Source organism: Lampetra planeri, chromosome 8 (genome assembly GCF_965212315.1).
Source record: "Lampetra planeri chromosome 8, kcLamPlan1.2.h2, whole genome shotgun sequence".
NCBI classification, from domain to species: Eukaryota; Metazoa; Chordata; class Hyperoartia; order Petromyzontiformes; family Petromyzontidae; genus Lampetra; species Lampetra planeri.
The window spans coordinates 1,524,768-1,813,125 of NC_136114.1; the positions used below are offsets into that span (position 1 = coordinate 1,524,768).

The window sequence follows — 288,358 nt, forward strand, 5'->3', positions numbered from 1 at the left end:
GAGGGAAGTGAGTGAACGCCACGCTCGAGTAACGGGAGTCATGGGAGTAACGGGAAAAAGGAACCTAGCAGTGTGAGAGAGCTGTGTAAATGAAGAACGAATAAAGACAAGACAAGAGATACGATATCGTCCGGAGTGGGTTTATTACACAAGGAATCATGTGTGTATTAACCACAATACTTGTGGTCAAAATGCAAACAAAAAACACACTGAATATATATGCATTCTAGATACAAAGTTTTCGTGACTGCAAGGATCCATACGTTTAGTTTTTTTTCGGTAAAGTCACGTAGGTGAAAAAAACTAAAGAAATTAAAATGAAAACAACTAAATTAAATCACCACGTTTCGGATGCAACACAACCGTCCATCTTCAGGTGGGGACAGACAGCGAAAGAATACTTAAGTGGTTGTTTCTTTCGCTGTGTCTGACCCCACCTAAAGACGGACGCTTGTGTTGCGCCCGAAACGTCATGATTTAATTTAGTTTTCATTTAGATGGTTTTTTTCACCTACGTGACTTTTCTGAAAAAAACAAAGTAATATATGCATTTTCCTTGAAACTGATTGGTTCACACCAGAGACGGCTTTCGGGTGTGGACCTGTAGACTGTAGCCTGGTTCTTAAACCGGTGAGCGCATTGCCAGTCTGTAATATAGACTGCAGCAATGGTTATTACATTACAGACTGCCAATACGCTCACCAGCTTAAAAACCAGGCTACAGTCTACATTATAGACTGCAAGTACACTCACCGAGGTTAAGAACCAAGCGACAGTTACATTATAAATTGCCAGTACACTCCAACTACGAACCAGGCTAGTCTACATTAGTGGGGTTTTTTTGTTTTGGATTATTATAATTGTATTATTCACTTTATTTATTATTTTTCTATCTATGTGACTTTACCGAAAGAACCAAATTATATGAATTCCTACCGTCACGAAAGTTTGAAGTAAAAAATTCACTTATGTGTTGGATTTTACTGTAAATTAGGATGAGAGTCTACCCACTGTTGGATGAAGTTGTCTCCATGCCGTGTTGGTCACTGGGTTTGTTGGACTATACCTCACCATGCTGTTCAATGTGGGATGCAAGGGGTGCCTAAGAATATGAATTTGCTAATTGTATTCGCCATATCTGGGTATCGAACTCAGGTTATGGATTCATATTGCAGTGCACTAACCACTGCTCATCCCGTAAATATATTATAGTTGTGATATTCAGCGATATATGATGAGATCAACAAACACACCCGTTGGTACCATTGTCAGGCATCAAAAGAAATATCACACTCTCAGAGAGGTAATGCTCATTCAATCAATTTATTGTACAGAAAACCAATACAATTATCTTCCAACTTTGAAGAATGTTCAGCACGAGTTTAGACTGTTACATGTTTTTTTCTTTTTAACCTCGGTGAGCTGTGGCAAAGCATTCAGAATCGTCGGATGCAGCGCACCGACTGCATGGTCGGGCTCATTGCGCCATACTCGCTGCACTTGCGGTAGTCGCCCTTCTCCAGCAGGTACTGGCGCCCGCGGTAGTGCGGCTCCTCGTACGCCACCCAAACGCCATCGTGCACCCTCACAGAGCGCACCTCTCTCATGTTGAAGCGGTCGTGCAGGTGTGAGCAGTCTTCGGTCAGCTCCATGGTTTGCCCACCGAAGTCATCGTGCTGATACATTGCCATGCGGAAGTTGGAACTGTTTTGCTGAAAGATGGGGAAAACACCCACACACAAACAGGGGTTTAGATTTAATGCGTGGGGTTTCGCAGCCAATATTATGGTTCATAATGGATTTTGTTTGGGGGGGTCACGGCCCATAATGACCTCAACGAACGGTAGCCAGACAACTTCAGAAATCACGTGCACACTTTGCCTGTGAGAATGTTTAATCAACCTGGCGGGTGAAATGAAACAATAATATATTGAAACTAGATTATAAGCTTTCGTGACTGCAGGAATTACTCGTTTGTTCTTTCGATAAAGTCACGTAGAAAATAAAATCAAATAATAATAGAATACGACGTTTCGGTTGCAACAAAAGCAGCCATCATTAGGTAAGAATGAATGATTAAACACAGACACGGAAACATAGGCAGACACACATGCAGAGATACACTGAGCGATACACACATCAAGACAAACAGAAGAACAACGAATCTGTACCGAGGCCTTAAATAGAGGGGGGAGGGGCCGGAGCAGAGAGAGGACTGGGAAGGCGGACAAACGAGGGGACGAGGGAGCAGTGTGGAATTCCGGTCCACAGTGGCTGGAGGAAAGAATGGTTTAGAGTATGAAAATCGAAAGTTTGAGAAAGCAAATTTCGTAAAATTAAGAAGTGTAATGCAATGCAACACAGAGGGTCAGTAAATCTAGTTCGAACCACCTCTACGGGGAAGGTTTACTCACAACTCACACTTTACTTCTAATTTAGCAATCTTTGGGAGAACGTTAATCAACCAGGCTATGCGTTAACTGTGTGTAAGCTGACTCTCTCCGTTGCATTACATTACACTTCTTAATTTTACGAAATTTGCTTTCTCAAACTTTCGATTTTCAAACTCTAAACCATTGTCTCTCCTCCGGCCACTGTGGTCCGGAATTCCAGACTGCTCCTTCCTTGTCCCCTCGGTTGTCCGCTGGTCCGTTCGTTTGTCTGCATCCCCAGTCCTCTCTTTGCCCCGGCCCCTCCGCCGTCTCTCTATTTAAGGCCTCGGCAACAGATTCGTTGTCCTTCAGTTTTTCTTGGTGTGTGTCTCGCTCGGTGTGTCTCTGCATGTGTCTGCCATTGTTGTTTCCGTGTCTGTGTTTTATCATTTATTATTACCTGATGATGGCTGCTTGTGTTGCAACTGACACGTCGTATTTTATTTTTCGATTTAAAGCTTTCGTGACTGCAGGGATTCATCTTCTTGGTTCTTTCGGTAAAGTCACGTAGAAGGGAACTACGTGACTTTACCGAAAGAACCAAGAAGACGTCGTATTTGATTATTATTTCATTTTATTTTCTACGTGACTTTACCGAATGAACGAAAGAATAATATATTGCGCGTCAAAACTGTTGTACACATGACAATATAATTTGTTTGGATATATTCCGGTGGTGGAAGATCTAGTGACACAAATTTGGGCAGATAATTATGTGGCCTTATCTAAAAAGTAATTAATGTATCAGTATTATTCAATCATAATTTTGTTAAACAATTGAATTTCAAAAAATAACTCGAGGGCTCTCAGCTACTTCCAAATCAGCTTCGTGTCGTTATTCTTGGTAGTGATTTTTATTTAGAAATTTATCTTGTACTTAATGGAAAATTTCACCTGGAAAATTCTTCTAGATGAAACATCTCATTGCAAAGGTGTCCAGGGTGTCAATTGACTAATACATAGTAGGCATATATATGAAATTTTAAAATATCTAACTTATACCGTATTTTATTAAAACACAGTTGCTGAACACAGGCCCAAAATGCCAAACAGCCAGCAACACACATTCAGTGCGACCTGAGAACGAGCCAATGTGGTGCTCAAATCAAACGCATGTACATTAAGACACCGCATAACCCTGCATGTTTGAGTATATTCAAGTTCGTTTAAATGACAATCCAAAGGTGAGCAGCAACACACATAATAGTCGACACCATACGAAATATGTACAATAATACGGGTCAACAAATCGCTTCATGGTCTTGACCCACCTTATCTTGCCACTCGTTTATCTTTCTACATCCCCTTCTCGTTCTTTACGTTCTCAATCTTTGCTGTCTCTCTCTGTTCCTCATTCTTCTTGCGCTCAATCCACACTTTCGCTCTTTCTCTCTTTTTATCCCCAATTCACTGGAACAAACTTCCACATTAAGCGGTCACATTCGCTCACTCAGTTTCCGCTCTTTCAAAACTCACTCATTGTTCCCTAGCTCACCTCACGACCCCTTAACCCCCCCCCCTCATAACCACCACCGTTAATGTACAACAGCATTACATGGCGACCACTCATTCCCCATTCATTCAATCCACCATTATTCACTGCCATCAATTCGCTTTTACCGAATTCACGAATCACAGATGCCCTATTTCTTCATCTCATCTATTTAATTCACCTCATCTACCACCGTTATATTCACGTACGTTGTACCGTTAATTATTCATCGTAAAGCGCCTTATTTAGGCGCTTTTAAAAATTCCAGTAGGATGAGATAAGTGTCAAGAAATGTCGGAAGTCATCACTCGGGAGGTCACACTTTTCTTTCTGCTCCTTCCCCCTCCCCACTCCCTGTGCACTGGCCGCACGTTGGGATACTCACACCACGAATGGTTCTGCAAGAGCCGATGTGGTCGTTGTGCGCCATCCAGCGCTGGTACTCGGGGTACTCCCCGGGCTCCATGATGTACATGTTGCCCTTGTGGTCCGGACGCTCGTAGATGACCCAGGCGCCGCCCTCCACGCGGATCGAGTTGCAGCGGCTCAGGTTCGACGCCATGTTCATGCAGTCCTGGCTGTACTCAAAGCGGCGACCCTTGAAGTCCCGCTCCTCGAAGAAGATGATCTGCGGTGCGCAGCCGAGTGTGGGGCACACACGCCGGATTTCACGAGCCGTTAAAGGTTGTGAAGTTGCTGCTTAGTGAACTTACACGTAGAATCATAGATTTATTAAATATACTACATTATACTATGAGATCTCCTTTACCAGTGGCAAAATATAGTAATAGGTTTATACCCTTTTAACTGGTACAAAATCGATTGATTGGTCCACACCCGAGACAGCTGTCTCGGGTGTGGACCAATCAACTTCAAGGACAGTGCATATCATTATCATCATCAGAGTTGTTTCTTTTTGTTTGCATATTGACTTCTTGTGTTGAGGTTATTGCAAACATGATGCCTTGTATAAAGGTGTCAGATTTTGTACCAGTTAAAAGGGTAAAAACCTATTACTGTACTACATTATGTTTTATATAGTACTGTACTGCCATTCAGAAGTTTTCAATATTTTGACGAATTGGCTTTCCTCTGAGAAAATCTTCCGTTTCTTTTCCGTGACTGTGAAAAAGAAACCACCACTCTGCTATAATGTCTACAAACATGTTCAAACCCAATTCCAATTAGATTTTGTTAAGCCAGTTGAAAACCCTTGATGCCAGGATGAGTCTCATTTTCAAGAGTAACCTGGGCCACTGAATTACAAAAACAAGAGCATGAAAAAGCAAGTTCAACAATGAAGCAAATAGAATTAGAGAATGAAAAAAGCCCAAAATGTTACCCTTTATATTAATTAAAATATTGTTAGTCTGATTTAGAATTCACCAACAAAAGCCTCTCGCAGTGAATAGAAAAAAATATTCACAAACAGCACTCGTGTGTTTGGGTGTGATATTAGATTGCACGCACCAAATTGTATCAGTAATAGATTTTAAATGTCTTTTTACGTGTCATGTATTTTCTCCGTGTCAGTTGAGACCCCCGGACACCCTTTACAAAGAGAAGTTTCATCTCGAGGGATTTCAAGGTAAAATATAACATCCAGGATTTGAACCTATGTGGCCATACTTGCTGCACAGTGTGAACCATCAGCAATGCAACGGATCCCCACTACGTACTCAGTGGGTGCGTACTCAGTGAGTAATTATAGATACAATGGTGAATGCTGTGCGATATATGTGTGTATGTGTGTGACACGCTGTATATAGGCACATGCACACATATTGCTTGTTCTTATTAGCAAACCAAATGTATGTACTTTCAAACAACCACCTCTTCATCCCACCTCATATTGACAATACAATGGCGTGTACCGTTTACGTGAAAACGATGCTAAGCTGAATTGTGGTGTATTACCAACACACCGACACTTTACCTCTTTACCTTTTTCATGGTGAGGCTATGGTTGTCAGCGCAGAGGAGTGCACTTAGTTGAGGCTCCTGGGGCACTATATATAGGGCTGAGCGTTCCCCTTTGGTGGCAATCCAATTGTCAAACTTTCACAATGTATTCATTGTTACGCTGCGTTTTCAAACCGTTGCTTATTGAGTGGTGCATCAGCAAGATAAATGTTTACTCTGTACATCTATATCGCTCGTGCAGCGAGCATCCACCGCGTGTTGAATGTTCACTCTCTGTAATTCGTCATTGCAAAGCAAAACATCAGGAGTAAATGCTTGGAGAAATAGTTCTACATTAAATGGTATAATTTGCGTGAAATAGACAAGCCCATACACCAATTGCAATATATCCATGATCTAATTCATATGGAACATCTCATATAAACCGCAAAACACTTAAAAAATAAGTTTAATTATCAGAAATTAGTTGTGGCCAGCACCTAGGCTGATTATCTAACTCTGAATGATCTTCATCCGATTGTATTTGGCATCGAATCAGCTCCTCACTTTAGACGGAATCTGTATATGTGTGTAATGTACACTGAAATGTACCAAATAGAGTGTTTAAAACAGATATATGGGCTCGTTAATGTCTTTTCTTCTTGGCAAATGTTGTGATGTATAATTTATAAAACAGAAGTAAGAAGGCAGTTGATTTTTATATTCATTCTTTATGGTTATAGTAAGAGACCCGTTTAATAAATACACTAACGCCTGTACTTTTGTTAAAGGGTGAAAATGGCTTCACTTAAAGCTTTCGTGACTGCAGGAATTCATATTCTTTGGGTCTTTCAGTTTCGATTGCAACACAAGCGTTCGTCATTAGGAAAAGGGTGGTTAGTCTCTAAAGGCAAACTGTTAATAAAAGGTTTGAAATGGGCGTAGCCCAAGTGTCAGCAGCATAGGTAGGGCAGCTATTGTTAATGTAAGGGATTAAAAACGGTGTGCCCCAGCATGTAGGGGGGTGCTAGAAGGTGATGTAGGGAGGTGTAAGAGGTGATGGTACTCGATGCGGGCGATGACTATCCTGGTGGTGGGTTTCAACCAATTAAAGGGCTGCCAAGTAATAATTGCAGCTCGCTTTCCAGACTCACACTGTTCACGGTGGAGGTTGCTGCTAGAGGTGATGGTAGTCATAGAGGGCCACGACGGCACTGGTGGTGGGCTTCCATCTAAGTGGTTTTCGTGTGAAAATGTATGGCAGCCAGATACTTTAAAGGGGTGTTGATTCAATATGTGGAGGGGAAAAAACTAGAGAACCTGGAGACATATCCACATGACCACATGGAGAACAGGCAAACTCTAAATATACAGCAGGCGCCAGGGTCGGGATCGAACCCACGTCCTCCTGTATACTAGTCGAAGTAGTCAACATCTCACGTGAGTAATCACGGGTGATGTAATCAAAACGAATGCTTGTTTTTCCATTCACACATACTGTACGTAGAAAAACAAATTGCATGACTCAGGGGAAGCGTTAAAGCGACATCTCCCAGAGAACTCTTATTATTATCATTAGTATGATTATTATTATCATCACTATTCGTACCGCCGCTGCCAGGTACACCACGGGATTGACACTGTGGAGACCGAGAACGCACTGATATGATGTTTATTCTAGATTTGAAGCTTTCGTGACTGCAAGGATTCATATTCTTAGGTTTTTTCGGTAAAGTCATGTAGGTAAAAAATTAAAATTTATAAAAGTAAAATAAATATAAAAATCACGACGTTTCGGAGGCAACACAAGCTTCCGTCTTCAGGTGGGACAGTCAAAGCACGATAGCTGTATCAAGTGAGAGAAATTACAAGAAAACCATATTTTATATATATATTTGTTGAGGGTGGGAGGAGCGAAGGTAGGCCCTGAATATTATTTTTGTGAGGTTCGGTGCGGCTGAAGCACGCTGTTAGGAATGAGCCTTTGTTGTGTAAACTAGGTGCGGATGATGTAAAGGTACATGTAAAAGGGACTAAGCCTTTTTGTTATGTAGAGATGATGCGGCTTAACTCGCTGCCAGGAAATTAGCCTTTGTTGTGTAGAATGGTTGACTGAGCCTATTATTATGTAGAGGTGGTGCGGCTTAACTCGCTGCCAGAAATTAGTCTTTGTTGTGTAGAATGGTTGACTGAGCTTATTGTTATGTAGAGGTGGTGCGGTTGAAATCGCTGCCAGGAATGCTCCAAATGTGTAGTTAAATCTTTTTTGCATGGTTAATAACATCTTTCCAATGATTACTAAGTTTGTACCCATCATCACGGTTGAAATTATGTCTGTGTTTGTATATTTGGATGGCCTCGTGTACAAACCTTTGATGATAGCCAGGAGGCTTGCAGAGCACCTTAGTCTCGGAAAAGACAATTTCATGAGAGCCCACAGCGTTGTAGCAATGATCGGCAACGGCGGAAGAATCAGTTTTGCCGTGTTTCAGATCTGACTTGTGCTCGCGGACATGATCAGAGATATGACGTTTCGTTTCTCCAATGTAGCAATCACCACAACTGCAACTCAGTTTGTAGACTCCAGGGTATTGTAAGTCAGGAATAACATCTTTCACAGATGGAATTAGATCACGGATTTTATGTACTGTACTGAATCGGACTTGAATCTTATGTTTGTTTAGAATTTTGGAGATATTTTTGGTCACGCCTGCTATGTATGGTAACGTGACAGTTTTGATCGGAGTTTCATGTGGCTGTTTCTGTATGGTGGGAGAAACAGCTTGGCGGATGGTGCGGTCAGAGTATCCGTTCATCCTGAGGGCCCGATGTACATGTCTTAATTCACTGGCCAGGTGGTGTTGGTCAGAAATGCCATGAGCTCTGTGGTATAGCGTTTTGATGAGAGAATTATTTTGAGATGGGTGGTGGTGGGAATCGGGTTTCAAGTAGGAATCTGTGTGGGTGGCTTTCCTGTAGACAGAATGTTCCAAGGATCCGTCAGGTCTCCTCTCAAACAGAAAATCTAAGAATGGTAGTTTACCATCTTTCTCCACTTCCATGGTGAATCTGATGGATGGGTGTCTGGAATTGATGTGGTCCAACAAGTGGTTCAATGCTGGGAGGCCATGTGGCCAAATGACGAAAGTGTCATCCACATACCTCTTCCACAGGGAAGGACGCAGGGTGGATGTCTGGATGGCGTCTGATTCAAACTTTTCCATGAACATGTTGGCTATCACTGGTGACAAGGGGGAGTCCATAGGGGTACCCTCATTCTGTTTGTAGAAGGTGCCATTCCAGGTAAAATAAGTGTTGGTGAGGCAATGCCTAACCAGCGCAGGTACATCCGAATTCAATCCATGTTGGACCAAGTCCTCAATTATTGTTAGGGTGTCAGGTACTGGGACCTTGGTAAACAAGAGATACTACATCAAAACTGACGAGGATATCATCAGGAGATAGTACCATGTCCTTGACCATAGAGACTAATTGGGTTGAATTGAGTACTGCCGAAGAGGTCTTGCCTGTGAAGGGAAGCAGAGTATCTGATATAGTAATACAGTATATAATTTAATGTTGGGTTTGTCTATGGCAGTATATAGTACGGTGTAGACCCGTGTGATGTAAGAGAATAAAGTTTAGCTGGAAGCATATTTTATTTTTTGCGACATAGAATTGTAATGTATTACTTACTGTTAGTAGCTCAGCTCATTGGAGAGTATATTTAGTATACTGATACTATGTAGTTTATACTTTAGTTATTTACGTGGTGGTTTAGTTACTGTAGCTACATACTATTAACATTCCTTCCCTTTATTAATGTTACCCCTATCCCCTCCCTAGGATGCTGCTAATCCTGCATAATGTAAGGGCATAATATGACTTTAAACCCCCCGCCAAACCTCCTACGCAATTCACAAGCAGTACTAATCGCATATCTGCATTTCCCATAAATATGCTAAATCCCTCTTGATATGCAAATTATTTTGTCAAGGCGCTCTTCCCCCCTCCATTCCAGCTTAAATAGACGATCCAAGCCTGGGGTGTGTCATTCAGACTCTGTTTTCTCGACAGACCTGTTCTCCACCTGAGGACGGCTGCTTGCATTGTGGCCGAAACGTCGTGAGAATTATTTTATTATGTTTTATTTGTATTACTTTATTATTTCCATTCTACGTGACTTTAACGAAAGAACCAAAAAGAAGGTGACACCAGTTGGTGCGATTATTCGCAAATGGAAGAAACACAAAAGAACTGTCAATCTCCCTCAGCCTGGGGCTCTATGCAAGATCTCACCTCGTGGAGTTGCAATGATCATGAGAACGGTGAGGAATCAGCCCAGAACTACACAGGAGGATCTTGTCAATGATCTCAAGGCAGCTGGGACCAGTCACCAAGAAAACAGTTGGCAACACACTACGCCGTGAAGGACTGAAATCCTGCAGCCCCCTGCTCAAGAAAGCACATATACATGCCCGTCTGAAGTTTGCCAATGAACATCTGAATGATTCAGAGGACAACTGGGTGAAAGTGTTGTGGTCCGATGAGACCAAAATGGAGCTCTTTGGCATAAACTCAACTCGCCATGTTTGGAGGAGGAGGAATGCTGCCTATGACCCCAAGAACACCATCCCCACCGTCAAACATAGAGGTGGAAACATTATGCTTTGGGGGTGTTTTTCTGCTAAGGGGACAGGACAACTTCACCGCATCAAATGGACGATGGACGGGGCCATGTACCGTCAAATCTTGGGTGAGAACCTCCTTCCCTCAGCCAGGGCATTGAAAATGGGTCGTGGATGGGTTTTCCAGCATGACAATGACCCAAAACACACGGCCAAGGCAACAAAGGAGTGGCTCAAGAAGAAGCACATTAAGGTCCTGGAGTGGCCTAGCCAGTCTCCAGACCTTAATCCCATAGAACATCTGTGGAGGGAACTGAAGGTTCGAGTTACCAAACGTCAGCCTCGAAACCTTTATGACTTGGAGAAGATCGGCAAAGAGGAGTGGGACAAAATCCCTCCTGAGATGTGTGCAAACCTGGTGGCCAACTACAAGAAACGTCTGACCTCTGTGATTGCCAACAAGGGTTTTGCCACCAAGTACTAAGTCATGTTTTGCAGAGGGGTCAAATACTTATTTCCCTCATTAAAATTCAAATCAATTTATAACATTTTTGACATGTGTTTTTCTGGATTTTCTTGTTGTTATTCTGTCTCTCACTGTTCAAATAAACCTAGCATTAAAATTATAGATTGATTATTTCTTTGCCAGTGGGAAAACGTACAAAATCATCAGGGGATCAAATACTTTTTCCCTCACTGTACATATAACTTAGCCGAATCGCCATCAGTCTAACTCACCGGACACCACCCGAGGCACAGCCCAGTCACACTCTGGGAATTTTTGTTAAAAATTTAAATGATAAATAAAATACACACACATTTGAATGCGTTATTTGATTTGATATACATTATATGTAGCTTAAACGCAATGGTTTGAGTGCAAGCCAGCAAAGTACAACTCAAAAAGGGGTGAAATTTGCAAACATGACCATATACAAACAATGGTGTTCATCGTAAATAAAAAAAACGTGACAAAACAGCACTTGTATTACCAAACTATGACAACATAGAAGCATTACAATTCTGCACACAACTATAACATTGGTTGTATGCGCGAGATGCTGTTCTTATAGAGTTGCAGGAATCATGATACAAACATGTATTTAATTATTTGCACAAGTACCACGACTGGAAGTCAATGCACACAATTTGAGTAATTAAGCCGGGAGAAGTTACGTTATTGTGTCCAGGTCGACAGGGGCATTTAAATAATAAATATTTAGAAATGATGCCATTCCAAAAGACGTTACAGGGAAACATTAGGCGCATCCATGATTGACTGTACATACTTGTGTAATGCGGGCGAAAGCGACCTTCCGGATGTGACGTCACGAGGAGGCGGAGCCAGGTGACGTGGGTGAAAGGTAGGGGGTCCTTAAGCGGGAAAACTGGAAGGAGAAGGCAGTCGGGGTGTGAATGGAAAGGTGTGGGGCCACGCGGGCGTACGAGCCGAGGGGGCACCGTCAGAAGCGGGAGCCAACCCTGGGAACAGTAGGGAGCTACTGGGAGGTGTAAAGCTGCAGATAGAGATAGGCAGTAAGGTTGTGTGTGAGGAGCAGCCGAGTGGCTGCCAGGAGTCGCAGGAGCGACGAGAAGGCGAGACAGCACGAGGCCGTGAGAGCTGCAGCAGGAACAGCCAAGGGAGCTGTGTGAGAGTACAGCAGCGGAGCTGCTGTGGGGCTGCAAGAGCGACAAGAACAGCAGCGGGGCTGCTGATGTGGACTGGAGTGACATCGGAACCAGCACAGAGAGAATAAGAGAGACAGCCGTGTGGGGACGCAGTACGGACCGAATAAAGGACACTGAGCCAGATATCGTGGTCAAGTCTTTTATTACACTGGGGTCAGAAGTGAAACGGCATGTCTAAGCAAGTAAGGAAGAAAATTCCCCCGGCGCCAGCATCGGCTTCTTCGTCCGACGACGACGAATTCCCTCCGACCACGGATTTTGCTGGGGTGGTGGAGGAGAGCCCTGCTGAGGCGAGCACGGGGACGGGCGTGGAAGATGTCGGCGCGATGGCGGGTCCGTCAACAACATCGGACGCTGAGCAAAGATGGCAACAGGTGGCAGAACAACTGGAGACACTCAAGGACGTCCTGGCGCATCTGTGTCATCTCGTTACGCCAAGGACGACGATGGAACGAGAAGGTGCTCCACGGCCCGCCACGTTGCCTGCCCTGCCGCCGCCATTGGCCACGCGGCAAGAAGACGCCATCTTGCGCGCTCCGCGGCGCCAAACCGCCATCTTGGCCACGCCGCGGGCCGACGCCATTTTGAATTTACCTCCACAACAACCATCATTGGAAGACGGCGTGAAAAGGAGTCGGAGTCGCCACCTTACTACGGTTAAGGAATTCTCTATCGGGGGCGATTGGAGCGCTTTCGCCTGCCGATTTTTGGCGGCGGTTCGTTCGGCAAGATGGACCGATGCGGAGGCCTTGGAAGTGTTGCCGACTCTACTGGACGACGAATCTGTGCGATTTTTCCGTTCCATAACGGCCGATAAGAAGAAGACGTTATGTGGAGTTTTTGAGGAAATGGCCGACGCCTATGAGCCACCTGACGACGCGCATCGGCGATTCGCTCAACGACAACGAGCACCCGAAGAATCGCCCGTGGCGTTCAGGGGTGCGGTGTTGGAGCTGGCCATGGCGGCATATCCTGACACGCCACAGGATCTGCTCGAGCCCCTCATATTGGGAAAAATGCTGGAGCTGTCTCGGGATCTGGGGATCCCCATGCCTGTGTGTGGGCATGAGAAGCTCACGTCCCGGGCGGCAGCAAAGTGTCTGGACGCGCAGTTTAATCTCCGTCGCTGGAAGCAAGTGGCGGCATGGACGGGTGGACACGTCAAGGAAGGAGGCGCGATGGGGTGGGACCCCACAAAGGCGATCTATGTGCCGGATGAGCGGGGTCCACAGGAGCTGACGGCTGCCTCCTCTCCATGGCCGGGACGCGGAAGGCCGGGGCCGCGCGCTACGCCATCGGGACGGGGCCGCCGGGACGCAGGACCTGCGCTTCGGCGCAACGAGGCCGATTGCTTCCGCTGCGGCCGTAGGGGCCATTACGCCAGAGATTGCTGGGCCCGCTTCCCGGGTCCGCCGCAGCAGGAGCCCACAACACCGGGCAAGCCGACCAAGGAACCTCCGAAACAGGCATGTCGGCACGCACCAGACACTCGGCAAGGCTTTACACCTCACCCACCACCTGTGTTGCGCGATCCTATTGTTGTTGTTAAAGAAAGGCCATCGACGGGGCCTTGTCATTCAGTTACGCAGTGGCGCAAATTGGCACGGAGAGTTGTCGCGGCCGCTACGGGTTCGTCCACTGTACCGGGGTCCATACAAGGTGTGGACGTGCGCATTTTGGTCGACTCGGGAGCGTCTGCGACTATTATATCGGATGTCATTTTCCATCTGTTGGGCATTCCGCCGGGGGCTGTGCGTCCGGTTTATGGGTCTTGCGTCGCTGCAAACGGGGGTAGTATGGGGATTGTGGGCCAGGTGGATGCTAAGATATCTATAGGGGATGTGTCGGCTTCGGGCGTTGTGTTAATATCGAGATCTTTGGCGGTTCCTTGCTTACTAGGCACGGATTTTTTGGCTAAGATGCCCATTTTGATTAAAATCAATGAGAATTGTATTGAATTGCCGGGGGGCCGTCGAATCTCGTTTCTGCCGTCGCCCTGGGGGCGACCTGCTTCGGCCGTACAGGTGCAGGCGCTGTCCGTCGCATCTGTGGACATCCCACCTGGTTCACAGATGCTTATACCCTTGCGGTATCGGAAGCCCCTGCCCGATCGGCTAGGAGCATTAGGGGTCTTGTTGTCACCATCCGCCACAATAACAACGGGATTGGCGTTAGTTGGGGCACAGACCATCGTCCGGCCGGATCAATTACCGGTTTTACAGGTGCTTAATGCGGGGGTGGAAAACATCCGTGTTCCGGCCGGTACGGTTGTGGCACATGCCACTACGACGTTTGCGACGCACGATTGTCCGCATCGCCGAGGAGTGGTCGCTGGTGTTTCCGAGCCAAGGAGTTCGGACAATCGTTGGATCGCTACCTTATGTGACGAAAATTCTTCCCTGTCCGTGGGGCAACGTGATGCGCTGCGTAAATTGTTGCTGACGTATTCGGATGTATTCAGCTCCGACGATTTGGATTTGGGACGCACATCCTTGCTTTCCCATCACATTGAGACGGGCGACGCTGCCCCTATTCGGTTAAATTCGCATCGGATGAGTCCAGCGGAGCGAGAACACGTTCGGGGGGCGGTGGAAGACATGTTGGCTGCGGACATTATATCGCCATCTAACAGCCCATGGGGCGCTCCTGTGGTCTTGGTTAAGAAAAAGGATGGCAACTTGAGATTTTGTGTCGATTTCCGGAAATTGAATAAGATATCGGTGGCAGATGCGTACCCCCTGCCGCGTATGGACGACTCCCTTGACGCATTGTCGGGGGCTAAGTTCTTTTCCACACTGGACCTCTCTTCGGGATTTTGGCAGCTTCCCCTTGACGAGTCCTCACGGGAGAAAACCGCATTCCGTACGCCGCAGGGGTTATTTCAATTCAACTGCCTCCCGATGGGATTGAATGCGGCCCCTGCTACGTTTCAAAGATTGATGGAGCTCGTTTTGACGGGGTTGCAGTGGGAGACGTGTCTTATATATTTGGACGATATTATTGTGTTCAGCCGCACATTTGAGGAACATTTAACGCGGCTGGAGACAGTGTTCACGAGGATGCGCTCTGCCAATTTGAAATTCAAACCAAAGAAATGCCACCTACTGCAACGGTCCGTCCGTTATTTGGGGCACATTGTGAGTGCCGAGGGGGTGTCCACGGATCCGGAAAAGACGGCGTGTGTCCGGGATTGGCCGACTCCGGCCTCTGTGGGGGATGTTCGACGGTTTTTGGGATTTGCCTCGTATTACCGAAGATTTGTGCCGGGGTTTGCGACGATTGCGAGGCCCTTGCATCTCCTTACGGGTAAAGGACGGAAATTTGTTTGGGGAGAGCCGGAAGAGGCGGCCTTTCGGAGTCTGCGCGATCTATTGGCTACGGCCCCGACATTGGATTATCCCGATTTTGATCGCCCTTTCATTCTAGATACGGACGCGAGTGACACAGGTATTGGGGCGGTATTATCACAGTCTAAAGGGGGCGTAGAGCGCGTCGTGGCGTATGGTAGCCGAGTCTTGTCGCCTGCGGAAACACGCTACTGTGTCACTCGTAGAGAACTTTTGGCGGTTGTTTTTTTCCTGCGGCAATTTCGACCGTACCTTTACGGTCGTTCTTTTATTGTGCGTACGGATCATGCGGCCTTGCAATATGCACTTAAAATGGACCAGCCATCGGGACAGTGGGCACGTTGGTTGGACACGCTGCAGGAGTTTTCCTTCCAAATTCAACATCGGAAGGGAGTGCGCCATGCGAACGCTGACGCACTTTCCAGATTACCAGGGCGCGCCCCTTGTAAATGTGCGTCGGGGACGCATAGGTGTTCGCCGATTCTCAACCCCTCTCAGCCGCTCACGTTGGCCGTCGGGAAGTCGGATACTCCGATGGAACCGGGACCGACTGATGGGGTTTTGAATCTGCCGCGGTCTGTCTGGATTCGGGAACAGATGATGGACGAGTCGTTGTTGTCCATGCGGAAGCGGTCTATGAGGGACAAGGGGAGTCCGAGTTCGGCTGTGGGACCGCGAACCGCTCTCCGAGATGGTCTGCTTATGTGGCAAGAAAGGTTCCAGGAAAGCTGGCGTGTGGTGGTACCAACGTCCTTGCGATTTGAGTTGATTAGAACTCTCCATTGTGACACACTATTGCATTTAGGGGTGCAGAAGACCTTGTTGACGTTACAACGTCATTATTTTTGGCACGGCATGGCGACAGATGTCGTAGGGCACGTGCGCGCGTGCCCTGAATGCGCCCGGCGTAAGCCGCCTAAACATCCTTACGTGCCGCCTCTCCAGTCGATTCAGGTGTCTCGAGTCAATGAATTGGTGGCACTGGACATATTGGGACCCTTCCCACCATCGGCGAGGGGAAATAAATATTTGCTGGTAGGGGTCGAGTATCTCTCCCGTTGGCCGATGGCCTGGCCGTTGCCCGATCAGTCGGCCGCGGCCATCACCGACGCCTTTTTGTTTGGGTACATTATGGACAAGGGGGCGCCGGAGAGACTCCTCACGGACCAGGGCCGAAATTTCTCTTCTAAATTGTTGGCTGAAGTGTGCGCAGGCCTTGGGACTAAGAAGATACGGACATCTCCATACCATCCGCAGACGGATGGTATGGTTGAGCGGCTGAACAGGACATTGTCTGCCATGCTTTGCCATACTGTGAGTGAGCAGCAATCGGATTGGGATCTGCACATCCCCGGAGTGCTTTCGGCGTACAGGATGACGCCCCATGCGGCTACAGGGTATTCGCCGTTTTACCTTATGTATGGTCGGGAAAACGTGCCTCCGGTGGATGTGCAATTGGGTACTGGGGTGAAGGGACCTCGTAAACCACTCCCTGAATACATTCAGGACACGGTTCGCCGGGTTACGGAGGCGCGGGAAAACGCCCGCGTGGCTACGGCCAAAGCCCAGGCCCGGAACGAGCGGTATGCTCGGCGGTCTGAGGGGGAGTGCCCCTGGAAGGTGGGAGACCTGGCCTGGCTCCATTGCCCGCAGGTGCGGCCGGGGACCTCTCCTAAATTGCACAAACCTTGGCATGGTCCTGTGCGCCTCATTGAGGTTCCCAATCCACAGTCGGCGCGTATTCAGTTTGGTTCTCGCCGTTGGTTTGTTCATACGTCGCGGTTGAAACCATATGTTGCTCCCCTACGTGATGCGTCATCTCCCAATGTTGCCTTGCCGGGGTCTGTTGCTGCTGACTCTGACTCTTCCCCGCCTGCGTCCATTGATCTTGCTAGAGCGCCTGTCGTACCTGTTCCAGACAGGCCGACCGTGACACCGCGGGGGAGGAGTGGGCCCGCTCGGAGGGCGCCTGCCAAGGCTGCGGGACCTTCAAGTCCGGCGACCCTTCCGACCCCGCTGCAGGCGCATTCGCCGAATATGACCAAGACTGATTCGTCAGGGACACGAGATGTCGGTGGATTTCCAATCGCAGCAGGGGAATTACCCCCTGTCATTTCTCGTGTTCCATCGCGTCCCCGTTCTACAAGTGGGCCGCCGACCGTCCGGGACGGGCCGGCGACCCGCACTCGTTCCAAATCGCTTACGTTTCGTTGATTGTATGTTGTTATTGTTCTTGTTCTTGCCGTCGTATTTATCGCATGCTTTCGTACGTTCGTCGATGTTACTTGTGTGTTGTTCTTGTTGTTATATTGCATGCTTAGTGTCCTTTAAGGGGGAAGGTCGGTTCACCGCATTACGCTTTGGTGTTGTTCAGCCGAGGTCGGCTGGGTTTTTTCTATGGGGGAGGGTGGTGTAATGCGGGCGAAAGCGACCTTCCGGATGTGACGTCACGAGGAGGCGGAGCCAGGTGACGTGGGTGAAAGGTAGGGGGTCCTTAAGCGGGAAAACCGGAAGGAGAAGGCAGTCGGGGTGTGAATGGAAAGGTGTGGGGCCACGCGGGCGTACGAGCCGAGGGGGCACCGTCAGAAGCGGGAGCCAACCCTGGGAACAGTAGGGAGCTACTGGGAGGTGTAAAGCTGCAGATAGAGATAGGCAGTAAGGTTGTGTGTGAGGAGCAGCCGAGTGGCTGCCAGGAGTCGCAGGAGCGACGAGAAGGCGAGACAGCACGAGGCCGTGAGAGCTGCAGCAGGAACAGCCAAGGGAGCTGTGTGAGAGTACAGCAGCGGAGCTGCTGTGGGGCTGCAAGAGCGACAAGAACAGCAGCGGGGCTGCTGATGTGGACTGGAGTGACATCGGAACCAGCACAGAGAGAATAAGAGAGACAGCCGTGTGGGGACGCAGTACGGACCGAATAAAGGACACTGAGCCAGATATCGTGGTCAAGTCTTTTATTACACTTGCAAAGACAATATTTACGTGGAGCCACGACCACGGAGCAACTCCGCAAGCACCGCGATTCCCTCCCGGCCCCTTAACTAAACACACACCCGCACGCAGCGCACCCACGTAGTGTTCTGGCGGGGGATTGCCTGGCACATTGGGTTTTAATGTGAAGGGCCCCTAGGGGGAGAGTCCCACGGTTTCCCAGTGCCAGGAGATTGGCCGACCCTCACAGGACAGGTTACATTGCGGTGCCCCTAAATTGGATTAAAATTATATGGGCGCAGAAGGAAAAAGTTCACTGGGCCAACAGCAATAAGTTATTCACGACATTGGGAGAGACTGAGGGTGGAATATTAGAAAATAAACTCCTTTAAAAAAGTTATTTTTAAACAACGGTTTTGTTAACTTCGTTTAACTCACTGTGCGGCCCCAGCTGCTACGGCTGGTGCACGACCACCCGCTAGGGGGCCATGAGGGGGAACAGCGCACTCAGGAGACCCTGCGTCACCAGTATCTCTGGCCCAAACTGAGGCAAGACGTGGCCGCCTGGGTACAGGGCTGCCGCACTTGTCAACAGTGTGGACAGAAACTGGCATGGTATCAGGTGCCCCTGATGCCGTTCCGCATCAGCCAGGCGAACCAGCTAGTTGGAGTCGACCTACAGGGGCCATTCCCGCGATCCCACCAAGGCAACCGATATATTCTCGTAGCGGTAGAATATTTCACGTGCTATCCAGTGGCAGTGGCCATCCCCGATAAGACGGCCCTTGTGGTCGCCCGGGCATTTGTGGAGCATTAGTTGCTTCAACATATGGATCCCCAAACGAGGAATTCATAATCCAGAAGGACCGAACCATGTCATAACACCACCCGGCAAACTGGAGGAAGAGAGCCAGCCCGTGGAGCACTTAATGGGGACCCTGCGGGGGGCCCGTGGCTAGGCCTACCAATAGGGGGAGGCCGCACATCAGCGGCAAGAGCGGGGCGCCGCCCCCATGTGGAGCCCCCTTCGACTCAGTGGGCTCTAAGGTATGGCTGCATACCCCACGCGTAGGGGCCAGACAGGTGGGAAGCTGACCACCTACTGGCACGGACCCTAGACCGTGGTGCGGCAGATCTCCTCTTGGATGGTACTGATCCAGGGCGGGGAGAGGGGCCGAGAGACTGTGGTCAATGTCCGCTGACTAAAACCGTGGAGGGCGGCCCCAGCGGGTGAGGCACCCGCTCTTCAGGTACCCCAAAACCTCGGAGCCCCCGCACCCCCCATGCCCCCTATGCCCCCCATGCCCCCTATGCCCCCCATACCCGATGGCACACCTCCGTACATGGGCCCCGCTGGGCCCCAGTTCCCAGCGGACCCCAAACCCGGCAACGAGGCGACGGGCGCGGCGGCACTTATATCCCTACGTCTCTGAGTTTGTTCCCCAGCCAGTGGATGCCGGAAGACGGGAGCTGCCTCTGGAATGGACACGGAGATCGCCGCAGGAGCCTCGGACAGCTCAATCACCACCCACAAAACCGCCAACACGGGCCGGGCGAGTACCACTGACTCCCCGGCGCTACTTGGTTGGAGCGATCCAGGCGAGGTGCTCCAGTCAGCCCGGGATGGGGACAAGCACCTAAAGGGGCTATGTGGTGCCATGACCACGCGATTTCGTCCCGGCCCCTGCACTAACCCTCACGCAGCACACTCACGTAGTGTCCTGGTGGGAGATTGCCTGGCACATCGGATTTTAATCCTAAGGGCCCCTAGAGGGAGAGTCCCATGGATTCCCAGTGCCAGGAGATTGGCATACCCTCACAGGACAGGTTACATTGCGGTGTCCCTAAATTGGCTTTAAATTGAATGGGCGCAGAAGGAAAAGGTTCAGTGGGCCAACCGCAATACGTTATTCATGACATTGTGAGAGGTTGAGGGTGGAATATTAGGCAAAAAGAACAGACCCATAGACAAGAACTACTGGGCATGGGAGAAGAATTGGTGAGCAGAGCAGCAGCACTCCCTCATGGGAGAAGAAATAAAAAGGAGCGGCAGCACAGGTAAGCGCCCGATTGGCTGCATGGTAAGACGTTAGAGCATATAAAGAGGAGCCGGGGACGATTTTGCTCCCTTGGCTTCAACCACCAGGCGGTCAAGACCCTGTCCCTGCCGTCCAGTCTCTTCGAGCCGCTCACAGCATCCGTGTGATGCCAGCGAGTGCTGCTGCGAGACAGTGATAGGTCAAGTCTTCCCTCACCTCCTCCCTCCGACTCTCTCAGCGTCCGTGGGACGCCGCGAGTCCAGCTTCGAGGGATGTAGTAGGACGTTTGTGTGACTGGGTTCATAGGCAGCGTTAGGCTAGGCTCTCCTCGCAAAATATTCCACCTCCAGGTAGTGTGTATTTGCACCGTTAATAAACTTTAGTTCAGAGTATCGGTGCAGTGTGATTTATGTGTGTATTGGTAGAACCTCGGCATGGTGTCTGCAATTTGTGTGTGGAACGACTGCTTGGGGAGACGGTGTGCACGAGACAGTGAGCAGGGGGCTGCAGTGTTGGCGCCGTGTTGGCAATTTGAGCGCGTGTGTGAGGCGCGCGTGTGTTAAAACATATACGGCCGCTGACGCTCGCGCGTGCTTACGCGCGCGTTTGTGCAAAACGCGCGCCTGCAGTGTGCCACGTGAGTCAATAGTACGGGGGCGGGGTGCGATAAACCCGCTCGCTGCGGACAGCGTGTTTACACAGCGGCAATAGCATTAACGGCGAGGCGTGCGCGTGTATTCATACAGCCCTTTTGCATTAGCCTTTGCGTGCTAGCAGATTAGGTCTTAACCACCCGGAGCGGCGCGCATATTCATACTGCCGCTGTTTCTTTTGATTAGCGCCTTTGTGTAAAATACGCGCTGTGCGTGCATGCCACCGTGTTCGTTTTTGTGGTGGGGTACGTGGGTGTGTGGGAGATAACCCTGGGCGGTGGTGAGCCAGCCAATTAGCAATGTCCCTCAGAGAGGGAGCTGGCGCGGGGGGGGGATCACCCGATCAGCGGGGGCACGGCGAAAGGCGGCCGACGAGGAGGGGGAGTGGAGCGGGTGGGGAGGCAGGCGTCGGCCCCCACAGTTATAAAGCCGCAGAGAAACAGCAGGGGACAACTAATCTGAGTCATTTTGTTTGCCTTACAAATGATTCAAATCAGCATTATTAACCGACTTAAAAAAGGTATTGAATGCTTAGTTACTGCACTAAGAGACCCAAGTCATGAGCAGCGGTTTGCAAAAGTGCAGTTTACCCTCTTGCATACCTGTCAAACTCTTATCAGTGCCTACCTTATTGCAGACTAATTGATACCTTATTGGTCACCCCTTGCCTTTATAAATATCAACGTTCATCCTACAAAGTCCCATCACAAGGGAGGAACGCAAACGAATGGACATTTTTTTCGCCCGTATTGAAACGGCTGTACCCCGTATGGACCTGAAAACAACATTTCTCTGTACAAAAATACGGCTAAACCGTAGGGGTTGACATGTATGTGTAGTGTTCCCCGTTCGTTATTGGAAGCTCTGTGATTAGGAAACTGGGTCCGTTAGCTACACGACAAACTGGGCCTATATAATCGAGTTCCTTATTGATTTGATGAAGGGAATTGGATGCGTGGTTTTCTCTGTGTGATTTGCCTTAAGAAAATCACCGTCATGTTATTGGCCTTCCCTTAAAAGTGATATAACTGTCTTATCTACCAACGGTAGGCATTTATAAACAAAATTAATGAAAATAAAATAAACTAAAAACATTTTATTTTATTTTCATTAATTTTGATGTTTTACCTACGTGACTTTACCAAAACAACCTAAGAATATGATTCCTTGCAGTCACGAAAGCTTCCAATCTAGAATTTATAAACAATCCTAAACAATACAACAAAGCACTCAAATGCTGTCCTCATGACCCTCAAGTCCACACTACACAACCCCTTTGACACTTCCAAAAGCCTAAAGAACAATTAAAGATCAGCTGACACGACTCTACAAATTGAACCTTTCGTCTGTTGATGGTCGGCTAATCTCGACGAGCTGTGGCCGATGCACTATGATGCATACGAGCATTCAGGGGTTCAATGCAATCGTCCTCGCTGCGTATTGACATCGTGGAATAGCACTGATGTCGGATTGATTGCTACCCTAGTCACGGAGTACACCCCTGGAAAAAATAGTATCCCAGAAATAAAATATTTAATTGCCTCGGCCATTTTGTATTATTTGCTACACCGGCGTACTGCCATAAGGATTAATTAGCCAATGCAAACAAGACACCGCCTACTGTACAATAACCACCACATACCGTCGTACACTCACCTACGTGTCGGCCGTGACCTGCTATATTTGCGCAGTGGAACCTAGCGTTGTGGCATCGTCATTACACCCATGGGTGACTTTTTCACCGCCCTAAATGGGTCTCCAACGGGGTGGCTAAAATGCGAATCTCATCGCATTGAATGTAGGGACATCTGTTGGGGCTGACGCCCACCTTCCCGCTCCCCGTGAGCGGGCGGGGCGCGGCGTCCACCCCCTCCACTTCCCCCTCCTCCTCGGCCACTTCTCGCCGGGCCACCACCGATCGCGTGATCGCCCCCCCCGCACCAGCGCCCTCTCTGAGGGACATGGCTCGCTTGCTGGCTCACCACCGCCCGGGAGTTATCCCACACACTCCCACATACACCACCACTAATGCGGAGGTGGCTGCGTGCACGCGCGTGCCCGTGCATGCACACGTTGCCCACCACGGCTAGCGCTAAAAATAGCCATGTGAATATGCACCCCTACCCTCCAGTGGATCAGCCTTAATCCGCGTGTACCACTACTGATGCTACACGAAAAGAAGGAGATGACCTGCGGCAGGACCCTGGGTACACGTCTCGCCGTTGAGGCTATTTCTACTGTGTAAACGCGCCACGTAAAACACACTGTGTAAACACGCACGCGAGTGCAAGCACGCGGTAACGATGACGGTTGTATAGATGGTAATCTATGCCCACCTCACACACCCAACCCGAGCTGACACCCTGCAGCCCCGCACTCGCTCTCTCACGCACCCCACCCGCACGCAGTCGCTCCACTCAAAAAATCACAGACACCACGCTCAAGTTCACCCACACACACAGATATCACACTACACTGATCTTCTGAACGGAAGTTTATTAATGGCGCGTCTATAGAAAACCCTGTGTGGCCCGGAGTAAATATTGTATGAGCAGCGCCTAGCCTATCCCTATTCAATCCCTGGGTGTACCCCCACTCTACTTCTCACCTCGCAGACGCACTCCCGGTGTCGCACAGACGCGGTGAGAGTCGGAGGGACGGGGATCCGAGAGGTCTCTGCCTGGGGTCGAGTCGTAGCAGCACTCGCTAGCGTCTCTCGGACGCTGCGAGCGGCTGGAAGTCGAACCGGGCAGCTGAACAGCTGGAGGAGAACTACCCATCGTTTATCTGCTCCTTCCTTTTATGCCCTCGGAATCCAAAGATCAGGGTCACGTGGTGTTATCCTTCGCGGCCAATCGGGTGCCTACCTTTCGATTTTAAACCGATGCCCCGCCCCTACCTGTAGCGTTGCTTCCCATTACGCCTCGATCCATTGTCTACGCACCCATCCTCCCCACCCCGGACTCAACCGGTTTGATCTGGGTGGCCGTCCCGCGGAATACACCTGCAGTGGGTCCAGGAAATTTCCTCCCACCTCCTCTTATGCGCTGCTCGCACAGTGTTTGCCCTCGAGGCCCTATCTCCCTATGCTGCGAGTGTCTCATTGCGGTTAGCCCTGTGAGCTTCGTCACGCCCATACATTTTAAGCCAATTCACGGGGGCCGCAATGCAATTTGGCCTGGGGGGGGGGTCGGCCAATCTCCTGGCAATGGGAAACCTTGGGACATCCCCGCTAGGGGCCCCTCGGGTAAAAACCCATGGTACCAGGTAAAACCCCCCGTCCCCCACGAAACACTACGTGGGTGCGTGTGTGGGCTTAGTGGGTGTGTGCTTGCATTCGTGTGGAGAAGTGCGAGGGGATGGCGGCACCGGCGGAGTTGCTCCGTTGCTGTGGCACTACACATCTCTCACTCGGACACCTTCAGAGCTACCCCGAGACCTCCCCGAGGTACAAATCAGACTGTGGTGTTGCATCGGTTTCTAATATGAACAACTTAAAATGGTATCTTCATTTGTCCATTCATGTTATATTTTAATTTTTTTAAACACAACAAAACAATGTATAGAAAATTATTTTATTAGAAAAAATATTTATCATCTCCAGCTGATTGGTGGGACGGAGCCCCAACGCCTCTAGTGGACGAACCGCGCCTGGTTGTGAAACCAAAATATAGTTTGTAACTAATTGAGTGTTTCATGCTTCATCACCCTGGCGCAGAAGATCAAATAGCGTCATTAAAATAACGTTCACTTCATTCATATGAACATCACACATCAGGTTGCATATTCAAAAATGTTCATTGTACGCTGTGTGAAATTGGGAGAGCAACGCGAGTTAGACATCTGCTTTGTGGACATGTTAAACAGCATACATATATAAAATATGAACCCATCACATTTATTCTGTTGTTGTTGACCTCGGCATCTACAACGGTGCACGGTTCACCGTGTACAAACATGGAAACAGCAGCCATAATGCAGGTATTGCCATAATGCAGGTATTGGTGGTCTATGCAAACATGAATCCTTGTAAAAAAAAAGGTGTCAGTTTTGTTGCCAGATAGAAGGGTAAAAAACCAATTATCATATATTTTTACTGGTAAATGAGGTTCCAATGGTGTAAATGCTTACCGCGAGCTCTCATACTCTGATGGTGCATTGTTTTTGAGTTGTGCGCCTTTTAGCGTCATCTGTTCCAATCCATGTGAGACTAGGCTCTAAGGAAAGCTGTCTCGGGTGTAGACCAATTAACTTCAAGGACAGTGCATATATGATCAAAGTTATGTTTTTTGTTTGCATTATGGCTGCAGGTATTGTGGTCTATGCAAACATGACTCCTTGTAAAAAAAAAGTGTCAGTTTTGTTGCCAGATAGAAGAGTAAAAAAACAATTATCATATTGTTTACTGGCGAATGAGGTTCCAATGGTGGAATAGCAAAGCAATTAAATTAACGTTTTTACATCAGCATTTTTGTCTAAGTTCGGGGTTTGTCGGAACTGTATGAAAATGGTGAGTAATACTTATTTTTTATTTATAAAAAATATATATATGGTACTGATGCAACTCATGTTTTTTTGATAAGACTTGTACAGTCCCGAAAGGATAAATGCAGGCACCCTAAGGACAAAGCCGTGGATCAGGACAAATATGATCCAAAGGAAATTAAGTAATGGTTTAAATGTAAATATAATTAATATATTTACAACACAACTGATCTAAAAAAAAATTATTATAAATTTGCAAATGTTATTTTGTATTTTGCAGGGGGAATTGTTAAGGAAATAGATTTTCTTTATAGATTTTTACATTTAAATTATTCATTAATATCTATTGTTGAAACCCAAAATTCGATTAATAGTCACCTAAAAAAGAAATCGAGTTTGCCCTGGCTAATACACCTGTAGAGAATATGTACATTTTGAACATCAGGAGGACCTGGGAAAGAGAGCAATATATACTGCAGGGACATCTGTACCCGAGATCAAACGTGGGAAAAATTGTATAGGCCAATCGCTGAACAAACGCAAACAAAGTATTTCCACGCAATGTGTCGCTAACATCATTGCAGAAAATCGAGCTGGAAGGCAGGCAGCAACAAAGAAGACAATACAAAAATACCTCAGTTAGAGGAATTATTGAAACATCAAGTGTTGACACATTTCAACCTAAACAAACAGCCAATCAAAGAGACAAAATAAGGGCACAGGCAAAAAAGACTGGTCAAGTAAAGTCTTGAAATAAGTGAAATAAACTATTGAGAAATATGGGAAAATCGAAGTGGTGCAAGCTTCTGAAATGTACTGTATGTTTATATTACTGAGTTTACACAGGACGTTAGATAGAATGTGAAAGCGGCCTTTAAAATAGTTTTGTAGCATTAATGTTTCGTAATTTTCTGATGTTAATATTTTTGATTATTGATAAAATATTACGAAGTTTGTACTTTTTTATGTTTGTAATGAACTCTGTGTGAGCAGGGATAGAGCACAGATCAAGCACGGATAGCGCTCCCATCGAGTATGGATCGAGATCCCATCGAGCACCGATCGAGATCTGATGGAACACGGATAGCACCGATCGAGTTATGACATTTTGAATACATGTGTCTATGTGTTTGAGCATGGATCGAGCATGGATTGATCTGTGATATTTTGATTACCTGTGTCTGTGTTCTGGCATGGAGCAAGCTATCATATTTTAATTACCGGTGTCTATGTGTTCCAGCATGGATCAAGCTGTGGTATTTTGGATACCTGTGTGTATGTGTTCGAGCATGGATCGAGCATGGAAGCAAGCTGTGATATTTTGATTACCTGTGTATATGTGTTCAGGCACAGATAAAGCTGTGAAATGTTTAATAACTGTTGGATTTTACTGTGAATTAGGACGAGAGTCTAACCACTGTTGGATGAAGTTTTCTCCATGCCGTGTTGGTTACTGGGTTTGTTGAACTATACCTCACCATGCTGCTCAATGCAAAGTGTGCCTAAGAATATGAATTTGCTACTGGTTTTCGCCATATTTGGGTATCGAACTCAGGTTATGGATTCATATTGCAGTGCACTAACCACTGCTCATCTCGTATATATGTTTTATAGTTGTGATATTCAGCGATATATGATTAGACCAACAAACACACCCGTTGGTACCATTGTCAGGCATCACAAGAAACCTCACACTCTCAGAGAGGTAATGCTCATCCAATCAATTTATTGTACAGAAAACCAATACAATTATTTTCCAACTTTGAAGATTGTTCAGCACGAGTTTAGACCGTTACATGTTTTGTTTAACCTCGGTGAGCTGCAGCAAAGCATTCAGAATCGTCGGATGCAGCGCACCGACTGCATGGTGGGGCTCATTGCGCCGTACTCGCAGCACTTGCGGTAGTCGCCCTTCTCCAGCAGATACTGGCGCCCGCGGTAGTGCGGCTCCTCGTACCCCACCCAGGCGCCGTCGTGCACCCTCACAGAGCGCACCTCTCTCATGCTGAAGCGGTCGTGCAGGTGTGAGCAGTCTTCGGTCAGCTCCATGGTTTGCCCACCGAAGTCATCATGCTGATACATGGCAATGCGGAAGTTGGGACTGTTTTGCTGAAAGAAGGGAACAAACGCACACACAAACAGGGTTTTAGATTCCATGCGTGGGGTTTCGCAGCCAATGTTATGCTTCGTAATGGATTTTGTTTGGGGGGGTTAGGCCCCGTAATGACCTCACCGGACGGTAGCCAGACAAGATATCACGTGCACACTTTTCCTGTGAGAATGTTTAATCAACCTGACGAGTGAAATGAAACAATAATGCATTGCGCGTGAAAACTGTGGTGCAGGTGGCAAAATCATTTCATTGGATATATCCCGGTGGATATATCAGCATTGTTAAATCTTACTTTTTTTTTAACAATTGAATTAAAAAAATAACTCGAGGGCTCTCAGTTACTTCCAAATCAGCTTCGTGTCGTTATTATTCGCTGTGATTTTTATTTAGAAATTTACTTATTGGAACATTTCACTTGGAAAATCCTTTGAGGTTGAAACGTATCATTGCAAAGGTGTCCATGGTGTCAATAAAAACATAGTTGCTGAACACAGGAGGAAAAAGCCAAGCAGACAACAACACATATTAATTGCGAGCTGAGATAGAGCCAATGTGGTGCTCAAACCAAACGCATGAACAATAAAATACCGCATAACCCTGCATGTTTGAGTATTTCAAGTTCGTTTAAATGACAATCCAAAGGTGAAAAACATAGAATCGATCTATGAGCAGCAACACAAATAATAGTCGACTCCATACGAAATAAGTACAATAATACAGGTCTACAAATCGCTTCATGGTCTTGTCCCACCATATCTTGCCAATCGTTTATCTTTCTAAGTCCCCTTCTTGCCCTCCACGTTCTCAATCTTTGCTGTCGCTCTCTGTTCCTCCATCTTCTTGCGCTCAATCCACGCTTTCGCTATTTTTCTCTTCTTGCCCCCCATTCACTGGAACAAACTTCCACATTAAGCGGTCACCTTCGCTCACTCAGTTTCTGCTATCTCTCTCAAAACTCAATTATTGTTCTTTAGCTCACCACACAACCCGTTAACCCCCCCCCGGCCCCCTCATAACCACCACCGTTACTGAACAGCAGCATTACATGGCTACCACACATTCCCCATTCATTCAATCCACCATTATTCACTGTCATCAATTCGCTTTTACCGAATTCACGAATCACAGATTTGCCTCATTGGTTCATCTCATCTATTTAATTCACCTCACCTACCACCGTGACATTCACGTACGTTGTACCGTTGTTAATTAATCGTAAAGCGCCTTAGTTTAGGCGCTTTTAAAAATTCCAGTAGGATGAGATAAACGTAGGAAGTCATCACTCCGGAGGTCACACTATTCCTTCAGCTCCTTCCCCCTCCCCACCCCATGTGCACTGGCCGCACGTTGGGATACTCACACCACGGATGGTTCTGCAAGAACCGATGTGGTCGTTGTGTGCCATCCAGCGCTGGTACTCGGGGTACTCCCCGGGCTCCATGATGTACATGTTGCCCTTGTGGTCCGGACGCTCGTAGATGACCCAGGCGCCGCCCTCCACGCGGACCGAGTTGCAGCGGCTCAGATTCGACGCCAGGTTCATGCAGTCCTGGCTGGACTCAAAGCGGCGGCCCTTGAAGTCCCGCTCCTCGAAGAAGATGATCTGCGATGCGCAGCCGAGTGTGGGGCACACACACCGGATTTCACGAAACGTTAAAGGCTGTGAAGTTGCTGCTTAGTGAACTTACACGTAGAATGATAGGTGTATTAAATATTATGTTTATATAGTACTTTATATCGTACTGTACTGCCATTCAGACGAAAGGAAGTTTTCAATATTTTGACGAATTGGCTTTCGTCTGAGAAAATCTTCCGTTTCTTTTCCGTGACTGTGAAAAAGAAACCACCACTCTGCTATAATGTCTACAAACATGTTCAAATCTAATTACAATTTGATTTTGTTTAGCCACGTGAAAACCGTTGATGCCAAGATGAGTCTCATTTTCAAGAGTAACCTGGGCCACCGAATTACAAAAACAAGAGCATGAAAAAACAAGTTCAACAATGAAGCAAATAGAATTAGAGAATGAAAAACCCCCAAATGTTACTCTTCATTAAAATTAAAATATTGTTAGTCTGATTTAGAATTCACCAACAAAAGCCTCTCGCAGTGAATATAAATACATTTTCAGAAACAGCACCCGTGTGTTTGGGTGTGATACTAGATTGTACTCACACAAATTGCCTTAGTAATAGATTTAAATGTCTGCTTATGTGTCACGTATTTTCTCCGTGTCAGTTGAGACCCTGGGACACCCTTAACAAAGAAAAGTTCCATCTCGAGGGATTTCAAGGTAAAATATAACACCCAGGATTTGAACCTATGTGGCCATACTTGCAGTACAGTGTGAATCAACAGCAATGCCACGGATCCTGGGTGCGTACTCAGTGAGTGAGTAGTTACAATGGTGAACGCTGTGCGAAATCTGTGTGTATGATTGTGACACGCTGTATATAGGTGCAGGCACACATATTGCTTGTTCTTATTAGCAAACCAAATGTATGTACTTTCAAACAACCACCTCTTCATCCAAACTCATATTGACAATACAATGGCGTGTACCGTTTACGTAAACACGATGCTCAGCTGAATTGTGGTGTATTACCAACACACCGATACTTTACCACTTCACCTTTTTCATGGTGAGGCTATGGTTGTCAGCGCAGAGGAGTGCACTTAGTTGAGGCTGCCGGGGCACTATATATAGGGCTGAGCGTTCCCTTTTGGTGGCAATCCAATTGTCAACCTCTCAGAATGCATTCATTGTTATGCTGCGTTTAGCAAACCGTTGCTTATTGAGTGATGCATCAGCAAGATAAATGCTTAATCTGTACGTCTATATCGCTCGTGCAGCGAGCATCCAGCGCGTGTTGAATGTTCACTCTCTGTAATTAGTCATTGCGAAGCTAAACATGAGGAGTAAATGCTTGGAGAAATAGTTCTACATTAAATCGTATAATTTGCGTGATATAGACAAGCCCATACACCAATTGCAATATACCCATTATCTAATTCATATGGAACATATCATATAAACCGCAAACACGTAAAAAACAAGTTTAATAGTGAGAAATTATTTGTGGTCAGCACCTAGGTTGATTATCTTACTCTGAATGATCTTCATCCGATTATCTTTGGCATCGAATCAGCTACTCGCTTTAGACTGAATCTGTATATGTGTGATGTACACTGAAATGTACCACATAGAGTGTTTAAAACACATATATGGGCCCGTTAATGTAATTTTTTTTTCTGTGATGTATATTTTATAAAACAAAAGAAGACAGTTGATTGTTTATATTAATTTAATTGTTTTTGATTTGATGCTTTCGTGACTGCAGGAATCCCACCTGATGATGGACGCTGTGTTGTGCCCGAAACGTTGTGATTTATTTTATTTTATACCTATGTGACTTTACCGAAAGAACCAAAGAGTATCAGTTGAGATATGGTTATAGTACGAGACCCGTTAAATAAATACACTAATGTCTGTTCTTTTGCCAAAGGGTTAAATGTCTTGACTTAAAGCTTTCGTTACTGCAGGAATTCACATTCTTTGGGTCTTTCGGTAATGTCACGTAAATAGCTTCAAAGTAAATAACAAAAAAACGACGACGTTTCGATCGCAACACAAGCGGTCACCATCAGGAAAAGGGAGGTTAGCCTCTAAAGGCAAACTGTTTATAAAGGTTTAAAATGGGCGTAGCCCAAGTGTCAGCAGCATTGGTGGGGCAGCTAATGTTAATGTTAGGGATTAAGAACGGTGTGCCCCAGCATGTAGGGGGTGCTCGAAGGTGATGTATTGAGATGTAAGAGGTGATGGTACTCGTAGAGGGTGACGACGACGCTGGTGGTGTGTTTCCACCAATTAAATGGTTGCCAAGTAATCATTGCACCTCGCTTTACACACTCACACTGTTGACGGTGGAGGTTGCTGCTAGAGGTGATGGTACTCGTAGAGGGCCACGACCGCACTGGTGATGGGATCCAACCAATAAAGGGCTACTGCTAGTGGTGATGGTAGTAGTGGGCAGTGATGGTCCCGGTGGTGGGCTTCCACCAATTAAAGGGCTGCCAGGTCTAAAATGGAAACATTAGACCCAGTTATGACTTAAACTGGTTAATAACGTCCTTCCAGTGATTGCTAAGTTTGTACCCATCTTCTTGGTTGAAATTGTGTCTATGTCTGTATATATGGATGGCTTCATGAACGAATCTTTGTTGATAGCAAAGTACCTTCCATCTTAGGTAAACCATTTTCGTGTGAGCCCACCACATTAAAACAATGAATAGCCACGGCCTAGGTATTAGTGCTACCGTGTTTCAGATCTGTCTTATGTTCACGAACATGGTCAGAGACATGTCGCTTAGTTTCCCCAACGTAACTACTGCCACAGACACAGCTTAGTTTGTAGACGCCGGGGTATTGCATGTCAAGGATCACATGATTCACAGATGGGATCAGATCACGAATTTTATGTACTGTGTTAAATAGAACCTGGATCTGGTGTTTGCTCATAATTTTGGAAATATTTTTGGTGACCCCTGCTAAGTATGGCAAGGTGATGGTTTTGATTGGGTCCTCAGATGGTTCTATCCCAACGGTTGGGGTGATAGCTTTATGGATTGTGTAGTCCATTCTTCTTAAGAAATTGGTGTACGTGTTCTAGTTCCCTGGCTAGGTGATGATGGTCGGAATTACATCGAGCTCTATGGTGTAGAGTTTTGATGAGGGAATTATTCTGGGATGGATGGTTGTGGGAGTCAGGTTTTAGGTAGGCACCTGTATGGGTTGATTTCCTGTAGACAGAGTGGCTCATTGAGCCATTTGGTCTCTTTTCGTTAAAACATTCAAGAATGGTAGCTTGCCATAATTTTCCACCTCCATGGTGATTTTGATGGCTGGGTGTATGGAATTGATGTGGTTGAGGAATTGGTTCATAGCTGGTCGGCCATGTGGCCAGATGACGAACGTGTCATCTCCGTACCTCTTCTACAAGGTCGGACGTAGAGTGGATGCCTGGATGGCGTCTATCTCAAAATTTTCCGTGAAAACATTGGCTACAACCGGAGCTAAGGGAGAACCCATTGGGGTACCTTTTTGTTATCAGATCACGGATTTTGTGTACTGTATTGAACCGGACCTGGATCTTGTGTTTGTTTAGAACGGCAGCTTTTGTGACTGCAAGGATTCATACTCTTTGGTTTTTTCGGTAAAGTCACGTAGGTAAAACAATAAATTAAATTAAATAAATGAAAACAACTAAATTAAATCACGATGTTTCAGAGGCAACACAAGCTTCCTTCATACGGTGTAAAAAAGGCACAGCAAAATAACTGTAGCGAGAGTTATTTGTGATGAGACATTGTTATATAGGGTAATATGAGGGGGAGGAGCCAAGGTGGACGGGCGCAGGATGGGGGGGGGGGGGGTGTGGGTGGAGCCAGGAAGGTGAAGGAGATACTTCACGACGGAGCCAAGGATTGGGGAGGGTGGATGCAGAGCGGGGGACGAGCGCAGGATGGGGGGGGGGGTAGAGCCTTGAAGGTGAAGGAGATACTACATGACGGAGCCACGGATGGGGGAGTGGGGACGCAGAGCGGGGGAGAGTAGCGGTTGAGGTTTAAAATGGTTAATCACATCTTTCCAATGATTGCTTAATTTGAATCCATCTTCTCGTTTAAAGTTACGTCTATGTTTGTATATCGGTATGGCCTCATGGACAAATCTTTAGTGGTATCCAGACGGCTTGCAGAGTACCTTGATGTCGGAGACAACAATATCATGATCACTCACAGCGTTGTAACAATGATCAGCAACAGCTGAAGAATTCGTTCTGCCGTTCTAAACAAACACAAGATCCAGATCCGGTTCAATACAGTACACAAAATCCGTGATCTGATCCCATCCGTAAAGGAAATCATTCCGGACTTATAGTACCCCGGTGTTTACAAACTGAGTTGTACCTGCGGTGACTGCTATATCGAGAGAGACGAAGCGACATATTTTGGACCGAATTCGCGAGCACAAATCAGATTTGAAACACGGCAGAACGAATTCTTCGGCCATTGCTGATCATTATTACATAATATTTCTCCGGATTCTCCGTTTTTTTCCCCTCAACATTTTTAATCAACACGCTTTTAGAGTATTTGGCTGCTTTACATTTGCACATGAAAACCACTTCGTTGAGCTATCATTTGTGATAGCCAGGTCACTTCTGAAAAAAAGCTATATAGCTCAGTGGGGATTACCTGCTAACATAAAAATAAAAATGAAAAGTTTTAATGTAAAAGAGCAATGCAGGACCGCCCTGGATTTGAGTCATTGGACTCAATGAGTCCATTGTGCGAGCAGCGTTGTGTGTCATGCCTCTTGTCTGCAGCACAATCCACAGTTGACGTTAAATTATGGCAGCAACAGCAAAATAAAAATAAACATAAGCCATTTTCTATCTAATGCTGGATAAAGGCCTCCCCACGCCATCACCATCTTTCCTGTCCCTGGGATACCACAATTAGCTGTATCTGTGCAGACTACCCGATCACATTGCCCTATCTCGAGGCTGCAAGGACAACAATAGCATCGGAATGTTCCTCATCACGGTCATAAGTGACACGGGGCAAGATTTTGGCTGTTATCTAAACGGGATATAAAATATGAAAGGACATTTTAACCATATTATTTTGGTCTTTCGGTAAAGTCACGTAGATAGGTTCAAAGAAAATAACAAAAAGGTACCCCAATGGGTTCTCCCTTAGCTCCAGTTGTAGCGAATGTTTTCACAGAAATGTTTTAGATAGACGCCATCCAGGCATCCACTCTACGTCCGTCCTTGTAGAAGAGGTACATAGATGACACGTTCGTCATCTGGCCACATGGTCGACCAGCTATGAACCAATTCCTCAACCACATCAATTCCATACACCCAGCCATAAAATTCACCATGGAGGCGGAACATTATGGCAAGCTACCAATCTTGGATGTTTTAATCGAAAAGAGACCAGATGGCTCAATGGGCCACTCTGTCTACAGGAAATCTACCCATACGGATGCCTACCTAAAACCTGACTCCCACCATCATCCATCTCAGAAGAATTCCCTCATCAAAACTCTACACCATAGAGTTCGATGTAATTTCGACCATCATCACCTAGCCAGGGAACTGGAACACATACACCAATTTCTCAAGAAGAATGGACTACACAATCCATAAAGCTATCACCCCAACCGTTGGGATAGAACCATCTTAGGACCCAATCAAAACCATCACCTTGCCATACTTAGCAGGGGTCACCAAAATATTTCCAAAATCATGAGGAAACACCAGATCCAGATTCTATTTAACACAGTACATAAAATTCGTGATCTGATCCCATCTGTGAAGGATGTGATCCTTGACATACAATACCCCGGCGTCTACAAACTAAGCTGTGTATGTGGCAGTAGTTACATTGGGGAAACTAAGCGACATGTCTCTGACCGTGTTCGTGAACATAAGACAAATCTTAAACACGGTTGGACTAATACCTTCGCCGTGGATGATCATTGTTTAAATGTGGTGGGTTCACACGAAATTGATTTATCTACGATGGAATGTACTTTGCAAACCCACTGGCTATCAACAAAGATTTATTCATGAAGCCATACATACAGAAATAGACACAATTTCAACCAAGAAGATGGGTACAAACTTACCAATCACTGGAAGGACGTTATCAACCAGTTTAAGTCAAAACTAGCTGTAATGTTTCCATTTTAGACGTGTGGTGGAAGCCCACCACCGGGACCATTACTGCCAACTACTACCATCACCACTAGCAGCATCACCTTCGAGCACCCCCTACATGCTGGGGCACACCGTTTTTAATCCCTAACATTAACATTAGCTGCCCCACCCATGCTGTTGACACTTGGGCTACGCCCATTTAAACCTGAATAAACAGTTTCCCTTTAGAAGCCTACCCCCCTTTTCCTGATGATGACTGCTTGTATTGTAATCGAAACGTCGTAGTTTTTTATTTATTTTCTTTGAAGCTATCTACGTGACTTTAACGAAAGACCCAAAGAATTTGAATTCCTGCAGTTACGAAAGCTTTAAGTCAAGACATTTAACCCTTTAAAAAAGAGTACAGACATTAGTGTATTTATTTAACGGGTCTCTTACTATAACCATAAATCAAAGGATACTCTTTGGTTCTTTCGGTAAAGTTACGTAGGTATAAAATAAAATAAATCACAACGTTTCGGGTGCAACACAAGCGTCCGTCATCAGGTGGGATTCCTGCAATCACGAAAGCTTCAAATCAAGAAAATAAAATGAATATAAACATTCAACGGCCTTCTTCTGTTTTACAAAATATACATCACAGCATTTGCCAAGAAAAAATTACATTAACGAGCCCATATATGTGTTTTAAACAATCTATGTGGTACATTTCAGTGTTCATTATACACATATACAGATTCAGTCTAAAGCGAGTAGCTGATTTGATGCCAAAGATAATCGGATGAAGATCATTCAGAGTAAGATAATCAGCCTAGGTGCTGGCCACATATAATTTCTCACAATTACACTTGATTTTTTACGTGTTTGCGGTTTATATATGTTCCATATAAATTAGATAATGGGTATATTGCAATTGGTGTATGGGCTTGTCTATTTCACGCAAATTATACCATTTAATGTAGAACTATTTCTCCAAGCATTTACTCCTGATGTTTTGCTTTGCAATGACGAATTACAGAGAGTGAACATTCAACACGCGGTGGATGCTCGCTGCACGAGCGATATAGATGTACAGAGTAAACATTTATCTTGCTGATGCACCACTCAATAAGCAACGGTTTGCTGAACGCAGCATAACAATGCATATATTGTGAGAGGTTGACAATTGGATTGCCATCAAAGGGGAACGCTCAGCCCTATATATAGTGCCTCTGCAGCCTCAACTAAGTGCACTCCTCTGCGCTGAAAACCATAACCTCACCATGAAAAAGGTAAAGTGGTAAAATATCGGTGTGTTGGTAATACACCACAATTCAGCTGAGCATCGTGTTTGTCAATATGAGGTTGGATGAAGAAGTGGTTGTTTGAAAGTACATACATTTGGTTTGCTAATAAGAACAAGCATTATGTGTGCCTGTGCCTATATACAGCGTGTCACACACACACACAGATATCTAAGAGCGTTCACCAATGTAGCTCTAACTACTCGCTCACTGAGTACGCACCCACTGAGTACGTATTGGGGATCCGTGTCATTGCTGACACGGATCCCCAATATAGGTTTAAATCCTGGGTGTTATATTTTTTACCTTGATATCCCTCGAAATGGAACTTTTTTTTTAAAGGGTGTCCCAGGTTCTCAACTGACACCGAGAAAATACGTGACACTTAAGCAGACGTTTATATCTATTACTAACGCAATTGGTGAGCGTACAATCTAATATCACACCAAACACACGAGTGCTGTTTCTGAAGATGTATTTCTATTCACTGCGAGAGGCTTTTGTTGGTGAATTCTAAATCAGACTAACAATATTTTAATTTAAATGAAGAGTAACATTTTGGAGTTTTTCATTCTCTAATTCTTTTTGCTTCATTGTTGAACTTGTTTTTTCATGCTTTTGTTTTTGTAATTCGGTGGCCCAGGTTACTCTTGAAAATGAGACTCATCCTGCCATCAAGGGTTTTCACCTGGCTAAACAACATCAAATTGTAATTGGATTTGAACATGTTTGTAGACATTATAGCAGAGTGGTGGTTTCTTTTTCACAGTCACGGAAAAGAAACGGAAGTTTGTCTCAGAGGAAAGCCAATTCGTCAAAATATTGAAAACTTCCTTTCCTCTGAATAGCAGTACAGCACTATATAAAACATAATATAGTACATTTAATAAACCTATGCTTCTACGTGTAAGTTCACTAAGCAGCAACTTCACAAGCCTTTAACGTGTCGTGAAATCCGGCGTGTGTGCCCCACACTCGGCTGCGCATCGCAGATCATCTTCTTCGAGGAGCGGGACTTCAAGGGTCGCCGCTTTGAGTCCAGCCAGGACTGCATGAACCTGGCGTCGAATCTGAGCCGCTGCAACTCGATCCGCGTGGAGGGCGGCGCCTGGGTCATCTACGAGCGTCCGGACCACAAGGGCAACATGTACATCATGGAGCCCGGGGAGTACCCCGAGTACCAGCGCTGGATGGCGCACAACGACCACATCGGCTCTTATAGAGCCATCCGTGGTGTGAGTATCCCAACGTGCGGCCAGTGCACAGGGAGTGGAGAGGGGGAAGGAGCAGAAAGAAAAATGTGACCTCCCGAGTGAAGACTTCCGACATTTCCTGACGCTCATCTCACCCTACTGGAATTTTTTAAATCGCCTAAACTAAGGCGCTTTACGATGAATTAAAAATGGTACAACGTACGTAAATGTAACGGTGGTAGATGAGGTGAATTAAATAGATGAGATGAAGCAATGGGGCAAATCTGTGATTCGTGAATTCGGTGAAAGCGAATTGATGACAGTGAATAATGATGGATTGAATAATTAGGGAATGATTGGTAGCCATGTAATGCTGTTATTCAATAACGGTGGTGGTTATGAGGGGGGTGGGTTTAAGGGGTCGTGAGGTGAGCTAGGGAATAACTAGTGAGTTTTGAGAGAGTGAGCGGAAACTGAGTGAGCGAAGGTGACCGCTTAATGTGGAAGTTTGTTCCAGTGAGTGGGGGGCAAGAAGAGAGAAATAGCAAAAGCGTGGATTGAGTGCAAGAAGATGGAGGAACAGAGAGGTACAGCAAAGATTGAGAACGTGGAGGACGAGAAGGGGACGTAGAAAGATTAACGAGTGGCAAGAAATGGTGGGGCAAGTCCATAAAGCGATTTGTACACCCGTATTACTGTACATATTTCGTATGGTTGTCGACCATTATTTGCGTTGCTGGATTGTCATTTAAACAAACTTGAAATACTCAAACATACAGGGTTATGCGGTGTTTTAATGTTCATGCGTTTGGTTTGAGCACCACATTGGCTCTATCTCAGGTCGCACTTAATCTGAATGTGTGTTGCTGGCTGCTTGTCGTTTTGGGCCTCTGTTCAGCAACTGTGTTTTAATAAAATACGGTATATGTTATATATTTTAATTTTCATATATATGCCTGCAATGTATGTGTCACTTTTGCCATGAAATGTTTTACCTCAAAGGATTTTCTAGGTGAAATGTTCCAATAAGTACATTTCTAAATAAAAAGCACTGCCAATAATAACGACACGAAGATGATTTGGAAGTAACTGAGAGCCCTCGAGTTCTTTTTTTTAAATCCAATTGTTAAAACAATAGTTAGATTTTACAATACTGATATGTTCACCAGGATATATCCCATCAAATTATTTTTCCACGTGTACCACAGTTTTCACGCGCAATGCATTATTGTTTCCTTTCACTCGCCAGGTTGGTTAAACATTATCACAGGAAAAGTGTGCACGTGATATCTTGTCTGGCTACTGTCCGGTGAAGGTCATTACGGGGCCTAACCCCCCCCCAAACAAAATCCATTACGAACCATAATATTGGCTGCGAAACCCCACGCATGAAATCTAAAACCCTGTTTGTGTGTGGGGTTTTTTTCCCTTCTTTCAGCAAAACAGTTCCAACTTCCGCATGGCCATGTATCAGCATGATGACTTCGGTGGGCAAACCATGGAGCTGACCGAAGACTGCTCACACCTGCACGACCGCTTCAGCATGAGAGAGGTGCGCTCTGTGAGGGTGCACGACGGCGCCTGGGTGGGGTACGAGGAGCCGCACTACCGCGGGCGCCAGTATCTGCTGGAGAAGGGCGACTACCGCAAGTGCAGCGAGTACGGCGCAATGAGCCCCACCATGCAGTCGGTGCGCTGCATCCGACGATTCTGAATGCTTTGCTGCCGCTTACCGACTTAAAAAAAAGAACATGTAACGGTCTAAACTCGTGCTGAACAATCTTCAAAGTTGGAAAACAATTGTATTGGTTTTCTGTACAATAAATTGATTGGATGAGCATTACCTATCTGAGAGTGTGAGGTTTCTTGTGATGCCTGACAATGGTACCAACGGGTGTGTTTGTTGATCTAATCATATATCGCTGAATATCACAACTATAAAACATATATACGAGATGAGCAGTGGTTAGTGCACTGCAATATGAATCAATAACCTGAGTTCGATACCCAAATATGGCGAAAACCAGTAGCAAATTCATATTCTTAGGCACCCCTTGCATTGAGCAGCATAGTGAGGTATAGTTCAACAAACCCAGTAACCAACACGGCATGGAGAAAACGTAATCCAAAAGTGGGTAGACTTCTTCTTGGTTATTTCGGTAAAGTCACGTAGAAAGGAAAAAATTAAATAATAAATAAAAATAAATCATAATAAAGTGGATAGACTCTCGTCCTAATTTACAGTAAATTCCAACAGTTATTAAACATTCAACAGCTTTATCTGTGCCTGAACACATATACACAGGTAATCAAAATATCACAGCTTGCTTCCATGCTCGATCCATGCTCGAACACATACACACAGGTATCCAAAATACCACAGCTTGATCCATGCTGGAACACATAGACACCGGTATTCAAAATATGATAGCTTGCTCCATGCCAGAACACAGACAGAGGTAATCAAAATATCACAGATCAATCCATGCTCGATCCATGCTCAAACACATAGACACATGTATTCAAAATGTCATAACTCGTTCGGTGCTATCCGTGTTCCATCAGAGCTCGATCGGTGCTCGATGGGATCTCGATGCGTACTCGATGGGAGCGCGATCCGTGCTTGATCGGAGCTCGATGGGAGCTCCATTCGTGCTTGATCTGTGCTCGATCCCTGCTCACACAGAGTTTATGACAAACAAAAAGTACAAACTTCGTAATTTTTTTTATCAATAACCAAAAATATTAACATCAGAAAATTACAAATATTAATGCTACAAAACTATTTTAAAGGCCGCTTTCACATTCTATCTAACTTCCTGTGTAAACTCAGTAATATAAACATACAGTACATTTCAGAAGCTTGCACCACTTCGATTTTCCCATATTTCTCAATAGTTTATTTCACTGCAGAAACCGCAAGACTTTACTTGACCAGTCTTTTTTGCCTGTGCCCTTATTTTGTCTCTTTGATTGGCTGTTTGTTTAGGTTGAAATGTGTCAACACTTGATGTTTCAATAATTCCTCTAACTGAGGTATTTTTGTATTGTCTTCTTTGTTGCTGCCTGCCTTCCAGCTCGATTTTCTGCAATGATGTTAGCGACACATTGCGTGGAAATACTTTGTTTGCGTTTGTTCAGCGATTGGCCTATACCATTTTTCCCTCGATTGATCTCGGGTACAGATGTACCTGCAGTATATATTGCTCTCTTTCCCAGGTCCTCCTGATGTTCAAAATGTACATATTCTCTACAAGTGTATTAGCCAGGGCAAACTCGATTTTTTTTAGGTGACTATTAATCGAATTTTGGGTTTCAACAATAGATATTAATGAATAATTTAAATGTAAAAATCAAAAAATATATATCTATTTCATTAAAAATTCCACCTCCAAATCACAAAATAACATCTGCAGATTTAGAATAAATGTTTAATTTAGATCAATATATTAATTATATTTACATTTAAACCATTACTTAATTTCCTTTGGATCGCATTTGTCCTGATCCAAAGCTTTGTTCTTTTGTTCAAACTCATCGACACCCATCCTTAGGGTGCCTGCATTTTTCCTTTCGGGACTGTACAAGTCTTATCAAGAAAACATGAGTTGCATCAGTAGCATATATCTTTTTCATAAATATTAAATAAGTATTACTCACCATTTTCATCCAGTTCCGACAAATCCCGAACTTAAACAAAAATGATGATGTAGGAACGTTAATTTAATTGTTCTGCTATTGCTAATAGGGTTTCCCCTTTTTTTCTGGCAACAAAACAGGTGTAAAGATGTTAAAACACCAAACTGAAACTTTTACAAGGAACCATATCTGCATTAACCACAATGCTTGTGGTTAAAATGCAAACAAAAAAACATACTCTGATAATATATGCATCGTCCTTGAAACTGATTCGTCCACACTAGAGACAGCTTTCTTTTGAGCCTCGTCTGAAACGGTGTTAGACCAGAGGATGCTATTCTTTGTATATTTAATCCCATTAGTTTAATCGACTGGCATGCAGCACCATCTATGCTGAATTTCCTTAGGGTATCTATTAATTCCTTTTTTCAATAAATGGTGATGATTTTTTATGAACAGCTCACCTCTACAGTATGTTCAACTGGCAGGCTGTTAATTTTAGTTGCAATATGGAAATAAGCTTTGATGATTTTTAACATAGTTAACGTTCCATGTCTGTACACGGTGAACCGTGCACTGTTGTAGATGCCGAGGTCAACAACAACAGAATAAATGTGATGGGTTTATATTTTATATATGTATGCTGTTTAACATGTCCACAAAGCAGATGTCTAACTTCCGTTGCTCTCCCAATTTCACACAGCGTACAATGAACATTTCTGAATATGCAACTTGATGTGTGATGTTCATATGAATGAAGTTAACGTTATTATAATTATGCTATTTGACCTTCTTCACCAGGGTGACGAAGCATGAAACACTCCCTTAGTTACAAACTATATTTTGGTTTCACAACCAGGCCCGGTTCGTCCATTAGAGGCGTTGGGGTTCCGTCCCACCAATCAGCTGGAGATGATGAATAATTTTATTATAACAGGACCCTGCGGGGTGGGCTGGTAGGAACGAATAACCAAAGAATATTAACATCATTTATTATTACACTTGTTTAGCCAGGAAAGCCCCACTGAGTCTAAAGGTTTTTGTAGGGTCCTGCCAAGTGTTTGCAGTAGGGGGCGATGTTGCTACACCTAATCGGACGATACGAAGGGAGAGTTTGAGGCCTAGTTCTAGGCTTTAGGCCTAGCTGTAGGCTTTAGGCCGCTGTGAGTAAATTTTTAATTTAAATGTTTTAATTATTTATGTAAAAGCTTTAAATGTAAATGTTTCTATTTAAAAACATCAGGGAATGTAACATTGTTAAACATTAACTCCGTTTCACACACGCGGGGGTACGATACGAAGGGAGAGTTTGAGGCCTAGTTCTAGGCTTTAGGCCTAGCTGTAGGCTTTAGGCCGCTGTGAGTAAATTTTTTATTTGAATGTTTTTATTATTTATGTAAAAGCTTTAAATTTAAATGTTTCTATTTAAAAACATCAGGGAATGTAACATTGTCAAACATTAACTACCTTGCACACACGCGGGGGTACGATACGAAGGGAGAGTTTGAGGCCTAGTTCTAGGCTTTAGGCCTAGCTGTAGGCTTTAGGCTGCTGTGAGTTAAATTTTAATTTAAAAGTTTTAATTAAAAGCTATCTCAGGGAATTATAAGGGGATGTTACACTTGTTTAGCCAGGAAAGCCTCATTAATTGAAATGTTTTAATTAAAAGCTATCTGAGGGAATTATAAGGGAATGTTACACTTGTTTAGCCAGGAAAGCCTCACTGAGTCTAAAGGTTTTTGTAGGGTCATGCCAAGTGTTTGCAGTAGGGGGCGATGTTGCTACACCTAATCGGACATCGGACGGACGGACGATATAATCTATTGTAGGCTGGTTCACTTCGTTCCTAGCAGTAAAATACGTTTCTATACATTGTTTTGTTGTGTTTAAAAAATGTAAAATATAACATGAATGGACAAATGAAGATACCATTTTAAGTTGTTCATATTAGAAACCGATGCAACACCACAGTCTGATTTGTGCCTCGGGGAGGTCTCGGGGCAGCTCTGAAGGTGTCCGAGTGATAGATGTGTAGTGCCACAGCAACGGAGCAACTCCGCCGGTGCCGCCATCCCCTCGCACTTCTCCACACGAATGCACGCACACCCCCACTAAGCCCACACACGCACCCACGTAGGGTTTCATGGGGGGAGGGGTCACCTGGTACCATGGGTTTTTACCAGAGGGGCCCCTAGCGGGGATGTCCCACGATTTCCCATTTCCAGGAGATTGGCCGACCCCCCCCCCCAGGCCAAATTGCATTGCGGCCCCCATGAATTGGCTTAAAATGTATGGGCGCGACGAAGCTCACAGGACTAACCGGAATGAGACACTCACAGCACAGGGAGATAGGGCCTCGAGGGCAAACACTGTGCGAGCAGCACATAAGAGGTGGGAGAGAAATTCCTGGACCCACTGCAGATGTGTATTCCGCGGGACGGCCACCCAGATCAAACCGGTTGAGTCCAGGGTGGGGAGAACGGGTGTGTAGACAATGGATCAAGGTGTAATGGGAAGCAACGCTACAGGTAGGGGCGGGGCTTCGGTTTAAAATCGAAAGGTAGGCGCCCGATTGGCTGCGCAGGATAACACCACGTGACCCTGGATCTTTGAATTCCGAGGGCATAAAAGGAAGGAGCAGAAAAACGATGAGTAGTTCTCCTCCAGCCGTTCAGCTGCCTGGTCTGACTCCCGGCCGCTCGTAGCATCCGAGAGACGCTAACGAGTACTGCTACGACTCGACCCCAGGCAGAGACCTCTCGGATCCCCGTCCCTCCGACTCTCACCGCGTCCGTGCGACACCGTGAGTGTATCTGCGAGGTGAGAAGTAGAGTGGGGGTACACCCAGGGATTGAATAGGGATAGGCTAGGCGCTGCTCATAGAATATTTACTCCGGGCCACCCAGGGTTTTCTATAGACGCGCCATTAATACACTTTAGTTCAGAAGATTAGTGTAGTGTGATATCTGTGTGTGTGTGTAATGCGGGCGTAAGCGACCTTCCGGATGTGACGTCACGGGGGGTGGAGTCATGTGACGTGGGGGGAAGGTTCGGGGCCTTAAGCGGGTAAACCGGAAGGGGAAGGCAGTCGGGGTGTGAGCGGAAAAGAGTGAGGCCACGCGGGCGAGTGTGGAGAGGGGGGGCGCCGACGGCCATCGGGAGCCAACCCCGAAGATAAGAGGAAGCTGCGGAGTGGTGTGCAGCTGCAGAGGAGACAGCCAGGAGGGCTGCGTGTTAGAGGCAGCGGTGTGGCTGCCAAGAGGAGCTGCGGAGAGAGAGAGAGAGGGGGCTGCTTGTTAGAGGCAGCGGTGTGGCTGCCAGGAGGAGCTGCGGAGAGAGAGAGAGAGAGCAGAGGGAGAAGAGCAGCAGCGAGTACAGCCAAGGAGGGCTGTGTGAGAGAAACAGCAGCGGAGCTGCTGTTGTGGATCGGGCCGACATTGGAGTCAGCACCGTGGAGAAGCTACAGAGTAAAGACAGCCGTGTGGGTGTACAGCACGAACCGAATAATAAAGGACACTGAGCCAGACATCGTGGTCCAGTCGTTTATTACACTGGTGTCGGAAGTGCAACGGCATGTCGAAACAAGTGAGGAAGAAAGTTAATCCGGCGCCTGCATCGGCTTCTTCGTCCGACGACGACGAACTCCCTCCAACCACGGATCCTGTTGGGGTGGTGGAGGAGAGCCCGGCTGAGGCGACCACGGGAACGGGAGTGGAGGATGTTGGCGCGGTGGCGGGTCCGTCGACATCATCAGACGCGGATTAACGATGGCAAGCGATGGCGGTACAACTGGAGGCACTTAAGGACGTCCTGGCGCATCTATGCCATCTCGTCGCGCCAGGGACGATGGATGATGCAAGTGGTGCTCCGCGGGCCGCCACGTTGCCTGTCCTGCCGCCGCCATTGCCCACGCGGCAAGAGGCCGCCATTTTGCGCGCTCCGTGGCGCCAAACCGCCATCTTGGCCACGCCGCAGGCCGACGCCATTTTGAATTTGCCATCACAACCACCACCATTGGAAGACGGCGGGAAGAGGAGTCGGAGTCGCCACCTTACAACGGTTAAAGAATTTTCCGTCGGTGGGGACTGGAGCGCGTTCGCCTGCCGCTTCTTGGCGGCGGTACGCACAGCAAGATGGACCGATGCGGAGGCTTTGGAGGTGTTGCCGACTCTCCTGGACGACGAATCTGTCCGATTCTTCCGTTCCATAACGACCGATAAGAAGGCAACTTTATGTGGTGTTTTTCAAGAAATGGCCGATGCTTATGAGCCACCAGATGATGCGCATCGGCGATTCGCTCAACGACAACGAGCACCAGAGGAGTCGCCCGTGGCGTTCAGGGGTGCGGTGCTGGAGCTGGCCATGGCAGCTTATCCTGAGACGCCACAGGACCTGCTCGAGCCTCTCATATTAGGGAAAATGTTGGAGCTGTCTCGGGATCTAGGGATCCCCATGCCTGTGTGTGGGCATGAGAAGCTAACTTCCCGGACGGCTGCTAAGTGTCTCGATGCGCAATTCAACCTCCGTCGCTGGAAACAAGTGACGGCGTGGACGGGGGGGCCCGTCAAAGAAGGGGATGCGCTGGGGTGGAACCCTGCGCAGGCCGTCTATGTTCCGGATGACCGGGGCCCTCAACAACTGACGGCCGCCTCCGCTCCATGGACGGGACGCGGCGGGCCGAGACCGCGCGCGGTGCTACCAGAACGGGGCCGTCAGGAGGCGAGGCCTGCGCTTCGGCGCAACGAGGCCGAATGTTTCCGCTGCGGGCGTAGGGGCCACTACGCCAGAGACTGCTGGGCCCGCTTCCCGGCTCCGCCGCAGCAGGAGGCCTCGGCACCGGTCAAGTCGGCTAAAGATCCTCCGAAACAGGCATGTCGGCACGCACCAGACACTCGGCAAGGCTTTCCACCTCACCCACCACCTGTGTTGCGCGATCCTATTGTTGTTGTTAATGAAAGGCCATCGACGGGGCCTTGTCATTCAGTTACGCAGTGGCGCAAATTGGCACGGAGAGTTGTCGCGGCCGCTACGGGTTCGTCCACTGTACCGGGGTCCATACAAGGTGTGGACGTGCGCATTTTGGTCGACTCGGGGGCGTCTGCGACTATTATATCGGATGTCATTTTCCATCTGTTGGGCATTCCGTCGGGGGCTGTGCGTCCGGTTTATGGGTCGTGCGTCGCTGCGAACGGGGGTAGCATGGGTATCGTGGGTCAGGTGGATGCTAAGATATCTATTGGGGATGTGTCGGCCTCGGGTGTTGTGTTGATATCGAGATCTTTGGCGGTTCCTTGTTTGTTAGGCACCGATTTTTTGGCTAAGATGCCCATTTTGATCAAAATCAATGAGAATTGTATTGAACTGCCGGGGGGCCGTCAAATCTCGTTTCTGCCGTCGCCCTGGGGGCGACCTGCTTCGGCCGTACAAGTGCAGGCGCTGTCCGTCGCATCTGTGGACATCCCACCTGGTACACAGATGCTTATACCCTTGCGGTATCGGAAGCCCCTGCCTGATCGGCTAGGAGCAGTAGGGGTCTTGTTGTCACCGTCCGCCACGATAACAACCGGGTTGGCGTTAGTGGGGGCACAGACCATCGTCCGGCCGGATCAATTACCGTTTTTACAGGTGCTTAATGCGGGGGGAGAAAACGTCCGTGTCCCGGCCGGTACGGTTGTGGCACATGCCACTACGGCGTTTGCGACCCATGATTGTCCACATAGCCGGGGAGTTGTTGCTGGGGTTTCCGAGCCAAGGAGTTCGGATGATCGTTGGGTTGCTCATTTATGTGACGAAAATTCTTTCCTGTCCATGGAGCAACGTGGTGCGCTGCGTAAATTGTTGTTGACATATTCCGATGTGTTCAGCTCCGATGATTTGGATTTGGGCCGCACTTCCTTGCTTTACCATCACATTGAGACGGGCGATGCTGCCCCTATTCGATTAAATTCGCATCGGATGAGTCCTGCGGAGCGAGAACACGTACGGGGGGCAGTGGAAGACATGTTGGCTGCGGACATTATATCGCCATCTAACAGCCCATGGGGCGCTCCAGTCGTCTTGGTTAAGAAGAAGGATGGCAAATTGCGATTTTGTGTTGATTTCCGCAAATTGAATAAGATATCGGTGGCAGATGCGTACCCCCTGCCGCGTATGGATGACTCCCTCGACGCATTGTCGGGGGCTAAGTTCTTTTCCACACTGGACCTCTCTTCGGGATTTTGGCAGCTTCCCCTTGACGAGTCCTCACGGGAGAAAACCGCATTCCGTACGCCGCAGGGGTTATTTCAATTCAACTGTCTCCCGATGGGATTGAATGCGGCCCCTGCTACATTTCAAAGATTGATGGAGCTCGTTTTGACGGGGTTGCAGTGGGAGACATGTCTTATATATTTGGACGATATCATTGTCTTCAGCCGCACATTCGATGAACATTTGACGCGGCTGGAGACAGTGTTCACGAGGATGCGTTCTGCCAAATTGAAATTCAATCCAAAGAAATGTCACCTACTGCAACGGTCCGTCCGCTATTTGGGGCACATTGTGAGCGCTGAGGGAGTGTCCACGGATCCGGAAAAGACGGCGTGCGTCCGGGATTGGCCGACTCCGGCCACCGTGGGGGATGTTCGGCGGTTTTTGGGATTTGCCTCGTATTACCGAAGATTCGTGCCGGGTTTTGCGACGATTGCGAGGCCTTTGCATCTCCTTACGGGTAAAGGACGGAAGTTTGTTTGGGGACAGCCGGAGGAGGCGGCCTTTCGGAGTCTGCGTGATCTATTGGCCACGGCCCCAACATTGGATTATCCCGATTTCGATCACCCATTCATTCTTGATACGGACGCGAGTGACACAGGTATTGGGGCGGTGTTATCACAGTCTAAAGGGGGTGTAGAGCGTGTCGTGGCGTATGGTAGCCGAGTCTTGTCTCCTGCGGAAACCCGCTACTGTGTCACTCGCAGAGAACTATTGGCGGTTGTTTTTTTCCTACGGCAATTTCGACCATACCTCTACGGTCGTTCTTTTATTGTGCGTACGGATCATGCGGCCTTGCAATATGCCCTTAAAATTGACCAGCCATCCGGACAGTTGGCACGTTGGTTGGACACGCTACAGGAATTTTCCTTCCAAATTCAACATCGGAAGGGAGTGCGCCATGCGAACGCTGACGCACTTTCCAGATTACCGCGGCGCGCCCCTTGTAAATGTGAGTCGGGGACGCATAGGTGTTCGCCGATTCCAAACCCCCCTCAGCCGCTCACGTTGGCCGTCAAGAAGTCGGACACTCCGATGGAACCGGGACCGGCTGACGGGGTTTTGAATCTGCCGCGGTCTGTCTGGATCCGGGAACAGATGATGGATGAGTCATTGGTGTCCTTGCGGAAGCGGTCTGCTAAGGACAATGGGAGTCCGAGTACGGCTGTGGGGCCGCAAACCGCTCTCCGAGATGGTCTGCTTATGTGGCGGGAGGGGTTCCAGGAACGTTGGCGCCTGGTGGTACCAACGTCCTTGCGGTTCGAGTTGATTAGAACCCTCCATTGTGACACTCTCTTACATTTAGGGGTGCAGAAGACCTTGTTGACGTTGCAACGTCATTATTTTTGGCACGGCATGGCGACAGATGTCGTAGGGCACGTGCGCGCGTGCCCTGCGTGTGCACAACGTAAGCCGCCGAAACATCCTTACGTGCCGCCTCTCCAGTCGATTCAGGTGTCTCGAGTCAATGAATTGGTGGCACTGGACATATTGGGACCTTTTCCACCATCGGCGAGGGGTAATAAATATTTGCTGGTAGGGGTTGAGTACCTCTCCCGTTGGCCGATGGCCTGGCCGTTGCCCGATCAGTCGGCCGCGGCCATTACCGACGCCTTTTTGTTTGGGTATATTATGGATAAGGGGGCGCCTGAGAGACTCCTCACGGACCAGGGCAGGAATTTCTCTTCTAAATTATTGGCGGAAGTGTGCGCGGGCCTTGGGACTAAGAAAGTACGGACATCCCCATACCATCCGCAGACGGATCCGCAGACGGATGAACGGCTGAACAGGACATTGTCTGCCATGCTTTGCCATACCGTGAGTGAACAACAATCAGATTGGGATCTGCACATCCCCGGGGTGCTTTCGGCGTACAGGATGACGCCTCATGCGGCTACAGGATATTCGCCGTTTTACCTTATGTATGGTCGGGAAAACGTGCCGCCGGTGGATGTGCAATTGGGAACTGGGGTGAAGGGACCTCGGAAACCACTTCCTGAATACATTCAGGACACGGTTCGCCGAGTCACGGAGGCGCGGGAGAATGCCCGCGTGGCTACGGCCAAAGCCCAGGCCCGGAACGAGCGATATGCGCGACGGTCTGAGGGGGAGTGCCCTTGGAAGGTTGGGGACCTAGCCTGGCTTCATTGTCCACAGGTACGTCCGGGGACCTCGCCGAAATTGCACAAACCCTGGCATGGTCCCGTACGCCTCATTGCGGTTCCCAACCCACAGTCAGCACGCGTCCAGATTGGGTCTCGTCGCTGGGTTGTGCATACGTCGCGCTTGAAACCATATGTTGCTCCCTTACATGATGCGTCATCCCCCAATGTTGCCTTGCCGGGGTCTGTTGCTGCTGACTCTCCCCTGCCTGCGTCCATTGATTTTGCTAGAGCGCCTGTCGTACCTGTTCCAGACAGGCCGGCCGTGACATTGCGGGGGACGAGGGGCCCTGCTCGGAGGACGCCTGCCAGGTCTGCGGGACCTTCGAGCCCTGCAGCCCTTCCGACCCAGCTGCGGGCACGGTCACAGGACAAGCCCAAGACTAACTCTTTAGAGACACGGGACGGCGGTGGACTTCCAGCTGCGACAGGGGGATTACCCCCTGTCGTTCCTCGACTTTCATCGCGTTCCCGTTCTGCGAGTGGGCCGCCGACCGTCCGGGACGGGCCGGCGACCCGCACACGTTCCAAATCGCTTACGTTTCGTTGATTGTTGTTGTTTTGTTATTTTCTTCTTACAGTTGTATTTATTGCATGCTTTTTGTACGTTCGTTGATGTTAATTGCGTTGTTGTTGTTGTTGTTCTTGCTGTTACATTGTATGCTTAGTGTCCTTTAGGGGGGGAAGCTCGGTTCGCCGCATTACGATTTGCTATTGGTCAGCCGAGGTCGGCTGGGATTTTTCTACGGGGGAGGGTGGTGTAATGCGGGCGTAAGCGACCTTCCGGATGTGACGTCACGGGGGGTGGAGTCATGTGACGTGGGGGGAAGGTTCGGGGCCTTAAGCGGGTAAACCGGAAGGGGAAGGCAGTCGGGGTGTGAGCGGAAAAGAGTGAGGCCACGCGGGCGAGTGTGGAGAGGGGGGGCGCCGACGGCCATCGGGAGCCAACCCCGAAGATAAGAGGAAGCTGCGGAGTGGTGTGCAGCTGCAGAGGAGACAGCCAGGAGGGCTGCGTGTTAGAGGCAGCGGTGTGGCTGCCAAGAGGAGCTGCGGAGAGAGAGAGAGAGGGGGCTGCTTGTTAGAGGCAGCGGTGTGGCTGCCAGGAGGAGCTGCGGAGAGAGAGAGAGAGAGCAGAGGGAGAAGAGCAGCAGCGAGTACAGCCAAGGGGGGCTGTGTGAGAGAAACAGCAGCGGAGCTGCTGTTGTGGATCGGGCCGACATTGGAGTCAGCACCGTGGAGAAGCTACAGAGTAAAGACAGCCGTGTGGGTGTACAGCACGAACCGAATAATAAAGGACACTGAGCCAGACATCGTGGTCCAGTCGTTTATTACATGTGGGTGAATTTGAGCGTGGTGTCTGTGATTTTTTTGAGTGAAGCGACTGCGTGCGAGGAGGGGTGCGTGAGAGAGCGAGCGCGGGGCTGCAGGGTGTCAGCGCGGGTTGGGTATCTGAGGTGCGCATAGATTACCATATCTATACGAACGACCGTCATCGTTACCACGTGCTTGTGCTCGCGTGCGTGTTTACGCAGTGTGCTTTACGTGGCGCGTTTACACAGTAGAAATAGCTTTAACGGCGAGAGGTGTACCCAGGGTCCTGCCGCAGGTCATCTCCTTCTTTTCGTGTAGCATCAGTAGTGGTACACCGCGGCTTAAGGCTGATCCACTGGAGGGTAGGGGTGCATATTCATATGGCTATTTTAGCGCTAGCCGTGGTGGGCAACGTGTGCATGCACGGGCACGCGCGTGCACGCAGCCACCTCCGCATTAGTGATGGTGTACGTGGGAGTGTGTGGGATAACTCCCGGGTGTTGGTGAGCCAGCAAGCGAGCCATGTCCCTCAGAGAGGGCGCTGGTGCGGGGGGGGGGGCGATCATCCGATAGTTGGGGGCCCGGCGAGAAGTGGCCAAGGAGGAGGGGGAAGTGGAGGGGGTGGACGCCGCGCCCCGCCTGCTCACGGGGAGCGGAAAGGTGGGCGTCAGCTCCCACAGATGTCCCTACATTCAATGCGATGAGCTTCGCATTTTAGCCACCCCGTTTGAGACCCATTCAGGGCGGTGAAAAAGTCTCCCATGGGTGTAATGACAATGTCACAACGCTAGGTTGCACTGCGCAAATATAGCAGGTCACGGCCTACACGTAGGTGAGTGTACGACGGTATGTGGCGGTTATTGTACAGTAGGCGGTGTCTTGTTTGCATTGGCTAATTCATCCTTATGGCAGTACCCCGGGGTAGCAAATACTACAGAATGGCCGAGGCAATTAAATATTTTATTTCTGGGATACTACTTTTTTCCAGGGGTGTACTTAACTCCGTGACTAGGGTACCAATCAATCCGAAATCAGTGCTACTCCGCGATGTCAAAACGCAGCGAGGACGATTGCATTGAAACCCTGAACGCTCATATGCATCATAGTACATCGACCACAGCTCGTCGAGATTAGCCGATTGTTGCATCGCCGTCCATCAACAGACGAAAGGTTAAATTTGTAGAGTCGTGTCAGCTGATCTTTAATTGTTCTTTAGGCTTTTGGAAGTGTCAAAGGGGTTGTGTAGTGTGGACTTGAGGGTCATGAGGACAGCATTTGAGTGCTTTATTGTATTGTTTAGTATTGTTCATAAATGCCTACCGTTGGTAGATAAGGTTTAGCCGTATTCTTGTACAGATAAATGTTGTTTTCAGGTCCATACGGGGTACAGCCGTTTCAATACGGGCGAAAAAAATGTCAATTGGTTTGCGTTCCTCCCTTGTGATGGGACTTTGTAGGATTAACGTTGATATTTATAAAGGCAAGGGGTGACCAATAAGGTCACAATTAGTCTGCAATAAGGTAGGCACTGATAAGAGTTTGACAGGTATGCAAGAGGGTAAACTGCACTTTTGCGAACCGCTGCTCAGGACTTAGGTCTCTTGGTGCAGTAACTAGGCATTCAATATCTTTTTTAAGTCAGTTAATAATGCTGATTTGAATCATTTGTAAGGCAAACAAAATGACTCAGCTTAGTTGTCCCCTGCTGTTTTTCTGCGGCTATATAACTGTGGGGGCCGACGTCTGCCTCCCAACCCGCTCCACTCCCCCCTCCTCCTCGTCGGCCGCCTTTCGCCGTGCCCCCGCTGATCGGGTGATTCCCCCTCCCCCGTGCCAGCTCCCTCTCTGAGGGACATTGCTAATTGGCTGGCTCACCACCGCCCAGGGTTATCTCCCACACGCCCACGTACCACACGACAAAAACGAACACTGCGGCATGCACGCACAGCGCGTATTTTACACAAAGGCGCTAATCAAAAGGAACAGCGGCAGTATGAATATGCGCGCGCCCCTCCGGGTGGTTAAGACCTAATCTGCTAGCACGCAAAGGCTAATGCAAAAGGACTGTATGAATACATGCGCACGCCTCGCCGTTAATGCTATTGCCGCTGTGTAAACATGCTGTCCGCAGCGAGCGGGTTTATCGCACCCCGCCCCCGCGCTATCGACTCACGTGGCACACTGCAGGCGCGCGTTTTGCACAAACGCGCGCGTAAGCACGCGCGAGCGTCAGCGGCCGTATATGTTTTAACACACGCGCGCCTCACACACGCGCTCAAATTACCAACACGGCGCTGACACTGCAGCCCCCTGCTCACTCTCTCGCGCACACTGTCTCCCCGCGCAGTCGTTCCACACACAAATCGCAGACACCACGCCGAGGTTCTACCAATACACACATAAATCACACTGCATCGATACTCTGAACTAAAGTTTATTAACGGTGCAAATACACACTACCTGGAGGTGGAATATTTTGCGAGGAGAGCCTAGCCTAACGCTGCCTATGAACCCAGTCACACAAAGTCCTACGTCCCTCGAAGCTGGACTCGTGGCATCCCACGGACACTGAAAGATTCGGAGGGAGGAGGTCGAGGGAAGACTTTACCTATCACTGTCTCGCAGCAGCACTCGCTGGCATCACACGGATGCTGTGAGCGGCTCGCAGAGACAGGACGGCAGGAACAGGGTCTTGACCGCCTGGTGGTTGATGCCAAGGGAGCAAAATCGTCCCCTGGCTCCTCTTTATATGCTCTAACGTCTTACCATGCAGCCAATCGGGCGCTTACCTGTGCTGCCGCTCCTTTTTATTTCTTCTCCCATGGGGGAGTGCTGCTGCTCTGCTCACCCATTCTTCTCCCGTACCCAGTAGTTCTAGTCAATGGGTCTGCTCTCAAACCTCTCACAATGTCATGAATAACTTATTGCGGTTGGCCCAATGCACCTTTTCCTTCTGCGCCCATTCAATTTCAAGCCAATTTAGGGGCACCGCAAATGTAACCTGTCCTGTGAGGGTATGCCAATCTCCTGGCACTGGGAAACCATGGGACCCTCCCTCTAGGGGCCCTTCGGATTAAAATCCGATGTGCCAGGCAATCCCCCACCAGGACACTACGTGAGTGCGCTGCGTGAGGGTTTGTGTTTAGTGCAGGGGCGAAGGCAAGTTAAATGTTGCCGCTGGGGAGCGTGGCTCTCTCCACGCGAGGGTGTGCGGCCGGGGGCTGTGTTGCGAGTGACAGTGGGTGGATGCTGTGTATGTGAGATGTCTGTGCTGGTCCTCAAGGGAGGACTGCTGATGGGCAAGAGCAGGAAAAATTTTGTCGTCACGTGTAAATAATATTTTTTATTTAAAATGTAAATACTGGGGCATCGATTTTTGGGTATTTCTTGGGGTTCTCCTTATGCGCGGCGGATTTCGATCATCTCCACTACCCTGGGGCCGTGTGGGTGTCGTGTACGATATGCGGATGTGCGTTTCGTTGTGCTGTGCCTCAGGGGGTTGGGTTCTCCTTCTCGTCACAGATCTTCGGCGCCTGCCACATTGGGTGTCACCGGTTGTGCTAACCGGATGTGGACTTGAAGGGGGAGTGGAGCGCCTGTTCGTCACTACTGCTCTACCAGTTGTTCTCTGAAGTTGGACTTTAGCCAGGTGGATGGACCAGCAACACGGACACGCTCTAAGACACGGCATTCCTGGTTTATGCGCGTCGGCCGTTCTTGCATGTCGGTTACCGTTGTTGTGCATTGCTTTCCATTCCTTAATTCTTTCTTGCTTGTTGCACGAAGGACGGGCCGGTGTTCCGTACCGGATCTTGATCCCTTCCCTTTCGTTAATTGTGTTTGTCTTTGTACTCTCCGTTGTGTCTGGGGTGATTCCTGATTGTGATGCCGTCGCTCGCATTATTATATCCTATTGCAGCCGGGATGGCTGGATTTTTCATCAGGGGGGGGGGGTCATGTAATGCGAGCATAAATGGGGTTGCTGCTGGGCTCTGGCCCAATCACACGGCCCGGTATGGGGGGCATGAGGGAGGGGCCGCCGTTCACCTCGGCTCCAATGGGAAGCGAGGTGAATAGAGGTGGAGCCAGCAGGGCAGTATGGGAAGGCCGGATCTGACGATCCGGAAGGGGAGGAGTCAGGGTCACGTCGGAGAGACGATATAGAGGGGAGCCCGGAAGAGATCGGGGCCAGTTGATGGAGTGAAGAAGTGGGACCACATTGGGTGGCCTTCGCACCATCAGCCACGTGGCTGATGGGGCTTCGGCACACCGTCGGCCAGCAGTGTGCGGAGCGGGGAGGAGTGGAGCGACTAACGGGAGAGCGCGTGCGGGGCACGCGCGAGAAGGAGCTGACGGAGGAGCGTGCGGGGGCACGCGGAATGAGCGTGCGGGGGCACGCGGGAGGAGTGCGCGGGGGCACGCGGGAGGAGCGCGCGGGGGCACGCGAGAGGAGCGCGCGGGGGCACGCGAGAGGAGCGCGCGGGGGCACGCGAGAGGAGCGCGCGGGGGCACGCGAGAGGAGCGCGCGGGGGCACGCGAGAGGAGCGTGCGGGGTGCACGCGAGAGGACGAGTGGAGGAGCTAACGGAGGAGCGTGCGTGGCACGCGAGAGGGAGCGTGCGCGGGGCGCGCGCAAGACGACGCTGGTCCGTGGAGGAGACCAGTGGGGTGCGGAGAAGAACCTGAATAAAAGACAAGCGGAGACCAGCAGTGCCTGACGGAGTCTTTTATTACAATTGTATAAATTGATTTGCATTTTAATGAGGGAAATAAGTATTTTGACCCCTCTGCAAAACATGACTTAGTACTTGGTGGCAAAACCCTTGTTGGCAATCACAGAGGTCAGACGTTTCTTGTAGTTGGCCACCAAGTTTGCACACATCTCAGGAGGGATTTTGTTCCATTCTTTGCAGATCTTCTCCAAGTCATTACGGTTTTGAGGCTGACGTTTGGCAACTCGAACCTTCAATTCCCTCCACAGATTTTCTATGGGATTAAGGTCTGGAGACTGGCTAGGCCACTCCAGGACCTTAATGTGCTTCTTCTTGAGCCACTCCTTTGTTGTCTTGGCCGTGTGTTTTGGGTCATTGTCATGCTGGAATAACCATCCACGACCCATTTTCAATGCCCTGGCTGAAGGAAGGAGGTTCTCACCCAAAATTTGACGGTACATGGCCCCGTCCATCGTCCCTTTGATGCGGTGAAGTTGTCATGTCCCCTTAGCAGAAAAAACACCCCCAAAGCATAATGATTTCACCTCCATGTTTGACGGTGGGGATGGTGTTCTTGGGGTTATAGGCAGCATTCCTCCTCCAAACACGGCGAGTTGAGTTGATGCCAAAGAGCTCCATTTTGGTCTCATCTGACCACAGCACTTTCACCTAGTTGTCCTCTGAATCATTCAGATGTTCATTGGCAAACTTCAGACGGGCATGTATATGTGCTTTCTTGAGCAGGGGGGACCTTGCCGGCGCTGCAGGATTTTAGTCCTTCACGGCGTAGTGTGTTACCAACTGTTTTCTTGGTGACTATGGTCCTAGCTGCCTTGAGATCATTGACAAGATCCTCCCGTGTAGGTCTGGGCTGATTCCTCACCGTTTTCATGATCATTGCAACTCCACGAGGTGAGCTCTTGCATGGAGACCCAGGCTGAGGGAGATTGACAGTTATTTTGTGTTTCTTCCATTTGCGAATAATCGCACCAACTGTTAATCACCTTTTCACCAAGCTGCTTGGCGATGGTCTTGTAGCCCATTCCAGCCTAGTGTAGGTCTACAATCTTGTCCCTGACATCCTTGGAGAGCTCTTTGGTCTTGGCCATGGTGGAGAGTTTTGAATCTGATTGATTGATTGCTTCTTTGAACAGGTGTCTTTTATACAGGTAACATGCTGATATTAGGAGCACTCCCTTTAAGAGTGTGCTCCTAATCTCAGCTCGTTACCTGTTTAAAAGACACCTGGGAGCCAGAAATCTTTCTGATTGAGAGGGGGTCAAATACTTATTTCCCTCATTAAAATGCAAATGAATTTATAACATTTTTGACATGCGTTTTTCTGGATTTTGTTGTTGTTATTCTGTCTCTCACTGTTCAAATAGACCTACCATTAAAATTATAGACTGATCATTTCTTTGTGAGTGGGCAAACGTACAAAATCAGCAAGGGATCAAATCCTTTTTTCCCTCACTGTATGGGCCGATTTCATTAACATAATGTATCATTCATTCTGTCGCGGATTCAACGTATCCTGTTATAGCGTCACAGGCAACGGCCTCGTGACGTCTTTCGAATATGGCACTGGATAGCTGTGATTATAATTATTAAAGTTTGTAGACTCGAGAAAAGTAAGTTTGAGGCACCTACTTGTATACCAAATAGAGTTCCAACGAGGGGCACCAAGTGTCAGGGTTTGACCCAGCAGTTGGGGGAATTGCCATCTATATTCAGATGGCAGGAATTGATTTGTGCAGTGATCTGTTGGAATTTAGTATTAACTTTATTACAGGAAAGTTGGAGTGGAAAATGGCAGCCTTCACGCGGCCGACTCTGTTAAGTGAGATATGATAACAAATGTCATCAACTCAGAGCAATAGCAACATATCTGCAATCTGATGCCCTTCTGCAATCTGATGCCCGTCTCTTCAAGGCAAGCTTGGTAATTATTCATATGCGAGGTGTCTTTTTTTAAACAGTTATCCAATCCTCACCGGTGCGAGAGGCCTGGCATGGTGCCTGTGCTGTAGTATCTGCCTTGATGTGCATACTGCTGGGTTAGTGAACCTCCATACACATCCACACCTTGACATCCGACACTCGAGATGGTGACTGCAGGGGGTGGGGGCCGCTGGTAAAAGTGACTCAGCATGGTCAAGTATAGTCCAGTAAACCCAGTGACGAACACGGCATAGAGAGAACCTCGTACAAAAGTGGGTCGACTCATCTTAACTTTATTTGAACTCATGTTATTAGTACATTTAGTATTCTGTGCATTTCATAGTGCAATGCTATCATGAAGATCTTACGTGAGAGAAATAGTTTTCAGTAGAAGTCAATAGTAGGGGGATGATGTTGCAGTGTGTAACCTCAATGTATTACTTTGTGGGTAATTTTGCAACTATGCAAATTAAGACGATGACACCAACTCAATGACCTACTCATTTTGAATACCATTGTAACGGGTTCCGGAGACACTTGTAGAGGTAACTTCTTTATTACAATCCAACACTCCAACAGTCCAACAGTCCAACTACTCTGTTACAGCCTAGGTACACAGCCTAGGTACACAGCCTAGATACACTACTCTGGCTACGCTCTGGAACTCGCCCTCACAAGGTCGTAGAGTCGGGAGTTCCAGAGTCCCACCACTGGCTCTCACAGCGTCCCAGGGTCCTCAGATGGCTGGTCTTGGGTCTTGGGTCTTGAGCTACGACTGGCCCTGATTGTCCAGGGAGCTCCCCTTTTATGCCTAGTCCCCAACGAGGGGTGGGGCCGTGTGCGTCCCCAGATATCCCACAGAGCACACACAGCCCCCCCCTTTGGCGGCGCCAAGCGGCTTAAGCGCCTGGGCCACCCGGGAACCCAACGCCTGGCGCCAAGAGGCTTAAGCGCCTGGCCCGCCCAGGGTCCCAGAGCCCCCAGCAGCCCCTCCCTTCTTATGTCACTACCCTCCTCTATGTAGCCTCCAGCCATCCCGGCTGTCAATAATTAGAAAGTTTAAATTAACGAAAGGGAGAGAGAGAAAAAAAATACGTGAGCCTCAACAGGAAAAGAAAAGAAAACAAGAAAGCAACCATAAATACTATAACCAACCTGTACAACTTTATACTACAAACAAGCATCAATCAACAAAACGGTAAAGCAATGACATGTGAACAAATGACCCGCGGCACACCTAGCCCTCCTCGGGATCCGCATAGAAAACGGGGAATTAACAACAACAAATATACAGATTCCGACGCGTTGGATGCACAACCACCGCATGGATGGCAGGGTTCCACACCACCCTGCCAGCCTCCCATCCGTCAGGTGGAGAGAAGGCGAAGACCAACATGTCGAGCATCCCTCTACACACACTAATCCGGACGTCTGTATACGTCCCGGGTCGAAAAGTCGTACTTCAGGGCCGACCCATGTACTGGGCAAAGAAGTCGCACTTCAGGGCTGCTCCAGTATCTACATTTTAAAATATATATATAAAATTTACATGACACAAACAAAATAAATCTGCCTGCTCCTGTGCATAAATGGTGGCCGCACGCGCGAACCGCATCTCCAAGGCATCCCGTGCTTGCGTCCCAGCAGCCCTCAATGAGGACCACCACCGACATTACATGTCAACCGTTAGCACCCCCCGCCTTTACAACGTGGCGTCTCCATCCTAAAATCGCGCACGTCGGCCATATCGGGGGGGAATTTCAACCCAGTCTCTCTCCAAGACTCGCATCGCAGCATATAGCTGTACCGACCGAGCTGAGACCCAGTCTCTCTCCAAGACTCGCATCGCAGCATATAGCTGTACCGACCGAGCTGAGACCCAGTCTCTCTCCAAGACTCGCATCGCAGCATATAGCTGTACCGACCGAGCTGAGACTCAGTCTCTCTCCAAGACTCGCATCGCAGCATATAGCTGTACCGACCGAGCTGAGACGACCCAGTCTCTCTCCAAGACTCGCATCACAGCATATAGCTGTACCGACCGAGCTGAGATGACCCAGTCTCTCTCCACTCCCTGCACAACATGTACCCTAACAACTGAGGGATACAGTCCCAACGTAATGGGACAACTACACCTGAACACCACGAATCTCCAGCCCACTGTTTCAACGCGCCTCGGAGTGTTTCAATCTCCGGGCCGTCAGGGCGAGCCGTCAGCTATTCCATGACGGGACCACACTCTCTGAGCCATGTGAGCACACAGCCCACTAGGCTAGACATGCCACGGAGTGTCTCTATCTCTGGGCTGTCAGGTCAAGCCGTCAGCCATAGCATGACGGGACCACAACTCTCGTGTTAGACACGCAACACCCGCTGGGCCATCCTGGTCAGGATCTGCACCCCAAGATATTTGAGAGCCAGCATGACAATTCCAAATCCTTGGCAGCATGTCACCATCTCAAGATAAATGCCCCATACAGTCTATACATCGTTGACAATGACAGCACAAGCTATACATTAACAATCACGAACAAAGCTCAATACAAACCATACATTGTTAAGAATTACAAGCAAAGTTTCGCACACACATTGACAACACTCTTGAGCGAAGCTCCACACAGTTTACCCAACAACAATCACGACTCCCCGACGACAACGAAGAAAATGACAACAAAAAAATCATTAATCCGGAGCGCATAAATGGACGAAGTGTCAGGGGCCTGGTCTCCCGACCTCCAACCTTTGGCCAGAGCAGCAAAGGCGACGACCAGCGTATCGGTTACAGTAAGAATGGCGCTCTCACTGTCCGGTCGCAGCGCTGATGATGCGCTATGCTAGGTTGAAGACAGCTGTCGTCCGGCGGTGAAGGTCGCAGCGCTGATGACGCGGCGTTGTTTGGTTGGACCACGCTGGGCCCAGAAGTGACGTTGCTCCCAGCGGTCATTGCTCCCCTGGCAGAAGTGACGACACACCTGGAAGCATCCCCCACATCCATGGGGGAAACGCCGGTGGCGGGAATGGCGGCGGCGGGCTCGGGCGAGCGCCGCGCCTCTTCTCTCCCTCCCGCCATCGGCCGTGAGCACCGCATCTCGCCCAGGAGGGAGGCGGTGGCGCAGAGCAGCTCTGCGAGGCGAAGCAGCGCCTCCTCCATCCCTGCTCCCGACGCTGGAGAGGGGACGGTCGGCGGAGTAGACAGCTGCTCAGCCGGCGGTGCGGCGTGGTTGTCGGTCGGCGGTGCGGCGTTGTTGTCGGCCGGCGGTGCAGCGTCGCTGTCGGCCGGCAGAGCAGCGTTGTTGTCGGCCGGCGTTGGCCGCCCCATCGCTGCTTGCTCCTCGACATCGCCGTCAGGACTGAAGGTACGTGGCTTACTTCTTGTCTCCATAACCACTTCTGACGCCAAATGTAACGGGTTCCGGAGACACTTGTAGAGGTAACTTCTTTATTACAATCCAACACTCCAACACTCCAACAGTCCAACAGTCCAACTACTCTGTTACAGCCTAGGTACACAGCCTAGGTACACAGCCTAGATACACTACTCTGGCTACGCTCTGGAACTCGCCCTCACAAGGTCGTAGAGTCGGGAGTTCCAGAGTCCCACCACTGGCTCTCACAGCGTCCCAGGGTCCTCAGATGGCTGGTCTTGGGTCTTGGGTCTTGAGCTACGACTGGCCCTGATTGTCCAGGGAGCTCCCCTTTTATGCCTAGTCCCCAACGAGGGGTGGGGCCGTGTGCGCCCCCAGATATCCCACAGAGCACACACAGCCCCCCCCCTTTGGCGGCGCCAAGCGGCTTAAGCGCCTGGGCCACCCGGGAACCCAATGCCTGGCGCCAAGAGGCTTAAGCGTCTGCCCCGCCTGGGAACCCAGCGCCTGGCGCTAAGAGGCTTAAGCGCCTGGCCTGCCCAGGGTCCCAGAGCCCCCAGCAGCCCCTCCCTTCTTATGTCACTACACCATCATTGGCTCTTTTAACGTTCATTGCGAAGTGGACGGCGCATATTCCTGAATAACCAACATGGCAGCAGGGCTGCAACTCTGAACCTCTGCAATATACACATTTTCAATTGATGATATAATTGGCAGACATTTTATTTTGCAATATTACTCTTCGTAAATGTGAACCAATTATGTATGTCAATAACATAAATCATCAATCAATTGTGCAGTCTCTTCCCGTTGGAGTGTTTGATCCACTAAATAACCTAAATGAGTTACGCCTGGAAGTGAACAAGCTAAAGTCTCTCCCATTGCCAAGACTATCCAGGATAGAAATCTTGGGCAAACGCCATTTGGACTCATGCTTCATTACTACTCAACATTGATTTCCAATGCTGAATTACATAATTTTTAATCATGAAACTATTTTACCTAAACAGCCCCTTGAGATGGAACATCTCATTTGCACGGATATCCAGGATCCATGTTTGTGCTACAAAGGTCACAAATTCAATATTGTGAGGTATGACCACAGTTGTGCAAACTCCACTGTGCGATTGTTCAGCCATTCTCCACATGCTTTCACACAATAGTTTAGCCCAGAGCAGTAGATACACATACATAGTTAAATAAAACATATGTATATCCCACAATTGTAATGATGTTAATGATAATAGCTCATTTTAAAGACATCACAGACATGCATGGATATTATACGAACGGATTTGTGCTTCATTCTTCAAGATTCTTCTTCAGCGGATTCTGACATGCCAGAAAACCTTGAGAGCTCTTAAAAACCTGAGCAGCTCTTCTGGATAGGGGCACCCACGCCAGTCAGGTGCTACGCAAGAAGCGAGAAAACAATGTTGTTCCCTTTATCAAGCCACAATGATCAGCGTGGTTGAGTTTTGGTGCAACAACCCCCCGTGACTGCACAGCGTGTAAACCGCATAGCTTCAGAGTTCCCAGGACGTTGGCATGATGGTCTGAACCCGGTCACCATTGACTTACATGGAGAACTCACAGACTTGCACAGAGACCCCACAGACTCACACAGAGACCCCACATACCCACACAGAGACCCACAGACTCACATAGAGACCCACAGACTCACACAGAGACCCCATAAACTCATCTTCTTGGTTCTTTCGGTAAAGTCACGTAGAATGGAAATAATAAAATAATAAAAATAAAACATAAAATAATTCTCACGACGTTTCGGCCACAATGCAAGCAGCCGTCCTCAGGTGGAGAACAGGTCTGTCGAGAAGACAGAGTCTGAATGACACACCCCAGGCTTGGAGCGACTATTTAAGCTAGGATTGAGGGGGGAAGAGCGCCTTGACAAAATAATTAGCATATCAAGAGGAATTTAGCATATTTATGGGAAATGCAGATATGCGATTAGTACTATTTGTGAAATGCGTAGGAGGTTTGTCGGGGGGTTTAAAGTCATTATGCCCGTGCATTATGCAGGATTTGCAGCATCCTGGCGAGCTCCTCCTCCTCTGGAAGAAGGCTCAAATCCCAACCCTCGAAACTGCGCACGCGCATTAGCGAGTCTCTCGCATGCACGTGCACGCTCAACAAGGGAGTTAAACGGGAAGCGCGCAGCTCACATCTGGCTGCCACCACGAGATGCCAGTCAGATATCGCTGGACCTTCTCGGCGGCGAGGTCCTCTATGATTTCCGCAGCGTACCCTGGGCACATATCTAATGCCGCCTTCACTTCCTCCTCATTGCACGCGCCGAAGTTTTGGTCGAGTCGGCATATTATTTCCCCCCATTGCGTTTGTGCGCTTGTGGGTAGCGCCCATCCAAATGCATATTCAGCTGTTGTAAAGCTTCCGCGTCCGTCCAGCCGTTAATATCTTTGTTTCCCTGTAACGTCTTTTGGAATGCCATCATTTCTAAATATTTAAACTCTTTGGTTCTTTTGGTAAAGTCACGTATGTAGAAAAAAAGAGCTATATACCTCAGTGGGGCTTACCTGCTAAAATGCTAAGTTTTAATGTAAAAAAGCAATGCAGGACCGCCCTGGATTTGAGTCATTGGACTCAATGTTGCGCTGCTGGGTAAGTGATTCGTGAGTCCTTTGTACAAGCAGCGGTTGTGTGTCATGCCTCTTCGCTGCAGCACAATCCATAGTTGACATGAAATTATTGCATCAGCAGCAAAATAAACATCAACATAAGCCATTTTATATCTACTGCTGGATAAAGGCCTCCTCACGCCATCACCATCTCTCCTGGCCCTGAAATGCCACAATTAGCTGTATCCGCACAGACTACCCGATCACATTGCCCTATCTGCTGCATTATCGAGGCTGCAATGCCAACAATAACATCGGAATGTTCCTCATCACGGTCATACATGACATGGGACAAGATTTTGGCTGTTACCTAAACGTGATTTAAAATATGAGACGACATTTTAACCACATTTGTTGGGTCTTTCGGTAAAGTCACGTAGATAGGTTCAAAGAAAATAACAAAAAGTTTACCCCCAATGGGTTCTCCCTTAACTCCGGTTGTAGCGAATGTTTTCATAGAAAATTTTGAGATAGACGCCATCCAGGCATCCATTCTACGTCTGTCCTTGCAGAAGAAGTAAGTAGATGACACGTTCGTCATCGGGCAACATGGCCGACCAGCTATGAACCAATTCCTCAACCACATCAATTCCACACACCCAACCATCAAATTCACCATGGAGGTGGAAAAGCATGGCAAGCTACCATTCGTGGATGTTTTAATCGAAAAGAGACCAGATGGCTCAATGGGCCACTCTGTCTCAATGAAATCAACCCATACGGATGCCTACCTAAAACTTAACTCACACCACCATCCATCCCAGAAGAATTCCCTCATCAAAACTCTACACCATAGAGCTCGATGTAATTTCCGACCATCATCACCTAGCCAGTGAAGTGGAACACGTGTAATGCGAGCAAGGATTGAGGGGGGGCAGAGTCTGGGTCACGTGGGGAGTGGGTGGAGTTAGGGTCACGTGGGGGAGAGGATTTAGGGAGAGAACCGGAAGGGAAAGGGGGAGTTGAGACGGAGTGAAACAGGAGGAGGCCACGCTGGGCAGGATGGAGAGAGTGGCGCGGTCGCCACGCGGTGGGAGACGTCAACAGAGCAGCAGGGAGACTGCATAACAGAGCAGCAGGGAGACTGCATATCGGAGCAGCAGGGAGACTGCATATCGGAGCAGCCGAGGGGCTGTGGACAGGTCGTCGAGATGGACGCGGGCCTGAGCGAGGACGCCGTGGTATTGAGATTCTACGAACCCAATAAAGGACAACGGAGATCGACATCTGAGAGAGAGTCCTTTATTACATTGGTGTCAGAAGTGAAACGGCATGTCAAAACAGCTCAGGAGGAAGACCGTCCCTGCACCATCTTCTGCAACATTTTCCGACGACGACCTCCCTCCAGCGGTGGCACTATCGACGATGGAGGAGGAAAGCGGAGCGGGGACAAGCGGGGTTCCGGGCGTGCAGGATGTGGCCGCCTCGGTGGGCCCATCCGCGCGACTGGACGCTGAGGACGGATGGCGACAGGTGGCGGCGCAACTGGAGGCCCTGAAGACGGTGTTGGCGCAATTGTGCGTCCTTGTGACGCCGGCGACGACTTTGGGGAGGCCCGGCGGGGAACAATGGGCCGGGGCCTTGCCATCGCCTTCAGCCCTCTTGACCACGCGGCACGAAGACGCCATCTTGGGCGTGGCCGAGGAGGAACGGCGGGAAGCCGCCATCTTGCGCCCTCCACTGCGGGAAGCCGCCATCTTGCACACGTTGTGGAGTGACGCCATATTGTCGCTGCCGCGCGTGTCACCATCGGAGGAGGACGGAGGAGCAAGAACCCGCAGCCGTCATTTAACAACGGTCAAATAATTCTCCATCGGCGGCAATTGGAGTGCATTCTCCTGCCGTTTTCAAGCGGCCGTACGCTCCGCCAAGTGGACGGACGCGGAGGCCCTGGAAGTCCTACCAACACTTCTCGACGACGAGTCTATCCGGTTCTTCCGCTCCATCAAGGCCGACAAGAAGAAGACGCTACAGGGTGTCTTCGAGGAAATGGCGGATGCGTAGGAGCCTCCGGACGATGCCCATCGTAGATTTGTCCAGCGCCAACGGGCGCCTGATGAATCGCTGGTGGCTTTCAGAGGCGCAGTTCTGGAACTGGCGATGGCGGCATACCCCGAGACGGAGCCCGATTTGTTGGAGCCCCTCGTGTTGGGCAAGATGCTAGAATTATCTAGAGACCTGGGGATCCCCATGCCGGTGTGCAGCCATGATAAATTGACGTCCCGTGCTGTGGCTAAGTGCTTGGACGCTCAATTTAATCTCCGACGCTGGAAGCAGGTGTCAGCTTGGACGGGGGGCCCCATCGTGGAAGGCAGTGCTACGGGGTGGGATCCTACGAAGGCGATCTACGTTCCTGACGACAAGGGTCCGCAGGAGTTGACGGCCGCCTCCGCCCAGTGGCCTGCTCGGGGGGGGTACGGGGCCGAGGTCCGGCCCGCCAGCGCGGGAGCGTCGGGACAGAGGGGGTGCCGCGCGCCTGAACGACGTGGAGTGTTTCCGCTGCGGCCGTAAGGGCCACTTCGCCAGGGACTGTTGGGCTCGCATCCCGGATGGCATGGTGGAACGCCTTAATCGGACGCTGTCGGCCATGCTGTGTCACACGGTTGACGAGAAACAAGCTGATTGGGACTTGCATATACCTGGGGTACTCTCCGCGTATCGGATGACACCTCATGCGTCCACTGGGTATTCTCCATTTTTTCTAATGTATGGCCGCGAGAATGTGCCGCCGGTGGAAGTACAGCTGGGTACGGGGGCGAAGGGTCCTGTTAAACCTCTCCCCGAATACATTCAGGACACTGTTCGACGCGTCGCCGAGGCACGGGAGGGGGCCCGATTGGCTACTACCAAGACTCAGGCGCGAAACGAGCGTTGCGCCCGGCGCTCGACCGGTTCATGCCCCTGGCGAGTGGGGCACATGGCATGGCTGCACTGCCTGCAGATGCGGCCGGGGACCTCCCCTAAGCTTCACAAACCATGGCAGGGGCCGGTTAAGCTTATTGAAGTCCCTAACCCGCAATCCGCACAGGTTCGGCTCGGATCGCGACGCTGGTACGTTCATACGTCTAGGTTGAAGCCCTACGTGGCCCCGCAGACGGATGCGTCATCCCCTGATGTTGCCTTGCCGGTGTCTGTTGCGCCCGACGCACCTCCGCCCTTGCCTGTTGACTCTGCAAGCGCGCCTGTCGTGCCTTCTACAGACGAACCAGCTGTGACGCAGGCGGATGTGGCGAATCCTGCTCTGGGTGGGCCTACCACGGCGACGGGGCCACTTGGCCCCGCTGCCCCTCCAACCCCACCACAGACACGGTTGCCAGAGACCCGGACTTGGGTCTCCCTGGGGAACGGGACCTTGGCGTTGACGGGCCTCCAACAGCGGCGGACGGTTCTTCTCCCGTCGATCTTAAAACCCCGTCGCGTTCTCGGTCTGTGGGGGGACCACCGCCCGTTCAGGACGGGCCGGCGATCCGCACGCATTCCAAATCCCTTTCCTTTCGTTGATTGTTATTGTTCTTGTTGTTCTTGTTATCGTTGTTATATTCTCCGTTGTCCAGTGATGCCAGATGGTTACAATATTGCTCGCATTATTTTATTATAATTATTGCAGCCGGGGACGGCTGGGTTTTCATTAGGGGGGGGGGGAGTCGTGTAATGCGAGCAAGGATTGAGGGGGGGCGGAGTCTGGGTCACGTGGGGAATGGGTGGAGTTAGGGTCACGTGGGGGAGAGGATTTAGGGAGAAAACCGGAAGGGGAAGGGGGAGTTGAGACGGAGTGAAACAGGAGGAGGCCACGCTGGGCAGGACGGAGAGAGTGGCGCGGTCGCCACGCGGTGGGAGACGTCGACACCGTCAGCCATTGGTGTCAGACGCAGAGAGCTAGCGGATGTGGGAGGCTAGCTGTATACGAGGCAGCAGTGAAGCTAGAGAGCGGAGCAGCGGTGTGGCTGCAAGACGGAGCAGCAGGGAGACTGCATAACAGAGCAGCAGGGAGACTGCATATCGGAGCAGCAGGGAGACTGCATATCGGAGCAGCCGAGGGGCTGTGGAGAGGTCGTCGAGAGGGACGCCGGCCTGAGCGAGGACGCCGTGGTATAGAGATTCTACGAACCCAATAAAGGACAACGGAGATCGACATCTGAGAGAGAGTCCTTTATTACACACGTACACCAAGCTCAAGAAGAATGGACTACACAATCCATAAAGCTATCACCCCAACCGTTGGGATAGAACCATTTGAGGACCCAAACAAAACCATCACCTTGCCAAACCTAGCAAGGGTCACCAAAAATATTTCCAAAATCATGAGCAAACACCAGATCCAGGTTTTATTTAACACAGTACATAAAATTCGTGATCTGATCCCATCTGTGAAGGATATGATCCTTGACATGCAAAACCCCAGCATCTACAAACTATGCTGTGTCTGCGGCAGTAGTTACATTAGGGAAACTAAGCGACATGTCTCTGACCATGTTCGTGAACATAAGGCAAATCTGAAACACGGTAGGACTAATACCTTGGCCGTGGCTGATCATTGATTTAACACGCTGGGCTCACACGAAATTGATTTAACTAAGATGGAAGGTACTTTGCAAACCCACTGGCTATCAACAAAGATTTGTTCATGAAGCCATCCATATATACAGACCGAGAAGATGGGTACAAACAAAGCAATCACTGGAAGGACGTTATCAACCAGTTTAAGTCCATTTTAGACCTGGCAACCCTTTAATTGGTGGAAGCCCACCATCGGGAACCATCACTGCCGACTACTAACATCACCACTTGCCATAGCCCTTTATTGGTGGAAGCCCACGACCAGCATAATCGTCACCCTCTACGAGTACCATCATTTCTTACACCTCACTACATCGCCTTCTAGCACCCCCTACATGCTGGGGCACACCGTTTTTAATCCCTTACATTAACATTAGCTGCCCCACCCATGCTGCTGACACCTGGGCTATACCCATTAAACATCTTTATAAACAGTTTGCCTTCAAAGGCTAACCCCCCTTTTCCTGATGACGACCGCTTGTGTTGCGATCGAAACGTCGTAGTCTTTTTGTTTATTTCTTTGTACCTATCTACGTGACTTTACCGAAAGACCCAAAGAATATGAATTCCTTCAGTCACGAAAGCTTTACGTCAAGACATTTTAACCCTTTAACAAAAGTACAGAGATTAGTGTATTTATTTAACGGGTTTCTTACTATAACCATAAATCAAATGATATTCTTTGGTTCTTTCGGTAAAGTCACTTAGGTATGAAATAAAATAAATCACGACGTTTTGGGTGCAACACAAGCGTCCGTCATCAGGTGGGAAAGCCGCTTTCCCACCGGATGACGGACGCTTATGTTGCGCCCGAAACGCCGTGATTTATTTTATTTCATACCTACGTAATTTTACCGAAAAAAACAAAGAGTTCGGATTCCTGCAGTCACGAAAGCTTAAAATCAAGATGTATCAATTGAATATAAACAATCAACTACCTTCTTCTGTTTTATAAAAAATACATCACAGCATTTGCCAAGAAAAAATAACATTAACGAGCCCATATATGTGTTTTAAACACTCTATGGGGAACATTTCAGTGTACATTACACACACATACAGATTCAGTCTAAAGCGAGTTGCTGATTCGATGCCAAAGATAATCGGATGAAGATCATTCAGAGTAAGATCATCAGCCTAGGTGTTGGCCACAACTAATTTCTCACAATTACACTTGTTTTTTACGTGTTTGCGGTTTATATGATGTGTTCCATATGAATTAGATAATGAGTATATTGTAATTGGTGTATGGGCTTGTCTATTTCACGCAAATTATACCATTTAATGGAGAACTATTTATCCAAGCATTTACTCCTGATGTTTAGCTTCGCAGTGACAGAGCGTGAACATTCAACAGGCGGTGGATGCTCGCTGCACGAGAGATATAGACGTGCAGAGTAAGCATTTATCTTGCTGATGCACCACTCAATAAGCAACGGTTTGCTAAACGCAGCATAACAATGAATACATTGTGAGTGGTTGACAATTGGATTGCCACCAAAGGGGAACGCTCAGCCCTATATATAGTGTCCCGGCAGCCTCAACTAAGTGCACTCCTCTGCGCTGACAACCATAGCCTCACCATGAAAAAGGTAAAGTATCGGTGTGTTGGTAATACACCACAATTCAGCTGAGCATCGTGTTTACGTAAACGGTACACGCCATTGTATTGTCAATATGAGGTGAATGAAGAGGTGGTTGTTTGAAAGTACATACATTTGGTTTGCTAATAGGAACAATCGATATGTGTGCCTTTGCCAATACACAGCGTGTCACAATCATACACACAGATATCGCACAGCGTTCACCATTGTAATTACTCACTCACTGAGTACGCACTCACTGAGTACGTAGTGGGGATCCGTGGCATTGCTGATGGCTCACACTGTGCAGCAATTATGGCCACATAGGTTTAAATCCTGGGTGTTATATTTTACCTTGAAATCCCTCGAGATGGAACTTTTCTTTGTAAAGGGTGTCCAGGGTCTCAACTGACACGGATAAAATACATGACACATAAGCAGACATTTTAAATATATTACTAATACAATTTATATGCGTACAATCTAATATCACACCCAAACACACGAGGGCTGTTTCTGAAAGAAAAACCAATTCACTGCGAGAGGCTTTTGTTGGTGAATTCGAAATCAGACCAACAATATTTTAATTTAAATGAAGAGTAACATTTTTGGGGTTTTTCATTCTCTAATTCTATTTGCTTCATTGTTGAACATATTTTTTCATGCTCTTGTTTTTGTAATTCGGTGGACCAGGTTACTCTTGAAAATGAGACTCATCCTGGCATCAAGCGTGTTCACCTGACTAAACAAAATCTGATTGTAATTGTATTTGAACATGTTTGTAGACATTATAGCAGATTGGTGGTTTCTTTTTCACAGTCATGGAAAAGAAACGGAAGATTTTCTCAGAGGAAAGCCAAGTCAAAAATATTGAAAACTTCCTTTTCTCTGAATGACAGTACAGTACTAGATAACACATAATGTGGTACATTTAATAAACCTATGATTCTACGTGTAAGTTCACTAAGCAGAAACTTAACAACCTTTAACGGCTCGTGAAATCCGGCGTGTGTGCCCCACACTTGGCTGCGCACCGCAGATCATCTTCTTCGAGGACCGGGACTTCAAGGGCCGCCACTATGAATACAGCCAGGACTGCATGAACATGGCGTCGAACCTGAGCCGCTGCAACTCGATCCGCGTGGAGGGCGGTGCCTGGGTCATCTACGAGCGTCCGGACCACAAGGGCAATATGTACATCATGGAGCCCGGGGAGTACCCCGAGTACCAGCGCTGGATGGCGCACAACGACCACATCGGCTCTTGCAGAACCATCCGTGGTGTGAGTATCCCAACTAGCGGCCAGTGCACAGGGGGTGGGGAGGGGGAAGGAGCAGAAAGAAAATTGTGACCTCCTGAGTGATGACTTCCGACATTTCCTGAGGCTTATCTCATCCTACTTGAAATAGTTTAAAAGGGCCAAAACAAAGGCGCTTTACGATGAATTAATAACGGTACAACGTACGTGAATGTAACGGTGGTAGATGAGGTGAATTAAATAGATGAGATGAAGCAATGGGGCAAATCTGTGATTCGTGAATTCGGTGAAAGCGAATTGATGACAGTGAATAATGATGGATTTAATAATTAGGGAATGATTGGTAGCCATGTAATGCTGTTATTCAATAACGGTGGTGGTTATGAGGGGGGGGGGGGTGGGTTTAAGGGGTCGTGAGGTGAGCTATTGAACAACAAGTGAGTTTTGAGAGAGTGAGCGGAAACTGAGTGAGCGAAGGTGACCGCTTAATGTGGAAGTTTGTTCCAGTGAATGGGGGGCAAGAAGAGAGAAATAGCGAAAGCGTGGATTGAGCGCAAGAAGATGGAGGAGCAGAGAGGTACAGCAAAGATTGAGAACGTGGAGGACGAGAAGGTGACGTAGAAAGATAAACGAGTGGCAATATTTGGTGGGGCAAGTCCATAACGCGATTTGTAGACCCGTATTACTGTACATATTTCGTATGGTTGTCGACCATTATTTGTGTTGCTGTTCATAGACCTTTCTATGTTTTTCACCTTTGGATTGTCATTTGAACAAACTTGAAATTCTCAAACATACAGGGTTATGCGGTGTTTTAATGTTTATGCGTTTGGTTTGAGCACCACATTGGCTCTATCTCAGGTCGCACTGAATGTGTGTTGCTGGCTGCTTGTCGTTTTGGGCCTCTGTTCAGCAACTGTGTTTTAATAAAATACGGTATAGGTTATATATTTTTAATTTTCATATATATGCCTGCAATGTATGTGTCAATTGTCACCCTGGACACTTTTGCCATGAGATTTTTTACCTCAAAGGATTTTCTAGGTAAAATGTTCCAATAAGTAAATTTCTAAATAAAAATCACTGCCAATAATAACGACAAGAAGCTGATTTGGAAGTAACTAAGAGCCTTCGAGTTATTTTTTAAATCCAATTGTTTAAAAAAAGAAGTTAGATTTTCCAATACTGATATGTTCACCGGGATATATCCGATCAAATTATTTTTCCACGTGTACCACAGTTTTCACGCGCAATGCATTGTTTCCTTTCACTCGCCAGGTTGGTTAAACATTATCACAGGAAAAGTGTGCACGTGATATCTCATCTGGCTACCGTCCGGTGAAGGTCATTACGGGGCCTAACCCCCCCAAACAAAATCCATAACGAACCATAATATTAGCTGCGAAACCCAACGCATGAAATCTAAAACCCTGTTTGTGTGTGGGGTTTTTTCCCTTCTTTCAGCAAAACAGTTCCAACTTCCGCATGGCCATGTATCAGCATGATGACTTCGGTGGGCAAACCATGGAGCTGACCGAAGACTGCTCACACCTGCACGACCGCTTCAGCATGAGAGAGGTGCGCTCTGTGAGGGTGCACGACGGCGCATGGGTGGGGTACGAGGAGCCGCACTACCGCGGGCGCCAGTACCTGCTGGAGAAGGGCGACTACCGCAAGTGCAGCGAGTACGGCGCAATGAGCCCCACCATGCAGTCGGTGCGCTGCATCCGACGATTCTGAATGCTTTGCTGCAGCTCACCGAGGTTAAAACAAACCATGTAACGGTCTAAAATCATGTTGAACATTCTTCAAAGTTAGAAAACAATTGTATTGGTTTTCTGTACAATAAATTGATTGGATGAGCATTATCTCTCTGAGAGTGTGAGATTTCTTGTGATGCCTGACAATGGTACCAACGGGTGTGTTTGTTGATCTAATCATATTTCGCTGAATATCACAACAATAAAACATATATACTCACAGGCCCTTCGGATTACACCCATTGGGTTGCATTCCCTCGTTGAGGAGGCCGCTCTTCTTCGCCTTCATTTCTACAGCTACATACTGATTTCTCACATTAACATCATGCTAATCTCTAACATTAACATAGCCACTTCCGTGCCCTCTAATTTCTCACATTAACATCATGCTAATCCCTCACATTAACAGCCACTTCCGTGCCCTCGTCTAGGAGGCCGCTCTTAGCTTACTTTTATAAGCTAATTTCTCACATTAACATCATGTTAAACCCTCACATTAACATAGGCATTTCCGTGCCCTCATCGAGGAGGCCGCTCTCCTATCGTACAGTTCCATGCTAATTTCTCACATTAACATCACTAGCTCCGGCCACTTCTTTATAACCCTTGAGCTACACCCATTTCAAACCTTGTAAAACAGTCTGCCTAAGCAGCAGACCATGCTTTTCCACCTGATGATGGACGCTTGTGTTGCTCCCGAAACGTCGTGATTTATTTTATTTTTACCTACGTGACTTTACCGAAAGAACCAAAGAGTATGGATTAATGCAATCACAAAAGCTTCAAATCAAGATATATACGAGATTAGCAGTGGTTAGTGCACTGCAAAATGAATCCATAACCTAAGTTCGATACCCAGATATGGCGACTACCAGTAGCAAATTAATATTCTTAGGCATCCCTTGCATCCCGCATTGAACAGCATGGTGAAGAATAGTCCAACAAACCCAGTGACCAACACGGCATGGAGACAACTTCATCTAACAGTGGGTAGACTCTCATCCTAATTTACAGTAAAATCCAACAGTTATTAAACAATTCACAGCTTTATATGTGGCTGAACACATATACACAGTTAATCAAAATATCACAGCTTGCTCCATGCTCGATCCATGCTCGAACAAATACACACAGGTATCCAAAATACCACAGCTTGATCCATGCGCGAACATATAGACAAATGTATTCAATATATCTCAGCTTGATCCATGCTACTGTAGATCACATAGACACCGGTAATCAAAATATCATAGCTTGCTCCATGCTCGATCCATGCTCAAACACATAGACACGTGTATTCAAAATGTCATAACTCGATCGGTGCTCGATCCGTGTTCCATCAGAGCTCGATCGGTGCTCGATGGGAGCTTTATCCATGCTTGATGAGAGCGCAATCCGTGCTTGATCAGAGCTCGATGGGATCTCAATTCGTGCTCAATCCGTGCTCTATCGGAGCTCCATCCGTGCTTGATCTGTGCTCGATCTCTGCTCATACAGAGTTCATGACGAACATAAAAAGTACAAACTTCGTAATATTATATCAATAACCACAAATATTAAAATCAGAAAATTAATGCAACAAAACTATTTTAAAGGTCGCTTTCACATTATATCAAACTTTATGCGTAATCTCAGTAAAAAAAATTGAAGCTGGCACCACTTCGATCTTCACAAATCTTATATATAAACGTCTAGCTTTATTCTAGATTTGAAGCTTTCGTGACTGCAAGGATTCATACTCTTAGGGTTTTTCAGTAAAGTCATGTAGGTAAAAATAATAATAATAATAAAATAAATAATAATAAATGAAAATGACTACATTTAATCACCCACGTTTCGGAAGCAACAAAAGCCTCCGTCATCAGGTGTAACTGCTCCAATAAAATTACTGTAGCGTGTGAAGTGCTATTCAAGACACGTTTTTTTTTTATCTGTGATGAACACTGCAATTCCCACAGTTTTCATGCAGGGGGCGCGTAGGTTTGAACGACGGAGGCGTACAGACAGACGTTCGATTACGTTGGAATCGATCTGCAGAACGAGACGATTCTGTGTTGATTGCCAGAATCGATTCCCAGAACAGACTTGGCCCCCACTGACACGATTTTTGCATTTGTTTGGCGACAATTTCCAATTCTCCCCGCATACGCTAACACAATAAACAGGTCGCAGGAACAGACGTTCGATAACGTTGGTAAGCGTACTCCTTCATCTGTCTATGATAAACATGATTAACGCTTGAGAGAGAACGAGGCGATTCGGTCTTGATTCCCAGAATGGATTTCCAGATTCGACTTGGCCCCCACTGACACGACTTTGGCATTTCTTTTGCGACGACGAAAATTTCCCATTCTCCCCGCATACGCTATCACAATCAACAAGTCGCATGGACAGACGTTCGATTACGCTGGTAAGCACACTACTTCATCTATCTTTGTATGATGCATATGATGAACGCTTGCGAGAGAGAGAGAAGAGCGAGGAGAGGCCAAGGAGAGGTGGCCCACTCTTCTCTCTCTAGTTGCCGTCATAATGTTCCTTAAATATTTTTTTCACTTCCAGTAACAAATTATGGACGAGGACGAAGATCCCCTCGCAAAAAAGTGTCGAAAGGCGAACGAACGAAAGCAGAGATGGTTGGCCAAGCACAGCCAGGAGTCTCTCGAAAGAAATCGTGCAGCTCGTTGTCAATCTCAACAATGTTACATCAATCGACAAACTGCTGAGCAATCCCAGTCGCGGCATGAACCAGATGCCACAGCCAATCCACTTCGAATCGCGGCTGAAACTCATGAACAATCGCAGTCGCGGCGTGCAGCAGTCGTTCAGAGTCAGTGCTTAGTTACAGAGCGTCAGAGACAAGCGTTCCGCAATGAAGCCATACATTTCGACGACACTTGAGTAGAGGCGCACAATTGCAGTCCACTGAACATCATCTGCGAGTTCTGCGGCTCGAGGAACTTCATCTCAGAACGCCCTGTTGATCGGAAAGTCACTTCGTGCTACCGTAAGGGCAAATTAAAGTTGCCAAAGCAAAAGGACATCATCGGAGTTGAGCTGGAATATCCTAAGTTTCTCCACGCATTGCTGGCTGACCCAACTCAGCCGAACCACGCTCACTTCCGCGATCATATTCGATCCTATAACAGTGCGGTCTCCTTCGCGTCGATGAGAGCGAAGATCGTCGATTTGCCAGGACGAGGCCCATAAGTGTCCCAGAAATAAAATATTGAATTGCCTCGGCCATTTTGTATTATTTGCTACCCCGGGGTACTGCCATGGGGATGAACTAACCAAGGCAACCAAGACACCGCCTACTATACAATAACAGCCACATACCGTCGTACACTCACCTACGTGTAGGCCGTGACCTGCTATATTTGCGCAGTGCAACCTAGCGTTGTGACATCGTTATCACAGCTATGGGCGACCTTTTCACCGCACCTGAATGGGTCTCAAACGGGGTGGCTAAAATGTGAAGCTCGTCGCACTGAATATAGGGACATCTCTCACTCGGACACCTTCAGAGCAGCCCTGAGACCTCGCCGTGGCACAAATCAGACTGTGGTGTTGCAGCGGATTCTAATATGAACTTAAAATGTTATCTTCATTTGGCAATTCACGTTATATGTTCATGTTTAAAACACAACAAAAGAATGTATAGAAAAGTATTTTATTAGAAAAATGATTTATCTCCAGGTGCTTGGTGGGGCGGAGCCCCAACGCCTGGTTGTGAAACCAAAATATCGTTTGTAACAAAGGAAAAGAGAATAGTGCTCTGTTGTTTCATCACCCTGGTGTAGAAGGTCAAATAGTATTGTAATAAAGGACTTTGACGACACACAGCTTGGTGTCCGTCTGTCTTTATTCTTGGTTATGTCCGCTCACACTCCACTGTTCCTTTTGCGTGCCGTGCACCCTTCCCGTCAGCCGCTCTCCTCACTGCTCCCGCACACCGTTGGCTGACGGTGTGCTCGGAGCCGTCTCCAGCCACGTGGCTGATGGCGCCCGGAGACCTCCAACAACCCAGTATGGTCCCGCTCCTTGACCACGCCAACTGACCACGAGTCTCTTCCGGATCCCCCTTATATTCCCCTCACACATCATCCTGTCTCCACCCTTCACCACGCCCTTTCCGAACCTTCCAGATTACGCCCTTCCCTTCGCGCCGCTTCGGCTCCGCCCTTAGGCTCCGCCCCTGATCTTCCGAGCATCCGATTGGACCGGAGGTGGGCGGCGGACCTTCCCATACGCCCACATTACTGGGCCCCGCCCGCCAATACTCCGGGCGTCTGATTGGCCCAGAGTTGAGCGGCGAACCTCACTCACGCTCGCATTACAGTATCATTAAAATAACGTTCACTACTTCCACATGACCATCACACATCAAGCTGCATATTCAGAAATGTTCATTGTACGCTGTGTGAAATCGGGAGAGCAACGCGAGTTAGACATCTGTTTTGTGGACATGTTAAACAGCATAAATATATAAAACATGAACCCATCACATTTATTTTGTTGTGGTTGACCTCGGCATCTACAACGTTGTACGGTTCACCGTGTATAATCAGTTTCAAGGACAATGCATATATTATCAGAGTATGTTTTTTGTTTGCATTCTGACCACAAGCATTGTGGTTAATGCAGACCTGATTCCTTGTAAAAGGTTTCAGTTTGGTGTTGACATCTTAACACCTGTTTTGTTGTCAGAAAGAAGGGGAAAACCCTATTATCAATAGCAAATAACTTAAATTAACATTCCTACATCAGCATTTTTGTCTAAGTTCAGGGTTTATTGGAACTGGATGAAAATGGTAATACTTCTTTAATATTTATGAAAGAGATATATGGTACTGATGCAACTCAAGTTTTCTTGATAAGACTTGTACAGTCCCGAAAGGATAAATGCAGGCACCCTAAGGACGGGTGATCTTCGTCCACGTCCATAATTTGTTACTGGAAGTGAAAACATCTTTAACTAACATTATGAAGGCAAATAGAGAGAGAATAGTGGGTCACCTCTCCTTGGCCTCTCCTCGCTCTTCTCTCTCTCTCGCAAGCGTTCATCATATGCGTCATACAAAAATAGATGAAGTAGTGCGCTTTCCAGCGTAATCGAACATCTGTCCCTGCGACTTGTTGATTGTGATAGCGTATGCGGGGAGAATGGGAAATTGTCGTGATGGCAAAACAAATGCCAAAGTCGTGTCGGTGGGGGCCAAGTCGAATCTGGGAATCGATTCTGGGAATCAACACAATCGCCTAGGGTCTGCAGATCGATTCCAACGTAATCGAACGTCTGTCCGTGCGCCTCCATCGTTCAAACCTACGCGCCCCCTGCATGAAAACGACGGGAGGTGCAGCGTTCATCACAGATAAAGCGAGACGATTATATATAAGACTAGCAGAAGTACCCGACGTTGCCCGGGTGAAAAATATATTTCTTAATAATCTTACATATATACACAGATGGGCTGCTACCCCTGCCCCCCCCCCCAGCCACGATCTCCTCGGCCGCTGTGCAGTAATATGTATGGCCTATAGTGTGGTGGGGTGTCGAGGCCTAGTACCGTGCAGAGCCTCCGGCCTCGCCTAAATTGCCCATCCGACTGAGGCTGGGTACTGGGGCCGTTACCTCCCCCCCCCCCCCCCCCGCGCTACAATAATACTGTCTAATCGCTATAATTTTATTATCTACCGACCCTATAATAGTAATTGCACACATTGGGGTGGGGGGGGAGTGAAGAGGACGTGAAACTTTGATGAATTTACCTCAGAGTCGCGTGTTAATGCGTGCGCATATTTTTAACGGGAATTAAAAATGGCGTCCACCCCACAGCGAATGCGTCGCTACCCGTTGCCACGGGCAACTGCCGTGGAAAACCAAACGGACCAATCGTGTCTCGCAAATCCCTCACATTTCGTCCAATGAAACTGCGTATGGTCCGGCGACACACAGACAGACAGACACACAGACAGACAGACAGATTTGCGATTTTATATATATAGATATCTATTGTGGAAACCCAAAATTCGATTAATAGTCATTTGGAAAAAAATCGAGTTTGCCCTTGGCCAATACACCTGTAGAGAATATGTAAATCTTAAACATCAGGAGGACCTGGGAAAGAGAGCAATATATACTGCAGGGACATCTGTACCCGAGATCAATCGTGGGAAAAATTGTATAGGCCAATCGCTAAACAAACGCAAAGTATTCCCACACAATGTGTCGCTAAGATCACTGTAGAAAATCGAGCTGGAAGGCAGGCAGCAACAAAGAAAACAATACAAAAAATACCTCAGTTAGAGGAATGTATTGTAACATTAAGTGTTGACACATTTCAACCTTAACAAACAGCCAATCAAAGAGGCAAAAAAGGGCACATGCAAAAAAGACTGGTCAAGGAATAGCTTGCAGTTTCTGCAGTGAAATTAACTATTGAATTAATTAAGTATGGGAAGATCGAAGTGGTGCCAGCTTCTGAAATGTATGTTTTTTTACTGAGTTTACGCGTAAAGTTTGATAGAATGTGAAAGCGACCTTTAAAAAAGTTTTGTTGCATTAATGTTTGTCATTTTCTGATGTTAATATTTTTGGTTATTGATGTAATATTACGAAGTTTGTACTTTTTATGTTTGTCATGAACTTTGTGTGAGCAGGGATAGAGCAGAGATCAAGCACAGATGGAGCTCCGATAGAGCACGGATTGAGTACGAATTGAGCTCCCATCAAGCTCTGATCAAGCACGGATCGCGCTCCCATCGAGAACCGATCGAGCTCTGATGGAACACGGATCGAGCACCGATCGAGTTATGACATTTTGAATATATGTGTCTATGTGTTTGAGCATGGATCGAGCATGGAGCAAGCTGCGAAATTTTGATTACCGGTGTCTATGTGATCTAGCATGGATCAAGCTGAGATATATTGAATACCTATGTCTATGTGTTCGAGCGTGGATCAAGCTGTGGTATTTTGGATACCTGTGTGTATTTGTTCGAGCATGGATCGAGCATGGAGCAAACTGTGATATTTTGATTACCTGTGTATATGTGTTCGGGCACATATTAAGCTTTGAAGTGTTTAATAACTGTTGGATTTTACTGTAAATTAGGATGAGAGTCTACCCACTGTTGGATGAAGTTGTCTCCATGCCGTTTTGGTCACTGGGTTTGTTGGACTATTCTTCACCATGATGCAAGGGGTACCTAAGAATATGAATTTGCTACTGGTATTCGCCATATCTAGGTATCAAACTAAGGTTATGGATTCATATTGCAGAGTACTAACCACTGCTCATCTCGTATATATGTTTTATTGTTGTGATATTTAGCGATATATGATTAGATCAACAAACGCACCCGTTGGTACCATTGTCAGGCATCACAAGAAATATCACACTCTCAGAGAGGTAATACTCATTCAATCAATTTATTGGACAGAAAACCAATACAATTGTTTTTTTTTAATTTTGAAGAATGTTCAGCACGAGTTTAGACCGTTACATGGGGTTTTTTTAACCTCGGTGAGCTGCAGCAAAGCATTCAGAATCGTCGGATGCAGCGCACCGACTGCATGTTCGGGCTCATTGCGCCGTACTCGCTGCACTTGCGGTAGTCGCCCTTCTCCAGCAGATACTGGCGCCCGCGGTAGTGCGGCTCCTCGTACCCCACCCAGGCGCCGTCGTGCACCCTCACAGAGCGCACCTCTCTCATGCTGAAGCGGTCGTGCAGGTGTGAGCAGTCATCGGTCAGCTCCATGGTTTGCCCACCGAAGTCATCATGCTGATACATGGTCATGCGGAAGTTGGAACTGTTTTGCTGAAAGAAGGGAAAAAACCGACACACAAACAGGATTTTAGATTTAATGCGTGGGGTTTTACAGCCAATGTTATGGTTCGTAATTGATTTTGTTTTTGGGGGGTTAGGCCCCGTAATGATCCTCACCGGACAACTTCAGATATCACGTGTACATTTTGCATGTGAGAATGTTTAATCAACCTGGCAGGTGAAATAAATAAAAAAATACATTGCGCGTAAAAACTGTGGTACACGTGACAACATCCTTTATTTAGATATATCCCGGTGTTGGAGGGTCTTATGACACACATTTGGGCAGATCATTGTGGCCTTATCTAAAAAGTCATTTATGTATCAGCATTGTTAAATCTCGTTATTTTAAACAATTGAAATTAAAAAATAACTCGAGGGGTCTCAGCTACTTCCAAATCAGCTTCGTGTAGTTCTTCTTGGCAGTGGTTTTTTATTTAGAAATGTATCTTGTACTTATTGGAACATTTCACCTGGAAAATCCTACGAGATGAAACGTTGCATTGCAAAGGTGTCCAGGATGTCAATTGACACGTGCATAGCAGGCATATATATGAAAATTTTAAATATATAACCTATACCGCATTTTATTAACACACAGTTGTTGAACACAGGCCCAAAACGCCAAGCAGCCAGCAACACACATTCAGTGCGACCTGATATAGAGCCAATGTGGTGCTCAAACCAAACGCATGAACATTAAAACGCCGCATAACCCTGCATGTTTGAGTATTTCAAGTTCGTTTGAATGACAATCCAAAGGTGAAAAACATAGAAACGGTCAATGAGCAGCAACACAAATAATAGTCGACACCATACGAAATATGTACAATAATACGAGTCTACAAATCGCTTCATGGTCTTGCCCCACCATATCTTGCCACTCGTTTATCTTTCTATGTCCCCTTCTCGCCCTCTACGTTCTCAATCTTTGCTGTCGCTCTCTGTTCCTCCTTCGTCTTGCGCGCAATCCACGCTTTCGCTATTTCTCTCTTCTTGCCCCCCATCCACTGGAACAAACTTACACATTAAGCGGTCACCTTCACTCACTCAGTTTCCGCTCACTCTCTCAAAACTCAATTATTGCTCCCTAGCTCACCTCACGACCCCTTAATCCCCCCCCCCCCGTCATAACCACCACCGTTACTGAACAACAGCATTACATGGCGACCACTCATTTCCCATTCATTCAATCCACCATTATTCATTGTCATCAATTCGCTTTTACCGAATTCACGAATCACAGATTTGCCCCATTGGTTCATTTCATCTATTTAATTCACCTCATCTTCCACCGTTACATTCACGTACGTGTTACCGTTATTAATTCATCGTAAAGCGCCTTAGTTTTGGCCCTTTTAAACTATTTCAAGTAGGATGAGATAAGCGTCAGGAAATGTCGGAAGTCATCACTCAGGAGGTCACACTTTTCTTTCTGCTCCTTCCCCCTCCCCACCCCCTGTGCACTGGCCGCACGTTGGGATACTCACACCACGGATGGTTCTGCAAGAGCCGATGTGGTCGTTGTGCGCCATCCAGCGCTGGTACTCGGGGTACTCCCCGGGCTCCATGATGTACATGTTGCCCTTGTGGTCCGGACGCTCGTAAATGACCCAGGCGCCACCCTCCACGCGGATCGAGTTGCAGCGGCTCAGGTTCGACGCCATGTTCATGCAGTCCTGGCTGTACTCAAAGCGGCGACCCTTGAAGTCCCGCTCCTCGAAGAAGATGATCTGTGGTGCGCAGCCGAGTGTGGGCACACACGCCGGATATCACGAGCCGTTAAAGGTTGTGAAGTTTCTGCTAAGTGAACTTACACGTAGAATCATAGGTTTATTAAATGTAATATATGTTTTATCTAGTACTGTACTGCCATTCAGAGGAAAGGAAGTTTTCAATAATTGACGAATTGGCTTTCCTCTGAGAAAATCTTCCGTTTCTTTTCCGTGACTGTGAAAAAGAAACCACCACTCTGCTATAATGTCTACAAACATGTTCAAATCCAATTACAATTTGATTTTGTTTAGCCAGGTGACACTCCTTGATGCCAGGATGCGTCTCATTTTCAAGAGTAACCTGGGTCACCGAATTACAAAAACAAGAGCATGAAAACACAAGTTCCACAATGAAGCAAATAGAATTAGAGAATGAAAAAACTCCTAAATGTTACTCTTTATTTAAATCAAAATATTGTTAGTCTGATTTAGAATTCACCAACAAAAGCCTCTCGCAGTGAATATAAAAAAAATCTTCAGAAACAGCACTCGTGTGTTTCGGTGTGATATTAGATTGTACGCACACAAATTGTATTATTAATATATTTAAAATGTTTGCTTATGTTTCACGTATTTGCTCCGTGTCAGTTGAGACTCTGGACACCCTTTACAAAGAGACGTTTAATCTCGAGGGATTTCAAGGTAAAATATAACACCCAAGATTTGAACCTATGTGGCCATATTTGCTGCACAGTGTGAACCATCAGCAATGCCACAGATACCCACAAAATATTCAGGGAGTGAGTAGTTAGAGCTACAATGGTGAACGCTGTGCGATATCTGTATGTATGTGTGACACGCTGTATATAGGCACATGCACACATTGATTGTTCTTATTAGCAAACCAAATGTATGTACTTTCAAACAACCACCTCTTCATCCCACCTCATATTGACAATACAATGGCGTGTACCATTTACGTAAAAACGATGCTCAGCTGAATTGTGGTATATTACCAACACACCGATACTTTACCACTTTACCTTTTTCATGGTGAGGCTGTGGTTGTCAGCGCAGAGGAGTGCACTTAGTCGAGGCTGCCGGGGCACTATATATAGGGCTGAGCGTTCCCCTTTGGTTGCAATCCAATTGTCAACCTCTCACAATGTATTCATTGTTACCCTGCGTTTAGCAAACCGTTGCTTATTGAGTGGTGCATCAGCAAGATAAATGTTTACTCTGTACATCTATATCGCTCGTGCAGCGAGCATCCACCGCGTGTTGAATGTTCACTCTCTGTAATTAGTCATTGTTAAGCTAAACATCAGGAATACATTCTTCAGAAATAGTTCTACATTAAATGGTATAATTTGCGTGAAATAGACAAGCCCATACACCAATTGTACTATATGCATTATCTAATTCATATGGAACATATCATATAAACCGCAAAACACGTAAAAAACAAGTTTAATTGTGAGAAATTAGTTGTGGTCAGCACCTAGGCTGATTATCTTACTCTGAATGATCTTCATCCGATTATCTTTGGCATCGAATCAGCTACTCGCTTTAGATTGAATCTGAATATGTGTGTAATATACACTGAAATATACCACATAGAGTGTTTAAAACACATATATGGGCTCGTTAATGTATTTTTTTCTTGGCAAATGCTGTGATGTGTATTTAATAAAACAGAGCAAGGCAGTTGATTGCTTATATTAATTTGATTTATCTTGATTTGAAGCTTTCGTGACGGCAGGAATCCATACTTTTTTATTTTTTCGGTAAGGTCACGTAGGCATAAAATAAAATGAATCACGACGTTTCGGGCGCAACACAAGCGTCCGTCATCAGGTGGGAAAGCCGGGATTTAGTTTATTTTATGCCTACCTCACTTTACCGAAAGAACAAAAGAGTATAATTTGATTCATGGTTATAATCAGAGACCCGTTAAATAAATACACTAGTGTCTGTACTTTTGTTAAAGGGTTAAAATGTCTTGACTTAAAGCTTTCGTGACTGCAGGAATTCATATTATTTGGGTCTTTCGGTAAAGTCACGTAGATAGGTTCAAAGTAGATAACAACTACGGCGTTTCGATCGAAACATAAGCTGTCGTCACCAGGAAAAGGGGGGTTAGCCTCTAAAGGCAAACTGTTTATAAAGGTTTTAAATGGACGTAGCCCAAGTGTCAGCAGCATGGGTGGGGCAACTAATGTTAATGTTAGGGATTAAAAACGGTGTGCCCCAGCATGTAGGGGGTGCTGGAAGGTGATGTATTGAGGTGTAATAGGTGATGGTACTCGTAGTGGGTGACGACTACGCTGGTGGTGTGTTTCCACCAATGAAATGGTTGCAAGTAATCATTGCACCTCGCTTAACAGACTCACACTGTTGACGGTGCAGGTTCCTGCCAGAGGTGATGGTACTCGTAGAGGGCCTCGACGGCACTGATGGTGGGCTTCCACCAATAAAGGGCTACTGCTAGTGGTGATGGTAGTAGTGGGCAGTGATGGTCTCGGTGGTGGGCGTCCACCAATTAAAGGGTTGCCAGGTCTAAAATGTTAACATTACAGCCAGTTATGACTTAAACTGGTTGATAACGTCCTTCCAGTGATGGCTTTGTTTGTACCCATCTTCTCGGTTGAAATTGTGTCTATGTCTGTATATATGGATGGCTTCATGATCGAATCTTTGTTGATAGCCAGTCGGTTTGCAAAGTACCTTCCATCTTAGATAAATCAATTTCGTGTGAACTCACCGCATTAAAACAATAATCAGCCATGGCCAAGGTATTAGTCCTACCGTGTTTCAGATCTGCCAAATGTTCACGAACACGGTCAGAGAGATGTTGCTTAGTTTCTCCAATGTAACTAATGCCGCAGACACAGCTTAGTTTGTAGACGCTGGGGTATTGCGTGTCAAGGATCACATCCTTCACAGATGGGCTCAGATCACGAATTTTATGTACTGTGTTAAATAGAACATGGATCTGGTGTTTGCTCATAATTTTGGAAATATTTTTGGTGACCCCTGCTATGTACGGCAAGGTGATGGTTTTGATTGGGTCCTCAGATGGTTCTATCCCAATGGTCGGGGTGATAGCTTTGTGTAGTCCATTCTTCTTGAGAGCTTGGTGTACATGTTCCAGTTCACTGGCTAGGTGATGATGGTCGGAATAACATCGAGCTATATGGTGTAGAGTTTTGATGAGGGAATTCTTCTGAGATGGATGGTGGTGGGAGTCAGGTTTTAAGTCGGCATCCATATGGGTTGATTACCTGTAGACAGAGTGGCCTATTGAGCCATCTGGTCTCGTTTCGAATAAAACATCTAAGAATGGTAGCTTGCCATAATTTTCCACCTCCATGGTGAATTTGGAGGCTAGGTGTATGGAATTTATGTGGTTGAGGAATTGGTTCAGAGCTGGTCGGCCATTTGGCCAGATGACGAACGTGTCATCTATGTTCCTCTTCCACAAGGACGGACTTAGAGTGGATACCTGGATGGCGTCTGTCCCAAAATTTTCCATTAAAACATTCGCTATTCCCAGAGAAAAAGGAGAACCCATTGGGGTACCTTTTTGTTATTTTCTTTGAACCTATCTACGTGATTTTACCGAAAGACCCAAAGAATATGGTTAAAATGTCCTTTCATGTTTTAAATCACGTTTAGGTAACAGCCAAAATCTTGTCCCGTGTCACTTATGACCGTGATGAGGAACATTCCTATGCTATTGTTGTCCTTGCAGCCTCGAGAATATAGCAGATAGGGCAATGTGATTGGGTATTCTGCGCGGATACAGCTAATTGTGGCATCGGAGGGCCAGGAGAGATGGTGATGGCGTGGCCTTTATCCAGCAGTAGATAGAAAATGGCTTATGTTGATATTTAGTTTGCTGTTGCTGCCATTATTTCATGTCAACTGTGGATTGTGCTGCAGCAAAGAGGCATGACACACAACGCTGCTCGTACAATGGACTCACGGATCACTTACCCAGCAGAGCAACACTGAGTCCAATTACTCAAACCCAGGGCGGTCGTGCATTGCTTTTTTACATTAAAACTTTACATTTTTATGTTAGCAGGTAAGCCCCACTCAGCTATATAGACCTTTTTCAAAAGCGACCTAGCTATCACAAATGATACCTCAACGAAGTGGTTTTCATGTGAAAATGTATAGCAGCCAAATACTCTAAAGGTGTGTTGATTAAAAATGTGGAGGGGAAAACCCGGAGAACCCGGAGAAATATTCACGTGACCACATGAAGAACAGGCAAACTAGAAATATACAGCTGGCATCGGGGTCGGGATCGAACCCACGAGCTCCTGTATACTAGGCGAAATTGTCAAAATCCCACCCGCACAATCACGGGCGATCTAATAAAAACGAATGCTTGTTTTTCCATTCACAAATACTGTACGTAGAAAAACAAATTAAATGACTACAGGGAAGCGTTAACGCGAAATCTCCCAGAGAACTCTTATTATTATCATTACTATGATTATTATCATCATTATTCGTTCGGCCGCTGCCGGGTACACCACGGGATTGACACTGTGGAGACCGAGAACGCACTGATACGATGTTGCGTGAGTATGTGGGTCTCTATTTGAGACTGTGGCATCTATCTGTGGGAGTCTATGGGGTCTCTGTGTGAGTCTATGGGGTCTCTATGCGAATCTGTGGGGTCTCTATATGAGTCCGTGGGTCTCTGTGTGAGACTGTGGGATCTCTGTGTAAGTCTGTGGCGTCTCTATGTGAGTCTGTAGGGTCTCTATGTGAGTTTGTGGGGTCTCTATATGAGTCTGTGTGGTCTCTGTGTGAGTTTGTGGGGTCTCTGTGTGAGTCTGTGGGGTCTCTTTCTTCGTCTGTGGGGGTCTCTACGTTCGTCTATGGGGTCTGTTTGTGAGTCCGTGGGGTCTCTGTGTGAGCCTATGGGGTCTCTGTGTAAGTCTGTGGCGTCTCTATGTGAGTCTGTAGGGTCTCTATGTGAATTTGTGGGGTCTCTATGTGAGTCTGTGTGGTCTCTGTGTGAGTTTGTGGGGTCTCTGTGTGAGTCTGTTAAGTTTCAATGTGAGTCTGTGGCGTCTCTGTGTTAGTCTATGGGGTCTCTGTGTGAGTCTGTAGGGTCTCTGTGTGAGTCTATGTGGTCTCCGTGTGAGTCTGTGGGGTCTCCATGTGAGTCTGTGGGGTCTCCATGCGAGTGTGTAGGGTCTCTGTGTGAGTCTGTGGGGTCTCTATGTGAGTTTGTAGGGTCTCTGTGTGAGCATGTTCACAAAAGCAATCAATCAATCAGATTCCAAACTCTCCACCATGGCCAAGACTATTGAGCTCCCCAAGGATGTCTAGGACAAGATTGTAGACCTACACAAGGCTAGAATGGGCGACAAGACCATCGGCAAGTAGCTTGGTAAGAAGGTGACAACAGTTGGTGCGATTATTCGCAAATGGAAGAAACACAAAACAACTGTCAATCTCCCTCGGCCTGGGGCTCCTCCGTGTGAGTCTGTGGGGTCTCTGTGTGAGTCTGTGGGGTCTCTATGTGAGTCCGTGGGGTCTTAATGTGAGTCTGTGGCGTCTCTGTGTGAGTCTGTGGGGTCTCTGTGTGAATTTGTGGGGTCACTATTCGAGTCTGTGTGGTATCTTTGTGAGTATGTGTGGTCTCTATGTCAGTCTGTGGGGTCTCTGTGTGAGTCTGTGTGTGTCTATGGGGTCTCTGTGTGAGTCTGTGGGAAAACATCCTACCTTTCTAGATTTGAAGTTTTCATGACTACAAGGATCCATACTCTTTGGTCCTTTCGGTAAAGTCACGTAGGTAAATAAAATAAAATAAATTAAATCACGACGTTTCGGACACAACACAAGCGTCCGTCATCAGGTGGGACAACCACAACAAAAAGCAGTTGCTGAAATAGGTAAAAGAGCTGCTGATAACAGGGGATTATATAGATGAGGCAAGGGGTTGGGGCCAAGGATCGGGAGGGGGGGGGGAAGGAGGGAACAAATATGACATTAGGAGTAGGGAGCGGTAAATGAAAACTGCTATGCAAGACTAACATGTACAGGAAATTTCTGAATGATGGAAATGAGCAGGGCTGGGTGTAAGAGACTGGAGATGCGGATATGAAGGCAAACTATAAAGCAGTTAAGGTTTCACCAGGTTAATAACATCCTTCCAATGATTGCTCAATTTGTATCCATCTTCTCGGTTGAAGATATGTCTATTTTTGTATATCTGGATGGCTTCGTGCAAAAACCTTTGATGGTAGCCAGAAGGTTTGCAGAGCACCTTGGTCTCGGAAAAGACAATATCATGAGAGCCCACAGCGTTGTAGAAATGATCGGCAACGGCGGAAGACTCAATTTTGCCGTGTTTCAGATCTGACTTGTGCTCGCGGACACGATCAGAGACATGACGTTTCGTTTCCCCAATGTAACAATCACCACAGATGCAGCTAAGTTTCTAGACTCCCGGGTATTGCAAGTCAGGAATGACATCCTTCACAGATGGGATTAGATCACGGATTTTGTGTACTGTACTGAATTGGACCTGGATCATGTGTTTGTTTAAGATTTTGGAAAACTTTTTGGTGACGCCAGCTATGTATGGTAACGTGATGGTTTTGATCGGTGTCTCAAGGGGTTGTTTCTCCATGGTTGGAGAGACAGATGTTTCCCCATAGACTAACACAGAGACCCCACAGACTGACATAGAGACCCCACAGACTCACATAGAGACCCCACAGACTCACACAGAGACCCATACAGATTCACTTAAAGACCCCACAGACTGACAGAGACCACACAGACTCATACAGAGACCCCATAGACTCACATAGAAACCCCGCAGACTCACACAGAGACCCTACAGACTCGCATGGAGACCCCACAGACTCACACAGAGACCTCATAGACTCACACAGAGACGCCACAGACACACATAGAGACCCACAGACTCACACAAAGCCGTATCAGTGCGTTCTGGGTTTCCACAGTGTCAATCCCGTGGTGTACCTGGCAGCGGCCATACGAATAATGATGATAATAATGATAATAATAATCAAACTAATGATAATAATAAGAGTTCTCTGGGAGATTTCGCGTTAACGCTTCCCTGTAGTTATGCAATTTGTTTTTCTATGTACAGTATTTGTGAATGGAAAAACAAGCATTCGTTTTTATTAGATCACCCGTGATAGTGCGCGTGGGGTGTTGACTACTTCGCCTAGTATACAGGAGCTCGTGGTTTCGATCCCGACCCCGATGCCAGCTGTATATTTTGAGTTTGCCTGTTCTGCATGTGGTCACATGAATATTTCTCCGATTTTTTCCCCTCCACATTTTTTTATCAACACACCTTTAGAGTATTTGGCTGCTATACATTTTCACATGGAAAACCACTTAGTTGAGCTATCATTTGTGATAGCCAGGTTGCTTCTGAAAAAGAGTTATATAGCTCAGGGTGGCTTACCTGCTAACATAGAAATAAAAATACAAAGTTTTAATGTAAAAAAACAATGCACGACCGCCCTGGATTTTAGTAATTGGACTCAGTGTTGCTCTGCTGGGTAAGTGATTCGTGCTTCCATTGTATGAGCAGCGTTGTGTGTCATGACTCATTGCTGCAGCACAATCCACATTTGACATGAAATGATGGCATCAGCAGCAAAATAAACATAAACACAAGCCATTTTCTACCTACTGCTGGATAAAGGCCTCCACACGCCATCACCATCTCTCCTGGCCCTGCGATGCCTCAGTTCGCTGTATTCGCGCAGACTACCTGATCACATTGCCCTATCTGCTGCATTCTCGAGGCTGCAAGGACAACAATAGCATAGGAATGTTCCTCATCACGGTCATAAGTGACACGGGACAAGATTTTGGCTGTTACCTAAACGTGATTTAAAATATCAAAAGATATTTTAACCATATTCTTTGGGTCTTTTAGTAAAGTCACATAGATAGGTTCAATTATAATAACAAAACGGTACCCCATTGGGTTCTCCCTTTGCTCCGGTTGTAGCGAATGTTTTCATGGAAAACTTTGAGAGATATGCCATCTATGCATCCACTCTACGTCCGTCCGTGTAGAAGTGGTACGTAGGTGACACGTTCGTTATCTTGCCACATGGCTGACCAGCTATGAACCAATTCCTCAACCACATCAATTCCATACACCCAGCCATCAAATTCACCATGGAGGGGGAAAAGGATGGCAAGCTACCATTCTTAGATGTTTAAACGAAAAAATAACAGATGGCTCAATGGGCCACTCTGTCTACAGGAAATCAACCCATACGGATGCCTACCTAAAACCTGACTCACACCACCATCCATCCCAGAAGAATTCCCTCATCAAAGCTCTACACCATAGTGCTCGATTTAATTCCGACCATCATCATCTAGCCAGTGAACTGGAACATGTACACCAAGCTCTCAAGAAGAATGGACTACACAATCCATAAAACTATCACCCCAACCGTTGGGATAAAACCATCTGAGAACCCAATCAAAACCATCACCTTGTCATACATAGCAGGGGTCACCGAAAATATTTCCAATATCATGAGCAAACACCAGATCCAGGTTCTATTTAACACAGTACATAAAATTAATGATCTGTGAAGGATGTCATCCTTGACATGCAATACCCCGGCGTCTACAAACTAAGCAGTGTCTGCGGCAGTAGTTACATTGGGGAATCTAAGCGACATGTCTCTGGTATTAAAGTATTAGTGAACATAAGGCAGATCTGTAACACGGTAGGACTAGTACCTTGGCCGTGGCTGATCATTGTTTTAATGCGGTGGGCTCACCCGAAATTGATTTATCCAAGATGGAAGGTAATTTGCAAACCCACTGGCTATCAACAAAGATTCGTTCATGAAGCCATCCATATATACAGACATAGACACAATTTCAACCGAGAAAATGGGTACAAACTTATCAATCACTGGAAGGACGTTATCAACCAATTTAAGTCAAAACTGGCTGTAATGTTTCCATCTTAGACCTGGCAGCCCTTTATAATTGGTGGAAGCTCACCACCAGTGCTGTCCTGGCCCTCTACGAGTACCATCACCTCTAGCAACAACTTCCACCATAAACAGTGTGAGTATGTAAAGCGAGGTGCAATGATTACTTGGCAACACTTTAATTGGTGGAAACACACCATCAGAATAGTCGTTAACCCTCTACATCACCATTTAGCACCCCCTACATGCTGGGGCACACCGTTTTTAATCCCTTACATTAACATTAGCTGCCCTACCCATGCTGCTGACACTTTGGCTACGCCCATTTAAAACCTTCAAAAACAGTTTGCCTTTAGAGGCTAACCTCCCTTTTCCTGATGACGACCGTTTGTGTTGCGGTCGAAACGTCGTAGTTTATGTTATTTACTTTGAACCTATCTACGTGACTTTACCGAAAGAATATGCATTTCTGCAGTCACGAAAGCTTTAAGATATTTTAAGCCTTTAGCAAAAGTACAGACAGTGTATTTATTTATTGGGTCTCTTACTATAACCATAAATCAAATGAATATAAGATATACATCAAAGCATTTTCCAAGAAAAAAAACATTAACGAGCCAATAGATATGTTTTAAACACTCTATGTGGTACATTTCAGTGTACATTACACACATATACAGATTCAGTCTAAAGCGAGTAGCCGATTCGATGCCAAGATAATCGGAAGAAGATCATTCAGAGTAAGATAATCAGCCTAGGTGCTGGCCACAACTAATTTCTCACAATGAAACTTGTTTTTTACGTGTTTGCGGTTTATATGATATGTTCCATATGAATTTGATAATGGATATATTGCATATTCTTAGGTTTTTTCGGTAAAGTCACGTAGGTAAAACATTAAAATTAATGAAAGTAAAATAAAACAAAATAAAAATAAAAATCACGACGTTTCGGAGGCAACACAAGTCTCCGTCATCAGGTGGGACCGTCACAGCCGAATTAGCTGCATCAAGTGAAGCAATGATTCAAGATGTAATCCCTTATAAGCAAGTTGAAGGGAGGTGGAGAGGGGGGGTTTGGAGAGCTTATCAGACTGTGGTAGCCAATGAATGGAAACGTATTGGGAGGGAGGAGGAGCGGTGATCAAAGACTGCACGTAGTGCTCAACACAATGAATGGACACGTGTCGGGAGGGAGGAGGAGCGGTGATCAAAGACTGCACGTAGTGTTCAACACAATGAATGGAGACGTGTCGGGACGGAGGGTGAGCGGTGATCAAAGACTGCACAAAGTGCTCAACACAATGAATGGAGACGTGTCGGGACGGAGGGTGAGCGGTGATCAAAGACATCACGTAGTGCTCAACACAATGAATGGAAACGTGTCGGGACGGAGGGTGAGCGGTGATCAAAGACTGCACGTAGTGCTAAACACAATGAATGGAGACGTGTCGGGACGGAGGGTGAGCGGTGATCAAAGAACAATGAAGAGATTACTGTTAAACACTGGGGATGTTAACACTCGGTGAAGTAAATTAAAATAGTGCCTGTCAGATAAGATGGTCCAAAAAGTGTAATTAAGTCTTTTTTGCGTGGTTAATAACATCTTTCCAGTGATTACTAAGTTTGTACCCATCATCACGGTTGAAATTGTGTCTGTGTTTGTATATTTGTATGGCTTCGTGTACAAACCTTTGATGGTAGCCAGTAGGTTTGCAGAGAACCTTGGTATCGGAAAAGACAATTTCATGAGAGCCCACCAGAGTTGTAGCAATGATCGGCAACGGCCGAAGAATCAGTTCTGCCGTGTTTCAGATCTGACTTGTGCTCGCGGACACGATCAGAAACATGACGTTTCGTTTCTCCAATGTAGCAATCACCACAAATGCAACTCAATTTGTAGACTCCAGGATACTGTAAGTCAGGAACGACATCCTTCACAGATGGAATCAGATCACGGATTTTATGCACTGTACTGAATCGGACTTGGATCTTATGTTTGTTTAGAATTTTGGAGATCTTTTTGGTCACGCCTGCTATGTATGGTAACGTGATAGTTTTGGTCGGAGTTTCATGTGGTTGTTTCTGTGTGGTGGGAGAGACAGCTTGGCGGATAGTACGGTCAGAGTATCCGTTCATCCTGAGGGCCCGATGTACATGTCTTAATTCATCAGTCAGGTGGTGTTGGTCAGAAATGCCATGGGCTCTGTGGTATAGCGTTTTGATGAGAGAATTATTTTGAGATGGGTGGTGGTGGGAATCCGGTTTCAAGTAGGAATCTGTGTGGGTGGCTTTCCTGTAGACAGAATGTCCCAAGGATCCGTCAAGCCTCCTCTTAAACAGAATATCCAAGAATGGTAGTTTACCGTCTTTCTCCACTTCCATGGTGAATCTGATAGATGGGTGTCTAGAATTGATGTGGTCCAAGAAGTGGTTCAATGCTGGGAGGCCATGTGGCCAGATGACGAAAGTGTCATCCACATATCTCTTCCACAGGGAAGGACGCAGGGTGGATGTCTGGATGGCGTCTGATTCAAACTTTTCCATGAACATGTTGGCTATAACTGGTGACAAGGGGGAGCCCATAGGGGTACCCTCATTCTGTTTGTAGAAGGTGCCATTCCAGGTAAAATAGGTGTTGGTGACACCAACATATATTGCAATTGGTGTATGGGCTTGTCTATTTCACGCAAATTATACCATTTAATGTAGAACTATTTCTCCAAGAATTTACTCCAGATGTTTAGCGTCGCAATGACTAATTACAGAGAGTGAACATTCAACATGCTGTGGATGCTCGCTGCACGAGCGATTTCGACGTACAGAGTAAGCATTTATCTTGCTGATGCACCACTCAATAAGCAACGGTTTGCTAAACGCAGCGTAACAATGAATACATTGTGAGAGGTTGACAATTGGATTGCCACCAAAGGGTAACGCTCAGCCCTATATATAGTGCCCCAGCAGCCTCAACTAAGTGCACTCCTCTGCGCTGACAACCATAGTCTTACCATGAAAAAGGTAAAGTGGTAAAATATCGGTGTGTTGGTAATACACCACAATTCAGCTGAGCATCGTTTTCACGTAAACGGTACACGCCATTGTATTGTCAATATTGGGTGGGATGAAGAGGTGGTTGTTTGAAAGTACATACATTTGGTTTGCTAACAACAACAAGCAATATGTGTGCCTGTGCCTATTTACAGCGTATCACACACATACACACATATATTGTAAAGCATACACCATTGTAGCTCTAACTACTCACTCACTGAGTACCCACTCACTATGTAGTGGGGATCTGTGGCGTTTCTGATGGTTCACACTGTGCAGCAAGTATAGCCACATAGGTTCAAATCCTGGGTGTTATATTTTACCGTGAAATCCCTCGAGATGGAACTTATTTTTGTAAAGGGTGTCCAGGGTCTCAACTTACACGGAGAAAATACATGACACAAAAGCAGACATTTCAAATCTATTACTAATACAATTTGTGTGCGTACAATCTAAAACCACACCCAAACACACGAGTGAATTCTAAATCAGACTAACAATATTTTAATTTAAATAAAGAGTAACATTTTGGGTTTTTTAAATTCCCTAATTTTATTTGCTCAATTGTTGAACTTGTTTTTTCATGCTCTTGTTTTTGTAATTCGGTGGCCCAGGTTACTCTTGAAAATGAGACTCATCCTGGCATCAAGGGTTTTTACCTGGCTAAACAAACTCAAATTGTAATTGTATTTGAACATGTTTGTAGACATTATAACAGAGTGGTAGTTTCTTTTTCACAGTCGCGGAAGAGAAACAGACGATTTTCTCAGAGAAAAGCAAATTCGTCGAAATATTGAGAACTTCCTTTCCTCTGAATGGCAGTACAGTACTATATAAAACATAATGTAGTACATTTAATAAACCTTTGCTTCTACGTGTAAGTTCAGCAACTTCACAACCTTTAACGGCTCGTGAAATCCGGCGTGTGTGCCCCACACTCGGCTGCGCACCGCAGATCATCTTCTTCGAGGAGCGGGACTTCAAGGGCCGTCGCTATGAGTACAGCCAGGACTGCATGAACCTGGCGTCGAACCTGAGCCGCTGCAACTCGATCCGCGTGGAGGGCGGTGCCTGGGTCATCTACGAGCGTCCAGACCACAAGGGCAACATGTACATCATGGAGCCCGGGGAGTACCCAGAGTACCAGCGCTGGATGGCGCACAACGACCACATCGGCTCTTGCAGAACCATCCGTGGTGTGAGTATCCCATCCTACGGCCAATGCACAGGGGTTGGGGAGGGGGAAGGAGTAGAAAGAAAAGTGTGACCTCCGGAGTGATGACTTCCGACATTTCCTGACGCTTATCTAATCCTACTGGAATTTTTAAAAGCCCCTAAACTAAGGCGCTTTACGATTAATTAACAACGGTACAACGTACGTGAATGTCACGGTGGTAGGTGAGGTAAATTAAATAGATGAGATGAACCAATGGGGCAAATCTGTGATTCGTGGTGGTTATGAGTCTCGTGAGGTGAGCTAGGGAACAATAATTGAGTTTTTAGAGAGTGAGCGGAAACTGAGTGAGCGAAGGTGACCGCTTAATATGGACGTTTGTTCCAGTGGATGGGGGGCAAGAAGAGAGAAATAGCGAATGCATGGATTGCGTGCAAGAAGGAGGAACAGAGAGCGACAGCAAAGATTGAGAACGGAGAGAGCAAGAAGGGGACGTAGAAAGATAAATTGGCTCTATCTCAGGTCGCAATGAATATGTGTTGCTGGCTGCTTGGCTTTTTCCTCCTGTGTTCAGCAACTGTGTTTAAATAAAATACGGTGTAGGTTATATATTTAAAATTTTCATATATGTGCCTGCTTTGTATGTTTTTATTGACACCCTGGACACCTTTGCAATGAGACGTTTAATCTCAAAGGATTATCAAAGTGAAATGTTCCAATAAGAACAAAATACATTTCTAAATAAAAATCACTGCCAAGAATAACGACACCAAGCTGATTTGGAAGTAGCTGAAAGACCTCGAGTTATTTTTTAAAATAAAATTGTTGAAAAAAATAAGATTTAACAATACTGATACGTAAATTACTTTTTAGATAAGGCCACATAATTATCTGTCCAAATTTGTGTCATAAGACCATCCACCACCGGGATATATCCAAACAAATGATATTGTCATGTGTACCACAGTTTTCACGCGCAATGTATTATTGTTTTATCTCACCTGCCAGGTTAATTAAGCATTCTCACATGCAAAGTGTGCACGTCTAATCTGAAGTTGTCTGGCTACCATCCGCTGATGCCATTACCGGGCCTAACCCCCCCAAACAAAATCCATTTCGAAACATAATATTGGCTGCTAAAAACATAATATTGGCATTAAATCTAAAATCATGTCTGTGTGTGGGTTCTTTCCCTTCTTTCAGCAAAACAGTTCCAACTTCCGCATGACCATGTATCAGCATGATGACTTCGGTGGGCAAACCATGGAGCTAACCGAAGACTGCTCACACCTGCACGACCGTTTCAACATGAGAGAGGTGCGCTCTGTGAGGGTGCACGACGGCGCATGGGTGGGGTACGAGGAGCCGCACTACCGCGGGCGCCAGTACCTGCTGGAGAAGGGCGACTACCGCAAGTGCAGCGAGTACGGCGCAATGAGCCCCACCATGCAGTCGGTACGCTACATCCGACGATTCTGAATGCTTTGCTGCAGCTCACCGCGATAAAAAAAAAAACATGTAATGGTCTAAACTCATGCTGAACATTCTTCAAATTTAGAAAACAATTGTATTGGTTTGCTGTACAATAAATTGATTGGATGAGCATTACCTCTCTGAGAGTGTGAGATTTCTTGTGATGCCTGACAATGGTACCAACGGGTGTTTGTTGATCTAATCATATATCGCTGAATATCACAACAATAAAACATATACAGTATACTCACAGGCCCTTCGGATTACACCCGTTGGGTTGCACTCCCTCGTCGAGGCCGCTCTTCTTCTGCTTCTTTTCTACAGTTACATGCTAATTTCTCACATTCACATCATGCTAATCTCTCACATTAACATAGCCACTTCCGTACCCTCGTCTAGGAGGCCGCTCTTCTAGCTTATTTTTACATGCTATTGTGGGGGCCGTTGGCCCCCGGGGTCTCTCCCTCACGTATCCCCTATTCCGGTTGCGTTGCCGCACCGCCCTATTCCCCACTAAGGTTCAGCCGGCATTCGAACGCGACGCCCCTACTATTACAGCTTCGCGCAGCGCTCCCACGCTGCGAGCATACGTGCGCACGGCATCATCACCCAAACGCCATACTCCCCCTCTTTACACCGCTACGTACAGCTCTCGCACGCTGCGAGCGTGTGCCCGTCTACAGCCTGGTGCGGCACTCGCCTCCACGTCGAATAACCGCGTGACCAATGCGCACCCGTATCCGACACGTAACGAACGTACGCGCACTCACGCACACAGCTCCCCGAGCGCTCACTCACCACTGAGCACTCACGTTGTGATCGCGCACCTGTATCGTACATGTAGTGAACATACGCGCACTCACGCACACAGCTCTCCGAGCGCTCACTCACCACTGAGCACTCACGTTGTGATCGCGCACCTGTATCATACACGTAGTGAACACACGCGCACCCACACGCGCAACTCCGCGCAGCACTTACTCACGTGGCGAACCACTGTGTACACAGTACCACACACGTTCACACCTCTCAACGAGATCACAGGCCGCGATCAGCTATTAATGATTTATTGTCTGCTACCTGCGAATGGATGTTAAATCAGTGAGTCGACGAGGCTGGCCTATCCTACTTCCCCTGGACCTATTCCCTATTTATCGGCTTACGATACCCTGTCACCTTGCTACTCACGGTTCGAAGTATTCGGCGTCCTGTGGCTTTTCCTCTATGCCGTCGGGACACGTCACGCGGACGTCCGGAGGGCAGAGCTGGGAGCCGACTTGCACGCGTGGCTCTTGAAGAGAAGTGAGATCTCTCTACCTTGCGACCATCCCTTTTATCCTCTCTCCCGTACTTCCCGAATGCTCTCCGCTCATGAGCGGCGCATATGCTAATCAATGTGCTGCGTGCGCGGCGTAAATTCTAATTAATCCCTTTCTCACGCATGCCTTTGTTATTGCAGATTATGCGGCGCGTCCATTACAAAGGCTCGCCATGGGAATTTGTGCACGGGCTCCCCGCGTGCGTCCGCCCTCCCGATTATTCATACTTTCCGCTTAGTGCTTTACCTTCCCTAACAATGGTGCCTGCGCGCTCAAGCGCAACCATCCTAACCATCCGCGACTACGCAAGAGCCGCCGCATTCCTGCTAATTATGCCGTCCCGTCCCTCCCCTGCTTGCCTCGTCGACACGTGGGGGGTGTGTGTGGGGGATGCGCCTCAACCGCGGTGGCCGAATGCCCCTCGCCGCAACCATACCATCTTAAGGTCGGTCGCAGCGCCGCGGTGCAACGTAGCGTCGGGGGAGGTCGTCCAATTCCCTGGTCGCCGGAAACCGTGAAAGTCAATCCAAGATAAGGGCTTCTCGGATAAAAACCGGTCGCTCAGGTGATCTCCCCTTCCAGCTCTATGGGTGGGGGAAAGTGCGTGCGGGTGTGTTCATGTGAGGTGAGGTGAGGGGGACGTGGGGTCGGCTCCGTCGCTTGGTGGTGGCGAGGTCGCAGATGGGGCGCCTGCTGAACGGCTTCGTGACGGTGGCATCACACTATTTTCTCACATTAACATCACAAGATCCGTCCACTTCTTTATAACCCTTGAGCTACACCCATTTCAAACCTTTTAAAACAGTCCGCCTCAGCAGCAGACCATGCTTTCCCACCTGATGATGGACGCTTGTGTTGCGCCCGAAACGTCGTGATTTATTTTATTTTATACCTCCGTGACTTTACCGAAAGAAGCAAAGAGTATGGATCCATGCAGTCGCGAAAGCTTCAAATCAAGATATATACGAGATTAGCAGTGGTTAGTGCACTGCAATGTGAATCCATAACCTGAGTTCGATACCCAGATATGGCGAATACCAGTAGCAAATTCATATTCTTAGGCACCCCTTGCATCCCGCATTGAACAGCATGGTGAGGAATAGTCCAACAAACCCAGTGACCAACACGGCATGGAGACAACTTCATCCAACAGTGGGTAGACTCTCATCCTAATTGACAGTAAAATCCAACAGTTATTAAACAATTCACAGCTTTATATGTGCCTGAACACATATACACAGGTAATCAAAATATCACAGCTTGCTCCATGCTCGATCCATGCTCGAACACATAGACATAGGTATTCAATATATCTCAACTTGATCCATGCTAGATCACATAGACACCGGTAATCAAAATATCATAGCTTGCTCTATGCTGGAACACAGACACAGGTAATCAAACATCACAGCTCAATCCATGCTCAAACACATAGACACATGTATTCAAAATGTCATAACTCGATCGGTGCTATCCGTGTTCCATCAGAGCTCGATCGGTGCTCGACGGGAGCGCGATCCGTGCTTGTTCGGAGCTCGATGGGAGCTCATTTCGTGCTCAATCCGTGCTCTATCGGAGCTCCATCCGTGCTTGATCTGTGCTCGATCCTTGCTCACACAGAGTTCTTGACAAACATAACAAGTACAAACTTCGTAATATCATATCAATAAGCAGAAATATTAACATCAGAAAATGACAAATATGAATGCATCAAAACTATTTTAAAGGCTGCTTTCACATTCTATCAAACTTTACGTGTAAACTCAGTAAAAAACATACATTTCAGAAGCTGGCACCACTTCGATCTTCCCATATCTTATATATAAACGTCTAGCTTTATCTGCGACTAACGCTGCACTTCCTGTCGTTTTGAAGCAGGAGGCGCGCAGGTTTGAACGACGGAGGCGCACGGAAAAACGTTCGATTACGTTGGAATCTATATGCACAACGAGGCGATTCTATGTTGATTCCCAGAATCGATTCCCGGATTCGACTTGGTCCCCACCGACACGACTTTGGCATTTCTTTTGCGACGACTAAAATTTCCCATTCTCTCCGCATACCCTATCACAATCAACAAGTCACAGGAACAGACGTTCTATTACGTTGGCAAGCACACACCTTTATCTGTCTAAGCGGAACATGATGAACGCATGAGAGAAAGAACGAGGTAATTCGGTGTTGATTCACAGAATCGATTGTCAGAATCGACTTGGCCCCCACCGACACGACTTTGCCATTTGTTTTGCCACCACGACAATTTCCCATTCTCCCCGCTAGGCCTCGGCAAGGTAAGGTAATTTACCCTTTTTACCGGGTAAAAGGGTAAAGGTAAAGGGTAAAGGTGCCGACATGCCAAGGGGTAAGGTAAAGGGTAGGGTAAAGGTAGCTCGGAAGAATTATCCGGTAGGGTAAAGAAAGCGCGATGTATTACCCGGTAAATACGGTACCTTGTTGGTTGTGATAGCGTATGCGGGGAGTCCCCGCATACGCTATCACAATCAACAAGTCGCAGGGACAGACATTCGATTATGCTGGTAAATGCACTACTTTCTTTGTATGATGCATATGATGAACGCTTGCGAGAGAGAAAGAAGAGCGAGGCAAAGGAGAGGCGGCCCACTCTTCTCTCTCTTTGCCTTCATAATGTTCCTTATGCCTTCATAATGTTCCTTATGGACGAGGACGAAGATCCCTTCGCAAAAAAGTGTCGAAAGGCTAACGAACGAAAGCACAGATGGTTGGCCAAGCAAAGTCAGGAGTCGCTCGAGAGAATTCATCCAGCGCATTGTCTATCTCAATAATGTTACATCAATCGACAAACTGCTGAGCAATCCCAGTCGCGGCATGAACCAGATGCCACAGCCCATCCACTTCGAATCGCGGCTGAGACTCATGAACAATCGCAGTCGCGGCATGCAGCGGTCGTTCAGAGTCAGCGCTTAGTTACAGAGTGTCAGAGACAAGCGTTCCGCAATGAAGCCATACATTCGACGACACTCGAGTAGAGGCGCACAATTGCAGTCCAATGAACATCGTCTGCCAGTTCTGCGGCTCGAGGAACTTTATCTCAGAACGCCCTGTTGATCGGAAATTCACTTCGTGCTGCCGTAAGGGCAAATGAAAGTTGCAAAAGCAAAAGGAAATCAACGGAGTTGAGCTAGAATATCCTGAGTTTCTCCACGCATTGCTGACTAACCCAACTCATCCGAATCAAGCTCACTTCCGCGATCACATACGATCCTACAACAGTGCGGTCTCCTTCACGTCGATGTGAGCGAAGATTGTCGATTTGCCAGGACGAGTCCATATGTCTTCAAGGTCCACGGCCAGAAAATCATCGCACATCTCACCTGCAGCAGCTTGACAATCAAGACGTAGCTGTACGTGCTTGACAGCACGCAAGCAACGGAGATACATCAACAGCACACGGCAAATGCTCAGTGTCGTCAACCTATCCTGGAAAAATGTATCACTTTTTCCAACGGCACAACAGATTCGCCAACAGCTACCAGTTGATGCGCGAAGTCGAAGCACGAGAAGTTGACCGTGCTCTCTTCAAGCGGGAGAAGAAATTCCGTTGGTCAGCATGGTGCTGAGATTTGATTGTCAGTCGGATCAACGACGAGACAACGCACCAACATCAAACGAAGTCGCGATGGTCTTCATCAACGAGGATGGCGAGCTGCCGTTCAAGCATGACATTCGCATCTATCCGAGGAATCCACAGAATCCCAATCAGTACTTCATCAACCTCAATATGGATCCCATGCTGTATCCGTACTGCAAGATGCTTTTGTGAGGGGGCGCCATAGGGGCCCCCGAACAACTAGTTAATGAATATGATAATTGTTTTTTTCCCCTTTTATCTGGCAACAAAACTGACACATTTTTTACAAGGAGTCATGTTTGCATTGACCACAATACCTGCAGTCGGAATGCAAACAAAAAACACAACTATGATAATGTATGCACTGTCTTTGAAATTGATTGGCCCACACCCGAGACAGCTTTCCTTAGAGCCTAGTCTCACATGGTGTTGGACCAGATGACGCCATAGGCGCACAACTCAAAGACAATGCACCATCAGAGTATGAGAGCTTGGGGTAACCATTTACACCATTGGAACCTCCTTTTCCAGTAGCAAAATATGATAATTGTTTTTTTACCCTTTTATCTGGCAGCAAAACTGACACCTTGGGGTATCTATTAATTCCGTTTTTCAATAATTGGTTATTTTTTCTGAACAGCTTCCCTCTCCAGTATGTTCACCCTTAGTCGCAATTTCGAAATTAGATTGATGATTTTATCATAGTTAACGTTTCCATACCTGTACACGGTGAACCATGCACCGTTGTAGATGCCGAGGTCAACCACAACAGAATAAATGTGATGGGTTAATGTTTTATATATTTACGCTGTTTAACATGTCCACAAAGCAGATATCTAAATCGCGTTGCTCTCCTAATTTCACACAGCGTACAATTAACATTTCTGAATATGCAGCTTGATGTGTGATGGTCATATGGAAGTAGTGAACGTTATTATGATACTATTTGACCTTCTGCACCAGGGTGACGAAATATGAAACAACAGAGCACTGTATTCTCTTCACTCCCTTTGTTACAAACGATATTTTGGCTTAACAACCAGGCGTTGGGGCTCCGCTCCACCAAGCACCTGGAGATGATGAATCATTTTTCTAATAAAATACTTTTCTATATACTGTTTTGTTGTGTTTAAAAAATGTAAAATATAACGTGAATTGCCAAATGAAGATAACATTTTAAGTTGTTCATATTAGAAACCGCTGCAACATCACAGTCTGATATGTGCCTCGGCGAGGTCTAGGGGCTGCTCTGAAGGTGTCCGAGTGAGAGATGTCCCTACATTCAGTGCAACGAGCTTCACATTTTATCTACCCCGTCTGAGACCCATTCAGGTGCGGTGAAAAAGTCGCCCATAGCTGTGATAACGATGTCAAAACGCTAGGTTGCACTGCGCAAATATAGCAGGTCACGGCCTACACGTAGGTGAGTGTACGATGGTATGTGGCTGTTATTGTACAGTAGGCGGTGTCTTGGTTGCTTTGGTTAATTAATCCTTATGACAGTACCCCGGGATAGCAAATAATCCAAAATGGCCGAGGCAATTAAATATTTTATTTCTGGACACTATTTTTTCCAGGGGCGTACTTAACTCCACGACTGGGGTACCAACCAATTCAAATCAGTGCTACTCCGCGATGTCAAAACGCAACGAGGACGATTGCGCTGAAACCCTGAACGCTCGTATGCACCATAGTGCATCGGGTACAACTCGTCGAGATGAGCCGATTGCCGCATCGCCGACCCTCAACAGACGAAAAATGACTGCATCATGGACATGCGAGAGCCGGGGTACTATGGTACCCCGGGGTACCGCCAAGGTTCAATTTGCATAGTCGTGTCCGCTGATCTTTTTTTTTCTTTACGCTTTTGGCAGTGTCAAAGGGGTTGTGTAGTGTGGACTTGACGGTCATGATGACAGCATTTGAGTGGATTGTTGTTTCGTTTCGTATTGTTCATAAATGCCTACCGTTGGTAGATAAGGCAGTTATATCACTTTCACGGGAAGGCCAATAACATGACGATGTTTTTTCTTAATTAGATCACCATATTTTCAAAGGTCACTCACAACAGCCCCACCTAGAGGAAATGTCAGGAGCCGCCACTGTTCACAACTGTGCCTTATGAAATGTTTAAATGTGACCTTTTCAGTAGACATAACGTTTTACAAAAATTATCCTGAAGCTGCACACGACGTGGGGAGGTTATGAGAAAAGGGTAAAAAACGAGTTGGGTGAATGTGGAAATGCACTGTGGTGTTGTGTTCTCCTATTGATCGCCTGAATATCTATGGCTGAAATATTAATTATTGATCAATAGTTAAACAAACCAGTAATTGGCCATGACGACAAAAACGCTTTCTGCACATTTAGCCATCAGCATCAATAAGCTTCCAAAGCACCTGCTTTCGAATCGCTAGCAAGATGAGCGGACGTAAATTAAATGTGGTAATATTAATCAAGCCCACGCGTGATATGCCACGTGTTAACTGGGCCTAACTCTTGCTCGCCTCATCTTTAAGCATGCCTCACAACATTAATACATTTTAAACACATCACGTTTCGATTCCACTTAATCACACCTCTCCCTTTGACGTTACACGTCTCTGTAGCGTGACAATAAATGATGACAGAAAATAAATTATCTCTTGCATACATTTTTTTAAATATCATTACATGTAAATATTCATACATTTTTATATGCAAATCCTGACCGTTTTATCTTCGATTATTATAAATATACGAGTTGTTCGGGGGCGCCATAGGCGCCCCCTCACAAAAGCATATTGCAGTACGGATACAGAATCGCGTACGTCATGGGATCCATGTTGGGACTCAAAATATTGAGGTTGATGGACTGCTGATTGGGATTCTGTGGATTCCTCGGGTAGATGCGAATGTCACGCTCGAACGGCGGCTCGCCATCCTCGTTGACAAGACCATCGCGACTTCGTTTGATGTTGGTGCGTTGTCTCGTCGTTGATCCGAATGATAATCAAATCTCAGCACCATACTGACCAACGGAATTTCTTCTCCCGCTTGAAGAGAGCACGGTCAACTTCTCGTGCTTTGACTTCGCGCATCAACTGGTAGCTGTTGGCGAATCTGTTGTGCCAGCGAAAAAAGCGATCAATTTCGTCCAGGATAGGTTGACGACACTGAGCATTCGCCTTGTGCTGTTGATATATCTCCGTTGCTTGAGTGCTGTCAAGCACGTACAGCTGCGCCTACTGCGGTACTTGATTGTCAAGCAGCTGCAGGTGAGATGTGCGGTGATATGTCTGGCCGTGGACCTTGAAGACATATGGGCCTCGTCCTGGCAAATCGACGATCTTCGCTCACATCGACGTGAAGGAGACCGCACTGTTGTAGGATGGTATGTGATCGCGGAAGTGAGCGTGATTCGGCTGAGTTGGGTCAGTCGGCAATGCGTGGAGAAACTCAGGATATTCCAGCTCAACTCCGTTGATGTCCTTTTGCTTTTGCAACTTTAATTTGCCCTTACGGCAGCACGAAGTGAATTTCCGATCAACAGGGCGTTTTGAGATGAAGTTCCTCGAGCCGCAGAACTGGAAGATGATGGCCATTGGACTGCAATTGTGCGCCTCTACTCCAGCGTCGTCGAATGTATGGCTTCATTGCGGAACGCTTGTCTCTGACACTCTGTAACTAAGCGCTGACTCTGAAGAACCGCTGCATGCCGCTACTGCGATTGTTCATGAGTTTCAGCCGCGATTCGAAGTGGATGGGCTGTGGCATCTGCTTCACGCCGCGACTGGGATTGCTCAGCAGTTTGTCGATTGATGTAGCATTGTTGAGATTGACAATGTGCTGCACGAATTCTCCCGAGAAACTCCTGACTTTGCTTGGCCGACCATCGTTAGCATTTCGACACTTTTTTGTGAGGGGATCTTCGTCCTCGTCCATAATTTGTTACTGGAAGTGAAATAATCTTCAAGGAACATTATGAAGGCAAATAGAGATAAAAGAGTGGGCTGCCTCTCCTTGGCCACTCCTCACTCTTCTCTCTCGCAATCGTTCATCATATGCATCATACAAAGATAGTAGTGCGCTTACCAGCATAATCGAATGTCTGTCCCTGCGACTTGTTGATTGTGATAGCGTATGCGGGGAGAATGGGGAATTATGTATATGTTTGTATATCTGGATATATTGTATATCCAGATATACAAACAGACATAACTGCAACCGTGATGATGGGTACAAACTGAGTAATAATTGGAAATATGTTATTAACCATGCAAAAAATATATAACTGCACATATTTGGATCATCTTATTTGACAGGTACTATTCTACTTCACCGAGTGTTGACATCCCCAGCGTTTAACAGCACTCTCCTCTCCTTTGTTGTATTTGGATTGCCAACCAACAACTCTCCTCTCCTTTTTGTATTTGGATTGTCAACCAACATCGGGTAAAACATCAACAAGATGCACCAACTGTTCTCTTTTAGCCCCCCCCCCCAACACGTTCCACTCATTGGCTTCCACATTCAGATAACGCCCTCCCCCTTCCCTCCCCCCTTAAACTTGTACTTAAGAGCTTGACTCTTGGAATTTTGCCTCACTTGAGACAGTAAATCTAGCTGTGACGGTCCCACCTGATGACGGAGACTTGTGTTGCCTCCGAAACGTCGTGATTTATTATTTTATTTCTATTATTATTTCAAGTATCTAGTTATTTATTACCTACGTGACTTTACCGAAAAACCTAAGAGTATGAATCCTTACAGTCACGATAGCTTCAAATCTAGAATTGGCTTTGAAATAGTTTTGTTGCATTAATGTTTGTCACTTTTTGATGTTCATATTTTTGGTTATTGATATAATATTACGAAGTTTGTACTTTTTATCTTTGTCATGAACTCTGTGTGAGCAGGGATAGAGCACAGATCAAGGACGGATGGGGCTCCGATAGAGCACGGATTTAGCACGTATTGAGCTCCCATCGAGCTCCGATCAAGCACGGATCGCACTCCAATCGAGCATGGCTCGAGCTCCCATCGAGCACAGATCGAGCTCTGATGGAACACGGATCGAGCACCGATCGAGTTATGACATTTTGAATACATGTTTCTTTGTGTTTGGATTGAGCTGTGATAGTTTGATTACCTGTGTCTGTGTTCCAGCATAGAGCAGCTATGATACTTTGATTACCGGTTGTTGTATATGCCGGGTCTTGAAAAATGTATAAGAATAAGAATATTTTAATGAAAATTGAAAAAATGCGTAATCCGAAATTATGCTAATGTATTTCATGTTGCACATAAATTATGCTGATTAGAATGTGTGCTTGTATTAAGTTATGCAAATGTATGCGACTGTGCTAATGTATGCATTTAGGCTTAGCCTCGTTGTCTAGGGTCGTATTATCAATCGGGATAATACAATTATTCTCGCTTTAACATTTACTGATTATGTCTTAGTGTGTTTATGTCAGGTCTCCAAATTCAAATCTCACCGTAGGATACAGTTCTCATAATTATGATTATTAAGCATGAACTTAGGAAGGCACCACTCAGACACTTCTGTGTTAAACAACTTTAATTTCTAAACAAAAACATAACACTCTAATATGCGAACTCTTATGCTTGAAATTGTCAACACAGTACTCCTGGAGATGTTCTCCTCATTGATCCGTACATTTAACCCTCAATGATTACGTTGTCAAACTGGGTAATCAGAACAATCGATTAATTCCTCCTAGTAACGCGAGCATATACGGCGATAGGAAAAAGTCCTTAACATTCATGCGACGATATTCATACGAACGCAAAATTGAGAAACATATCCCGAAGGCAAAAGTAGTTATCAATTAATTAATTGGCAAGATTATGCAATTAACTAAACGAATGACTTAAATACTTCTAACAATTGTATTCATGTAACTCGACGGCAGCAATGCTTTTCACGATCAGTTGATATTTAACGCACCACCTTGGAATGACAACCCTTCTTGAAACACAAAGATAACTTTTTGGAACAATATTATTAGTCCAGATATGCGTGTTGTGTGCGTGTGTCTTGATCAATTCTTTGCGTAAAGCAGACGCCGAGGTTGGGCATTCCTTGTACCAAATTTTAGTTTGTTCCCTGCGGAGCGGTGAGTGTGTGAGGGTGGGAGTGTCATACAAACGGCTTAGTTGCTCTCTGATGCTCGGGGCGTGTCTGCAGCAGCTTGTCGGCTGGTGGATGACGAGTCGGCACGGCGCTCGCCATCGGCAGTGCGCGATGATCCCGTCATCAGATAGCGCCCGCAGCTCGTTTGCTGCTGGCGTTCCTCACTCTTGTCTTGGTTCCCAGCTGGTGCTGGTCGGTGTGTGTGGGTTGAATCCACGGCGCTCTCGCTGGCGCTCTCCTCATCCTCACGGGTGGCTGGTCAGGCTCTTTCCCCTGCTGGATGAGCTGAGTCGGCACAACGCTTGTCGCTTGTCCGCTGGCAGCTGACACCCTTGCTCGGTGGCGCTGGTGGCGCTGCTGCGCGCTCTCTCCGGCTCCGTGCTTTCTGGCGATGCCTGGTTGTGTGCGCAGCTGGTTCTCTGCGATGCTGGCTTGGTCGATGCTTGGCTCTTTCCGCCCTTTCTCCCGGTTGATTGCTCGTCGTTGCTAGTCACTCTATCTCTCTCCTTGATCGTGTAGCTGCCAGCTGCACACGGACATCTGCCCTGACTGCAGGGCTGAGCTGGCTCAGGCTCTTACTACTGCTCCGTTCTCTCTCTCCTTTGGCGTGCAGCTGCCAGCTTCACACGGACACCCGCCCTTACTTCAGGACTTCGCCTTTGCTCTGCTCAACTTCCATGCTCTCCGCCCTTCTTTCAAGAGGGCTCTTGCTGTGTGCTGCTTGTCCACTGGCACTCACTCTCAAAAGTTGTACATTGTGTAGGGGTGTCAGGGGAAGGATTCCCACCAATAGGTGGGTTAGTGGGAGGGGTGATCAAGGAGATATAAGGAGAGAACGGGCGGGAAAAGGGGGCCTTTTGCGGGAACGAGATTGGGACAGCTGGGGACAGGTGTGAATGGAAGAAAAGGAATAAAGGACGAGACCCCTGCAATCTCGTGTCGGCTCCCCTTTACATTTGGTGGCAGCGGTGGGATCTCAATGGCTACAAAGAAAAATCCCCGCGGGAAAGAGCCAAGGGAAGAGGAAGCAGGGGCCGGGGATCCTTCCCATCCCAGGCAACAAGGGGGCCTGCTATCAGAAGCAGCAGCAGGGGGCCCTGATCGCCTGGAGGACCCCATGGAGGACCGCATGGCCCGCGTGGAGAGGGCACTCCAGGAGCTACTGCAGAGGCTCCCTATGGGGGGCCCGCCAGCACCGGGACCCCTACCCCCACGCATACTACGGGAGGAGAGGCCACGGGACCCGGAGGCCGACCAGCCGGCCGGGCGGGAGCCGCAACCAACCTCGTCACGCCAGCCGCCGCCGCTCCCGCCAAAACCCCCAGGGCTAAACACCCAACATGGAGAGCAGGTGGCCGGACGGCCGCGTCGGCTGGGGCCCGTCGACAAGTTCGTGGCTGAGGAAGAAGATTGGGAGGGGTTTGTCCACCGATTCGAGGCTGCCTTCCATGCTCTCGAGTGGACAGACGAAGAGGCACTACGAGCGCTGCCATCCGTTCTGGGCAAAGAAGCACTCTCCTCTTACACCTCCCTTCCCTCGCACAGCAAGTCCACGCTACAGGCGGCCTACGAGGCTTTGGGGGAGATCTATTGCCCGGCGGAAGAAGCCTTTAAACGGTTCCAGGATCGCCAGCGAGGGGCTAAAGAATCCCCTTTAGCCTACAGGGGTGCGCTGCTCGTGTTGGCGAGGAGAGCTTTCCCTTGCCTGGCTGAAGAAGCGCTCGAGGACCTCGTGGTCGAGCACCTCATCGCCTACGCTTGCCGCGCCGGCGTTGTAATGCCCGTGGTGACGCCGGAGGAATGCACCTCGCTGTGGGCTGCCTGGACCATCCAAGCCCACGAGCAGGTCATGGGCCGGGCGCCACCCGTGGGCCCGGTGGCTGGCGCGGCGGGGGGGAACAGCCGAGCCGTTGCCGCGGCGCTACTGGGTCCAGCGACACCAACCGCCGAACCTGCACCGTCACCACAGGCTGCCTGTGGGGCAGCTGGGAACGGACCGCCGACGTCTGAGACGGAGCCATCACTGCGGGAGGTGTACGCGGCGATCCGGGGACTGGCGGAGCAGAGGGACCAGGGGCGCGACCAGCCGCCGCGTCGCTGGCAGCCGCCTCTACAACATCGCGCCGAGCCCCCCCGACGGAACGCCCCGTGGGTCTGCCACCATTGTGGTCGAGAGGGGCATGTGGCGAGGGGGTGCCGCACGGAGCCGGAGGCCGCCAACGTCACCTGGAACCCGCCGGGGCCGAACGCCGACAGGATCCAGGCGAGTGACGCCGTCCCGCCCGGCCTCTCGGTCGGGCCGAGCAATTACAATTCCGACGCCTGGAACTCACCTGGAGTCTCCTCGGGGTGGGCGCCGGTGGTGTCGTTTCCCGGTCCCCACTGTCCTGGTCGGGAGAAGGGGATCGCGCCGGGGATAACGCCGGGGCCTGTGATCGCGTCGCGACCAGAAGTGGCGTCGCGACCCGGAGTGGCGTCGCGAACGGACGTGACGTTGCATCCGGAAGTGACGTCGCGGCCGAAAGTGGTGTCGCGGATCGCGCCGGGAATTGCGCCGGGGCCGTGGACCGCGCCGGGAATCGCGCCGGGGCCGGGGACCGCGTCGGGGATCGCGCCGAGGCCGGGAGGGACATCGCGGGCGGAGGTGACGTCGCGGGCGGAGGTGACGTCGCGGGCGGAGGTGACGTCGCGGGCGGAGGTGACGTCGCGGGCGGAGGTGACGTCGCGGGCGGACGTGACGTCGCGGGCGGAGGTGACGTCGCGGGCGGAAGTGACGTCGCGGCCGGCAGTGACGTTGATGCCGGGCGTGGCGTCGCGGGCGGGCATGACGTCGCGGGCGGGCGGGGTTTCGCGGGCGGGCGTGACGTCGCGGGCGGGCGTGATGTCGCCGGCGGGCGTGATGTCACAAGTTACCTGCGACGCTGGCGAGTTGCCAGGGGCAACGGCCCGGGGGCGGAGGCAGCCCACACGATTGACATTGCGCCCTGGAGCAGTTCCACGGCCTGCCTCGCCACCGCTTTGCGGCAGAGCGAGACGGAACCAGGGGGACCACGCCCCCGTGACAAAGGAAAGGGAGGGGAGAAGGGAAGGGCTCACGGGAAGGCCCACCCCCCAGTCCCCACCGCCCCCTACAATGGGGGGGCCCCCCCGGGGGGCCCCCCCACACCACAAGGGGGGCCCATCCTACGTCACCAAGGGGGGGAAATTTGCACCACATAGAGAGCCCAGCCCGCAACCCAGGGGTAAGCCCACACTATGTAACAAGGGCGCGTTCACCCTGCTGCGACACACTTCAAAGGGAGGAACCCCATCTTCGTTCCATTCACATCCATCCCCCATCATTTCACCATGCACCACAGGATAACGAGACGCCGCCTGGTCAGTGGCCGGACTCAGCCACACAATGGAGGAAGCTGGCAAGGCGGGTGGTAGCGGCCACGTCAGGAACCTCGGTCCTGGTCGGTGAAATCGCGGGAGTGTCGGCACGTATCTTGGTGGATACGGGGGCATCAGCCACGATCATCTCGAGCACCATGCACGAGATGCTGCCGGATAAAATCTGACCTTTAGTCCCCGTCAAGACAACGTTCATTGTAGCATGGGCTTCCTGGGCCAGGTTGAAGCCCCGATACAGATTGGGCAGCTTTCGGTAGCAGGACCCATCCTTGTCTCCGCAACGTTGCCCGTACCCTGCCTGTTGGGGACGGACTTTCTGAGGCGGATGCCAATGAAAATCGATCAGGCCAATGGGCGGGTGGAAGTCCAGGGAACGCATCTCCATTTCCTAAAGGCGGAGGGGGCCAGCCGGGGTGTACCCTACATGCAGGCTCTGGTCAGTAAGTCTGTCTCCATTCCCCCGGCAGCCCAGATGCTGGTTCCACTGCAATATCGGTCCCATCTCGTGACAGCCCGACCAGACTCACCCATCCTGGTGTCTCCGGCGTCAGCTGCCATGGATCGCCATGCGCTGGTGGGAGCCGAAACTATTGTACAGAGGAACCAGCATCTGTTCATTCAGGTGCTGAACACCTCCAATAGAACAGCGACGGTGCAGGAGGGAACAGTTCTTGCCCACGTTAGTCCCTTGTCACTAGGAGCCCCAGGGACAAAGCCCGAGCTTGTAGGCAGCATCAGCCAGTCCGAGGACAGAGGGGCCGAATCGTGGATGGACCAGCTGGCGGGGCCTGAGCCGGGATTGCCGCCCGACCAGAAACAGCAGCTGCACTCGTTATTGCAGGAGTTCTCGGACGTGTTCAGCCGGGGACCGTTCGACCTAGGGCGCACAAATCTGTCACAGCACCACATCAACACGGGAGATGCCGCACCCCTGCGCCAAAACACATATAGAATGAGCCCAATGGAAAAAGGGCACATTCAACAAGCGGTGCAGGAGATGCTGCGGGCCGACATAATTTCTCCATCCTCGAGTCCCTGGGGGGCACCGGTGGTCCTAGTCAAGAAGTCAGATGGGTCACTGAGATTTTGTGTGGACTTCCGACGCCTCAATGCCGTCATGCTGCCCGACGCATATCCCCTACCACGTATCGACGACTCATTGGATGCACTGGCGGGAGCAACATTTTTCAGTACGCTGGATTTATTGTCCGGGGTCTGGCAGGTCCCACTAGACGCGGACTCCCGGCCTAAAACTGCGTTCCGGACACCACAGGGCCTGTTCGAGTTCAACTGCCTGCCTATGGGCCTCCAGACTGCGCCGGCAACGTTCCAACGCATAATGGAGTTGGCCTTAGCAGGCCTCCAATGGGAAACGTGCCTCATCTACCTCGATGACGTCATTGTTTTCAGCCGATCATTCGAGGAACACATTGACCGATTACGTCAGGTATTCCTGTGGTTCCGGAACGCGAACTTGAAGCTCAAGCCGTCGAAGTGCCACCTTATGCAGTCGTCGGTACGCTACTTGGGCCACGTCGTCAGTGAGTCTGGAGTGGCTACAGACCCGGAAAAGACGGCCTGCGTGAGGGCCTGGGCTGTTCCCACAACGGTTCCGGAGGTACGCCGGTTTGTGGGTTTCGTTTCTTACTACCGCCGGATTGTGCCCAACTTCGCAACCATTGCCAAGCCCTTGCATGTGTTGATGGCGAAGAACCAGAGGTTTTATTGGGGCCCTCTGGAGGAAGAGGCATTCCAGCAGCTGCGCTCACGTCTGACAGATGCACCACCATTGGCCTTTCCGGATTTTGGCCTCCCCTTTATCCTGGACACGGACGCCAGCGATGTGGGCATCGGCAGTGTTTTGTCGCAAGTCCAGCAGGGTCGGGAGGTGGTTATCGCCTATGGTAGTCATGTGCTTTCATCAGCGGAGCAGCGCTACTGCGTCACATGTAGGGAACTCCTGGCAGTCGTTCACTTCGTGCAGCAATTCCGACCCTACCTGTATGGTCGCAAATTTACGGTCCGCACTGACCACGCGGCCTTGCAGTATTCGCTCCGCATCGACCAGCCTTCGGGCCAGCTGGCCAGATGGATAGAGCGCCTGCAGGAGTACAGGCACCAAGTAGTGCATCGCAAAGGGACTAGACATGCCAACGCAGACGCATTGTCCCGACTGGCGCCCCAGGGCCCTTGTGCATGCACCACAGGCGGGGCACGCTGCAAGGAGGCGAGGCTGGAGGGGACGGTCATCGCTCCCGTACGCACGGCGGAGGGCGCACAGGGTGAGGTCCAGCTGACCGACCACGACCTGGGGCTGACCTTGGACGATTGGAGATGGCTACAGCTGGAGGAAGCCCCACTGCGAACACTACGCGCCTCAGCAGAGGCGGGGGGGAGGAGTACATCGTATGGGAGGATCTCCTCATGCGATGGGACCCGACAGGGCGCCGGCGATGCCTGGTAGTTCCGGAGTCGCTGCATCAACAATTGGTTATGGACGTACACGGCCGCCAGCTGATGCACCTGGCGGGGCGGAAGACACTGTACACATTACAGGGTCGGTACTTTTGGCCAGGTATGACCGCTGACGTGCATCGATGGGTCACTACCTGCGTCGAATGTGCGCGGCGAAAGCCGCCACCCAGGGTAAGCCGGGCGACCCTACAGCCCATCACGGTGACCAGGGTCAACGAATTGGTTGCGTTGGACATCCTGGGACCACTGCCGGTCACGCCACGGGGAAATAAATACCTGTTGGTCGGAGTCGAGTACTGCACGAGGTGGCCGATGGCGTGGGCCCTCCCGGACCAAACGGCACAGACCATCGCCGATGCCTTCGTGGGAGGCTATGTCCTTGATAAGGGGGCACCGGAGCGATTGCTCACGGATCAGGGCAGGAATTTCTCCTCACAGCTTTTGAAGGACGTCTGCTCTATCCTGGGCACTAAAAAGGTCCGAACATCTCCGTATCATCCCCAGACCGATGGGATGGTAGAGCGGCTTAACCGCACCATAGCGGCCATGCTGTCCCAAGTGGTGGACGAAAACCATTTCGACTGGGACCTCCACATTAAATGGTCCATGGGGGAGGCAGAACCGAGGACGGTTATTTTTTCTCCGGGGGGGGGGGGGGGGTGATGTAGGGGTGTCAGGGGAAGTATTCGCACACCTCTTAAACAACTGTGAAAGCGTAGTACAATACAACTTATCGCAATCCTAGACTTTGCAAGCGACTCAAAACATCAGGAAAAATGTAGAATAAAACTTTCAGCGATACTCTGTCGGTCTATGCCGAACTCAGCACCGATCATCACCTCGCCCCTCTTCTCTGCGAAACACCACACCCAATGCTAATATCGAGGCCATGCCCCGCAGCCTGCTCCTTTGCAAGACTCTCTGTCGCTTGTCGTAGTAGCGATGTATGGGTCGTGTCTCTGGTTATATCTGAAATTATCTCTCCTCTCTCCGTGTCTCTTGCGAGAGAGAAAAAAAACCAGATGCCCTCTGTCACGCTCTCTCTCCACTGCCGCAGTGGCCTGGCTGCCCCCTCCCCTTTATGACCTTTGACTGGCTATGTTTTTGTTTGCATCCCCCCCCCCTCTTCATAGTGTTTGTTATCTCGAGGCCAGACACCCTATTTTATGGCTACCATGTGTTTGTGTCAAATTGTTGGAAGACAAAGGTGGCCAGGGAGGCTCTGATTCCATGGAATGCATATTATCTGGTCTTGTGTGTGTTGTACATATGTCTTGTATTTCTTATGAGTTACCCCCGGTCAAATATCTCGTATTTATTATTTGGTTTATGCTTAATCAAGATTCGTAATGCCCCTCGTTGTTACCACCATTATTCCGAGGGTTTTGCCAAGCTTTGTTATACGTCTGTGTCGCCAGGGATCGGTGTTTTATTCTCGAGTTATATTTTGATATCCGGAGGTTAGAGAGATAGCTTTAGTTTGGACTTAAGTTTTCATGATTGTAGGAGCTCATGTACTTTGGTTCATTTGGTAAAGTCACGTAGATAGAAAGATACAATAAAAAATATATATATGCGGTGAATAAGAGTAAAATAAGGGAATTGATAATAAAGCCACTAATGTAGACTGCAAGCTATAATATCGACTTATTCTTATAGTCAAGCTTCGGACTTTTACCGTATTAAAAAAATAAAATTCCAGTTATCATGTCCGTTTGTGGCTCTGGAGATTTGTTTGTGAACTGTACAAAACGTTTAGGGAGGTCATGGCATATGGTCGTCTGACAACCTGGAGATTTCGCAGATCGTCATTAACCCCTATTTGCCCCGGGAATTTATTGTTTAATGTTTTTTTTTATGACCTCCAGTTGATTGGTGCTTGTGGGAGGTAGCGGGTTTGAGGGTGTTTTTTTTATCGATTATTATTATTTAAAAAAATATTGGCAGAATTATTTTTAAATACATTTTTGGAAAAAGGCCTATATATACAACACGGTGTCTACGTGATCTAGCATGGATCAAGCTGAGATATATTGAATACCTATGTCTATGTGTTCGAGTATGGATCAAGCTGTGGTATTTTGATTACATGTGTATATGTGTCCAGGCAGATATTAAGCTGTGAAATGTTTAATAACTGTTGGATTTTAGTGTAAATTAGGACAAGAGATGAAGTTGTCTCCATGCCGTGTTGGTCACTGAGTTTGTTGAACTATACCTCACCATGCTGCTCAATGCGCGATGCAAGGGGTGCCTAAGAATATGAATTTGCTAATTGTATTCGCCATATCTGGGTATCGAACTCAAGTTATGGATTCATATTGCAGTGCACTAACCACTGCTCATCTCGTATATATGTTTTGTTGTTGTGATATTCAGCGATATATGATTAGATCAACAAACACACCCGTTGGTACCATTGTCAGGCATCACAAGAAATCTCACAATCTCAGAGAGGTAATGCTCATCCAATCAATTTATTGTACAGAAAACCAATACAATTGTTTTCTAACTTTAAAGAATGTTCAGCACGAGTTTAGACCGTTACATGGTTTGTTTTAACCTCGGTGAGCTGCAGCAAAGCATTCAGAATCGTCGGATGCAGCGCACCGACTGCATGGTGGGACTCATTGCGCCGTACTCGCTGCACTTGCGGTAGTCGCCCTTCTCCAGCAGGTACTGGCGCCCGCGGTAGTGCGGCTCCTCGTACCCCACCCAGACGCCGTCGTGCACCCTCACAGAGCGCACCTCTCTCATGCTGAAGCGGTCGTGCAGGTGTGAGCAGTCATCGGTCAGCTCCATGGTTTGCCCACCGAAGTCATCATGCTGATACATGGTCATGCGGAAGTTGGAACTGTTTTGCTGAAAGAAGGGAAAAAACCCCACACACAAACAGGGTTTAGATTTAATGCGTGGGTTTTTGCAGCCAATATTATGGTTCGTAATGGATTTTGTTTGGGGGGGTTAGGCCCCGTAATGATTCTCACCGGACGGTAGCCAGGCAACTTCAGATATCACGTGCCCACTTTGCATATGAGAATGTTTAATAAACCTGGCTGGTGAAACAATGATACATTGGGCGTGAAAACTGTGGTACACGTGACAATATCATTTGTTTGGAGGGTCTTATGACACAAAATTTAGGTATCAGCATTTTTACATCTTATTTTTTAAAACAATTGAATTTCCAAAAATAACTCGAGGGCTCTCAGCAACTTCCAAATCAGCTTCGTGTCGTTATTCTTGGCCAGTGATTGTTATTTAGAAATGTATTTTGTACTTATTGGAACATTTCACCTGAAAAATCCTTTGAGATGAAACGTCTCATTGCAAAGCTGTCCAGGGTGTCAATTGACACGTACATAGCAGGCATATATATGAACATTTTAAATATATAACCTATACCGTATTTTATTAAATCACAGTTGCTGAACACAGGCCCAAAACGCCAAGCAGCCAACAACACACATTCCGTGCGACCTGAGATAGAGCCAATGTGGTGCTCAAACCAAACGCATGAACATTAAAACACCGCATAACCCTGCATGTTTGAGTATTTAAAGTTCCTTTAAATGACAATCCAAAGTTGAAAAACATAGAAACGGTCAATGAGCAGCAACACAAATAATAGTCGACACTATACGAAATATGTACAATAATACGGGTCTACAAATCGCTTCATGGTCTTGCCCCACCATATCTTGCCACACGTTTATCTTTATAAATCCCCTTCTCCCCCTCTACGCTCTCAATCTTTGCTGTCGCTCTCTGTTCCTCCTTCGTCTTGCGCGCATTCCACGCTTTCGCTATTTCTCTCTTCTTTCCCACCATTCACTGGAACAAACTTCCACATTAAGCGGTCACCTTCGCTCACTCAATTTCCGCTCACTCTCTCAAAACTCACTTGTTGTTCCCTAGCTCACCTCACGACCCCTTAATCCCCCCCCCATCATAACCACCACCATTACTGAACAAAAGCATTACATGGCGACCACTCATTCCCAATTCATTCAATCCACCATTATTCACTGTCATGAATTCGCTTTTACCGAATTTACAATTTACAGATTTGCCCCATTGGTTCATCTCATCTATTTAATTCACCGTTACATTCACGTACGTTGTACCGTTATTAATTCTTCGTAAAGCGCCTTATTTTATGCGCTTTTAAAAATTCCAGTAGAATGAGATAAGCGTCAGGAAATGTCGGAAGTCATAACTCCGGATGTCACACTTTTCTTTCTGCTCCTTCCCCCTCCCCACCCCCTGTGCACTGGCCGCACGTTGGGATACTCACACCACGGATGGTTCTGCAAGAGCCGATGTGGTCGTTGTGCGCCATCCAGCGCTGGTACTCGGGGTACTCCCCGGGCTCCATGATGTACATGTTGCCCTTGTGGTCCGGACGCTCGTAGATGACCCAGGCGCCGCCCTCCACGCGGATCGAGTTGCAGCGGCTCAGGTTCGACGCCATGTTCATGCAGTCCTGGCCGGACTCATAGTGGCGGCCCTTGAAGTCCCGCTCCTCGAAGAAGATGATCTGCGGTGCGCAGCCGAGCGTGGGGCACACATGCCGGATTTCACGAGCCGTTAAAAGTTGTGAAGTTGCTGCTTCGTGAACTTACACGTAGAAGCAAATGTTTATTAAGTGTACTACATTATGTTTTATATAGTACTGTACTGCCATTCAGAGGAAAGGAAGTTTTTAATATTTCGACGAATTGGCTTTCCTCTAAGAAAATCTTCCGTTTCTTTTCCGTGACTTTGAAAAAGAAACCACCACTCTGCTCTAATGTATACAAACATGTTCTAGTCCAATTCCAATTTTATTTTGTTTAGCCAGGTGAAAACTTTGATGCCAGGATGAGTCTCATTTTCAAGAGTAACCTGTGCCACCGAATTACAAAAACAAGAGCATGAAAAAACAAGTTCAACAATGAAGCAAATATAATTAGAGAATGAAAACATCCCTAAATTTAACTCTTCATTTAAATTAAAATATTGTTAATTTGATTTAGAATTCACTAACAAAAGCCTCTCGCAGTGAATAAAACAATCTTCAGAAACAGCACTCGTGTGTTTGGGTGTGATATTAGATTGTTCACACACAATTTGTATTAGTAATAGATTTAAAATATCTGCTTATGTCTCATGTATTTGCTCCGTGTCAGTTGAGACCCTGGACACCCTTTACAAAGATAAGTTCCATCTCGAGGGATTTCAAGGTGAAATTTTTTAATTGGTAAAATATAACACCCAGGATTTCAACCCATGTGGCCACACTTGCTGTACAGTGTGAACCATCAGTAATGCCACAGATCCCCACTAAGTAAGCAGTGAGTGAGTACTCAGTGAGTGAGTAGTTAGAGCTACAATGATGTATGCTTTACAATATATGTGTGTATGTGTGTGACACGCTGTATATAAGCACAGGCACACATATCGCTTGTTCTTATTAGCAAACCAAATGTATGTACTTTCTAACAACCACCGCTTCATCCCACCTTATATTGACAATACAATGGCGTATACCGTTTACGTAAACACGATGCTCAGCTGAATTGTGGTATATTACCAACACACCGATACTTTACCACTTTACCTTTTTCATGGTGAGGCTGTGGTTGTCAGCGCAGAGGAGTGCACTTAGTTGAGGCTTCCGGGGCACTATATATAGGGCTGAGCGTTCCCCTTCGGTGGCAATCCAATTGTCAACCTCTCACAATGTATTAATTGTTACGCTGCGTTTAGCAACCGTTGCTTATTGAGTGGTGCATCAGCAAGATAAATGCTTACTCTGCACGTCTATATCGCTCGTGCAGCGAGCATCCACCGCGTGTTGAATGTTCACTCTCTGTAATTAGTCATTGCGAAGCTAAACATCAGGAGTAAATGCTTAAAGAAAGTTTTACATTAAATAGTATAATTTGCGTTAAATCGACATGCACATACACCAATGGATACATACCCATTATCGAATTCATATTTAACATCTCATATAAACCACGAACACAAAAAACAAGTGAATATTTAATAAAACCGGAGAAGGCAGTTGATTCTTTATATTAATTTGATATATAGTGATTGTAAGAGACCCGTTTAATAAATACGCTAGTGCATGTATTGTTGTTAAAGGGTTAAAATGTCCTTTGATATTTTAAATCCCGTTTAGGTAACAGCCAAAATCTTGTCCCGTGTCACTTATGACCGTGTTGAGGAACATTCCGATGCTGTTGTTGTCCTTGCAGCCTTGAGCATGCAGCATATAGGGAAATGTGATCGGGTAGTCTGCTTGTATACAGCGAATTGTGGCATAGCAGGATCAGGAGAGATGGTGATTGCGTGGGGAGGCCTTTATCCAGCAGTAGATAGAAAATGGCATATGTTGATGTTTATTTTGCTGCTGCTGCCACAATGTCATATCAACTGTGGATTGTGCTGCAGCCAAGAGGCATGACACACAGCTCTGCTCGTACAATGGACTCACGAATCACTTACCTAGCAGAGCAACACTGAGTCCAATGACTCAAATCCAGGGCGGTCCTGCATTGCGTTTTTATGTTAAAACTGTACATTTAAATTTGTATGTTAGCAGGTAAGGCCCACTGAGCTATATAGCTCTTTTTCAGAAGCGACCTGGCTATCACAAATAATTGCTCAACGAAGTGATTTTCATGTGGAAATGTATAGCAGGCAAATACCCTAAAGGCGTGTTGATTCAAAATGTGGAGGAATAAAATCGGAGAACCCGGAGAAATATCCACATGACCACAGGGAGAACATACAAACTCTAAATATACAGCAGGCGTAAGAGTCGGGATCGAACCCACGACGTCCTCTATACTAGGCGAGGTAGTCAACATTTCACGGGCGATACAATAAAACGAATACTGTTCGTACAATAACAATTTGCATGACTACAGGGAACCGTTAACGCGAAATCTCCCAGATAACTCTTATTATTATCATTATTAGTATCACTATTATTGTCATAATCATACGAACCGCCGCTGCAGGGTACACCACGGGATTGACACGGTGGAGACCGAGAACGCACTGATGTGATGTTTATTGTTTCGTTTAATGTCGTCCTGTAATTCCGTTAACAAATTACTGCAACCGAATCCCTAAAAGTTTGACAATGATATAACGTCACTTGCCTAATTCTGTCCACGTCCAAATAACCAGCTGAATTCCATGGCTGCGGGTTTTTGTGTGAGTCTATGGGGTCTCTGTGTGAATCTGTGGGGTGTCTGAGTGAGTGTAAGGGGTCTCTGTGTGAGTCTATGGGGATTCTGTGCGAGTCTATGAGGTCTCTGTGTGAGTCTATGGGTTATCTGTGTGAGTGTAAGGGGTCTCTGTGTGAGTCTATGGGGTTTCTGTGTGAGTTTATGAGGTCTCTGTGTGAGTCTATGGGGTGTCTGTGTGAGTGTAAGGGGTCTCTGTGTGAGTCTGTGGGGTCTCTATGTGACTCTATGGAGTCGCTGTGTGAGGCTATTGGGTCTCTGTGTGAATCTATGGGGTATCTGTGTGAGTCTATCGGTTCTTTATGAAAGTATGTGGAGTCTCTATGCGAGTCTGTGGCATCTCTACCTGAGTCTATAGGGTCTATGTGTGAATCTGTAAGATCTCTATGTGAGTCTGTGGGGTCTCTTTGTGAGTCTGTGAGGTCTCTATGTGAGTCTATGGGTCTCTGTGTCAGTTTATGTAGTTTCTGTGTGAGTCTGTTGGGTCTCTATGTGAGTCTATGGGGTCTCTGTGTGAATCTATGAGGTATCTGTGTGAGTCTGTGGATTCTCTATGTCAATCTGTGGGGTCTCTGTGTGTTGGGTCTCTTTGTGAGTCTGTGAGGTCTCTGTGCGGGTCTGTGGGGTCTCTGTGTTTGTCTTTGGTGTCTCTATGTGACTATATGGGGTCTCTGTATGAGTCCATTTGGTCTCTGTGTGAAACTATGGGTCTTTGTGTGAGTCTGTAAGGTCTCTATGTGAGTTTGTGGGGTCTCTATGTGAGTCTGTGGGGTCTCTATGTGAGTCTGTGGGGTCTCTATGTTAGTCTGTAAGGTATCTGTGTAAGTCTGTGGGATGTATCTGTGCATCTGTGGGGTCTCTGTGTGGGTCTGCGGGGTCTCTTTGTGACTCTATTGGGTCTCTGTGTGAGCCTGTGGGGTCGCTATGTGAGTCTGTACGGTCTCTATGCGAGTCTGTGGGGTCTCTGTGTGAGTCTATGGGGCTCTATGTGAGGGGTATCTATGTCAATCTGTGGGGTCTGTTTGTGAGTCTTCAGGGCCTCTATGTGAGGGTCTCTATGTGAGTCTGTGGGGTCTCTGTGTGAGTCTATGGGGTCTTTGTGCAAGCCTGTGGGGTCTCTATGTACCATTGGTGACCGGGCTGAGACCATCATTCCAACGTCCTGGGAACTCTGGAGCTTTGCGGTTTAGGTGCTGCGAAGTCACGGGGGGTTGTTTGACCAAAACTCAACCACGCTGATCATTGTGGCTTGATAAAGGGAATAACATTGTTTTCTCGCTTCTTGCGTAGCACCTAACTCGCGTGGGTGCCCCTATCCAGAAGAGCTGCTCAGGTTTTTAAGATCCCTCAAGCTTTTTTGGCATGTCACAGTCCGCTAGAGAAGAATTTTCAAGAATGAAGCACAAATCCGCTCGTATAATAGCCATGCATGTCTGCGATGTCTTTAAAATTGGATATCATCATTAGCATCATTACAATTACGTGTATTTTTATTTCCTAACGTATTTTTGTATACATTTTTATTTGATAATTATTAGCAGAGTTTGTTTGTATTATCTGTGTACGGAACTGGATAAGTGATTTACACCATTGGAACCTCGTTTGCCAGTAAAACATATGATAATTGTTTTGTTACCCTTCTATCTGGCAACAAAACGAACACCTTTTTTTACAAGGAGTCATGTTTTCCAGATACAAGGGTTAAAAAACCAATTATCATATGTTTTACTGGCAAATGAGGTTCCAATGGTGTAAATGCTTACCCCGAGCTCTCATATTCTGATGGTGCATTGTCTTTGAGTTGTGTGCCTTTTGGCGTCATCTGGTCCAACCCATGTGAGACTAGGCTCTAAGGAAAGCTGTCTCGGATGTGGACCAATCAACTTCAAGGACAGTGCATATATTATCAGAGTTATGTTTTTTATTTGCATTATGGCTGTAGGTATTGTGGTCTATGCAAACATGACTCCTTGTAAAAAAGGTGTCAGTTATGTTGCCAGATAGAAGGGTAAAAAAACAATTATCATATTTTTTACTGGCAAATGAGGTTCCAATGGTGTAAATGCTTAGCCCGAGCTCTCATACTCTGATGGTGCATTGTCTTTGGGTTGTGCGCCTTTTGGCGTTATCTGGTCCAACCCATGTGAGACTAGGCTCTAAGCAAAGCTGTCTCGGGTGTGGACCAATCAACTTCAAGGACAGTGCATATATTATCAGAGTTATCTTTTTTGTTTGCATTATGGCTGCAGGTACTGTGGTCTATGCAAACATGACTCCTTGTAAAAAAAAGGTGTCAGTTTTGTTGCCAGATAGAAGGGTAAAAAAAGAATTATCATATTTTTTTACTGGTAAATGAGGTTCCAATGGTGTAAATGCTTACTCCGAGCTCTCATACTCTGATGGTGCATTGTCTTTGAGTTGTGCGCCCTTTGGCGTCATCTGGTCCAACCCATGTGAGACTAGGCTCTAAGGAAAGCTGTCTCGGGTGTGGACCAATCAACTTCAAGGACAGTGGATATATTATCCGAGTTATGTTTTGTGTTTGCATTATGGCTGCAGGTATTGTGGTCTATGCAAACATGACTCCTTGTAAAAAAGATGTCAGTTTCGTTGCCAGATAGAAGGGTAGAAAACTTATTATCATATTTTTTACTGGCAAATGAGGTTCCAATGGTGTAAATGCTTACCCCGAGCTCTCATACTCTGACGGTGCATTGTCTTTAAGTTGTGCGCCTTTTGCCGTCATCTGGTCCAACCCACGTGAGACTAGGCTCTAAGGAAAGCTGTCTCGGGTGTGGACCAATCAACTTCAAGGACAGTGTACATATTATCAGAGTTATGTTTTTTGTTTGCATTATGGCTGCAGGTATTCTGGTCTACGCAAACATGGCTCTTTGTAAAAAAAGGTGTCAGTTTTGTTGCCAGATAGAAGGGTAAAAAACCAATTATCATGGATAAGTGATGTGCAGCGTTGTGGGATGTAATTGCAGGAATGACGTTCTATGAAATGAAATTATTATTATTTTACGTTTCATTGACTGCACAAAAGATGACAATAAAGAGAGGCATGAAGAGGGAATGATTGCGCTCGGGAATGTCGATCAATATTGAACACACCTTAGAGTAATAATTCGTTTATTTTGGGAGGGAAACAGCAGCCATTAGAGTTGATGGAGAGGTTAAGTGTTGTGTCCGTAATGAGAGGCTTTAGACAAGGATGTGCATCATCAGCTGATTCGTTTGCCCTACATCGTGAAATGATTCTAAGAGATAGAGGAGCTACATGCAGGAAAGGTTGGTGCTCAATATCTAACTCACCCCGAGATATGCAGATGATAGCTGTGTTGTATTTATGTATGTAATGTATATTGAACTTATTTCGCACCGTGCTAATCGGAGGTGATGAGGCAAGGTTGACTGGAGACCGATTAAGGGATTTGAAGGTGGTCGGCTGGGAGTTTAGGGTCGGTTGAGAAGACTCGGGCACCACCCGAGGAACCTGTACGCAGAGAATGCGTCAGGCCACCTGGGCGCCTGTTGTGCGTTGCTCGTCACACGCCTCAAGAGAGTCCCCTTGCATGTCTGCGAGTTATCGGGATATTCAATTAAGCGCCTGCTGACATACCTCGTCCGGACTTTCCCTTCACCTCTATACAGCATTTTTCATGATGTGTGCATATAGAATCTATTTTGAAAGTATCGCACGCGTGTTCCGTTCTGGCACAATGGATATTGCACAGAACTGATATTATCCAAAAAGCTTTAGATATGTCAGGCTTGCATCAGCAGCTTTTTACCTTGTTTCTGACCTGCTGACCAATCAACTAACAGGCGGTATGTTAACACGAACAATGCACACAATGCAACGCGAGATTTAGCAGCAATGCTAAATAAGCGTGTTCACAATGGGCGGCTCTATATAAATACAGCTGTGGATCAGAGCCAACAGACTCGTTACATTGCTTACGTGTCCCTGCCTTCAAAATGAGAAAGGTACTTCGGCGCATCGTTCCAGCAGATGAGGACATCGTGTGTGTGTGTACCTGTACGTGTGTGTGTACCTTTACGTGTGTGTGTACCTGTACGCGTGTGTGTGCCTGTACGTGTGTGTGCCTGTACGTGTATGTGTGTACCTGTACGTGTGTGTGTACCTGTACGTGTGTGTGTACCTGTACGTGTGTGTGTACCTGTACGCGTGTGTGTGCCTGTACGTGTGTGTGTGTGTGTACCTGTACGTGTGTGTGTACCTGTACGTGTGTGTGTGTACCTGTACGTGTGTGTGTGTACCTGTACGTGTGTGTGTACCTGTGCGTGTGTGTGTGTATACCTGTACGCGTGTGTGTACCTGTACGTGTGTGTGTGTACCTGTACGTGTGTGTGTACCTGTACGTGTGTGTGTACCTATACGTGTGTGTGTGTTTGTACCTGTACGTGTGTGTGTACCTGTACGTGTGTGTGTGTGCCTTTACGTGTGTGTGTTTGTACCTGTACGTGTGTGTGTGTACCTGTACACGTGTGTGTGCCTGCATGTGTGTGTGTGTGTACCTGTACGTGTGTGGGGAGCGGTAGTGTAGCGGTCAGCGTGCTGCGCTATGAACCCGGCGACCCGAGTTCGATTCCCGCTCACGGCCAACACCAGTGACGATTATCTGAACCGGTACCGGGCCTCCCCTAGGTCGACTCAGCTTCAAATGAGTACCTGGTGCGGTGTTTAAACATCGCCACTAGGGAGACAAAGGCGGCCGGGCGTGGTGCTGGCCACCCACCCCGCTGTGTGCCGTGCCAACCTTCATAGGTGCTCGCTAACAGCACTTACACCAACAGTCTGTTCAGGCTATACGGGGGATCTTTGTCTTTTTTTGAACATGTTATTCTCCTCTGATAGGTATAAAGTATATATATGTACAAAGGGTTGCCACTTATCCGGATTTGAGCTGGATAGTCTATGTGGCATCTGTGTTCGGGTAGCAGGAATTGATTTGTACTGCGATCTAGTACTGCTACTGTGTTGAACTTTATCACAGTATACTGCAAAGTTTTGATATACGTCGGATAAATTACAAAGTTGCTCACAACACTAAGATATTATCTTGCCTAGATCTCTCACACGTCCTGCTAGGTTTAGAGTCCACTGCTAAGCCCTGTGCATAGATTTTATTTATGACAATATTTTGTTTGCGATGGTGTCGGGGGTATTCGATTGACACGGACATAGCACACACGTAATGGTATGTATACAAACATTTTCAAATTAGTAACATGGACTCTTTCATTTCATACGTGAATATCACACATAGTTAAAGACGTCACTTTTGTTTGAAGATTTAAGATTTTTCATTGCGACAGGTTTATATTTAAAAAAGATATACATTTAACAAAGAAAATATGAATATGTTAAAATAACATGTTGGTGAAAATTCTAACAGCGTATTCATTTAATCTTGATTGCCACTGATAGGATATGTTCAGAGGAAGGCCAGTCAGTCAAAATGCCATCATCTTCTTTGTCTCCCAAGAACAAGATAGATTTAAACAATAGTTTCATAAACTAATGATTCTACGTGCAAATTCACTTAAGCAGCAACTTCACAATTTTTAACGGCGTGTGAAATCCGGCGTGTGTCCCGCGCACTCGGCTGCGCACCACAGATCATCTTCTTCGAGGAGCGGGACTTCAATGGCCGCCGCTTTGAGTACAGCCAGGACTGCATGAACCTGGCGTCGAACCTGAGCCGCTGCAACTCGATCCGCGTGGAGGGCGGCGCCTGGGTCATCTACGAGCGTCCGGACCTCAAGGGCAATATGTACATCATGGAGCCCGGGGAGTACCCCGAGTACCAGCGCTGGATGGCGCACAACGACCACATCGGCTCTTGCAGAGCCATCCGTGGTGTGAGTATCGTAAATATTGCCTTGCAATGATACAATTCAACAAGTTAATAGTAGGGTTTTTTTTTCAATTGAAATATTTCACCGCTTTTAGGTTGAACAGCTCGTTTGCGAACGCGTTAACAGGGATACATACACATAAGACACGTAATGGCACCGTGTACATACACATAAGCACGCGAGCTTATCCACACATATTCACATACCCCCCCATCCGACCACATGGATGAATATGTCTTTGAAATGAATGCCCAGACGTGCTGCTCCCAGGAGCTTATTTAAGTACATTCCTGTGGAGGGAGCTGGTAGGAACGTTACGTTGCTCAGTCAATGGCCAGGGTCAACGGCGGCGTGGTGTATTCCGCAAATATGCCCGACTGTGAGGGTGGGCACAAACCGGCATGAGTAGGTTAAACGTTGAGTTTTATAAGGGCACCACGGGGTGACCAGCCCCTCCTCACCCAGCCCCACCCCTCCTACCCCCCACCCAGCCCAACCCTACCCACCCAGCCCCTCCCCACCCCCCCCACCCAACCCCTCCCCATCCACTTCACCAACGTGTACGAGCTAGTATGGCGATGTACGGGTGGAAGCCTCCATCCCACATTAAATGACCACATATGAATAGTATGCAATGTTTACGTCACTAGATAACGACGCAGGATCGCCACGTGCCAGGGTTTGACGTGGACTGTCCAACAATTGGCGTCTTGTTTTGGGTGGCGGAAATGTATTTACACCAAGATTTGGTGCCTGCACTGCGTTGAACTGTATCACAGTGTACTGCACAGTTTGGATAGACCTAGAGTCGCCAAAAAAATATGTGGGTTTGGTCTGTGGAAAAGGTAGCGACAATACCACTACATATGACTGCGATTACTTGTCATTGCTGCCACGGATAAAACAAGTAGTAAAAACGAGTATGTTTCCATCTACGGATAATCTAAATTCTTAAATCATTTTGTATATATGTATTTTGAACTTCTTTCGCACCGTACCTAGCCAGATAGAAATAGCGCGACTGTTCTCGAGTGCCGTTGTATCATCTCGACCATGGCAATGCTCTGTGCGTGGGGTTGCCGCGATGTCAAGTCAGACTGCTCCACGGCTTTCAGATCGACCCTTGACCGCCCGATCCCGTCGGGACCCAATTTCTCAAACTTTATTGGATCTCCATTGGCTACCGATTGATTGAGCTCCGTGCAGAAATTAAAAGACTGTGTTAAATTCACAAAACGCTGCGCTGTCTGCAATTGCAGCTTTACAATCCTCTCAGACGTTTGAGGTCCCTACACGCTCCATGTCCCTCTGTCAGACAACGTTTCATCGATACATCTTTGAGGCTTGGCCTTTTTATGGTCCTTGGTTCTTAAATATGGAATGCTCTGCCCGTAGAAAATGGGTAGTGGTTTTTTTCGTTACGAGGGGGTGGTGTCATTGACACATGTGTTGAGCATGTTAAAGAAGATGCCATTCCTATGCATTTCCACTGATATATTGCACTGTGAGATATATCTTATATATGTGCTTTTGTGACTCATTAAAAGTTATTTTATCATCCTGTACAGCGCTCTGACACCACGTTGTGATACGTTGCGCTTGAGAATGTTTGTTAAATAAACAAAGTGTACAAAACCAAACATATGTTTTGCACTGATGGCTTCTGTATAAACTTTCCTAACGGTGGCTCATTCGCTAAACTTTGAAGGGAAAAATATTCTCACAAAGCAATGTCAATATATCAGCGATCTGTGCATGCATGTCCTTTGGTCTGTACGAGGCAAGCTAATTTTTCTTTTTTACAACGGTGACAAATAAGACATATTTTTTTTTATTAAACTAGGAACGATTAAAAGAGGTAGATGGAGCAGAACTGAGACAATAGCATTACAATTCGGGAAGGAGTGGGGGTTTCGAACGAGCAGCCAGAATTTCATCGTACAGCAATGCAAGGTTCGAAATTGTAACACTCTGTCCTCGAATCCTCTCTGCGGTGTGTGTTCGCAGTGCAACACCGCCAACAACCGCCTGTCCCTGTATCGCGAAGACAACTTTGGTGGCCACATGACGGAGTGCGCGGAGGATTGCCCACACCTTTACGACCGCTACAGCATGCGAGAGGCGCGCTCTGTGAGGGTGCACGACGGCGCTTGGGTGGCGTACGAGGAGCCGCACTACCGCGGGCGCCAGTACCTGCTGGAGAAGGGCGACTACCGCAAGTGCAACGAGTGGGGCGCAATGAGCCCCACCATGCAGTCGGTGCGCTGCATCCGACAGTTCTGAAGGCTCGACGGCAGAATAGCCCCGCTCGGTCATTGCTGTTCATGTGATGGAATAGTTAATAAATAAGCATGCAACAAAAAATACCAAAACGCCTTTTTGCAGTTTTTTTCCAAGGATAGACAAATGTTGTTGAGATTTGACTCTTCAGAATGCGATAGGATTTGGGGTTTTGCCCAAACTCTGCTATTTACTACTATAATGAGTCAATAATGTCTGTGTGTCTCACGCTTGACGTCACTCGACGGCCAGCCTCCCTTATTAATAATCATGAAGAGGTGACGTCTTCCAAATGGACCCCCCCCCCCGCCATTAATGATAATTAGCGGGTTACGTCACTCCACATTGGGGGGCGAGGCGCCTCCTCCCCATTCCTCAGCGTCAACTTACAACCCTCACTACAAAGGCTCTCACGTCACGCGATCTCCGTAACGCTATTGAGACATCGAAGTAGAAAGGAAGTCATGATGAACAAGGGATTATAACCTATGAATGAAATAAGTCTGTGTCACCGCGGCCTTACAAATTGCACGCGAATTGATGCAATGAATATCACGTCGCGGTCTGCTTTTCGCTTGCAAGTTTCAGATTTATTGAAATACACACGTCCTTGGACGGGCAAAAGGCTCGTTGTACATAAGAATGGTGGAAATTCGCCAGTATATACGACGGCTTGCTGTGCCGGCAGTTCTCGCGACACCAAGAATGTCATGTGGAAATTTATAGCAGAAAAATAATCTCATTATTTACTGCAGCCATGAAATTCCCCCGCACTTGTCACTTTGTGGCGTGATTATATGCACGGTTCATCACAAATATAACCATACCTAGGCAGAATACCAGTACAATACCCGATTAATGTGGATATTGTAACATTCTAACTTTAAATGCAGCCCATAAAATAAAACAAATTAGGCAAGAGAAAAATGAATCTGGGTCTGTAGTTCTTGACAGAAAAGACAATTTGGCTGGGACAGCAAACTTGACTTCATGGCCAAATTAAAACCGGTGGCTATGACTCCGTCTCATAGATGAACCAACTTAGATTCAAGAGGCATCATAACATGATGCCCTTTGGGCACCACGGTGGCTAGTAGATGTTAACTACCTAGCCTGGTATACAGGAGGGCGTGGGTTCAATCCCGATCCAGACCCTGGTGCCTGTATATTTGGAGTTTGCATGTTCTACCCGTGGATTTGTATCCAAGTCCTCCGGTTTTTCCATCTAGAACTTCCACCAGTTCTATGTCGGCTCCATAAGTTCTCAAATAGTGGAACTATACTCTTCTGAGACTATTTTGAAACTTATCCAAAAATTCTTGTATTCAATCAATGATGTTTAAATGATCTACTCCATGATGGCCGTACAGTCATTATTGTTTACGCGGAGAGACGAATAACTGAACGTATTGGCGGTACGCCGCGATTCGCAACCCGCTCAGAAAATGTTTTGCGAGGTAGTGGTGTCAAAATCAGTTCTCGTGATGTCAAAGAGGTCGGAAGACGAATGTTTATACGAGCAGCTGAACACGAAGCCTCATAGTCTGTTGCCGCATAGCAGCATCCAGCCTGACAATTCACTGGCTCGGTGTTCCAAAGGCAGATTTGACTCATCGTGCCATAGACTTGGTCGGACGGTGCCTCGATTCATTTCTGGAATAATTTCTTGGCGGACGGTGGCATCAAAAGATTATGACTTCATGTCACACGTTCGAATGTAAAAGCATCTGCTGAATCTAAGGCAACTTCTGATAGAGAGTCTGCAGCTCGCTCAATGGCAACAAAGACATCATCAGACTGTTCTATGAGGACCGGCGTGTTATGCTGCACCAGTGTACCGCCAATATGTCCATATGATGGAGACGGTGACCTACCTATAGAGAGTAACTATCGTTAAATCACCTTGGCTTCATCACACAGCTGTCGTAAATCATTATTTATTTATTATTTGAGGAGCTCTTTAAAATAATCCATCCACACGAAATCATGTAGTGTTTAAAACCAACGTCTTTTCTTGACAACAAAACACGAGCACAAGTGTGACTTGGGTCATCTAGAAACAAAATACACGATATCGAGATGTTACTGCGATCAATCCCAGAGTCAACGTTTTATGCAAGAAACTGAGCAGTGCTCAGTCCCCTGGAGCCACACAGGAGGACGGAAAGGAGGAGCAGTATAATCTACAACATTTCTACAAAGTGCTATTTTATTCAACCGGGTTAACAATAACAATTATATATTGAAGAGCAGCCCCACAATTATCCAAGTTGATGAAATAATACCACATACAGCAGTGCTCACTGCCTCAAACTGATTAATACTAAAATACAATACTAATGTCAGCGGTTGTCAGAATAACGTTAACTAAAAGACACTCACAAACCAAAACTTACATTCGCACAAAATAGTCTCCGTCTCCAAAGTATCCATTGCAACACGCGGGAGGGGCGCATTGCATGATGCATGCTGCCATAGAGAGCGGCTCTCGTGCTGCTCCAACCCTCCGCGGTTCCCTTAACATCTTCGACGGCCGTTGACGTTCCGTTGCACTGGGCACTTTCCATGCCTGAGATTTTGTCCGTGTTTTTTGCAATGAAGGTTCTCAAGTAAATAATGTCGGAACAGGCACAGTCCCAGGGGTTGTTGAGGGCACGCTTTATATTTAATTGTACACATCATATACCAGTATCATGTTTTTTTGTTCATTTAATCTTTGATTACATTTTTATACCGTACAAGCAAACTACTGCATGTAGCTTAGACCGTGGCTCACCTTGCCACGGTTTAAGAATATGCGTTGTGCTTGATATCTGCATGCCCAACAGCAGCAGTGATGGGGCGACAGTAATATTTAAGAAGGCCATAATGAGTAGTCACGGTCATCTTGGATGATGGGACTGGTAAAAATCTGTTTCCAAAGTGAAAAACCATCAGGGACACGCTGGTGATGATGTTGAAGATCGGTGTGTAACCAACACAGATTTTTTTTTGTTGCAATCCAAGTATCCATCCAAACTTCAGAGCATCGTGATGCGAAAGTTGACCGCATGATGCCATAGAAGCACTGATGGCGTAACCTGGATCTCTGAATGCATTTGTTTTTTTATAACCGTGCTGTACAATCTCAGCTTGCTTAGCAATGAAATTCACAAATATTTTATTCAAAGGAAAAAAAGAAACGAAACATTGTTGAGAAACCTTAGCTTCAAATGTAATTATCAGTCAATTACAATCAACTATATAAAAAAAAACTCGTTCATATGAATGAATATAGATAATGAAATAAATTTTCGTTCAAGCTGCAAAAAAGAAAATCACTGTGCACGTAAAATCAACGCCACAACTGGACGATTTCTAATTAATCTGTATCTTTATTTATCCTGGAGAAATCTGATTAGCTATAAAGCTTTTTTTAAAAGATTTCCAGTAGGGGTGTTGCATAATGATACAAACAATACAAAAAACGATTGGAGTGCAAAGTATAGGAAAGGTAAGCAAATCACTCAAATAAATTCGTTCAATATATAAAGTAGATAAGTTCACATTACAACAGCAAGAACAGTCCCAGGCCACACCAATAAAATAGCACGTTAAAATGTAACTATCGATACACGGTTAAGGATCAAAGTTACAAGTCACATTTTTCAAGGGAAGATTTTAAGATGTTAAGAGAGGCAACAAGGTTATGCCAAAACGTTAGTTCTGGAACTGCAAAGGCTTTGTCAGCTATTATTATTCTTGTGATAGTTGGAATGATGAAGCATGTTTGGTTTGATCAGTGTTTCATAAGTGGCTGATCTGTAATCAGTGTCACGGTCATCAATGGGTGGTATAATGATGCAGTCAACAATTTGCAGGCGCGATTGAATGGGAAAACGTTCGTTTCCGTATAAAAACCCGATGGGGCGGTTGTGCAAGGAACCTTTCTTATTTCCATCAACTCTCACTTGCTATTGACAAAGGCGTCTATGCGAAGGCTGCAATTGCGATGTTATTTTTAAGATCGCTACTTAACGTAATGTTTCAGTCGTTGGAACATTGGGCAGAAGAATCACCACAAATCAAAATGAGTTCACCTTAAAACAATCCAGAGTGTTTTATTTATACCAATCATTATGAACTCTGAAAATTCTTATTCTCACAAATTAGTCTACAATCACATTTTAACTTTGAAAGGAAAACCCTACCCACTTAATTAAAACGTATGTTATTTACATATATAAATATAACTCCCTCTAATTATCCTGAATAGACATTCATTGCGAGAAAATAGGACATTAACACAGGGCTGGTATTAAATATATTTTTCCTCTCCAACGTCACAAGGCGAAGATAAATGTGGCATTCACAGTGATATAGTTTTAACTTGAACAAGGTGAAGTTAACTTCAACGTTCAAAGAACTGCAACCTGGTTGGCAAGCATAACGGCTGGCAAAAACATATGGGGACGGGACGTGCTTAGAGATGCCACGTGTCCACGTTTCACTCGGCTCTAAGTAATGTGCACACTCAGCCTAGGACAGGGGTTGGCAACCAAAACAACAAGAAGAGCCTGGGTTATTATTCGGTATAAGAAACTTAATATTTCAAGAGCCGCAATGCACTGTGGGTGAATATGAGACTCTGGTCCTTAATAAATAATGTCAATAAGCAGCATTCCTTAAAGAGGCAACGCATGCGGCTCCAGAACCATAGGTTGCTGACCCCTGGCCTAGGACAAACCAGGGGGAGACAAAAAGAGAGTACGTGGATATCTTTGTTTGGATTCACAATTAAATATATCCCCTTCATTCCCAAAAAAATAAACACATTAATAATAGAAACGCCCAACTGTATTTGTGATGAATATGATGAACGCTGCACTTCCCGTCGTTTTCAAGCAGGGGGCGCTGCAAACATACGCGCCCCGTGCATGAACGATGGAGGTGCAGGGAAAGACTTCGATTACGTTTAAATCGATCTGTAGACAGCGGTCTTCTCGTACGGCCAACTCTATGTCACCTTATCTCGATCCCGCAATCCTAAACAGGTGAAAGTCCGCATCGCACCGAACCCCCAGCAAAGGACATCTACTTAACGATGAGAGAAAATTCACACGAAATGTCGTTTACAATGAAGTCTTCCAGATCTAAAATGATATTAATAATATAAACGCCCAACTTTATCTATGATGAACATGATGAACGTTCGAGAGAGAGAGAAAACGAGGTGCATCGGTGTTGATTCCCAGAATCGATTCCCAGAATCGACTTGGCCCCCATTGACACGACTTTGCCATTTGTTTTGCAACGGCGACAATTTCCCATTCTACCCGCATACGCTATCAAAATCAACAAGTCGCAGGAACAGACGTTCGATTACGTTGGTAAGCGCACTACTTTATCTATATTTGTATGATGAATATGATGAACGCTTGAAAGATAGAGAGAAGAGCGAGGAGATGCCAAGGAGAGGCGGCCCACTCTTCTCTCTCGTTTTGCCTTCATAATGTTCCTTAAAGACTTTTTCCCTTCCAGTAACAAATTATGGATGAGGACGAAGATCCCATCGCAAAAAAGCGTCGAAAGGCATACAAACGAAAGCAAAGATGGTTGGCTAAGCAAAGTCAGGAGTCGCTGGAGAGAATTAGTGCAGCACATTGTGAATCTCAACAACGTAACATCAATCGACAAACTGCTGAGCAATCGAAGTCGCGGCGTGAAGCAGATGACACAGCCCATCGACTTCGAATCGCGGCTGAAACTCCTGAACCATCGCAGTCATGGCGTGCAGCGGTCGTTCAGAGTCATCGCTTAGTTCCAGAGCGTCAGCGAAAAGCGATCTGCAATGAAGCCATCAATTTCGACGCCACTCGTGTAGAGGCGCACAATTGCAGTCCACTGAACATCACCTGCCAGTTCTGCAGCTCGAGGAACTTCATCTCAGAACGCCCTGTTGATCGGAAATTCACTTCGTGCTGCTGTAAGGGAAAATTCAAGTTGCAAAAGCCAAAGGACATCAACGGAGTTGAGCTGGAATATCCTGAGTTTCTCCACGCATTGCTGGCTGACCCAACTCATCAGAAGCACGCTCACTTGCACGATCACATACCATCCTACAACAGTGCGGTCTCCTTCGCGTCGATGGGAGCGAAGATCGTCGATTTGCCAGGACGAGGCCCATATGTCTTCAAGGTTCACGGCCAGACATATCACCGCACATCTCACCTGCAGCCACTTGACAATCAAGCACCGCAGTACGTGCAGCTGTACGTGCTTGACAGCAAGCAAGCAATGGAGATCCGTCAAGAGCACACCGCGAATGCTCAGTGTCGTCAACCTATCCTGGACGAAATTATCGCTTTTACTGCCGGCACAACGGATTCCCCAACAGTTACCAGTTGATGCGCGAAGTCGAAGCACGAGAAGTTGACCGTGCATTTGAAGCGGGAGAAATAAATTCCGTTGGTCAGCATGGTGCTGAGACGTGACCGTAAGTCGGATCAACGACGATACAAAGCACCAACATCAAACGAAGTCGATGGTCTTCGTCTATGAGGATGGCGAGCCACTGTTCAAGCATGACATTCGCATCTACCCGAGGAATCCACAGAATGCCAATTAGCAGTTCATCAACCTCAATATTTTGAGTCCCAACATGGATCCCATGACGTACGCGATTCTGTATCCATACGGCGAGCCCGGATGGCAACCAAACTGGCCTTGCAAGGCTTACGAGGGAACACAACTGAATAGAGTTGGGAACAATGCCAGCATACTTCAGTGTAAAGCAGCTCAAATGATGATTCGCGGCAACTTCAATCCAGTCATGAGTGCCGGAAAGCTGACTCAACAATGGTTGGTATATTCCAGGGGTCGGCAACCAAAATAACAAGAAGAGCCATTTCTTTCCAATTCGGTACAAAATTCAGTATTTCAAGAGCCGCAATGCATCTGAGTACATACTGTACATACGTACATATTGTCAAGAAGCAGCCCGTAAAGAGCCGCATGCGGCTCCGGAGCCGTAGGTTGCCGACCCCTGGTATATTCGTACCTGCAAGTCGCGTCCAACAATCTCAACTACAACCGTCAAAATCAACTACAACCGTCAAAATCAGCAGTGACTGCGAGCAGAGCAGTACCAAGATCTCGCAGACCACGTCACAAACCCAAAATGCAAACATTGCAGCTGGTGTCGCAGTCATCCTCCCTTCGAGCTTCGAGAGATCGCCGAGAAACACGCATGAGCGATGCTGCGATGCAATGTGGATCTTTGCGAGATGGGGTGCACCCGACCTCTTCATAACGTTCACCGCAAATCCAAGCTGGCCAGAAATCACTGACAACCTTCGATCGGGTGAGCAGCCATCAGCTCGACCTGACTTGGTGGCCCGTGTATTCAAAATCAAGTTGGACGCTCTGATTGACGATCTGACCAAACACGGCGTGTTTGTAGAATCGAAGGCGCACGTCTACACCATCGAGTTCCAGAAGCGAGGCCTTCCGCACGCCCACCTCTTGGTGACTCTGCGAGCTCAGGACAAGTTCACAACCGCCGAACGGACCGACCAGTTTGTGTGCACCGAAATTCCAACGCGGAACTATCCACAACTGCGTGAGATTGTTACAATATGCTTGATGCACGGTCCGTGCGGCGCTGCAAACCTACGTGCCCCCTGCATGAACAACGGAAAGTGCAGCAAGGAGTTCCCAAAGTTTTCAACAATACCACAATCTCGAATGTGAGCGGCTACCCACTCTACCGTCGTCGATACACTGAGCAGGCAGAAGTCAGAGGTGTTTCAATGGACAATCGATACGTCGTGCCATACAACCCCTACTTGACACTCAAGTACAATTGCACACATCAACGTGGAAGTGTGCACTTCCCTTCAAGCCATCAAGTACATCTATTAATACATATTCATGGGATTCGATTGTGCCAACATTGCTCTCACTTCGAATGGACAGCCGGAACTGCGCTACAATTAAATCACCATTTCATCGATTGCCGTTACGTGAGCATTCCAGAGGCGATGTGGCGGCTCCTCGAGTCGAAGATGCACGATTCCTCGCACACGGTGATGAGACTGCCAGTCCATCTGCCCAACCAACAGACGATAATGTTTGAAGCTGTACACGAGGAGGAAGCTCTGCTAGCAGCACAGACCGGTTGCACAAAGCTGGAATCGTGGTTCTTGCTGAACGGAAGCGATCAAAACGCATGTCAGTTGCTCTACATGGACATCCTGCAGCACTATGTCTACGTTCGAGGCAACTGGCAGAAGCGGCAGAGAGGAGCCGACAAGATCGTGTCCCACATGTACACGGTCAGCATCAAAGACGAAGAACGTTTCTTTCTTCGAATGCTGCTGTTGCATGTTCGAGGTGCGACCAGCTGTGAGTCGCTGCAGACCGTCGACGGAGTGGTGTGCAAGAGCTTCAAGTCAGCAGCTTCAGTGCGAGGTCTTCTTGATTCGGACAATGACCGGGATCGCTGCTTAATGGATGCCAGCACCTACATCATGCCGAAGCAGTTGCGCGAGATGTTTGCTTTCATCTGCTGATTCTCTCAGCCCACATCACCTTTCAAGCTGTGGGAGGACCACAAATTCGACTTAACTCTCGACTACATGCGAAGAGATGCCGACGACACCGCAATCAACAAAGTACTTTACGACATCAACAGCGTTCTGCAGCAGCACGGATTTTCTTGCAAAGCAATTGGCTTGCCAACACCAAAGGGAACCCCACCGGAAGAAGATGTGTATGTCCAAGTTGAGGAAGCAAATGAGGGCACATAACGTCTCGCGATGCTCAACGAGATGCAGCTCGACGCGTTCAACAAGATCATCATGGCTGTGGATGACGAGAATGTGACGAACCGATGCTTCTATCTCGATGATCCCGGAGGTTCGGGCAAGACCTTCCTCTACACAACTCTCATAGCGTACATCCGGAGTCGAGGACAAATTGTACTGCTATTTGCAACGACAGGCATCGCCAGAACAATGTTCAAATGAGGGCGTACTATTCACAGTGGATTAAAGCTCCCAGTTCCCTTGCTCGACACTTCAGTCTCTTGCATGCGACCTGCATCGCCACAAGCCGAAGTTCTGTGCAAAGCTTCGCTCATCATCATCGACGAAATTACTATGATCTTGATTTGAAGCTTTCATGACTGCAGGAATCCATACCCTTTGGTTATTTCGGTAAAGTCACGTAGTTATAAATAAAATAAAATCATGATGATTGCTTGTGTTGTAATCGAAACGCAGTGATTTGTTTAATTTTATTTCTAACTACGTTACTTTACCGAAAGAACCAAAGAGTATGAAATTACTATGCTGCCGAAGAATGGACTTCGTTGCATCGACAAGCTCTTGCGCAAGGTGATAGGCAAAGAGAAACCATTCGGCGACAAAGTCTTCATTGTAGGCGGCAACTCTTCCCATTGTACCATGAGGAACGCGATCGGACATCGTTGGGTGCTATATCAAGGCAAGCCGGTTGCTTATGACAAACATGCACAGCGAGTGACAAAATGGGCACAACGAATGGCTACTTATAGTTAGAACAGGCAGCTTGCCCCCAGTTACGGGAATCTTCTAAGAGAGAACAATTCGAATCCCGGAGCAGATGGTGGCAATGGAAGATCTCATCGAATCCATCTTCGGCAGCATTGGAGATATGTCTATAGACGACCTATATTCTTAGGTTTTTTCGGTAAAGTCACGTAGGTAAAAAATTTAAATTTAAATAAATAAAAGTAAAATAAAAAATAAAATAAAAAATCAGGACGTTTCGGAGGCAACACAAGCTTCCGTCTTCAGGTGGAACCGTCACAGCACGATTGCTGTTTCAAGTAAGAGACATTCCAAGAAAACAGTCCTTGTATATATACTGGTTGAGGGTGGGAGGAGCCAAGGTAGGCCCCTGGATATTATTATTGTGAGGTTCGGTGCGGCTGAAGCACGCTGCTAGGAATAAGCCTTTGTTGTGTAGACTGGTTGAAATGGGAGGTTCCAAGAGTTGTTAAGGTGCGGCTGATGTAAAGGTGCGGTTGCTGTAAATGGGACTGAGCCTTTTGTCGAGGTGGTGCGGCTGAAACCGCTGCTAGGAATGAGCCTTTGTTGTGTAGACTGGTTGAACTGGGAGGTTCCAAGAGTTGTTGAGGTGCGACTGATGTAAAGGTGCGGCTGCTGTGAATGGGACTGAGCCTTTGTTTTGTAGATGAAACAGCACTTTGCTACGTTGCTGGGATTAATTCTAGATTTGCCAAATATGTGTGATGAAACTTAAAGCAGGAAAACCAGTGTGTGAAAAAAGAAGAAGAAACTATACGGTAACTGAAGAATAGTGCCCGTCAAATAAGATTGTCCAAATATGTGTAGTTAAATCTTTTTTGCAAGGTTAATAACATATTTCCAATGATTGCTAAGTTTGTACCCATCATCACGGTTGAAAATATGTCCGTGTTTGTATATTTGGATGGCTTCGTGTACAAACCTTTGATGGTAGCCAGGAGGTTTGCAGAGCACCTTGGTCTTGGAAAAGACAATTTCATGAGAGCCCACAACGTTGTAGCAATCATCGGCAACGGCGGAAGATTCAGTTTTGCCGTGTTTCAGATCTGACTTGTGCTCGTGGACACGATCAGAGATATGACGTTTCATTTCTCCAATGTAGCAATCACCACAGCTGCAACTCAGCTTGTGCCACCTCACGTCCTGCTGCTGAACAAGGGCGTCATCATCATGCCTCTGCGGAATCTCAACCCAAAGAAAGGACTTTGCAACGGCACGCGACTGATTGTCGAGGAGCTCGCGAGAAATTTCATCAAGGCGCGGATCATCTCCGAGTGTAACCAAGGCGATTCGGTGTTGATTCCCAGAATCGACTTGGCCCTCACCGACACGACTTTGCCATTTGTTTTGCGCCGACGACAATTTCCCATTATCCCCGCATACGCTATCACAATCAACAAGTCGCAGGGACAGACGTTCGATTACATTGGAATCGATCTGCAGATGGCAGTGTTCTCGCACGGCCAGCTCTATGTCGCCTTTATCTCGATCCCGCTATCCCAAACAGGTGAAAGTCCGCATCGAACCGAACGACGAGAGAAAATTCACACGAAATGTCGTTTTCAATTAATTCTTCCAGATGTAACATGATATAAGCTTTTAATGAAGAAATACAATTATCTAATTCAAAACGTAATAAAATTCATAGATGTTTCATTTCAAAACTTCATAACAGAGCATCGGGTGCTTGCGAGTTGAGAACTAAAACCCTTACAGCTTCATGTTATCCCGACCCACTTCTACAAATCGCGGTTTTGGTTCGCGAAGCATTTTTCAATCCACCGCAGTGTGCCATGGTGTACGGAAGCAATAATCCACGAATTGTAAAGGTTCACGGATTATTGTACAGGGACTTAATGGACTTCTACTGTAATTGGTGACGGTTTTTTTTGGTACGAGACCTTCATCGTTCAATGATAAAGAGGCTCAGCGGACATGGAGTGAATAAGCATTGGAGATGAAGATCAAGAGTAATGGAGAGGAGATATGAAGACAAAGTAATGCAGCTTTTTCTGAAAGAATCCAAGCGGTACATTCCCAAGTGTTTTGCCCACTCTTGAATTCTTAGTACAATCCCCCAAACCGACATTTCCTTTCACAGGCATAAAATCATTTATTGTCGAATATACTTTTATAGCTTAATATTTAGACCGACAAAATAGAACACAATTAGTTATAGGCTGGCTATTATTTTTTTCTATTTTTGAGTACATTTTGCAACTATGCATTTAGTAACATTTCTTAGCTTAAACTCTTAGAAACATTGATGGCTTTTTAAAAATATCATCTTTTTTTAAAATATGTGATTATCTATACCACTGTAATGTAGATATAATTATACTATTCACGCCTAAAACATTCCATTAAGCATACATTAGACTTTTGCTAGAACTATGCATTCACTTCTTAGCTCACAAAACGCCTTGAAGGGGATGTTTGTCAGATGGTTGAACTTCAAGTCAAGTCTCTCAGTGCTTGCTGGAATCCCAGACGGAACACATTCATGATTATTAGTGTCACTCCCCTTTAATACTTCAAAACAATAACATTCACAATTATGCATCTCCAGACACTTCACGGAAAATATATAGCATAAAAAACGCATTAGCTATATGCACATGAAAACAAATGAGTATGAAGTCATGACTTGAACAAGACCAGTCTCAATTACACGAAGTTCAAATGTAAGAACATTCCAGACATCAGGAGCAGAAGCTGATAGAGTGCAACCTCCCATAGAATAACGGTTGTAGGCTTTGTAAGAAGTAGGCCCTCATGCTTGAGTGGAAACAACGCGCCAGAAAATAAAGTGAGATGAGGGAGGAGAGGTAGGAAGACGCAAGACCACAGAGGCTCTTTAAAACAATCGCAGCAACCTTAAAGTGAATACAAGACTTGACAGGAAGCCTTTGTAGAGACTGTAGTACTAGAGTGATATGATCACGTTTTCACCTATGGGTGAGGAGACTTGCTGCGGCATTCCCAAATTGCGAATGAGGGGATTTTGGAGACGGCAGAAGAACAAGTTGCAGTAGTCCAGGCGAGATGTAACAAAGAAATGGAATAGGGTCTCAGCAGCCAATGGATCTGTATGCAGGCAATGTTACAAAGGTGAAGGTAAAAGATGCACAGTGCTGAGAAAAGGTTTGTGAACCCATTAGGATGTTCACATATTTTACACATTTGAAACGTAAAATGTTGTTGGATTTTAATCTAAGTCCTAATAATAGATAAAGATAACCTGATCAAACAAATGACACAAACACATGATATTTTTAAAATATATTTTTCCTCAAATGATTTTAAATTCAATAACCATGTGGGAAAAAGTATGTGAACCTTTTGGTTCAATAACTGGTGACACCTCCTTGAGCAGCAATGACTGCAACTAAGCGTTTCCTATGACCGTTGGTTCGTCTCTCACATCGGATTTGAGGAATTTTGACCAATTACTCCTAACAGAACTCCATCAACTCGGTGATATTTGAGGGTTGCCTTGTATGGACAGCTCACTTCAGGTTCTGCCACACCATTTCGATGGGGTTTAGGTCTGGACTTTGACTTGGACATTGTATAAAACTAAATTTTTTCTTGTGCAGCAATTGTTTTGTAGATCTGCTTGTAGGTTCTGGATCATCGTCTTGCTGCAAGACCCACTTTCACCATGCTTGACGGTTGGGATGAGGTTCTTCTGTTCGAAAACAGTTTTTGGCTTTCGCCAAACATATTTTTTCTCATTAAGGCCAAAAGGTTCTACCTTTGACTTGTCTGTCCAGAAAACATTGTTCCAGAAGTCTTGTGGATCATCTGTGTGCTCTTTGGCGAACTTCAGACAGGCAGAAATGTTCTTTTGGGAGAGCAGTAGTTTTCTCATTGCTATCCTTCCATGAACCATGCTTGTTCAGTCTTTTTCTGATAGTTGAGTCATGAACACTCACATTAGCCAAGTCAAGAGTGGCATGCAGATCATTAGATGTTTCTCTGGAGTTCTTTGTGACTTCCTTGATGATTTCCCAGTTTGTTCTTGGAGAGATTTTGGTAAGATGGCCACTCCTGGATAGAATGACTGTAGTCTTGAACTTTCTCCATTTGTAGACTATCTGTCTGACAGTGGATTGGTGGAGCCACAAATTTTTGGAAATAGTTGTGTAATCCATTCCGGACTGATGAGCACAAATAACTATTTTTCTGAGGTCCTCAAAGATTGCTTTTGATTGTGGCATGACTTGTTTCCACACACCTGTATGGTGAAGACCAAACTCACAAAGTTTGTGATCACAAAGGAGACCCACAGAAGAGACCCACAGAGGAGACCCATAAAGGAGACCCAGAGAGGAGACTCACAGTGGAGACTCACAAAGGAGACCCACAGATGAGACCCATAAAGGAGACCCAGAGAGGAGACCCACAGTGGAGACTCACAAAGGAGACCCACAGAGGAGACCTACAGAGGAGACCCACAGAGGAGACGCACAAAGGAGACCCACAGAGGAGACCCACAGTGGAGACTCACAGAGAAGACCCACAAAGCAATGGCTCCCCCGCTTCCCTCGAGAATGGGGGGAGGGGGGGCATGCCGGGAACCAATTCTATCTCACCCAAACGTCGCCAATACTGCAGTGGGACTCACGAGCAAACTTCGGCCCAGGATCCCACGTGCGGATGGGAGTGCTGATCGGTCGACTTTCTGGGTCCAGAATTTTCTTGTAGTCAATCAATGCTGCTTAAATGATCTCCTCCGTGATGGTGGTACAGTCATTATTTTTTACGCGGAAAGACGAATAACTGAACATATTGGTGGTACACCGGTGGTTCGCTAAATATATTTATTCATTTTATTTTCCCGCGATTCCCAACCCACTCAGAAAATATTTTGCGAGGCGGTGGTGGTGGTGTCAAAATCAGTTCTCGTGATGTCGAAGATGTCGGCAGACGAATGTTTATACGAGCAGCTGAACACGAAGCCTCACAGTCTGTTGCAGCATAGCAGCACCCAGCCTGACAATTCACTGGCTCGGTGTTCCAAAGGCAGATTTGACTCCTCGTGCCCAAGACTTGGTCGGACGGTGCCTCGATTCATTTCTGGAATAATTTTTTGGCGGACGGTGGCATCAAAAGATTATGACTTTATGTCACACGTTCGAATATAAAAGCATCTGCTGAATCTTAGGCAACTTCTGATGGAGAGTCTGCAGCTCGCTCAAGGGCAACAAAGACATCATCAGACTGTTCTATGAGGACCGGCGTGTTATGCTGCACCAGTGTACGGCCAATACGTCCATATGATGGAGACGTATCGTCTGCCTATTAATTATGTTCCTTGGAATTTAGCTCGGGTCCGGCCGGTTACAACAAACGGTGACCTACCTTTAGAGACTAACTATCGTTCAATCACCTTGACTTCATCACACAGCTGTCGTCAATCATTATTATTTTATTTGAGGAGCTCTCTAAAATAATCCATCCACACGAAACCATGTAGTGTTTAAAACCAACGTCATTTCTTTACAAAAAGACGCGAGCACAACATATCTATATCCACAAGTGTGACTTGGGTCATCTAGAAACACAATACACGATGTCGAGATGTTACTGCGATCAATCTCAGAGTCGACGTTTTTTGCAAGAAACTGAGCAGTGCTCAGTCCCCTGGAGCCACACAGGAGGACGGAAAGGAGGAGCTGTAGAATCGACAACATTTCTACAAAGTGCTATTTTATTCACCGGGTAAACAATGACAATTATATATTAAAGAGCTGCCCCATAATTGTCCAAGTTGATGAAATAACACCACATACAGCAGTACTCACTGGCTCAAACTGATAATTACTAAAATACAATACTAATGTCAGCGGTTGTCAGATTAACGACACTCACAAACTAAAACTTACATTCGCACAAAATAGTCTCCGTCTCCAAAGTATCCATTCAACACGCGGGAGGGGCGCATTGCATGACGCATGCTGCCATAGAGAGCGGCTCTCGTGCTGCTCCAACCCTCCGCGGTTCCCTTAACATCTTCGACGGCCGTTGACGTTCCGTTGCACTGGGCACCCTCTATGCCTGAGATTTTGTCCGTGTTTTTTGCAATGAAGGTTCTCAAGTAAATAATGTCGGAACAGGCACAGTCCCAGGGGTTGTTGCGGGCACGCTTTATATTTAATTGTACACAACATTTCCCAGTATTATGTTTTTTTGTTCATATAATCTTTGATTACATGTTTTATACCGTACGAGCAAACTACTGCATGTAGCTTAGACCGTGGCTCACCTTGCCACTGTCTAAGAATATGCGTTGTGCTTGATATCTGCATGCCCAACAGAAGCAGTGATGGTGCGACAGTAATATTTAAGAAGGCCACAATGAGTAGTCACGGTCATCTTGGATGATGGGACTGGTAAAAATTTGTTTCCAAAGTGAAAAACCATCAGGGACACGCTGGTGATGATGTTGAAGATCGGTGTGTAACCAACACAGATTTTTTTTTGTTGCAATCCAAGTATCCATCCAAACTTCAGAGCATCGTGATGCGAAAGTTGACAGCGCGTGATGCCATAGAAGCACTGATGGCGCAATCTGAATCTGTGAATGTATTTGTTGTTTGCGTGACATTTATAGATCGGTGCACGAAACAATTCACGAAGTGGCAGTGGTCACGTAGGGTTACTGAGAAGTGCTGCTCTGTAGTTGTGCACGAGCATTTCAAAGGGAATATACTTATCTTCTGTATGGAATTTGGTAAACACATGCACTTGGACACCTTTATTTATTACAAAAACTATTTTTTTATTCTCTTTATTTATTTTACAAGGTAAGGCTCATTGAGCTATAAAGCTATTTTTCAGAAGAGACCTGACTGAAAAATGATAGCTCAACGAAGTGGCTTATCACTTGGAAATTTATTGTAGCCAAATACTCAAAATGCACGTTTCTGACGTCAGGGATTCGTAAACTGCGGGTGGCACAACACATTTTCCTTTGCATCCGATTACATCGGCCAACCGCCCTGGCCCGTCCGACACCCCAGACCCCGACCGCACAGACAGTGGGGAGGAATCAACCATTCGGGGATGCACATACGGCTCTAAGCGTGACGCATGGACAACCCAGCGGCGACGACCCACCCGCTCTCGCACACACCGCAGCCGTCGAACTTCCACAACTTCCACCGGCCCTTGCCATGGCCGGTTCCAATTTCGGGGATGTATGCAATGGCACTTATGGGAAGTAAAAGCCATGCTTTATCCTCTACTACACATGCCAACAAGTATACATGGCGGTGCACGTTATTCTTTTATGTTTGCGGCTTGCACCCTGGCAGCGTTTTTCTTGGCTGCCTCACCTAACAGGGTTCACACTCAACCCATTGCGCCCTGGACAACTTAGGGTTCTCGTCACACAACTTATCCATCCCTGCTTCGTCAGCTTCCACAGCATGCATCACCTATCCAATACCCATCTCCGCTATCCCTCCTCCGGAGCATGCAGTTGTGGCAGTAAGGTGGATGCCACCTCCGTCACTAGCTCTAGGGGCTGCTGGGGGATCCCTTGGTCGTCCTCCTCTTATGAAGCTGCTACAGGTGGGTTCCTATGCTTTCCTTTCTTCGGCATTTTACCATAGCCACTTCTGACATCACTGTAATGTAGCTCTCAGAGACACCTTCTTGTTCATTTATATGTATATTTATTATGAATAAAGTCCACCGACTCACTAACAACTTAGCGAGTAACCACGAGTGACTATATACACTTGGGTAACTTATGTGACTCTACGCAACTCTCCCTGTGTAGTTGGCTAGCTACACAGGAGGGGATGCATAGCAGTCACGGAAACAATATAACTCTAGCCTTCCAAGACTACAAGGTGCCCATTCCAGGACGATGAAGACAACCCGCTCCAAAATGACGACGGCGACGACAGCTCCTTGGTTACCCCACAACAGCAGCCCAGAGCCCTGTTCCAAGCCGGCTTTTATCCCTCTCACGACCCAGCCACGCCCCTCTTCCAGAATCCTCTCTCCCCGCAGCTGGCCCTGTCTGTCCAAATTACAATTTTTCGTCCGTTTAGGTTCCGTGTTTCTCCTCACGCGACCCTGTCAGTGCCCGTAGCATAAATAATTATTAATGACCACTTAGATCCCACATTACCCTAAAGTGACCCTGTCTGTTTCTGTCACGTTAATTAGTAACCATGGCCATGGGGAGCTGTACTGTTCCTACATCACCCTGGACTGTCCTTACACATGTGTAAAGGAGTACTGTGAGTTGTCAATGAGGGATGAGCGTAAGGAAGTGCGAGTTGGTGGTGAGTTATGCGAGGCCAAGGATGACGTAACATTCACGGGTCACGTAGGGGAACTTTTGGAAAGCACTTTTGGGAAAGTGGGCGGGGCCGAGCTGGGGGGAGGAGCTGCCGAAAGGGTTTTTAAGGGGGCCCATGTGATGTGCACGGGGTCGTCGTGGGGAGCCAGGGTAAAGATCGGCTGGAAGAGGTCTCTCTCCTCATCATGGGGTGATGTTGGCTGATCCCCCGCCCCGGGCAGATGGGTGAGAGGGCCTAGGGGTAGCCGGAGTGGGCCCGACGTATATAATTATCCCAGGACCAAGTGAAGGACAGAGAATAGAGTGCAAGTACACTGGTGTGAGTGTAGGATACAGTGTGAGAGCATGTATTAATAAATGTCAATCAGTCCAATAGTATTCCTCATCTCCACGTGGTTGGACTGCACTACACATGTGTAAGGACAGTATGGGGCCTAATGGCCGCAAATAAGGATTAAAGCTATGAGGACAGGCAGGGTCAAGTGAGGTAACTGGGTGAGGAGTCACCGCGGGGGGAGGGGTAAAACCCACGAGGTGTTTGTGAGGCTAAGGAAATCTTCAACAGGAGAGCATTCTGGAAAAGGGACATAACCGAGCCCAGGGGAGATTAAAAGGCAGCACAGAGCGGGGCTCAGGGCTGCTGTGGGGAGTCAGAGTCCGGGCCGTCGTCGCTGTCATTGCTTTGGATCGCCCTCATTGTTTTGGAAGGCTAGCGAAGGAAGTTATATATCTCCGCCGTGGCTACTACATTGTCGGCTCCTCTATAGTCAGTCAGTTATGTAGTAAACTTCGTGTAGCAGCCACATAGAGTCACCCAGTTGTAATATAGTCAACCTGCATCCCTCTGATAGCACGTCATCAAGTCGGGTGGACTGTATTGTATTAGAAATATATATATAACTTAAGAAGACAGCGTCTCTCAGTGCTACATTACACATGTTTTAGCGATTGAGAACCAATGGGATGCAAGGCTGCAGTAAAGGTTAAGAACCACTGCTTCAACATGAATGGAAAATTGTGTCTGAGCCATATCAGGACCACCCCTAGGTTATGATGGTGCAAATGACTTTTACGTTATTTTGGCAATATTCTCAGTTTCATATTAATGACTGGATATTGTAACTTGTTTTTCTGTTTGTGTCTTTTAAGTCCAAGCAACAAAATGTTTGGGTTTGGTCAGATGCGGTTCCCAATTCAGAAGCTCCACTGGCATTTTAAAGACATTGAATGTATCTATGATGGATTGGTCCTTTTTGTAGATTATACACCATAAGAAATTAGACAACGGTCCAAATACTTTTAACACAATAATACAGGTGTAATGACAGAGTGACACCTGCTGGCCTGGAATGGGATCACGGGTACGGTTAAGTAACAACCAATCAGAGAAGGAGGTGTATCTGGGGCAAAGGTAAAAGGTGGGGGTAGCCGAGACACTCCGGGAATCTGCTCAAAGGTTCCACGAGAGGACATGGCCGGAGGCGGGACCTAGCCACACCTGCGGGGGTATAAGGAGGAGCAAACCCAGGGCTCGGGGCTCGTGTGGAGTCGTGGGTCCTGGCTGCATCGCTGCTCGCCGACATCTCTCTCCGTTGTCCGGCCACGTGGAAGATCTCCTGCGTGGTTTCCATCACCATCATCGTCACACTAGCCAGCCAGCAGCGTAGCCGACTGATGGCAATGGGACTACGCCAAGTGATCGACTGTGTGTAGCCAGTAGAGACGTTAATACCGAGTGTGAGAAGGAATAAGTATTGGCCTGTGTTGTGCCCAGTGTGAGTAATAAATAAGTACCTTCTACACGACGTGTCGCGAAAGTCGCTCATTCCATTGGAGTCAGAAGTTGTTGAAAACATTATTTAGTGCTTGACAGCGAAAAAGGAAGTATGTCTAAGCATCAGCAAAAACGGAACCCACCTGTGGTGTCTTCCGACGACGATGAAAATGCGACTCAAAACCTCCTACCAATCCCAGGAACCGTGGTCCTGGTTATTGAAGCCGTGGCGAGTGAGTTGGTTGCGCCAGAGATGGTGGAACCGGGAGCAGCCACTCCGCACCAGCAGCCCGAAGACAGCTGGCGGATGGTGTCAGTACAGCTGGACCTGTTGTGGGCGGTTGTCGTGCAGTTGCTGACGCTCATGATGGAGACGACAATGGCTGGGCGCATTGCACTGACATCGCTGGGAAGGAGCGACCAGGAGCCGGGAGTTGACGTTCTGGTGGGAACGTCCGCAAGCGCGACAGCCGCCATTACACGTGGCATGGAAAACACGCAGCCAGAAGCCGCTATTATGGGCGGCATGGGGGAGGCGCGAACCGAGTCCGCCATTTTACAAAACAAGCGTGATACGCAAGATGCGGTACTCGCCTCTAGGAGTGAGGAAAGAGGAACCGAATGTACTCTAAGATTACCTCAAGTTAAATAATTAGTCACGGCAAGAGGCGATTGGAGCGCTTTTACTTGGCGATTTGAGGCTGCCTTTCAATCGGTATATTGGACGGAAGATGAGGTGCTGATAGCTCTGCCGACTGTATTGTATGACTACACTCTAGCTGTTTTCAGGGCTTTTCCCGCTACTAAGAAGTCTACACTTCAAGGTGCTTATGCTGAAATGGCGGACGTGTACGAGTCACCTTCCAACACACACAGCAAGTTTCTTCAGCGGAGGCGAGGGGAGGCCGAGATGCCTCTCGCCTACCGCAGCACATTGTGTGCTGGTGGGAGCAGGATCCGAAAGCCCTCGACTCGCTCATCATGGAAAGGATGTTGGGACTGGCACGAGTGATGGGGGTTGTCGTGCCTGCGTGTGACGAAGATGAACAGACATACCGGTGGGCCGCCAGATGTCTTCAGGCCCACGATAATTTGCATCTCAAATGGCGGCAAGGACAGGGGACCCCAGCCGAGATGGGGTGCTGAAGGGGTGGTCGCCACAGAACGTCATGGTGCAGCCAGCTGAGAATGAGACTTCTGAGGACATCGCTGCTGTGCTCCCGGTGTGGAGTCGGAGGAAAGGGGATGCCGCACGGCATCAGAGGAGCTGGAGACCGTGTGAGCAAGAGGATTCAATGCTACGGAGGCCCTCGCTTACCTGCTTCCACTGCGGCCAGCCGGAGCACTTCGTGCAAGGATGTCAGAACGTTCCTCGGGCAGCAACCATGACTCCGGCGCCCATAGCTCCACCCGACGGCTACATCTCAACCCCAACAGGCGAGTCGAGACACATTAGACATCCGGCCCATATTACAATTTCAGACATCTAAGGGTTCGAGGGTTATCTCCACCCAGCAAGGCACACACATTGACACCAGGCAACGAAATTGTGTTACACAGCGGTGGCCTAGCTCGGGGACACAGTGGAGGAAATTGGCGCATCGAGTGATTGCGGCGGCTGCGGGTTCTTCAGCAGTGTCTGGCTCTTTTCAGGGAAATGAGGTTTGTGTCTTGGTGGAGATGAGACCCTCGGCCACCATTTTTTCCGATGTCATTTTCCAATTGTTGCTGATGTCTGAACGATGAGTGCGACCTGTTGTAAATGTTTGCATCGTGGTGAACGGTGGGAGTATGGGTATCATTGGGCAGGTGGAGGCCATCATCGAAATTGGCGAGTTCGCTGTAGTTGGACCCATGCTAATCTCAAGGACGCTGGCGGTGCCCTGCCTTTTGGGTACCGATTTTCTGAGAAAAATGGTCGTTAAGATCCTGGTCGATCAGTGTTCTGTGGAAATGCCGTTGGGTCGCAAGTTGTTTTTTTTGGCATCTCTGCATGTGAGTACAACAGCGAGTGTCATGGTCCAAGCCTTTGGCAGGGACTCGGTGGAAATTCCACCGGGCTCGCAGATGCTTGTACCGTTATGCTATCGCATGCAGTTGGGAAAGGTTGATCCGAAGGCGGACGTCCTTCTGACTCCATCGAACACAGCGACCTGTGGATTGGCGCTGGTAGGCGCACAGATGGTCCTTCGCCTCGACCAGGAGCCGTTCTTACAAGTGCTTAATGTGGGTCCGGGAACGATTGTGGTCCAGGCCGGTATGGTATTGGCTCACGCGACGACCGTATTTTGTGAGAATACTGTGGATGAAACCAGTGGTGTGGTTGGTGTAGTGGAACAGAGTGGATTTGGGAACAGGATGTGGGTATAAGCGCTGTGTCAGGAGAATTCACAGTTATCTTCGGTACAGCGAAGGGAATTACAATCGCTGCTCACAGTCTACAATATTGTAAAAGTACAGAACTCCTGTTATCCGCAATCTTATTACCAGTGACTCCTGTTATCCACACGAGCAGCGTGGCCCAGGAAAACTCAGAGGACACCACGGGGTAACAACAGGATCCATGATATTAGTCGCCCCCCCTCATGATGCTGCATGCGAGCATTCGTGTATATAGAGGACACTTACAGTAAGCCATTGAACAAGACTTTCAAGCAGACGAGTTATTTTAATGGAAAGTTTAATGGCAAATATATTCATGCAAAGTGTGGTAATTTTATACATTTTCAAATTACTAAAGATAGATTAAGGAGGCCTATGGACAGCAGTTGTTCAAATGTCAACTGTTTAGGAAACCCGTTTTGCAGAAAGTCCTTCAAATTGCTGCGTTCCAAATATGTAAATGTATGAGGCGTGTAGAGTACAACAGCAGAGCGTCGCTGCACGTCGACGCCATTTTGACTCCGCTTAGTCCCTACCACAACGAGAGTGCGGCACGTGGGAGAGAGAACCAATGCACCCGGGAGCTTAGGCAACGCTCAAAAGCTCCTCAAAGATGTAATTGTCGGGACTGTACAACCGTCTCCTGGTCACATCTCAGCCCAAGCTCGCAATCAGCATGCCAGAACTGACCAAGATAAACACCTACAGGCATTTCTGAAGCATTGTCAACTTTGTCTGAAGGCTAACAACTATTGTGCAAACCTACGGGCCTCAACACTAATCTACAGGACCACGTGCTGTATTAGTGCCGCTGTGTAGCGCACGTGTTATTCAGCTCGTCCCTCCATATCATAGACATGGGTCTGTGATGCCGTACCTCAACGACCATTTAGCCGAGCCTGATTGGCGCAAAGCTTATGTTGTATGCCATTGCTTGTATTCTCATTTCTTCGTTGAACAAGGTCGTGCATGTGTACTGGCAGGACGTAGCATCACTAACGTCTTCTCGCTCAAGAAAGTTTCCCTGTTATTGCTTTGAACGAAGTGGTAACGAAATGTCAGGCTGTCCTCGCAAAGTGCACATTTAAAAATACAAACCCCGGTTGGACTCATTGTGCTGAGGTAAACCCGCTTAAGGGATTTTTTGTCCACATTTACAATCTAATTTTGCCCGTTTTTTTCATAGCCTGATCACACCAACATTGTGTGCCTTCACCCCTGACTGATTCAAGTACCGTCTTTTATATTGGTCTTCTAGACCACAGCGGAAGGACAGAAGGTACATTTTGACGGCTATCCTAACCTGTACTAAAAAAGAAAGTGGTAATCTCATTGGCTACGAGTCATGGTGTTACGTTTGAAAACAAAGTTGCAATGCGTACTGTAGGCTGTTGTACATTTGCTGAATGTAGATTAAAAAAGCACAAGCCATAGCAACACCCGTACGCTCATTTTCGTCGATATACACATTTATCTTTACAACATGCCACTTCATAAAATGGTGTTTGACATTTATCGGAATGTCCCATTCAAAAGCAGGCCTAGAGTATAACAAATTTAACTATCGACGATATAGCAGTGGGAAATAGATGAAATGACTGCGAAAGCCTGTGCATCACTACAACAAAGCACAATCATAAGCCTGTTTAGTATACACTGCATTAATTTCATTATTGTTTGTGCTCCATAAGCTCAATAGCAGGATGCAGAATAACGTGGTCCATATTTTTGTCGCCATGCAACGGGGATGTCTACTTTACCACTCAATAACGGTGCAGCGGTTTTATAATGAAACAAAGCGAGCACGTTGAAAATAAATTACAAAATAGCAAGCACATGTGTGTGACAAAAGGCATGTTACACACATCCGTGTGCGTTCTGTGCTCATGGATTGCATTGAGATTGGTGGTCGAATTTAACTCCGGTATGAAGATGGGTGTAGCAGGGGTGGGAGACGATGCTGTAATTTTGGGAGTTGGATATACGTGTTTGCAAGGCACATTCTTGATGGGTTCTGTCTTAACATCTTTGACGGCCGTTCCAGCCGGTTTTTCACACGATGCACCAGAGTCGTGTTTTGGGTTTTCTTTCAGCCAATTTACAAAATAGATAATGCTAGCACATTCACAATCCCAGGGGTTGGAAATGCATTGGTGTTTTGTACTGCTTGCGTTACAATGTGAATTACAGGAGATGCCCTTCGCAGCATAATTAACAGAAAAACAAATCTCCCCCCCCCCCCGCTTTCAAGGTCACTAAGTCCCCTCTCAGCTCGCAAAACTTTGAGTTGCCTTCAGCGTCTCGGTGTTTGCAGGAATCCCAGTCGGAACAGTGGTCAGCTTTTTGCTACTGCAGTCAACAGTTTCAGGCGATGATTCCGTTTTGTTGGAGCAGGTGCAAAGGTCATCCTTGCCGGCCGCAAAGCAAGCTATTTCTCGTCCCTGGGCCGAGCAACTCCCGCACCACGCGCCCAGGACGAGCAGCGCCACGACAAACCCCATCGCGGCTCGGCTCGCACGGGACCAACACTCAACAGCTGCAACGACAACATCACGCACACCGCGGTTAAAGGATACAACGCGGCATTGCGGACACCGAAAGTTGTGCGCGGCAGTGTGGGGCCGATCACGTGGGCGATTTTATGTGCTACTAGCAACTTGCCGAATTATAGGAGTTTCACTGCCATGCATTTGAAATGTCCTCTGTGTACAAATATGCGCAGTCTGAGGTCCGTGCGCTTCTGCTTGTAGCAGGCACTCGTGTGGCTTTTTAGTTCCAGCGGTAATGAGAGTTTTGTAATAATGTACCCCTCAAATACAAAATGCAGCTCGGAGCATGGTACGGAAATAATTTAAAGAATCTTGGACATTGTTCCGTCTTAAACTTAGGTTATTTTAAATATAAAAGTTATATATATATATATATAATCAGGCATAAATGATTAAATGAGGCAACACGAATGTATTTTTGTTGCAACTAAACATTTAAATGTACAACTGCGGCATCGGGGAGATAACTTACTGTAGACGCCAGTCGTCCGTTTTTATTTATCAAAAATACAATGTGTCATGTTTGCTCGAAGTGTGGTATCTGTGCTGCTATGCAGCATTTATCGTGCATTTAATGCAGCCCTCTTCAGCTGCTGTACGCAGTTACGTACTGTATATATTCAAGACTGACTTCATGTAAATTTTAGTTTAGCGATGATTAAGTGATGCATTTTGTCGACAGTAAATGTAATGTAATGCATATAGATTTTAAAGCAGATGATACTGCTGAGCATCTCAATTATGTGTACGAGTCTGAATTCGGTTTTATAAATATCTATAACCGACCTCAGATATAATACAATGTCACAAGGTAGATAAAATGTCCAAGTGAGTGCAGCGGTTTAACAAAAAAGTTACATGTCTTGTTGGAACAATGCACTTTTAAGAGAAGTTAAATGTTAGGAACTAATTAAACAATTGCACGAGGAAACGTATACTGTTTAATGCTTACATTTAGACAAAATTTATTGGTTGATTGATATAGCATAGTGTAACGCTACGTGGTGTGATATAAAAGTGTTGTTGAATTGAGTCTGTGATAAGTAAAAAAAAACTCGTAAATACTAAGAATAATATAAGTCAGTACAACAAGTGATTCGACTTTCGGCTGTTCATGGCACACAATTCATAGATTAAAAATGTTTGTGTGGGTGGTTATGTGTTTGTTTAACATGTAGACTTTCGCCTGATGAGTCTGGTTGTAATTGTCGGCAAAACGTCGTACTTGAATTGTAAATGTTGTGGGTTCACTCTCCAACACACCGGTGTGCTGAAATAGTAACTAATTGGCATGTTTTGTTTACGTGACAAACCTTACTAATTGGCTGTGTCGGGAGGTGGCGGGTTTAACGACACATTTATATTTACACGATCTAACCCAAAAAACCTCTATTATGGATGTTATGTGTTTGTGATGAATGTTCCAAATGAACTCCCCTCCCGTGGACACTCTTGGAAATTAGATGTTCCATCTCAAGGGATTATCCATGTAAAATATTTTTTATAAAAGAGATTGGTGAATAATATGTTTCAACAAACTGGAAAATTATTTCACGTTCTTCATAAGTTGAAGTATTGGAACAATACTATGATGGATTTTTAATGAGAAATTAATCACTGCCCAGCAAAACCCATTCAAAGGTGATAGCATTGAGCAGCTATTAAGGGGGGTACACGTTGAATGCAAGAGACAAGTCAAATGAGGTGTTGGTTACTTTAAAGTTGTCTTCATTACGTGTGCGTTATGCACGCGTCAACCTCACACCCTTAGTAATGAGACTTTCCATCTCAAGGGGTTCTCCACGTGATATATTTTATACGATAAAAATTTTAAAATAAAAACATGCAAAACGTTGCCCTTGGACAGGTTGACAAAGGAAAGACAAAACAGCCCAACCATGTGTCCAAAGGGGAGAGGGCCGAAATGAGGGGCAGGGCCTAAAAAGGGAAAGGTGCGGAAGAGACGGGGGGGGGGGGCATGATCAGGCAAAAGGCAGTGCCTAAGAAGCAATGGAGGTGGGGCATAAACAGAAAGGAGGAAGGGGCAGGGTTTACAAATGTTGAACTCCCTTATGATTTAAGGCAATAAAAGCAGAGAATGAAATATGTACATCAGGCAGTTATACCCTTAGGTTCCGTAGATGCAGTCACAGGTCAACTAATAATGTAATTTTTGTTAGACTTTATTTTTCCAAGATGGTTTAACAAAGATTGCCAACCGTCTGGGTTAACAGGGGTTTTGACCAAGGCAGTACGAGAATAGGCACCCGTGTTTCGGGTGGCAATAATTGATTTGTACCGAGATCTGAATTGAGCTGGGTGGCATCGTGTCTGTTGGGGCTAATTTGATGGTACAGGCTCGTGGCGAGTGCTTTTTGGGCTGCCCTGGTGTGGCATCAACACAGGATGGCCTTAGAGGAGTTAGGACATGTGGATGGTACTGTGTTAAACTGTCTTACAAGCTTTGATAGACCACTGGCTGACTGAAAAATGTCTGGTTTTGCGATGTGTAAAAGGTTTAAGGGTAACTTGAGACTGCCAAAAAATAGGAAGAGACATTCATTCTGGGATGGAACCACAATTTGAAATGGCATTAGGAGTTGCTGCTCGCTAAAGCAAATGTTTGGCATTATGAATGAATCCACGCTTCTTGAGGACACAAGTGCAATATTGGAGTGAAAGGAGTCTGAGTAACAGAGAGCTTTGGTGACTATAATGGCACAAAGGGAATATCTCAGCATTCTGTAAATGGCATCGAGGATCAATCCAATGCTGGATTTTTTTTTCCAAACCATCTGCTATTCTTCATGTTCTTGCGTGGCATAACCCACCGAACACATTTTACAGCGATTCAAATCTAACATTTGTTATGTCCTATCAAAATGTCAATAGGCTAAAGCAGCCAAACAAGTAAAATCCAAATATTCCATAGGCCTGTTTTAAAGAAAAATAATAATATCCAATTATCAAAGAATATTTCATCGGAAAGATTCTGTAACAAAAACAGCAATTAAATTAACACAGCCGGTGTTTTTTTTTTCAAACTTAAACTTTCCTGTCAAGAGAATCTCAATTGAGAACTCTTCCAGAAACGAGTCCTGGGAATCCAAAGGCTTTCCTGGGTAAATTGCGTAATAAATGTCGTGGCAAACACACCACAATGTTATCGGCGAACCAACACAAAAGCACAAATGGACAACTACACACAACTCAACAGAAAAAAACAATTACTCAAATATTTGGTGGGCGTTGGCAATCGTGCGCAAGCACACATTTATAGAAAGGAAAAAATATGTAATCAGTGACGTTTTGGGCAGTGGGCCTTCTTCATAGCACAGAGATAGGCAGTCCAGAGACAGTGGGGATAAGCGTTGGAGGGGCTAATAAGAATCTTGATTTGACATGCAACCACCGGCATGACTGCATCGACTTGCTCAGCTCTCATTGCCTTTAACATGATATTCTCATTGAATTCGCTCATGTACTTTTACATGCTTTTCTCATTAACTTTAACATGCTACTCTTTGTTACACATAAACTGACATTAACTTGCTAATTTTTTCATTAACTTTTACATGCTTCTCTCATTAAAACACATATTCTCTCTCTCCCCCAAGCCGTTCTAATGCTAAGTTCATTAACTTTAACATACCACGCTATTTATTACACATAGACTGACATCGACTTGCTCATCTCTCATTGACTTGAACATGATATTCTCATTAACTTCGCTCATTGACTTTGACATGCTTTTCTCATCCACTTTAACATGCTCTTCTTGGTTACACATAGACTGACATTAACTTTCTAATTTGTTCATTAACTTTTACATGCTTCTCTCATCAAAATACATATGCTAATCCTACATGCAAATCTGAGCTCTTATGCGCTACGGAAGCCCATTAACTTTGCACGTTAATCCAACATGCTAATCTAAGTTCATTTCCTTTAACATGCCACGCTATTTATTACCTTTACACTATAAAACCCCATTAACACTACTTCGGCTACCTTTGTTCTCAAAAACGTATATAAACTCTTGCTGGTAACAGCTTCTCTTCACAAGGCAGCAGACATCGTGCTGCTCGCAGTAGACATCGCGGCTATTGGGATTTTCACCTGAAGACGATGGCTTGTGTTGCTATCGAAACGTCGTGATTTGTTTTGTTTTATTTCTACCTACGTGACTTTACCGAAATAAGCAAAGAGTAGGGCTAATAAGAACTAAAAATATATATATATATTTAAATTGGCACGTGAATTAGTTACCCATCTGTCGTTATTGACTGACAAAAGATTCAATAATCAAGAGGGTTTATTAAAAAAAAACTCGTGTATTAAAAGTAACATTTTTTTAGTTATTGGCAATATTGCATTATGGGTAGACTTGTAGAGAGGTCGATGGATAATCCACTTGGGGATGTTGCAAATCCTGGGCGCAATCATCATTTCAATGGGGTTAGAGAAGCTCTGAAGAAATGTAAGGTTCAAATGGATCAAGAGGCTTGCAAATGTTTACGAGGAGAATTTAAAAACCAGTTTTGTTTGAGTTATTATTCAATTGAAACCGAATTCACGATGATTAATCTTTAACCATTTTAAAAGGGTAGATGGCAGATATCTGGCCTTCGAAAACGCGGAAAAATCTCACCGCAGGGCACGCCCAGTGCGCAACGGTTAGGTCACCAACTCTACCCTGATGGGCTCTGGGATGTTTAAAAAATACTTTAATGTTTAGTGCAGGGACACATGTAAAGGAGGCCTTTGTCCGCTTAGTTATTTTGTTGATTGTATTCTCCACAACGACGCTATTGATTATTTTGCGTTACGTGTTTATAAAGTTTTGTGCCGAAAAAGGACCCATACCGAACATCGAGGTTCCTTGCCTGTACATATTTTTGGCAATTCACCAGCATTGGTTCAAACAAGGCTAATTGCCGACCAGACACGATGTCAAAACCAGTCCAAAGTTTGCTTGAATTGCAGCAATACTGCTGAAATTATTCACTCCCAGAGGCCTGCGTAGCTGACAAAAAGGGTTGATTTTCATTTTATTTTATTCAGAGGGCCCAATATTATATAGAGGCGTATGTATATTGAACTTCTTTCGCACCGTATGTAACCAAGTGGGCTAATAGGAGGTAAATACAATAACGGTCTGCTCCATTATTGTATTTCTGTAGGATTTTTTTGGTAATCAGTGTTTCATGCTAATAAATGTTAGTGTTACTGTATTGTTACTAGTTTATTGTCAGCATTACTTTAATTGTTTTCGTTTTATAGTTGTAATCTCGTCTAAAAGTATCATTGCAGTATCGTCGTGGCTGTATTTTAGTGTTAGAATTAAATATTTACAGCTGAGAGTATTGTTTACGTAGTATCATACAGTAGAATTGCATTTTAAGCATGCCATAGCGTATAATGCTTGTTAGCAGGTCTTTGCAGCATACAGTTATGGCCGTAGAAATAGCCTCCAGAGTTCTCACGACATTAATGTTAGTGTTACCGTATTGCGATAGATCACATTTAGCCTTTTTGCTTTAGACATTGTTCAGGTTAGAATGGACTTAAGAATGTGTTAGTCTTGTTAGTTGTATTGCATTGTTAGTGTTGTTGCGTTTTATTCCTTGCTAGTATGAAGGCATTATACGTATCCCTCGATTTACAAAAGGGATGCGTTCTTAAAAAAAAAAACACGCATGAAACTAAATTTCGTAAATCGGAATGTCTTTTCCCATTAATTTAATACTAAACATTAGGGATGTGTGTAGGCCAGTCATTGCAACTCTACTCATAACCTAAAAATATATACCTTTGTCACTTTTCACAGCACAAAAATTATAATAAAGTACATGGATATTTGAAACGATTGAATAACTAATCTAGAACAATAACAATTAACCTTTTCAGGGAAGTCACCAAAAGATATTCTGCATGTTGGAATGACTAGAGAGGCGATGTGGAGGCGTTACTGTTGAATTGCAGAAACGCCGTGAAGCACTCATGAATGGGTGACGTCGTACTCTCCCGGGTGGCTTCTTGTTCTCATAGTACGTGCCGTGTTAATCGAAAGTGTCCATAATTTGTCAATTGTGTTCAGGTGAGATTTCGTAAATCGAAGGCTGCCTGTACTGCCCTCTTGGACCTATGTTACTATATTGTAATCGTGTTTCAAGGTCACACGTGGACATTGGTTATATATTTCCATGTTTTATGCAACTGGAATGCACTTTCTACGCTACTTTTGTTTAATTAATAGCAACCTGCAAAAATGAAAATATTAATTGCGTATATATCAAGTTTCATTAGTTTCAGCTTTGACATGGGCAAAAGTAATGCTCACCGAATAGCAAAGCCTGATCTGACAAGAACGCCTCTCAATCCGGGAAACAACGTATGTTAGGGAATTTACCGTTATTATCAAACTAAAGCTGATGTCGACATCCCTCACAGTTTCATCCATACATCGCTGGAGGGACAGATACAGCCCGGTCACATGACCACAGGCAGCTATCACAAGTGGAGTTTGCATGTGCTTAAGCAATGCTAATAAAATGAAGCACTCTCAGAAGGAATTGAAACTTAGGGATGTATACAAAAAAATAAGTGGAGACAGATATATGCAGGTATATTGTTCGCTTGTTACTTATATTCTCCACAACAATGCTCATGATTATTTAGTATTAGGAACAAGTTGGTAAGACGCCCATTACACTTCAACGTGGCTTTTGATTATTAAACTCAGAATATAATAACGTGATGGTCAATGCTGTAAGCGGCACAATAAGTCACTTTCGTATTTCAACATTTACAAAGACGGGACAAACATCTATTCGCAGGCAAACACAAGTCAGTTATCTTAAACAACAACAACAAATCTCGTTCAGGAGGCAAGATAATTTTAAAGAGAGATTCACAGCGGCAGAGGCTAGCTGATGGGCAAGATGTCACCACTACATAATTAAATAACTAGCACTGTAAAATTACAGTGCGGTGAAAGTCAAGGGCAAATTAAAAGAAACAAACACCAGAATACAAAAAACCATGATGCAGAACATGTGAGCAATGAACAAGGATGAACATCATATTAAAAAATATAAAATAAACAAACCTCTTTAAAACTCAAGAAATGTATAGGAACAATATTGAGAGCAAACCACCAACGTGATTGACAATGTCATAATAAACAGTGGGGCATAAAGACAGCACAAGGGGCATTGGTAACTGGGAAATTACACAAACTAAATTAAACTAAAAACTAGTGTTTATTTCACCAGGTAAGGCCCACTGAGCTAAATAGTTATTTTTATAATCTACCTGGCCACAAATAATAGCTCAATGAAGTGGCTTATCGCGTAGAGATTTATAGCAGCCAAATACTCTAAACGCGCCTTTCTAAATGTGGAGGAAAAAACTGGAGGGCCCAGAGAAAAATCCACGCATCCACGGGGAAACCATATCAACTCCAAATATACAGGAGTCAGGGTTGGGATCGCACCTACGACCTCCTGCATACAAGGCGAGGCAGTTAACATCACACCACCATGACACATGGAAGCTAGAAGAGCACAAGATGGAATAATGACACACGGGAGACAGAATCTTAAATCTAGTCGAGGAATATCACAGATATCCACAGAAAGAAGGTTATAATTCCATTAGGTGGATGATCATTTCTCAGATGAAGATGATGACGTATCCGATATTACATTGGAGGTAAACTTTGTTCAAATCCAGCCGCCTTAAACAGCAATCTTCTAACACTAGAACGGACTTTGTTAGTCTTTTGGAAATGGTGCGTGCAATCCAAAAACAAGAGAGATCGTGCGCGTGCATGGCTTCTGTCACAATTTCCAACGTGCATTTCTTCGGAAGTGTTTAATTTACGATAACGCACAATAAGATCGCGTGACGGGCGATTGCCGCAGTTTTACGTCACGTGTACGGGCTTAATCAGGAGGGTAGGGCGAGGCGCGGGTTTGACTTGCGATGTCGCGATGTGACACGGCCCAACGGTAGCGCGTTCGCCACTCGATGCAGAGGTCCGTGGTTCAAAACTGGTAGGCCTCCCTGGTTAGCACTACATGCCGTCTACATCACAGTGGACGCGATACATCCGGACATTATTTGAAACGGGTAAGACAATGTGTGCCGAATTTGAGAAATGTCCCCAGAAATGACTCGATTAGGATCACACGTCACAATTATCGCCTCCCCACTGCCAAACAAATGCCCACTCGTAGGCCAGGCACAGTCACATCGTGCCCCCCACAGGGGCAGCCACGACTGAATAGAAGTATCTTAACGCATATGTGCAGCATATAATCAGAAATGTATTATTAAATTAGGGAGGGAAGGTGCACACATCTTCACAGCGTTGGTTCTTATATCCCAAGTATTGGGATGAACCTTTTGTCAATTTGGTCGGTTTTCTCTACGGTGAGTCAATATTAATGCTATCTTACACCTGGATTTGTTCATATCGGGTCATCTCTATGCAAGTTATCGTGTCCCTGTTGTACAGGCAGAACAAGAGATGTAATGCAATTGCGCTGTCGGCTTTACATGGAAAGTACCGATGAAAAGCATGCCGTGCAACAAAATGTCAATCGACCTCATCCATACACCTCCACTATTATAAATAACCTACGGCGTGTGTAATGGGGGGTTTTGATCATATACTCGGGAAGAGCCAGGCCCTGTTATCACTTGCCACAGCCTTGGATGGGAATAAAATAAAACATAATGGTAATAAAAGTAAAATTTTAGATCGCGTTATTTGTGCAAATTCCAACTCAAATGCTGCAGAATTTGTAAAAGCGCAGTTTCCATGCGGAGGCGTGGGGAACCACAGATAAGCGGGAAGACAGCCAGAACTGGCGCTACCAATAATGATTGCCAAAGCTCTGCGATCCTATATTGAGATGTTTGGGGGAGAAAACCGGAGTTCCTGGAAAAAGCCACACGTGCGAGGGATAACACTCAATCACTATACAGATGGAAATTCATCCATTTGCTCTACTGCCATCATACCCTGGCAAGCCAGGAGATGCTGACCTTGTCCTAGGGTTGGGTTTTTCATGGATGTGTTCGATCCACAAACTTAAACCTCGACAGTGCCTGGGAACGATTGGAATTGTGCAGCCTAACCTGACCACGTGGTCAGATGCTACCCTCCCTTATCTGCAAAAGTGCTGACCTTGTGGGGAGGGGATGGCGACTGCAAGGGTCCTTCTGAAAAACACACATTTGTACATTTCCCCAGGACCGTTCAGTATAAGTGACCACTCACATTTTGAAGAAATGCACTGAAATTCATTGTATTGCTTACTAGTAAATATTAATCACCAGCATCCATTAATCACTTTATGAAATTATAATTATTATGATCACTCCACTGTTGGATGAAGGTCTCCCCAGGTCACCTCCAAATCTCACGATGCAATAAACGACCCAGAACCCACACACGGAGCCGATTGCATCGCTCCACTTCCTCGGTGGTCGCCCTCTCCAATGCGTTCCATTCCCTTGGCTGCCACTTCGTTAGTCCTGTCTCTCGCTGTAATGCCAACCATACCCTTCTCGATGCTTCTTTGTACACTTTTCAGGTTTTTCTTCATTCACGGTCCATGTTTATGATCAGGATGTAATAGCAGATAATAAGCACTGGTTCAAAAGTTATTATTTTTGCTGGTTCACCTCTGTATTGAATCGACTTGGTCGTGGTCCACCTTCAATGTTTTCCCAGAGATATCCCGATAGATTTTAGTGAACTTGTTTTTTTACATTTAAATATGATGTTGTTGTAAATGTGTGCAAGTAATTTTGTGATGCTGACGATTCCTTTTGACAACGACAGTACGCTGCTGCCGTGGGTTCATGTTGGTGAAAATACAGATGCAGACTGTGTTGAAAAACCAAAGATCTTAAACATTCCTCTGCATGAATACATTTTTACAGGAGCTTAAAACAAATAATGTGAAAAGGAAGGTGGTATTATTTTAGGATATCCCTCAAACAAGAATAAACAGTTTGTAATAAAATAATATTCGCCATTCAACAGCAATGACATGGACTGTATTCATGTAAAAATATATAAACCAAATCTACTCCCCTATTGCAGTTTGCTGGGTGAGACCTTTGTCTTGACTTAATGCCCTCAATAAACGAATTGTTTAAGTTAATATATAACAAAAAAATACCGGAAATATAATCAGGAAAATGTCATGTTATTCTTACACACAGGGCATGTTCTAATTTAAAAACCGAGTTTGAGTGAAATTCGTTGTACGAAAACCAACAATAGCGTTAAGTTACGTTTTGACCTTATCTTGGTAATATTTCAATTTATTCTCACTTATAGTCAGTAAAATATCAACCAATATACAAGAAACATAGCTAGCATGGACTTACACATGTAGAAGGGTAGTACATTAAGCACATATAATTTGTAGTAGTTCTGAACATAAAGTCAACTTATTTTATTACTGTGTTAATTACCGATAATCTTCAGAATGATGAAATGTCGCCGACTGTGCTGTCCATGCCAGGCTTGCGCGAGTGTTGGCGCCCGGCGACACGACTCATATAGGCGCGAAAGGTCCACCTACAAAATGGCACCTGATAAGAGATCGTTCTTATTATTTTTTTGAACACTATCTAATCGAGCACATTATAGCCACTTCCTGTTGACTAAATTGCTGGCAGGAAAATGAGCTGGGCCGATAGGTATTATGATAGTAAAAGGCCATGGCAATGCCCTCATGTGCTCAGTTAAGTTGTGTTTTTCTTTTTCAGGAAACTCAGACTACACATATATGGAGAACTAAACGGTCAGGGAGTGATGCGTTGCCAGAATTTCTTGTACATACTATGGGCAGTCACAGCTGTTGGAATTCAATTGTATTCAATCTAAGGAGCGCATTCCATAGGCGGGGAGCCATGGCACAATAATATATACGGTGGGTCGTCCTTGGGTCAAAGACGCGGCCACGGGATGCAGAGAATGCCATGATTGAAGGCCCGTAGGTTGCGAAACCGTGCCGCGAAGATTATATTGGTCACGAATGCATGTCGGTGCAAGCCCTCTTAATTCTTCAAATGTTTACCATAGACTTTTAATATAATCTTGATGCAGTTTTTTTTTCAGTTTGGTAAATGTATTTTTTTATAACGGTATGTTTAAATGCTGTTTTATTTAGAACTTTGTTTGCATAAGAGCTTGGATGACTGCATCAATTTCCATTGGGAATATTATAGTTTTTATAATCTAGAAAAAAATTACTTTGTATAACTTGACTCGAGAACATTCTAAGCTGCAGTCTATATTTTGTGTAATAATTCGTATCTATAGCAGCAATACTAATGCATAAAGCAAGATAATAATTAGCGACCTTGTGGATACTAATACATAAAACAATTCACCGCCTTCACAGATATGTCAATCCACACTTATTTTTTTACATATCCCATCAGCCACACCCCAGTACTAGTCACTATTTCGTGTATAAGTAGTAGGAAATTAGTTGTGTATGGATTCAAACAGACGGTAGTAATTTAAAACAGTATTACTCTTAAATTTTTATTGAAAAAACTTTGGAGAAGCCATGAGGAGATGCGACTTTATACTCATTGTAAAAACTCAACATGCAAATAATATACACGATATGATAAAGCATATTACATAAAGATATTTGATTCAGTCTCATAAAATGTATCACATTTTAAAGATTAATATTTATATTATTGAAATGGATAAGGTATATATTGTTGGAATAAATATGCAAACCGTGGCCAGTAGCGTACAGAACTGTATTACAATCTTCTAAACATGTGGTATTTAAAATTATATTACTGTACAGGTTTAACGCGTAGGTTTCGGGACCAATATTCTCCAGATGTTTTTGGGTTAGATTGCGTTAAACCCACCACCACCCGCCACAGCCAATTAGTAAGGTTTGTCACGTAAATAGAACATGCATAATGTTCGCTTATTACCATACGAATACCCCAACAGGTAATTGAACCCATTGCAATTTATAGGCATTCATTTATTACACCCATGGCATTCGCATTTGATTAGTTCACAAGTGATGACATCAAATTTATCCCTCTATTTAAGAACAAAACAGGAGTATGTCTCCACATATATGGCTGTCGTCTGATTATACTAGTTGTAATTATTGGCGAAACGTCGTACTCCAACAGTATATGTTGTTGGTTTATTCTCAGACACACAAGTGTGCCTGCATGCAGTGTGAGGGGACTAGTGGCCACGGGAGGTAATGATAGGGAAGTCAGCCTACAGTGCGAATGCACTAGTGGGCACGGGAGGTAATGACATGGGTATCAGTTGTGAGTGCGAAGGGACTGGTGGCTACAGGAATGTTCGAGAAGGGAGCGTGGTCAGGTGACGAAAGACGACGGTGGAGTCTGCCGGTAGAGCGAGCGTCAAGGGGGGACGTGGCCTCGATTGATATATAAGGGAGATGCATGGGAGACTCTGGGCTGTTGCAGTGGGATCTCCGCCTGATGTCAAGTGAACGTGTCTTCAATAAAGTGCCATCTCAAGTCATTGCACTAGTAGCGAATTGGCATGTTCTGTTTACGTGACAAACCTTACTAACTGGCTATGTCGGGTGGTGGCGGGTTTAACGACACATATGCACGCGATGTAACCGTACAGGTGTTAATTCTCATTCGTATTTTAACATTATTTCGGTCCTGTATTTGTTTAATTCCTGTTGTTAAAGGAGCCGTTAGTCTACGTGTCACAAGAGCCGGGATGTTTCGGTCCATCTGTCCAGAAAGCACCTGCCATGTTCTCACACAAAATGATAAAAAAAGCTCAAGGTAAATCAACACAAAACTTGCCACACAACAACGCCGAACCCAAGATCTGTAAAAGTTTGTGGGCAACTTGGCCGAGATATCTAAAGAAACAGGTGGGTGTGTGTGGGAGGAGCCGGCAGCTCCGTGGGATCGTCGCCGAGTGTCGAGAGAGAGCGAGGGAAGGCGCCACCGAGTGGCGAGAGGGCACAAGCGGGCTCCTTGCCACCTTTTTGCAACCACTGGCCAGAGTACAGCTAAATTAAAGTCTATTAAAACCGTGCAGTAGTGTCCTCTCAAAGTTCTGCGCAAATCAATTTCTGCCACCCAAACAGATTCCAATGTCCAAAGTGTTCATGTACAACCCGGACAGACAACAAGATGCGAGGACGATGGAGCGCCGGTGTTAGGTTAGAGGGCAAGGTGACGTGCCGATAGGTCCACATCATAACACATAATTAACGAATCAACTCAGATTCGTCAGTGAGGTTTTGGCGACGGTTTGAGAAATGGCCCTTCTTCATTACACAAAGTGCTCGCCACAAATGAACCACCAATACCTTGCTGATATTGTCAAGGAGCATAAACCATCACGCACACTCTGGTCATCCTCGCAGCGGCTTTTGGCTCGCCATCGAACAAAGACGGTCATTATATCGCGTGCTTTCAGATGCGCTTCTGCGGCTGTCTGGAACGCTCTTCCTTCCAATATTAGGAAGCCTCTGGAGGTATGCACTTTCACATCTGAATTGAAAACGCATTGCTTTAGAAATTTTTTTTAGTTTGTTGTCCTAACCCCACACCACCGGTTAGCACGATTGGCTACGTACGGTGCGAAAGGAATTAAACACGCGGTAAAGTACATGCGCCCATTCCTTATTGTCTTTTAATTACAACTTTTAAAGCGCCGCACAGAATTATCAGCCTTTTAATGAGTTTTTTTATTTGGGGAGGATACCGGAGCACCCGGATAAAACCCACGTGGAGTGAGGAGGAAACATTATATCCCAAAGAGACGGTACCAGGTGGAATCAGGGCCGGATCAAGGCACGGGCTTTAGGGGCTGCAGCCCAGGGACCTCCCACCAGCTGGAGGGCCTCTAGATATTATTTGTGAATGCTGAATTTTATTTGTTGCTAGCCTTGTAAAAATGAATTTTTTTTCTTTAACTTTGTATTCCTTTTGAAAATATTACTGGGGGCCTCACAGTACCTGAAGCCCAGGGGCCTACACAATCTGAATCCGGCCCTGGGTGGAATCCACATTTTCTGTAGACTTCTCTTGGCGAGCCAGGAAACGGCAACCTCATCGATGCCCACGGGAAAGGCGTTTCACCTGTCTGATGCACCAATCCTCGCCTCTCGTGATAGATTACAGGCCACGTATCGCCACCACCGCCGGACCTAAAGCAGTGTCATTGGAAAATTACGTTTTATACAAAGACTGCCTTGTTATTCAATACCATTTGGCAGACAATAACTAAGCAAATACGACTCCACATGGCTTTACCTTCCCATTAGCCACATTACTTTCTGGGAGTGCATCATTTAATTGAAATTAGTTCAGCTCAAACAAAACCCTGGACCGATGTCACCATGGTCTCATCGGCAGTCAGGCTTGGTTGACGTAATGCTGAACTGCCAGACGTATATCGGCGATGACCATTCTTCCTTTAAGATACGAGTTCGTTACACTGATTGTGCTATCATTTTTTTGCATTCCCGGTATTAAACCGCATGTTAAAAAAAATCAAATAAATTACTTATCAGTTTTCCGCGCGCGCATAACTGAGAAAAGATGGAATTTATTTTATAAACTGGACCCACCGCAGAGGTTGCTGGTTCGACTCTATCTCCCGGCGCGGCAACTCCATAATGCAGAGCCCCTACCGGACTTACGCCACTGCCAGCATTGGGGGGCGTCTCCTTATTTATACTGCTGGGGCTGGGCTGTACCATATCAGTGGAAGTCTAGGGGGGGGGGGTTGCGTCAACAGAATTCTCCGCTAGGCGGAGGGAGAGGGCATCATGAACCCCCCCCCCGCTGCACAATGCGCTCGTCCTCAGCTTGCCCGTGGTGGAGGCGGCGAGCGAAGCTTCTCACAGCCGGGTTGGGTGCGAGTCGCCATGCAGAGGGAGCGCCACGATAACAACAACCACAACAACAACCACCACAACAACAACCAGCACAGCCACTAGAAGGCTGCTCCTCCACACTCCACACAGCCTCGCAGTGCTGAGCCTCAACTCGGCCCGAGGCGGAGGGATAAAGCGACCCCATCACCCACTAACCCCCCTCAACTCTTCCGTTTCACGCACAACGTAGACACACCGCATATTTCAAGGGGGGAGAACTCCACAGTGAGACCGGGCGAGTGTCTTTGACGAGCGGTGACCCGCGGCCCTGACGTACGCACCTCCGATCAGCTTAGTTGGCTACGTACGGCGCGAAAGAAGTTCAAGGTACGTACACAGAGACTTGGAGATCCACAGACTCGCATATGGACCCATGAGACTCACACAGACACCCATTTATCTTCAGAATTGCTTGTGTTAAGTTTGTTCTTCCCCAAACACCTCCGATCAGCTTGGTTGGCTACGTACGGCGCGAAAGAAGTTCAAGGTACAGCGAGAAGAGTGGAGGAGAGTGGAGGAGTCTCCGTGGCGTCGGCAGTCTCCCCTATCAGCAGCAGCAGCGCCGACTTGCCTTGTGAGGTGTATTAATGTCGCTGTCTCAGCAGGGTTCGCCAGAAATTACACAACTTGTATTGTCAGCCAGATGTGGCAGTCCGCCTTATAATGTTCGTTGTAGTTACTGACGAAGCGTCGTTCTCGGATTGTAAATGTTTTGGATGTTCTCTCCAACACACCGGTTAGTGCTGTACGAGTAACATAGTGGCACGTTCTGTTGTTTACGTGACAAACATTACTCGTTGGCTCAGGGTGGTGTAGGGTTTCGCGACACATGTACGCGATCTAACACAAACAAATTATATATATTCTGTTAAACTGGACTGAACTTATTCACGCCTGATTTATAGTTGAAAAACATTGTCTACATTTGATTTGTTTTCCTTCTCTTGCATCTTTTTCTCTCCACGTTTTCCATGTCGGATAAAAATAAGTAATATTTAAAAATACTTTTAAAAAACACGCTTTAATGAAATGTACCGTACGAGTAATGGCAGAACTCCGAAGCTTGCCACAACGTAAGGGGCCATAGTGAGTTACAGCCAACGTCAGTTGAGCGTGGACAATTAGACCCAAGCCGAAACATAACATGTAAAAAGAATGTTACAAAATATTTATTTTATTTTTAATGATAGAATATAGTATTGTCATCAGTAAGACATAAGCAAACCAAGTTTGCAGTCGATACCACATTGGGAAGTGGGTTAAAATTAAGTTACAAGATTTGAGGATACGACAACAACAAGTGAGTTAACAGAAAGCGTGTAGTAATAAAAAGACAATGCGCCTTCGCCTCGTTGAATACAGGGATGGCGCATTCAACGTGCAGAGCGCTCCAGGGCGCTTTATTATTGTTATTGAACGACCTGTTAGCACAGAGCGCAACGTAGCAGGAGCCCACGGCCCGAGGAGCTAACTCGTGTGTCTGTCAGGATCTGGCCAGTTACAGCTGAGGTTCTACCTTGTAGCGCTTCGGCAGAGTGCTCCGCCGCCCACAGAACACCGTAGAATTACATCGCACACTCCGATTAGCATGGTAGGCTACGTACGGTGTGAAAGAAATTCAACAAACAAGACGAGTCGTGTTACACAAAACCTGTCAACCTCTTATCAGTGCCTACCTTATTACAGATCAGTTGAAACCTTATTGGTCCATACTCTTAGTTCTTTCGGTAAAGTCACGTAGGTAAAAAATGAAATTAAAATTAATTAAAAATAAAAACAATAAAATCACGACGTTTCGGAGGCAACACAAGCTTCCGTCTTCAGGTGAAACTGTCACAGCAAAAAATCTGTATCAAGTGATACTGTCACAGCAAAAAGTGATACAGATTTTTTTGCTGTGACAGTTTCACCTGAAGATGGAAGCTTGTGTTGCCTCCGAAACGTCGTCATTTTATTTTTATATTAATTAAATTTTTTACCTACGTGACTTTACCGAAAGAACTAAGAGTATGAATCCTTGCAGTCACGAAAGCTTCTAATCTAGAACCTTATTGGTCACCTGGTGCCCTTATAAATCTCAACGTTCATCCTACAAAGCCCCATCGCAAAGGCAGCAACACAAACAAATAGCAATTATGTTGCGAAACAAAAACTTCTATGTATTTATTTTGATAATTGGTGTCAATGATGCTACTTATGCTACTGTATGTGATCTTGCATGCTGACGCTGCTGCTGCTTGCTTGATATGTGGATGCACACACTCATGTTGTAAATGTACAACAATAAACACTGAATATTACGAAGGGTTAAATAATACTTTTTTTTTATTTGGCCATATGATTTCTTTTTGCCCGTATTGCAACGGCTGTTCGCCGTATGGACCTGAAAACTCAATTTTTTTGTACAAAAATACGTGGTAGATAGGTATGCACAACGTACGAGTGACCCGTGTTCGTCATGTTTGCTTTGCAGAAGCCATTGTGCCACGAGAGCTGCGATGAACCTCTCGCGTCCATCGTCCTTGCCTGGCCTACGCCGCATGTGCCGCTTATGGCCTCTGAGTCGTGCACCAGGGAGAAACGCGGCGCATCGGCCTTCGTGCTGTCGGACTTCTTTGTGTACAAGGGGTCACGTGACAAGCAGTTTGCAAGGTAACAACCGTTAGATGTGCTGATGGAGGTGGAATCGAGTCACGGTATTGGTGAGAAAACATCAAGGTCATTGCTACCTGCTGCATGGGAAAAGGCACCCTCTCCCATGTACCAATGTCCATTGCTTTTGCTGTGCCTCCAGTTAAAATGTAAATTTGCATAGCTGTCAGCCCCTTATCAGTGTCTACCTTATTACAGACCAATTCAGATCTTGTTGGTCACCCCGCGCCCTTATAAATCTCAACGTTCATCCGTATGAACTTGAAAAACTAAATTTCCCTGTGCAAGAATATGGGCAAACTGTATGGGTTGAAACGTATGAATTTGGCGCTGAATTACATCACCATTAATATTTTGTGTGGGGAAAAAACTAGATATTTTTCTTGAAGCGTGTTGTCATGGTCAGGAGTATTTATGAATGTTGGTGTTATGTCACCTATAAGAACGAGTTGAAGTATGCTTCGTCAGGGAATTAAACCATCCACTTTGGCTATGTGGCATATATGCTTTAACAAAATAGGTAAGCAGACAATGTCTCTTTCATACATCTATTCATATATATGTCTCCACATGAAAAGTCTAAATATTCTTTACACAATCTGTCGATCCCACGGACTTTTTGGGAGTGAATAATTTCAGCAGCATTCATGACAAACTGTGAACTGGTTTCAATGTGTCTCATCAGCACAGTGAGGGTTGCTTTAATACAGGTGAACTGTCAGATGTTAAAGACTAGGGCCCTCTCTTTAATATATGGGAGCTAATTCAATGAACATTAACGTGTGTGTGTGTTTAGGTCATTGTTGATTTTTTTTTACAAACATTGTGTGTCAGTTTATATTTTTGTTCATGTGGTAGGTGGGAAATGCATTGAACACAGCAAGTAGATCATTTGTTCATATGGCTCATGGCACATTTTGTTAGAAGTATGTGCTTGGTTTTGTCACAGGAGGTGGCATTGTACGAGCAGACCCGAGCAAGATGACACATCCAGTGGTGAAACGAGGCCCTTTCTCGCTATTGGAGCCTCGGGACATAGAGGTTTTCCAAGCTATGCTGCCAGAACGCGTCATCACAGATCCAGACGTGCTAAGAGCTTCTTGTACTGACTGGCTGGGGAATTGTCCTGGTACTTTCTGCACCACATGTTAAAGCTATGGGGGGGGTGTCCTTCAGTTAAATTGGTAACAACAAGGGCTAAAAAGAAAACTAATTCAACTACAATAGTTTTTAAATGTATCCTTTAAATTCCTCTTCCCTGCTTGCACGGTTCAGAAACTTAACCATAGTAATATGGATAATATTGGTCACGAAAGCCTACGTGTTAAATTAAGAAACTTAAACATTTGAAGTCTCTTTGATCCTAATATTTGCCAGTACCAAAATGCATCCATCATTTTGATACTGGCAAAAAGGTCCCATATATATAACTGCTCAACCCGAGCTAATACAGGTAGTTCTCTACTTACGATGGAGATGCGTTACGACGACCCCATCGTAAGTCAAAAATATCGTAAGTCGAAGATGGCCTAGCCTACCCAGGAGTCTTAAAGAATGGTGATAATTTATCAAAACAGACCAATTTACAGTACCGTTCTGTATAAACTATATACTGTATGTATTGATTAATTACAATACTGTATTGCACAGTAAAATGTAAAGTAAAATCAAGGTAAATTCTTAGCCTACCTATATGAACTGCAATTTCATAGAAAGTTTTTTCGGGAAACAATCCTATCTGCATCACACAAGGCTGGAGATGCATACATCCCGGCAGCGTCCCAATGTACAGTATCGTACCTCGTACGCTGCTGCGTCTGCCTGCCACGCGAAATTTAAAATATTTTACAATTTTGTCGTATCGCTATCTCCATCGTAAGATCGAAATATCGTAAGTCGGACCATCGTAACTTGGGGCCTATCTGTACTACTTGCATTGCTTTTATATTGTTCGCCTTTTGGCCGTTCTGTGGTCTAACACTGGTGAGACATGGCCATAAATAATGCTGTCTGGTGTAGGCTAATCAGCCTCAAAGACAATGCATATATTTCGATTTAAATCTTTCGTGACTGCAGGGATTCACCTTCTTGGTTCTTTCAGTAAAGTCACGTAGAAGGGAAATAATAAAATAATTCTCACGACGTTTCGGCCACAACGCAAGCAGCCGTCCTCAGTGAGGACGCAAGCAGCCGGAGAATGTTTATTTGCATATTTTGCCACAAGCATGTGTGGTTAATATCTTGATGCCTTGTAAATAAGTATCTATTTGGTGTTTGAACATCTTAACACCTGTTTTATTGCCAGAAATGTAAAGCCTAGTCTTATGTTTTCATCAAATATAGGATTGCTGCCTCATTCGTTCTTGCATGTGTTTAAAGTAATCTGTTGTAAACAGAATAATAATTTTCTCATGTAAATACCCTGGCAATTACTTTCTGACGACTATATATACTCATGTGTCAGAGTGCTAGCAAGTATGTTGACTGTATTTTGTTGGCAGGAAATAGTGTCCTTATGCTGAGACCACGCACCACCAAAGAAGTGTCTGAGATACTCAGGTGATTCTCCGACACACACAAACACGTGTCTTGTATGGTGGGTTGACTGTTGGTTATTTTAATATTATTTATACGTACAATAATAATGATTTTCAGCCATATTCCGAAACAAACACCATGTTAGTCATGGGGGATTTTGGACTGTACCTTCACACCGGTCAGAGCTTGTTTGTGAACTGGGGACGCAGGACCGGTTCAGATATCGCTCAGCATTGCTATGGGGAGCCTGGTGAATATTACATCGTGGAATCGTGGGTGGCTTTGGGAGGTCCTCATCCAGCAGTGGACTAATCATGGTTGATGATGGTTAATGCAATTTCTGGCAAACGTTTATTTAATCATTATTTTACTCTTATTATACCAATAATTTAACGGCACTTGCTTTATTTAACGGCAAATGCTTTATTTAATGTGCCCTCCGAATAAAACTTAAATCGCACACGCTAAATGTACTGATTAGATGATATGAGGTATTAAAGGGTGTGGGTGGGGTGAGTGTCCCCACTGCACTGCCGTCTCCCTGTTTGTTTCTGAATTTTTTGAATCACTCTGTAAGGCAAGGATTTACAATTGTATGATTAATTTGGTTATGCAAATAATTACATTTATATAGCGTTTTTCATCAAGGATCTCAAAGTGCTGAATGACATTATTAAGAGTAATAATGTAATTTATAATATGCACAATATTTTACAGCCGTACCAGTGGAACAATTGATCATTTCATCCAAATCATGCATTTTTCAGATATCAGGCGACGGTCGTAAGTAATAACGAGGCAGTCTGTAGCAGGCAGGACAGCGTATATAGGCTGTTGGAGGATCTTGACCGGATGATTTTTGAGTGTCGGCCTTTGTATGTGGCCTCTTCCAGGCACTTAAGTTTCCTTTCTAATTCGATGAGTGGTGGTTCCTTCTTTAGATCTCGATATTTTGAAAGGTGGAGTATTCGATGTGCCACGGTATCACATCGTGATATCGCAGACAATGCGATACTACACCGTCACACTTGTCAAAACATAGTTTTACCGTTGCACATTTTTTTACGACTTTTGCTCAAACAATATTTTTGTCACATTTATTTTTTTGTTTGAAAACTCTGTTTGGAGAAAACTCATCACTCCTTATTCTCAGACAAATGCCCACTTGCAAGTTGCTGCTACATAAACCGTGTGCTGCATCGGGACAGCTGCAACTGGAGGTCTGCCAAATTGGACTCGATTAGCGGGAATTCGCTTGGCTAGACTTCGAATGAGCATTGGAATGGTTGAGATGAGTCGTGATGTAAGGTGCTTTCATATGCTTGAGGTATTTAAGTGCCATATACAGCAAATGATAATTATTACCCGGTCACACCCACAATGCCAGAAAACATCACAAAAACGACCTTCATCTCAAGTCTTGAGACTCGGTTGTGTAAAGGATATTAGTTTGAGCCTTTATATTTACGAATGTTTGTTGACATGTATATGGTTTTCCTTTATGCAACAACCCCGTCTCCTTAGTACTGCATTCAAGGAATATTCTGCATTGCCCAGGACATTTTTAAGTGAAATCCAGTGAATGATTCCAATTCATATTCAATGTGAAAATTTCCTGTGGGCCAACAAGAGTGGGATTGGCAATAGAGTACTGTACAGCATAGTAGCTAAATGTCTTGTTTTCTGCAGCTGTTATGGCACCAAAGCACAGCCAACTGTTGATTAATATCTTATCAGTGGGTGGGTTATCCGGGTTTAGGATTAACCATTTGTAAAAGAAGTAAAAATAATTAAATATGGTACAAGGGTCGCCAAAATATTTTAAACCTCTTTGCATGGTTTAGTTTTTTTTGCCTTCCCACAAAGGTACTGCAATGAGCGTCAGCTGGCGGTGACACCCCAGGGAGGAAACACGGGGCTCGTAGGAGGCAGCGTGCCGCTATTCGATGAGATTATTGTCTCCACTTCCTTGTTGGATGAAGTCGTCAGCTTCAATCCACTCTCAGGTACTCTATTGGCTGCTTCTCTGCGTGTGGTACATATCTTCTTCACTTCATTTGTACTATGTGGTGTACTCTATATGTTTAGGAGTAATAATAATTGGAACAATGTTTTATTTTTATATCGCGTCATTCGTCCAAATGGAATCTCAAAACGAATTAATAACACGCGGTCGGGTGCTACTCAAAATTCAAGGTATTTTTTAGGTCCTGCTTCTTAGTTTAATTTATTTTCCTTTTTAAACTGAAGTGCTCTAAGTTTAAAGACAATCCCTCAATATTTACTGATTGCTTAATGGAGTTGAAAAATGTATTGTGGCCAATACCATAATAACCCGATTGATGCCCTCCTGTTACATGTACTTTCGTCACAACGTGCTCAACTTATTGATACCAAATCCAGTTTTGCATACTGTGGTACCTCGCCATAGCATACTCGAGATTTACGAACTTTAACGCGAAGACCCCAACACTGTTTACACTGCACGGCGACATTCACGCGCCAGACGGCGCCCAAGCGTTAGGGTCCCTCACTACAGCAGTCTCTTTATTATGTACATCTCCTCTTCATATTTGTTTCCTTACATAACATATTCATGGCGACTATGTTTATACAAGTGTAAACTATATTTATATGAGAAACGGCTAATACAGAGTATAATAGGCAAGTGAATATATCTTAATATATAAATAATATACACTTACTTTTGACGATGGTTGTACAGTATAGATGCGCAATGGGTTACTGAGCATCCTCTGTAAAGGTACTGTACCACGTTACGATCCACCATCCCATTTCTTTGCTTCGATTTAAGTACTTTTGATTTACGTTCTAGTTTTCCGGAACGCATCCTGGGTGTAAAACGGGGTAAACCTGTACTTGTAGTCGCAGTGTAGAGGCATAGATGTAGAGGGCAAGAGGAGAGGACCCTGAGCAACTTGTGACTATGAACAGAGTAGAACGAGATTCTCAGCTGTTGACTTTTACATCAAAAGTATCAAATTGTAACTTCACTTTTCCACGTGCATATTGAGTGGCACGCTAGCGCACAGTTGTCACACTCATTCGGTTCGTGGGAACTGAAGAAAAGATCGTAACATACTTGAAATGAAGGACACAGAGATGAGGATAAGAGACAGTTGAAATGACTGAAAGGCAAGGATAAGCTAATTTAGAATCCTAAATAAGTGTTAGTGATGTTTTAATTTTTATTTGATGAGATGCATTGAAAAGTGGGAAAATTCAGTGTCATGTTTATGAGATTTCTCTCGGCAACGTTCTGGACCATCTAAAGTTTGGATGTTAAGCATGCAAATCATTGTAGGCCCACCCCTCCTTAAGTACATTAACAAGTGTGTGTGTGGGAATTCTTTTGCCAGGTGTGCTGGTTTGCCAGGCTGGCTGCGTGTTGGAACGTTTGCATAACTATCTGTCGGAGCACAGGCACATAATGCCATTGGACCTCGGTGCCAAGGGAAGTTGTCAGATCGGAGGCAATGTGTCAACTAATGCTGGAGGAGTGCGGCTCATCCGCTACGGGTCTCTCCGTCACACAGTACTGGGGGTCGAGGCTGTGAGTACCGGCACCACTGACATGGTCACATGGCCCATGAAGCGGGTTCTCGTTGCTTGTTGCAAAGGTTCACGGTTTGAATTCAGCATGGTGCTGTGTAGTTACTGGCTGATGGTAGGGTGCTGTGTAGGTGCTGGCTGATGGTAGGGTGCTGTGTAGTTACTGGCTGATGGTATGGTGCTGTGTAGTTACTGGCTGATGGTATGGTGCACTGTAGGTGCTGGCTGATGGTACTGTGCTGTGTAGGTGTTGGCTGATGGTATGGTGCTGTGTAGGTGCTGGCTGATGGTGTGGTGCTGTGTAGGTGCTGGCTGATGGTATGGTGCTGTGTAGGTGCTGGCTGATGGTACGGTGCTCTGTAGGTGCTGGCTGATGGTGTGGTGCTGTGTAGGTGCTGGCTGATGGTACGATGCTGTGTAGGTGCTGGCTGATGGTACGGTGCTGGATCTATTGACCACGTTGCGCAAGGACAACACAGGCTATGACCTGAAGCAGCTGTTCCTGGGAGGAGAAGGCACGCTGGGCCTGGTGACTGCAGTTGCACTTGCCTGCCCCAGAATGCCCAGCTCACAAAACGTCGCTTTCCTAGGTACAGTAACTCCCAACAAGGGGATCACTTGAAAAAGAACAATATGCAATTCCTATGAATGTATATTGTATAATAGTGACAGAGACTGTGAGGTTCAAATAGAATGAGGTCAAGAGGCTATCATGAACAATTAGGTTGATATCTCCACACAATTTTACTTGTCCACACCCTGCACACTTTGTCTACAAACATCTGGCAGTTCACCTGCATTGATTGGTTCAAGCAAAGCTGATTGCTGATGAGATACTGGATGTTAAAAACCCGATTCAGAGTTTTGCTTGCGTTAAACCAATGCCACTGAGATTAAGCACTTTTAGAAGGCCGTGTGCATGTTACGAAATTTCCTCAGCCCACACTTAGTAGGTGCATACGTGATGCCGTTTGTGAATGGTTTAATTATGGTGATGAACGTGTTTACTTTCCTGGCATACTGACCCTGGTTTAATGCTGCTAAAAATGTATAAAAGAGGATGTTGACTGGAAAATTGGCTGCGTATTCCATAAGCACCTGTAATTTTGTGTGAACAATAGTCTTGTTGGCAACAAGATGCTTGATGAAAATCAAGACATTATAGAAGTGATATTGGAAAAAATTTTCCATGATTAAAATACCATCTCAACCCGCAGGAAATCTGATGCTGCTGATCTACGTCTCTCATTTGAAATGTAACAAAGAATTACGATGATGCTGGTATTGGTGCTGGTGTTTGTGTACTCGGGGGGGGGGGGGGGCTGGTGGTGCAGTGGTTGGCTCACTGCACTACGATTCCGGTGACCCGAGTTCGAATTGAGCTCACGACCAATCAGCGGCCAATATTTGAATCGGTCCTGGGCCTCGCTACCCTCAACCAACTGGGCCTTATATGGGTACGTGCTGCAGCTTATGAACATCAGCACTGGGGAGATAAAGGCGACCGGGCGTGGTGTTAAACACCCACCCCCTCGTGCCGCACCAGCCTTCATTGGTGGTCGCTAACGGCACTTGCCCCAACAGTTTGTTAAAGTCTTCTTGGTTCTTTCGGTAAAGTCACGTAGAAGGGAAGTAATAAAATAATAAAAATAAAACATAATAAAACAATTCTCACGACGTTTCGGCCACAACGCAAGCAGCCGTCCTCAGGCGAAGAATGAGAACATTATCAAGCTAGGAGCTTATATAGGTGTAGCGAGGAGGAGCGCCTTAACAAAAGAATGTGCATATGAAGAGGAATTTAGCATACATATGGACAATGCGTAGGGGGTGGGCGGAGGGGTTTCAAAGTCCCATTATGCCCATGCATTATGCAGGATCAACAGCACCACGGGGGGGCGCAAGGAACAGCGTTAATAAAGGAAAGGAATGTTAGTGATATGTAGCTGCATTTACCAAACAAACACGTAGAAAACCGAAGTGAAAACTACATAAAAAACTAAAATATAAACTGATACTTACTATACTCTACAATAAGCTGAGTTACTAACAACAAATAATAAAATTACAATTCTACGTCGTAAGAAGTATATAATATACTTCCATCTAAACTTTATTCTCTTAGCATATACAGTACTATATACTGCCATAGATAAAGCCAACATTAAATTATATACTGTATTGCTGTAAACCACCCTATACTTTATACATTTTAATATAACACTATGTATTATTCAACTCACCCTAATGTGTATCGAAATGGTTTATTACGTCCTTCCAATGATTGCTAAGCCTGAATCCATCTTCTCGGTTAAAATTGTCTCTGTTTTTGTATATGTGGATCGCCTCATGAACGAATCTCTCATGATAGCCAGATGGCTTGCAGAGAACCTCCGTCTTGGAGAAGTCAATGTCATGTGAGCCCACTGAGTTGTAACAGTGGTCTGCCACGGCTGAGGTGTTTGTCCTATCGTGTTTTAGATCAGCTTTATGTTCACGAATGCGGTCTGAGACGTGTCGTTTGGTTTCCCCAATGTAACTGCTACCACAGAGGCAACTTAGTTTGTAGACGCCAGGGTACTGTATGTCTGGAATCACATCTTTTACAGATGGTACCAGATCACGGATTTTATGTACTGTGTTGAATCGGACCTGGATCTTGTGTTTAATCAGGATTTTGGAGATCTTTTTTGTGACCCCAGCAATGTAGGGTAAGGTTATGGTCTTGAAAGGCTCCTCAACAGGATCTTTCTTGATGGTTGGAGTGATGGCTTTGTTAAAGGTTATCCGGGATAATCTTTTTCTCTGAGGGCAGGTTAAGGAGAATGTCCGTGGTGTGTTCCAGGCTGTGAAAGTTTTGATGCTGTGCTGAAGACGTTTGAGCTCGCCAGGCACAGACTGGGAGAAACGCTGTCGGCCTTTGAATTTCTGGATGAAGTTTGCATGTGGCTGGTGAACACTCACCTGGCGTTGGCTAACCCCGTCACTGGTAAAGTATAAAAAAAACGCAACAAGCAGCCGCGCGAGTGACCATGTTGGTGATGACAACGGCTCACGTGCAGACAGGAGATGGGCTGTAGAATCGTAGGACCACGAGGAGTGGTGTCGGTGTGTGGGTAGGCTTTCATCCGGCAGTGGATTTCTCATGGTTGGTGATAAATAAGTTCATACCTCAGTGGGCTTTACCTGGTGAAAAGAAAAAAAAATTCGTTTTATTTGTAAATTTTTAAGTGGTTTGTTTACCTTTCCTATACTTTGCACTCCTATCGTGTTTTTGTATTGTTTGCTGTAACGTTCTTACCCGCCCCTACTGGACGTCTTAAAAAAAACCTTTATAACTAATCAGATTCCTCCAATAAATATTCTGATAACTTGCTCAACTATCTTTAATATTTTAAATACAATTAAGGAGATCTGGCCGGATTTTCATTATACATGTGACATTGCATGGATTTTACAGCTGCTTAGCCTGCGACGTATCTGCATTATTTGGCTATAGGCCATTTCAGTGAGAGTTTTGCTGTATTTTGATTGCACCTCACCCAGTGGTCGCCATGTACCTGTATATAACAGTACGCCATGCCAGCAATTTTTACAACACCAAACGTGTATCAGCACTTTTGAGAACGGTTTCCATTCCTCATCTGTGGTGTTTCCAGAGGGGAAATGGCAGTGTGAGTGTTGGTGTGAGCGTGAGTTTGGGTATGAGTGGAGTAGTGTGGCGGTTAAGCATGCTGCTCTATGAATCCGGCGGCCCGAGTTCGATTCCCACTCATGGCCAACACCAGTGACGATTATCTGAACCGGTCCTGGGTATCCCCGAGGTCGACTCAGCCTCAAATGAGTACCTAATGCAGTGTGTAAAATTGCCACTGGTGGCCATGGTGTGCTGTGCCGGCCGTCATAGGTGCTCACTTACAGCACATGCCCCAACAGTCTATTCATGGCTAAACAGGAGATCTTTGTCTTTGAACATGGGCTGCTGCAGGACAAATTGGCTTCATACCTGCATGGCTGCATTTCCATATCGAGTACTGCACACAAACACGCACATTGAGCACCATATACGACACATCCAAAAATATACAACTTATGTCTTTTGATTGCGAATGAATCGCTGATAGCAATTCTCTTCTTGAAACTGCCGGACGACGTATTTCCCGTTGAGTTGGTGTTATATTTGTCACTGCCCAAGATGATCGCCCGTGAACTGTGCGCAGAGCACCCTTTCTACGTCCTGGTGGAAACCGCCGGTTCGTGCGGCCGGCACGACGACGAGAAGATGCAGGACTTCCTGCAAGAGGCGATGGAGACAGCCCATGTGTCGGCAGGGACGCTGGCAACGGACCCCTCCAAAGTGCAGGTAGAGTTCGTGTTTCGTTGTTTTTTTTACAACGCAGTTGCTGAGCACAGGGCCAAAGGCCAGAACCTATCAAATGGCCAGCGGTAAACGGCACGAGCAAAGTTAAAGCTCATGAAAACTGCGCACGTACATTTTTATTTACGTGCTTGTATAACAAACAAGAGTGCAAGTCGTGAGACTTCTGGGTATGCAAACATAATTATAAATTAGCAGTGGTGTACAAGCACAATGAACAAAAACCCTTCACATTGGTCAATAAAATACACCCTGCCATCACCAAGCAATGCCATTGCCTTCCACCTCACGGCTGGTTGAACTTTCCCCGTGGCTCTGCAGGGTGTCCACATGGCACACCTCTCGGTCCTCCCAGGAGTGTTCACTGTAGCTGCAGTGCTGCTATCACTCAGATGGGAATTAGATGACTCGCTTTTGGTAAAGAGTGGCTCTCTTAGATGCATGATCTCATCAAAACTCTCCTAACTACCAAGATGTCTCAGCCTTAATGTATGGATGCAGTTTTTTTTGCTCAGATATTTACTGGGACATTGCAGCCATTGGTAGTTTTAGATATGCAAGCTGAAAACTGGGACCTCAAGGTGAGCTTTATGAAAACGTATCGTGTAGTTTTGCGTCCAACTAGGACCCAAATCCAACAGAGGGTCTTTGCGTAGAGACATCTGGCAGTTGACTAGCATTGGTTCAAGCAAGGCTTGACTGCTGATGAGACACTTAATGTTGAAACCGGTCCATAGTTTTCTTGTATTCAACCATCGCTGCTGAAAAAAATCACTCTCAGAAGGCCTTGTGGCCCATGGGTTTCTGTGGAGACAGACACGAGGAGGGTTTTTTCTGCTTCTTTTAGTTTGTAAAACTGGTGTTGATGGCGAGTGCGGTGACACGCGCATGCACATGTCACTATTGACGTGCGTATATTTGTATTACAGGCACTGTGGAGTGTGCGTGAACGCATCACAGAGGCACTTTCGCGTGATGGTTTTACCTATAAATATGATGTGTCGCTGCCAACGGAGGACATTTACAACTTGGTCGTGGAGACGCGACGGGTGTTTCAGGGTGAATCCAAGCACATTGTGGGCTACGGACATCTGGGTGAGTTTGTTTCCTGATTGGGGATCAACACAGACCATTACTAGGTGTGCATTAAACCAAGGGCAGTAAAATCACATGCTGATATGAATCAGATTAACATACTTACAAAATGATTAGAGATATTTATAAAATATCAGTTTGTTGTGTTTATATAGTATTCTATTTAAATTGTGGGCAGCTGGATTTTTCAGCGAGCCTGACCAGGACTTCCACCGATTCGTCCGACTAGCCGGGGTGGCGGTAAATTTGGTACAATTTACGGGGAACCCTGTATTGTCCCCCTACACTCTGCCACAGAAACATAGCTGCTTGATTTTGGAAAGGAGTCATCTGTGGAGGCATACGGACATTTCATCACTCGTTTCCCCCCCCCAATCACAGCCATATGTCTGTCACGCAGTCTACAGACTGGTGCGTCTGTTGAATTGTGTCTGTGTGAGCAGCACCTGCCTCAACAGGCAAATGCCAATAGTTTGCACCAAAAGCCTATGTATGTATGTATAACTTTTTGCACTGTATGTAGCTAATCGGAGATGCAAGTAAGGACAACTAAACACAAAATGCAGTTCTAAAGAAACGAGTTTTAAATTTAGATGGAAAAGTGCATAGCTCCAGTGGCTTTCTAATACCGGAAGGGCGTTCCAGGTGGCTGCAGACGCGCATCTGAAAGTGCACGGTGCAGTGACCGTCTTTGTTCGATGGCTAGCCAAAAGTTGCTGAGGATGACCAGAGTTTGCCTGATGGTTTATGCTCCTCGACAACATCAGCAAGGTATTGTAGCTAATTTATGGCAAGCACTTTGTGTGTAATGAGCGCAACCTTAAAATGTATTCGGTCAGCAACTGAAAGCCAACGCAGCTCGGTGAGCACCTGACGGACATGGGCAGATTTTGCAGTACCCGTCACGACACGTGCCAGATAATTTTATACACGCTGTAGCTTACTCTTTGGTTCTTTCAGTAAAGTCACGTAGAAAGAAAAATAAATTAAATAATAGCATATGACGTTTCGATTGCAACACAAGCAATCATCATCAGGTACGAATGAAAGAGAAAACAAACCTAGTAAACTTAGAAATATAATGCAATACAACACAGAGAGTCGGCTAACATAAGTCAACACCCTACCTGGTTGATTACGTTCTTACAAAGATTGCTAAATTTGAGAGACGAAACACAGACACATAGACACATAGACAGACACATAAGCAGAGAGAGATAACAGAGACACACAGAGAGACGCACACAGAGAGACACACATATAGGCACACAGAGAAAGAACCAAAGAGTAATTCCTGCAGTCACGAAAGCTCCAAATCAAGTTTGAACCACCTCTACGGGGAGGTTTTACTGGTAGGAATAAAGTGGACCAGCCTACAATAGATTATATCGTCCGTCCGTCCGATGTCCGATTACGTGTAGCAACATCGCCCCCTACTGAAAACACTTGGCATGACCCTACAAAAGCCTTTAGACTGTGAGGCTTTCCTGGCTAAACAAGTGTAACATTCCCTTATAATTCCCTCGGATAGATTTTAATCAAAACATTTAAATTAATGAGGCTTTCCTGACTAAACACGTGTAACCTTCCCTTATAATTCCCTGAGATAGCTTTAATTAAAACTTTGAAATTAAATAAAAAAAACTCACAGCGCCCTAAAGCCTACAGCTAGGCCTAAAGCCTAGAACTAGGCCTCAAAGTCTCCCTTCGTATCGTACCCCCGCGTGTGTGAAAGGGAGTTAATGTTTAACAATGTTACATTCCCTGATGTTTTAAAATAGAAACATTTACATTTAAAGCTTTTACATTAATAATTATAACATTTAAATTATACATTAATAATTAAAACATTTAATCTTAATTTAGGAGCTTTCGTGACTGCAGGAATTATTCTTTGGTTCTTTTCGGTTAAGTCACGTCTAAAAATAAAATAATAAATTAAAATAAAATAACATATTACGACGTTTCGATTGCAACACAAGCAATCATCATCAGGCATAAAAGAAATAGCAACAAAAATCTAACTAGAAAAAACTATAGACAGACATACAAGCAGACAGACATCACAACGGCACACAGAGAGACGAGCAAGCTGACAACGCGGCACGGGCACGCAAGCCTGAAAATTAGGAGGCAGGCACACGAAAATTAAATAACCTAGTAAAACACCCCCTCCTCTCTATATTTAAGGGACCGTCACAGAAACGACCCCTCTCTTTGTGCCGATGTGTGTCCTCTCTCTGTGTGCCGTTGTGATGTCTGTCTGCTTGTATGTCTGTCTATAGTTTACTAGTTAGATTTTTGTTGCTCACACTTAAAATTCTAACTTAGCAAATTTTGAAACACGTAATCAACCAGGCTATGCGTTAATTGTGTGTTAACCGACTCTCTGTGTTGTATTACATTACATTTCGATATTTTACTAGGTTATTTAATTTTCGTGTGCCTGCCTCCTAATTTTCAGGCTTGCGTGCCCGTGCCGCGTTGTCAGCTTGCTCCTCTCTCTGTGTGCCGTTGTGATGTCTGTCTGCTTGTATGTCTGTCTATAGTTTTTTCTAGTTAGATTTTTGTTGCTATTTCTTTTTATGCCTGATGATGATTGCTTGTGTTGCAATCGAAACGTCGTAATATGTTATTTTATTTTAATTTATTATTTTATTTTTAGACGTGACTTAACCGAAAAGAACCAAAGAATAAAACATTTAAATTAAAAATTAACTCACAGCGCCCTAAAGCCTACAGCTAGGCCTAAAGCCTAGAACTAGGCCTCAAAATCTCCCTTCGGATCGTCCGATTAGGTGTAGCAACATCGCCCCCTACTGCAAACACTTGGCAGGACCCTACAAAAACCATTAGACTCAGTGGGGCTTTCCTGGCTAAACAAGTGTAATAATACATTGTTTATATTCTTTGGTTATTCGTTCCTACCAGCCCACCCCACAGGGTCCTATTAAGTTTGTTTTCTCTGTCTCTGTGTTGTCTCTCTCTGCTTTTGTCTATCTTTGTGTCTCCGTGCCTGCATCTTGTCACTCTCTCAAATTTCACTTAACTTCTAATTTAGCAATCTTTGGAAGAACGTATGTGTTGCATTGCATTACATTTCCAAATTTGACTAAGTTTGTTTGATTAAGTGTGTTTTCTCTCTCTCTCTCTGTGTCCTTGTGTTGTCGCTGTATTATTTCCTGCAGTCACGAAAGCTCAAAATCTCTCATTGACATGCTCATTTCTCTACCCCGCCCCCTCTCTCTATTTAAGGCCTCGACACAGAGGCATTGTTTCTGTCTCCGTGTTATCTCTCTCTGCTTATGTGTCTGTGTCTCCATGTCTGTGTTTTGTCTCTCAAATTTAGCAATCTTTGGAAGAACGTAATCAACCAGGTAGGGTGTTGACTGTTATGTTAGCCAACTCTGTGTTGTATTGCATTATATTTCGAAGTTTACTAGGTTTGTTTTCTCTTTCAGTCGTACCTGATGATGATTGCGTTGCAATCGAAACGTCGCATGTTATTATTTAATTTTCTTTCTACGTGACTTTACCCAAAGAACCGAGTAATTCCTGCAGTCACGAAATCTTCGCTGTAGCTTGGTCATGTGTTTGTCAGCCGTCCCGTCTAGTGAGTTGCACTAATCGAGCCTTGTCGATACTATGCTACACGCCACCGGTGTTGGCTATGTCACAACTCAATGGTGGCCTCATGTGTCAGAGCCCTGATATGAAAATTGCAGGACCTGACTATATAATGCACGTGGTGATCAAACGACGTTCTGGTCGAGTATGGTGCCAAGGCGTTTAAGATGAGAAAAAAAATAAGGCCGCCTTTGACCTTGCTGCCCGTATGCGCGCCATAGGTGACGGTAACCTGCATCTGAATGTCACGGTGCCTGCTCATGATGCCGACTTCAAGAAGCGACTGGAGGAGCTGGTGTACGGTTGGATGGCGCGGTGCCGAGGCAGCGTGAGTGCGGAGCACGGGGTGGGCACATTCAAACGACACGTCCTGGCAAGCACCAAATCGCCCGTGGCGCTTGGCATCATGCGAGGCATCAAACAGCTGCTCGACCCGAAGGGAATACTCAACCCGTACAAGATCTTGGCAGATTAATCACACACAGCCATGTGAAGCTCTGTAATACAAACGAGTTGTGTGATAGAAATTGAGACGTTACCAGTGTAAGGTTTCTCCAGTGAATGTCAACGTGTGTTTTGTGCCTATATGGGGAAACAAAAGTTAAATTGAATCAAACAGTACATTTATTAAATTATACATGTTTAAAACTATTTATTTAGAAAAATTTAATTACATTGGCAAATACTGTCTTGAAAAATAAAGTGTGTAATCCTCACGTGTAACAAAATACAGTAAAATCTTGGATTGCGAGCATAATTCGTTCCGGAAACGTGTTCGTGATCTAATGCACTTGTATATCAAAGCATATTTCCCCATAATAAATAATGGAAACTCAGATGATTCGTTCCAAAATACCTTTTTAGATTTTTATTATTTAAATTTAATATAAAGTAATCAAATTTATTAATTCAATTTAATCGTGGCTGGTGTGAGAGAGACGAGAGAGGAGAGGAGAGGAGGGTTATTGTGTAGGACGACTTTTACTTGCAGTACAGTTACTAAAGAACAGTCACTGCACTTGGACACAAAATAAAAAAATGCTTTACGCACACACACGTGGCCACAACACTATAGTAAACAGTATACACTCGCATGGATGTTGACTATACGAGTGAGGCACTTCGACTGAGATCGAGAATGGGAGACAATTACTCACAATCCCGCAGCGAGAGTGAAGAACCATCGGTTCAGTTGTGATCACGTGATGCTCGGCAGACAAAGCGTATACTGTACGTACTAGAGTACTCGTATTGCAAGACATCGCTCGTTTATCAAATTAACATTTATAAAAAAAAATTTGCTCGTCTTGCAAAACACTCGCAGACCAAGTTACTCGTAATCCAAGGTTTTACTGTTTTTTTTATTCCCAGAAGCCCTCAAAAGCTTGTTCCTCATTCAGCAAATTTGTCAACAAATAACAAAAACTCATTATCAAAAACACTATGGCCTAAAAGTATATGGGGGGAAAATATAATAAATAAACAAATCAGGCTTTTAACCTGCACAATATGTACTCGCTTTCGACGTGAGAGCATGACTCAAGAGGTACTAGGAGGAACCACAGACGAGCAGGAATTCCCCTCTCCAAGTTCTGCAGTCCTCTATATATCAATGTCTTAGCGTTCAATTAATGAGTGGTTACATTGGGAGGAAATCTGAGCACCCCGAGATAACCCACGTGTGTGAGGGGGCAACGCTCTATCCATACAGGGATGGAACAGGTGGAGTCCACATGTGCTGTATCGCCTTCTGGCAAGCCATGGTATGACTCCTCGACGCCAACTGGAAGGGAGTTTCCACAACAGTTGTGATCCGCCAATCCCTCGTTTCCAGTGCTGGATTAGAAGCCACCACCACCCCGCTAATAGGCGACGTTTCGGGCAATGGCCCTTATTTATAGAGAACAGATGGAGTGAACAATAGTTGCAAGCCGCACTATATCCCATGGGGCCCTGATGAAAAATAATATTTTAATGTTTATTAGGGCAGCACAGCATTCTATCATAGTTTAATCATGTGTAATATGCTTAGTCGTGAATACTGCAGGGATTACTCCAACACACAAGCTTGCTGTAATCAGACATCCACATCCTTGTATGTCGTTTAATAACGAGGTCTGTTCTGATGTTACATTGAACTGAAACAAACCAAATATTAGTTGTAAATGCAGATGTTTAAGATACCATGATCAAACTCGGTGTTCAAAGGTCACTGCTATTGTCAACTCAGGATTATTTGGAGCAAAACACGGATAATGTAAAACGTGTGGCGTTCACGAGATGCACCAAAACACAATGCACTCCCCACAAGCTTGAGAAGCCACCCCTCCCATAGACAGTCTCTCAGTGGTACTCCCCCCACCCTTCATCAGTAACACTCAAACACAACGATAATCATGTGAAATCATTTATTTAGTTTTTTTAAATATCAAATAGGCAAGTAAACAATATTGGTCACATTTGTGAACACAAACAAGGCTACACAGAACAACTTTTGCCGCGTTTCCACAATCGATTGCCAATGGACCAGAGACGTGCTTTGACCTGAACTGTACCTCTATCTCCCATCCACAATGACCCAGTTTAGTTCCGAATTAATTTTGTTTAGCCAGGCGATAACTAGGCAAGGACGACCTCGTATGCAAGAGGCACCTGGGTCACCAAATAATCCGACCCCAGGAGAGCACACCGCATCAGGAATCGAGGAGCATCAGGGTGTGGTGGTGGTGGTAATGGTCGGGAAGTAATGAGCGCAGGTTATCTAACTTGAGGTTAAATGTCCACACCGTGTGTCTGACACTGTTAATTGGTTAAGTGGGTTTGAGTGAGATGAGCGATATCACGGCTGATGCTTCTTGTAGCTACGGTGACAACGAAGCAATGTCACGGGTCCTGCCGCCATTGCTCCAACGTCAGCACTGACAGTGGTGCTGTCTCAGCACGGTCCCGGCATGCTCATAGCCGCGGAGGCCTACTCTGAGTTGTATGCACGTGGCCTGATGACGGTCCACCGTGGTTACAATATGCTGTGGACACTCGGCATGATAGAGCTCCATAGACATTACTCGCCCTCAAAGTAAACAGAGGCCCTCACTCAGGATTGGAGCGCAGCACAGACGCAACAAGAAGCCCGAGCTCCGTCATTTTAATTCTCTGTTGCGTGGCAAGACCTTTACTCCTGAACGGGCATGGTGATGTGTAGGATCTGCAAATAAAACACAACACTTTGAGTGAATGATCCATAAGTATTTGCAGTACTCGGTCTATACTTGTTACAGCATTCTACTCTGAAGTATGATTAGTTACACATTTGGAAATAACTGAAGTCATACGAGGCTAACTAAAACTCAGGAATTATATTTGTATACAGTCTAGGGTACCACTCACTGTGCATACGGAAATGTGAAGTTTCAGTTGAATGGGATCACACCCACCTCTCAATTTGTTACTGTTGGTGTAAAAGTCAACAGCTGAGAATCTTGTTCTACTCCTCTCAAAGTTACAGGGTACTCAAGATCCCCTCCTCTTCTCTGCTTCTGTGCCTACTACATTCTGACTGCGTGTATCGACTGCATTTTTCAACTCTGTCAAGCACCAAACACACATTAAAGGACTGTCTTTAAAACGAGATCACATCGATGCCTATAACTCATGATTAACATCTTGGTTCTTTCAGTAAAGTCACGTAGAAGGGAAATAATAAAATAATAAAAATAAAACAATAAAACAATTCTCACGACGTTTTGGTCACAACGCAAGCAGCCGTCCTCAGGTGAAAACCAGGTCTGTCGAGGCGACAGCGTCTGAAGCAGCGTCTGAAGCATTCAGACGCTGTCGCCTCGACAGACCTGGTTTTATTATGTCTGAAGCATTCAGACGCTGTCGCCTCGACAGACCTGGTTTTCACCTGCTTGCGTTGTGGCCGAAACGTCGTGAGAATTGTTTTATGTTTTATTTTTATTATTTTATTACTTCCCTTCTACGTGACTTTACCGAAAGAACCAAGAAGATGAATCCCTGCAGTCACGAAAGCTTTAAATCGAAATCATGACTAACATTTAGTAATCTTGTGCCTAACAAACGGGCTGCTGGGAGAAGTGCGTTTCAGATGAGGGCGGGGGTCGGCAACGTGCAGCTCCCGAGCTGCACATATAGCTGCACGCAGAGCTGCATGTAGAGCTGCACGTGTGTTTGGTGCTTGCATGCAGAGCTGCACGCAGCTCTTTAAGGTCTGCTTTGTGGCGTTATTGTGATTTTTACCGAATTTAACAAAAAATGTCCCTTGTTATTTTGGTTGCTGACCCCTATATAGGGTGACTACAGAAATTCTGCGTGTCGTGTTGAAGCTTACACATTTGCCCGTGTCTTGTACTGTAACACACGCATTTATGAATGTGTGTGCGCGCACTAATGGGATACCTTGGTGTCACGATTGAACTGGGCTGAGCTCTCCTCCTGCTGTACACACCACGGCAAGTCGAATTCTAAACAAGGCAGGCGACTTGGTTGCGTGGACAGCACCACTCGGTCTTCTCCCAAGTCCAGCTGTAGGGAGCTGCTGGATGTCTAACACAGCATAGAGGCACTATTTGTGAACTCTTGACAGTTATACAGCAAAACGTGACAGCACTTAACAGGGCATCAGCAATTTGTCAGAGCTTCTCGGTACCCGAGAGGATGCATATGGATTGTCCTTCCCGGCACCTCTGATTAGCACGATTGGCTACGTACGGTGCGAAATAAGTTGAACTTACAAACATATAACGAACAAACTGCACAGTGGTCTAAATTACCACGTGGTACATTTGCGCTCGTAACTCAGGTAAAAGGTGCAGCTCTGCAACGTTTTTGAGAAAAATCCCAAAGCTCCCTTACATAGAGACCATTAACAAACACTCGGGTTGTTAACCGATAAGCAGAATCGATTACCTGGTTCTAAAAGCAAGGAACTGGTAACCGTTTCCAGTGGAGGGTTAGGAATGAATGCGCGAATCAGCATTCACTTCGATGAGCATGGTTAGTTACATACGGTGCAAAAGAAGTTCAAAGTACGGACATGCACACAAGTGAGTTTTGGACAGTGCTCATTTCCACGACTGGCTACTCATAACTGGCTACTCCTTGCCAGTAAAGGGAATTCCACATTCTCATGAAAGAAGCCAGTCCATCCATAATATGACCACTCTTGGAGCGTTGACATGTCCTAGGGGTAGTGCGTCCGCTGCTTGTTTGTGGAGGTTCACGGATCGATCTTAATTCCTGGACTTTCCAGGTCAAACCCAGGCAGGTGGCAAGTCTGGTTACGCATGAAGCTGTAGTGTTATGGAGCAGTATACTGGTAATGTGCTCCAATGTATTGCGATTACCATCTTCGGCAAGTTAATTTCCGCAACCAGAAAACGCGGCTGTCCACTTGCGGGCTCTCGCAGCAGTCGGTACTTTGGCTGAACGATCCTGCGCACATGAGCACACATGCGCTGTAACACAACCGTGTTGAGATTCACCTTCATGAGAAGTAACTTATGAGTGATATAAAATTTAATGATCGTTTGGAACAGCAAAAATAATGACATTTTACGTGATATGCGTAACGATAGAAAGACCTGAAAACGTAATACGATTTAAGTTTTGGACCGTTCAAATTAGAGGGATAATTTTTTTACATTTTATCCTGACCTACGGGAATTTGTATCCGGAGGTTTTGAGGGGCGCTAAATATGAATGTACATTTTTTTTCTATCGACCCTTCAGGGGTAATTTTGGAAACTAGGGGGCACACACAAAGTGGGCAAAGACTGAGACCAGTTTACTTGAATCAAAGCAGCGGCCGGGGTGAGGAACTTCACGTTTCTCTCTTCCATATTATAATCGTCGTATTGCTCTCGTGATCACTTGAAGGTCTGCCGTTGAGTGATTTTCTCGACCGTGCCCATTGGGATGGTTGTTATCCAATGTGTTCCTGCCAAGAGCTGGTGGCCTGTACATCACCGTGTACGTACAAGTACTGTGGCTTCATACTCACGATTCTCTATCCTTGGGTTGGTTACTCGGTAGTTGTGATGACCTGAGAAAGGCACGGTTAATAAATAGACACGTTCATGTTCTATCACCATTTACACTTTGTGCAAACAAGTGGATGGTGAGTCGCTGGAAGTTACCAACTCGTCAGATAGTTCTATATATAGAATAAGACCCAGACCTATATCCCTTTTTAATGCATATCATTGAATATGAAATACAGTAGAATAAAGATATTGCAGGTTTGTATGACTGCGGAGCAAATCACGTCCCCTGAAAAAACACTGTTCAGTGGCCGATCCAGCCCCCATCTGCCACCCTTCCCTCTCCATTGGTCGCGGCGCAGTTCAACAGCTGACAACGAAACAGACTCACACAGAGACTTAAACAAAGACAAAGATCCCATGTATAAACTTAACAAACTGTAGGGGCAAGTGTTGTCAGCGAGCACCGATGAAGGCCGGAATGGCATGCAAGGGGGTGGGTGGCCAGTACCACGCCTTTGTCTCCCTCGTGGCAATATTTACACACCACACGGAGGTACTCATTTCAGGCTGAGTCGGGAAGCCCACGATCAGTTCAGATAATCATCAGTGGTGTTGGCCGTGAGCGAGAATCGAACACAGACACACAGAGACACAGATACACACACACATGCATTTTCTGTTACAATGTGGGTAGCCTACGCGATGGTTATTCATGTTCCCCGATGCCCGCGTGAGATCGGGATTTTATTGTACATGCTATTGGCCATGTAAAAGCATAAGTTATTTACATTTTGTAAAATGCAGCTATACTAGTTCAAAAGTAACGATTTTAAATTGGAGACATGATTGAAATGTTTTAAGTAACTTTCTAAAATGTCAGTTTAACACGTAGGCTTTCACGACCAATATTATTCATGATCAAGTTTTTTTGGTGAGATCGTGTAAATTTTAACGACGCATTTATATTTACACAAACTAACCAAAAAAACCTGTTATAATGGTGAGATGCCATCGTGCAGCTAGGGCAATACACAGCTGGACAGCCCCTACTTCCCACTTGCCCTACTGAAGCTTCACTAAGATTGGACAGTCCAGAGTGGGAGCAGAGAATTGGTCCGTAGTTAAAGAGTGGAAAAATCCGACGAGGTAAACTGATTATACTTATATATAACACGAAATATTCACAAGCGTCGTTGAGAATACAACTAAATAAGACAATACGCATCATTGAAATACACGTCACTCCACATATAAAATGTAAGTTTTTTACACATTCCATCAGGCAGTTCACCAGCATTTGTTCAAACAAGCCTGACTGCTGAAGAGAGACCGAAATGTCGAAACCGGTTCGAGTTTGTTTGTGCTGAATCAATGCTACTGTAATTATGCACTCCCAGAATACAGTGTGACTTGATGGGATTTGTACAAAATACTTTTATTTATTTTACGTAGATTATAGATAGGTATGTGGAGGCGTATTGTCTGCTTCGTCATTTTGCACATTCACGGTCATTACCCGGAGGACAGCTCCTGGATGACGGGGCGAGGACGCGTTCGTACGTGCTGCTGGGACAGGGAGCCCATGAACTTGCGGTTCTTCAGCAGCTTCCACTCTGACACAGCGACACGTGTGACCCGGTCGGTGTTTTATTAGCCAAGCATGACGAGCAAAACATGGCGATTCACATCTTAGCCTCAATTATTGACTTTCATGTGATTATCATAGGCAAATGAAGACATTAACAGTAATTTAGATAATACGAAGACGGAAAACCAGTATTTTGTACACTGCCTAATTAACAGATATAATTACTCTGGTATTTAAATGCCAAGTTCTGTGAACTCTAGGATGTTTAAGTGCATCAGTCGTGCTTCCAGCTGTGGGCTCTTCAGTGTTTGCCTAACCACTGAATCAATCACGAACAAGTTTACCACGCAACATTGACAATGCTCGAAACTTTATAATTAATTAGTTGGTGAGATTGACAGCGGAGTGACTTGAAAATGTTTTGGCCTTTAACATTTAAGAAAATTTTAATTCTCCCGTGAGCAGATCGAGACGAGCGAACAGGGATAGATGGGGTCATGTGGTGAGCACAGGCTAACCAGTACGTGAAGATGCAGCTGATGGCAAGGACAACTGGCAGGTGCCGTTAAGGCTACTGTGAGTAACACCGACACTAGCCATACTTGTCCTCTGAGGGCTCTCGTGACCAAAGTGTTCTACTCCACATTCAAAGCGCATCAAGTGAAGGAATTCTGTCAGGAGTCAGAGATCCGGAACTGGGTACAGAGCCCCAGCCATGCTCCGAGTCGCTGGTTATCTGCTGTAAAGACTACTCCCCATTACGCTGTGACAATGGGGACAGTCATGTAGAGAAGACAACGTCTGTGGATTTGTTTAACACGTAGTAGCAGGCTTTCACGACCAATATTATCCATAACATAGGTTTTTTTGGGTTAGATTGCGTAAATATAAATATGTCGTTAAAACCCACCACCACCCGACACAGACAATTAGTAAGGTTTGTCACGTAAACAAAACATTCCAAATCGTTACTCGTTCAGCACACCGGTGTGTTGGAGAGTAAACCCACGACATTTACATGTCGTGGGTTTTCATCAGGCGACAGACAATTGTGGAGAAATCCTCCTGTTTCGGTATGTGGATTTCCGACTACAGGGCCCGGTTGTACTGCTGGCATTTGGCATTGTCAGATATCAATAAATATCAACTGTTTGGTGCACGAGTAGAATCGAGGGCAACTGGCTGGGCAAGGCAATGTTATTACACTTCATTTCGAAATTGGAATTTGTATTTCCGTATCCTGGGTGGAGCAAAATCAGCTTATCACCACCCTGCCAGGGTTCATAACACACGTACCACTTTTCAGAAAGTGACCAGCTGTAAGTAGCAATTTGGATAGACTGGTCGTTACATTGGAAATGGAATTTCCACCATGAGCTCAGAGCATCCACCAAAAATAAACAAGAGACACGTCTTTTCATATAAGCAGGGAGATGTATTCACTGTTGACTTATCAACGGTAGTTTTACGTATGAAGCGACCCACAGAAATGCTCTTGTGTAAGAATATTGCACCGATAGTCACCTTTGTTTATCTGAATGTGGTACTTGTCCTCCAATCCCTCGAGCACCACGATGAGCAGGAAGTTCATGAAGAGTTCACTCCCCTGACACACGCAGTGGGAAAGAGCAATTGCCTAATCACTCAAGACAAGGGTAACATGTTCACATATCTCACCGTTGTCGCAGTTTGTGCACACATTGTTACAGGTTGGCCAGCCAGGTGGCTCAAATTGTCCCTGGATTCCACCTACTGTGTTAACTGTGCTGTCATTTATCAGAGGAAATCAAACAAACAGCAAGGCAGCCAGGCGGTGAGCTGGTGTCAACAATTGCCCAAGCTCTGCAATCCTATATACATATGAAGATGTTTTTCACCAAACTCATGAGCGTTTATATATGTGAGGAAAACGGAGCAACAGGAGAAACCCATACGTGTGATTTGGACAACACTCTATGCATGTGGAACCAGACAAGAGTCCACATTTAACTGTACTGCCTTCACCTGGCAAGGCAGGGTATGGCACCTTGACACCCATGGAAAGAACAATTTTGAGATCCACCAATCCAGTTGCCTCCATCGTGGCGGATGACAGGCGTGTGCAGTCACCACTGCCCGGCTGTAGGGGTTGAAGCGTGGCGCACCATGAACAATGCAAAGGCTTTACCCACCTTTGCCCGGTCATAGAATTCCGGGTTTATGACCACGTCGTACGCCGTGCAAACATTTCCACCTGTGAACGACACGAAAGTATTACAAACATCCCCAATATAGTTGGCGCCAAGTCTAACTGCCTTATTCTTAGGTTTTTTTGGTAAAGTCACGTAGGTAAAACATTTTAATTAATAAAAGTAAAATACCTACGTGACTTTACCGAAAAAACCTAAGAATATGAATCCTTGCAGTCACGAAAGCTTCAAATCTAGAATCTAACTGCCTTCCCAATTGCCTATGGTTTTCTGTGCCACTGAATCATTCTCTACGAGAGTGAACGAACACCGTGCGCATTACAACCTATTAAATGACCAATTATAATTATCAGTTGCAACACTGGGGAAACTCAACACCTTGTTTATGCTGTAACCACATACCTGTGTCAAACTCATCGTGTGGCTCTCCAAGGCTCATGGGCACGCGATAGGAGGTGGGATCGCTGGAGTCCAGCAGCGCAGCCAGCTGCTCCTCCGATATCGACGGAGGAGAAGGCACCGCGGGCGACGTGCAGACGTTCACAAAAACCTTGCCAGGCTGCTCTCCCTCGGGACCCCCTTGGGTTTTTACACACAAGCCTGCATAATGGAGAAATGTCGAAGAACCATGAACACATTGTAATTATTGTGATGAAAAAAGAAATAGGTTTTACCCTTTTGGCATAAATTTGAAATACAGTGGTCCCTCGGTTTACGATGCCATCGATTAACGATATTTCGATTTAACGATCCACCTTCCGTGGGGTCCCATAGTGTCTAGTGGCGACAAATTTTCGATTAACAATAAGTGTTTACGATATCACACGGACCCGCCAATTTCGGCCAATCAGAGCGCTCCTAAGTGGACTCGGCAGACCTCAGCCAATCAGCGACATCTCCTTCCAAAAAATTTCTCCCACCCTAACTTCTCCATCAACCCCTTCAATCTTCTTTGCCTAAGGTAAGAATTTTTATTTAATGCTCTATTTATATACCTTTTTTATGCTATATTTATTCATTATTTATCAATGTGTCCATTAATATTAACACTTTAATATGTTCTTATAACGTTTAAATATTATAAACTATATTTTTAGGGTGAAGAAGGTCAACTTCCGATCGTCTTGGACAAAAATTAGCCTTTAATATGTATTTGCTATATTCCATTGACGATAATTTCAATTAACGATGGTTTTCGTACAATCAATTAATATCGTTAACCGAGGGATCAATGTATTTGCTCAAACCGAGCTATGAATGCTTTGCCTTTGTATTTTTTCCTTTTGGAGTTATCTGGTCTAACGCTTGATAGATCCATTTAATCATACGTATGTACGTTGAAACTTCTTTCACACCGTACAAAGATAATGAGACTCGCGTCTTTTGCAAGCGAAAGCCAGGTAAATTTCACCATTTCACCGAGCTATTTGTTGCACAACAGGGAGGTAAGGTTCAGCAAGCACAGCTCAATTGTGGCTGCTCACACATCCATCTCCCAATTTATCTATGAATCCTCAGATAATCGTTTTTAACACCCCTGGTCTCGTCGTACTAGTCGCCTTGCATTTGTGATATTTATTTTAAATGAGTAATGATTGGTAATGTGCAGTTACCTGGCGAAGGGGTGATCTGATTTGATGGAGGGACGGGCACAGGATGAGCTGCCTGGGCTTCTTCTACAGCCTGGAGACATAACGTACACACGCTTAACACAACGACAACAAAGATCCCCCGTGTAGCCTTAACAGACTCTTTGAGGTAAATGCTGTTAGTGAGCACCGATGAAGGGCAGCATGGCTCATGAGGGGGTGGGTGGCCAGCACCATGCCCGGCCGACTAGATATCTGTGAAAAATAGCTTTATATCCCATCGGATTCCTCCAGTATAAATAAATATTCTGATTTTGATTCTGTCTCCCTAATGGTGATGTTTAAACCACTGCAGGTACATGGATCTGTAATGGAACCCATGGCTACAACATCGCCAAATGGCTCCTTTATTATCCAAACCAGCAGTGGCCAATACGTGGATCGTGATTAAAGGATGGAGCGCGAAATATTTTTTTGTGGATCTCAGCACAAATCAGAACACTGACATAAGCACATAACAATTCTCGGCTGATGGCAAATGAAAATCCCCGACTAAGACTTATACATACAAAATATAATTTCTACCAATAGATGGTGGTAATATTTTGTCTACAGTGACGCATAGTATAGGGTAGTTGTTGGCCATAGCTTTCTTGTGCTTCATGAAGCCCGTTGAGATCAGCCAAAATTGATCACGGTGCTCGGTGTATTCGTCGCTGTTTATCCAAACCAACATGCTCATCACCCCGTTGCGTAGGTTGCACAACATTTTATATCTTTGAAAAAGACTGAGCACAGGCCCATCAAACAAAACAACACAACGTTGATTGAACACCGCACAGATGAGACGAAATAATGGACATTGTTGACTAAAGTCCAATTTCACCTTGTAATGGATTGGCGTTAGTGAGTGCTGGTGTCACTGGTGAGCACTGGTGACTGCTGGTGTGTTCGTGAGTGCTGGTGAGTATTCGTGTTAGTGAGTGTTAGTGAGTGCTGGTGAGTATTCGTGTTAGTGAGTGTTAGTGAGTGCTGGTCAGTAGAAGTGTATGCTGGTGAGTGTTAGTGAGTGCTGATGAGTGGAAGTGAGTACTGGTGAATGTTAGTCAGTGTTGGCGAATGCTGGTGAGTGGTGATGAGTGTTAGGGAGTTCTGATGAACGTTCGTGAGTAATGGTGAGTGTTAGTGAGTGGTGGTGAGTGTTAGTGAGTGCTGGTGAGTTCGTGAGTGCAGGTAAGTGTTAACGAGTGTTGGTGAATGCTGGTGAGTGTCAGGGAGTTCTGATGAACGTTCGTGAGTAATGGTGAGTGTTAGTAAGTGTTGGTGAGTGGTTTTGAGTGTTAGTGAGTGTTGGTGAGTGTTAGTGAGTGTTGGTGAGTGTTAGTGAGTGTTGGTGAGTGTTGGTGAGTGTTAGTGAGTGGCAGTGAGTGTTAGTGAGTGGCAGTGAGTGTTAGTGAGTGGCAGTGAGTGTTAGTGAGTGGCAGTGAGTGTTAGTGAGGGCTGGTGAGTGTTGGTCAGTGTTAGTGAGTGTTTGTGAGTGGTTTTGAGTGTTAGTGAGTGTTGGTCAGTGTTGTAGAGTGTTAGTGAGTGTTGGTGAGTGTTAGTGAGTGTTGGTGAGTGTTAGTGAGTGTTGGTGAGTGTTAGTGAGTGGCAGTGAGTGTTAGTGAGGGCTGGTGAGTGTGGGTAAGTGGTGGTGAGTGTTAGTGAGTGTTAGTGAGGGCTGGTGAGTGTGGGTGAGTGTTGGTGAGTGTTAGTGAGTGTTGGTGAGTGTTAGTGAGTGTTAGTGAGTGTTGGTGAGGGTTGGTGAGTGGTGGTGAGTGTGGGTGAGGGCTGCAGTCTCTGGATACCTGCAGCATAAGGCGCCTATAGAGCAGCTCGTCCTCCTGGGTGCCCAGGTGCAGCAGCTCCGTGTTACTCATCTCTATCACGAGCACACACACAAGCAGTCAGCCAGGGGCTGCATAGCACGCACCCTGTACACAACAATCTGAAATACATGCATCCTATATGACATCTACACAGCACTGCAATACATGCACCCTATACGACATGTACACAGAACTGCAATACATGCACCCTATACGACATGTACCCAGCTCTGCAATACATGCACCCTATACGAAATGTACACAGCACTGCAATACATGCATCATATACGAAATGTACACAGCACTGCAATACATGCATCATATACGAAATGTACATAACTCTGCAATACATACACCCTATACATGTACCCTATACATGTACACAACACTGAAATACATTCACCCTATACGTGTAGTGACATAGCGCCGTAGTGACATAGCGCCGACTGCTGTCCAGGGCGGAGCCAGGCCGCGCCGAGTAGGATAAAAGCACTGGAGAGCGAGAGCTCCGGACTGCCGGTTCTGGGAAGGGGACTCATCTCGTCGTCACCGTCATCTTCACCGCCTTCGTCGCTGCTAGATAGTTGTTGTGTCTAGGCTAGGCTATACGACTTGAGAGGAACGAGAGAACGAGGGCGAACCTGTGAATCCAAGAGTGTTAATAAAGAAGGTTCCTCCTCAAGAATCCTGTCTCTCGCTCCGTCGACACGACACATGTACACAGCACTGCAATACATGCACCCTATACGACATATACACAGCACTGCGGTGTTGCGTACATTTCAAATTGCAATTGCGTCTGCGAGCAAACTTCTCTCGGTGCAGAGTTTTCACTGCAGCCTGAGCGAGTGGTTGTTGCACTGTACGTGTATGGTAAGCACTGCACGTGGGGTGGCGGATCGTGACCACCACCATCAGTGATGACAGACACATGCGATGGGAGTGATTTTTTTTTGGAAAGCTGAATTTAATCATGAAACATTAACATGGCAAATAGACAAACTTTTCCTTTTTTTTTAAACGCAGTTGATAAACACAGCGATCCAACGATCCAGAGCGTCAAGTGGTCATCAACAAAACGTAATATCAATGTTGCTATAGATATCCGAGTTAACAGGTTATTTTAAGAGCTCAGGGAAAGGAGATGTGTGAGGATTTCCAAAATGAAATTGCGCAAAGCAGAATAATCACAAACAGTAGCGTTGTTGACATGTCATGTGGTGGTGGGGTTAGTTGCTGTGACCTGCAGTATAGTGAGTTGTAACTGTGTGAGAATTGAGCAAGGGTGGCAGTACGGTACGTATGTACTGTATATACTTCTTTTGCACCGTACGTAGCGAACCGTTCCAATCGGATGGACACCAAATGTGGCCGTTCTGGTACGGTACGACCATTTTTTTTCAAATTCCATTACGGTACAATGTTTTTTTTGTACGAAATGCGAAAAGAATATCGCGTCGTACCGTACTGAAACCCTTGGGAGTGAGTGTGACAGTGATGTTCTCTGGCTCCTACAATTATTGAACGTAATTTTTGACCACCCAGTTCGAAAAGCTTACCATAACTCTACCTGTGGAGATATCATTTGGTACAGATTGCAATGGGAGGCTTGATCAATGCCCGAGTCAGGTTAAGGCAGGGGTCGGCAACCAAAATAACAAGAAGAGCCATTTCTTTCCAATTCGGTACAAAATTCAGTATTTCAAGAGCCGCAATGCATCTATGTACATCATATCGTCAAGAAGCAGCCCGTAAAGAGCCGCATGCGGCTCCGGAGCCATAGGTTGCCGACCCCTGGGTTAAGGGATAACTCCCTATTGGTAAACCATGTTATTTATGGCGATGATCTGGTGATTGATGTTGCTGCTGGAAAGTTCCACTGAGAGGTGGGGCCTTACCACCAGATCCTTGGTATTGTCATCAAACACTCCACCCCCTTAACTCCCACGAGTGACGGGGCAGTTGTGAAGAGAGATACGTTTCCCATACCTAGGCAGTATGCTTATGATCAGTTCCCGTTTGGCAGCAGGTCCCACTCCGAATTAGTCGAGCGGCATTATAGTTTCATTGGCTGCGCAACGCTGTTTGGAAGCTCCCACAGGAGGATGTGGAGCTGAGTGGACCTGCCGATGGCTGGTACCAGCGGGTGTCAAGATCGGCCTCTGTGGAGGAGGCTCGTGAAGGGCACTGCTACTGGGCAGTCGGAGGCAGTCGCCCTCCAATAGCGGAGGGCGGGTAGATAGAACACAGCGAGGTGGCACGGCGGGGAGCACCGGTGGTGCCTCTCTGCCAGTCATCTCAGTCAACTCACGACACTTGGGTCTGTCCCGTGACCTGCCAGCAGCGAGCATTGCAATACTTCACGTGGCCTCGAGGTGCACCTAGCCTGGCACGAGCGCTTGCGGTGACGTCACCACCACTTGCGGCTGTGTTGAGTGCGCGAGGTGCCTTGTTGTTGTTGTTACCCGCAGTGTTGTTGTTGTTACCCGCAGTGTTGTTGTTGTTACCCGCAGTGTTGGTGGTGGCTGAGCGCAGTCACGGGCGATAATAAACAGCCAGGCAAGGAAGGCCTCAACGCGGGTCGGGATGAATCAATGAATGAAGCAATGCAGTTCGCACGTCAACGACGGCAATAACGGCAGACGTAGCGAGCGACGGATGAGCGACGGGCCGAGGCAGGCGACGAGTGACCTGGAAGGTGAATTCGCCGAGCTCGGGGTCAAGTCGGCGGCCACCGCTCGGCTCGTGGTGGAGGCGCGCGAACTCCGTCGCCAGAGGCCCCTTGACGACCACCTCCCACCCTGCACCGCGGCGCGCGTGACGCGCGGCATCCGGGTCAGGGGTCGCGCATCGCTTCCGGATCACGCGCCGCGCACGTGGCCGTGGTTCGCACGAGGTGGTGGTAGTGAGAGGGGGTACCGTGGTGGTAATAGAGGGGGTCTCGTGGTGGTGAGAGAGCGGGTACTGTGGTGGTGTGAGAGAGGGGATGCCGTTTTGGTGAGAGGGTCCGGTGGTGGTGGTGAGAGGGGATACCGCGGTGGTGACAGAGAGGGGGTCTCGTGGTGGTGAGAGGGGGTCCCGTGGCGATTCCCCCGCGGGATGTTACTGCCATGAGTCGCAGCAACCCGCGTAATGGGCAACGGCAGTGAAACGACACTGCGACATTTTGAGCGCATAACATCGCGTGATTGCTGCTGATTCTGCTGTATAAGTAATCCAGCCACACGAAAGAAGTGACCGCCTAGCTGACCTTCGCCATGGCTGAGAAACAGAAGACTGAAGAGGTCGATGTCGGTTCGACGAGAAGACGTCGAACCATCATCACGATGGAGATGAAGATGGACATTATCAGGCGGTCCGAGAAAGGCGACACTTCTGCGGCCATAGGCCGTGCACTAGGCCTCAACCGGTCGACGATCGGGACGATAATAAAAGACAAAGAGCGAATCGTGGAGCACGTGAAGATCGCGGCGCCTGTGAAGTCGATCATCATCACGAAGCAAAGTGGCGTGCACAGCGAAATGGAAAAACGATTGCTGATGTGGATCGAGGACCGGAATCGGCGGCGTGCGCCCGTAAGCCTCTTGCAGATCCAGAAGAAAGCGAAAAGTCTCTACGAGCATTTGAAGCTGAAGCTTGGCGAGGGTGCGAGCAAGAGTGACAAGTTCGTCGCGAGTCGTGGATGGTTTCAAAGATTCAAGGCGAGGGCGAATTTGCGCCACGTTAAATTGAGTGCGGCGGCCACCGCGAGTGCTTATGGTGAAGCAGCAGCAGAATGCCCAGACGATTGGGCCGATACGATGAGCGAGGAGGAGGGCTTCAGTGCCCAGCAGGCGTTCAACGTGGACGAGACGGGAAGTTTGCGCAAGAAGACGCCTGGTCGCACCTACATCGCAAAAGAGGGCGAGCAAGCGCAACGGGTTGGAGCTGCTGCGGACGATTCCGGCGCGGTTGGGGACACCGTGGACACGGCCGCTGACGAAGTGGCCGAGGAGTTGGGAAAGCAACTTAAGCCGGAGGTTGAGGCTGATGATGATGATGCTCAGCAGTTGCTCGGAACCCATTCGCAAGAGCTCACCAACGTGAATGTCGTGGAACTTGAGGCACAGACGTTTGCAGGCGAAGCTGAGGTCGCTGATGTTACGGAGCCAAAGAGATTCACAACCAAGCAATTGGCGGAAGCTTTCCGGCACTTTGAAGCTGGCTTGGCTCTCCTTGAGGCACAAGACCCCGTCGCGTCTCGATTCGCCAACATCGCCAGAGTTGTATGCGGTGGGCTGAGTTGCTACAAAGAGATTTATGAAGAAGAAAAGAAGGTTGAAAGGAAGCCAGAGCCGACCCCATCAACATCGTCAGCAATAACTCCAGAAAAGTCTCCCGAAGGGTGTCCTGCACCAGCCTCCTCGCCAGCATCGCTGTCTTTTTACAATTAGGCATCTATCCTACACAAGCAAGTCAGCATGAGTGTACTCAAGGTAAAGAAAACAACACGGAGTTTTTCTATGTTTTATTTACTAGATTGTATTTGTAAAATGTTACGTGCAAATGTAGGACGATTCTTATGAGTTTAACAACAATGCTTCCCTTCAACGATTTTAACTTGATTCCTCTTTGTCGTGGTCAAATCTAGTAATCCTAATTTCGCCCACTTCCCGTTGTCCAATCAATTCCACATTTTGCACACATACTCGGATCCGGTGACAATACATGCCTGTATCAAAATCGGCATCAATTAATTCGCTACTTTAAAGCAATTTACATTTTGTATGGACGCAGTATTATCTATATACAATATTTGTGTGTAGGTCAAAAACGCTGCGGTCCCTAAACCGTGGAATCGGCACAAAAAGCAGGCGCCACGTGTCTCAGGCGACATTGACGCACTTCTAGACCGCGAGTTGAACGAAGTTGTTAATAAAACCGTTTACTTTTTTAAAGGAGTTTAGTTGTTGTTGAACCGTAACACATTTCAAAGCATTGACCGTGCGCGCATTTAAATACAGAACATTATTACACTTATTGTGTTACGGACTTACGAACGGTTCTACTTACGAACGGGTCTACTTACGAACGGGTCTACTTACGAACGGTTCGACTTACGAACGGTTCGACTTACGAACGGTTCGACTTACGAACGGTTCGACTTAGGAACGGTTCGACTTAGGAACGGTTCGACTTAGGAACGGTTCGACTTAGGAACGGTTCGACTTAGGAACGGTTCGACTTAGGAACGGTTCGACTTAGGAACGGTTCGACTTAGGAACGGTTCGACTTAGGAACGGTTCGACTTACGAACGGTTCGACTTACGAACGGTCAGTTAAGGCTACCCGGGAGATCTTTGTTGTTGAGGGGAGGCGCGCAAGGCCTTGGGGGCAACGCACGTGGTCTGCCGGAGCGTGCCGCGGGGTCCCCACCGGCGTTCGCTGGAACGTGTGGACACGTGGTGGCTTCGCGTGGAAACGTGGCTTTGCGTGGACACGTGGTGGCTTCGCGTGGACCTTTTCGTTCGCATTGCTTGACCGCACTTGCGAGGCAGGTCACGACGCGTCTTGTTTTGCTTCTGCCACTTTTTGAATTCCCTCTCGTCTCTTCCCCACCATAAGCTCAAATAATCGCTCTGCTCACAGTTCAAATAATCGCGTTCACCCATATGTCTTTCGTTACATCCAACGTCGATAGTGCTGTTTGTTGCTGGCCGCTTAATGGGGTTCTAGGCCCGTCCCCAGCAACTATTTAAGAAAATATATCTCCAGTTTTATGCCAAATGTAACAAAATAAATCAGCGTTTGAATCGTCACTCGTTGCCTGTTGGATTGAGAACGTGGGGAGTTCTTCCACGTGTTGTCCAGTGGGAGCCGCAGTGAGTGTCCGTGGGAGGCCTCTGAGGCCCATGAGCTGACCACGAGGTGAACCTGAAGGAAACAGCCAGGCACGGGGGGGGGGGGCACACAAAAGGGAAATAAATGACACGGAAAATGCCTTCATTCAAATGCGTTTAACGGGAACATTTGCAAGGATATTCGCTCATTGGTGAAGCAATTGTGAGAAAAACACAACATTTTGTGCATCGGTAATTGGGACAGGAGTGGGGATGCATCGGTAATCAGGACGGGCTGCAGCGTCTGTAATAACACGAAACGCTATTCACGTCTCTCTCGCCCTTTTACGATGCGCAAAATAAAGTTAAACTAACTGCGGGTATGCTTTCTTACATTCTCCGAAACAGTAGCGAATGTTTTTTTACACTTATTTAACTTGCCCTGTTGACCGTTTATATTCTTTCAAATCTTTGACGCATTTTATCTTCGGATCTACGAAATCTTCCGAGCTGAATTTTTCTACACACAGACTCGTCGTAGTCTCGCGTGTGACAATTTAAGATTACATTTAAAAAAAGTCTGGTCCAAGTGCCGCCAATCCTGGGCCTATTCGTGTTTTTTTTTTACTTATTTTTGTTGTCATTAATACCCGTACATTCGACATGTTTAATTTGCGTTATGCAAGCCACCCACTTTTATTCAGCACATCAAACTTGATTAATTCTGTGGTCAAAATAATGTATTTTCTGCTGTTGAGTGCAAATAAAAGTGCGTGCATTAAAAATCTTGATTTCTTTTTTAAACCATCATGGGACCTCCTTTACCAGTACCAAAAATTGATAATAGGTTTTCCCTTTTTTTCTGCCAACAAAACAGGTGTTAAGATGTTAAAACACCAAACTGAAACCTTTTGGCGTCCTCCGGTCGCACACCGTTTGGGACGAGGCTCAAAAGAAAGCTGTCTCTGGTGTGGACCAATCAGTTTCAAAGACAATGCATATATTATCAGTGTTTTTTGTTTGCATTCTGACCACAAGCATTGTGGTTAATGCAGACATGATTCTTTGTAAAAGGTTTCAGTTTGGTGTTTTAACATCTTAACACCTATTGCCATATTAAAGGGGAAAACTTATGATCATTTTTTTAAACCAGTTTTATAGTTATCAAACAGCTCACTCGGTGCTCTGGCGTTGCCAACATTACTGCGTGACTGCAGTCATGTCGGGAAGCCACAAAGTGACACGGCTAGGAGGATGGAGGAGGATGGGGTGAGGGATGCCAAGTCACACAGCTGGCAGTTAATGATAGATTCTCTCTGGGAGGAAACGAGTTTGCCATTCATAATACAGGTGTTTTGGGTTGCATCGCGTAAATATATAAATGTGCCGTTAAACCCGCCACTACCCAACACAACTAGCTCACTAACTGGCGAAACGTCGTACTCGTATTGTAAATGTTGTGGCTTGGCTCTCTAACACACCGGTGTGCTGTGCTAGTAATGAATTGGCACGTTCTGTTTGTGACAACCCTTACTATTTGGCTGTGCCGGGTGATGGTGGGATTAACGACACATAAATTTACGCAATCTAACCCAATAAACCTGTATTATAGATGATATTGGTCGCGAAAGCCTACGTGTTAAACCGAGTTTGCCATTAGTGCGTTCAGTGGGTGGGCAGAGCACTTCGGTGCGCTTTGCAGTTGGACCAGCACGTGTTCCCAGAACGCATCGTAATGGGAGCTCATGTTCGTCAAGGAGCTGGCCCCTCTTGGCGTGGAGCGTTCGGTGTGGGGTGGCTGCCAGAATCCACCCGATCGTTTTTGCGAATTCACTGTTTCCCGGACACGACGTGCACGCACTCAGTGGCCGAGTGGGAGCAGCGCTCTGCGCACCGTTCATTAGGAGGCAACTTACGCCCCGTAGTGCTGCTGCAGAGCGCCTGCCCCATTGATAGCACCCCGGGTGATAATTTGAGTCTGAATACTGTACGCTCTGTTTACAGAGTCGCCCTCGGCCTATATAAGTAAAATTAGGGCGGTAACGCGAGCAAACGAGATTCTCAAGTCATAAAAAAGTGCGTAAGGTGCAGTAAAGTGATTAAATACGTCCAGAATCAGATTCGATATTTGTTTATTCTGGAGGAATCCGCTGAGCTGTGAAGCTCTTTTTCATGGATGTCCGGTAGTTGCAGGTCAGAGCAAGTCAGAACGTTTCAACAACAAACAATACAAAAACAATGAGTGCAAACTATAGGAAAGGTAAGCAAAGCACTTAACAAATATATACAAACGTCCATTATAACTTGCAATTATATGCCAATAAAACATAAACAGGCAATTAATTGCAAAGGACGAGCATTTACAATGGATAAAGTTGGCCTGCTAACTCCACCAATAGTTACCAAATTAAACGGTTATGAAGAGTAAGTCCTTTGAGACCTTACTCACCATTTGTTATAGGCAATTAACGATGGTATTTATGGCTAAAACTGCCAGGCTATTTATGGTTATACCTGTAAACTCTAACGTTGTACTTGGCTTGACACTGAACTTCCAACAGCTACATCCTGCCTTACACAGAATATCACTCCTGAGTTACAATGACCGCTGTGCGGTTTGTTCCTTAGCTCATGCCAATCAGCACGTTCATTCCTAACACTCCACTGGAAACTTCACCAGTTTCCGACTTTTAGAACCAGGTAATTGTTTCTAAATGGTTATCGGTTAACAACCCGAACGTTTGTCAACGGGCTCCGTATGTATGTATGTTGAACTTCTTTTGCACCGTTAAGTAGCCAACCCCGCTAATCGGAGGTGTGGCGAAGAGACAAATGAAAGGATCATTGGGATTTATTGTCTCTACGTTTTTGTCATTCTTTAAGCCATCTTAGTACTCTTTGAGATGCATTATTCCCAACAGCTATATCCACTTCCTGCCTCACACAGAATATCACTCCTGAGTTGCAATGATGATGCTTGTGGCTGGTTTCGCTAAACTGTTCTGAGAGGAAATGATGCCTTTGTGTTCCACTTGGCTGGCTGAGCAGCTCACAGAGACCCACTCACTGTACAGACAGTGTGCCGGTGCTAATTCATTACCTAGTCACTTCTTTTATGTTGTTTTATAATGTGTGTTGGTGGTGTGCTTTGTGGTTGCGATGTGCAGGTTCAATAGGCGCTGTGAGGAGGTGTTGTATGGAGAGCTTCTATTCAGGACCACGAGCACCATGGCAACAGGTGCACTCACAGTGACACAGGGCCAACATGGCTCGCGTGGTCCTCCACAGGCATTTTACCGAGCCATGCTTCACTGGACTCACCAGACATTGTCGTAGCCTGGAACTAATCGAGAGCTCTTTGAGATTCAGTATTTTGTTGTCATTAAACTGAGAGCCAGATGAGATTGCTTTGTCCTGTTCTTTAAGCATAGGACACCACTCAGATTGACTACAGCATTTAATTAAGGTATCAATATACAGGCAGTCCCTGATCTTGCGTACACGCAACTTACGAACACTTGCACTTATGAAGGAGATTCCATGAGAAATTAATTTTTCAACCATCCAACTTGCGAACTTGAACTCGCACTTGTGAACTGAACCGCGGAACTATTTGGTTCGGCGCAGCGATCCTCCGCGCGATGAGTCTCAGCATCCCACGTAACACCCAACGGGAGTGAACCGGTCGGCGACATTTTGCATCCATAACCTCGCATGCTGTTTATGCTTCTGTGCATACGTTTAGATATCGTTACTGACCCTCACCACATCTGAGAAAACGAAGACTGACGGAACTGATGTTGGTTGGTCGAGAAAACACCGCACCATTACTATGAAGGTGGACATAATCAAGCGGTCCAAGAACGGTGAAACGCCTATGACCATGGGATTAGGCATTAACCCGTCCACGATAGAAAAAATAAGACAAATATCGAATTGTCGAACATGTGAAGGGCTCGGTGTCTCTGAAGTCCACCATAATTACAAAGCAAAGGGAGTGCTGTGATCAGCAAAATGAAAAAACAGTTACTTATATGGATTGAGGACCAGAATCGGCATGATGTGCCGGTAAGCCGTATGCTGATCCAGGTAAAAGAAAAACGTTTGTACGAACATTTAAAGGCTAAGCTAGGTGAAAGTGAAGAGTTTGTTGCAATAGATTTAAAACGAGGACAAATTTAGCGAAACATTAAATTGAGTGGGGAAGCTGCTAGTGCTGATGTTGAAGCAGGTCTTGAATTTCCAAATTGTTTGGCCGATGTAATTATTGAGGAGGGGGGGGTTAAGTGCTCAGCAGGTGTTCAACGTGGACGAGATGGGAAGTTTTTGGAAGAAGATGCCTGATCGTACTTACATTGCAAAAAAGTCTATGCCAGGGTTTGAAGCTGCTGCGGACCATTCCAGGGCAGTTGTGGACACGATAGATTGATGAAACGGTTGAATTGGGAAAGCAACTTCAACCGGAGGTTGATGATGCTCAGCAGTTGCTCGGCTCCCATTCGCAAGACCTAACCAACCTGAATATCATGGAACTGGAGGCACAGACGTTTGCAGACGAAACTGAGGTCACTGACATTCTGGAGCCCAAGAGATTAACAACCAAACATTTGGCGGAAGCTTTCCAGCATTTTAAGCTGGCTTGGCTGTCCTTGAGGCACAAGACCACGACGCGTCTAGATTCACCAATGTCGCAAGAGTTGCCAACGATGGGCTGAGTTGCAACAAAGAGTTTTATGAAGAAGAAGATAGCATCTGTCCAAGTTTCCTTTGGTGGGGTTTTCATGAAGTTTGAAAGGGAGCCAGAGCCGACCCCATCAACATCGTGAGCAATGTCTCCGGAAAAGTCTCCTGAGAAGTCCCCTTCACCATCCTCGCCTGGATCACTATCTTCCAATGAAGCATCTATCTCTCTTATACAAGCAAGCCAGCATCAAAACTCGAGGTAACGAAAACTATTTTTTTTTATGTTACTTTTGTTTTATGTGTTATTTATTCTACAGGTGTGTCGTCTTGCTTAACGAGTGAGATACGTTCGGCAAAAATTGCTCGCTAAGCGAACGCTCGTTAAACAATCGTCGTTTTCCCATTGATGGACTCCCCCCATGTTAAAAGCTGAGATATGTTTCAACCCCAAAAATGTTCTACTCTAGAACAACTTTTTTTAAATGTGAGAACAACAAATGACTGTATAATTGTAAAATAAAGTAAAACATCAAATGTAACGCCACACATGAAGAACCACAGTGTAAGATCCCCCATATATCCTACAATATCACCTTACAGCCACATTTGAAAAAAGACACTCGCTCGCAATCTCTCTCCACTCCATCACACAGACCCCTCGCGCCCTCTCACACTCAGTAACATGCACACCTCCCCTCCCCCGAGACAAAGATCCCCCTTATAGCCTTAAACAGACTGTTGGGCAAAGTGCTGTTGGCGAGCACCTATAAAGGCTGGTACATCACAAATTGGGCTAAATTCAAATTGCTTTCGTAAAAAGAATGCTTGTTAAGCCAGACACGCCTTACAGGATTTTTCCCAGTGTTACATGCAAATGTACAATATAAATTTTTATTTATGAGTTTACCAATGTTTATGTTTTTTGTTGAACCGTAGAACATTTAATGACAGTGTATGTTACTATTTAAATAGAGTACGTTATGTTCCAACTTACGAACCAGTCGACTTATTAACAAGTATCAGGAATGGAACCCGTTCCTAAGTAGGGGACTACCTGTGACCAAAAAAACACAAGAGTGGCACTTAAACTGCTGGTCCAAAGAAAGGTGGAGGAAGTGAAGTTTTCGATGACCCCTTATGGGCCATCCATTGATTACGTATGCGTGGAGGGGGAAGGAGGGTTAACCCAAATGCGTACGCTTGCGTATGGGGGGTCGACTGACAATGTACGTACGCATAGGAAACGGGGCGGGGGGGAAGCCTCGATAATTTGTCTACATTGGCCTTCAAATGAGCCACAGCTCAGTTTCTTCAGCTGTCAACAAGTACTACTGGGAGAAGTAGGACTGTCAGAGAGGTGTCACTTGTATGCCACCGTACCCCTGACTGCAGCTATCATGCAGCTCGGCAAAATAAGTGGCCAAGGTACGCAACTTAATTCTTTAATGCAGCCGGCGGTGGACTATCTGTTTGCTTAAACACTTAAATATTATTTATCCTTGATCGTTTTTGCGTGGATTAAATATCGGCCGTGCGTCAAACGTGCGTACGCAGGTGGGGGGGTGTAAGAAGTCCACGTGCATACAGGGAGGGGTCAGGTTTTTACAGTTTTTTGCCTTCGTACTGAATGGATGGCCCCTTACGGTACAATTTGGCAATCAACTGTCAGCAGCTGACAGGCTCTTGAATTAACATAGAGCGAGGATTAGTGTGAACGCCTCAAAATAGATGACTTGCGAATATATAGATGAGTAATCTAAACCTCTAGTAGCAGCAGCATTCAATGTCTGCATGGCTTGATACTGAACTCCCAATGGCTACATTCAGAGTTCCTGCCTCGCACAGAATATCACTCCTGAGTTGCAATGATGATACTTGTGGCTGGTTTCGCTAAACTCTTCTGAGAGGAAATGATGCCCTTGTGTTCCACTTGGCTGGCTGAGCAGCTCACAGACCCCAATTCACACTGCACTGGCACGGCATGGCAGTGCTTGTTCATAACCTCGTCGCTTGTCTGTGGTTCTATAACGTGTGGTGGTGGTGTGCTTTGTGGTTGTGATGTGCAGGTTCACTAGGCGCTGTGAGGAGATGTTGTACGGACAGCGTCTATTCAAGCCCAGGACCACGAGCACCATGCCAACAGGTGCACTCACAGTGACTTGTACCCCTTTTTCTACTGGAGCAGTCTTGCCAGCACAGGGCCAACATGGCTATGATGTTTTTCCACAGAAATTTTACGGAGCCAGAACCTAGCCATTCTACGCTGGCCTTACCAGACATCATCGTAGCCTGTGACCAATTGAGAGCCCTTGGAGATTCAATATTTTGTCATTAAACCATCTGATAGCCAGATGAGATTACTTCTCCCTGTCCTTTGAGTGTAGGCCACCACTGAGATACAGTGCAGGGTTTATTTGGGTTGTTAAATTGGTTTTGTTTGCATGGCACTTGGACATTTTTAACTTACAAACTAATTGAGTGGCCACAGTGATGTACCGGTTAAGATGCTGGACATCAAAGATGATTGGTAGGTCACGTGTGGTGGGGTAAAGTGGGGGTATGCCCTCATCTTCCAAGACGTCTGGTCAGCATGGAAGAGTAGACCAAATACCACCAAGAACTTCCTCCAGTGGAGGTTCTACCACCAGCGGTGTTGTGCGCAAGCAGTTGCTGAGCTGCACCTTCACCTTTTGACTGAGAAACGAGGGCAATGTACCACGTGGTGACTTAGACCGCTGTGAAAATTTTATTTGTTCCCACGTACCAATCCAGGCGTTAATTCTTAACATTACACTGGAAACATTTACTGATTCCTGACTTAGATCCAGGTAATCAATTCTAAAAAGCCTCATCGGTTAATAACTCTAGTGTTGAGTAATGTTCTCTATGTAAGGGAGCTTTGGAATTGTCTCTACATTTGTAATTATTTTAGCCCTCTTAGTGCACTTTGAGGTTCACTTTTCCCAACAGCAATTTCCACTTCCTGTCTCTCACAGAATATCACTCCTGAGTTGCAATGATGATGCTTGTGGCTGGTTTCGCTAAACTCTTCTGAGAGGAAATGATGCCCTTGTGTTCCACTTGGCTGGCTGAGCAGCTCACAGACCCCAATTCACACTGTCCTGGCAGAGCATGGCGATGCTTGTTCATAACCTCGTCGCTTGTCTGTGGTTCTATAACAAGTGGTGGTGGTGTGCTTTGTGGTTGCGATTTGCAGGTTCACTAGGCGCTGTGAGGAGGTGTTGTACGGACGGCGTCTATTGAAGCCCAGGACCACCAGCACCATGCCAACAGGTGCACTCACAGTGACTTGTGCCCTTTTTCCACTGGAGCATCTGAGTCTTGCCAGCACAGGGCCAACATGGCTCTTATGGTTTTCCACAGGAATTTTACGGAGCCAGAACCTAGCCATTCTACGCTGGCCTAACCAGACATCATCGGAGCCTGTGACCAATTGAGAGCCCTTTGAGATTCAATATTTTGTCATTTTTAAACCATCTGATAGCCAGATGAGATTACTTCTTCCTGTCCTTTGAGTGTAGGACACCACTGAGATACAGTGCAGGGTTTATTTGGGTTGTTAAATTAGTTTTGTTTGCATGGCACTTTGACATTTTAACTGACAAACTCATTGAGTGGCCACAGTGAAAAAAACGTTAGGATGCTGGACATCAAAGTTGATTGGTAGGTCACGTGTGGTTGGGTAAAGTGTGGGTACTCCCTCATCTTCCAAGAAGTCTGGTATGCATGGAAGTGTAGACCAAATACCCCCAAGAACTTCCTCCAGCGGAGTTTCTACCTGCAGCGGTGTCTTGAGCAAGCAGTTACTGAGCTGCACCTTCACCTTTTGACTGAGAAACGAGGGCAATGTACCACGTGGTGACTTAGACCGCTGTGAAAATTGTATTTGTTCGCACGTGCCAATCCAGGCGTTCATTCTTAACATTACACTGGAAACATTTACTGATTCCTGACTATTAGAGCCAGGTAATCAATTCTGAAAAGCCTCATCGGTTAATAACTCTAGTGTTTAGTGATGGTCTATATGTAAGGGAGCGTTCGGATTTATTGTCTCTACATTTGTAATTATTTTAGCCCTCTTAGTGCACTTTGAGGTTCACTTTTCCCAACAGCAATTTCCACTTCCTGTCTCTCACAGAATATCACTCCTGAGTTGCAATGATGATGCTTGTGGCTGGTTTCGCTAAACTCTTCTGAGAGGAAATGATGCCCTTGTGTTCCACTTGGCTGGCTGAGCAGCTCACAGACCCCAATTCACACTGTCCTGGCAGAGCATGGCGATGCTTGTTCATAACCTCGTCGCTTGTCTGTGGTTCTATAACAAGTGGTGGTGGTGTGCTTTGTGGTTGCGATTTGCAGGTTCACTAGGCGCTGTGAGGAGGTGTTGTACGGACGGCGTCTATTGAAGCCCAGGACCACCAGCACCATGCCAACAGGTGCACTCACAGTGACTTGTGCCCTTTTTCCACTGGAGCATCTGAGTCTTGCCAGCACAGGGCCAACATGGCTCTTATGGTTTTCCACAGGAATTTTACGGAGCCAGAACCTAGCCATTCTACGCTGGCCTAACCAGACATCATCGGAGCCTGTGACCAATTGAGAGCCCTTTGAGATTCAATATTTTGTCATTATTAAACCATCTGATAGTCAGATGAGATTACATATTCCTGTCCTTTTAGTGTAGGACATCACTGAGATACAGTGCTGGGTTTATTTGGGTTAAATTAGTTTTGTTTGCATGGCACTTGGACATTTTTAATAGATAAACTCATTGAGTGGCCACAGTGAAAAAAACGTTAGGATGCTGGACATCAAAGATGATTGGTAGGTCACGTGTGGTGGGGTAAAGTGTGGGTACTCCCTCATCTTCCAAGAAGTCTGGTAAGCATGGAAGTGTAGACCAAATACCCCCAAGAACTTCCTCCAGCGGAGTTTCTACCAGCAGCGGTGTCTTGAGCAAGCAGTTACTGAGCTGCACCTTCACCTTTTGACTGAGAAACGAGGGCAATGTACCACGTGGTGACTTAGACCGCTGTGAAAATTGTATTTGTTCGCACGTGCCAATCCAGGCGTTGATTCTTAACATTACACTGGAAACATTTACTGATTCCTGACTATTAGAGCCAGGTAATCAATTCTGAAAAGCCTCATCGGTTAATAACTCTAGTGTTTAGTGATGGTCTATATGTAAGGGAGCGTTCGGATTTATTGTCTCTACATTTGTAATTATTTTAGCCCTCTTAGTGCACTTTGAGGTTCACTTTTCCCAACAGCAATTTCCACTTCCTGTCTCTCACAGAATATCACTCCTGAGTTGCAATGATGATGCTTGTGGCTGGTTTCGCTAAACTCTTCTGAGAGGAAATGATGCCCTTGTGTTCCACTTGGCTGGCTGAGCAGCTCACAGACCCCAATTCACACTGTCCTGGCAGAGCATGGCGATGCTTGTTCATAACCTCGTCGCTTGTCTGTGGTTCTATAACAAGTGGTGGTGGTGTGCTTTGTGGTTGCGATTTGCAGGTTCACTAGGCGCTGTGAGGAGGTGTTGTACGGACAGCGTCTATTGAAGCCCAGGACCACCAGCACCATGCCAACAGGTGCACTCACAGTGACTTGTGCCCTTTTTCCACTGGAGCATCTGAGTCTTGCCAGCACAGGGCCAACATGGCTCTTATGGTTTTCCACAGGAATTTTACGGAGCCAGAACCTAGCCATTCTACGCTGGCCTAACCAGACATCATCGGAGCCTGTGACCAATTGAGAGCCCTTTGAGATTCAATATTTTGTCATTATTAAACCATCTGATAGTCAGATGAGATTACATATTCCTGTCCTTTTAGTGTAGGACATCACTGAGATACAGTGCTGGGTTTATTTGGGTTAAATTAGTTTTGTTTGCATGGCACTTGGACATTTTTAATAGATAAACTCATTGAGTGGCCACAGTTAAGATAACGTTAGGATGCTGGACATCAAAGATGATTGGTAGGTCACGTGTGGTGGGGTAAAGTGGGGGTATGCCCTCATCTTCCAAGACGTCTGGTCAGCATGGAAGAGTAGACCAAATACCACCAAGAACTTCCTCCAGTGGAGGTCCTACCACCAGCGGTGTTGTGAGCAAGCAGTTGCTGAGCTGCACCTTCACCTTTTTAGTGAGAAACTAGGGCAATGTACCACGTGGTGACTTAGACCGCTGTGCAATTTTTTTTGTTAGCACGTACCAATCCAGGCGTTCATTCCTTACATTACACTGGAAACGATTATCGGTTCCTGACTATCGGAGCCAGGTAATCAATTCTGAAAAGCCTCATCGGTTAATAACTCTAGTGTTTAGTGATGGTCTATATGTAAGGGAGCGTTCGGATTTATTGTCTCTACATTTGTAATTATTTTATCCCTCTTAGTGCACTTTGAGATACATTTTTCCCAACAGCCATTTCCACTTCCTGCCTCACAGAATATCACGCCTGAGTTGCAATGATGATACTTGTGGCTGGTTTCGCTAAACTCTTCTGAGAGGAAATGATGCCCTTGTGTTCCACTTGGCTGGCTGAGCAACTTACAAAGACGCACTGACACTGTACAGGTACTGTATGGTGGTGCTAGTTCATGACCACCTTGCTTCTTGTCTGTGGTGTTATAACGTGTGTTGGTGGTGGTGCCCTTTGTGGTTGCGTTGTGCAGGTTCACTAGGCGCTGTGAGAGAGGTGTTGTACTGACAGCGTCTATTCAGGACCACGAGCACCATGCCAACAGGTGCACCTCACAGTGACTTTTTTGCCCTTTTTCCACTGGAACATCTGAGTCATGCCAGCACAGGGCCAACATGGGTCTGATGGTTTGCCACAGGAATTGTATGGAGCCAGAACCTAGCCATTCTACGCTGGCCTTACCCAGGCATCATCGTAGCCTGTGACCAATTGAGAGCCCTTTGAGATTCAATATTTTGTCATTTTTAAACCATCTGATAGCCAGATGAGATTACTTCTTCCTGTCCTTTGAGTGTAGGACACCACTGAGATACAATGCAGGGTTTATTTGGGTTGTTAAATTAGTTTTGTTTGCATGGCACTTGGACATTTTTAACTGACAAACTCATTGAGTGGCCACAGTGAAAAAAACGTTAGGATGCTGGACATCAAAGATGATTGGTAGGTCACGTGTGGTGGGGTAAAGTGTGGGTACTCCCTCATCTTCCAAGAAGTCTGGTAAGCATGGAAGTGTCGACCAAATACCCCCAAGAACTTCCTCCAGCGGAGTTTCTACCAGCAGCGGTGTCTTGAGCAAGCAGTTACTGAGCTGCACCTTCACCTTTTGACTGAGAAACGAGGGCAATGTACCACGTGGTGACTTAGACCGCTGTGAAAATTGTATTTGTTCGCACGTGCCAATCCAGGCGTTCATTCTTAACATTACACTGGAAACATTTACTGATTCCTGACTATTAGAGCCAGGTAATCAATTCTGAAAAGCCTCATCGGTTAATAACTCTAGTGTTTAGTGATGGTCTATATGTAAGGGAGCGTTCGGATTTATTGTCTCTACATTTGTAATTATTTTATCCCTCTTAGTGCACTTTGAGATACATTTTTCCCAACAGCCATTTCCACTTCCTGCCTCACAGAATATCACGCCTGAGTTGCAATGATGATACTTGTGGCTGGTTTCGCTAAACTCTTCTGAGAGGAAATGATGCCCTTGTGTTCCACTTGGCTGGCTGAGCAACTTACAAAGACGCACTGACACTGTACAGGTACTGTATGGTGGTGCTAGTTCATGACCACCTTGCTTCTTGTCTGTGGTGTTATAACGTGTGTTGGTGGTGGTGCCCTTTGTGGTTGCGTTGTGCAGGTTCACTAGGCGCTGTGAGAGAGGTGTTGTACTGACAGCGTCTATTCAGGACCACGAGCACCATGCCAACAGGTGCACCTCACAGTGACTTTTTTGCCCTTTTTCCACTGGAACATCTGAGTCATGCCAGCACAGGGCCAACATGGGTCTGATGGTTTGCCACAGGAATTGTATGGAGCCAGAACCTAGCCATTCTACGCTGGCCTTACCCAGGCATCATCGTAGCCTGTGACCAATTGAGAGCCCTTTGAGATTCAATATTTTGTCATTTTTAAACCATCTGATAGCCAGATGAGATTACTTCTTCCTGTCCTTTGAGTGTAGGACACCACTGAGATACAATGCAGGGTTTATTTGGGTTGTTAAATTAGTTTTGTTTGCATGGCACTTGGACATTTTTAACTGACAAACTCATTGAGTGGCCACAGTGAAAAAAACGTTAGGATGCTGGACATCAAAGATGATTGGTAGGTCACGTGTGGTGGGGTAAAGTGTGGGTACTCCCTCATCTTCCAAGAAGTCTGGTAAGCATGGAAGTGTCGACCAAATACCCCCAAGAACTTCCTCCAGCGGAGTTTCTACCAGCAGCGGTGTCTTGAGCAAGCAGTTACTGAGCTGCACCTTCACCTTTTGACTGAGAAACGAGGGCAATGTACCACGTGGTGACTTAGACCGCTGTGAAAATTGTATTTGTTCGCACGTGCCAATCCAGGCGTTCATTCTTAACATTACACTGGAAACATTTACTGATTCCTGACTATTAGAGCCAGGTAATCAATTCTGAAAAGCCTCATCGGTTAATAACTCTAGTGTTTAGTGATGGTCTATATGTAAGGGAGCGTTCGGATTTATTGTCTCTACATTTGTAATTATTTTAGCCCTCTTAGTGCACTTTGAGGTTCACTTTTCCCAACAGCAATTTCCACTTCCTGTCTCTCACAGAATATCACTCCTGAGTTGCAATGATGATGCTTGTGGCTGGTTTCGCTAAACTCTTCTGAGAGGAAATGATGCCCTTGTGTTCCACTTGGCTGGCTGAGCAGCTCACAGACCCCAATTCACACTGTCCTGGCAGAGCATGGCGATGCTTGTTCATAACCTCGTCGCTTGTCTGTGGTTCTATAACAAGTGGTGGTGGTGTGCTTTGTGGTTGCGATTTGCAGGTTCACTAGGCGCTGTGAGGAGGTGTTGTACGGACGGCGTCTATTGAAGCCCAGGACCACCAGCACCATGCCAACAGGTGCACTCACAGTGACTTGTGCCCTTTTTCCACTGGAGCATCTGAGTCTTGCCAGCACAGGGCCAACATGGCTCTTATGGTTTTCCACAGGAATTTTATGGAGCCAGAATCTAGCCATTCTACGCTGGCCTAACCAGACATCATCGGAGCCTGTGACCAATTGAGAGCCCTTTGAGATTCAATATTTTGTCATTATTAAACCATCTGATAGTCAGATGAGATTACATATTCCTGTCCTTTGAGTGTAGGACATCACTGAGATACAGTGCTGGGTTTATTTGGGTTAAATTAGTTTTGTTTGCATGGCACTTGGACATTTTTAATAGATAAACTCATTGAGTGGCCACAGTTAAAATAACGTTAGGATGCTGGACATCAAAGATGATTGGTAGGTCACGTGTGGTGGGGTAAAGTGGGGGTATGCCCTCATCTTCCAAGACGTCTGGTCAGCATGGAAGAGTAGACCAAATACCACCAAGAACTTCCTCCAGTGGAGGTCCTACCACCAGCGGTGTTGTGAGCAAGCAGTTGCTGAGCTGCACCTTCACCTTTTTAGTGAGAAACAAGGGCAATGTACCACGTGGTGACTTTGACCGCTGTGCAATTTGTTTTGTTAGCACGTGCCAATCCAGGCGTTCATTCCTAACATTACACTTTAAACGATTATCGGTTCCTGACTATTGGAGCCAGGTAATCAATTCTGAAAAGCCTCATCGGTTAATAACTCTAGTGTTTAGTGATGGTCTATATGTAAGGGAGCGTTCGGATTTATTGTCTCTACATTTGTAATTATGTTATCCCTCTTAGTGCACTTTGAGATACATTTTTCCCAACAGCCATTTCCACTTCCTGCCTCACACAGAATATCACGCCTGAGTTGCAATGATGATACTTGTGGCTGGTTTCGCTAAACTCTTCTGAGAGGAAATGATGCCCTTGTGTTCCACTTGGCTGGCTGAGCAACTTACAAAGACGCACTGACACTGTACAGGTACTGTATGGTGGTGCTAGTTTATGACCACCTTGCTTCTTGTCTGTGGTGATATAACGTGTGGTGGTGGTGGTGGTGCGCTTTGTGGTTGCGTTGTGCAGGTTCACTAGGCGCTGTGAGAGAGGTGTTGTACGGACAGCGTCTATTCAGGACCACGAGCACCATGCCAACAGGTGCACTCACAGTGACTTTTGTGCCCTTTTTCCACTGGAACATCTGAGTCATGCCAGCACAGGGCCAACATGGCTCTGTTGGTTTGCCACAGGAATTTTATGGAGCCAGAACCTAGCCATTCTACGCTGGCCTTACCCAGGCATCATCGTAGCCTGTGACCAATTGAGAGCCCTTTGAGATTCAATATTTTGTCATCTTTAAACCATCTGATAGCCAGATGAGATTACTTCTTCCTGTCCTTTGAGTGTAGGACACCACTGAGATACAGTGCAGGGTTTATTTGGGTTGTTAAATTAGTTTTGTTTGCATGGCACTTTGACATTTTAACTGACAAACTCATTGAGTGGCCACAGTGAAAAAAACGTTAGGATGCTGGACATCAAAGATGATTGGTAGGTCACGTGTGGTGGGGTAAAGTGTGGGTACTCCCTCATCTTCCAAGAAGTCTGGTAAGCATGGAAGTGTCGACCAAATACCCCCAAGAACTTCCTCCAGCGGAGTTTCTACCAGCAGCGGTGTCTTGAGCAAGCAGTTACTGAGCTGCACCTTCACCTTTTGACTGAGAAACGAGGGCAATGTACCACGTGGTGACTTAGACCGCTGTGAAAATTGTATTTGTTAGCACGTGCCAATCCAGGCGTTCATTCTTAACATTACACTGGAAACATTTACTGATTCCTGACTATTAGAGCCAGGTAATCAATTCTGAAAAGCCTCATCGGTTAATAACTCTAGTGTTTAGTGATGGTCTATATGTAAGGGAGCGTTCGGATTTATTGTCTCTACATTTGTAATTATTTTAGCCCTCTTAGTGCACTTTGAGGTTCACTTTTCCCAACAGCAATTTCCACTTCCTGTCTCTCACAGAATATCACTCCTGAGTTGCAATGATGATGCTTGTGGCTGGTTTCGCTAAACTCTTCTGAGAGGAAATGATGCCCTTGTGTTCCACTTGGCTGGCTGAGCAGCTCACAGACCCCAATTCACACTGTCCTGGCAGAGCATGGCGATGCTTGTTCATAACCTCGTCGCTTGTCTGTGGTTCTATAACAAGTGGTGGTGGTGTGCTTTGTGGTTGCGATTTGCAGGTTCACTAGGCGCTGTGAGGAGGTGTTGTACGGACGGCGTCTATTGAAGCCCAGGACCACCAGCACCATGCCAACAGGTGCACTCACAGTGACTTGTGCCCTTTTTCCACTGGAGCATCTGAGTCTTGCCAGCACAGGGCCAACATGGCTCTTATGGTTTTCCACAGGAATTTTACGGAGCCAGAACCTAGCCATTCTACGCTGGCCTAACCAGACATCATCGGAGCCTGTGACCAATTGAGAGCCCTTTGAGATTCAATATTTTGTCATTATTAAACCATCTGATAGTCAGATGAGATTACATATTCCTGTCCTTTAAGTGTAGGACATCACTGAGATACAGTGCTGGGTTTATTTGGGTTAAATTAGTTTTGTTTGCATGGCACTTGGACATTTTTAATAGATAAACTCATTGAGTGGCCACAGTTAAAATAACGTTAGGATGCTGGACATCAAAGATGATTGGTAGGTCACGTGTGGTGGGGTAAAGTGGGGGTATGCCCTCATCTTCCAAGACGTCTGGTCAGCATGGAAGAGTAGACCAAATACCACCAAGAACTTCCTCCAGTGGAGGTCCTACCATCAGCGGTGTTGTGAGCAAGCAGTTGCTGAGCTGCACCTTCACCTTTTTAGTGAGAAACGAGGGCAATGTACCACGTGGTGACTTTGACCGCTGTGCAATTTGTTTTGTTAGCACGTGCCAATCCAGGCGTTCATTCCTAACATTACACTGGAAACGATTATCGGTTCCTGACTATTGGAGCCAGGTAATCAATTCTGAAAAGCCTCATCGGTTAATAACTCTAGTGTTTAGTGATGGTCTATATGTCAGGGAGCGTTCGGATTTATTGTCTCTACATTTGTAATTATTTTATCCCTCTTAGTGCACTTTGAGATACATTTTTCCCAACAGCCATTTCCACTTCCTGCCTCACACAGAATATCACGCCTGAGTTGCAATGATGATACTTGTGGCTGGTTTCGCTAAACTCTTCTGAGAGGAAATGATGCCCTTGTGTTCCACTTGGCTGGCTGAGCAACTTACAAAGACGCACTGACACTGTACAGGTACTGTATGGTGGTGCTAGTTCATGACCACCTTGCTTCTTGTCTGTGGTGTTATAACGTGTGTTGGTGGTGGTGCGCTTTGTGGTTTCGTTGTGCAGGTTCACTAGGCGCTGTGAGAGAGGTGTTGTACTGACAGCGTCTATTCAGGACCACGAGCACCATGCCAACAGGTGCACTCACAGTGACTTTTTTGCCCTTTTTCCACTGGAACATCTGAGTCATGCCAGCACAGGGCCAACATGGGTCTGATGGTTTGCCACAGGAATTTTATGGAGCCAGAACCTAGCCATTCTACGCTGGCCTTACCCAGGCATCATCGTAGCCTGTGACCAATTGAGAGCCCTTTGAGATTCAATATTTTGTCATTTTTAAACCATCTGATAGCCAGATGAGATTACTTCTTCCTGTCCTTTGAGTGTAGGACACCACTGAGATACAGTGCAGGGTTTATTTGGGTTGTTAAATTAGTTTTGTTTGCATGGCACTTTGACATTTTAACTGACAAACTCATTGAGTGGCCACAGTGAAAAAAACGTTAGGATGCTGGACATCAAAGATGATTGGTAGGTCACGTGTGGTGGGGTAAAGTGTGGGTACTCCCTCATCTTCCAAGAAGTCTGGTAAGCATGGAAGTGTAGACCAAATACCCCCAAGAACTTCCTCCAGCGGAGTTTCTACCAGCAGCGGTGTCGTGAGCAAGCAGTTACTGAGCTGCACCTTCACCTTTTGACTGAGAAACGAGGGCAATGTACCACGTGGTGACTTAGACCGCTGTGAAAATTGTATTTGTTCGCACGTGCCAATCCAGGCGTTCATTCTTAACATTACACTGGAAACATTTACTGATTCCTGACTATTAGAGCCAGGTAATCAATTCTGAAAAGCCTCATCGGTTAATAACTCTAGTGTTTAGTGATGGTCTATATGTAAGGGAGCGTTCGGATTTATTGTCTCTACATTTGTAATTATTTTAGCCCTCTTAGTGCACTTTGAGGTTCACTTTTCCCAACAGCAATTTCCACTTCCTGTCTCTCACAGAATATCACTCCTGAGTTGCAATGATGATGCTTATGGCTGGTTTCGCTAAACTCTTCTGAGAGGAAATGATGCCCTTGTGTTCCACTTGGCTGGCTGAGCAGCTCACAGACCCCAATTCACACTGTCCTGGCAGAGCATGGCGATGCTTGTTCATAACCTCGTCGCTTGTCTGTGGTTCTATAACAAGTGGTGGTGGTGTGCTTTGTGGTTGCGATTTGCAGGTTCACTAGGCGCTGTGAGGAGGTGTTGTACGGACGGCGTCTATTGAAGCCCAGGACCACCAGCACCATGCCAACAGGTGCACTCACAGTGACTTGTGCCCTTTTTCCACTGGAGCATCTGAGTCTTGCCAGCACAGGGCCAACATGGCTCTTATGGTTTTCCACAGGAATTTTACGGAGCCAGAACCTAGCCATTCTACGCTGGCCTAACCAGACATCATCGGAGCCTGTAACCAATTGAGAGCCCTTTGAGATTCAATATTTTGTCATTATTAAACCATCTGATAATCAGATGAGATTACATATTCCTGTCCTTTGAGTGTAGGACATCACTGAGATACAGTGCTGGGTTTATTTGGGTTAAATTAGTTTTGTTTGCATGGCACTTGGACATTTTTAATAGATAAACTCATTGAGTGGCCACAGTTAAAATAACGTTAGGATGCTGGACATCAAAGATGATTGGTAGGTCACGTGTGGTGGGGTAAAGTGGGGGTATGCCCTCATCTTCCAAGACGTCTGGTCAGCATGGAAGAGTAGACCAAATACCACCAAGAACTTCCTCCAGTGGAGGTCCTACCACCAGCGGTGTTGTGAGCAAGCAGTTGCTGAGCTGCACCTTCACCTTTTTAGTGAGAAACAAGGGCAATGTACCACGTGGTGACTTTGACCGCTGTGCAATTTGTTTTGTTAGCACGTGCCAATCCAGGCGTTCATTCCTAACATTACACTGGAAACGATTATCGGTTCCTGACTATTGGAGCCAGGTAATCAATTCTGAAAAGCCTCATCGGTTAATAACTCTAGTGTTTAGTGATGGTCTATATGTAAGGGAGCGTTCGGATTTATTGTCTCTACATTTGTAATTATGTTATCCCTCTTAGTGCACTTTGAGATACATTTTTCCCAACAGCCATTTCCACTTCCTGCCTCACACAGAATATCACGCCTGAGTTGCAATGATGATACTTGTGGCTGGTTTCGCTAAACTCTTCTGAGAGGAAATGATGCCCTTGTGTTCCACTTGGCTGGCTGAGCAACTTACAAAGACGCACTGACACTGTACAGGTACTGTATGGTGGTGCTAGTTTATGACCACCTTGCTTCTTGTCTGTGGTGATATAACGTGTGGTGGTGGTGGTGCGCTTTGTGGTTGCGTTGTGCAGGTTCACTAGGCGCTGTGAGAGAGGTGTTGTACGGACAGCGTCTATTCAGGACCACGAGCACCATGCCAACAGGTGCACTCACAGTGACTTTTGTGCCCTTTTTCCACTGGAACATCTGAGTCATGCCAGCACAGGGCCAACATGGCTCTGATGGTTTGCCACAGGAATTTTATGGAGCCAAACCTAGCCATTCTACGCTGGCCTTACCCAGGCATCATCGTAGCCTGTGACCAATTGAGAGCCCTTTGAGATTCAATATTTTGTCATTTTTAAACCATCTGATAGCCAGATGAGATTACTTCTTCCTGTCCTTTGAGTGTAGGACACCACTGAGATACAGTGCAGGGTTTATACTGGTAGGAACGAAGTGGACCAGACCACCAATAGATTAATGTGTCCGTCCGTCCGTCCGCGTTTGTCCGTCCGTCCGTCCGCGTTTGTCCGTCCGTCCGTCCGCGTTTGTCCGTCCGTCCGCGTTTGTCCGTCCGTCCGTCCGTGTATCAACATCGCCCCCTACTGCAAACACTTGGCATGACCCTGTCTGACAAGATGGCCGCCCGCTCCCCCTGCGATATGTGAATTAAACAAGATGGCCGTCGCTTCCGGCGCATCACGGCAAAACTTTAAACTTCGCTTCAAAATTACTTTACTGAAACGCTGCACGTTTATTTAAAAACAATTACTTTACTGAAACGCAGCACGTTTTTTTAACACAGAGACAAGAAACATTTATTAACACAGAGACGAGATACATTTAATCGCCTTATTTGTGCACGAAAAGCACGGCACGAGGCCTACTGCGGCAGGCTTCGTGAGGCCTAGTGCGGCAGGCTTATTAACACAGAGATGAAACGCAGCACGTTTATTTAAAAACAATTATTTTACTGAAACGCAGCACGCTTTTTTAACACAGAGACAAGAAACATTTATTAACACAGAGACGAGATACATTTAATCGCCTTATTTGTGCACGAAAAGCACGGCACGAGGCCTAGTGTGGCAGGCTTCGTGAGGCCTAGTGCGGCAGGCTTATTAACACAGAGATGAAACGCAGCACGTTTATTTAAAAAAAATTACTTTACTGAAACGCAGCACGTTTTTTTAACACAGAGACAAGAAACATTTATTAACACAGACGAGATACATTTAATCGCCTTATTTGTGCACGAAAAGCACGGCACGATGCCTAGTGCGGCAGGCTTCGTGAGGCCTAGTGCGGCAGGCTTATTAACACAGAGATGAAACGCAGCACGTTTATTTAAAAACAATTATTTTACTGAAACGCAGCACGTTTTTATAACACAGAGACAAGAAACATTTATTAACACAGAGACGAGATACATTTAATCGCCTTATTTGTGCACGAAAAGCACGGCACGAGGCCTAGTGCGGCAGGCTTCGTGAGGCCTAGTGCGGCAGGCTTATTAACACAGAGATGAAACGCAGCACGTTTATTTAAAAACAATTACTTTACTGAAACGCAGCACGTTTTTTTAACACAGAGACAAGAAACATTTATTAACACAGAGACGAGATACATTTAATCGCCTTATTTGTGCACGAAAAGCACGGCACGAGGCCTAGTGCGGCAGGCTTCGTGAGGCCTAGTGCGGCAGGCTTATTAACACAGAGATGAAACGCAGCACGTTTATTTAAAAACAATTATTTTACTGAAACGCAGCACGTTTTTATAACACAGAGACAAGAAACATTTATTAACACAGAGACGAGATACATTTAATCGCCTTATTTGTGCACGAAAAGCACGGCACGAGGCCTACTGCGGCAGGCTTCGTGAGGCCTAGTGCGGCAGGCTTATTAACACAGAGATGAAACGCAGCACGTTTATTTAAAAACAATTATTTTACTGAAACGCAGCACGCTTTTTTAACACAGAGACAAGAAACATTTATTAACACAGAGACGAGATACATTTAATCGCCTTATTTGTGCACGAAAAGCACGGCACGAGGCCTAGTGTGGCAGGCTTCGTGAGGCCTAGTGCGGCAGGCTTATTAACACAGAGATGAAACGCAGCACGTTTATTTAAAAAAAATTACTTTACTGAAACGCAGTACGTTTTTTTAACACAGAGACAAGAAACATTTATTAACACAGACGAGATACATTTAATCGCCTTATTTGTGCACGAAAAGCACGGCACGAGGCCTAGTGCGGCAGGCTTCGTGAGGCCTAGTGCAGCAGGCTTATTAACACAGAGATGAAACGCAGCACGTTTATTTAAAAACAATTATTTTACTGAAACGCAGCACGTTTTTATAACACAGAGACAAGAAACATTTATTAACACAGAGACGAGATACATTTAATCGCCTTATTTGTGCACGAAAAGCACGGCACGAGGCCTAGTGCGGCAGGCTTCGTGAGGCCTAGTGCGGCAGGCTTATTAACACAGAGATGAAATGCAGCACGTTTATTTAAAAACAATTATTTTACTGAAACGCAGCACGTTTTTTTAACACGGAGACAAGAAACAATTATTAACACAGAGACGAGATACATTTAATCGCCTTATTTGTGCACGAAAAGCACGGCACGAGGCCTAGTGCGGCAGGCTTCGTGAGGCCTAGTGTGGCAGGCTTATTAACACAGATGAAACGCAGCACGTTTATTTAAAAACAATTATTTTACTGAAACGCAGCACGTTTTTATAACACAGAGACAAGAAACATTTATTAACACAGAGACGAGATACATTTAATCGCCTTATTTGTGCACGAAAAGCACGGCACGAGGCCTAGTGCGGCAGGCTTCGTGAGGCCTAGTGCAGCAGGCTTATTAACACAGAGATGAAACGCAGCACGTTTATTGTTGTTGTTGTGCATATTGGCAGTGGTACCTGACTCGGATGAATCTGCAGCCCGGCAGCGGCAGAGCAGAGGCAGCGAGAGGCCTCGTCGCTGCTGCTATTCACTCGCTTATAGTTCTACCGTGTTCACTACATCTGTCGTGTTCACTACATCTGCTGTGTTCACTACATCTCTGCCGTGTTCACTATCATCTCTACATCTCTGTCGTGTTCACTATAATCTCTACATCTTTGTCGTGTTCACTACATCTCTGTCGTGTTCACTATCATCTCTACATCTCTGTTGTGTTCACTATATCTCTGTCGTGTTCACTATCATCTCTACATCTCTGTCATGTTCACCACATCTCTGCCGTGTTCACTACATTTCTGCCGTGTTCACTACATCTCTGCCGTGTTCACTACATCTCTGCCGTGTTCACTACATCTCTGCCGTGTTCACTACATCTCTGCCGTGTTCACTACATCTCTGCCGTGTTCACTATCATCTCTACATCTCTGTCGTGTTCACTATATCTCTGTCGTGTTCACTATTATCTCTACATCTCTGCCGTGTTCACCACATCTCTGCCGTGTTCACCACATCTCTGCCGTGTTCACCACATCTCTGTCGTGTTCACTACATCGTATTCACACGCAAGTATTTCTACTTGTGCTGCAATCTTTGATTATTTAGCTGCTGGCTGCATGTTTGGTGGCGATGCTACCGTTATAGCAGCACCAACTGCGGTTGGTTCTGGGTCCATGGAAACGACGCTTTTCACTGCGAGTTTGTAAAGGGTTCCAGCAGCAAATGAGGTCTCTGTTTCAGCAAGCATCTTTTCAACGTGGGCGTCCAGACAACCATTGGGGTCTTCAAAGTCGTGGTTGTTTTCGGTATCCATGTCGTGCGCGCGAATAAAAACTCGAAGTGCCAAACAAACACTGCTCAATGTAGTACTGTTATATGAATATGCCAAACGCCCGTTTATTCAACTCTATGTAGACGACATAAAATGCACCAAGGTGCCGTTTATTCCCTCTATTTTATTTCACCTTTATATACTAGTAAATGCATTCGAGTTTCCCCATCTAAGGTCAATAAATCTCAGATGTGATCGTTTGGAAATGAAAGACTACGAGTCTTTAAATCTCACAGCGTTTCTTGTCAAAACAAACACTTTTAATTAACGTTACACTAGAATACAGTAATTTTTTCTTTAACTCTATACCCCGTCGATATCCCTGTACCGGTACTAAGTATTATTCCTACCAGCCCACCCCGCAGGGTCCTGTTTTGAGTTAAATTAGTTTTGTTTGCATGGCACTTGGACATTTTTAACTGACAAACTCATTGAGTGGCCACAGTGAAAAAAACGTTAGGATGCTGGACATCAAAGATGATTGGTAGGTCACGTGTGGTGGGGTAAAGTGTGGGTACTCCCTCATCTTCCAAGAAGTCTGCTAATCATGGAAGTGTCGACCAAATACCCCCAAGAACTTCCTCCAGCGGAGTTTCTACCAGCAGCGGTGTCTTGAGCAAGCAGTTACTGAGCTGCACCTTCACCTTTTGACTGAGAAACGAGGGCAATGTACCACGTGGTGACTTAGACCGCTGTGAAAATTGTATTTGTTCGCACGTGCCAATCCAGGCGTTCATTCCTAACATTACACTGGAAACATTTACTGATTCCTGACTTAGATCCAGGTAATCAATTCTAAAAAGCCTCATCGGTTAATAAATCTAGTGTTGGGTAATGTTCTCTATGTAAGGGAGCTTTGGAATTGTCTCTACATTTGTAATTATTTTAGCCCTCTTAGTGCACTTTGAGGTTTACTTTTCCCAACAGCAATTTCCACTTCCTGTCTCTCACAGAATATCACTCCTGAGTTGCAATGATGATGCTTGTGGCTGGTTTCGCTAAACTCTTCTGAGAGGAAATGATGCCCTTGTGTTCCACTTGGCTGGCTGAGCAGCTCACAGACCCCAATTCACACTGTCCTGGCAGAGCATGGCGATGCTTGTTCATAACCTCGTCGCTTGTCTGTGGTTCTATAACAAGTGGTGGTGGTGGTGTGCTTTGTGGTTGCGATTTGCAGGTTCACTAGGCGCTGTGAGGAGGTGTTGTACGGACAGCGTCTATTGAAGCCCAGGACCACCAGCACCATGCCAACAGGTGCACTCACAGTGACTTGTGCCCTTTTTCCACTGGAGCATCTGAGTCTTGCCAGCACAGGGCCAACATGGCTCTTATGGTTTTCCACAGGAATTTTACGGAGCCAGAACCTAGCCATTCTACGCTGGCCTAACCAGACATCATCGGAGCCTGTGACCAATTGAGAGCCCTTTGAGATTCAATTTTTTGTCATTATTAAACCATCTGATAGTCAGATGAGATTACATATTCCTGTCCTTTTAGTGTAGGACATCACTGAGATACAGTGCTGGGTTTATTTGGGTTAAATTAGTTTTGTTTGCATGGCACTTGGACATTTTTAATAGATAAACTCATTGAGTGGCCACAGTTAAAATAACGTTAGGATGCTGGACATCAAAGATGATTGGTAGGTCACGTGTGGTGGGGTAAAGTGGGGGTATGCCCTCATCTTCCAAGACGTCTGGTCAGCATGGAAGAGTAGACCAAATACCACCAAGAACTTCCTCCAGTGGAGGTCCTACCACCAGCGGTGTTGTGAGCAAGCAGTTGCTGAGCTGCACCTTCACCTTTTTAGTGAGAAACAAGGGCAATGTACCACGTGGTGACTTAGACCGCTGTGCAATTTTTTTTGTTAGCACGTGCCAATCCAGGCGTTCATTCCTTACATTACACTGGAAACGATTATCGGTTCCTGACTATTGGAGCCAGGTAATCAATTCTGAAAAGCCTCATCGGTTAATAACTCTAGTGTTTAGTGATGGTCTATATGTAAGGGAGCGTTTGGATTTATTGTCTCTACATTTGTAATTATTTTATCCCTCTTAGTGCACTTTGAGATACATTTTTCCCAACAGCCATTTCCACTTCCTGCCTCACACAGAATATCACGCCTGAGTTGCAATGATGATACTTGTGGCTGGTTTCGCTAAACTCTTCTGAGAGGAAATGATGCCCTTGTGTTCCACTTGGCTGGCTGAGCAACTTACAAAGACGCACTGACACTGTACAGGTACTGTATGGTGGTGCTAGTTCATGACCACCTTGCTTCTTGTCTGTGGTGTTATAACGTGTGTTGGTGGTGGTGCGCTTTGTGGTTGCGTTGTGCAGGTTCACTAGGCGCTGTGAGAGAGGTGTTGTACTGACAGCGTCTATTCAGGACCACGAGCACCATGCCAACAGGTGCACTCACAGTGACTTTTTTGCCCTTTTTCCACTGGAACATCTGAGTCATGCCAGCACAGGGCCAACATGGGTCTGATGGTTTGCCACAGGAATTTTATGGAGCCAGAACCTAGCAGTTCTACGCTGGCCTTACCCAGGCATCATCGTAGCCTGTGACCAATTGAGAGCCCTTTGAGATTCAATATTTTGTCATTTTTAAACCATCTGATAGCCAGATGAGATTACTTCTTCCTGTCCTTTGAGTGTAGGACACCACTGAGATACAGTGCAGGGTTTATTTGGGTTGTTAAATTAGTTTTGTTTGCATGGCACTTTGACATTTTAACTGACAAACTCATTGATTGGCCACAGTGAAAAAAACGTTAGGATGCTGGACATCAAAGATGATTGGTAGGTCACGTGTGGTGGGGTAAAGTGTGGGTACTCCCTCATCTTCCAAGAAGTCTGGTAAGCATGGAAGTGTAGACCAAATACCCCCAAGAACTTCCTCCAGCGGAGTTTCTACCAGCAGCGGTGTCTTGAGCAAGCAGTTACTGAGCTGCACCTTCACCTTTTGACTGAGAAACGAGGGCAATGTACCACGTGGTGACTTAGACCGCTGTGAAAATTGTATTTGTTCGCACGTGCCAACCCAGGCGTTCATTCTTAACATTACACTGGAAACATTTACTGATTCCTGACTATTAGAGCCAGGTAATCAATTCTGAAAAGCCTCATCGGTTAATAACTCTAGTGTTTAGTGATGGTCTATATGTAAGGGAGCGTTCGGATTTATTGTCTCTACATTTGTAATTATTTTAGCCCTCTTAGTGCACTTTGAGGTTCACTTTTTCCAACAGTAATTTCCACTTCCTGTCTCTCACAGAATATCACTCCTGAGTTGCAATGATGATGCTTGTGGCTGGTTTCGCTAAACTCTTCTGAGAGGAAATGATGCCCTTGTGTTCCACTTGGCTGGCTGAGCAGCTCACAGACCCCAATTCACACTGTCCTGGCAGAGCATGGCGATGCTTGTTCATAACCTCGTCGCTTGTCTGTGGTTCTATAACAAGTGGTGGTGGTGTGCTTTGTGGTTGCGATTTGCAGGTTCACTAGGCGCTGTGAGGAGGTGTTGTACGGACGGCGTCTATTGAAGCCCAGGACCACCAGCACCATGCCAACAGGTGCACTCACAGTGACTTGTGCCCTTTTTCCACTGGAGCATCTGAGTCTTGCCAGCACAGGGCCAACATGGCTCTTATGGTTTTCCACAGGAATTTTACGGAGCCAGAACCTAGCCATTCTACGCTGGCCTAACCAGACATCATCGGAGCCTGTGACCAATTGAGAGCCCTTTGAGATTCAATATTTTGTTATTATTAAACCATCTGATAATCAGATGAGATTACATATTCCTGTCCTTTGAGTGTAGGACATCACTGAGATACAGTGCTGGGTTTATTTGGGTTAAATTAGTTTTGTTTGCATGGCACTTGGACATTTTTAATAGATAAACTCATTGAGTGGCCACAGTTAAAATAACGTTAGGATGCTGGACATCAAAGATGATTGGTAGGTCACGTGTGGTGGGGTAAAGTGGGGGTATGCCCTCATCTTCCAAGACGTCTGGTCAGCATGGAAGAGTAGACCAAATACCACCAAGAACTTCCTCCAGTGGAGGTCCTACCACCAGCGGTGTTGTGAGCAAGCAGTTGCTGAGCTGCACCTTCACCTTTTTAGTGAGAAACAAGGGCAATGTACCACGTGGTGACTTTGACCGCTGTGCAATTTGTTTTGTTAGCACGTGCCAATCCAGGCGTTCATTCCTAACATTACACTGGAAACGATTATCGGTTCCTGACTATTGGAGCCAGGTAATCAATTCTGAAAAGCCTCATCGGTTAATAACTCTAGTGTTTAGTGATGGTCTATATGTAAGGGAGCGTTCGGATTTATTGTCTCTACATTTGTAATTATGTTATCCCTCTTAGTGCACTTTGAGATACATTTTTCCCAACAGCCATTTCCACTTCCTGCCTCACACAGAATATCACGCCTGAGTTGCAATGATGATACTTGTGGCTGGTTTCGCTAAACTCTTCTGAGAGGAAATGATGCCCTTGTGTTCCACTTGGCTGGCTGAGCAACTTACAAAGACGCACTGACACTGTACAGGTACTGTATGGTGGTGCTAGTTTATGACCACCTTGCTTCTTGTCTGTGGTGATATAACGTGTGGTGGTGGTGGTGGTGCGCTTTGTGGTTGCGTTGTGCAGGTTCACTAGGCGCTGTGAGAGAGGTGTTGTACGGACAGCGTCTATTCAGGACCACGAGCACCATGCCAACAGGTGCACTCACAGTGACTTTTGTGCCCTTTTTCCACTGGAACATCTGAGTCATGCCAGCACAGGGCCAACATGGCTCTGTTGGTTTGCCACAGGAATTTTATGGAGCCAGAAGCCAGAACCTAGCCATTCTACGCTGGCCTTACCCAGGCATCATCGTAGCCTGTGACCAATTGAGAGCCCTTTGAGATTCAATATTTTGTCATTTTTAAACCATCTGATAGCCAGATGAGATTACTTCTTCCTGTCCTTTGAGTGTAGGACACCACTGAGATACAGTGCAGGGTTTATTTGAGTTGTTAAATTAGTTTTGTTTGCATGGCACTTGGACATTTTTAACTGACAAACTCATTGAGTGGCCACAGTGAAAAAAACGTTAGGATGCTGGACATCAAAGATGATTGGTAGGTCACGTGTGGTGGGGTAAAGTGTGGGTACTCCCTCATCTTCCAAGAAGTCTGCTAATCATGGAAGTGTAGACCAAATACCCCCAAGAACTTCCTCCAGCGGAGTTTCTACCAGCAGCGGTGTCTTGAGCAAGCAGTTACTGAGCTGCACCTTCACCTTTTGACTGAGAAACGAGGGCAATGTACCACGTGGTGACTTAGACCGCTGTGAAAATTGTATTTGTTCGCACGTGCCAATCCAGGCGTTCATTCTTAACATTACGCTGGAAACATTTACTGATTCCTGACTATTAGAGCCAGGTAATCAATTCTGAAAAGCCTCATCGGTTAATAACTCTAGTGTTTAGTGATGGTCTATATGTGAGGGAGCGTTCGGATTTATTGTCTCTACATTTGTAATTATTTTATCCCTCTTTGTGCACTTTGAGATACATTTTTCCCAACAGCCATTTCCACTTCCTGCCTCACACAGAATATCACTCCTGAGTTGCAATGATGATACTTGTGGCTGGTTTCGCTAAACTCTTCTGAGAGGAAATGATGCCCTTGTGTTCCACTTGGCTAGCTGAGCAACTTACAAAGACGCACTGACACTGTACAGGTACTGTATGGTGGTGCTAGTTTATGACCGCCTTGCTTCTTGTCTGTGGTGTTATAATGTGTGGTGGTGGTGGTGCGCTTTGTGGTTGCGTTGTGCAGGTTCACTAGGCGCTGTGAGAGAGGTGTTGTACGGACAGCGTCTATTCAGGACCACGAGCACCATGCCAACAGGTGCACTCACAGTGACTTTTGTGCCCTTTTTCCACTGGAACATCTGAGTCATGCCAGCACAGGGCCAACATGGCTCTGATGGTTTGCCACAGGAATTTTATGGAGCCAAACCTAGCCATTCTACGCTGGCCTTACCCAGGCATCATCGTAGCCTGTGACCAATTGAGAGCCCTTTGAGATTCAATATTTTGTCATTTTTAAACCATCTGATAGCCAGATGAGATTACTTCTTCCTGTCCTTTGAGTGTATGACACCACTGAGATACAGTGCAGGGTTTATTTGGGTTGTTAAATTGGTTTTGTTTGCATGGCACTTTGACATTTTAACTGACAAACTCATTGAGTGGCCACAGTGAAAAAAACGTTAGGATGCTGGACATCAAAGTTGATTGGTAGGTCACGTGTGGTTGGGTAAAGTGTGGGTACTCCCTCATCTTCCAAGAAGTCTGGTAAGCATGGAAGTGTAGACCAAATACCCCCAAGAACTTCCTCCAGCGGAGTTTCTACCAGCAGCGGTGTCTTGAGCAAGCAGTTACTGAGCTGCACCTTCACCTTTTGACTGAGAAACGAGGGCAATGTACCACGTGGTGACTTAGACCGCTGTGAAAATTGTATTTGTTCGTACGTGCCAATCCAGGCGTTCATTCTTAACATTACACTGGAAACATTTACTGATTCCTGACTATTAGAGCCAGGTAATCAATTCTGAAAAGCCTCATCGGTTAATAACTCTAGTGTTTAGTGATGGTCTATATGTGAGGGAGCGTTCGGATTTATTGTCTCTACATTTGTAATTATTTTAGCCCTCTTAGTGCACTTTGAGGTTCACTTTTCCCAACAGCAATTTCCACTTCCTGTCTCTCACAGAATATCACTCCTGAGTTGCAATGATGATGCTTGTGGCTGGTTTCGCTAAACTCTTCTGAGAGGAAATGATGCCCTTGTGTTCCACTTGGCTGGCTGAGCAGCTCACAGACCCCAATTCACACTGTCCTGGCAGAGCATGGCGATGCTTGTTCATAACCTCGTCGCTTGTCTGTGGTTCTATAACAAGTGGTGGTGGTGTGCTTTGTGGTTGCGATTTGCAGGTTCACTAGGCGCTGTGAGGAGGTGTTGTACGTACGGCGTCTATTGAAGCCCAGGACCACCAGAACCATGCCAACAGGTGCACTCACAGTGACTTGTGCCCTTTTTCCACTGGAGCATCTGAGTCTTGCCAGCACAGGGCCAACATGGCTCTTATGGTTTTCCACAGGAATTTTACGGAGCCAGAACCTAGCCATTCTACGCTGGCCTAACCAGACATCATCGGAGCCTGTGACCAATTGAGAGCCCTTTGAGATTCAATATTTTGTCATTATTAAACCATCTGATAGTCAGATGAGATTACATATTCCTGTCCTTTGAGTGTAGGACATCACTGAGATACAGTGCTGGGTTTATTTGGGTTAAATTAGTTTTGTTTGCATGGCACTTGGACATTTTTAATAGATAAACTCATTGAGTGGCCACAGTTAAAATAACGTTAGGATGCTGGACATCAAAGATGATTGGTAGGTCACGTGTGGTGGGGTAAAGTGGGGGTATGCCCTCATCTTCCAAGACGTCTGGTCAGCATGGAAGAGTAGACCAAATACCACCAAGAACTTCCTCCAGTGGAGGTCCTACCACCAGCGGTGTTGTGAGCAAGCAGTTGCTGAGCTGCACCTTCACCTTTTTAGTGAGAAACAAGGGCAATGTACCACGTGGTGACTTAGACCGCTGTGCAATTTGTTTTGTTAGCACGTGCCAATCCAGGCGTTCATTCCTTACATTACACTGGAAACGATTATCGGTTCCTGACTATTGGAGCCAGGTAATCAATTCTGAAAAGCCTCATCGGTTAATAACTCTAGTGTTTAGTGATGGTCTATATGTAAGGGAGCGTTCGGATTTATTGTCTCTACATTTGTAATTATGTTATCCCTCTTAGTGCACTTTGAGATACATTTTTCCCAACAGCCATTTCCACTTCCTGCCTCACACAGAATATCACGCGTGAGTTGCAATGATGATACTTGTGGCTGGTTTCGCTAAACTCTTCTGAGAGGAAATGATGCCCTTGTGTTCCACTTGGCTGGCTGAGCAACTTACAAAGACGCACTGACACTGTACAGGTACTGTATGGTGGTGCTAGTTTATGACCACCTTGCTTCTTGTCTGTGGTGATATAACGTGTGGTGGTGGTGGTGCGCTTTGTGGTTGCGTTGTGCAGGTTCACTAGGCGCTGTGAGAGAGGTGTTGTACGGACAGCGTCTATTCAGGACCACGAGCACCATGCCAACAGGTGCACTCACAGTGACTTTTGTGCCCTTTTTCCACTGGAACATCTGAGTCATGCCAGCACAGGGCCAACATGGCTCTGTTGGTTTGCCACAGGAATTTTATGGAGCCAGAACCTAGCCATTCTACGCTGGCCTTACCCAGGCATCATCGTAGCCTGTGACCAATTGAGAGCCCTTTGAGATTCAATATTTTGTCATTTTTAAACCATCTGATAGCCAGATGAGATTACTTCTTCCTGTCCTTTGAGTGTAGGACACCACTGAGATACAGTGCAGGGTTTATTTGAGTTGTTAAATTAGTTTTGTTTGCATGGCACTTGGACATTTTTAACTGACAAACTCATTGAGTGGCCACAGTGAAAAAAACGTTAGGATGCTGGACATCAAAGATGATTGGTAGGTCACGTGTGGTGGGGTAAAGTGTGGGTACTCCCTCATCTTCCAAGAAGTCTGGTAAGCATGGAAGTGTAGACCAAATACCCCCAAGAACTTCCTCCAGCGGAGTTTCTACCAGCAGCGGTGTCTTGAGCAAGCAGTTACTGAGCTGCACCTTCACCTTTTGACTGAGAAACGAGGGCAATGTACCACGTGGTGACTTAGACCGCTGTGAAAATTGTATTTGTTCGCACGTGCCAATCCAGGCGTTCATTCTTAACATTACGCTGGAAACATTTACTGATTCCTGACTATTAGAGCCAGGTAATCAATTCTGAAAAGCCTCATCGGTTAATAACTCTAGTGTTTAGTGATGGTCTATATGTGAGGGAGCGTTCGGATTTATTGTCTCTACATTTGTAATTATTTTAGCCCTCTTAGTGCACTTTGAGGTTCACTTTTCCCAACAGCAATTTCTACTTCCTGTCTCTCACAGAATATCACTCCTGAGTTGCAATGATGATGCTTGTGGCTGGTTTCGCTAAACTCTTCTGAGAGGAAATGATGCCCTTGTGTTCCACTTGGCTGGCTGAGCAGCTCACAGACCCCAATTCACACTGTCCTGGCAGAGCATGGCGATGCTTGTTCATAACCTCGTCGCTTGTCTGTGGTTCTTTAACAAGTGGTGTGCTTTGTGGTTGCGATTTGCAGGTTCACTAGGCGCTGTGAGAGAGGTGTTGTACGGACAGCGTCTATTCAGGACCACGAGCACCATGCCAACAGGTGCACTCACAGTGACTTTTGTGCCCTTTTTCCACTGGAACATCTGAGTCATGCCAGCACAGGGCCAACATGGCTCTGTTGGTTTGCCACAGGAATTTTATGGAGCCAGAACCTAGCCATTCTACGCTGGCCTTACCCAGGCATCATCGTAACCTGTGACCAATTGAGAGCCGTTTGAGATTCAATATTTTGTCATTTTTAAACCATCTGATAGCCAGATGAGATTACTTCTTCCTGTCCTTTGAGTGTAGGACACCACTGAGATACAGTGCAGGGTTTATTTGGGTTGTTAAATTAGTTTTGTTTGCATGGCACTTGGACATTTTTAACTGACAAACTCATTGAGTGGCCACAGTGAAAAAAACGTTAGGATGCTGGACATCAAAGATGATTGGTAGGTCACGTGTGGTGGGGTAAGGTGTGGGTACTCCCTCATCTTCCAAGAAGTCTGCTAATCATGGAAGTGTCGACCAAATACCCCCAAGAACTTCCTCCAGCGGAGTTTCTACCAGCAGTGGTGTCGTGAGCAAGCAGTTACTGAGCTGCACCTTCACCTTTTGACTGAGAAACGAGGGCAATGTACCACGTGGTGACTTAGACCGCTGTGAAAATTTTATTTGTTCGCACGTGCCAATCCAGGCGTTCATTCTTAACATTACACTGGAAACATTTACTGATTCCTGACTATTAGATCCAGGTAATCAATTCTAAAAAGCCTCATCGGTTAATAACTCTAGTGTTGAGTAATGTTCTCTATGTAAGGGAGCTTTGGAATTGTCTCTACATTTGTAATTATTTTAGCCCTCTTAGTGCACTTTGAGGTTCACTTTTCCCAACAGCAATTTCCACTTCCTGTCTCTCACAGAATATCACTCCTGAGTTGCAATGATGATGCTTGTGGCTGGTTTCGCTAAACTCTTCTGAGAGGAAATGATGCCCTTGTGTTCCACTTGGCTGGCTGCGCAGCTCACAGACCCCAATTCACACTGTCCTGGCAGAGCATGGCGATGCTTGTTCATAACCTCGTCGCTTGTCAGTGGTTCTATAACAAGTGGTGGTGGTGGTGTGCTTCGTGGTTGCGATTTGCAGGTTCACTAGGCGCTGTGAGGAGGTGTTGTACGGACAGCGTCAAATCAGGCCATGACCACGAGCACCATGCTAACAGGTGCACTCACAGTGACTTGTACCCCTTTTACACTGGAGCATCTGACCCGTGCCAGCACAGGGCCAAAATAGCTGGTGGATTTCCACCGGCATGTTACCAAGTCAGAACAGTGCCATGCTACGATCGCCTCACCAGACATTCCTGGGCTGTGCATCAGTTTAGCTCCAGAGATCTGCACAACGTTTTTCCACAAATTTAAAGACTCCATCTCGCACCACGAGTGACGACTCCGTATTCTCGCTAAGGGTTCCCATTTTGTGCGTTGAATCCAGCTTTGTGAGGTTCGATTGTCTTCTGAAGAAGAGAGATAATTTCTGTAGGCCTTGGCCAATCCGGCGTGGCTGGGTTGGGACCAAGGGAACCATGTTGCTGTGCCCTTTGCACCCTCCCAGTGTGCGTGCGTGGCATCTGGCACTTGTTATCTTTCACTTGATGAACAACATGGGCTGTTACTCTGAAGCAATCGACGTTTGGATGACTTGCGTTTAACCTCTCCAGCATTCTGATTAGCTTCCAGCCGCACATTAGAACTCGAGCTTTTGGGGTTACGGCAGTTGCTCTAATTGCATGAGTCGTAATTATGTAAAAGTATTTTGAAAGGGCGCTTGGGACGATGCCAGCACCAGGATTGGAAGGGGTGGCAGTGCGAGCGTCGAGCGTATGGCACGACATGGTGTGAACGTGGTGCAATCCACAGCAGTTGCTGATTTTCTCGTCGTGCTAAGCGATGTATCGGTCCAAAATGCCACGTTCCTGTAAGGTGTGCATCGTGAAAGTACGTTGGCGCACACCAGCTCATATTGTAACGATAACGAGTACAAGGGAACGAGCATACAAAAGAAACCTCACCACTTGTTAACTAACACTGCCTGATAAGACTTTACAGACATTGTCTCCTTTTATAAAGCAGGAGAGAGAGAGATAGATTGCAGTTTTGGAGATCAAACTACACACTGGGGCTGTGAGAAAACCTGAACATTTTTATATAAAGTTGCCCAATTGTACATCAGTAGATGGTGAATATCAAATAAACTAATCGAAAGTCAAAATTAATCAAGGAATCTCTTTTAAATAAAAAGTATGACCTCACCCAGGAAATATGGCAATTACCGTCATAGGCACTGCCTCACCTGCACACGGCGGTGTGTGAGCTGACCCCCACACCCCGGGGTCAACGTGACCACAGCCCACTGGATGTGGTCGGTGACAGGCCACGTCCTCCTCGCACTCCGTCCGCAAGTGGCCCGTGACCAGACTCGACAGTGGGCCCTCCCTCCTCCTCCCCGATGCCGATGAAGCGGCTGTCGCCTAACTCGGCAAGACGAGCGAATGATAGTAAAATAAAACATCTTCATCAAATCCGTAGATTTGGATCCTGGAATAATAGGGCAGTGAGGCAGAGCCTCTGTCACCTGTCGTGTTTCCTGGGAGAGGTCGTAGCTCAGAAGATTGTAACCTGACGATAGAATGGTTTTACATGTGTCGGTGTTGACTGTAACATTGTGTTTACTTTACTTAATTTACAATAATTCATTTACAATAATAATTTGTATACCAGCTTTGGGCTGGTATACAAATTCGGAGACCTCGGTCAAAATTACAAAGTCATTCTAAGGCATATGGAGTACTATTTTGTAGGTATTTGTCTCGTTAAAAAAATATATGGCTCGTCATAACTGACACGTAAGTGTGACACATACACGAATCTGAACCCTCACTATCCATCTCAGTGTGGATGAACAAGTTCTTTCATGTTAGCATAACACCATGGTATATCATGAGCACAGAAGTGTACAATTTATTACGATGAGAACTACACTGCTATTTGGATGACTTACTGTGCCCAAAACAGAAGCCCGCTTGTTTCAGAAGTTCGCAGTTGGAATTCAGCAGACCGCCCTGGTTATTACCGCGGCGCATACTAACTGTAAAAAATGCTCCGTGCCATCTGCTTCACGCACAGTGGACAAAGATTCCTGGGACATAATTTAAAACGAGGCAATTTTCCGGCATTACGGGTCAATGTTTTCCCATTTGACAAATTACACCACAAATGACTCAAGTGGGATTATACGGAGCAATCGGCGCCCCCCTACTGGCAGACTGATGGTCCCTTACAGAGTGTTACAAATCTAAATGCAAAAGATGATTGACTGTACGTATACCCACATCTTTAAAGAGTTTGAAATGTATGTTTGATGTTGTGGAGCTGCAGCTGTTTGACATTCTCTTTGAGCGTTGGTGATATGTTTCTGGATTAGTGCTAATAAATATTCCATGCGCTGGGAACAAGTGCCCATTTCTCTGGTAGTTTATTGTGTTGTAAGTTTTGTAAACGTGTTATCGTTCGTGTACCGAAGCACAGCTTAACACATTTAACTGACTGTATCTATTGTAATCGTGAAATTATTTCTCGATTAAAATCGTGTTATGTCCATGTGTTCAATCCAGTCGTGAAATAATTGATTAATTATGTATCTTTCATGGAAATGATATGCAACTGTTTCCCTGGAAAACCAATGGCATTGGAAGAACAGAATGGAACAGTCTGAAGCATCCTCCCTGGGGCCATCTGAGCTACTCGCTGTTCCAGGATTGAGAACTCGCGAACGACGGCATAGGAATGATTATACCCAGCACCACACTCCTATCCCTGTGTGGGCCCCCCTTGCTTGAAAAACAGTCTCCCATACAGAATAAGTGGTGAATCTGTCCAAATAGCTGCTTCAAGACCTGCCCCACCAATTTGACAGAATTAGGTGTCACTTGAAATTATATCATCTGGAGTTTAAGTACGCTAGCTGGGATTAATGGGTTTTCCCCTTACCAGGCCTGACGCTGCTTATCCGATGTTCTGTTTACAATATCCTGATGCGTGATACGATACACATTTCTAAATCCTGTAACATATGGAAGTGTTTGTCGGAGTGCAGAAGCCACCAACACGTGTTCCTGCCTTTGACACTCATTGATTATAAGTCAAATATATATAGTAATGCTATACGTAATAAGTATTTGTACACTCGCAAGTCAGACGTGCTGTGTGTGTGTTTTTAAGCAAATCTAGACTTAACGCTTTCGTGACTGCAGGAATTCATATTCTTTGGTTCTTTCGGTAAAGTCAAGTATCTACATAACTTTACCGAAAGACCCCAATCATGTTTTTAAGCAGTTACGAAGCAAAGGCCCAAAACGTCGAGTGGCCAACAACAAACAGCGCTAAGTGCTAAAACATTTTGTGAAATGAGAGCTTGGGGAAAATAGACTGATGAGGAGGAAAGACGCAGAGAGAAGTGGTATGACCTGCAGTGGGGCGAGTGAATGTGTTGTGACCTGCAGTATCGCAGTAAATATGCAACATTGGCATGTGGTTGGAACCGTTGAATCAATGTCCCAACATCACCCCAACGTATCGTATTTCCTGGGATGGTTGAACACGAACCTCCGATTAGCACGATACAGTGCGAAATAAGTTCAACGTACATATGTAATGTGAGGATATATCCGGGTTGCTGACGGATCACAACTCGTTACGATGATTGGCTCTGCCGGTCCTGGCCCATAGCCAATGGGGGGAAGTGTAGGGGCGTGGCCCTGACGTAATGGGAAGGTGACATCTGTAAGTAGAGGATTGGTTCTGCTGGCTTTAGCCACAGCCAATGGGGGGATGAGTCAGGGGCGTGGTCCCGGGAGCGTACGATGGAGTCTAGAAGATTCCATAGAGGTTAACCAGGATTGGTGGAAAGGTACCACGTGACCCAGGTATTAAATAGGGGTGGAGACGAACAACACGTGGTCAGATCTGGAACGTACGGAGGGTGAAGCCACACTGGAGCGGGGTCCAGGCTGCCACGTGGCCGCGCGTGTCTCTCTATCCCTCTCACGCTGTCTGTCAGCAGCGTGAAGGAGTAAGATAGGAGTGTTGTGAACGAAAGACAAAGACCGGATTCCAGAAGTCGCTTCCACGACCTTTATTACATTGGTGACAGAAGTGCTTCTTGAGACCGTTTGGACAATTATTAGAAAATGCCCAAGCACCTCAAGAAAAGAAACCCACCGAATCTTCCGTCGGATGAAGATGTCAAAGCGGACGAGGACGAGCTGCTGGGAGCCACGGGTCCTCTACCGCTGTCTGCCGCTCTCCCCGACGCCGCGCATCGACGACAGGCCGGCGAGGCGACGTCTCCGGCTGCGGACGAGGGGTGGCGTTGGGTGGCGGAGCCGATAGAGTCGCTCCGTGCGATCCTGCTAAATCTTGCAACAGCGGTCGCGTCATCAGCGGCCCTCGGTCGACCGCGTGGAACTCACCCAAGGGCAGATGACCAAGATCTTCAGTGGGAAACGCCGTCCGCCATTACTCCTGCCGCGGAGGGGGAGGCCTCCATCTTGGGCGGGGCTGCTGCCACGGGGCCGCCGGACGCCATCTTGAGCTGGGCTGCTGCCACGCGGCCGCTGGACGCCATCTTGATGGAGCCGCGTGCTGCGCGGGGAGCAGGATCTGACACGCCCGAGGCCTCGTATATTTACCGCGGCCATCGCCTTCCTCAAATTCAAGAATTTGTCGCCGGGGGCGACTAGAGCGCGTTCACGTGGCGGTTCGAGTCAGCCTTTCGGTCGGTGCGATGGACGGAGGCAGAAGCGCTGGAGGCTCTGCCCACGCTATTGGACGACATCTCCTTGGCAGTCTTCCGCTCCATCCCGGCGAGTAAGAAAAAGACGCTGCGTGACGCTTTCGCGGAAATAGCGGAGTTCTACGAGCCGCCAACGGCGGCTACCAGAAAATTCATGCAGCGGCGCCGAGGAGCGGATGAATCGCCCTTGGCCTACCAAGGGGCGCTGTTGGCGCTTGCCATGGCCGCCTACCCCGATTCGTCAGCCGACTCCTGGATCCTCTCATCCTTTCTCACGATATTTATTACACATACAACGCAGTGTGGAATAGAGGAAACAGGCAGTGTCTGGGGATACCGTGTCCTCAACACGGCCGGGGAAATCGACAAGCGAAGTTCACGGCAAGAGGAAGCATGTTAGGTGTAGTAGCGATAAACGTCACGGTGGCGAAATGTTAACTGCCTCACCTGGTACGCAGAAGGACCGTGGGTTCGATCCCGACCCTTGACGCCTGTTGTATATTTGGAGTTTGCATGTTCTCCCCGTGGTGGCGTGGATTTGTCTCCGGGTCCTCCCGGTTTTCCCCTCCACATTTAGAAACATGCAGTTTACAGTATTTGGCTGCTATCAATATCCACATGATAAGCCACTTCGTTGAGCTATCATTTGTGGCCAGGTCGCTTCTAAAAAAATACCTATGATAGCTCAGTGGGCCTTACCTTTTAGAACGGGTTTAGATAAGAAAGAGTGGGTGTGCCAAGTGCTGTGGGACTACCACCACCACGAGGAGTAATTGTGAACGCTACGTATGTGTTTGTACGTTGAACTGCTTTCGCAGCGTACATAGCCAACGTGAGCAGAGGCTGTACAGCTCTGAATGAGCGCCGAGCTACCTGAGTTGCAATAATGTGTTTTGTATAATTAATGACGGTTAAAACCTTAAAACGGGGATATCTCGAGTGACATCGACAAAGTCGTGATGTTGGGCAGAGTACAAAGTGCAAGGGGTCAAATTGCGCAAAAAAATCTTCAAGATAACACTTTAGTGAAATAAGAAAAAAAACTCGTGACGGGCACACGGCGAGGTCGCTACGCGGGGGGTGTGTCGTGGGCAGTCGCCTTCTGCTCCATTCAGAACAAGTGATGCGAAAGAAGCAGTGGATTAGAGCACACGACAAATATACATCGTCCGTTATCTATTGCCTCGTGAATGACAGTGAGAGCCCGACATGACACAGGCCTCGGGGAATGCGATTACAGCACCGGCCGCGTTATGATTACAGCCAACGACCCGTGTGATGACGGTGGGACTTGCATGTGTGTGTCTCTGTGTGGGGAGCGGTGGCGCAGTGGTTAGTACTACGCTGTGATACGAACCTGGCGACCAGAGTTCTATTCCCGCTCACGGCCAACACCAGTGACAATTATCTGAACCGGTCATGGGCCTCCCCTAGGTCTACTCAGCCTCTAAATTAGGAATTGGTGCGGTGTGTAAACATCGCCACTGGGGAGATAAAGGCGGCCGGCCGTGGTGTTGGCCACTCACCCCCTCGTGTGCCGTGCAGGCCTTCATAGGTGCTCGCTAACAGCACTTGTTCTAACAGTCTATTCAGGCTATATGGGGGATCTTTGTCCTTTGTCTTGTGGAATATCTTCGCCGGTGAGAAACATCCAGGCTGGCCTGCCTACGATTCATTCTGGGTTTAACCAAGCTGGATTGTGTGAGGAGCTCACAAATCCTTGAAGGATCTGGACACAGGCCCATCGGTGAGCTCCGGCAGGCAAGGCTGCGTTGGCTGGGTCATGTAGCCCGCATGCCCAGCCACTGCATGCCTAAACAGCTTTTGTTCAGCCGGATCGAGAGGGCTTAACTGGCGCGGCACGGGCTGGATAAGAGATGGAGTGATGTGGTACAGGAGGATGTGGAGCTGAGCGGACCTGCCGATGACTGCTACCAGCGGTGTCAAAATCGGCCTCTGTGGAGGAGGCTCGTGAAGGACGCTGCTGCTACTGGGCAGAGGGAGGGCGGAGGAGCGACGCTCACAACAACGAGCGGAGCGCCGGGTGGCTAAAACATCAAATTGGCAGTAGGGGACACAGGTGGTGCATCGGCCACTCATCTCAGTCGACCCGTCGCACCCGCTGGGTCTGCCCCGTGACCTGCCAGCGGGCGTTCGACACTTCACGTGGCCTCAACGTGCACATAGTCTGGCACAAGCCTCGTGGTGACGTCACCACCACTTAGTGGTGAATGGCGGTTGTTGTATCTCAGTGTGTGAGTGTGTCTCGGTGTGTGATTCTGTCTCAGTATCTCTGTGTGTGAGTGTGTCTCCGTGTGTGTCACCGTGTGTGAGTGAGTGTGTGATTGTCTCCGTGTGTGAGTGTGTCTCCGTGTCTGAGTGTGTGATTGTCTCCATGTGTGAGTGTGTCTCCGCGTGTGTATCCGTGTGAGTGTCTCCGTGCGTCTCCGTGTGTGATTGTGTCTCCGTGTGTGTCACCGTGTGTGAGTGAGTGTGTGATTGTCTCCGTGTGTGAGTGTGTCTCCGTGTCTGAGTGTGTGATTGTCTCCATGTGTGAGTGTGTCTCCGCGTGTGTCTCCGTGTGTGAGTGTGTCTCCGTGTGTCTCCGTGTGTGATTGTGTCTCCGTGTGTGAGTGTGTCTCCGTGTCTGAGTGTGTGATTGTCTCCATGTGTGAGTGTGTCTCCGCGTGTGTCTCCGCGTGTGTCTCCGTGTGTGTCTCCGCGTGTGTCTCCGTGTGTGAGTGTGTCTCCGTGTGTGAGTGTCTCCGTGTGTCTCCTTGTGTGAGTGTGTCTCCGTGTGTGAGTGTGTCTCCAGTGGCTATTTGTACCACTGCCCCATGGTCACACCGATGTCATTGCCTCATCGCATCGTTACGCTCACGGTCTCAAACATTTAACGCTGTTGGGGCGCTCCGTCTTGGCAAAATGCAGCCACTACAGCTCTCACGGTGGTTGTCAAGAGGACCCAAATACGAAGCTTTGGCACACACTGCCCCCACGCTCGTTACGCGACTGGAAGGCACGGGACTGACTTGAATGGTGGGACCCAGCCACGCATCACTGTCCCATTCGGTGCGTGCTGTCCGGCAGCAGCAAGCCGTGTGCGGCTACTGACCGATGACTTCCCAGTGCACGCCACTCCGGAATCCATCGTGAAGCGCATTCGTCCTGCTGGAGCCCGAATTCACTACCGTTCATCCATCCTGATGGAGGTTCATAACGCAGCGGCTGAGGCTGCTTAGTCGAAGCCTAAGAGAAGATTCGAATGAGGGAGTTTACCCGTTGCCTTTTAATTTAGTTTTAAAAAATGAAAGTATTTTGTGTAAAGAAATTCAAATATGGCTAATTCCACCACTGAAGTGGGCAGAGGAACTCTATGCATAGCCTCTGTGAATGTTACAAATCAATACAAAGGCAATACGCACCTTTTACATATCCCAGATACATCCAATACATACCCCGAAACGTAAACATGTATATTTTACCCGTCCCATTGGCCACACAATACCTTATAGAAGTGCAGCATCTTAGCAGCATTAGTTCTCCACAAACCACATTTATAGTCTGCCAGCATATCATCAGCAGTCAGCCTCTCGCTTAAACAAATGCCGGGGGACCGCCAGATGTCTCAAGGCAATGACTGCCCCCTCTGGTAGATGTGCGTCCGAGTTTGAAGCTAAACTACACGACAGATTTAAACGTATTGTTTGATGCTGCTGCTGCATTGAGAGTGATGGTGAACAAGCATATATCATAATTTGGAGCTTTCGTGACTGCAGGAATTACTCTTTGGTTCTTTCGGTAAAGTCACGTATAAAGATAAAATAATAAATTAAATAGCATACGACGTTTCGATTGCAACACAAGCAATCATCATCAGGTATAAATGAAATAGCAACAAAAATCTAACCAGAAAACTATAGACAGACATATAAGCAGACAGATATCACCAAGATACATAGAGAGAGAGCAACACATAGTCACAGAGAGAGAGAACATCTCTGTGACGAGGCCTTAAATAGAGAGAGGGGGCGGGGGCGGAGAGAGGGAGGGGGTTAGAGAAAAAATAAGCATGTCAATGGGTAGGAAGACGGGTGGTAAAGTACGCAAGCTTCAAAATTAGGAGAACGAGAGATATACACATTAAATTAAATAACCTAGCAAAATATCGAAATGTAATGCAACAAAGAGAGTTGGTCAACACACAATTAACGCATAGCCTGGTCGATTACGTATTTCAAAGATTGCTAAGTTAGAATGTAAGTGTTTTTTGTTTTTCTCTCTCTGTCTGTGTATTTAGTGTACTTTTTCTGTCTCCACTCGTTTTTTTGTGTTGTTATGTTCTGCTCTGTCTGTGTCTCCGTTCCTCGTGTTTTGTGTTTTGTCTCTTTTTGGAATTTTCATACTTAAATTCTAACTTAGCAATCTTTGAAATACGTAATCGACCAGGCTATGCGTTAATTGTGTGTTGACCGACTCTCTGTGTTGCATTACATTACATTTAGATATTTTGCTAGGTTATTTAATTTAATGTGTCTATCTCCCGTTCTCCTTATTTTCAAGCTTGCGTACTTTACCACCCGTCTTCCTACCCATTGACATGCTTATTTTTTCTCTAACCCCCTCCCTCTCTCCGCTCCCGCCCCCTCTCTCTATTTAAGGCCTCGTCACAGAGATGTTCTCTCTCTCTGTGCCTATGTGTTGCTCTCTCTCTGTATCTTGGTGATATCTGTCTGCTTATATGTCTGTCTATAGTTTTCTGGTTAGATTGTTGTTGCTATTTCATTTATACCTGATGATGATTGCTTGTGTTGCGTGACTTTACCGAAAGAACCAAAGAGTAAGCATATATCAATAACAGTCGCCTTAACGGGAAAGTAGAGGACAGTATATAATCGGTGTCGTTTTGGTAAAAGCTATATGAAGGACCATTGTCCGAAACGTCGCTGATTATATATTTATTTTAATGCCACTGTTATTGGAACATGTGTTGACTTGTAGACGTATAGAATCTGCCAATCTCCGTGTAGTTTATGACTTCGGCTTGACATCACGAGATTGGTGCCAGAAAGATTCGGCACTACTTGAGCACATTGGCACGAGACGGAGAAAAGTGGAAACAAAATATGACGAAATGTGCAGCCCATGATGATGATTGTCCACATGGTCGCGAGTAAAGGTTGAGGCACTGTGGCCGCAAATGACCGTTCATTCCTCCTCCCCGCCGTGGGGAGGAGGAGGAGGTTAGGAGGGCGAGGCGCTGGGTGGGTGGGGGTCTGGGGTGGGTGGCGTGGTTTTATCTCCCTCCCCGCTGGGGCCGGCGAGACCTTCTTCTCTGCGCTCTTCGCCACGGTCACTGTGGACGCGATGGCGGCACGGCGCGAGGATGACGGCGGCTGCGGGCGCGGCTTCACGGAGCTGCGAGGCTACAGCGTCACGCGCAACCCGCACCTCAACAAGGCGAGCAGCAGCACGGCAGCCCGCATCGCGCACACCACACGGCATGCACCCCGCACTATGAACACCGCTCCGCGTATCCACGCACTGTGCGCCACAAACCACGAACCATGAACCCCACTCCCCACACCACGCACTCCAAACCACGCACCCAGCACAACACACCACGCACCCTGCACCACAGACCAAGCACCCTGCACCACAGACCAAGCACCAAGCACCACACACCCAGAACCCTGCACCACGCACCACACACCCTGCACCACACACGCTGCACCACACACCCTGCACCGAACCCTGCACCGAACCCTGCACCATGCACCCTGCACCACGCATCCTGAACCACGAACCCCGCACCACACACTACACACCCTGCACTGCCAGCACCCCGCACTTTGAACTCCGCACCCCGTCGGGTGCTTACTGAGCACGCGATCGAGTCCCGGGCTCTGGACGCGCTCGCCCCTGCTGCGTTCAACAAGTGTCTGGGGGCGCGCGGAGAGGAAACTGAATCGGGTTGCCACCTGTGCGGGTTTTACCCACGCAGAGTGGCACTTTGGGGAATTGGCATTCTATCTGTGTGTGGGAGTTTGTGGATACTGTATATCCAGATCATGGTACTATACCGCCGGTATTGTGTTGAACTTATTACAGTATACAGTACTGCGCAGTAGTTTGATAGACCTAGGGCTGACTCGAGACACTCGCCCACTCATTCATCCACGTACTCATTCATTTCTCAAGTCACTCAGCAACTCACCCACGCGCCTCTGTTGCCACCTGTCCGGGTTTTACCCGGTACAGTCCGGGAATCGGCATTCGTGCTCGAGTGCCGGGGATTGATGCGTACCGACACCTGGCGCCGCTGTTGTCGTTTCCACTTCGTCGCAGTTTCCTGTGCAGTCGTTTTGCCAATAGTCCGAGGCTGATGCTCTGTGCGAATATTCGGCATCACTGAAATCCCGTGGCACCTCTCGTTGGTCATCGGCTCTCGATGCATTCAGCCGCTGTCTCGTCTGCTCGCTCGTCTGAACATCCGAGCGAGGGTCGTCCCATTGTCTGGAGAAATCCCCGCCGGGGTCTCGTGCCGTCAGCACGGCCCTTTTGAACGCGGGCGATGTAAAAGCCACGCGGTGTTAAAGCCCTTTAATGTGTGCGGCGAGCACCACGTGGTTATGTGGTTAGCGCGCTGCGCTACGGACCCGGCCACCGAGTTCGATCCCCGCTCTCGGCCAACACCAGTGACGAGTATTTGAACCGGTCCTGGGCACCCCCTAGGTTGACTCAGCCTCAATGAGTACCTGGTGTGTAGCAAACATCGGCACTGGGGAGACAAAGGCGGCCGGGCGTGGTGTTGGCCCACCCACCCGCTCGTGTGCTGTGACGGCCTTCATCATTGCTCGCTAACAGCACTTGCCCCAACAGTGTGTTACAGGCTATGCGGGGGATCTTTGTTTGTGTGTACCAATACTTGGGGAGCAGTTAACGCGCTACGAACCCAGCGATTCCCGCTCTCACGGCCAATACCGGCGACGATTATTTAAACGGGTGCTGGGCCTCCCCTAGGTCTACGCAGCCTCAAATGAGTAATGTGTAAAATCATCGCCACTAGGGAGACAAAGGCGGCCCGGCGTGGTGTTGTTGGCCACCCACCCCCTCTTGTGCCGTTCCGGTCTGCATAGGTGCTCGTGAACAGCACTTGCCCCAACAGTATGTTAAGGTTATATGGGGGGAATCTTTGTATTTGTCAATACTTGGCGCAGTGGTGCATCTGTCAGTCATCTCCGTCAACCCATACCACCTGCTGGGTCTGTCCCATTGTTGTGTCAATATTTGTCACTGTGTTTGTTGTGTACCTGTGTATGTGTGTAGCGGTTATCGCCTTGGGCTACGAACCTGGTCAACCCCAGTTCGATTCTCGCTCATGGCCACCAACACCAGTAACGATTATCTGAACCGGTCCTGGGCCTCCCCTAGGTCGACTCAGACTCAAATGAGTACCTGGTGCGGTGCCCGCTAACAGCACATGCCTCAAAATATATTCAGGCTATACAGGGGATATTTGTTTTTGTGTTAACTGAGCATCGCCTCAGCTGCTTCTGCTGCTGCAGCTACATGTGTGGCCAATTTCTGAAGTAGGGTGAGCGGTGGTGCAGTGGTTAGCGCACTGCGCTCCGAAACAGGTAACATTCCTGTCAACACCTTATCAGTGCCGACCTTATTACAGACCTTATTGGTCACCCCGTGCCCTTATAAATCTCAACGTTCATCTTACAAAGTCCCATCACATGGGAGAAACACAAACAAATAGACAATATAATAAATGTTTGCCAGTATTTAAACGGCAGTACGCCGTATGGACCTGAAAACTCAATTTCCTCTGTACGAGAATACGGGGTAAACCGTATGGGTTGACAGGTACGAGGTAACCTGAGTTCGATTCCCCGCTCATGGCCAACAGCAGTGACGAATATGCGAATTAACAATTAAGCATTAAATGAGTAAGGCGGCGGGGAGACAAAGGCGGCCGCGGGTGGTTCAGGCCACACGATCTCCTCGTGCGCGTAGCCAATCAATTAGCATGAACATAGTTTACATTGAGCACCAATACTGTATACTTGCACATTGCGCACTCACCATTCCGTTTATGTGCACGATTGTTATGTTAATTGATTTATGTGTACGAATCGTACACTGGATATTCGTGTCACGCCATCTGGAAGTCCGTTCACCCTGTGTTTGGTAGACGTGCTTTGCTCTGAGTTATTAACGAGAGAAGTCTCCAGACCTCATGTTGATCTGGGTGGTGGTGGTGTGCTGGTGATTATTTTAAGTTCAGTCTGTACAGTGACGGTGTCACCCAGACCTCCCCCTCACCCCACGATCGCCCCACTCTGCGCTCACCCCGTACCCCACATTCCTAGCCCACCCCCGCAGCGCGCTAACCTCCACCCATCATCCCACCCAGCCCCCCCTCTCATCCCACCAGCACCCACCCTCTCATCCCACCAAGCCAACTCCACGCCAACGTTGGCCCAACGCATGTTTGATCAGCTCATCCCAAAGAGCAGTGCAACCAGATCCTCCGGGTCAGGTTCACTCAGCCAAACCGACTTCATTTGTAACCTAAACTAGAACACCTGGACACTTAATGTTTCAAATAAATAAGCAGACGATCTCCCTCCAGCGACGCTATTGATTATGTTGTATTTAGTATAATATCGTTTTGTATTGAACTTAGACTCGTGTCTAACAGAGAGGGTCCTTGCCTATGGACATCTGATGAGATTCTGAATGTCGAAACCGTTACAGAGTTTTGCTTGTGCTGAACCAATTCTGATGAAAGTATGCACGTCTAGAAGGCCGTGTGGCTGATGGAATGTGTACAATGTTCTTGATTTTTTTTATGTGGAGATTAGTACGTGTGTGAGGTCCATGGAAGAGAAAGGTTGCTTGGGTGGTTAGTTGGCCTCTGATACGAGGCTATAATTCTGGCAGGCCGTCTCATCACTCTGTTTGAGCCGACGAATGAGTAAGGCGTCATCATTCTATGATTGAGGTTTTTTAATTTATGTGAAAAAATACCATCAGCGGGTTCCACTAAGATGGGCCAATTCTTTGTCTGCCGTGTGGTTTGCTGTTGAATAGCAGACTTATTGTAGGGGAGCAGCAGGTTGTCAGAGATAATTGTTTTTTTACCCTTTTATCTGGCAATAAAACTGACACCTTTTTTACAAGGAGTCATGTTTGCATTGACCACAATACCTGCAGTCGGAATGCGAACAAAAAGCATAACTCTGATAATGTATGCACTGTCCTTGAAATAGATTGGTCCACACCAGAGACAGCTTTCTTTAGAGCCTCGTCTCACATGCTGTTGGACCAGATGACGCCAAAAGGCGCACAACTCAAGGACAATGCACCATCAGAGTATGAGAGCTCGGGGTAAGCATTGACACCATTGGAACCTCATTTGCCAGTAGCAAAATATGTTGATTGTTTTTTTACCCTTTTATCTGGCAACAAAAGTGAATTTTCAAGGACAGTGCATACATTATCAGAGTTATGTTTTTTGTTTGCATTCCGACTGCAGGTATTGTGGTCAATGCAAATGTAATAACAGCCATAGAGGGTTCACGTGGGGATTGGCTTGCCGGTCCTGCTTGTAGCCAATAAGGGTTGAGATAGGGACCATGGCCCATGCGTCATCACGACAGGTCATCAGGAGTGATTGGCCTAGCCATTCGGGGCCCCAGCTAATGGGGAGCCGGATGAGGGGCGTGGTCCCGGGATTGACAGGGAACCATCGAGAATGGTCGAAGCTGTCCATGAACGATTGGCTGGGGGAACCACGTGACGAAGGTATTAAGAGCGAGTGAGAGAGAACGATCGAGGGCAGACTGAAACTGACAAGAGCAGGGTCACGCGCGGACGGGGGCTCGGGTTGCCACGTGCGCGGTGGGGACTTAGTGCGTAGTCTGTCCTCTCTCCGTTGTCTGCCAGCAACGGAGAGTGAGTGAGCAAAGTGTATTGTGGAGTGGAAATAAAAGGACTGATTCCGAAGCCGTCTCCTGAAGGATTATTACACAAACATGACTCCTTGTAAAAAAGGTGTCAGTTTTGTTGCCAGATAAAAGGGTAAAAAAACTATTATCATATTTTGCTACTGGCAAATGAAGTTCCAATGGTGAGGTTGTCAGAGGTTTAGGTCACGGGTTCTTTAGCCAGTCCAGGTCCTCCGAGTGATGGATGGCTTTTCTACTTCCCCCGAATGTGCAGAGGGTGCATGAACTGACGAGGCGGTCCATTGATTGTAACGCTTGCCACATACATCGAGTGGGCTGTTTTTAATCTTCCGCTTGTGGAGGAGATAAGCGCAGCGACCTTGGTCCTTTTACCAGTCCTCCTAATCCAGGAGGTAGCCCCTTGTTACTACTGCGAAGGGCAGCGTTGACCTAAGAAGGCAACACTCTTACCCAGGGGCGCATATTTGGAGGGGTAAACGCAGCGTGGCGCAATGCATAGGGGCCCAGTTGGCCACATGGCGACCCCGAATCAACAGATAAAGAAAAAACTGATAAAAAATTATAATAAGAAAATATTACAATTCACCATAAATGTTTGTTACTGAACACCGTAGATTTTTTGCTCACTGACATGCGCATGAAAGCAAGATGCACGGTAACTTAATTGTGAGTAGTATTGTTACCTTCAAATCTTTTTTTGTTAATACTGTTACTGGCGAAGACTGTCTTCCTCTAAACCCAATACACGGTGCAACTAAAATAACATATATGGTTATAGCCTAACATTATTGTATGCGTGGTGAAAAACATCCGTAGCTATTTTAATAAAAAAGTAAGTCAGGAGAAAGGTGGTGGGTCCACAGTCGTATCTTGCATAGCAGCTGTGCCCCTGACATTACCCAGATGCAAAGCTGCTTGAGGATTGAAGGAACCAATGACCAAACACACGCAACTATGACTGCGAGAGTGCATTCTGTACAAACCGGCGGCTTGCACCATCAAATTAATCATATATTGACTTATTCGATCGACTGGTGTGATATGTACTGTGTACTTGCATTCGATGTAAGTCACAAATTTAACATCTGTGTATACTTGTCATTAGGCGTTGTTATGTACGTGTGTGTACGTGGAGAGCTGTGGTGCAGTGGTTAGTGCACTATGCTACCAACCCGGCAACCCGAGTTCGAATCCTGCTCACGGCAAACACCAGTGGCGATTATCTGAACCAGTCCTGGGCCTCCCCTGGGTCGACTCAGTTTCAAATTAGTACCTGGTACGGTGTGTAAATATCGCCACTTGGGAAACAAAGGCAGTCGTGCGTGGTGGTGGCCTTCACTATACGGGGGATATTTGTCTTTGTTTGCATGTTTGTATACGCGTCAATACGTGTTTGATATCTATTGTCAATCAACACCCCGGCACTCTTACAAACGAGATGTCCCATCTCAAGGGATTTTCCAGGTGAAATATGTTGTTTGAATAAATAAACAGAAAATTTACATTCTTCCTGAGAGACACGTAAGGTGTATTGCTCTACGAGATTTCTGGAGGGATTCTTCATCACGTGGCGGGATGAATTGAGGATTAAAAAAAACAAGACTGAAAATGAACGATAATAACGACCACAGCATTCCCCTCATCGTCTCATCGTCGCCTTCCCACTGTGACGCCCTCTCGACGTTGCCTCAACAGGAAATGGCCTTTGGGCTGGAAGAGCGGCAGCACCTGGGGATTCACGGACTGCTGCCACCCTGCTTCCTGTCGCAAGATGTGCAGGTGCTGCACGTCATCAAGAACTTCGAGCGGCAAACCAACGACCTCGACCGGTGCGTCCGTGCGTGGAGTTCCATCGCCAGTGTATGAAGCGACGCCAATCAAATTTTATCGATCGATCGTTATTTTACGTGCCAATGTCACCCTCAATGCGGTTGGACGTTGGTGCACATTACAGCAGGGGCATGTAGCAACACTCGAGATGTAATAGTTGCTTCTGTTGACTGGCGGTATTTTTGAGATCGTTGCATGCTGAAGCATAATCCCCAATGTAGGTTTATGTGGAACAGTCTCCCACGTTTATGCTGAGCTTCAACTTGTGATCACATAGGATATCAGAAAACTATACAAAAACATTTTTTACCAGGTAAGGCCCACTGAGTTATACTGCTCTTTTTCAGCAGCGACCTGACCACAAATGATCGCCCAATGATCTTTCTTATCACGTGGAAATGTATTCATCCAAATACTCTAAATGCATGTTTCTGAATGTGGAACGAAAACCGGAGGACCTGGAGAAAATACACGCGACCATGAGAAAAACAAGCAAATTCCTAATATACAGTTGTCAACGTTGGGATCGAACCCACGACCAGACGAGGTAGTTAACATTTTGCCACCGCAGCACCCCAAATGTGAACCTAGCATGCATCAGACTCTTAATGTAGTGGGATCTGAGGGATGGCAAACAGCACAGTCAGATTTGAAGAGGATCTCTCTATGGTGAATGTTCTGCCACAGATGTCTCTGCTAGTTCCATCTGACTCTGTAAAACGTGGAGCCCTAAATTTTAACCAGAACCTTTCAATGAGAATTTCTTTAGATGCACTCTGTGCCTTCAATACCGTATGCTTACACGGCAGGGTGACGTAGAGTGGTAACACTCGTGCCTCACGGTAAGGAGGCCCCGAGTACATCTGTTGTGTAGTGAATGACGACTCGGAGGCAAGTTTCTAGGTAAGGGCTTGCGCCGGTTTATTGACACAAGGGAGTAATAAACTGCACCAGAGGTAGGTGTCCCTACACTGGGTCCTTCACGGGGACCTCGGGTTCTATCTGCTGCTAGCCCGGCTATCTCTTGGCTCTCTCACTCGAGTTGGGACGGGGGCTTAACCAACACCGCTCTTGCAGACTTCTCTCAGCCTTACCCCTGGCTATCTCTTCAAACGCTCTCCATCCCAGGCTCCCACAACGACCCTGCTTTTGTCACCCGAACCTCCTTAAGTACCACGAGGTGACATGACGTCATCGCGCCTCACCGCGCTCATGAAGTCATATTTCCATACTACTCTACACGTTTACCGATTTGGGTGCCTTTCTGTGCGGAGTTGGTTATGTTTTCTGCCCAGTTCTTCGTGGGTTTCCTCCGCGCTCTCTGGTTTCCTCCCTTGGAAAAATCCATATAACTACAATGTAACCGGTATTGACCAAAACATCCCAATGCTGAAAAAATTACCTGCAAATTACTGAAGTTGGGATCACACACAGCAGCAACATTGTCCCCTTCTGCCGAAAACCTGACAGGACCCTCCTGAAAAAAAGACTCTTGAGACTGGATGAAGCTTGCCTGGAATTAGCAAGCGGAATAATATCAAGCTTGCATAAAACATACTAGGTACGTGTGTGTCTGTGCATAGATATATCCTGCTGATGGGGGTGCAGGACCGTAACGAACGCCTCTTCTACAAGGTGCTCATGTCCAACGTGGAGCGCTTCATGCCGATCGTCTACACCCCGACCGTGGGCTTGGCCTGCCAGCAGTACGGCCTGGCATTCCGCAGACCTCGGTAATGCTGACCCACAACAAAGATCCCCCCACCGTGTATAGCCTTTACCAGACTGTTAGGGCAAGTGCGATGGGAGAGGGTTTGCCAGTGCTCTGAGTTCGCTACTGTTAATGCTGAGAGCGGTTTGTTGTCACAAGTTTTTTTAATGAAAATATATTCACCTGGGAATCCCTTAAGGTGGGACATGTCGTTTGCAAGAGTGCCCATGGTGTCGATTAACACACACATAGCAAGCACGCAATCACGCAATCACGCACACATGCACACACAGAGACAACACAGACAAATATCCCCCTATAGCCTTGACAAACTGTTGGGGCAAGTGCTGTTAGCGAGTATTACGTATGAAGGCCGGTACAGCACACGAGGGGGTGGGTCGCTAAGCACCCCGCCTGGCCGCCTTTGTCTCCCTAGTGGTGATGTTTACATACCGCACCAGGTACTCATTTGAGGCTGAGTCAACGAAGAGGAGGCCCGGGAAAGGTTCAGATAATCGTCAGTGGTGTTGACCGTGAGTGGGAATCGAACTCGGGTCGCTGGGTTCGTTGCACAGCATGTTAACTTCTGGCTTACCGTTCCTCACACTTATACACTCACACATACACCCACACACTCCCACAAAGACAAAGATCCTCCTTACAGGCTTGAACAGACTTTTGGAGAAAATATTTTAGCGAGCACCTATGAAGGCCGGTATAGCCTTCACATCCTGTTGGGGCAAATGCTATTAACGAGTAGCACCTATGAATGCCAGAACGGCACACGAGGTGGTGGGTGACCAGCAACCAAGCCCGGTCGCCTTTGTCTCCATAGTGGCGATGTTTACGCACAGGACCAGGAACTCATTTGAGGCTGAGTCGACCTAGGGGAGGCCCAGGACCGGTTCAGATAATTATCAATGGTGTTGGCACCGATACACATGCACATGCATACCAAATGTGTATGATACGTATGCTTAACATTATATTTATAATTTGTGCTGTTTCTATTTATCCAGTGGATATCACACACAATAAAAAAAAGCACAGAAATAATGAATGATATTGGTACACAACCATCTCTTCATATAGAATGCATTCGAGCCGTCGCAGTTGAAGGTGTACTGTGATATTTTATTCGAGATTTTATTAAGATGAGACTGGTGGCGTGTTCCATGTTGACACAGCTCCGTCTTATTTTATATTTGTAGAGCACCTTCACTAAGAATCAATTAGAATTTTTACTTATACTTGAGGAATCCGATGGACTATAAAGCTCTTTTTCACAGATATACATTCGGCGCGGGTAAGAACGTTACAACAAACAGTACAAAAACATGCTAGTAGTGCAAAGTACAAGAAAGGTAAACAAATCACCCAAACACATACCGATACAACTAAACCATCCCCATCCTATCAGCCAAAGCCCACTGAGGTATATTTATTGTTCAAAATTGACCTGGCCACAAATGATTGCTCAACAAAGTGGACATGTATTACAGTAGCATAATAATCTAAACACATGTTTAGACTATTTAGATAATTTTGCTGCTTTAGAGCGCTTAACGTAGCTAAAAACAAAGTGACAGAATAGAATGATTTCGATGGCAGGGGCATGCGAGGTTTGAGGATTAAGTGACCATGGTAGAGGGTACTCTGGTCACGAAAGGGTAGGGGAGGGATGAGGAGGAGTGGAGGGGGGCGAGGAGAGGAGAGGGAAGAGCAAAGGAATGGGGCTGGTTAAGAGAGGAGTGGGCGGAGGTTACTGTGTGGGCGAAAGGGCACCTGTCCGGGGTTTTTATTTTACTGTGCTGTTTGCCCGCCTGTCTTACAGGGGGCTGTTCATCACCATCCACGACAAGGGACACATCGCAACGGTCCTCAAATCATGGCCGGAGAGTGACATCAGGGTGCGTGCTCTCAATCGAAGCCTCCTACTCACGGCCCACCTGTTACGTGTTCTACCTTAAAGACGAATAATAGCGTCATTAAATCTAATCCAGATATGATCAGTAAAGCTGAATGTAAAAAAAGGCCCTTCTCTCAGGAGCGGAAGCCGGATGGGGCGAGGTCTTCGAGTGACACCAACTCAACATTGAAGGACTCTCAAGGCCTAAATATGACTTTTTCTGGCCAGTAACCCGAGGGAAAACAACGTGGACGTCATCGCCCTACAGGAGACGCACGCTGAGGAGAGCACGCGGATGGCGAGTTACAGAATAGCCCCTCGTTGCTGCAGCAGCATACTGCCCTAAACACGGCCTCCTTGCCACCTTGACCAGGGATGATGTCATGTGGAAATGGTTTAAATTTAAAACATTGGGGAACCCAACTTCCAGACGATTCTACCAATAAAGTGCGAGTCACATGCATTTATAGTATTTGGCTGCTATAAATTTCCACGTGATAAGAAACATCATTGCTTGGTATTGGAAATTATTTCATGAAATTTCGGGGGCAAAATGTTAATTCGGAAATGTGATACATTTGTAGGAATGTCCGCACCAAGATACACATTATTTTATGTTTGTTCACACGGTGTACCGTTTCCGAAATACACAGTGTAACGGATGGACACTTGCACATTGCACAGATAGCTAGTAGCTCGATTCAAGGACAATTCTCCGTCCAGCTTTTACGGAAGTCAATTCCTCCAAGACAGCCGTTAATGACGAAGCTAAATTTGGCGAATTGGCACTTTTGATGTCAAGATTTGCAGCTCTGCCGCCATGTCAGGAACACATATAAAATTGCAAAACGTTGCTGATTGTGAGGAGTCAGTACAAAGTGACCTAAACAATTACCTCAACACTATGTGTTTGATGCCTTTTAGGCTGTTCATTCTGCTCACTGTACTCGCCAAGCCTTACTGTTGTTTCAGTTTCAATATTAATTTATTTCTTTGAAAGTTGTTATCTGCTTTTTGCAAATGACATCACTCGTGCAAGTTGCCTGTAATGGTGCCCAGTTTTCACACGGAAGCCCGAGGAAACCGCATGCTAACAGGAAGGCAGCCAGCGCTGGCGCCACAAACAATTTACCCAAGCTCTGCAATCCTCTATTGAGACCTTTGACCAAACTCCATTCATAGGTGTTTATATTACATTCTCGCACTGATGAACATTACGGACGACACACTGCGTGCCCCCCCCCCATCCCTGCTTCTCTCTCTCTTTGTGGCTCCCTGCTGGCAGGCGGTGGTCATGACAGATGGGGAACGAATCCTGGGACTGGGCGACCTCGGCAGTTACGGGATGGGGATCCCGGTGGGGAAGCTGGCATTGTACACGGTGTGCGGAGGGGTGCAGCCGCAGCAGTGCCTACCCGTGATGCTGGACGTGGGCACGGACAACCAGGTGCGTATGCAGAGACAAAGATTCCCCCCCCCCCCCCACCGTATAGCCTGAACAGACTATACACAAATGCAAATATGCACATGGAGAGCCTGTAACAGACTGTTAGGGAAAGTGCTGTTAGCGAGCACCTATGAAGGCCGGTACAGCACATGAGGTCGGTGGGTGGCCAACACCACGCCCGGCCGCTTTTGTCTCCTTAAGCGGCAATGTTTACACACCGCACCAGGTACTTATTTTAGGCTGAGTCACCCTAGCGGAGGCCCAGGCCCAGTTCAGATAATCGTCACTGGTGTTGGCTGTGAGCGGGAACAGAACTCGGGTTCGCCGGGCTCGTAGTGCAGTGCGCGAACCGCTACACGACCACTCCACGAGGCTACACACACGCACGTGGACAACGCATGCAGAGCCAGACTATACGAGCACAGGCCCAAAGGCCCAACACGTCAAGCGGACAGCAACAATCGGCACTCTCAAAGTTGTAAGAGATAAGAGTTCACACCTTCCTTGAATTGGGCAAGGCTTTGAGGGGAGAGACAATGGGAGGGCATTCCGCAGTGGAGTATGGGGAGGGAAGAAGCAATAGTAAGAGAAGTGTTGTGACCCCGCAGTGTGTGATGGTGGTTGAACACAGTGTGGGTGAGACGAAATGGTCAGTGTCTGGTAGACCGAGTCTGCAAAGTGGGTGGAGGAATCAATGAGTGAAGTCCATGGGAACAGTAACCATGGCTATAGTGATAGAAGAGTATTAAGGAAGTGACTGACTGCCAGCGGGAGTGCAGAAGGCAGTGCGCCATAGCCACACAGCTTCCTGGGAGTGCTTAGTTTGAGCAGTTTTGATTCGTTAAACGTCTGGCAGTTCATCAACGTTAGTTCAAGTCTGACTGTGGATGAGACACTGAATGTCAAAACCGATCGAGATAGTTCTTGTGTGGAACCAATGCTGCTGAAATTGTGCACTCCCAGAAGGCCGTGTGGCGAATGGGATGTGGATAAAATACTCTTAATTTTTACGTGGAAAAACAGATTTGGAAAGGAGGCATATTGTCTGCATAGTTATTTTGCTACAATAGCTAATGTGCAACTGAACTTCTATTATAGAGCCTCTTTATACGTTTAGGGGTAAATATCACTGCAGGGTCACTTGTTCACTCAGGTAAATGAGACATTGTCTCAATGGGTCCGAAATTTAATTAATCAATTGATCCATAATTGCTATTCTGCATTTGATAAAAAAAAAATCGTCGAATTTGTCTTCATCGACTGATTCTTGTGTTTTTTTCCCATGCGCCTTACTCTTGCAGTCACTGCTGGAAGACCCATTTTACATCGGACTGAAGCAAAAGCGAGTGCGCGGAGCGGCCTACGATGAGTTCATCGACGAGTTCATGCAGGCCATCGTGAACAAGCGAGTAGCACCACGCTTTGCCATTGCGCGTCGCACACACCCAGGAGACGCCGGGATAGGATTTTACATTTCTGTGTTTTTGCTCAAATTTAGATTTTAATCGTTTCATTAGCGTCGTGAGATGAGATGACATGACATTTTTACGTTTAGAACTCTCACAGCACTTCACCTCCTGCCAGAGGGGCAGCCTTGGAGTTTGATGTCATATCACTCCTGGAGTGCCTTCAATAATTTATTCAACACCTTGATGCATACACTCGCTAGAGCACTTCTTTGGTTCCCTGCAATTTGTTTTCAACTTGGCAGCAACAATTTGTTACCCAAGCTTTGGTTTTACAGAAAACTAAGTGGTGATTTCGTTTGTGCTTATGTTTGTCCTTAAAGCCTGCAAACCTTCATCACCTGCGCCTGCTTTATAACGTCTTCTCATGGAGCTCATTCACATCCACGTGTGCCAAGCCTGGAAAAGATCATGTGTAATGTGTAAATGGATGCCAATTGTTGTTATTATTGTTGATTTGGGCAGATATGGCAAGAACTGCCTGATCCAGTTTGAGGACTTTGCCAACACCAACGCCTTCCGTCTTCTCAGAAAGTACCGAGACCATTACTGCACCTTCAATGATGACATTCAGGGTGGGTGCTTCTTGAGGTTGCTTTGCGAGTTTTGTCTGAGTAGTATGGAGTACACAGGCATCGTTAGCGTCGTTGTGGAGAATATAAGGAAGACAACAAATTTGCCCATGACGCTTGCCTCCTTCGTGTATCAGTCCCCTCTGCTTACTCAGATACGATTCCTGTACCAATCCTCATCACTTTACTCATTCCCCTATATCACTACTACCACTACCATGGTTACTGCTCAACTGAGCGTCACGCGTTGATTCCTCCACCCATGTTGTGGACTCGGTCTACCAGACACTGATTGTTCTGTCTCATTCATACGGTGCTCACTCACCACGCTGCAGGTCACATCAACACACCCCCCCACTCACCACACTGCAGGTCACAACAACACCCCTCCACTCACCATACTGCAGGTCACAACAACACACCCCCCACTCACCACACTGCAGGTCACATCAACACACCCACTCACTCACCACACTGCAGGTCACATCAACACACTCACCCACTCACCACACTGCAGGTCACAACAACACACCCACCCACTCACCACACTGCAGGTCACATCAACACACCCCCACTCACCACACTGCAGGTCACAACAACACACCCACCCACTCACAATACTGCAGGTCACAACAACACACCCACCCACTCACCATACTGCAGGTCACAACAACACACCCACTCACTCACCACACTGCAGGTCACATCAACACACTCACCCACTCACCACACTGCAGGTCACAACAACACACCCACCCACTCACCACAGTGCAGGTGACATCAACACACCCACCCACTCACCACACTGCAGGTCACAACAACACACCCACTCACTCACCACACTGCAGGTGACATCAACACACTCACTCACTCACTGCTCACTCACCACACCGCAGGTCACCTGACTTCTCTTTCTGCGTCTTCCCTCACACCCGCTCCACTTTGGAATTCTCTCCCATCGTTTCTTTTCCAGAGATATTTGAATAACCTCGGCCAATTCAACAAACGTGTATAACTCTTGTATCTTACAACTCTATGGTGCTGTTTGTTGCTGGCCGCTAGACGTTTTGGGCCATTGGGACTGTCATTAATTTAGCTTGCATCACCTAACCACCACGTGTTGTTGGGTCGCTTAATGTTCAAGGTACGGCAGCGGTGGCGTTAGCGGGCATTCTGGCGGCTTTGCGAATCACAAAGAACCGTCTCTCGGACCACAAGTTCCTGTTCCAGGGAGCGGGCGAGGTGAGAGCAGCAATGGGGCTTGTTGGAGCTGTATGTACGTTCGATATTTGACCATGTTGAATACCTCGTGATTTGGTGACTTCGTGTTGTCGAGAATCGAGGATACATTAAATACGTTAATTAATTTAGGATATGGTGAATACGTTTATGAAATATATTGTTAACAATCAAACATAAATAAAATAAAACCTTTACAACAAATGCTGTACAGTATCATATTCCCGTCTTGGAAACGTCTCATAGGTGCCACTAACTGACGATCAACGGCTGTTATCAAACTCATTAAAGTCTAATCTTGTAAAAAAATAATAATATTTCAGTAGGAGCCCGGTACAGAACACAAACCACGACGTAGGGAGTAGTGGGGTGGGGGTACAGAAACTGCCCGATGTTTGAACACTGTGCTCCTGAATTTAGAGAAGGGGGGAGATCGGGCTCGCTGCTGCAGCGTTCACGTAGAAAGAATGTATACGGGAAGTGGAAGGTGAGGAAATAGGAACTTAAGAAACAAAGTGGAGGGAGCGGGTCGGTCGGGGGCATTTCGGAATGAATAATTTACACGTGATTGGTGAACGTATCAACCTGCCATCGTCCCTGAGAGCGGTGATTGCCTCCCGTCCAAACCCCGGGGGAAGTAAGGTAATCCTTGTGCCGAGCTAATGTCCATTTTTAAAAACCCTCCTTACCAAGGAACCCGAGGACAGAAAAACTTTAGCAATCCTATAAATTGCGTAAGTTAAGGCTTGTGATAACTATAATTCCGCAGGGAAGTTTCGACGATAAAGCGTCATTAAATTCGGAGATAACATAAGGGTGATTAGGACTGCTCGTACCTCTCTTGTCAAAATGTGCAAGGTCAACGGGTTATTAATAAAATAACATACTGTTACAAATTAACAACGATAACATCTATGATATCGAAAACATTAATTACAAAAATATGATTTTTTTTAAACATAATAATTTTGCCTTAGACCAGATGGAAGCCTTATTCTTGGGTCTTTCGGTAAAATCACGTAGATAGGTTCAAATAAAATAACATCATATTTTTGTTATTTTCTTTGAACCTATCTACGTGACTTTGCCGAAAGACCTAAGAATATTAATTCCTGCAGTCCTGAAAGCTTTAAGTCAAAATCATGGAAGCCATGTTGTATGGGGCGGGGGGGGAGGGGTCTTCCTGGCAGCTGATTGGCTGATGCAGTGGGAGTGATGATGTAATCCCGAGCGACGGCAGGCACACCCACAGCCTTGCTATCTCACTAACACACCTCACGTATCCTTGAGTTGTAATCAGGTTTTTTCTTAATGGCAATTTGGTTCTTACTAGTCATTCACTGAATGCCAGAGTTTCCGAGTTTTTCTTTCTGCACTCGGGCCCCTGTACCTTTGTTACCGCTGCACTGATCGCTGTGTGTGTGCATGCAGTGTACGTGTCATGTTGTACAGTGCAATTTGACGTCGCTTTCAGGCGGCGATGGGCATTGCGGGGCTGCTCGTGATGGGCATGGAGGTGGAGGGGACACCGAGGCAGAAGGCACTTTCGCGCATCTGGATGCTTGATTCCAAGGGACTTATCATTAAGGTGAGGGACGGAGTTCTGAATTGCTATTTTTTAAGGCAACTTGCACCTGGGTGGAACCATTCCAGATATATATTTCGGCTTAGAATAGTATCTTAGCCAGGCTCGATATAGGCTTGCCACCTTTTTCCACAGACCAAAGATATATTTCTCAGTCTATGTCTATTAAAAAACACTCTTGTGCCATCTACTGCAATTAAGATCAACATATTACCACCAGATCTCTGTACAAATCTATTCCTGCCGCGCGAACACAGATGCCAATTCCCGAACTGTACCGCCGGTTCAAACCTGGAGAGGAGGTGGCATCCTTAGTTAAAAGTCACGCACATATGTGATTTTACTCCTTGTATGGTGATGAAACATATATTTTTTTTCTTCATGCCTGAGCTTGACGTTGATTGCCAGTGTCACGTAAGGATAGCATTGAAAACGTGGATTCGAATGGTTGTGTTTCACCTCTGTACGGTAAGTGTTGCTTGTGTCTGCCATCTATGTGAATGTTCTGTATCCTTATTTCCGTATCTCCTTTCAGGTGTATGTATGTATGTTCAACTTCTTTCCCACCGTACGCAGACAACCACGCTAATCGGAGGTGTGAGATTAGAATAACATTTTTGCCCAGAGAAATGCTGTGTTAGTGCGTGTGTGAGTTTTCGTTTCTGTGTTGGGTGTGCATGACAGAGCCGGGATAATCTGACCTCAGAGAAGAAAGAGTTTGCTCAAGACCACCCCGCAGTGACCACGCTCTCTGAGGCCGTGCACACGCTTCGACCAACCGCGCTCATCGGTGCGTCGAGGAACAACATTCAAGTGGCACAAAACTGACGAGTCCTACATTTTACGCTCAAAAGTGTGAATATTCAGACATGTCCATGTCGGTAGTGTAGTGAGTTTGATTCCCGCTCATGGTCAACACCAGTGACGATTATCTGAACCTGTTCTGGGCCTCTCCTAGGTCGACTCAGCCTCAAATGAGCACCCAGTGCGGTGTGTAAATATTGCCTCTAGGGAGACAAAGGCGCTCGGCCATGTTGCTGGCCACCCACCCCCTTGTGTGCTGTGCTGGCCTTCATAGGTGCTCACTAACAGCATTTGCCCCAACAGTCTGTTAAGGCTATACCGGGGATCTTTGTCTTGTCTGCGTAAATATGAGGGGGATGCAGGTGTGCTCACCTACTGTAGCTCTAGGAGGGGTTTAGCATCGATCAAGCAGTTCCATATTTCCGCGGAGTCATTCACCCACGTTCGTAGCCATGTGTTTACATGTGTGTCAGATCAGGGGCTGATTTGTTGGCCCTGTCCATTTATGGGAATTGCGCCATATTAGCTTCTTGTGCTCAGGTATATGTGCACCATTCTATTTTTGCTCAGAGAAATGGTGCTTAAAGTAATCCACAATTTAAGACAAATGGATTTTTTCTCAACGTTTCTCATGAAAATCACTGAATCAGAATGATAATGTTTATTTATGAGCTTTCATTTGTGGCCAGGTCGCTTCTGAAAATTATCTAAAAGCTCAGTGGGCTTTACCTGGTAAAATAAGAATAGGATCGTTTTAGTTTATTTATTTTTAGTGATATGCTTACCTTTCCTTTACTTTGCACTTCCATCGTTTTTGTATTGTTTATTGTTGTAACTGTCTCACCCGCCCCGATCGGACATCTGCAAAAAAGAGCTTCACAGCTCATCAGATTTCTCCAAGATAAATACAGATTCCAATTCACGAATCGAGCTTCTTGTTCATACGTACAGTAGAACCCCTATTAACGACAACCCCTGTTAATGACTAATCGCCTAATGACGGGCCTCCATAGAGCCCAATGTGTAATGTATAGTAGTGTAGTGTATAGTGTAGTTCATAGTGTATTGTGTAATGAATAGTATTGTAGAGTATAGTAGTGTATAGTAGTATAGTGTATAGTAGCGTAGAGTAGAACCCCTACAAACGACCACCCTTGTTAACGACTAATCGCTTAACGACGGGCCTCCATAGAGCCCAATGTGTAGTGTATAGTAGTGTAGTGTATAGTGTAGTTCATAGTGTATTGTGTAATGAATAGTATTGTAGAGTATAGTAGTGTATAGTAGTATAGTGTATAGTAGCGTAGAGTAGAACCCCTACAAACGACCACCCTTGTTAACGACTAATCGCTTAACGACGGGCCTCCATAGAGCCCAATGTGTAGTGTACAGTGGTGTAGTGTATAATTTAGTGTATAGTGTAGTTTATAGTGGAGTGTAGAGTAGTATAGTGTATTGTGTAATGTATAGTATTGTATAGTAACGATAGGCCTCCATAGAGCCTAATGTGTTCACTTACCGACCATTCCCCTGTTAACGACGGGCTGTTGTCAGTACAGTCAATATTAATAAATACATCGATTAACCATGTTTCTTTTAATATTATGTGTTTATAATGTTGTTAATATCTTTATGTATTAATATCCATTGTTACAATGTTATAAAGTAGTTTTGTGGGTGAAAAAGGGTAACTGTTGATGCTATTGGACCGAATCAAGTCTTAAACGTGTATTTTTCATACTCGATTAACCAAATCACCGAATGACAGGTTTAATGGAACCAATTACCATCGTTAAGAGGGGGTTCTACTGTTATTTGTGTTCGCCGAGAAGTCCCCAGGGCCTCATGGTTTGCATCGTGGTTCTGCACAGGTGTCGCAGCCATCGCAGGAGTGTTCACGGAAGCCATCTTGCGCGATATGGCCTCTTTCAATGAGCGGCCGATCGTGTACGCGCTCAGCAACCCAACCAGCAAGGCGGAGTGCACGGCTGAGCAGTGCTACAAAGCCACCCAGGTAAAGTAGAGTTCCTACCACAGCCAGTGTGTTATGGTTGATACCACATCCCAGTGTATTATGGTTGATACTGCAGCCCAGTGTATTATGGTTGATACTGCAGCCCAGTGTATTATGGTTGACACTACAGCCCACTGTATTATGGTTGCTACCACAGCCCACTGTATTATGGTTTAACACGTAGGCTTTCGCGACCAATATTATTCATAATCAACGTTTTTGGGTTAGATCGCGTTATGTATAAATGTGTCGTAACCCTCCACCTCTAACGTAGCATATAATTACAATAACACACATTATAACTGATTACTAATCTACAACTCACATCGTAACAATTGCCTGATTACTAATCTAGTATATAATTACAATAAACCCCCCCCCCTCCGCCTCAAATCGTTGCACCTGATGAGTTAAATGATTATTTCACCCTGCTGCTGCTCTCTTTAAGACCGGGAGCAAGAGCAGAGCCTCACCATTCTGGCGAATTGCCCGATGATTCTGAATGCAATTATCAGCGAAACGTCGTACTCAAAAATTGTAAATGTTGTGGATTCACACTTCAACACACCGGTGGGCTAAAGTAGTGAACTATTTGTCTTTTGTCAACGTGACACTTTTTTGCTGATTGGCCGTGTCGGGTGGTGGAGGGTTATGACACATTTATAAATAACGCTATATAACCCAAAAACGTTGATTATGAATGATTATGTATTATGGTTGCTACCACAGCCCAGTGTGTTATGGTTGCTACCACAGCCCATGGCAGTCTGTTAAAGACGAAGCGGGGGGATCTTTGCCCTTGTATACATACGCAGGGTCAAGCGATTTTCGCAAGTGGAAGTCCATTTGGCGAGGTGAAGCTGGCAGATGGACGCGTGTTCCACCCTGGCCAGGGTAACAATGCGTACATCTTTCCCGGTGCCGCACTGGGCACTATTGCCTGCGGTCTGCGCCACATCCCCGACCAGATATTTCTGTGCAGTGCACAGGTGAGTAACGTCACATGGGTGCACATCACCCCATGCATCTCACTGGTTTGGACTGATGTCATCTTCTCCTTCTGCATCGTGGGGGTTTTCTCTGGTTGCTCAAGTTTCCTCCCACGTGCATACACACTCATTATTCGGCTATACATATCTTAATATAGAGAGGACTTTAGAGCTTGTTTAATCATTTGCTCCAGCTCACTGCCTGGCTGCCTTAATGCTTGTCTGTGGTTGCTCAGCATTTTTAGAATCAGTGCACATGAATGAAGCGATACAAAAATAAAATATTAACCATTACTTTGATGGTCTGTGGTTTGGTTGGCGTAGTATATTTATTTTGATGTGTACTTGTCATCCAGGTGATTTATATATGATTACCTATGTTGAATACCAATGCTTGAATGTGTCTGGTAATTTGTCATGGCAGGCACTGGCAGGGCAGGTGACCGACAAACATTTGGCTGAAGGGAGACTTTTCCCACCTCTTAACACCATTCGCGATGTCTCCTTCAACATAGCTCTCAAGGTGAGCATTCATACAGTCTGCTATAAAAGTCGCACTCATTACACACAGAGTGCTTGCTTAAATTAACCACAATACCTTGCTGATCTCGTTAAGGAGCATAACCATCACACAAACTCCGGTCATCCTCACACTGGCTTTTTGCTAACCATCAAACAAAGATGGTCAATGTGTCACACGCTTTCAGATGCGCTTCTGCAGCCGTCTAGAACGCTCTTCCATTCGATATTAGGAAGCCACTGGAGCTATGCACTTTTACATCTAGATTGAGAACTAATTTCTTTAGAACTACTTTTTGTGTTTAGTTTGTTGTCCTTCCCCCGCACAATAGTTTAGCACGGTTGGCTACATACAGTTCGAAAGATGTTAAACATACATTAATACATACAAATATCACAGTTTACCTGGTGGCCGTTGACTGTGATTGTCTTTAAAGAGATGCAATACAATGTTTAACCTGAGTACACACCTTAGGTGTGGCAATATGCAAACTTAAAAAGTGCTCAAACATATATGGAGCAATGTTCGCCTACTGTGATGGTCTTTATTCAGTTATGGAAATTCCATATTCCCATTGCAAAAGCCAATCCATGTGTAGTGACATGGAATGGGTCACTATGGTGCGTGGCGCTGGTTGCTGGCAGAGAAGGGGATCTGTGGGTTGTAGCAGCCCTGTCTGCCAGCAGGTCATGTGATTGGCCAGAGACAGGGTTGTGGGGCAAAGGTGATAGAGGAGGCACGTGAGGTAAAGCCCGGGAACCTTCTAGTAGGTTCTAGAAGGGGGCGGGGCCGAAGGTGGAGCGAGGCAATGCTGGGTGGATAAAAGGAGGACCCAGAGCAAGGTTCGGGGCTGTTGTTTGGAGTGGAACCCGTCGTGCTGCTGGAGTCTTTGTCACCATCTTCACGTCATCGGCATTGTTAGTCACACCATAGTGTAGTTACTCCTTGTACCTGTGAAGGCAATAATAAATAGTGCCTCCTACTATTAGTGTCTCTGAGTGACTCACTGCACATGCATAGGACAACCATCGATTGCATTCCAAAAAATCGGCATTCGTTGTGTTGACCTCACAGGGATTATGGGCCAATCTTAGTTTTGGAGCTTTCGTGACTGCAGGAATTATTCTTTGGTTCTTTCGGTAAAGTCATGTATAAAGATAAAATAATAAATTAAATAATAGCATACAACGTTTCGATTGCAACACAAGCAATCATCATCAGGTATAATGAAATAGCAACATAAAATCTAACCAGAAAACTATAGACAGACATATAAGCAGACAGATATCACCAAGATACATAGAGAGAGCAACACAGGTACAGAGAGGGATGATCGTCTCTGTGGGGTGGCCTATTTAAGGCCACCCCACAGAGACGATCCCCCCTCTCTATGTATCTTGGTGATATCTGTCTGCTTATATGTCTGTCTATAGTTTTCTGGTTAGATTTTATGTTGCTATTTCATTATACCTGATGATGATTGCTTGTGTTGCAATCGAAACGTCGTATGCTATTATTTAATTTATTATGTTATCTTTATACGTGACTTTACCGAAAGAACCAAAGAATAATTATGGGCCAAGTTAACCATTTGAATGTGTGACCATCCAGATGTGAATCTAGTACTCTGCAATTCAGCTGGGTACATTGTTTTTAATATGAAAAAAGGCTCTGAGAACTGTACTGCTAAGTTATCAATTCACGATAAAAAATAATTGGTTGGCATATCTACCTCACTTTGTCTTTCCTCCACGATTCCGTCTTGTTTCACTGAATGTTGCAATGGCTCCGTTATGCCTTCTCTGTGATTCCCCCTTTAATCCCATGTTTTACGTAACACCCTGTCACTCCTGACTCGTCATTGTCCCCACATTCCTCCCTTGTCACACCCAAACCCCACGCGTTTGCAGGTCGTGGAGGAGGCATACCGCATCGGCCTCGCCTCGGTACTTCCCGAGCCGGTGGATAAGCGCGCCCTCATTCAGTCGCATTTCTTTAGCCCCGAGTACATATCTTTCTTGCCAGATATATACACATGGCCCACACACACTGCCAACACACAATGAGTGCGCCACCAGAACTTTAACTGCCCACGAAGCATGTAATGATGCGTGGATCCATCAATTAAAACGCATTCTTTCTCTCGAAATACATACAGCACATTCAGTTGTCAGAATCTGCCCAAAAATGTGATTTGCATATATGTTGCATCATGTGCAGCCAGGGGTTATTCAATTCAATCTTAAAACATGAATGGATTTTTCTATTGAATTGTGACCCAGAATATTTGACAGTTCATTAAATCATAAAAGTGGGGGGAGGGGGGCATCTTTAGATGTCTTATGCCCCCCCCACTGCCACCCCGAGGCCCAGCCTTATGCCTTGCTCAGTTAGCAGAGCTCTGATTTTGGTTCTAAAACATCAATAGAACTTTCAAACACGAGAGTAAATGATGATGGCGATGCAATGGTGGTGACGACAGCCACTGATTAACAGACACCCACCGTTTGAATTGATGTCACCGACTGTCGTGATATTCTAGCATTTTGCAATGCTATATTGTGAATGTGTTCAATTTAGGAACTGTAAACAAAATGTTGAATTGTAAAAATGGATCAGCTTGATTACTCAAATGCAATGTCTATTTGCACTAAATTATTGTGCAGCTAAGTAAATTATGCCGTTGTTAAGCAATTGCCTTTGAACCTGTGTGGTGATGTAATGTGAAATGCAATGGAAAATAAAGAGAAAAATAACCCACGGTATTGAGTATGATCAGTTATAAAACGAGTGTTGGCAATTTATACAGTGTTCACATTTGTTTTTACGGAAATCTAAATTGTATTTAATTTCAAATATTATTACCTTGGAAAGGAAAGATGGGAAAATAACCAACAAGAATTTTTTTATATTTGGGAGGGTTCATTTTCAACATTTTCCAGCAATTGTGCAAAGAGAAATGATCCACTCGGCTGGGTTCATGAGTAATTTGTTCGACAATTTTCCAGGAGGAATGGGTGGGGTGCCATTTTGCACCCAACCTCGGGTTGTCATCTGCCTGGTTTGACTTGGACAGCCCCGAGAATTAGCATCCGTGTTCAGACTGCAGGAATATATTTGTACCGAGATCTGGTAGTGATATTGTGTTGAACTTTACTACAGGACGCTGCACGGCTTTCATAGACCTGGGCTAACTGAGAAACGTGTCTGGGTTTGCGCTGTAGAAAGAGTAATCAACCCTTGACCAACGTGGGCAGGCAATCGTAAATAAGCTCGAGGTGTGACAGGTATTCTGGCGCAGGTGTCGGCGCAACTCTGCGAGGATCCTTTTTTTGGCACACACATACACTCGCGTAGGTAAATTAAGTCGTGTGTTTGTCAAATAGCTCTGTGCCTGCAAAGGGACAACAGTGGGCTCATTTTACAAAACCGTGGCCACACTTGTACGGTGCTGGACCAACTCTCCAACTTGCAGGGCGGTGTGGTGAGCAGCACCAGTAGTTGAGTGCAGCTGCTTTCCTGTTACACACGTGTACGTACGTGCATCGAGATGAAAGCCGATAGGTCAACACAGCTAACGTCGCTGTACCTCGCCATCCCTTCTGCCTGATCCTTAAACTACATTATCTGCGCCGGTGTGGCCCCCCTCTGTAAATTAGTGACACTGCTGTACGCAAAGTACGTGAGCAAGTTTTCGCATTAGGCTACTGTTCAGACATTGCGACGTGCCAGTGAAGGACCCACCGAGGCACCAGAGGGGGATATAAAAGAGCTATTTTATAATTTGGACATGGTATCCAAGCATGATGTCCTCCTATTGCTAGGGACTTCGAGGCCCAGGTAGGAGTCAATAATGACGAGTGCATGTACTGGGGCGGCATTGTGTAAGCAGGGATGTGATATCGGGGTGGGGGGGAGCACCGCAGCTGACTAACAAGTGCAATTGGCTGTGTCGGGTGGTGGCGGGTTTAACGACACAATTATATTCACACGATTAACCCAAAAAAACATGTATTACGGATACCGACTGCAACAAGTCCACCAGCACTCGGGTAGACCATATAGATGGTCTACCCGAGTTGTTGCGTTGTGTTCCAGCGTTCTGTCATGCTGGAACTCTCCTCGTACGAAAAAAAACCCACCGTGTTCCTACGATGTGGCTATTTACTGATGTGCCATTTGCACGCAACATGTGTGGGGGTTGCTAGCCCCCGAGATCCCTCCCTCGATAATGCCAACGGCCGGGCTAACATCATCAATCGCCCCCCCGCTGCTAAGCGAACCGCTGCTAGGTTCCTCACCCATGGTGTGGGAGCCGTCGCCCGAGGATTCCCCTCCACCGCGGGTCCGCGTAGCAGGCATGGTTAATTACGTACGCGCACACCCACACACAGCTCCACACGCGATACCCACTCTTGCGCCGCTCTGCGCCACGCTGGCCGCTCACGTTACGATCGCGCACCTGGGGTACGCCGATTACGCACGCCGAGAGCTTACGCAAGTAACGAGCACACGTAAGCGGGGCACACGCCGACACAACGACTCAAGTTGCCGCCGCCATGCGCGTGAGACAAACCGTACAACAATGTGCAGCCGATTACGCGCTCGAGCCGCGGGGTTGGGGGTCAGGGGCCCACCACCGCGCCGCACTTTACGCAAGTAACGAGCACACGCAAGCGGGGCACACGCCGACACAACGACTCAAGCCGCCGCCGCCGTGCGCGCGAGACAAACCGTACAACAATGCGCAGCCGATTACGCGCTCGAGCCGCGGGGTTGGGGGTCAGGGGCCCACCACCGCGCCGCACTTTACGCAAGTAACGAGCACACGCAAGCGGGGCACACGCCGACACAACGACTCAAGCCGCCGCCACCGTGCGCGCGAGACAAACCGTACAACAATGCGCAGCCGATTACGCGCTCGAGCCGCGGGGTTGGGGGTCAGGGGCCCACCACCGCGCCGCACTTTACGCAAGTAACGAGCACACGCAAGCTCGCACAAAGCTAACAGCTTCACTGCGCACCGCGGTTTCGCACACGCGAGCGGGGCGCACGCCGACACGACGACTCGTCCCCTCCCGCACTCGCGCGTGCACGTCAACACAAGTATCGTACAAGGACGATTCACCTCTCACACGGCTGCGTAGGCACGCCAATACACAAAAGTGCTCTCCCCGGGCGTTAACACACACACCTCCGTACCCGCACAATCGTACAGAGACCACGGCCTTTACGCATACAACGACCACACACCCGCGAATGCAGTGCACGCTAATACCACGTTCAAAAACACCCAACAACACGGTTTTGTTACTACGCTCGAGATTTTATGAGCCCTTGTTAACCCACCGAGCCACCCGTGTGTGTGTGCGGGCCAGCAAGGCGCTTCTAACCCACTCTCTGGTGGCGTGCAGCCCTATTCTATGCTGCGCTCTCTGTTAAACCGCTTTCCTACTCGTCCTTACCCCGAACTAACCCTCTCCTACGGATCCTACTCTCCGCTCTGAGGTGTTGTAAGGCGCGTAATACGATACCATCTGTAGTTCTTGGTGACCTTGCGGCGCTCAGATCGTCCTGCAGACAATCTAGCGGCTCGCCCGATGACTCCCTCGTCGCTGACTCCGTGTCAAAACTCCAGAAGAAGAGAGTTCCCTACTGCCTCTGCGTTTTCTTTTAAACTATTCACATCAAAGGCTAGGCGCCCCCGTCCCGACCGCCTTGGTCTCTCGACCAATCCTGAGCCTAGGATTTCCCGCTCTTTTGCGATCCCGCCGGCCTTTGACCTTTCGACCAATCAGTCGCCCCGGGTCCTGATCCCAGCTATCTGCCCTGCTGACCCATGTTTGTGTTTGTATGCGTTTCTAACTGCGGGGCTCTCTGAGCTCGCCGTGGTCGTGCGATCTCAAATCCGCCCACGGCGCCGCAGTGTTACTTGGCCTGGGAAGGGTCCTGTCCAATTCCCTGGCCCTGAGAAACCGTGGGGTAACCCCCCGAGGGGGCCCTCGGGTGAAAACTCAGGGTAGGTGACCCGACCACGAGGCCCTACGTGGGTGCGGGTGCGTGCTTATGTGGGGGGGGTGATGGGGGGCAGTGCGGTGGTGGAAGCCGGGCGGCTCCCTGGCTCGGCAAAGCGGCCCCGTCGCTGTGGCGCCACATAGCCCCCCGGGGTGCCAGTCCCCGTCCCGGGTTGACTGGAGCACCTCGCCTGGGTTGCCCCCACGAGGTATCGCCGCGGGGTCCGCGGGATTCGCCCGGCCCTTGTGGCTGGCCTCGGGGGTGGTGGCTCCGTCTCCTGGGGCTCCGGCGGTGGTCTCCTCCTCCATTCCAACGGCTCCCCTCGGCCTCTGGCACCTGCGGGCTGGGGAACAAACTCAGAGGCGGTGGGGTTTAAGGGTCGCCGTCCTCGTCGCCCCCGGCCCCGCCCGGGGCCCCTCGGAGCCCGGGGCTCCGTGGGGCCCATATACTGCGCGAGGCCCCCGGGCACGGGGGGTGGGGGGACCCCGGGGTTTCGGGGTACTTGGACGGCGGGGCTCCCCCCCTCGGGGGCTGCTCGCCACGGCTTCAGTCGGCGGATGTTGACCACCATCTCCCGGCCCCTCTCTCCTCCCTGAATCAGCACCGTCCATGGTGAGATCTGCCGTCTCACAATCCAGGGTCCTCGCTAGTAGGTGGTCAGCTTCCCCACCTGTCCGGCACCGACGCGGGGAGTGTACAGCCACACCTCGGAGCCCGCAGTGTAGAAGGGGGGCTCCATACGGGGTCGGGCGCCCTGCTCTTGTCGCTGGTGCGCGGCCTCTCCGTGCGGGTAGGCTCGGCCCCTGGCCCCTCGCAGGGTCTCCAGCAAGTGCTCCACGGGGTGGCTCCCTTCCTCCCATTGCGGCGGAGGGACACCGAACAGCAGATCTGCGGGCAGGCGAGACTCGCGACCAAACATCATTAGGAACGGGGTCTGTCCTGTAGATGTGTGAACGGCGGTGGTGTAGGCGAACAGGGCATAGGGGAGGTGTTCGTCCCAGTCCTGTTGATTCGCGGCCGCCATGCGTTTAAGCTTCCCGGCCAGAGTCTGGTTCATCCTCTCTACCATCCCGTTCGCCTTGGGGTGATACGCCGTGGTTCGGTCCTTCTGGATCCCGAACTCTCGGCACAGCGCCTGGAATAGTTCGGCCTCGAATTCACTACCCTGGTCGGTAATGACTCGTTCGGGGATCCCGCACTTAAGTACGTAGTTTTCCACGAAGGCCCGGGCCACTACGAGGGCTGTTTTATCCGGGATAGCCACCGCCACGGGGTAGCGGGTGAAGTACTCCACCGCTACGAGAATATATCGGTTGCCCCGGTGGGATCGTGGAAAGGGCCCCTGCAGGTCGATTCCGACCAACTGATTCGTCCGACTGACTCGGAACGGCCTCAGGGGTACCTGGTACCTCGCCGGCTTTTGCCCACACTGCTGACAGGCTCGGCAGCCCTGCACCCAGGCGGCCACATCTTGCGCCAATTTAGGCCAGAGATACTGGCGACGCAGAGTCTCCCGGGTGCGCCGTTCCCCATCATGGCCCCCGAGCGGGTGGTCGTGTACCAGTCGTAGTAGTTGGGGTCGCACATGGGCGGGAACGCAGATGCACCCCGGCTGCCCAGCGTCGGCCAGTTCCCTCACCACCCCGTTTTCTACACACAACCGGGCATACAAACCGCTCCAAGGCCCTGGTAGTGCATCCTTCTTCTCTCGCAGTGCCGCCTCCACCGCCGCCAGATCCGGATCCCGCTGCTGGGTTTGTCGCAGCTGCTCGTCGTCCAAGCCCGGGAAGGCGCAGCCGACATCCTCTTGGATCCGCCCGGTTGGGGTGGGATGATCCGTCTGTCCCTGCGGCGCACACCGCACTCTCTCTCGGGGGGGGGAGTTTAGTTTCGCGCGCTCCTTGGGTTCTGATGCCTGGCGGCAGCGTCCCCCCGTGAAACACGGGCAGGCGTCTCCCTCCCTCGTCTCAGCGCGCACCGCGGGCCGTCTTGACAAGGCGTCCGCGTTCGCGTGTGTCCGCCCTGCTCGGTACTCGATCTGCAGGTTGTACTCCTGCAGCTGCGCCAGCCATCGAGCCATCTGCCCCCGCGGTTCCTTGAATGTAAGGAGGAACTGCAGTGCATAATGATCGGTGCGCACACGACATCTCCTGCCGTACAAGTACGGTCGGAACTGTTTACACGCGAAAATCACGGCATACAGTTCCTGACGGGTTACGCAATAGTTCAGCTCGGCCCCGCTCAGGGTCCGACTGGCGTACGCGATGACCCGCTCCGTCCCACCCTGCACTTGCGACAGCACCGCGCCCAGCCCACTGCTGCAGGCGTCAGTGTCCAAAATAAAATCGGTGGTGAAATCTGGGAAAGCCAAGGTGGGGGTGTGGGTGAGGTGGTCTTTGAGTGTGGTGAAAGCCGTCTGACAGGCCTCCGACCACTGATAGGGGTTCTTAGGGGAGGTGAGTTGGGTGAGGGGGCGTGCAATCTCACTGAATCCCTTTACAAATCGACGGTAATAAGTGGCGAGTCCCAAGAATGACCTGATCTCCGTCAGGTTCCTCGGCCGCGGCCAATCCACTACGGCACGCACCTTCTCGGGATCGGTGCTCACCCCTGCCTCGCTGACTCGGTGTCCGAGGTACCCCACCTCGCGCTGCGCAATGTAACACTTACGCGGCTTGAGCTTGAGATGGGCTGCTCGCAGTCGCTGGAATACTTCCTGCAGCCTGGACCAGTGTTCGGACAGCGACCTACTGAACACTATTACGTCGTCCAGGTAAATCAGGCACTGTTCCCACTGTAAGCCCCGCATCACCAACTCCATCAACCGCTGGAACGTCGCGGGCGCGTTAGTGAGTATGAACGGCAACACTCGAAACTCAAACAGGCCCATCGGGGTGGTGAATGCTGTTTTTGGCCGATTCTCCTCCGTCATCTCCACCTGCCAGTAACCGGACGCCAGATCGAGGGTGGAAAAATACCGCGCTCCTGCGAGACTGTCGAAGGTGTCGTCGATGCGGGGTATGGGGAAGGCATCGCCGAGCGTGACTGCATTTAGTTTACGGTAATCGACGCAGAACCGGGTTGACCCATCCTTTTTCGTTACTAGTACCACTGGGGCTGACCAGGGGCTCACCGAGGGCTGAATTATGTTATCGCGTAGCATATCCGTGACTGCCTCTTTGATCTGGGTCCGTTCAGGCGCGCCCACTCGGTATGCGGGGAGTTTGATGGGTCGGGCTGCACCTGTGTCAATTTGGTGCTTGACCAGGTCGGTCCGGCCCACGTCCGAATCGTGCTCACTGAACACGTCGGCGTACTCCCGCAATAACCCGCGCAGCTGATCGGCCTCCCCCTTAGGTAAGGCTGCCCAAGGCACATGTAACGCATCCTGCAGTGGAACAATCTCGGCTCGGGGGGTCGGGCCGACCCGCCAGGCCAGATCCTGGCTGTCCTCGGGGCGGCCAGGGTCGTCCGCCCAGAGTGCGAACACCGAGTCGTTCGAGTGGCGAGCGTGCAGGGGGTGTACGGTGGCTACCGGGGTGCGTCGTCGTATCATTGCCGGGGTACTGTGTGAGTTAAACACACGTATAAACAGCCGGCCCCCATCTGCGTTTACCAGTGTGGCTGACCCTACCACCCCGTATCGCGATGCCAACTCCGGGTGAGGAGTCAGCATTACCTCGCCCGATGGTCGGTGGGTTGGGTCGGTGGAGAGGGTTGCCACTGGCACCAGCATCTCAGCGAGAGGTCCGATGGTGACGGCCGACACCAGCGTAGCGGCCACGGGTGTGAAGCGTGGGCGATTCGGCTCCTGTCCTAGGAACGGAATCCGCTCCCCGCTGCCCTCCACCGTAGCGCATCGTTGCCGGGGCTGTACGTTAAGTCCCAACTTTTCCAGGAGGTCCGTTCCTGCAATGCACTCGTGGCACAACACACTCGACACGTAGAATTCCTGTGTGCACACCTGGTTTCCTAGACGGACCTCGAGGGAGACCTTCCCCAGCAACCCCATCCCGGCTCCGCTTGCCGTGTGCAGCGCGCGATCCGGGGCCTGCAGACAGCCCACGTCCACCCCGAGCATGCTGCAGTGCGCGGCGCTCATGAGAGAGGCCACGGCGCCCGTGTCCAGTAGGATCCGGGTGCGCTGCCCGTTCACCTGGCCTTCCACCAGCGACGTGGCTCCCGTTATCCCTGCCACCAGCTCCCGCAGCCAATCGCCCGAGGTCCCCACGCCCCTGGGTGTTGTCGTTGTAACCTGTTTATGGATCACTCGCTCGCCATTATTCTCATTATTGTCTATTTGTATCGGGACCGCGTCGATTGCACCCCTAGTTGGTCCGCTCACTAGGAGGCGTTGGAGTTTAACCCCCGCGCCTGCCTAGCTCAGGTAATTTCAGGACAGTCTCTCACTAGATGCCCTCGGCGATCGCACATATAACATGCCCGGGGAGGGGGGGCGGCTCCGTAGTGGGCCCCCTGCCCACTCCCTCCCCCCCCATTACGCTGCTGTCCACCCTCCGCCTCTAGTCGGGCTACCCTCCCAGATAACCCTCCCACCGTGGCGCGTAGGTCCCCCATTTCGGATCGGATGGTCTCAACGGAGGATTGCAGTTGGGTCATATTTTTATTCGTTTCCTCGCGTACCTGGGTTACCCTCTCACCTACGTGGGTTACCCTCTCACCTACTTGGTTTACCTTGTTGTCTATCTGGGTTACCTGGCCGGAGACATCCTTTATACCCGTTTGTATACCGGCAACCCATCCCAGGGTTGTCTCGCGGGACACTGGAGGCTCTCTTTCCCGGCCCCTTACCGTCCTCGCGAGCTCCTGTTCCTCCTCCTCGTCTTCCGAGAGCAGGCTCGCAATGGCGCGCTCTCGTCCCAGCCCCCGGAGCTGCGCGCGTTCGCTGTGAATTCTTTCACACTTACGTGCGCGCTCGACAAGGGCGTTAAAGAGAAGACGTGGGCAGCTCATGTCTGGCTGCCACCACGCCGTGCGAGACCGGTACCGCTGGATTTTCTCGGCGGCCAGTTCCTCAATAACATCAGTTGCGTACCCCGGGCGTGCGATCTTTGTTAACTCGCGCACATCCTCGGCGTAATCACGTAGATCCTCGCCAGGTTGACGACGGCGCGCCTCTAAGGCCGATTTTGCTTCCTCCTCGTCACGCGTGCCAAAACGCTGATCGAGTCGGCGCTTCAGCTCCTCTAGCTGTGTCTGTGCGCTCGCGGGTAACGCTTCTACAAAATCGGCTGCCCGCCCATCAAGATTCATATTAAGTTGACGTACTGCCTGCGCGTCCGTCCATCCATTAATTTCCTTGGCCCCTAAGAGATTGCGGGCGAATGCCTTCCACGAAGGGGCCCCCCGGCCAATAAATATTAGTCTTATTTTAGCGTGAGGTAACGCGGGGGTCCGTAACGCTTCTGACACCAATCTGTGGGGGTCGCTAGCCCCCGAGATCCCTCCCTCGATAATGCCAACGGCCGGGCTAACATCATCAATCGCCCCCCCGCTGCTAAGCGAACCACTGCTAGGTTCCTCACCCATGGTGTGGGAGCCGTCGCCCGAGGATTCCCCTCCACCGCGGGTCCGCGTAGCAGGCATGGTTAATTACGTATGCGCACACCCACACACAGCTCCACACGCGATACCCACTCTTGCGCCGCTCTGCGCCGCGCTGGCCGCTCACGTTACGATCGCGCACCTGGGGTACGCCGATTACGCACGCCGAGAGCTTACGCAAGTAACGAGCACACGTAAGCGGGGCACACGCCAACACAACGACTCAAGTTGCCGCCGCCGTGCGCCCGAGACAAACCGTACAACAATGCGCAGCCGATTACGCGCTCGAGCCGCGGGGTTGGGGTCAGGGGCCCACCACCGCGCCGCACTTTACGCAAGTAACGAGCACACGCAAGCGGGGCACACGCCGACACAACGACTCAAGCTGCCACCGCCGTGCGCGCGAGACAAACCGTACAACAATGCGCAGCCGATTACGCGCTCGAGCCGCAGGGTTGGGGGTCAGGGGCCCACCACCACGCCGCACTTTACGCAAGTAACGAGCACACGCAAGCTCGCACAAAGCTAACAGCTTCACTGCGCACCGCGGTTTCGCACACGCGAGCGGGGCGCACGCCGACACGACGACTCGTCCCCTCCCGCACTCGCGCGTGCACGTCAACACAAGTATCGTACAAGGACGATTCTCCTCTCACACGGCTGCGTAGGCACGCCAACACACAAAAGTGCTCTCCCCGGGCGTTAACACACACACCTCCGTACCCGCACAATCGTACAGAGACCACGGCCTTTACGCATACAACGACCACACACCCGTGAATGCAGTGCACGCTAATACCACGTTCAAAAACACCCAACAACACGGTTTTGTTACTACGCTCGAGATTTTATGAGCCCTTGTTAACCCACCGAGCCACCCGTGTGTGTGTGCGGGCCAGCAAGGCGCTTCTAACCCACTCTCTGGTGGCGTGCAGCCCTATTCTATGCTGCGCTCTCTGTTAAACCGCTTTCCTACTCGTCCTTACCCCGAACTAACCCTCTCCTACGGATCCTACTCTCCGCTCTGAGGTGTTGTAAGGCGCGTAATACGATACCGTCTGTAGTTCTTGGTGACCTTGCGGCGCTCAGATCGTCCTGCAGACAATCTAGCGGCTCGCCCGATGACTCCCTCGTCGCTGACTCCGTGTCAAAACTTCAGAAGAAGAGAGTTCCCTACTGCCCCTGCGTTTTCTTTTAAACTATTCACATCAAAGGCTAGGCGCCCCCGTCCCGACCGCCTTGGTCTCTCGACCAATCCTGAGCCTAGGATTTCCCGCTCTTTTGCGATCCCGCCGGCCTTTGACCTTTCGACCAATCAGTCGCCCCGGGTCCTGATCCCAGCTATCTGCCCTGCTGAACCGTGTTTGTGTTTGTATGCGTTTCTAACTGCGGGGCTCTCTGAGCTCGCCGTGGTCGTGCGATCTCAAATCCGCCCACGGCGCCGCAGTGTTACTTGGCCTGGGAAGGGTCCTGTCCAATTCCCTGGCCCTGAGAAACCGTGGGGTAACCCCCCGAGGGGGCCCTCGGGTGAAAACTCAGGGTAGGTGACCCGACCACGAGGCCCTACGTGGGTGCGGGTGCGTGCTTATGTGGGGGGGGGGGGGTGATGGGGGGCAGTGCGGTGGTGGAAGCCGGGCGGCTCCCTGGCTCGGCAGAGCGGCCCCGTCGCTGTGGCACCACGCATGTACTAAAGTCCACGCACGCGCAATGCCTCACTTCTCCAAGAGTCCCGGGTAGAATTTACAGAATTATGTCATATTTATGCTTTCATAACATAAGGCAGAGTTCAATTCAAATTTCAACAGTTGTAGTTTAGCAGCCAATTGGAATCCTCTATTCTAGGTTTTAAAAAGAAAAAGGCTTTCACGACCAACAGTATCCATGAGAGGTTTTTTTGGGTAAGATCACGTAAATATAAATGTGTCATTAAACCCGCCATCACCGAACAGCCAGTTAGTAAGGTTTGTCATGTATACAAAACATGTCAATTAGTTACTAGTTCAGCACACAAGTGTGTTGGAGAGTAATACCACAATGTTTACAATTTAAGTACGACGTACTCGAATTGGCTGTCGCATGATGAGTTGTTCTTGGTGGGTGGGGCTCAATCTCCAAGAAAGAATTGGAGTGAATACCTGGCCACTGCTGAGATGTATTGTAAGGTCACGAACCGGTTGAATGCACCTCACACCACAGTAAACTTGAAAAACACACTTGTATAAACGCTTTTTTCAAACATAATTCATAATGGGCAATTTCTATGTCTTCGTTATGGCAGGCAGGAAAAAGAAAAATGTTTAAACGCGTTTATAGTTGAAGATGTACGCATCGTTACCCTGGTCGGAATTGAGTTTTTACAACCAGTTCAAGGAGGCGGTAGATGCTGTGTGGATCGCAGCGACAACGCCATTGTCTAGGACGTCACCGCAGTCGCAGTTAGGTGATTTATTTGATCTCCAATTTGTGACCGGTGTATACACGCCTTTTCCCATGTTGTTGCGTTCCAGGCAATCACAGAGCTGTCATATGCGGAACAGCACAGGGGGATGCTCCTGGAACCAGGTTACTTGGAGGTTTGCAGCGGCGAGAGACATAACACAGTGTGAACAGGAGTCACACAAGCCAATGGTGGAATGCTTTGATGTTGACTGCTGGTCGAGTCGCCCTTGAATACGCTTCTTAGCTCAATGAGCCCTACTCGGGAAATACACTTCTAATTCTGACATTGCCCCCAGGGAAGAACATTAGACATCCAATCTTAAAACCAGAGCACACAGGGCTGAAGATATCAATTGAGAGCATGAAGTAGCTGCTGCAGCAATGAGAGTGGAGATAATGAGTAAGGTAATATGTTTAACACGTAGGCTTTCGCGACCAATATCATCCATAGCATAGGTGTTTTGGGTTAGATCTCGTAAATATAAATGTGTCATTAAACCCGCCACCACCAAACACAGCCAATTAGTAAGGTTTCTCGCGTAATGAGAACATGCCAATTCGTTACTAGTGTAATAAAGGACTCGATCACTGGGTCTGTCTCCGTTGTCCTTTATTTGGGTTCTTTCCACTTGTCCCACACGGCCCTCGCTCAGAGCCTCCCCGCTTGGCAGCTCCACAGCTGCCTTCGCTCCCATAGCCTTTCGCGCTCCTGCAGCTCCACTGCAGGTCCCTGGTGCAGCCCTCCGGCTGCTCTCACTGCAGCTCCACCGCTGCTCCCCGTTCTTCCGTGCTCGGTCACCGCTGGCTGACGGTGCCGAGTCTTACTGTGTGTGTGGCGATCTCGCCACTCTCCAACCTCCGCCCTGCGTGGCCTCACTCTGTCTCTGTCCCCAACACTCTCCCGTCTCTTCCAGTATCTCTCCCTTAAGACCTCACCCCTCTCTCTCACGTGACCTAACTCCTCCCCCCCGTGACGTCATATCCGCAAGGCCGTTTACGCCCGCATTACACCACCCTCCCCCGTAGAGAAAATCCAGCCGACCTCGGCTGAACAATAACGACAACGAGTAATGCGAGCGAACACAACCATCACACATGCAAGGACAACGAAGCATACAATAAATATAACAATAACAACAAGAACACAACAGTAAAATTCAACGAAATGTAAGAGACTTTGACCGCGTGCGGGTCGCCGGTCCGTCCTGGACGGGCGGCGGCCCTCCTGCAGACCGGGAACGTGACGGGGTTTTAGGAGCGACAGGATGAAGTCCTCCTGTCGCTATTGGAGGCCCGTCAACGTCCCGGTCCCGTGTCCCTGAAGGCCCAGCATCGGGGGTGTCCCGCAATCGTGTCTGCGGCGGGGTCGGAAGGGCGGCGGGGCTCGGAGTCCCCGCAGCCGTGGTACGCACACCCCGAGCAGAGTCCCCTGCCTCCTGTAGTGTCACGGCCGGCTTGTCTGTAAAAGGCACGACAGGCGCTCTTTCAAGGTCAACAGGCACAGGCAAGGGTGAGTCGGCAGCAGCAGACCCCGGCAAGGCAACATCAGGAGATGACGCATCAGTTCGAGGGGCCACATATGGTTTCAAGCGAGACGTGTGAACGAACCAACGCCGAGATCCAAACCAAACACGCGCAGACTGTGGGTTGGGAACCTCGATGAGGCGAACCGGCCCTTGCCATGGTTTATGTAATTTAGGAGAGGTACCTGGCCGCACCTGCGGGCAATGAAGCCAGACCATGTCCCCCACCTTCCAGGGGCATTCCCCCTTAGAGCGTCGAGCACACCGCTCGTTCCGGGCCTGGGCTTTGGCCGTAGCCATGCGGGCCCCTTCCCGCGCCTCTGTAACACGGCGAACGGTGTCCTGGATGTAATCAGGAAGAGGCTTAGCGGGTCCCCTCACTCCAGGTCCCAACTGCACATCCATCGGCGGCACGTTTTCGCGACCGTACATAAGGAAAAACGGCGAATATCCTGTAGCCGCATGCGGCGTCATCCGGTATGCCGAAAGTACCCCAGGGATATGCAAATCCCAATCTGATTGTTTTTCACTCACCGTGTGTCACAACATGGCGGACAAAGTCCGATTTAGCCGTTCGACCATACCATCCGTTTGTGGGTGGTAGGGAGATGTCCGTATCTTTTTAGTTCCAAGAGCCGCACACACTTCCCGCAACAATTTAGAAGAAAAATTCCGGCCTTGGTCTGTGAGGAGCCCCCTTGTCCATAACGTACCCAAATAGAAAGGCGTCTGTGATAGACGCCGCTGACTGGTCAGGCAACGGCCAGGCCATCGGCCAGCGGGAGAGGTACTCCACCCCAACCAGCAAGTATTTATTACCTTTAGCGGATGGCGGGAAGGGTCCCAAAATGTCCAACGCCACCAATTCGTTAACTCGAGACACCTGAATAGACTGTATCGGCAGCACATATGGTTGTTTAGGTGGTTTTCGCCGGGCACAATCGGGACACGCGCGAACGTGACCGACGACATCTGTTGTCATGCCATGCCAAAAGTAATCTCACTGCAACGTCAATAGGGTCTTCTGCACCCCCAGATGTAAAAGCGAGTCCTAATCAATTCGTACCGCAAGGATGCCGGTACAACCAGACGCCAGCGTTCCTGTAACCCTTCCCTCCACATCAGCAGACCATCGCGGAGAGCGGTTTCCGGCATACCCCCCGTACCCAGTCCCCCACTCTTCTTCGCAGGCCGATTCCGTAACGTGACAAATGAATCATCCAACATTTGTTCCCGAATCCACACAGCCCTTGGAAGATTCAAAATCCCATCAGCCGGTCCCGGCTCCTTTGGAGCTTCAGGCACCTCGACCGCCAATGCAACAGGCTGAGGGGGATGCTGAATCGGCGCACATCTATGCGTCCCAGACGCGCACGCACAAGGGGATCGCTGCGGCAACCTAGAAAGCGCGTCCGCATTCGCGTGACGCATCCCCTTCCGATGGTGAATTTGGAAGGAAAATTCTTGCAGCGTGTCCAACCACCGCGCCAACTGGCCGGATGGTTGGTCCATCTTGAGAGCATACTGCAAGGCCGCATGATCCGTGCGTACAATAAACGAACGACCGTAGAGATACGGTCGAAATTGGCGGAGAAAGAAAACAATTGCCAAAAGTTCCCTGCGTGTGACGCAGTAGCGGGTTTCTGCGGGAGACAAGACCCGGCTACCGTATGCCACCACGCGCTCCACACCACCTTTGGACTGAGACAACACGGCCCCAATGCCCGTGTCACTCGCGTCCGTATCCAGAATGAAGGGGTGATCGAAATCAGGATAATCCAACGTCGGCGCCGTAGCCAATCGATCGCGCAGGTCCTGAAACGCTGCCTCTTCTGGCGGTCCCCAAGCAAATTTTCGTCCTTTACCCGTAAGGAGGTGCAAGGGCCTCGCGATCGTCGCAAAATTCGAAACAAACCTCCGATAATATGAGGCAAACCCCAAAAACCGACGTACATCCCCCACCGTGGCCGGGGTTGGCCAGTCACGGACGCACGCTGTCTTGTCCGGATCCGTGGCCACCCCGTCCGCACTAACGATATGCCCCAAATAGCGCACGGACCGTTGCAGTAGGTGACATTTCTTAGGCTTAAATTT

At 46.8% G+C, this 288,358-nt stretch overlaps 10 protein-coding genes and 21 pseudogenes across 19 annotated transcripts; 27 read left to right on the plus strand and 4 right to left on the minus strand.

Annotated features, from left to right (window-relative positions):
* Positions 1 to 1,304: 1,304 nt before the first annotated feature.
* Positions 1,305 to 30,347, minus strand: LOC144720440 (uncharacterized). Its single transcript, XM_078597242.1, has 6 exons — positions 30,339 to 30,347; positions 29,108 to 29,308; positions 27,450 to 27,701; positions 23,716 to 23,907; positions 4,310 to 4,552; positions 1,305 to 1,712 (listed from the first exon to the last, which is right to left on the minus strand). The coding sequence occupies exons 1-6, from the start codon at positions 30,345 to 30,347 to the stop codon at positions 1,437 to 1,439; spliced, it is 1,173 nt and encodes a 390-aa protein (XP_078453368.1). The 3' UTR covers positions 1,305 to 1,436.
* Positions 30,348 to 32,670: 2,323 nt separating this feature from the next.
* LOC144720441 (gamma-crystallin S-like) lies at positions 32,671 to 39,720 on the plus strand. Its single transcript, XM_078597243.1, has 3 exons — positions 32,671 to 32,706; positions 37,631 to 37,954; positions 39,351 to 39,720. Exons 1-3 carry the CDS (start codon positions 32,671 to 32,673, stop codon positions 39,624 to 39,626), a joined length of 636 nt encoding a protein of 211 aa, XP_078453369.1. The 3' UTR covers positions 39,627 to 39,720.
* A 40,812-nt stretch (positions 39,721 to 80,532) lies between these two features.
* LOC144720194 (gamma-crystallin S-like) lies at positions 80,533 to 98,635 on the minus strand. Its single transcript, XM_078596691.1, has 3 exons — positions 98,532 to 98,635; positions 82,435 to 82,677; positions 80,533 to 80,935 (listed from the first exon to the last, which is right to left on the minus strand). The coding sequence occupies exons 2-3, from the start codon at positions 82,615 to 82,617 to the stop codon at positions 80,660 to 80,662; spliced, it is 459 nt and encodes a 152-aa protein (XP_078452817.1). The 5' UTR covers positions 82,618 to 82,677; positions 98,532 to 98,635; the 3' UTR covers positions 80,533 to 80,659.
* LOC144720193 (gamma-crystallin S-like) lies at positions 94,655 to 97,349 on the plus strand. The gene is made up of 3 exons (XM_078596690.1): positions 94,655 to 94,663; positions 95,652 to 95,894; positions 97,074 to 97,349. Exons 1-3 carry the CDS (start codon positions 94,655 to 94,657, stop codon positions 97,347 to 97,349), a joined length of 528 nt encoding a protein of 175 aa, XP_078452816.1.
* Positions 98,636 to 116,740: 18,105 nt separating the features above from the next.
* On the minus strand, positions 116,741 to 169,024 carry LOC144720196 (gamma-crystallin S-like). Of its 3 annotated transcripts, XM_078596693.1 has the most exons (6): positions 168,953 to 169,024; positions 168,462 to 168,529; positions 164,799 to 164,918; positions 163,498 to 163,532; positions 118,580 to 118,822; positions 116,741 to 117,144 (listed from the first exon to the last, which is right to left on the minus strand). In XM_078596693.1, the coding sequence occupies exons 5-6, from the start codon at positions 118,760 to 118,762 to the stop codon at positions 116,869 to 116,871; spliced, it is 459 nt and encodes a 152-aa protein (XP_078452819.1). In that variant the 5' UTR covers positions 118,763 to 118,822; positions 163,498 to 163,532; positions 164,799 to 164,918; positions 168,462 to 168,529; positions 168,953 to 169,024; the 3' UTR covers positions 116,741 to 116,868. The 3 variants fall into 3 exon arrangements, 1 of the variants encoding a protein (XP_078452819.1); XR_013585728.1 differs by lacking the exons at positions 116,741 to 117,144; positions 118,580 to 118,822 and adding an exon at positions 152,031 to 154,285; XR_013585729.1 differs by lacking the exons at positions 116,741 to 117,144; positions 118,580 to 118,822; positions 163,498 to 163,532 and adding an exon at positions 152,031 to 154,285.
* On the plus strand, positions 127,136 to 129,784 carry LOC144720195 (gamma-crystallin S-like). The gene is made up of 2 exons (XM_078596692.1): positions 127,136 to 127,421; positions 129,426 to 129,784. The coding sequence occupies exons 1-2, from the start codon at positions 127,239 to 127,241 to the stop codon at positions 129,699 to 129,701; spliced, it is 459 nt and encodes a 152-aa protein (XP_078452818.1). The 5' UTR covers positions 127,136 to 127,238; the 3' UTR covers positions 129,702 to 129,784.
* On the plus strand, positions 136,732 to 137,675 carry LOC144720443 (uncharacterized). The gene is given in 3 exon segments (XM_078597244.1): positions 136,732 to 137,397; positions 137,400 to 137,545; positions 137,547 to 137,675. Coding segments are annotated over 3 exon segments (726 nt in total). The 5' UTR covers positions 136,732 to 136,946.
* A 159-nt stretch (positions 169,025 to 169,183) lies between the features above and the next one.
* Positions 169,184 to 190,752, plus strand: LOC144720197 (D-2-hydroxyglutarate dehydrogenase, mitochondrial-like). Of its 4 annotated transcripts, none has more exons than XM_078596696.1 (12): positions 169,184 to 169,588; positions 169,713 to 169,840; positions 171,735 to 171,913; positions 172,863 to 173,042; positions 174,415 to 174,472; positions 176,318 to 176,457; positions 177,832 to 178,025; positions 178,446 to 178,614; positions 180,870 to 181,013; positions 182,245 to 182,387; positions 183,332 to 183,497; positions 187,346 to 190,752. In XM_078596696.1, exons 3-12 carry the CDS (start codon positions 171,760 to 171,762, stop codon positions 187,597 to 187,599), a joined length of 1,602 nt encoding a protein of 533 aa, XP_078452822.1. In that variant the 5' UTR covers positions 169,184 to 169,588; positions 169,713 to 169,840; positions 171,735 to 171,759; the 3' UTR covers positions 187,600 to 190,752. The 4 variants fall into 4 exon arrangements, with proteins under 4 accessions (XP_078452822.1, XP_078452820.1, XP_078452824.1 ...); XM_078596694.1 differs by having other exon boundaries at positions 169,713 to 169,835; XM_078596698.1 differs by having other exon boundaries at positions 169,713 to 169,748.
* LOC144720198 (PIH1 domain-containing protein 1-like) lies at positions 189,518 to 203,193 on the minus strand. Of its 5 annotated transcripts, none has more exons than XM_078596699.1 (11): positions 202,829 to 203,193; positions 200,343 to 200,416; positions 198,520 to 198,589; positions 197,309 to 197,506; positions 196,889 to 196,950; positions 196,242 to 196,323; positions 194,646 to 194,742; positions 193,147 to 193,188; positions 192,491 to 192,578; positions 191,544 to 191,690; positions 189,518 to 190,329 (listed from the first exon to the last, which is right to left on the minus strand). In XM_078596699.1, exons 2-11 carry the CDS (start codon positions 200,412 to 200,414, stop codon positions 190,297 to 190,299), a joined length of 891 nt encoding a protein of 296 aa, XP_078452825.1. In that variant the 5' UTR covers positions 200,415 to 200,416; positions 202,829 to 203,193; the 3' UTR covers positions 189,518 to 190,296. The 5 variants fall into 5 exon arrangements, with proteins under 5 accessions (XP_078452825.1, XP_078452828.1, XP_078452826.1 ...); XM_078596702.1 differs by having other exon boundaries at positions 203,055 to 203,179; XM_078596700.1 differs by having other exon boundaries at positions 202,871 to 203,177.
* A 5,951-nt stretch (positions 203,194 to 209,144) lies between these two features.
* LOC144720511 (small nucleolar RNA SNORD53/SNORD92) lies at positions 209,145 to 209,230 on the plus strand (annotated as a pseudogene).
* Positions 209,231 to 212,725: 3,495 nt separating this feature from the next.
* On the plus strand, positions 212,726 to 212,811 carry LOC144720501 (small nucleolar RNA SNORD53/SNORD92; annotated as a pseudogene).
* A 1,065-nt stretch (positions 212,812 to 213,876) lies between these two features.
* LOC144720502 (small nucleolar RNA SNORD53/SNORD92) lies at positions 213,877 to 213,962 on the plus strand (annotated as a pseudogene).
* A 1,077-nt stretch (positions 213,963 to 215,039) lies between these two features.
* Positions 215,040 to 215,125, plus strand: LOC144720503 (small nucleolar RNA SNORD53/SNORD92; annotated as a pseudogene).
* Positions 215,126 to 216,200: 1,075 nt separating this feature from the next.
* On the plus strand, positions 216,201 to 216,286 carry LOC144720504 (small nucleolar RNA SNORD53/SNORD92; annotated as a pseudogene).
* Positions 216,287 to 217,358: 1,072 nt separating this feature from the next.
* On the plus strand, positions 217,359 to 217,444 carry LOC144720492 (small nucleolar RNA SNORD53/SNORD92; annotated as a pseudogene).
* A 1,081-nt stretch (positions 217,445 to 218,525) lies between these two features.
* LOC144720493 (small nucleolar RNA SNORD53/SNORD92) lies at positions 218,526 to 218,611 on the plus strand (annotated as a pseudogene).
* Positions 218,612 to 219,694: 1,083 nt separating this feature from the next.
* On the plus strand, positions 219,695 to 219,780 carry LOC144720505 (small nucleolar RNA SNORD53/SNORD92; annotated as a pseudogene).
* Positions 219,781 to 220,854: 1,074 nt separating this feature from the next.
* Positions 220,855 to 220,940, plus strand: LOC144720494 (small nucleolar RNA SNORD53/SNORD92; annotated as a pseudogene).
* Positions 220,941 to 222,024: 1,084 nt separating this feature from the next.
* LOC144720506 (small nucleolar RNA SNORD53/SNORD92) lies at positions 222,025 to 222,110 on the plus strand (annotated as a pseudogene).
* Positions 222,111 to 223,184: 1,074 nt separating this feature from the next.
* On the plus strand, positions 223,185 to 223,270 carry LOC144720495 (small nucleolar RNA SNORD53/SNORD92; annotated as a pseudogene).
* A 1,081-nt stretch (positions 223,271 to 224,351) lies between these two features.
* Positions 224,352 to 224,437, plus strand: LOC144720500 (small nucleolar RNA SNORD53/SNORD92; annotated as a pseudogene).
* Positions 224,438 to 225,511: 1,074 nt separating this feature from the next.
* LOC144720496 (small nucleolar RNA SNORD53/SNORD92) lies at positions 225,512 to 225,597 on the plus strand (annotated as a pseudogene).
* Positions 225,598 to 230,423: 4,826 nt separating this feature from the next.
* On the plus strand, positions 230,424 to 230,509 carry LOC144720507 (small nucleolar RNA SNORD53/SNORD92; annotated as a pseudogene).
* Positions 230,510 to 231,586: 1,077 nt separating this feature from the next.
* On the plus strand, positions 231,587 to 231,672 carry LOC144720497 (small nucleolar RNA SNORD53/SNORD92; annotated as a pseudogene).
* A 1,081-nt stretch (positions 231,673 to 232,753) lies between these two features.
* LOC144720508 (small nucleolar RNA SNORD53/SNORD92) lies at positions 232,754 to 232,839 on the plus strand (annotated as a pseudogene).
* A 1,074-nt stretch (positions 232,840 to 233,913) lies between these two features.
* Positions 233,914 to 233,999, plus strand: LOC144720498 (small nucleolar RNA SNORD53/SNORD92; annotated as a pseudogene).
* Positions 234,000 to 235,091: 1,092 nt separating this feature from the next.
* LOC144720512 (small nucleolar RNA SNORD53/SNORD92) lies at positions 235,092 to 235,177 on the plus strand (annotated as a pseudogene).
* A 1,080-nt stretch (positions 235,178 to 236,257) lies between these two features.
* Positions 236,258 to 236,343, plus strand: LOC144720509 (small nucleolar RNA SNORD53/SNORD92; annotated as a pseudogene).
* A 1,074-nt stretch (positions 236,344 to 237,417) lies between these two features.
* On the plus strand, positions 237,418 to 237,503 carry LOC144720499 (small nucleolar RNA SNORD53/SNORD92; annotated as a pseudogene).
* Positions 237,504 to 238,585: 1,082 nt separating this feature from the next.
* On the plus strand, positions 238,586 to 238,671 carry LOC144720510 (small nucleolar RNA SNORD53/SNORD92; annotated as a pseudogene).
* An 11,290-nt stretch (positions 238,672 to 249,961) lies between these two features.
* On the plus strand, positions 249,962 to 273,483 carry LOC144720199 (NADP-dependent malic enzyme-like). Its single transcript, XM_078596704.1, has 14 exons — positions 249,962 to 250,113; positions 256,332 to 256,465; positions 258,050 to 258,199; positions 260,012 to 260,087; positions 261,372 to 261,533; positions 262,835 to 262,938; positions 263,465 to 263,574; positions 264,716 to 264,813; positions 266,285 to 266,398; positions 267,080 to 267,185; positions 269,071 to 269,213; positions 270,029 to 270,202; positions 270,627 to 270,725; positions 272,633 to 273,483. The coding sequence occupies exons 1-14, from the start codon at positions 250,021 to 250,023 to the stop codon at positions 272,786 to 272,788; spliced, it is 1,719 nt and encodes a 572-aa protein (XP_078452830.1). The 5' UTR covers positions 249,962 to 250,020; the 3' UTR covers positions 272,789 to 273,483.
* The last annotated feature ends 14,875 nt before the right edge of the window (positions 273,484 to 288,358 follow it).

What these genes read in the sequence shown, in the direction of transcription:
- LOC144720196 (XM_078596693.1), bottom strand. Translation starts at nt 118,762, where the DNA reads ATGAACATGGCGTCGAACCTGAGCCGCTGCAACTCGATCCGCGTGGAG. An exon ending in CTTGCAGAACCATCCGTGGT is followed by an intron (nt 117,145 to 118,579) that starts GTGAGTATCCCA and finishes CCCTTCTTTCAG; the next exon opens with CAAAACAGTTCCAACTTCCG.
- LOC144720199 (XM_078596704.1), top strand. Translation starts at nt 250,021, where the DNA reads ATGGCGGCACGGCGCGAGGATGACGGCGGCTGCGGGCGCGGCTTCACG. An exon ending in TGTTCCAGGGAGCGGGCGAG is followed by an intron (nt 264,814 to 266,284) that starts GTGAGAGCAGCA and finishes CGTCGCTTTCAG; the next exon opens with GCGGCGATGGGCATTGCGGG. An exon ending in CCAAGGGACTTATCATTAAG is followed by an intron (nt 266,399 to 267,079) that starts GTGAGGGACGGA and finishes TGTGCATGACAG; the next exon opens with AGCCGGGATAATCTGACCTC.
- LOC144720194 (XM_078596691.1), bottom strand. Translation starts at nt 82,617, where the DNA reads ATGAACATGGCGTCGAACCTGAGCCGCTGCAACTCGATCCGCGTGGAG. An exon ending in CTTGCAGAACCATCCGTGGT is followed by an intron (nt 80,936 to 82,434) that starts GTGAGTATCCCA and finishes CCCTTCTTTCAG; the next exon opens with CAAAACAGTTCCAACTTCCG.
- LOC144720440 (XM_078597242.1), bottom strand. An exon ending in CCGAGTACCAGCGCTGGATG is followed by an intron (nt 27,702 to 29,107) that starts GCACACAACGAC and finishes CCCTTCTTTCAG; the next exon opens with CAAAACAGTCCCAACTTCCG. An exon ending in ACCGGGAGTGCGTCTGCGAG is followed by an intron (nt 4,553 to 23,715) that starts GTGAGAAGTAGA and finishes TGCGCACCGCAG; the next exon opens with ATCATCTTCTTCGAGGAGCG.
- LOC144720441 (XM_078597243.1), top strand. Translation starts at nt 32,671, where the DNA reads ATGACGAACGTGTCATCTCCGTACCTCTTCTACAAG. An exon ending in CTCCGTACCTCTTCTACAAG is followed by an intron (nt 32,707 to 37,630) that starts GTCGGACGTAGA and finishes TCTACGTGTAAG; the next exon opens with TTCACTAAGCAGCAACTTCA. An exon ending in CTTATAGAGCCATCCGTGGT is followed by an intron (nt 37,955 to 39,350) that starts GTGAGTATCCCA and finishes CCCTTCTTTCAG; the next exon opens with CAAAACAGTTCCAACTTCCG.
- LOC144720197 (XM_078596696.1), top strand. Translation starts at nt 171,760, where the DNA reads ATGAACCTCTCGCGTCCATCGTCCTTGCCTGGCCTACGCCGCATGTGC. An exon ending in CGGACCCCTCCAAAGTGCAG is followed by an intron (nt 182,388 to 183,331) that starts GTAGAGTTCGTG and finishes TTTGTATTACAG; the next exon opens with GCACTGTGGAGTGTGCGTGA. An exon ending in TGTGGGCTACGGACATCTGG is followed by an intron (nt 183,498 to 187,345) that starts GTGAGTTTGTTT and finishes TGCGCGCCATAG; the next exon opens with GTGACGGTAACCTGCATCTG.
- LOC144720193 (XM_078596690.1), top strand. An exon ending in CTTGCAGAACCATCCGTGGT is followed by an intron (nt 95,895 to 97,073) that starts GTGAGTATCCCA and finishes CCCTTCTTTCAG; the next exon opens with CAAAACAGTTCCAACTTCCG.
- LOC144720195 (XM_078596692.1), top strand. Translation starts at nt 127,239, where the DNA reads ATGAACCTGGCGTCGAACCTGAGCCGCTGCAACTCGATCCGCGTGGAG. An exon ending in CTTGCAGAGCCATCCGTGGT is followed by an intron (nt 127,422 to 129,425) that starts GTGAGTATCGTA and finishes GTGTGTTCGCAG; the next exon opens with TGCAACACCGCCAACAACCG.
- LOC144720198 (XM_078596699.1), bottom strand. Translation starts at nt 200,414, where the DNA reads ATGAGTAACACGGAGCTGCTGCACCTGGGCACCCAGGAGGACGAGCTG. An exon ending in ATAGGCGCCTTATGCTGCAG is followed by an intron (nt 198,590 to 200,342) that starts GTATCCAGAGAC and finishes TTATGTCTCCAG; the next exon opens with GCTGTAGAAGAAGCCCAGGC. An exon ending in TCAGATCACCCCTTCGCCAG is followed by an intron (nt 197,507 to 198,519) that starts GTAACTGCACAT and finishes TCCATTATGCAG; the next exon opens with GCTTGTGTGTAAAAACCCAA.